Source organism: Gouania willdenowi, chromosome 17 (assembly GCF_900634775.1).
Source record: "Gouania willdenowi chromosome 17, fGouWil2.1, whole genome shotgun sequence".
In the NCBI taxonomy this organism is placed as follows: Eukaryota; Metazoa; Chordata; class Actinopteri; order Blenniiformes; family Gobiesocidae; genus Gouania; species Gouania willdenowi.
The window spans coordinates 23,216,198-23,472,310 of NC_041060.1; the positions used below are offsets into that span (position 1 = coordinate 23,216,198).

The following is a 256,113-nucleotide window of genomic DNA, read 5'->3' on the forward strand; positions in this document are numbered from 1 at the left end:
TGCCTTTAACTTTGATTTAAAAATGTTCACATTGGATGCTGACTTCAGCTCTGCTGGCAGTTTGTTCCACTTCTTTGCAGCATAACAACTAAAAGCAGCATCACCATGTTTACTGTGAACTCTGGGCTCCACTATCTGATCTGTGTCCATTGATCTGAGAGACCTGCTGGGTTCATACCTGACTAACATGTCACTGATGTATTCTGGACCAAACCCATTCACAGATTTATACACCAGCAGCAGAACTTTAAAGTCTATTCTGAGGCTGACTGGGAGCCAGTGTAAAGACTTTAAAACTGGACTAATGTGCTCTGACCTCTTTGTTCTGGTTAAGACCCGAGCTGCAGCGTTCTGAACCAGCTGTAGCTGTTTGATGCTCTTTTGGGGGATTCCTGTCAGAAGACCATTACAATAGTCCAGTCTGCTGGAGATAAAAGCATGGACCAGTTTCTCCTGATCTTTCTGAGCCATTAAACCTTTCACTCTGGAGATGTTCTTTAGGTGGTAGAAGGCTGTTTTTGTGATAGATTTGATCTGACTGCTGAATGTAAGATCTGAGTCAATCAGAACACCAAGGTTTTTGACTTGGTCTTTAGCTTTTAAAGATCGAGACTCAAGATAATTGCTGACAGCAGTCCTCTTTTCCTTGTTACCAAAGACAATCACCTCCGTCTTGTCATGGTTTAGTTGAAGGAAGTTTTCACTCATCCAGCAGTTTATTTTTTCTAAACAGTCACACAACACCTCAATGGGACCATGGTCATCTGGGTTCAGTGATAGATATAGTTGTGTGTCATCTGCATAGCTCTGATAATCAACCTTACAGTTCTGTAAAATTTGTCCTAAAGGAAGCATGTAAAGGTTAAACAAAAGGGGTCCAAGAACAGATCCCTGAGGAACCCCACAGGACATTGGTAATCTGTCAGATTCAAAGTTTCCAATGCTTACAAAATAGCTTCGCTCCTCCAAGTATGACTTAAACCATTGCATTACTTTTCCATTTAGTCCAACCCATGTTTGCAATCTGTGCAACAAAATTGTATGATCTACAGTGTCAAATGCAGCACTTAGATCCAACAGAATGAGAACAGATACTTTTCCTGAATCAGTGTTCAACCTTATGTCATTGATCACTTTGATAAGAGCAGTTTCAGTGCTGTGATGAGAACGAAAACCTGACTGAAATTTATCAAATATTTTGTTGAATGTTAAAAATTGACTCAGTTGGTTGAAGACCACCTTCTCAATGATCTTGGCCATGAATGGAAGGTTGCTGATTGGTCTATAGTTAGCCAGTATAGAGGCATCCAGTGTTCTCTTTTTTAACAGCGGTTTCACAGCAGCTACTTTCAGGGATTTTGGTACGGTGCCTGATTGGAATGAGCAGTTAATTATCTGACACAAATCAGTGACAATTGACTTTACAACAGTTTTAAAGAAGTTTGAGGGTATTGTGTCAAGGCAACACGTTGATGGATTCAGCTGCTGAACAGTTTCCTCTATTGTATTTGGGTTCACTGTAGTAAACTCTAACATTGTAGTTGACTCATCCCTCAGTGGTTGAAGCTGTTCAAGCTTTTTGTGATTTTGCTGGTTTGTTCTGATGTTTGACCTTATTGATTGTATTTTTTCATTGAAATATACAGCAAATTCATTGCATTTTCCAGCTGACAGTAATTCAGGGGCTATCTGATCTGGGGGGGTTGTGAGCTTTTCAATTACAGAAAACAACGTGCGAGAGTTGTTGACATTTTTGGCAATAATTTCAGAAAAGTATTGCTGCCTTGCTTTGAACAAGCCATCATTGAATTTTCGCAGACTTATTTTGTACAGTTCTAGATGAATTTGGAGTTTTGTTGATCTCCATTTACGCTCAGCTCTTCTACAGTCAGATTTCAAATTCTGCATTATCTCAGTCCTCCTCCAAGGTGTTTTCTGTGTATTTGGTTTTCTCTTAGTTTTGATTGGAGCCACCACATCTATGACATTACAGACGTTTCTATTATACTCATCCAGAAGATCATCAACTGTCTCAGCACTCAATGTTGGTGTCATTGCTATGGCTTCCATAAACTGTGCACTTGTGTTCTCATTTATGTACCTTTTCTTTAAACACACATAACTAGGGGGAACAGATGTTACAGTCTCTAGGTCAAAAAAGACACAGAAATGATCAGATAGAGCTAAGTCTCTTACATCAACAGCAGAGATATCAACACCTTTAGAGATAACCAGATCCAAAGTGTGACCTTGAGTGTGTGTCGGACCAGTCACATGTTGTGTAAGACCAAAAGTATCCATTAAAGCATACAGTTCTTTGGCAGTATTGTCCATGTTATTGTCTACATGAATATTTAAGTCACCTGTTATTATTAAAAAGTTGTATTCAGTGCATACAACTGACAGCAGTTCAGCAAACTCATCCATGAATTCTCCAGAATATTTTGGGGGTCTATAAACGACTAAAAACAGAACTCTTGAATCACCCTTCAGTAAGAATGACATATATTCAAAGGAGATAAAATCACCAAATGTTATTTCTTTGCACTGATATATTGATTTAAAAATGGCAGCAACTCCACCACCTTTCCTGCAAGTACGACACTTATTTAAATAAATAAAGTCTTGTGGTGCACTTTCATTGAGAATAGTATTACTGATACCATCATTCAACCATGTTTCATTAAGAAATAAAAAGTCCAAGTGATGTGTCAAAATAAAATCATTAATTATTAGTGACTTGTTAACAAGAGATCTAACATTAAGAAGAGCTAATTTTAAAGACTTTACTGGAGACACTGGTGGACTTTTTGGATGACATGTTATAGGAGTCAAATTTTTATCTCTATAAAGCTTTTTGCTTTTCTTTAATTTCACAATTTTACCTGTGTTACCTGTCACCACAGGAATTAAAGAAGCTGCATTAACTCCATAGGGCCCTGACTTTTTCTGGTTGTTCCTAAAAATAGAGCTATTGCAGTCCGGACCCAGCACACATCAGACCTGTGTCGCTCTAAGTTGAACACAGCTGGCCTGAGGAGAAGAGTGATCCTGAGCCTGGTAACGTCGAGGAGGGATGGGTGGTGCAGATTGACCATGGTGGGGTAAAGGGTGGGGTGTTAGTCTTGTGCCAGCCAGAACCAGCTCATTCATCTGGGCAGTTAAATCCAAGAAGGCAGGGGTAGGAGAGAAGCTGGATGAGGTGGAAGTAGGTGAATTTTGGGGTGAAGCAGGTGGGTCCTGAGATGCGGGGGTTGGGTTGACCTCTTCATTTTGGCGATTTTTATTTCTTGCTGGAAGCTCATTGACTCCATGTTCTTTCCTTGTTGTTTTGTTCTCCGATGGTACATGTTGTCCTCTGTCTTTATCAGAACTGATAGCAGTGTGACTGGTGAAGTAAAAGAAGTTGGATGTGAAGAGTTTTACTCCAGCCTTGTTTAGACACAGTCCATCTGCTCTAAAAAGATGACGACGTTCCCAAAAAATAGGAAAATTTTCTATAAAATTTAGTGAAAGGGCAGCACAAGCCGAAGACAGAAATTTATTCAAAGAGTAAATCCTTGAGAATTTCAGATCTCCTTTGCGGACTGGAGGTATCGGGCCACTGATGAACACTTTAGGCTGTATACAGCTCACAGTTTTTAGCAGATGGGTGAAATCCTGCTTTAACACCTCAGACTCCTCCTTGGCTAAATCATTTAACCCAAAATGAATCACAACATTTTTCAAATGTGGGTAATCTGCAACGATATGCAAGATTTTGTCAGCCAGGTCTGATACTGTGTCATTAGGTAGGCAGATCACTTTCACGTTGCTGCTAAACATCTTCTGAGCATCTTTAACAGAAACGTCTCCCACTATCAGTGTGTGAGGTTGTTGCTTTGGCCTACCATGTCGCTTTTGTTTTCCTGAAGCACTTTCAGTCTTCGCAGTTCCAGAAGGTTGTGTGTTGACCTCATTAGAGCCAGATCCTAGGTCATTCAGCAGTGGGGCGAATCGATTACCCAGTTCTACATGAAACTGGGTTTGTGACTTGGTGATACTCCTGCCTTTAGCAGATGTCCACTTTTGTGCCTGGGCAGACAAGGGAGTTGATGTTGAGGCTGCAGTCTGCGAAGCCAGTGCAGGCCAGTCCGTCTCATTATTGATATCAGGGCGCTTTGCTCGGCCCGTTAGCCTTTGAAGTGGATATGACTTTTTCTTAGGCTTAGCTCCCAGAGTATTCCAGGGAGGACTCGCACCTGTTGGCTTATCAGCGGGAACAGGATCCTCCCTAGGCCTGATAGCTTTGTTAGCACGGGCTGGTAGCGAGTTAGCTTTATCCACTCCGCTGTTTTGAAACAGCGGCACAGTCGTATCATTATCATATCCACAGTGTCCATTAACCTCAATGTTTACTTGTATTCCTCGCACTGTAGTCTCCAGTTCAGTAATCTTTTGGAGGAGACTGCTGTATTCTGTTGTGGAAAGAGCCATTCTTCTGCTAGTTAGCTTGCTACTTGTAGCTAGCTAGCTTGCTACTTAGCTTTCCAGTTGAGTCAGCAAATAAAAAATCAGTAGATGATTACCTCAGAGCCAGAGTCAGATGGTAAATGATAGAGTTTGATGTTGAGGTATCGTATCATTTCTCAGAAGAAAAAGTTCATGTTTAGTAAATAAATTCCTCTGTGAGCTCCGCTCTGCTCTTTTGCTGCTGTCAGCTCAGCTGCCGAAATTATTATTTTATGGCTGTGTTTATATAGCATTAGGTTGTTGTTAAATGCTCATTTACTATTATTTACCTTCTTTCTTTCACCCCTGCTGCACACTGTGCACATGAAGCTGAACACCCTAATGCTATTTCACTACATGTCATAGAGTACTATTCAGTAGTCGTATATTTGTATGTGACAAACAAACCTCATGTAACCCTGACTGTCAGGATAACGTCATCGTTGAGATGTTTTGCATGTTTGTTTACATTATAGCCGTTACTGCTGAGGAGGTTGTGGACCCATCCGCTCACAAAAAAGTTACTGTATATGCCTCTACACTATATGCTGTTTTGTGTAGTAGGATCATGTTTAAATGTTGAATGGTGTTTTATTTATCTATTTAAATGTTGGTGCACAGATTTTGGTGCAGATCTTCGTAATGCCCCCCGATTTAATACCGGCTGATTATTTCAAGCAGTACATGGATGACCAGGTTTTTGAAATAATGTCTCACATACAAACTATCGGTAAGAGCTCATCACTGGAGGCAATTCCAGAGGAGCTAAAAACATTATTTGGCATATTTGGTATGTACATGGCATGTCTTGGATACCCAACGATCCATATGCTCTGGGTGGCAAAGACGAGGGTCCCAGTTATATTGAGCTCAATGAGTCGAGACAGATTTTTCAAGATTAGACAATCAATCAAAATCACAAATGATCTAGAAGTCTTAGATGAGGGGAAAAAAACAGCAGTGCCCCCTGGAGGTGAGAAACAAGGCTGTCTCAAGGCTGTGTAGACGAGCAGTCCATTCCCTTCACAGGCCAGTGCCCTGTTTGACAGTTTGTAGCAGGGAAACCAAATCCCACAGGTTTGACAACATTTGTGCTTGCCAGTCCCAATGGTTCGGTTTTGGATTTCGACGTTTACAAGTGCTGCACTACATTCACTGACTGACTGAACTCCAGCTGGGAATTAGAGGAAATGCAGTGGCCCGGATGGTAGAGTCACTGCCAAGATTCTTTGACAGGTATTTCAGCTCTGTCAAAGTACTGGGTATGTTGAAATCAAATGGCCTTCAAGGAACAGGGACCATCATGAAAAATAGAATCCCTGTGCCATGTAAAGGCGGATTTACACTGTGCCATTTTTTCTGTCTGAATGTGCGCAGCTCACGATTCATATTCTCACACTGTACGGACCATCACTCTGACACGACCTGACTGCTCACATTGTACGTTCCAGTGGCGGATGCTTTAAGACTACAAGGGAACCTCAGCTTCCCCTAAAATCAGTGGTCAAATATGTAGTGTTGTGTGTACATTTCATTGACTAAATATATGACAGAACACATGTATGTTTAGTTCAGAATCAGCTTCTTATAACAGGAAACTGACAGTGACAGCGTGACGTTCTTCATTCATTACCGCAGCGTCACAGTGTTAATAAACAGTGGTGAAGTTCAGCTTCAATTGACTTCAATGGGAGACGATTTAGGGGTTGATCCACTGCAGTCAAACTAGACGCTCATTGGATAAATGCTCGGTTATGACGCACTTAGTCCCGCCCATCGGACGCCGGGCTTCACAGGAGGTCTATGGAGCAGTGGGCTGGATCTGTCTGTTCCGGACGCTGGAATAATGGATGATGATTGGATGATCTGTCTCAGGCTAATTCAATTTTGATTGACAGCGAAATGAGCCAATCAGAGAGTATGACGTTGTAAGCACACAGGCGGGTTTTTCAAATATTTCAGTCCGTTGCTCTGTGTTGACACGGAGACTTTGCTGATCCTCTCATAGCGAATTAACTTCTGATAAACCTAGTGTCTGTTTTTGGTGTTTGTGGAGACTGTTACTGCTTGTGTTGTGAGACTTTTGACCAAACACTCACACTCCAGCGCGCAGCAGCTACGCGCGTGCGTGCGTGTGTGATAATCTACAAATAGTTGTTGACAACAAAATGTGAATTCTACTAGAATTCACATTTAAATAAACAGATACATTTTCTGAAGTAGGCAGAAAATGAGCTTCCCCTGCATGAAAGACCAGCAGCCGCCACTGGTACGTTCATACACTACACATCGGGGTCTTGTTTCCGGAAATGCAATGTAAAAATTAGAAGAAATGATTTTCTTACTCCCATAAGATTGCTGATCGGGAGCTAGTCGTTAGGTGCTAATTGCTTCTCGTGACCCCATGTATACTGCGCACTGCACGATACGCAATTTAGCAGAGACTGGACCCGATCATAATGGCGCGAGAAACACGGAAGTAGAGCTGAAAGCGACTCTCGTCCGAGCGCAGCTCTGATGAATCCAGAAACTGCGCAGAGGAGCAAATAAAGCCAAGCCACTCTCTGAATAAAGTAGAGCAGATGAACGGGAGTCGGAGGCGGCATGTTCAGCAAGGAACTTCAAACTTTATTCTCCATTCACCCACACTTCTCTATTGCCCTCTAGCATCACAATGCACACAGTGAGTCACACCAAAATACATCTGACCGGAAACACCGCCTTCTCAACACAATGTTCTCCACCACTTCACAGTCACTGGGTGAAATATGAACGTAACTGATCACCACAATATCATCCATTGTATGAACACCACTGGCAACAGAGAAGCCCCTCCCCTCGACGCGCGTCCCGAGTATCTTCGACACTGGTGACTGGCTGTATTCAATGAGCACAAGCGTCCAACAACGCGCGTGAGGCACGATTGAGACGCCCGAAACGTGTTTGGTGTGAACGTACCATAAGAATAGACGCACAAGTAAATAATCAGCTTAAAATGGGCTAAAACTCGCAGTGCAAGCCGCCTTAAGTCTAAAATGTCAGATGACATCAATAAGCTAGAACAACAAGCAAGAGGCAACATCCAAAATGTTGGTCAGAAAATCATCTGAGGTTGCTGTGTCTGATTGGTTGGACAATGAAGCTGTTCTGATGGCCTCCACTGTCCATGGTATTGATCCTGCATGAGATGGGCAGCAAAAGAGAAGTGCCATGTTGCTGTGCTGAGACTTATGTTATGGCAGAGTATAATAAAAAACATGGGTTGAGTTGAGTTGTGCAATCACAGGATCAGTTTTTACCAAATGCCAAGTCAAACCCAAAATGGACTGTCCACACTATCCTGCATTTCTTTGACCTGGCAGCCACAAACTGCTGGACCGAGTACAGGTGAGATGAGGCACGTGGGTGGTTATGGTCAGCAGGTTGACAACTGGGGCAGGGATCATGATGATACTCGCAGTGATGATGAAGACTATGCTCCATTAAAGAGATAGGGGAGGACACTTGTCAAACCACAGCTGAAGGACCATGTCAGAAAATATGTGGCCCTCCCTTTGTCAAAGATGGTTGAAGAAAAACATGCATCAAGTTGCAGGAGAGAGGAATGCAAAGGGTGTGTGAAATGGAACATGTTTCTGTGTGTTTCAAAAACAAAAAAAAACTGCTTCATGTCATACCATGCTACCTGATCTGTTGAATCTGTGTGATTCATTCTACAGTCCAGCTTCAGGTTTATCACATACACAAAATGCAATTTAATCTTAATCACACATTTATTGTGAGATGATGTTTTATGAAACTTTAAAAAAAAAGTTCTGTGTTTAGATGTGTTTCCTTCATCTAACTGTTGGGTTAGGGTTAGTGCTTTCAACTGATGCTGCTTTATGAAGCACATATATATATATATATATATATATATATATATATATATATATATATATATATATATATATATATATATATATATATATTGCTAGTCTGAAATATGTTGTGACCATCTTTGGAAAACTTGAAAAAAGTTCATTTTAATTCACTTTATAAGTTGAAGTTTAAGATTTGTCTGATGAAGACAATAAAAATGTTAATTGAGACCCAAATCTCCTACAGTACCTCAGTTTTAACACCAGGTGTCACTGTTTGCTGTGAAATAAAAAAGAAAAGCCAACGTGAATTAAAAATAATTGTGCAACGAAATTGGGGTATAAGTCAATAAATACACAAATAAATTCCCAGCGAGGTCTGATTTCTTCAGAAATGGTCCAAATGTTTTGCTCATACCCAGATAGCTCATGGATGTGGCCACATTTTGCAATGATCAGGCACTTTTGGCATTCTTCTGGCCCGTATAAAATAAATATGAGCCAGATGAGGATTCTATTGTATTCTAATTATTAATAATAATAATAATAATAATAATAATAATAATGTATTGGTTTTTATATAGTGCTTTATCATAGACACTCAAAGTGCTTTACAGAATTAAGGCATTATTCTTTCACTCCACACTTAGTGGTGGTAAGCTACTATTGTAGCCATAGCTGCCCTGGAGCAGACTGACAGAAGCGAGGCTGCCATCGGCCCCTCTGACCACCACAAACACTCACTCACACACTACATTCATACTAGGCAATGTGGGTGAAGTGTCTTTGCCCAATAAGGATACAATGACAGATGCCACTGGGGCGACTGTCCCCCACTGTGGCACCTGGAATTCTCAGTGGTCTCCTGTCAACTACTTACCAGGCCCAGATCTGCTTAGCTGGCCCACATATAGTATGATGCTGCAAATGTGGGCAAGTTATCTTGAATTATGGAAAGTTAGTGTCAACTAATCTGGATGTGAGCCAAAAGGGGCCCATATATAAGGTACCATATTTATTTGGTCAGTCCTTGGCTGACATATGGCATTGTGATAACGTTGTTGTGGCCAGGCTTTGGCAAACAGCGGAGCACCTAAGTGCCATCATTACATGTGGTATGTGGGCCGGATGAACAATGGGCCAGATATGGATCAGAAGAATTTCGCTATCTGGGTATAGTCGTATACTTTGTTCTGTTTATTTCATCTCAACGGTGATGTTTTGCTTTGGCCAGTCCCATATAAATGTGTTCTTAACACTTTTGTCGATTTCTAGCACTGAAGACTCGTGATATTTTGCTAAAAAACCTCAAATGTCCATTGAAAACAATAAAGAAAGCTGATCACGGCGCCATGCATTGAATTGAAATGCTACAAACAGTTCGCATTTGTCCGTATCGTTATATATTCATCCAATTGCGGATGCGATAACCTTCTTGTTTTTTTCGTAGATCAATTTGACACAAAATAATTTTGATGAAAATAAAATCAGCAGAACATTGTCATCGATGTTATTTGAAAGGAACATGTTTCTACAGGAACACTGTATCATGGAATAGAAGCTTCTGAAGGTGTACGTGGGCCTCAGCAGGCTCTGTGATTCATGTTGTCCAGGTAGCATGATGTGTCTCAGTCTGCTCTTCCAAACTCTGAGCAACTTTAAAACGTATGGTGCCGATAAATGTGTAAAATTAAATCCTGACATGGTAGTGAAAGGACGGAATGTTGATAAGACGCTCTGACCATTCCCTCACTTTTCATGTACACCTGGACCCGGCTCTGCCAGCGAACTCTCGAGGTCATCTCTATGTGAGAGTCAGCAACAGAGTCTGAGTAAACAGGCTTATCTCAACGAACACTTTCACTCCTCCTACATCACTACACATCCTGTCTTTGTCACCGTCTCCTCTGGCTCCAACCCTCCTCCCTCCCAGCGGTTGGGCAGTGGGAGGCCCGCCATAAGGGCAGCGCCACACTGTGGCTGACCTGTGAACTACCCATCCTAAAGACCCATCCCCTGTGCTAACGTGCTGTTGTATTGAATTGAATATTGTGTTTGTTGGTTTCTGTCGCAATGTTGCTGACGAGTTTTTTTCATGCCAAACTCTGCCCCTCTCTACAAGGGCCTAGTTTGGTTTTTGCCTTTTTGTATCTCTTCTTCCTCCCCATCGTTGTTATCCCATTTCTCATCTAAATAAGGGGCGCCGCCCTTGAGGCGAACCGCAGTTCTCCCGCTCCTGTGCTTCCATGTTATGATTGTCTTTTCATGTTTTCTTGGACGGGATGAAACTGAAATGTAATTTTGTTGCTCCGTAACATATGCAATGAGAAATAAGCTCAACTCTAACTCTAACTAATTAGTACAACCTACACTAACAGAAGCTGATGGTCCTCAAATAAGGATCAGCAGAGCTGCTCTTTACTGTGATTTTCCTCTACAGTAAGTGTTAATATCCAGCAGAGGGAGGTACAGTTCAGCTACTGAAAAATAACCCTCAGCCTAGAAATGAAGTGTTTGAACCACAAACACTTAAACCATCTGAAGGTGAGAATGAAGAAGCGTAAATTGTCAATAGTCTGTAAAGTAAGAATTAGTTTTTTATATCATCACACTTGTTTGAGTTTTTAGCAGATTAAAAAAAAAAAAAAATGCCTATTGTGTAATTTAATCCATAGTCATTTTAAATTGAGATTCGCTTCACTTATTTAGTCTGTATTGTTTATTGAATAGTGTTTACTTTTTTTTTTTTTTTTTTTTTTTTTGTTCCTCTTACTTTTTGAAAGATTAAAAAGAAAAATTGGTAAAGGTTATTGGATTGCTCACTGAGACCAACATTTACATTTATTCTTTCCAAATGTGTGTGCAAAAGAAACATTAATAGATGATAAATGTGGGGGGAAAAGGAGTGAATGGGGAGAAGCTCAGCCCAACTTATGGCACATTTTCAAAACACATATGCTTAAAACTATATTACTGAATTAAAATAACATCTAGAATTTCAAGTTGCACAACAATATGAGCATTTTTACAGGAACTTTAAAAAGAGATCACCCAGAAATGTACTTAAAATAAACACATAAAGCTTTGAAAGACACGTGATATAAAAAAAAAAAAAAGATGAAAACAGCAAGAATAAAGATTTATGAGCTATCTCAACCAATATCTGTGAATTTTGTTCTCTATATTTTCACAAATAAAATGTAAAATAGATATTTGTGATGATTGATATTTGTAGCTTTTTACACAAACCACTGGATTTAAAAAGGAGGTTTAGTTAAACAAATGAAGCCTTTTGAACACTTTGTTATTCATGTTGTAAACATTTACTTATTTCACATCAGGACAATTGTTTTATGTGGAACTAAAAGTACACTTTTTATAGTCGTAAAAATTTAAACTTTATTTTTATTTATTTTGAAATGTTGACAAATTGCAAGTTTCAAAATGGTAACTTTAGCTTTACCGTAAGGAGGGATGACGTCATGACTTCAACAGTGGGAAAAGAAGGGATGATGGAGAAAAAAAAGGGGGAAAGCGGAAAAAAAATGTGTTTTACTGACCAGATAAATAAAATCAAAAAAACGATTTAAAAAAGTTTAACTAGGGTGAAATAGTAGCGAAACACTAGAGTGAAATGTATTTTAAAAAAATTAAAAAAAACCTGAAAATGATTTATTAGAAATAACAAAAAAAAGAGGAACCAATGGGGAAATAACATTTTTATTTCAGTTCAATAAAACTTTATTTATTCAGCGGCAAATACAACAAATCATCTTGAGACTCATCACAAAATATAAATATTTAATCAATAATATGTTGTTAATCAACACTGTTTAATACTCTGTGTGTGTGTGTGTGTGTGTGTGTGTGTGTGTGTGTGTGTGTGTGTGTGTGTGTGTGTGTGTGTCTGTGTGTGTGTGTGTGTGTGTGTGTGTGTGTGTGTGTGTGTGTGTGTGTGTGTGTGTCTGTGTGTGTGTGTGTGTGTGTGTGTGTGTGTGTGTGTGTGTGTGTGTGTGTGTGTGTGTGTGTGTGCGTGCGTGTGTAATACTACATATGTATATATATATACACACATCAGGTGTGTAAATTAGGTGTGTGTGTGTGTGTGTGTGTGTGTGTGTGTGTGTGTGTGTGTGTGTGTGTGTGTGTGTAATACTGCATATGTCTATATACTGTAGATACACACATCAGGTGTGTAAATTAGGTACTGTATTTAGGCCTATGTATATTCATACATATACATTTCACATGACACACTTGATGTTTATATGTAATTGCATACATACAAACTCATACATGATCATCTATTTATAGGCATACATGGATGTACCTGCAGAAGCATACATAAATGTAGGCATATATGTATGTTGATACATGAATAGACTGATAACTTATTACACCAAATTTGTGCTTACGTCCATGCCTGCATCAACACACATTTATCATTTATCATGTTCATACACTATAATATACGTACAAATGTCAGGATACACACATGCATACATTTAAAAACTATACACAAGAGCATTAGGCTACAGTTAAAAGCTAACATGTATATTAATTAACTTTTTAAAGATTACAAATTCTGCAATTTTTAACCTTCAATACTGTTGTGGCTGGGCAGGGCAGGTAGACAACTAGATCTAGAGAATAATTGTCACATGACAACTTTTTAGCTTCAACCAGGTCCTGATAAGGAGATTATAACATTATTATGATATGCAAACATGCACATTAAAAAAGGAATGTAAAATTATTGTATTTACAATAATTAAAACATGATATAGCCTTGGTACATATGTAAACATTATGACAATATTGTAATTCTCAATAGCTAATGTTAACTTACTTAACTTAATATGTGTGAAATAATTTTTTTAAAAATTATCTAATTAATTACAAGTCTGACCATAATTAGTTGACTCCAAATAATTACAGGGAAATTTGCAATTCATTAGGTGGTTCTTTGTTCTTTGTGTGTGTGTGTGCGTGTGTGTGTTTTAAATGTAGAGTTTATTGTATGAATCATGTATTTAATGAATGTAAAACGTTATCTCACATGTATATTACATACAAATGTATATTTTTAGGCATTCATCAATCCTAATTCTTTATGATTTTATAGAATGTTAGATGTTTCAGGAAGGCAGCAGATGTATTTTTGGGGAGTTTATATAAAACATACAATTGATGTTAGCAGAGATTTCATGACTTCTGTCTCCAAAATAACATACAAATCACAACGGGATATTTGTTAGGGTTCTGGTTTGCTACCAAAGTCTTACCAATGTGTGGTATTGTCAACACATAAGAAACAAGGTTGTGCCATTTATATTTTCTGTCCCATCTAGAATTATAAAAAAAAATACAACTATATCACAAAAAAGTATTAACTGAGTTAACTTTTTAAACTCATAATCCTTGTGGACTTTTAGGTTTGGTTGTTACTGTATGTTTATATATTTATTAATGTTTTCATTATAGAACTACTGTAATAAACTCCCCTTTTCTGTCATCCTGTTTTGTTTAATATATAAAGCTGCACAGAGGTATGAAATAAATAAATGTACTTCATACCTGTAAGGCTGCCCCTCCTACTTGTAGTCTGGATGTGTATCCTTCCTAATCAGTATTTACATTTACAAAGATATGCCTTTTTTTTTTGCACTAAACATGCAATCAGCAACTCTGCAATTTCATTGTACAATTGTACCAGTAAAGATGATCTATGACGTAAACCTCAAACAACAGGACAGGCTTTCATGTTTCCCGCTGGCTCTTTTATTTTGAAAAATGCTCTTTTTTTGTAAAATGACAACCTACTCTTTGCATGATTTCTGCCCCATCTTGGCCTTCAATCTATAAACACAGATAAATTACAGGTAAAGGAACACACAGCGTCTCAGAGACGATGTAAAGATACCGACATCTGTCACAAAGCCACGCTCCTTCCCATGATGCACCTGACCATGGAGGCCCAGTGGATGGACAGAGTTGGGCCCTCGTCGTCACCCTGCATGTGAGTGTGTGCGTGTGTCGTCAGCCTGCAGGCAGGCAGGCAGCGATGAACCCATTATGGATGGGTGCATTAGTGAATGATGCAGAGCGGCGACGGCTCGCCTTGTTTTTGTGTGAGAGTGCATCATTAGGAAATGTTCCACTTGGCAGGGGAGCGCGTATTAACTGCAGCAGCAATGAAATGAGGGTGTGATGGATGGAGAAAGTTATGCGGCACTATTAGGCTGAAATATGAAGCCGTGGTGGCGGCGGCGGTGATGAAGCAGAGGACTGTTTGTGAGGTGATCAGAGACAATCTGCAGATCTACGATGAGCCTCACAGACACAGAAAGTAATCAAGAACAGTGTGAGATGCTGCCCGGCCTGGCCTCCATCCATCCATCCACCCCCCCACCCCCATCCATCCATCCATCCATCCATCCCTCCATCCATCCATCCATCCATCCATGTATCTGAGTGAACCCTTGAGCTCCAGCACCTCCTGGAGAACCTCACACAGGACCCAGCAGGAAGATGCTCTTCTGATAAAGCCAGCAGCCAATTAGCCAGCCTCATTATCTCCTAACTAGTTTCCATGGTGACCAGCTACAAACTCTTGTTTCCCTTTGGCTGCTGTGACAAGTTAATTGCATATTAATTACTTACATATTTTCTTTGAAAGCAGTGACAACACCAAAACTAGGGCTATCAAAGAAACAGTTTTATCAGACCGGAAAAAATCAGCCAATTGCCTGTTGATGCTGGTTGCTATGGTAATACTAATGATAGTTTTAAATTTCAGTTTATTCTTCTGATTAAATTGTAATTTAGTCATTAGAACTTTTTTGGGTTTTGTATAGTATCAGTGAGTAACTTCTAATTATGCTGGATTACTAGAAACTATAGGTAAACTAGGTAGTTTGATGAATTAAGTTTCTCTTTTTCACAATTGACTTTGTCTCCAAGGCAACTGTTACTGAGGTAACCATTACAATAGCGCCTGTCCTAATCCCTGTTGTTAATGATTATGATGGGCACTGTAGCAATGGCTACTGTCTTGTTAGCATCGTAAATTGCTGATATACTATATAATGGTAACTATAGTTGTAACCATTGGTAACCATTGTGCTGTTTTTACAGGATATTTCATCTTTTTTATATTTTAGTCTATATGAAATTTTTCACTTAGTTTTAGTCTTATTTTAATCAACATAATCAAATAAATGTAGGTACAATTTAGTTGAAATTATTTTTGGTTTACTTAAACTGAAGAGTTAGTCTAAACCATAGCTTCTCAAATGGGGGTACGTGTACCCATAGGGGTACGCGATGGCATTATAGGGGGTACTTGAGAGAGAAAGAGAGAGAATAACAAATAAAGTGTCAGTCTTGGTCCCACACCTGTGGGAGATGACTGGAAAGGATAAAAACTATAAATCTATTCAGGAGCCACTACAGGTTTTTCAACCTTGGGAATGGGACCCCATGTGGGGTCGCCTGGAGTTTAAATTGGGTCGCCCGAAATTTCAAAAAAATGAAAACAGATTATTGAAATTTCGTAATTATTGTCTTTAAAAAATAAAAATAAAAATAAATCTTAAACAACTGTTTTATTTCTACACTTTCATTTAGTGAATATAGTTAAAATTCTACTCATATTATCCAAAAGGTATCCATATGTTTTTACTTCTAATTGGTTAATTTAACATCATGTCTTCAAAATCAGCCACTGATCATCTGATTAAATGAAGGTTTTACATTTTAAAATATTTCTGACCATAAGTTTGTGCATTTATGTTGTTTTTTAAAAAAAACTGGATGTAATTAACACAACAAAGACATTTCCTTTACTGCTGTCGGAGACTTTGATGCTATTTCTTTTCCGTGCTGAGGGAGATATGAGAGGAGACAATCATGTCATTTTCATGATGATAATGATGATGCTGACATGAGTAATGGTGTCACATTCATTGTAGGACTCTTATAACTCTAACTCTTAGCTTCTGGCTCTGTGCGCTAATGATGTAAATGGAATATTGGGAAAACACCATTGACTTTCTATTCATAGAATGCAGATTTTCACCTATGATGATGACGATAATGATGATGATGATGGTGGAGGTTTAGAAGATGATGATCATGAAGATTAAGAAGGTGGTGATGATGAAGACGGTGATGATAATGACAATGATAGGGACGCCTGTGGCTTAGTAGTATGGGTCGCCCGATAACCGAAGGGTTGGAGGTTTGAATCCCGCCCTATCCAAGTCATTGTGCTGTTACTATTGCAACAACACATCTTCAGTAGGTAAAACTAACCTGTCTCACGACGGTCTAATCCCAGCTCAGATTCTCTATTAGTGGGTGAACAATCCAACGCTGCTTCCTTGGGCAAGTCACTTTATCCACATTGCTTTGTATGAATGGGTATGAATTGTGCATTAATGTTGGTGGTGGTCAGATGGCCCACCGTAGGCACGAAATGGCAGCCACGCTTCTGTCAGTATGCCCCGGGGCAGCTGTGGCTACATTGTAGCTTACCACCACTGGTATGACCAATGTGAGTGACTGGCGTGGATGAATAATGGTTTCTGTGTACACGCTTTATAAATCTAAGCCATTATTAATATTATTATTATTATAACAACGATGACGATGGTGGTGAAGAAAATGGTGATGATGAAGATGATGACGATGATGATGATGATGATGATGATGATGATGATGATGATGATGAAGATGATTCATTGTTGGACTCCGAGCTCTGACTCTTGGCAGTTGGTCATTTATAGTTATAATGATGACGATCAAAACAGTAATGACGATGGTGATGAAGAAGGTAATGATGAAGGTGATGATGACAATAATGGTGATGAGGTATTGATGATGACAAGGGTGGTGAAGGTGTCACATGTATCATTGGATTCTGACTCTCTGAGTGTGTGTTATATGTGTGTGTGATTACTGTGTGCGTGTCGTCGTGATCTGTGTGTGTCAGTGAGAGCCTCCGCTCTTCAAACAGCACTCATAATCAGCGCTAACTAATTAGCACTGATTGCAGCGATGAAGTGGCGGCTCTCATCACCGAGTCCAGCCGCCGTCTGCCTCCGGACGGGACGATGGGCGACCGCGGATCAGGACTCAGGTCGAGCATGTCGGCAGGGGGGTTTCCTCATGCCTCTGCCTCACAGAGGGAACCAAACACAAATGGCCACCATTTGAGAAATGAATTTATGTTGGTGTCTGTCTGCGTCGCCATTAGTAAGTGTTTAGTTCAGCGTTTTAAATAATTGCGTTGCCAGGAATGATATTTAAAATACATTTGGGAGGCAATGAGGCGGGAAAGTGCCTACACGTCGTGCTGATGACACCCGGGCCGTTTGGAGACATCAGAGAGGAGAGGCGGAGGTAGCCGCGCTGCATATTACAAACTCATTACCAGCATCATTTAAAGGATGCAGCGCCGCTCGTCGCTCTCTAATGTGTGTTTCCAAAGTCCAAACTCTTACTCGCCTTCAGTGTAATGTGCCGTCTATTACCGCAACAAACGACCCGATCCCCACAGCAGAGCAGTCGTTAAGGTACCAACAGGAAGCGGCTCAGTGTGCAGGGCAAACCGCTGCTCCAATGCTGGTTCTGATCAAGAGCATACTACACGTCAACGTCAGAGAGTACTCACCTGTACTCCAACCCAAACGATCCTTATTTCCTTTATATTATCCTTCATATCATATTGACAAGTAATTCTTCCACCTCAACAATAAAACAACACACCTCATTTAGTCACAATCAATCTAATGTTTGGCAGAATATTAGAGCACTGATTTATGCACCAAAAACAGACTAGGACTTCATATATATATAACTATTACAAGTTTATTTATAGTCGAAGGAAGTCAGAGAAAATGGTAGGCCTCTTGTCTATATTTGCAGTATCTTGTTGTCAACTCGTGTCCCTCTTGACCAATGAGAGTCCTATTACTAACTCGACATTCTGTACAGACCAACAAATGGCCGACTCTGTGGATACAAAAACACACAAATTGCAACGAGTAAGTATTTGTATTAGAGTAAGTAATATTTATAAAGAATAAGGTGGAATTAGTAACGCGACAATGAAAAGCTACTTCTTATTATTATTCTCAATTAATATTTGCACTCCTATTGATTATTAAAGCTGCAGTATGTAGAATTGTGAGTCTTGTATAGAAAACAACTGCGCTCCCCCCCTCCCCTCCCTGTTTCAAAACTTATCGTCCCTTACCGGTATTCTGGTGAACGCGCTGTGGAGCTCTTAACAACTTTTTTCTCAATATGGTAAATGGACTTGATTTTATATAGCGCTTTATCCCCACACTGAAGCAGTCTCAAAGCGCTTTACATATCAGCTCATTCACCCAATCACTCTCACATTCACACACCAGTGGGACAGGACTGCCATGCAAGGCGCTAGTCGACCACTGGGAGCAACTTAGGGTTCAGTGTCTTGCCCAAGGACACTTCGACACATAGGTACTGGGATCGAACCCCCAACCTCTCGATCAGAAGACGACCCATGACCACCTGAGCCACGGTCGCTAGAGACTAGTGACAAATGTTCCGGCTATAGCCGGTGTTCAGGGCAGTAACTACAGAGTGATACGTGCATTCATGTCAGAGTCTAAAATACCAGAAAACTCTCCAGTAACACGTGTTCTTTTCACACAGTAGTGATTACAAATGTCTTTTAAACCTGACAACACAAGCAGAGCGCCACGTTAACATGTGCTTGGGTTCCAGATGCGAAAATGTAGGTTCGTACAGTTGCTTGATAAAATTAGATTTTCCACACTAACAAACAAATGTTATTAGTATGAGAAAAATGAGATTAGAACCATGTCAGGCTCTGGTAGATATCCTGATGCCTGTCGAGGTTTGGCGGGCTCGGACAAAAATATATCGCCCGATCCAACTCGATACATAGGTTCTGTATAAGTCCAAACCTACATAAAGGTCTTTAGGAATTCCATTCTGGACTTCCTATGACAATAAAACTGACCTACTTGTCAGTTTTGATCTTTTTTTGTGTGTATGTGCTTTTGAGATGGTATACACTGCATTGTTTGCACATTTTTGTTGTATGGAAGTTGCGTGATCCCTTAAAGCAGGAAGTCAGGCTGGGGTGTTGGTTGGACTCTGTAATTGGACTCCTGACACACTTCAGCCGACACGTAAAAGCTAAAAATAAATGAAGCTGCTTCACAGTCTGTCCAATATCACAATAACTGAGTCACTCAGACGACGCTCTCGCAGGAAGGACTATGTGACTGAAACTGAGGACGTTCTTACACAAAGAAAACCTAGTACATTCTCACTGAAACCAAGGACTTCCTCACAGAAACAGAAAACTCTAAATAAATATTGGATGTTCTCCCAGAACATGAGGACTTTCTCATAAGAACAAAGGGCGTTCAAAAAACAAAAGCACTCGTACAGATAAACATTGGAGTTCTCACAGAAACCGACCAACATGTCGAAAAGCAGCTTCGTCTTCACCTCCACCGCTCTCCGATCCCTGGAGCAGGACAAGGAGTTGCTGGAGAGGGATCAGCACAGAAAGCAGCTGGCCTCACACCATCGCTGCAGCTACACGCCTGTCAGGAATCGAACCATGAACCACAGCACTGCGGCTCATCTTCCCACACTGTGTGAGGACGTGGTCGTCCACAACGCGCTGTACACCGGAGACCTGGAGCTCATGCAGAGCCTCTTCCCTCGAGGATCCACAGCCAACCTTATCCTGGAGCCACGAGGTGGAGACATGCGATGGGTGCCCATGGGTGAAGGTAGGAGAGCAAGTAGCAAGTTTTCATAGAGTGGGTACTACAAACACACATCAGATTAGATGGGATCAGATATGTAGAATAATGAAAGGTTGTTGCATAGCAGGTTTTCAGTTGGCCGTGGGCACTTTCTTAGGCAAAAAACTTAAAAGATAAAGAAACATTTTTTTTTTTTTTTACCTTTTTCTTGTCCAACTCTTTGTTGTACAATAATCAATTAACAACACTATATTTCATACCCAAATACATTTGTTTTCAGCAGAAAAAAGTGGTTTTAGGGTTTATTCATCCATCATCTTCTGCTGCTTATCTATGGTCGGGTCGCGGGGGCAGCATCCTTAGCAGCAAGCCCAGGATTTCCCTCACCCAGGCCACTTTGTCCAGCTCTTCCCGGAGGATCCCAAAGCGTTCCCAGGCCAGCTGAGAGACATAGTCTCTCAAGCGTGTCCTGGATCTTCCTCTCGTTCGCCTATCGGTGGAACATGCCTTGAACCTGGCTGAGTCCAATCCTCAATTTGACTTACTGCCAGCAATCCGGACCAAGCTCTAGATACTCTTTAAATGATGGTTATACACTCTAAACTATGGAGCACTTTTTATCCCTGAACCAATATATATTAAATATAGAAGATTGATAAATAATACAAATTTATGTTGCTTGGCTTTAAAGGAAAGTATAGTACACTCTCACCGTATCACGGTTCATTGTAATGCAGTAGTACATGAGTGTATGTATTCAAGCGTGTGTAATAATAACCTTGAAAGTTGAAATTCACAGATTTTTTTAATGAGGCACACTATTCTCTGAAAAAGGTGCCAATCAGAGTGAGATTGGGTGCAGGCTAGAATAGAACATAAAATATTTATTGTCAATTCCTAAAAAAAAAAAAAAACAATGAAAAACAGTTTAGCAGCTCTTCTCTAATACATAGCAAAGATAGACATTAAAAATAAAACAATAATAAAAGAGTAAAAACATCAACAAGGTATATATACAGTATATATCGACACACACAAGGCTATGTTAAGATGATTACATTTTCCCTTGTTTTTGCAGGCAAAATTCATGCAACCCACTTAAAGTAGGTCAGCGACCCACATTTAGGTCCTGAATTGTGTTGAGAACAAGTGTTGCATGTTGCTTGGTGTGAGTCTGCATGAACTAAGAACCTCAAGGGTTAAAAGCAGTCATTTGACCTCAAAGTGTTGGTATTTATAGACTTCGTCAGGTGACTTGACAGCATGTTGGGAGAAAATAATCTTTTATTGCACAAGCGAGTACCAATACACACTTATGTCAGACATAGATAACCATACAAAGTTGATCTATTTAACTAACTTCTGAAAAATGTAATAATCACTATCAAAGTTCAGGTTCAAAACAACCTTGAGAACTTCTAAGAGTTCACATATCTACCATGTTGCTGGGGAAGCCATGAGATATACACACCTGTACATGAGCAATGCTGTGTGCTGATTATCAGCCTGATGCTTGTAAAAACTCATCATGAATCACTGAAGCCTGAACAAAAATCGCTACAACTCTCTTATGCTTGACAGGTATTGTGTTGTTATAGTATCTTTTTGGTGTCATTGGCCCTCATTTACTAATCTTGCGTGAAAACAGGTGTAAATCTGAGTGCACTTTGTGTCGTACGACAGGACCAACGTGGGACTTATGAAACATTCGTATCCGACCAATCCCAGGTGTTGATAAACTTACCCATTGAGGTAAAACAAACATTTGCAAGGAAATAAAAATTCCCGAGATGAAAATCAACATTCTCACATCAGAGAACAAAGGTGTGCTTTTCGGTAGTTTAAGAAGTGGAATTTAAGGAGCTCATTTTAAACGCTCTGTGGAAGAGAATAACGGAGGCAGTGAACAGCGCTTCCAAACGAACCCGTGCACCCCTGTACCTCTCTCCCCCGATGTGTACGCACAGTGCTGCACAGCAACCAAACCTCACATCAGGGCAGAGACCCTGGAGAGACACACAGAAATATGACAATTATTGACGTCAGTTGTCCGCACGCTGTAAGCAATAACTGAAATATTAAAAGAAATGAACGAATCCTTTAAAACGTTTCAGTGGAGGCTGAGCCAAGGAATTAGCTCATTGTACTTCAAGGAAGTTTTAGCAAACTATCAAACACTGCCATGATCCCACGTTGAAGTGAGATGAATTTTGTAGTGAGTGCGTCCACTCCATGACAACAGAGGGAGATATTTCTTCTTCTTTTTGTGACTATGAGCAAAAAGTACCTTGTCCTGTACCTTGGGTGACAGGGCCTTTGCCATAGCCACCCTCAGCCTCTGGAACTCTCTTCGCCCAAACATCCGTGCCTCTGACTCACCACAATCCTTCAAACAAGTTAAAAACCTACCTCTTTAAACAGGCATTTAACCCCCACTAACATCTCACCTACTCTTTCTCTGTCCTTGAAAAGCATCTTCGAGTTGTTGGTTTTTAAGCGCTATATACAGTACATTTGATTAATTATTATCATTGCATTAGATTACAACAATAATCATTTCATTCACTTCATTTATGAACGTATTCAGTGCCAGCCATTTTCAAAATTTCTACCTCCTCAGTGCAAGTCGTTTTAGAGCATTTTGACTGATTTTTAAAGACCCACAGAATATTTTGTACTATGACAATCTGAAACCAATCTGAAAGATTGAACACTCTACTTCCATCAGAGAAAATAATTTTCTTTCTAGCTTGTTTTGTTCTTCTGTAATTAGCAGTTGTATAGAGGCAAGTTTCACCCATCGCCAGTTTGCGACAAAAAGCTGAGAAAAACGGCTTTTTCTGAAAAAACCTACTAGTGACTGAAGCAATATTTTTTTCTTTATGGACACCTCAACATTGGTTTCCTACTATACAACTATAAAAACAACTCTGAGACCGGGCTTTTGATGGCAACATTATTATTATTTTGCTATCTGGGTCAGAGTTCAATGGTTTGCTTACTGTATTTTTGCATTCCTCCAAGTCTCTCCCCCCGTCAGTCTGCACACACTTAACTTCGTCCTCCTCCCGGACATGTCAAGTCTCAGCGCTTGCCCTGTTTTTTTGATCGTTTTCTCTCACCATCACGACACTCTCAATAGTCCACTTAGTTCGACACATGCCCTGGTCGAGTGTGAGCTGTTGGGAACTTCCGCATCAACTCTTGTAGCGTCATTTTCTGTCTCGTAAACACCTTTCCTCTCCCTCTGAGCTGCACATCACGAGTGATCTCCTATCCAAAGGTGCCCTGCTGCCACCCGTTGGTCACTACATCATGGTACAAGTTAGATATTCATCGGAGCGCTTCGTCACACTGTCTCCTAGCAACCCCAGCCGAAAAACACAATTCACGTTTATAGATGTGAATGGCACTCCACATTACTAAACCAATTCACGTCTATAGACGTGAATGGCACTCAATGAGTTAAGAGTGTCTACATGCTTTTCTAGTACTGTGAGCCAGAACCATGTTTGCAAAACTATCAGATATCAGAACCTTAAAATAGTCCTTCCACATAAACAGCCCTCAGCGGCACTGGGGCAGCAGTCACATTCAGCATGGCTTATAGTGCTCCTAAAATCAAATGGCATAAACCAAAAGACTACCGAAAGGATGTGATTACCACATCAACAGCCTCAGGCTGTGTCCTGCAGTTCTGGAACTCCTTACTGGTCGGAGACGAGCTGACAATTATTAGCATCGTGGACGACAAGGAGTACGAGTACCTGATTGACGCAACCTATGACACGTCCAACATTGAGGAGTGGAGGAACTACCGCTTCAACTACAAGGTCCTCAGTAGGTGCTAGCAGGCCTCACCTCCTATCGTGGAAAGATGAGAAAGAAAGATCAAAGAAATACAATGTTGGCATTTGTTCACTAACCTGCATATTGTCCACACTATTTTAGTTACTAAGATGTTAAAAACTTGTAGCGAGCTGCAGTGCTTCACCTTCACAAACTGTGTTTCATGCTATGAAAGTTGCATGTTCTCTATATCACCAACAGTGTTGGGGTTGTTTGTTAACACTACATGCATTCTTCAAACTGGTTACCACTCAGCATCAGTGGCGGATGCTTTAAGACTACAAGGGAACCTCAGCTTCCCCTAAAATCAGTGGTCAAATATGTAGTGTTGTGTGTACATTTCATTGACTAAATATATGACAGAACACATGTATGTTTAGTTCAGAATCAGCTTCTTATAACAGGAAACTGACAGTGACAGCGTGACGTTCTTCATTCATTACCGCAGCGTCACAGTGTTAATAAACAGTGGTGAAGTTCAGCTTCAATTGACTTCAATGGGAGACGATTTAGGGGTTGATCCACTGCAGTCAAACTAGACGCTCATTGGATAAATGCTCGGTTATGACGCACTTAGTCCCGCCCATCGGACGCCGGGCTTCACAGGAGGTCTATGGAGCAGTGGGCTGGATCTGTCTGTTCCGGACGCTGGAATAATGGATGATGATTGGATGATCTGTCTCAGGCTAATTCAATTTTGATTGACAGCGAAATGAGCCAATCAGAGAGTATGACGTTGTAAGCACACAGGCGGGTTTTTCAAATATTTCAGTCCGTTGCTCTGTGTTGACACGGAGACTTTGCTGATCCTCTCATAGCGAATTAACTTCTGATAAACCTAGTGTCTGTTTTTGGTGTTTGTGGAGACTGTTACTGCTTGTGTTGTGAGACTTTTGACCAAACACTCACACTCCAGCGCGCAGCAGCTACGCGCGTGCGTGCGTGTGTGATAATCTACAAATAGTTGTTGACAACAAAATGTGAATTCTACTAGAATTCACATTTAAATAAACAGATACATTTTCTGAAGTAGGCAGAAAATGAGCTTCCCCTGCATGAAAGACCAGCAGCCGCCACTGCTCAGCATCAATCCAGAAGCTGTGATTGGTTATTGAATGGGTCTATGTATCGATGCATTAATATCTCTCCTCCTCTAACAGGCCTGTGGTCTCTGACGTATGAGCAGGAGCTCACCACGCCGCTTCACATCACCGCAAGCCGAGGCTTCAGTGACTGCCTGAAGCTGCTGCTGCAGCGAGGGGCCAGCGTGGACGAGGCCCCCGGAGGTTTGACCGCCCTGCATGAGGCCTGTGTCAACGCGCACCCCGAGTGCACCAAACTGCTGCTGCTGCACGGGGCCAACGCTAACGCAGTGTCTGAGGACGGCCTCATGCCCCTGCACGTCTGCACCAGCCCCGAATCTCTGGAGTGAGTTTTGGGCGTCCCGCTTAGAGATGGGCAGCATTTATCACAGCGGGGACCACATAACTGTGATTGTTCATTCATGTCACTCTTTACTTTAAGTTTTATACATAAGGCCGACATTACGCTGTTATTATTACATGAGATCGGTCATTAGCATGAAAAAGGTGTCATAAAGGCTGTCATTAAGTGTTACCCTATTCGTTACCCTAACCCCTAACACTAACCGTAACCCTGCCACTACCTAACTCTAACCCCTAACCCTACCTAACCCCACTAGATTCCTCCACCTAACCCAAAAAATGCCAACATTGCTTCAAAGGTGTCAAAATTTAGCAAAAAACACTTAATGACAGCCTTCATACAGTAACACCTTATTCATGATAATGACAGCATAATGGCCACGTTTACATGGGAGCTTTAATTCCTCTCTAAAGCAGAAAGCTAATTCCTTTTTAAACTGACCTTGTAAACACTTAATTCCTAATGCTACTTTCATTCTGACTTAAACTTAAGAAAACCAGTCAGTCATTGTCTGTGCCAAGTTGCTGGATATTGGCAGGAACTGGAACACGCTGTTGTATACGCTGATCCAGAGCATCCCAAAAATGATCAATTAGGGCCCTATAAAATTCATTTTACTTTTTTCCAAATTCCATTTTTTCCACTTTAATTTTTTTAATTCCGTTTTTTAGATATATTTATAATTTATAAAATAAAAAATATTAGTTTTTAACTCATGTGAGGAAACAAAATAAATAATACATTTTTAAAAAAACTCATAATTAAACAAAAATGTATGTCAAAAATAAAGTACATACAATTAAAAGGTAGATATAAGTTGTAGTTACATGGATTATTCTGACTTCTCCTTTTTAATTATTTATGTGTCATATAAAGATGTATGAGAACAGCATTAATGTCACCTGATTTCCTCTCAGGGATCAATGATTTACTGAATCTGAGCAGGTTTATTGGTTAAGTTCTGATCAACTTAGTTTAAATTAACCTAATTTAAATTATCCTATCTTCTGTGTAATGTGGAATTTGACGTTGACTAGATGTTGCACTTTGTTAATTTTGCCCCCCATAGTCAGGACGAAAGTAACACCATGCAAAACACTGAATTTAAAAAACAAAAGAAAACAAAACATCTTTTTTGGGAAAACAACAAAACAAAACAATATTCTGGCTAATAAGCCATGCACTCTCTAAATAAAAAAAAAAAAAAATTACATTTTTCATTGCTTAATTAAAAATAAAAAATAATCAATGAAGTATAAACTTTGATTGTTTTCATTAGTTATTTTTTTATTAATTCATAATTTAAACATGCATTTTACTGTAGCTCTGATGAGATATTAAAATGTAACATTCTAATACTGCTCCAACGGACTTTTATTTTGTAAACCGGAAGTTCCCACTGAAATGGTTGCACTTGAGGTAGCTTGCTTGTACCTAAGAGACACAAACAAAAAGCTGGAATAAAAAGAACTAAAGGACAACACAGACTGAGTTATTCTTAGTGAACCAGACATAACAGTTCAAACACTGAGCAGGGGAAGATGATTAAAGCTGATCAAGTTTTCACAGAACAGCTTCACAGGCACAGCAAAGTTAACGGGCACTAGAGGTTCTGTAGTTAGGAGTCAGTGATGATTTGCGTTGTTTTAGACAGTGTTTGTCTAAAACAAGTGGGTTTAATGCAGCCAGGACAGGAGGAGAGAGGGCGGCGCACCTAATAAGCGGTCCCCGGAAACATTTCCCCATAAAAAACGTTTCATGCCGATTTTGTCGTTTTCATTGGTCGATTCCGTGATTCCGTCCGCGACTCCATTAACGCGGATTTTATTGGGGCCTAATCAATGGGTGACATGTCCAGTGAGTATGCTGGCCATTCAAGAACTGGGATGTTTTCAGCTTCCAGGAATTGTGTGCAGATCCTTGCAACATAGGGCCGTGCATTATCATGCTGCAACATGAGGTGATGGTCGTGGAGGAATCTCATCACGGTATCTCTGTGCATTCAAAATGCCATCAATAAAATGCACCTGTGTTCGTTGTTCATAACATACGTCTGCCCATACCATAACCCCACCGCCATCATGGGCCACTCCATCCACAACGTTGACATCAGCAAACCGCTCACCCACACAGCGCCACACACGCTACAGCCATCTGCCCTGAACAGAGAAAACTGGGATTCATCCGTGAAGAGAACACCTCTCCAACGTGCCAGATACCATCAAATGTGAGCATTTGCCCACCCTAGTCGGTTACAATGGCAAACTGCAGTCAGGTCGAGACTAGGGATGCAACTAAATTATATTTTAATAGTCGACTCGTCATCCATTATTGAAATGATTAATCGACTAAGTGGATGATGAATCGTACAATTATTTGCTTTATGTTGCATTTTTTTTTTTTTTTTTTGGCTTGGGGCAAGTTACAACAACAAAAAAACAAAAAATAAATAAATAAAATGATTCCTAACTTAAAGTGAAAACCGGTTCCTTAACATTTCCACATTAAAAAAAAGCTACAACAGCTGCTGACATGAAGAGCTGATATTTTATACCACATTTTTGTGCATGTGGGTCACTCCATTAGTGTTATTGTATGCATTTCATTTATTTCCTCATTTATAATTAAATAATTTTCTAAAAATGAAAAAAAAAGCACATCCAGTAGTGTTTTCATTGCTGCTGAATCTAGTTTATTTTATATCTGATCATAAGTTACATAAAGTTATGGTTGATAAATATCTCTCTGGTTTCCTATAATTAAACCAGATCAGACTTAATGACTTAATCATTAATTACAGAGAGCAGTACTAACAGGGTATTTAGGTGTAATAATCACAATAGTTACATTACTGTTTAATGGGACCACATAAAATATAATTAAAAAATATTGCCTTTCACAAGTTGAGACGGATGAATAGTAACGTTAGTTTACTTCTAACATTTATTTCACACGACGTGTGACATGTTAGGCAAGGCAAGGCAAGGCAAGGCAAGGCAAATTTATTTATATAGCGCATTTCATACTCAAGGCAACTCAATGTGCTTTACATGATAAAACATTCAATTGTTTAAAATCAATAAGAACATTTAAATCAATAAGAACATTTAAAATCATCAGTAAAATCAATTAAAATCATCAGTAAAATCATCATGACATCAACAACATGACAAAAAATCTCTCTCTCAATCATATGCAGTAGAGAAAAAAAGTGCCTTTAACTTTGATTTAAAAATGTTCACATTGGATGCTGACTTCAGCTCTGCTGGCAGTTTGTTCCACTTCTTTGCAGCATAACAACTAAAAGCAGCATCACCATGTTTACTGTGAACTCTGGGCTCCACTATCTGATCTGTGTCCATAGATCTGAGAGACCTGCTGGGTTCATACCTGACTAACATGTCACTGATGTATTCTGGACCAAACCCATTCACAGATTTATACACCAGCAGCAGAACTTTAAAGTCTATTCTGAGGCTGACTGGGAGCCAGTGTAAAGACTTTAAAACTGGAGTAATGTGCTCTGACCTCTTTGTTCTGGTTAAGACCCGAGCTGCAGCGTTCTGAACCAGCTGTAGCTGTTTGATGCTCTTTTGGGGGATTCCTGTCAGAAGACCATTACAATAGTCCAGTCTGCTGGAGATAAAAGCATGGACCAGTTTCTCCTGATCTTTCTGAGCCATTAAACCTTTCACTCTGGAGATGTTCTTTAGGTGGTAGAAGGCTGTTTTTGTGATAGATTTGATCTGACTGCTGAATGTAAGATCTGAGTCAATCAGAACACCAAGGTTTTTGACTTGGTCTTTAGCTTTTAAAGATCGAGACTCAAGATAATTGCTGACAGCAGTCCTCTTTCCTTGTTACCAAAGACAATCACCTCCGTCTTGTCATGGTTTAGTTGAAGGAAGTTTTCACTCATCCAGCAGTTTACTTTTTCTAAACAGTCACACAACACCTCAATGGGACCATGGTCATCTGGGTTCAGTGATAGATATAGTTGTGTGTCATCTGCATAGCTCTGATAATCAACCTTACAGTTCTGTAAAATTTGTCCTAAAGGAAGCATGTAAAGGTTAAACAGAAGGGGTCCAAGAACAGATCCCTGAGGAACCCCACAGGACATTGGTAATCTGTCAGATTCAAAGTTTCCAATGCTTACAAAATAGCTTCGCTCCTCCAAGTATGACTTAAACCATTGCATTACTTTTCCATTTAGTCCAACCCATGTTTGCAATCTGTGCAACAAATTGTATGATCTACAGTGTCAAATGCAGCACTTAGATCCAACAGAATGAGAACAGATACTTTTCCTGAATCAGTGTTCAACCTTATGTCATTGATCACTTTGATAAGAGCAGTTTCAGTGCTGTGATGAGAACGAAAACCTGACTGAAATTTATCAAATATTTTGTTGAATGTTAAGAATTGACTCAGTTGGTCGAAGACCACCTTCTCAATGATCTTGGCCATGAATGGAAGGTTGCTGATTGGTCTATAGTTAGCCAGTATAGAGGCATCCAGTGTTCTCTTTTTTAACAGCGGTTTCACAGCAGCTACTTTCAGGGATTTTGGTACGGTGCCTGATTGGAATGAGCAGTTAATTATCTGACACAAATCAGTGACAATTGACTTTACAACAGTTTTAAAGAAGTTTGAGGGTATTGCGTCAAGGCAACACGTTGATGGATTCAGCTGCTGAACAGTCTCCTCTATTGTTTTTGGGTTCACTGTAATAAACTCTAACATTGTAGTTGACTCATCCCTCAGTGGTTGAAGCTGTTCAAGCTTTTTGTGATTTTGCTGGTTTGTTCTGATGTTTGATCTTATTGATTGTATTTTTTCATTGAAATATACAGCAAATTCATTGCATTTTCCAGCTGACAGTAATTCAGGGGCTATCTGATCTGGGGGGGTTGTGAGCTTTTCAATTACAGAAAACAACGTGCGAGAGTTATTGACATTTTTGGCAATAATTTCAGAAAAGTATTGCTGCCTTGCTTTGAACAAGCCATCATTGAATTTCCGCAGACTTATTTTGTACAGTTCTAGATGAATTTGGAGTTTTGTTGATCTCCATTTACGCTCAGCTCTTCTACAGTCAGATTTCAAATTCTGCATTATCTCAGTCCTCCTCCAAGGTGTTTTCTGTGTGTTTGGTTTTCTCTTAGTTTTGATTGGAGCCACCACATCTATGACATTACAGACGTTTCTATTATACTCATCCAGAAGATCATCAACTGTCTCAGCACTCAATGTTGGTGTCATTGCTATGGCTTCCATAAACTGTGCACTTGTGTTCTCATTTATGTACCTTTTCTTTAAACACACATAACTAGGGGGAACAGATGTTACAGTCTCTAGGTCAAAAAAGACACAGAAATGATCAGATAGAGCTAAGTCTCTTACATCAACAGCAGAGATATCAACACCTTTAGAGATAACCAGATCCAAAGTGTGACCTTGAGTGTGTGTCGGACCAGTCACATGTTGTGTAAGACCAAAAGTATCCATTAAAGCATACAGTTCTTTGGCAGTATTGTCCATGTTATTGTCTACATGAATATTTAAGTCACCTGTTATTATTAAAAAGTTGTATTCAGTGCATACAACTGACAGCAGTTCAGCAAACTCATCCATGAATTCTCCAGAATATTTTGGGGGTCTATAAACGACTAAAAACAGAACTCTTGAATCACCCTTCAGTAAGAATGACATATATTCAAAGGAGATAAATCACCAAATGTTATTTCTTTGCACTGAAATATTGATTTAAAAATGGCAGCAACTCCACCACCTTTCCTGCAAGTACGACACTTATTGAAATAAATAAAGTCTTGTGGTGCACTTTCATTGAGAATAGTATTACTGATACCATCATTCAACCATGTTTCATTGAGAAATAAAAAGTCCAAGTGATGTGTCAAAATAAAATCATTAATTATTAGTGACTTGTTAACAAGAGATCTAACATTAAGAAGAGCTAATTTTAAAGACTTTACTGGAGACACTGGTGGACTTTTTGGATGGCATGTTATAGGAGTCAAATTTTTATCTCTATAAAGCTTTTTGCTTTTCTTTAGCTTTTATCCTTGCATAAAGGTTTTACATCTTTTCGTAAATCAGTGGCTCATTGTGATTTAATGACAGTAAGCTGTATTATTTTTAGTTGGTTTGCTCCTTTAATGAAGTCGCTAGCGCTTAGCCCAGTCTTATGTCTTCGTGCGTTAGCTTAGCAAGCTTTAGTTGAGCAGGTACATTACTGTCAACGTGTTTCTGGGAAAGTTGTGTGAATCTGATGGAGGAACTTGGACTGGTTCACTTTGTTGGGTGGTTGTTTGGTCTTAACCAAGTAACGACCCATGATGTATCGCTGCACGGAAGCCTCAGGTGGGCTGAGACGAGCAGCGCCCGACTGTGTGTGATCGCATCGACAGCGCGGAGTTCCCAGTAATGTCACTCCAGAGAATAAGAAGTTGTTGACAAAAGACTTGGACTTGGCTAAATTAAGGGCAAATGGCCCGTGGCCCTCATTAATATGACATGGGAATTTATCATTTCTATCGTGAGATGACATTCTTACCGGTGGGATGTTTTTGATAATATATCTCCCGCTAATCATGTCCGGAAAGTGCATACAGCTCTGAGCAAAGATGTGGTGAAGGTGAGATGAGCCACTCCTCATGAAAAACAATGTTCTGCTCCATCCACATCTTGAAAAAGACGGTGATGACGTAACCAACAATTGTCGACAATTACATTCATCGCTCACTAATTCTGTTATTGATTTTTGTCGACTAATGGTTGCACCCTTAGTCGAGATCCCGAAGAGGACAACGAGCATGCAGACGAGCTTCCCTGAGATGGGTTCTGACAGTTTGTGCAGAAATTCTTTGGTTATGCAAACCGATTGTTGCAGCAGGTCTCAGACGATCACGGAGGTGAACATGCTGGATGTGGAGGTCCTGAACTGGTGTGGTTACACGTGGTCCGCGGTTGTGAGGCTGGTTGGATGTACTGCCAAATTCTCTGAAACGCCTTCGGAGACGGCTCATGGTAGAGAAATGAACATTCAATTCATGGGCAACAGCTCTGGTGGACATTCCTGCAGTCAGCGTGCCATTTGTACGCTCCTAAGAACTTGCGACATCGGTGGCATTGTGCTGTGTGATTAAACTGAACATTTTAGAGTGGCCCTTTATTGTGGCCAGCCTAAGGCACACCTGTGCAATAATCATGCCGTCTAATCAGCATCTTGATATGCCACACCTGTGAGGTGGGATGGATTATCTCTGTAAAGGAAAAGTGCTCATTAACACAGATTTAGAGACATTTGTGAACAATATTTGTGAGAAATAGGTCTTTTGTGTATATAGAAAATGTTTTAGATCTTTGAGTTCAGCTCATGAAAAATGGGAGCAAAAACAAAAGCATTTTTGTTCAGTTTATAAAACTTGAAGTGTTACCGAATAATGACCAATCAAGGAATTGATACAGGAAAGAACAATGTTTTTTATAGTCATTTGGTGGGGGGGGGGGGGGTGTTGTTTTGTGTGTTTTTATTGTGCATTTGTATATTTTTGTTGTCATTTTGTGCATTTTTTCTTTGGTTTTATTTTATTTTTAAAGTACATTTGTGAGTGTTTTGACCAAGTGCTGCATCTTGCTTCTTTAAGTGTCCCATTTTACAGACGACACTGTGACATGTGTAGTGTGTGTGTTCGTGTATGTGTGATCAGGTGTGCTCGAGTTCTACTTCAGTATGGTGCAGCAGTGGGGGCTCGAACCCTAGATGATAACGACACTCCCTTGCACGTGGCTGCACGCTGTGGCCTCCCTGAGCATGTGGAGCTGTATCTGCGTCATGGAGCCGCCGTGGACAAATGCAACGTGGAGGGCCTGACCCCTCTGAACGCGGCCTGCGCAGAGCGACAGGAGCCCAATGAGCTCCAAAGGTACTTCCGAGTGTGTCAGATTCTGGTGGGGGCCGGGGCGGACGTGCACACCATGGACCAGGACAAGCGCAAGCCGCTTCACCTGGCCTGTAAGAACGCAAACCCGGACGTGGTGGACCTGCTGCTTGAGAACGGAGCGTGTGCCAACGACATGGACTACGGAGGAGAGGCTCCCATGCACAACATCCTGAAGGTGGTCTGTTACAAAGTGTCCCATCAGCCTGAGAGGATAGTCCGCGCTCTGCTGAACCACGGCTCCATCCGTGTGTGGCCCGGCGCGCTCCCAATGGTAAGACACACTTTAGGACAGCTGGTCTGAACCACTTTTTCTATTACAGTACAAAAACAACACACATCAGATGACACCTCTGTAAATATTGTCTGTTTTCACAATATCCTTTGTCAAAAACCAGCCACAGGATAACATGATTAGGGCAGTCACTTTAACGTGTTAATTGGGATTATTTAATGACAGGAAAAAATTATTCACATTAGTCGCTTGTTTTTTATGCACCCCAAACAGCGCAGGACCTTTCCCATCGCACGCATTTCCAGTATACCCATAATACTGATGCACCGGATAGAACGGTAGAACCCAGTGTCGGCGTCATGGGGGGGGGCATTCGCGGGCCGTGCCCCCCCCCCGCTGACCTACTGTGCCCCCCACACTTCCCACTCTCAGGGGGAGCCCTGGGACTCTCCATTTTCACTTCCTGCCCTCCAGCTGAAATCGCGCCCCCTTCGCGCGTCTGACTCACACACAGTTTCACAGGTAAGCAGAGAAAGAAAGCAAAGCAGCAACATTAAGCAAAGCAGCAGCGGTCTCCAACTCGCTCCAATAAATAAACCCTGTCACACAAACGTGTAGTTAAAAATGATATTTAACTTGAAGACAGCTGGAGCAGACATGGTGAGCGTGTACTTGTCAGATGCTGAAGGCGAGTGCGCTCCAGCCCAGCAGAGAGCAAGGAGGGCGCAGACTGCGACAACTCAGAGCTACACAATCAAACAGCCAGTAGAGGAGTACCGTCAATCATGGGGTCTAAAAACACTTTCAGTTGTAAGCATACCTTTCAGGTGATGTCACAAGCACTAAAGGAGAGGTGTACACACAGCAACAACACAGAGCTGTCAGACACAAAAGGCGAGTGCGCATCAGCACCGCGTAGACCGCTGACGGGTGCCAATGCAGCGAAAAACCCAGAGCTACAGGACTAAACAGCACATATGAAGTGCTGCCTATCGTAAAGTCTACCACATGCATTGATCAGCAACAAGGATGTGGAGCTACTACTACTACTAGAAGTGTTTACTTGGTGTTATTACAGTACTTTATTTTGTGATGAACAATGTTATTTTTGATGTGCTGATTTACAGCACTGTGATAGATGGGTCTGTTTTATTTATTGTATATTAGCTGAAGGAAAGAAAAAACAACAAGTTTGGTATTCAATAATTGTATTGATCATAAAAGTGTTCTTACTGTTTATGATGTGCTAACTTCATGTAAACCTGATGTTTTATTTAATTTCTATTATTTGTAGATTGACTAAAGTACAGATTAATATTTCCCCTGATGGTCTAAACTAAAGGTGGGACTAGTCTTACATACCGAAGAATGGAAATGGTTCAAATCTGTCAAAAACAAACAGTAAATGACTTTATGAAGCCAATTTGTTATACATAATTGTTTCGATCTGCCACAATAATGTAATTTCAATGAAAATACCTCAAGTTGAGATTGTTTCTCCGCAATTTTTAGGTGAGATTAAAAAAGACATGAATTAGATTAATCAATCACAAAGCATAATAAATGAATCGCACAATATTTTTAATCTATTGACAGCACTAAACATTACCAGTTAAATTGTCACACCATTAACTCACATAAACATTCAAGACAGGCACCTTCCTGCTCCTAAACACACATGACAACAACAACGGAACTCATTTGAACTGTTTTAGGAAAGAGTAACTAAACCCCTGCTTTCTCCTGACTAGAGAAATTCAAAAAATACCTTGATTATAGGCGGAGCTCCTGGAGCTCCTATGACATCTGTACTATAAAATCTCCAATGAACAATCTATGCTATGCTAACTAGCTACTCATTAATCAATATACCTCTATTCACTCTTCTCTCAATCCTACCTACTCACCACAGATTGTAGAGCCCACAGGTGTTAGTTATTATAAAAGGGGCGGGGCTAACAGTGCTTGTTTGGGATGCAAGATGGTCCCAAAACGTCACATGATCTTGTTATCAGCCAATAGCGAAAATCAATTGTAATAGCCTGGTTTCAACCCATAGAGGGCAGGGACTCAGTCATTTCACATCTAAATATGCCAAATTGAAATACTTTGACTAAAATGTAAAGAGTTGGACTAGGATCAACCAACAGCACGACTTCATACCCACATACATTTGTATTCAGCAGAAAAGATCAGCATGTGCAACAGATCAAGTAGAAGGACGTCAAAAATAAAGTTGTCTTGTAGCCATAAACTTACACAAACACACACCTGGTGCAGTCAGGTCCTTGTGTGTGTGTGTGTGTGTGTGTGTGTGTGTGTGTGTGTGTGTGTGTGTGTGTGTGTTACATAGTAGTGTAACGCGTAGAAGCTTGTCACACTCTGTGCCTTCCTGTTGAATCATTACGGCTTCATGACACGACATGCGGCGTGTGGCTCCGCGGGTATCTAACTACAACTACAAGTGAACCCACGTGCACCAGACAAAACGCCGGCTTCCTAATTAGGCAAGTGTTAATAGGAGATTAATTAGCACTAATTGCATAATTTCCAGTTAAACCCCCGGAGGGAAGACCAATCTGTTCATCTCACGAGTGTTTAATTACTTTATTTCTGCAGCTCTGTGGAGCCGAGGCTCACTCTCTGCACTCTGATTGTGTGATTTCTGGCTCTGAGGTGTGACGTGATGTTTCAGGTCCTGCAGCACTGCTCAGTGTCTCCTCGCACCATTGAGGTGCTGCTCAACGCCTACAGTCACCTGAAGGTCAACGACAAATGGAAGGAGTCAGTGCCTGCAGAGCTGGTCCAGGTGGGCCTCGTCGGTCATGGTTTATTTATTTTTATTTTATCTGACCTCATTTTATTATATTTTATTTTTATTTTACAAATGACATATTCTGTGTTTTTAGTTTTATTTTTTATCATATTTGTGTAGTTTTTTAACTGTAAAAAAACAAAAGGTGCAATGAGGAACATTTCTGAAATAGCAGGTGAGAAATTTGCATATTTGTTGTCATTTTCTTTTTATTATTTTGCATTTGTTTTGTTGCTGTTTTGTGTTTGTCAGTTTGTATATTATTGTCATTTTGTGCAAAGTTTTTTGAATCGTGTTCTGCTTAATTTTCATTTTCTCTGGTGATAGATAAGGAAACTTGAAGATGTTTCTCTAATTTATTTTTTATGATCAATGAACATGAGTTATTGATGACAGTTAATTGTTGTTGGTTATAATTTAATGTATGCTAACTAATCATTTAAAAATCAAGGAACATGTAAGAAAACCCGAAGACGGATAGAGGTCTAAAAAAAAACCACCTGATGACACATCTTTGATGCTCTGTGCAGCAGATGTTTCATATTCCTTGATTCCAAATGTTAATCTTTGTGTTTCCACGTATGTCAGACGGTAAATTTGTTGTTTTTCTCTGATAATGTAAAAACAAATCCATACCAGTGACCAGTTCCACATGTTTTGGTTAGCTTAGCATGTAGCTGTGCTGGCCGAAAAGGGTCAAATGGTTAAGGGACAGGTCTACGTCATTGGCTCAAATTATGGGTTCTGTTTGGCTGTGTTCGAAATGGCATACTAACGTACTATTCATACTACTCACACTAAGTCTGAAGTCAACATGAGCATGTAGTGCGTTCCAATTGGATAGTATGAAAAGAGTGAGTATGTGAGAAATACCCGGATGTATACTATATCGGGACATTTTTGAAGTATGCACGGTGGGCACACTTGTCATACTCAACCGCCCCATGATGCATTGTGAGCAGAATGTAAAATCATCCTGGGACCAGCTTCAAGCTAAAATCAAACACTGAATTTTTTGTTGTCAACCGGAAGTTCTGCCAGTAGCACAATGACGGGTTCCCGAAAATCTCCGAAATGTCGGCATGAAATGTGTATACACGAGTTTTACGGATCAAATGACCACATGTTGATATTCTGCTTGGTCACTTTCGCGCTTAAAGGGGCAGTATTAAGAAAAAATCTCTCTATGATGGTTTTGCTACATTGATATACATTCCTTTAGCCTCAATCAGAGGGACAAAGTTGAAAAAGTTCTGTTTCCTCCCTCCCTTGTTATTCCACATTTTGTAAAAAGTCAGCTCCAAACAAGTAGAATTTTTCTCACGTTGTGACGTCACACCGCGGAAACTCCTCCTCCTGACAATCCTGGCTCCTCCTACCCTATATGAATGTGAGCTACTCCCTCTCTAACTACCTCATAGGTAAAACAAACGCCACATAAAATAATATAGTCCCTTTATCCACAGATAATATATCTACGTTCAGTATATAGATAATCCAAACAGTGTGAGAGCTCACAATCAGTTCCATTTTTAGTAGCCGTTATATCGCCTCGTATCGCCTTTGAAATGATCTGACGTGTTTGTGACTCAATGCGACGCAGCGGTTGGACAAAGCCAATGATTATCACCTTAAATAGACTATTCCTGTGGTTTTGAGAGGTGAGGAGGAGAAGGAAGTGACGTAGCAGCTTAACACTCCGATGACTGACTTTGCTGCTGATGTGATAAACACAGTGTTTGTCAGACTCACAATCATCAATCAATGTGTTTTACTGTAATATGCAGTTTTTTGGCTGAAAACAACAACAAAATTGTGTGGACAGTAAAATAAAATTGCTATGGTGATCACTTTCTCCAAGAGCGAGGCATGAAGTCTGCGTCTACAAACGCACCCCTAAACAGCCTGTTTTATAGAACAGTCTGAAAGTGACTTTTCACAGGGCTAAAACTCTGGAAAACACGAGTTTGGAAAAATTCAACCTCAAATACTATGTTGTTGTGGTTCTTAAAACAAATGGAGATGAGGGGAAAAAGCATAATACTGGACCTTTAAAATGCTTTCAGGACTTTCAAAGGTGGTGAATCAACAGAAATATTCAGTTTTTGTTGTTAGTTCGAAATGCATGTTGGGAAACTTGGAAGTATACTTCAGTGGGAACGGTCACCATCCTAATAGTACATATACAGTGTGCAATATATACTCATTTAGTGTGTAGTATGTTAGTATGAAAGCATGCGATTTTGAACATAGCCATTGCCTTATTGCGCTGATTTAAAAAACAAAGAAAAATATATGATGGAGTGACTCGCTCTCTTTAGCAGAATTCTACGCTTTGAGGTCCATGTTGGGGCCCTCAGATGACGTTGCATGTAATGTGCCAGAACAACAGAAATGGGCACTGTCAAAAATAAAAGGCATGAAAACATAAATAACAGTAAAGTGTGCGTGTGTGTGTGTGTGTGTGTTTTAACTCTCCTCAGGAACACTCAGACTTCTTCCAGTCCATCTTCAGTCTGGCTCTGACACCACGCTCCCTGCAGCATTTGGCTCGCTGCAGACTCAGAGTCTTCCTGGGGGGTCGAGTCCACAAAGTGGTACCCAAGCTAGACCTGCCCACCTCCATCAGGCACTACCTGCTGCTGGACTACAGCGGGTACGTCCACTGAGAGGTCCAAGCTGCTGCTGCTGCTGCTGCTGCTGCTGAGGACAGGTTCACACAGGACGAACGACACAGTGAGGAAGAGATCAGAAGAGATTAAAGACTTGTAACAACACTTCAATGTACAAAAAGGCTATGCACTACTTAGATCTGACTGCTGGGTAGCCAAGAGCACTTAGTGGTGATTATAAACACCAGCAGAGGGCAGTGCTCATAGATGAGGAGACACCTACTGACTGCAACATCCGGAAAAAGGAACATGAGAAAATAAAAAGTATTTATTTGATTTGATTTGATTTTTTTTATTTGTATTTTTTAATCTCAAACTGTAAAATAAAAATAAATGAACAACAAAAATAGAATCCATCAGGGTCGAGACAGTTCATATGCATGTATATGTTAAACAGAACAAAATGCACACACATACGTCAACACATGTCAACACTACAGTAGATTGAGGCTCAAAGTTCAATTTATCTCACTTGGATTATTGAAAACAAAACAAAAAAAACTGGTAAACACATTCTATTGATAGTATCTGCTAATATGCTATTAGTTTTTTTTTGGGGGGGGGACTAGTGTCAATCAGCTTATTATTTATTATTGTTGTACATACCAATAGTAGAGCATATATTTAGTCATTGAAAGTGTCCATAGCACTGTGAGCTTCTCTATTGTGTCTGCCTGATGTTTCTTTTTGGTTTCCTTCTCGCTTCTTTTTCATTCTTGACTAACAGACTGTGACTGTGTGCCCTTTGGGGATGAATAAAGTTGTTTTGTTAATGTATAATTTTTTTTTTTTTCACTGTGTCATCAAGGTTTTAATTTTAATAAAATGACTTTTTTTTTTTATTCAAATATATATATTTTTTTCAAGTTAAAACAAACAAAACGACTTTGGATTCATGATAGATATATGATTTAGGATAACTGGATGAGATTGTTTACGTAAACAACCATTTTATTTTAACTAGAATAGATTACAAGTAGAATTATTATATAAAAAATGACCTGATGTAAAAATAAAAAAAAGACCCCTATATTTTACCCATATGTCTAAGTATGAAAACATATTGTTCTCTGATTAAGTTACATTGAAGTCACATTTTCTTTTCCGTCTGTCTTCTCACACACACCAGTAGGTGGCGCTGCAGGAGTATCTCTCACTGTGTTTTTATTCCTCTGACTTGTTTTTAATAGATTTTTTTTTTAACTGTTGCTCTTTTTATTCAAACGCTGAAAGCTTTGCTGAGGTTTTGTTGTTTTTGTGTGAAATAAAACCTTCATCCTATCCCGGTTTGTCTGTTATTGTTCTTATCTGGGAATTATTGAGTTTTCATTTTATTAATAGAGGTGTCGTTGATGCAGTTATTAAGTGATTTTCCTTATGATCATAGACATTGTAATTATTGTCAATGAAAGGGTTCTAATGTATGGCAGCTCCACTGATATAAAAACAGCTGCTAATTATGGAGGATTTGGGGTGAGAAGCTTTTTTCATAATACAAAATTTACATTTTATATGTATATTCCAGTTTTTTGCGGGTTTATAATTTATATATATATATATATATATATATATATATATATATATATAAAACCATGTCAAGACATTTTCATAGCAACATGATATTTATTCTATACTTAAACATTGTATATGTTCTGAAATAATAGATTAGGAGGGAAACGCATGTCCGCCAATGGTCTTACATTGATGATGATGATGATGATGATGATGATGATGATGATGATGATGATGATGATGGTGAATCGCTTCGATTAGCAGCATAAGGCCGCGCGGCCTCGTGTCCTCGTGCAATCAAACGGTTGGCTGGAGAGCGCGCGCACCAATTGAGCTAATCATCATCTTCATCACCATCATCATTTTCATCTTCATCATCTCCAGCTCTGTTCAAACGTGACAGTGGGCTGTGTGACACCCGCTGTGGTGCGTTCACGGACACACGGGGGAAGTTGTAAATCTACAGGTCCGCCGGGTGTTGCCATGTCTGCTGTTTATAAGGGACTTTAGGGTTTCTTTTTCCAATTAAATCCGTAAAGTCGCTGGTAAATTTCTTCTCTTTCTTCTACTTATTTTTCCCAATCCTCTCCCCCAGCTCTCCACAGTAAAATAAACATGAACACGAGTGTGTTTTTGTTTAGTTTTTGGCCTTTTTCATAACTCAGTCCATGCGCACTCTCGCTTACAGCACACACCCACCCACACACACACACACACACACATCCACAACTATGTCTGCACTCACAGAAAGAGTGACAATAAGCAGGAACAACTGAAAATGTTATTTTATTTATTTATTTTTTTTACAGAAATTACTGTATGTGACATTTTCTAAAAAGTTAAATTTATGATCATAACGCATGTAAAAAAAAATAAAAAAAAAAAAACAGGACAACAAAGTCAATATAACTTCAAAACAAAACACAAGAGAAACAAATGTCCTTTTTTTTAGTTATTCAAAGTTTTGTTGTTGATTAAGTGACAAAATGAGCAACCTTGAAGAAGAAAATTAAAATGCAGTTTGGATTATTTATTCATTTTATTTACGAGATGAAAAATGCAGCTATATATGTTCTGAAAATGAAAAAGCATTTCTGTTAATCTATTTGAAATTGAATTATTGTACAGATATGCTTTCATATAGTGATAAGGCAGCTTAATGGGTCTCTTTTACACCTTTAACAAATAAATACATAAATAAAAATGGAATGCTTTGTTGATAAACAACTATTTTAACATTCATATACAATAGAATAGAAGATTTGTCATTGTGAAACATATACAACGAAATGAAGGTGCTCTTCAAGAATGAGGAATGACATATGACACACTTAAATAAAATACTGGAAATATATAATACTATAATATTACTCAGCACTGCGCACACTATATACAAAACATGTGTATACATTTAGATCTTTAAAAAACAATCATGCATCAATAATGAAAATTCAATCCACATATTAAAACAGCAAAACAAAACACAAACAAACAAAAAATGACAGGGGTTATTAACATACAACATTAGAACTTTGGACAGTCTTGTAATATTTCTGTTTTGTCATGTTTTCAATGACTTCAATACATTTTCTTTTACACTTGTTGCTTTTAGGACTTGTTTCCATCTAGAGTTGGTTGCCTGTTTTTTGTCGTGAGACCTGGCAACCCCGGACACCTCCCTGATGTCCGTCTCTGATCCTCTCTGGGGAGCGAGCTCTGCACCCCCACCCCACACCACCCCCCTTATTGTGACCGCTTAGAAACATCTGGCTCCCCTCCCGCTCGCTCTGCTGCCCGTCGGCCCCAAACGTTGTCTCTGTCCGGCCCTAATTACTCCTCATCAATCAGCATTAATAATAGCTGATTGGATTGGTGTGGTTACCGCTTATAGAAGGGGAGGGGTCCTCCAAACCGTTTGGGAGTCAGCGGAGGACCTGGCAAAAAAAAAAAGGGGGGGGGGGTGGCGGGGGGGGGGGACGGACTGTTTGGTCTCACTGGGAAACGCCCGCCTCTCCGGACCGAGTCAGAGGCCGATGGAGGAAATGAAGCGTAATTTGAGGAAGATGGATGAGCCCCCAGGGACCCCCCTCCCCCCAACACACACACACACGCACACACACACACACACACACGCACACACACACACACACACACACACACACACACACACACACACACACACACACACCTCCCTGTGTGCGGGGCGGAGCTGCGCAGAGCGGCGTGGATGATGCAGGAGCGCCGCTGCATGTTTGTGTCTCATCGTGTGACAAATAAGAAGGAAAAGGACGCGTCGGGCCACACCGACGCACGCACAGCGCCCCGATCCCGCACGCACCCAGGGATGCCCGCACGACGCAGGACCTACTTTTCCTCCGCTCCGTGAAACTTCTGCTGCCTCCAACTTTTTTTTCTTTTTTTTTTTTTTTTTTTCCTCCGCGTCCTGAAGCCGTCAGTCCGCGCCATGCAGAGGCCGGGCGGCCAGGGGACCGCTTTCTCCATCGACTCCCTCATCGGGACACCGCAGCCCAGACCGGGCCACCTGCTCTACACGGGTTACCCCATGTTCATGCCCTACAGACCGCTCGTCCTCCCCCAGGCGCTCTCCCATGGACCGCTCTCCTCTGGCATCCCTCCGCTAGCCCCGCTGGCCTCCTTTGCGGGTCGCCTGACCAACACCTTCTGTGCCAGCCTTGGTCAGGGCGTTCCCTCCATGGTGGCGCTCACCACCACCATGCCCAGCTTCTCGGACCCTCCGGACAGTTTCTACCCGCCTCAGGAGCTGCCCGGACCCCGGTTGAGCGCAACCGACCCCGCGGGGAGGCGACAGGAGAGCCCGCAGTCTGAGGAGCTGCACGGCCGGGACAAGAGCTCCGAGCTGCTCCACTTCTCCGACACCTTTCAGACCATCTCAGGTGAGTGTGGACTATATCACTACCAATCCTGTGCGTAAAATCCGGGGAAACATCAACGTGTGATCATCACCCCTTTACATTTAACACAAACACGTCTTTAGTGACAGCCTTGGGGCTTTGATTGCTCGTGCGTAAAACCGTGCGTAAATTGCATTAAAGTGTCTCCCCGCAGGATTTAATCCGTTCTTTTACAAAGTCAGAACTCTGGCTAAAGTAGCACCTCTTTGACCACAGCCTGGTGATTTAAACCGTGCGTAAAGCGTCTATGGGATGTCACACTTTGGAATTCAGTCTTCAGATAATGTTTTCATCTTCACAGGATTTAGAAACAGACCCAAAACTCAATCTATATGTATTTCCAACAGCATTTTTCACACTGATGCAGTGCGTATGTTTAAAGTGTGTGTGCTATGGATAAACCCTTCATAGTTTCATTGTGCGTATTTAACCACAGCCTGAAAGCCCTGATGTCCGTTTAAAGTGTTTTCCATGAAGGCCACACTTTGGACACATGATGCTCCTCAATTTGTTCATAATTTAAGCCTGACTCCAAACTAAAACCCAACTCTTCATTTTAGATTTAACACAATATGTCACAAGTTACACCTTAAGTATAAATATGAAACACTTCTTTAATCACAGTCTGATTATTGGATTAAATAAAGGTGCAGGGATCCAACCAGTAACATTTTACTCCAACAAAATATGATTGAGCTATTTAATCACTGATTAAATGTGACAGTGGCCCGTTACGCATTGTTTAAATACCAAGTCTGAACATAGTGCGTGTTTTGTGCGTGTGTGTGACCTTTCCTCTGCTCACCTCCAGGTGAGACCAAGCTCTACAGCTCAGACGACGAGAAGCTGGACCTTAAGTCTGCGGAGGCCGCGTGCAGTGACCGGGACGACAGCTCGGTGGACAGCGACAACGAAAGCTTCTCTGACGGGAACGCGTGCGGACCTCTGGCCCCGAAGAGCAAACTAAAGGCCCCCGGCTCCCAGGAGCCGCTGTCCGGTGGCGGCTCGGGCGGAAAGAGCCGTAGGAGACGAACTGCCTTCACCAGCGAGCAGCTGCTGGAGCTGGAGAAAGAGTTTCACTGTAAGAAGTACCTGTCCCTGACCGAGCGCTCCCAGATCGCGCACGCACTCAACTGAGCGAAGTCCAGGTGAAGATCTGGTTCCAGAACCGCAGGGCCAAGTGGAAACGCATCAAGGCCGGTAACGTCAACAACCGCTCAGGGGAGCCCGTCCGGAACCCTAAGATCGTGGTCCCCATCCCGGTGCACGTCAACAGGTTCGCCGTGCGCAGTCAGCACCAACAGATAGAGCAGGGGAGCCGGCCGTGAACGCAGCACCGTGGGAACTCCTCGCTCTTGAAAACCTGTCACGGACGGTGCAGGAACAGTCCGTGAACGCAGCACCGACCCCGTGTGTGTGTGACACCCCCCCCCCCCCCCCACCTCCCCCCTTTCTGGACTCGATGAGCCACTGATGTGGACAGTGTGGCTGCAGAGCCGTGCGTCTTATTTATTATCATCCTGTGAATATGTAAATAGAGACGGTGAGGAACGGAGGTCCGTGCATGTCCGCTGTTTGGTCCGTGTGCATGTAATGAAGACTGACCGAGAGACCGCCTCATTCTGGACCCGGAGTATTATTATTATTATTATTATTATTATTATTATTATTATTATTATTATTATTATTATTATTATTATGAAAATATGTCTGGGCGGTTTAAGTCAATGCAGGTTCTCAACTGGTTTCGGGGCCCACCATCACCCCTTGATGTGACACCACAACCCAAATTAAGATTTTGGAATTCAGGTTTTTCAGCAAATGTTAAATTTCCCAAATCTGTTAAATTACATGATGCATGAATCTGATTAAATCCATTTAATATAAGACTCAAATATAGGTTTTACACCGAACGCTAATATTTTTGGATAACCATCGCATATATTTGTGAACAATTTCTGTATTTTGAATATTTTGTGTTTATCAACTGTTGTAAAAAGAAAAAAAGACATAGTCTTTTTTTATCACAAGCCCTCAAAGTCCTCTTTTAAATCTTTTATTTTGGGAAAAAAAAAAAAAAAAAAGCTCCAACTCACTGTTTTTGAGGATTTTGCGTATTTTCCAAAGGATTCAACAGCCACATTAAAATAAAACAGCAGGATATATTTACAGCGTTTAAAAAAGTGGATGTTAAAGGGCTTATAAGAAAGAAAGAAAAATATCGAAACATTTTTGGGCTCAAGGAAACTGTTTGCATTAGTACCTCAGATGACATGTATGGCATCATTCCACTTCAAAATAAAAACATATAATTTTTGTTAAAAAAAAAAAAAAAAAAAAAAGTTCACACGGTCGACTGAAAACTATTCTGCGACCCACATGTGGGTCCCGACCCAGCAGTTGAGAACCCTCGGATTAAATGATGTTTTTTGGGTCCAAACTGTAGGAGGAACATTTTGTTTTTTATCTGTCGGCCTGTGGCCAGCTAAAGGCTCTGGTTTAATTTAAAAGCGTGTAAAATAAAAGTTGGACTTTATCTGCAAAAAGAGGCGCCTCTTGGTTTTTATTACAGGAGCATTTGATGTGAAAGCGCACTGAGGAATTAATGAGATGTAATTAGTGGGAGGTCATGTGGAGTCAAAGAGGCTTGTTTGGATGTGGTCCAGGGCCGGAGTGCGCCCGGTGCTCTCCCGGTGTTCGTCCCCGGTTGTCCCCGGTGCTGTGCCGCGCTGTGCGCTCCGCAGGCCGCTGCAGGGAGACCGCGGCGTGTTTCAGATGAAGATAAATGAGAGGTTTCTGTCTGATATGACAGCAGAACACACAGTGGAAACGAGATTAATTACACCTCATTATAACACCTCTCTCAGCCGAAGCCTTTACATTCTTTATCCCAGAAACACAAACTATACATTATTAATATCAGAAATTAGAAAACCATCTAGTAAGATTTTTTTTTATTTTTTTTAAAAATGCCTTTTAAGTCACCAATTTGCTCATTCTATCACTTTATTATTCCCCAAATTAAACATCACTATAGAAACACACACGTGCGACTTTTATGAAGTGTTCATTTTGCTGACTAAAAAAAGTTCGTCACAGTTTTCGTCGACTACATTTATTAAAAAGTGACAATAACGTGATTATGACTTATTGAAAAAAAAAAAAAAAAAACCATTTAAACAAAACTGTATCAAAACATATGGATATTTTCGTCAAATAATTCAAAAGGAAACTATAATTTCGTCACATCGGACAAATTCCAAACAAAACTCATGTGATCATGCTATGATAACATTAAATCATGTCTGTGTGTACTCACAAACATTAATATCATCCAATATCAGGTTGATAAATGGTAATTGAATCTTTAAAAATGCATAAACTATATGCTTTATATTTTAGTCAACTATCTAACAGATTTAGTCAACTGAAATCTGAATGTCATTTAGCTGACGAAACCTAAACTTGACCATAAATAGTCCTGATGACTACATTTTGACTAAAACTAAATCAAAATTTGGCGTCAAAATTAGTCCCATAGCTTTTACAATACATACATTTAGTTTCCAAATTGCATCTCTAAATAAAAGTGCAATAAAATGGGCCTCTGAAGGTGTGGGTGTTTTTATTTAATTACATTTAGGTGTATTAATATTAAATATGAATATATACAAAATGAGGACATTGTATGAAAATTAAGACATTTTTAATCAATCATTCCACAGCGTTAAAAAAATTATTCCAGTCCTAAAAGTAATTATTGGTCACAAAAGTGCATTAAACGGTTTTTTTTAAGTTTAGTTTGATTTGTGTGTGTGTGTGTGTGTGTGTGTGTGTGTGTGTGTGTGTGTGTGTGTGTGTGTGTGTGTGTGTGTGTGTGTGTGTGTGTGTGTGTGTGTGTGTGTGTGATGGACTACTGACCCGTGCAAGGTGTTTTTTTTTTACTCAGCAATAATTAACCAATCCTTTGACTTATTCTCTAAATGTATATGATACTAATATTATCATACTATACATAGATAGATTAGATGATAAATGATAGATAAATGTATATAATACAGTATTTTTGGCCTATAAATAAACCTTGAAATCCTAAAAACAAATATTTATCTGATTGTTTGGTAGTTTATTATTCATCCAAATTCAATATATCAGTTGTGTGTGTTTATGTTTTTAAAAGAAAATGAAAGATACATTAGAAGAGTGTGTGTGTTCATTTATTTTAAAGCTTATTTGCAAACATTAGCACTTTTAAACCAGCAAAACGCTGCTAATAGTAAATAATGAAGGAATGGTTTCTCTAATCCTGATGTGATCTCACGTTGTCGAGGACACTCCTGTTTTTCTTCAGAGTTGTAAAATGATGAAACAACTCAGCGAACGCAGAAACAACCTCCTCTCCACCATCATTAGCTCACCGAGGGCTGGAATTTACACTTTCTTTCCAAACCCTCTCTGTTAAAGAGGATGATCTCAACCTGTAACGCCTCAAACTCAGAACCATGAAGCAACATCAGCACGTGTTCAAAATACATCAGCAGAGTGTCATGCAAGTCCAGTCTGATGCTAACAACAATGTGATCCTTCCATCAGAATCTGACAGAGGACACATACCCACAGCATAACCCTCAGAATATACAATCAATCAATCAATCAATCAATCTTTATTTGTATAGCGCCAAATCATAACCAATGGTATCTCAAGGCACTTTACAGTAGAGCAGTCTTAAGGACGGACTCTTCATTTTATGGATACACACATATGCATATATACGTATATACACATACATATGTATGCCACACCCAACATGAATTCATGAATTCATGAATTCATGAATTCATGAATTCAGCAATCAGCCGTAGCATTAGGGCTGGAGTTGGCCCATTGCCACGTCAGTTTACCAACTTCCGTTTTCTTTCCGTCTCATCGGCGTTCCCTAATGAGATGTCATTACTGGCTATTGAACTTCTCGAAATTGTGGCAAACATGTTTAATAGAGTTAATTGAGTTGAGTTACTATTGAGTGACTATATTGTTAGTAATCTCATATTCCTATGAGAAAGTGTGCAGAAATCACACGCTAAAAACACGCAAGACAGAAGGACTGAATCATAACATGACCTAGCCACTAGAGCGGACATGGGCTCGTCTGTGAACTGTCGCATCTACAGACATTGGCGTCGCTGTTAGCTTACCAATAAACAAGAAGAGATTCATCACCTTTATAGTAAGTATTGACTAGGCCACTGGGAGTGAGGGCCAAGGCCAAGGCAGGCTGACTTGATAATACTGTATCATGTTTTTCTGCAGTCAGTGCCTTCTCCTCGCCCCTTCTCTCTCTGCTCTGTTTCAGGTGTCATGAAGCTGATGATGACAGTTCCTGATCTGTGGTTCACGGCTCAACTAGTCTGAGACACTCTGATGTTCTATCTCTCTATCCTGTTCTGTTGGTCCTTCTGTCCACTAACCCCAACCAGTCGAGGCAGATGTTCTCCACCTCTGAACCTGGTTCTGCTTTAGATTTCTTCCTGTAAAAGACAGTTGTTTCTCCCCACTGTCGCTAAATGCTTGTTCATGTGGATCTTGTTGGGTTTTTTCTTTCTTATTATGCATTTTATATTTTGATAAGCGCATTGAGATGACTTTGTTCAAATTTGTGCTATAAAAATACATTTGAATTAAATTGAATTGAAGAGTGCGTATCGCAAGTTGTGACATGTCTCTCCATTGTTGCTTGATAGAGATTCAGCCACCAATTTTGCAATGAAAAAAAAAAATGGAAATGCATGATATTGTTTCAAAACATAGGTGTGGTTTAACTATGTGTCATATAACCATTTCCATATCAGGAAGTGAAGTCTGACATATTGCAAAATTTTGTATATAACTTGTGCAAGATTTGGCATTATTGTTTTTTTTTTTTTGCGCACCCAATCACGGGAGAAAATGTAATCTAAATGTGTGATATTAGTTGTGTTTCCATTATAGTTTTTCGCAAATTAAATGCGATAATTTTAAAATTCCGACGAAGTATAATTATGCTTTGAACGTGTTTTTATTTATAGGTTGTTTTGGACAAAATCTCATCCCACGAGACTTTGCTGGAGGAAGACGGACTCTCTAAACCTCTTTATTATACTGAACATTTCTTTGTTGTCTGCTGTCTAATGTGGCAGTAATCATTTTTAAGCATAAATGCTAAGAAATGTGCCAATCTCCTCTTCTGTCCAAACGTACCACGCCATGTTTTCACTGAGAGAAGTGGTCGTGTGAAAAAACAACAAAGATCCACACAGGCTGCTATAATTGCTCACCAGTTTATTGGCACCACAGTGACGTTTCGGGCGCTCTGACACATCTACTGTATATATATATATATACGTGACTTAATAAGTATCACTTGAAAAGATGGTCACATGACCCAATGGACAACAGACATATCTATATAGAGAAAGTACAGGAAATGTGTACTGGCTCCTCTAAAAAAAATGTGAGTCAACACAACCACTACTGGAATATACATACAGTATTTACAAATACACGTTTACAAATATTTACAAGTACCCTGGGGTAGGCTATTTGCAATAATGACAGACACACTGCAGTGATGATACAAATAAAAACCGTCACATAAACACTGTAGTATGGAAGCATGATTACAGAAAGGGTCTGAGGTCAAAATCCTCATTGAGGCCAGTGTGTAGATCCAAAATGCTTCTGTTTTTAATAAGAGTTTGTCAATGTTCCCACCTCTATTTGACAGTTTTATTAGTTCGATACCCAGATATCGCAACATGCTCACATTGTGATGTAGTTCTGTAAAGGCAGGCATACACTGTGCGATTTCTGGCCCATTTTGAGCCGATTTTTGACACGTGTGTCTATTTTTTGGGATCGAGACTCTGCTAGATCGTGTGTCGTGCATTGTGTAGTATACAAGGGGTCACGAGAAGAGATTAACACCTCACGACCAGCTCCCGATCAGCAATCGTATGGTCGTAAGCTCATCAAACATGTTTGTAATCCAGTCGCTCCTCTTGAGGGCATCTCACAGTTGAAGCAGTGCCACGGACCGGCTTACCTTAAACTCTCACATGCGCAAACATCGTAGAACCGCTGTAAAATTGACGGACTGTACTGTCCACATCTGTCCAGCCAGTTCCTGGTCCATCACATCGCCGTCTATTCTTTTTTAAAGCTCTTTTTGCTGAGATTTGCGAGTGTCTCTCCACTTCCGGGTTCTTCTTCTTTGTCTGTTTTAATGGCAAAGCTTCAGAGTTCTTCTTCTTTTTCTAATTTATACATTGCTTTTTCGGAAACAAGACCCTGACGTGTCATGTATGAACGTACAGTGTGAGCAGTCAGATCGTGTCAGAGTGTCGGTCCGTACAGTGTGAGAACATGAATTGTGAACTGCGTACATTGAGTCGCACAGTTTGAGCTGGAGTTGAGGTACAACGATTGAAAAAAATTGCACAGTGTATCCCAGCCTTAAAGTGGGTTGCGACAGGGCTCTTAGGATCATGATTACGTATGTTGGACCGATGTTTTGAGTTTCCGTTTTTGAGGGGTCCCGTGGTTTTGCCTATGTAGGCTAGGCCACAAGGACACTGGAGCATGTAGATGATGTTGCTTGTGTTGTAAGTGATAACTCCTTTGATGTGAAAGGATTTTCCAGTTCTTGGGTGGTTGAAGAGTTTGTTCCTATGCGTAAAGTTGCATTGAGTACAGTGTCCGCACCTGCAGTGGCCGTGTAGGGTTTGTTGTAGAAAGTGGGGTTGAGCCAATGGAGGTAAATCAGCTCTGACCAGCAAGTTGTTCAGATTTGGTGGTCTTTTAAAAACAACGCGAGGTGGCGATATGTCTTTTAAATTAGGATCTATGTTTGAATTGTGCGCCAGTGTTTGTGAATAGTTTTTTCAAAGTCTTTGCTGAGAGGCAAATACTGAATGATGTGTTTCGTCCTGGAGTTCATTGGTTTTATTTTGGTATGTTTGAGACATTGCTTTTGTGAGACTGTGTTGATTTTGTTATGTGCAGCTGCAATCCATTCCTTTTTGTATTGTCTCTGTTGAAAGCGTTTTGCCATATCTGCTGCTTGTTTTTCATAGTCTTTGACTGCGCTGCAAATGCAGCGTATTCTATTGAATTGGGAGATTAGTAGACTTCTTTTTAGAGAGGTGGGATAAAAATATTTGCCATGAAGAATGGAGTTTCTGTGCTTTTTCTGTATAGGCCTGAGCCCAATTCATTAGAATCCCTGTTTATTGAAATGTCCAAAAAGTTCATTATACAAGCATCAAATTCCATTGTAAATATTAAATTACTTGCCATTGAGTTGAAAAAGTTGTGAAAATTATTCAGTTGTGCTTCAGTGCCTTTCCATATGAAGAATATTTCGTCTTTGTATGTTTTCCAGTTTGAAATGTAGTGCAGATGCTGATTGCGGTCTCCACTGAAGAAAACATCTCGTTCGAAGTGTCCAACGTCGAGGGACGTGAAGCTGGGAGTCATTTTGGAGCCTATACTCGTGCCCGAGATCTGGAGATATGTACATTAGATTCAAACATGAACAAATTTGAAGTGAGGACAATTTCTAAGAGGTCAACTATGCATTTGGTGCTGGGTGTGCATTCAGTTCTTAAGTTCAAAAAAGCTTCAGTAGCTCGCAGTCCACCCTTCAAATGGGACATTAGTGTAAAGCGACTCTACGTCCATGGTGACGAGGTAGCATTGAACGGTGAGCTCAATGGTGTGTAGCATTTTTTAAGAAATCAATAGAATCTTTAACATAGGAGGGGAGAGCTGTGACCATAAAGGCTGATATTTTTTCTGTAAGAGATCTGAAAGACACATTTCAATATAGAAACTAGGGCTTTGCGATTTTGCCTAAAAAATAAGAAATCGCCGATTTGTTAAAGAAAAATTTGAGTTTCGATTTGATTTTTTTTTTTCAGTGCACTTATAAATGACTGCAGACATCAGTTATATTGTCAAAAATCCAACTTTATTGCTGCGATTGTCCTCAAGAGTGAAAATGCATAGAACAATCCCAAAATAAAAAGTAAATGAAGTTCTGTCGTTCATCAATTTCAAGCTTTAACCCAGGTTTAAGCAAACGTGCAACAGCAATAATCAGATAACTACATATTTTATAACATATAACATTACAATTAAAAATAATAAACTTCCCTTAGCATAGCTTAGCATAGTACAAATAGAAAATTATAAACATGCCTGTGGCATACATATAGCCTACTCAAAAGGTAAAAACACGTAAACAAAGAGGGGGCTGGCTCACATCGCGCTACGGTAACCCACAAGGACGGAACGTGAAAAGAGAGAAAAAAACAGTCGTTGGAAAAAAAAACCAAAAAAAACTCGAATTTGCAAAAAAAAAAAAAAAAAATTGTTTTTATTTACAAATTCGATAAATCAATTAAATCGATTTTTTTCCCCCCAGCCCTAATAGAAACGTTTGGAAAACCTCTTCATGAAAGTGTAAAATGTTTTTAACGATATTTTAGTGTTTTTTTTTCCATTAAGGTTCCAGTCTTTATTGAACTATTTTGATTTTGTGCATTTCCAAGCTTAATGGAAACACAGCTTGTCTCAAAACATGCAACAAGTCTATATTTCGTGTAATTTTGCAACTTCTCCTTGATTTTGTTTAAAATAATGTATATGAAATTCTGTAATTTCCATTTATTTTCTGCTATCATGGAAAATCTGAGGCCCTAACATCAGATGCATTCTAGGGACGTCCCTCAAACTACAGCAAAGTGCTTCTCTGTGTGCTCTTTCAATAAGAACAGTATAAACTCCTGCAGCTCCTCTGTTTGGTAGGAGAACATGCATATTGTACCGACACCTCTGTCACTGGTTCTCTTCTTCTCTTTTCCTGGACCACTTGTATGGAAACTGACCTATAGCTCCAATTATGAGATAAGTAGATGATCAGTTACACTTGTCCATGTCTCCTGCTCTAAGGACAACAGGTTCAGCTGCTGACTGTTTCATCCACAGTATAAACTAAAAGAGATGCCATCAGTGGTATGGCTGCTAGAGAGGAGGGTTTCACACCTGATTGGAATCTTAAGTCCTTAGTATCACTGAAGATTCTTTACCATAAAACAAGAGAAGCAAGTAGGAGTGAGGGATGATGATGATGATGATGATGATGATGATGATGATGATGATGATGGTGATGATGAGAAAAATAACAATGTTGATGATTAGTTACAATGATGATAAAATAATGTGAATAATGATGATGGTAATAGTAGAATAATATTAATTAATAACAATAAAAACAATAGTAATAATACAGATGATTACTGATAATGATGACTTGATTGATATTGATAATACGATATGATGATGATGATGACAATGATAGTAAAAACAATAATGACAAAATAATATGGTAACGATAATAACGAAGATCTGTTGATAGAAATGATAGTGAAGTGATATTATAAAGGATAACGATAACAGCAATGATGATGGTGATGATGATATTGATAATGATAAATATGGTATCAACGACAATGTTTCATGGTAATGATGATGATGATGATGATGGTAATGACGATCATAGTGATATAATGATAGAAATAAACATAATGATGATGACACTGGTGGTGATTATCATGATGATAAAAACAATATTATTAATAATATTGATGATAATTATCATACTAGTGATGGTGATGTGGTTGATGTTGATAAAACAATGGATAACAGTAAGAATGAGAATGATGATAGTAAAAATGATCATGATAAAAATTATATTATGGGCAACTGGTGGCCCTCTGTCTAATTTTTTGCGGCCCCCAAAGCAAATCCCCCAAAATTGTAATTCAAGAAGTTGGAAGGAATATAAAGCCCAACATAATATAAAGCCCAACTAAAATACACAAAATGACTCATAAAACATAAACTGACGACAAAGATAGACACAACAACCACTTAAACAAACATAATGACCGTACTACAAAAACACACAAAACAAGAAGACATTACAGTATAGCTCCAAAGACACACAAACTGTTTACAAAATTACACAAAATGACCACAAAAAACACACCAATCGACAACAAAAATGCAGAAAATGACAGAAAAATACACGAGAAATAACAAAAACACACAAAAGGACTCAAAAACTGGCAAAAATGACAAAGACAAAAGACAAAACCCCTGTTTCCCCGCTGTATTAATGCTTTGATTGGTCATTATGCTAAATGCTAACATGAATATTGATCAGGTGGCCCTCAGATCAGACACAATCACATGTTTGAGGCCCCCGCTGGGATAGAGTTGCCCATCCCTGTTATAAATGATGACCAAACAGCATTAATGATGACAGCAACAGCATTAATGATGACAATGATGATGGTGACAATGATAACCATGGCAACAATGACAATGTTGATGATAATGATAAAGAGCAGAAAACCTTGTCACACACATTTGCACGTGCTCGGATTCTGATTCAGTCCAATGACATAAATCCTGTGAGGTCAGGAGGATTCGTTTCCAGCTGCTGATTGGTCACTTTGTGATCACGTGGCTGTCCAGTAGTTGGTAATTAGAGCCGTTAATCTGGTGTGACTCACTGAATGTGATTCAAGCATAAACTGTAAAAAGAATGGACAGGACAAGCTCCCTGGTGGAGTGAAGCTTTTATTTTTAGAGCTCCCCCTGCTGACTGGCTGCAGTAAAGGTCATAAACCCCACCTCCTCAATGATAACGGATGGGATGAGGGTCAAACTGTAAAGTTAAAATACTTGTCACATACATTTTTTTCAAACCTAAAATGAGTTGAAATACAGTATATCATGTTTTTGTATTAACCTCTATGATCTGAACAAGCCGTTGGTAGAACTTCCAGTGGGAAAGATACTTATGTTCTTGGCGTAGCTGGGCTGCGTAAGTCATCAGGGCAGTACGCTAAATGGGTGGGGTGTGTTACCAGGGCTCCTCCCGATGAACCTTACTGCGCAGCCTCTGGCTCCAAATAACGTACAATTTGCAAGATGGAAGCGCCCCTAAGCGCTGTATTTTGGCTTCAAGAACGTTAAGTGGGAACAGCTACAGGGCACGCCCACTGGATTCAAGAGGTCTTCTCAGGTGAAATCACAGGGTCAGTGAACGCATTGGTCCACATGTGTTGCATTCACAGACCCACGGAGGCAGACGGGAAACCGGGGCAGCCCGTTCCCGGTCTGACTGTCGGGGAGGGTCCTGGGGGGCGGCGGCAGTGATGTATGGGCAGATGCATTAAATCGCACAAGATAAACAAGCGCGGAGTTTCATCAGGGCCATCATAGCTTTAATTTGGCTGCCTAATGAGTCCGATCCAGCGGCGGAGATAAGAGTTGTCAGGGGCCCGGCTCTAATGAATTCCTTGCCACTTGTAATCAAGGTTGGCTGTCTGAGGGGGGATGATTAATGGGACCCCGGAGGATTCCCTCGGCCCTCAGCCTTCATTACAGCTAATGCGTTCTCAGGCAAATTAACAGCCGAGCACAGGCGGAGGGAGAGCCGAGGATGAGGGGGACCTGCGGAGCTGGATGGATGGATGGATGGATGGATGGATGCCAATGTCCACACAGGAACCAAACCGCTGAACCGCAGCACCAGAGCCACACACCTGTCCACCAGTGACGTCATGGAGAGACAAACACAATTAATGATTAAATTAATTTAAATGTTGACATTTGTCCACTGATCTATTTATTTCCCTACCCCACATCATTTTTAACAATTTTGATTATGTATTGGATTAAAATCTGCTGAATTTAACGTTAGTTTGAACAATTTCTAACAAATTGTGCTGCATGCTGGGAAATGAGAGCAAGTTGCATGCTCGAGATCAGTGTTTCCCAAACAGGGGTACAGGAGCACATTGCAGGGGGTACTCTGAAAGATTTAACAATTAATTAATAATGCATTGCCGTCTTTAAAAGATCGCACTTCTTGCAGTGTTGACCTTTGACAGCATGTGGAGACCAAAAAAAAAAAAAACATAAATTTAAAAAAAAAACTGTTAATTTAAAAATAATTGGTAAATGTTTGTCATTCTTTTTGAGCTATAATTTAAACAAATTCACCACACTATTGGTCAATAAAATACTATTTTTTCTTGCAAATGATTTAAACAGGATTATTTTATACTACTACTAATAATCATATAAAAGTTACATGATATTTAAAAAAAAATTAAAAAAAATCCACTTTAAATTACATTCATTGTTTTGAATTTGTAGATTAAGCATTATATGGAACAGATGTTCAAGACACAGTTAGTGGTTTAGGAAATGCAAAAGCATATGAAATTATGGAGAGGGTACTTATGATACGAAGAGGGATTTGACAAAAAATGCAAAGGGGGTACTGCTCTAGATGTCCCCAACACAATGTTTTAAACACTTACAGTTTAACTTCCATAATCTAGATCAGTGATTCCCAACCCGAGGCACACATTCCCATTGGGGTACATGAACAATGGAACTGCACCATTTCCACCTATAAGTTCATGTTCGTCTGCCCATTCCTGAAATAACTTAAACACATTCTGTCGCAGACACTGTTGCAACTGAATCCATGACAATTTTTTTTTTATTTTGAACTATTTATCAAACACCGAAACATGATCCCATTTATGAATCAATGACAAAATCGGACTTCCACTCAGTCACAAACATCTTGAACTTGTCCGTATACGTATCCGTGTGCGATACAGTGCATGTTGTTTTAGCGGAGTGCACATTTATTTTAGGACAAGCTGTTCACTTCTCATTTGTACCATTTGTTTTGCGGAGGCTTGTCAAAAAAGTTGTTTTTCAAATTAAACTGAGGAAAATATTTAACTGGATTAATCCATCATTTTCAATCACATTCAATGAAAAGTAGTCATTGTGCATTTGATTATCTCTAATTACACAAAAGTGAAAAACTTTATTACCAGAGTTGGGTAACACAGCTTACAATATCAAATTAAAAACATCAGAATGAAAGGTTTTCAGATTAAAGGTCTTGTATCTCCTGTAGAGAAAGTGGATGTGGTTTCAAACTGTTGAATATCGCTTCAGTATAGAAGTAACTGTGGCATGTTTAAAACCTTATTCCGGCTCTATCAAATTAAAAGTCGCCCCCTTTCAGTGTAAAACGTGCCCTTGTGTCTCCGGCCTGTCTACAGGAAGCCTTCCTTCCTGTGCGGTCAACAGAGGATTAAAGATAGAGAACAGGTTTGGTGTCAAATCTCAGTGTTTGAGGGAGTCAAAGCTTCACTAATCCTCCCTGAGCCGCTGCTAATCTGCCCTCAGCATATCTTCATCCTCTTCCTCTCCACGGGCTGCCTTTGTCTGGGCTTCATCACCTGGATCCTCCTCTTCCTCCCCGAGCTGATGAGATAAAGCACATCTTCAGGGCTTCGATCTCCTCAGGTCTGTTGACTGATGAGAGATCAGTTACAGTAGTCCTTTCAGATGTCAGAGATTAAATCTGTTCCCATCAGGGTTTAAGGGCCGAGCATGATAGTCTTTAATTAGTCCTGGAGCACAATTTCCCATTGAACTACTGTATTCTAGACATAATTGTTTACAAGCTGGTAATATGAAAAGATAATAATGGCAGAAAACACATTTGTGCTTAACTGTTTAAAGTCCTTACTTTTCTCAGCATTTAACGAAAACTATGAACAATAAAGTGGAAACTTTATGCATGCATGTGACTCTTATCCTAACTTTAATCTGCCTTTGATAAGTCTCAAATGAACACAATCGTTTTTAACTTGTATTAGACAATGAATAATACAAATTCAATCGAGAACATTTGAAATATAATGAAAACAAATATAAAACAAACAAGTTCAATTTAATTCAACTTTAAAGACTGTATCAGGTGCAACAAAAAAGTAAAAAAAAAAAAAAAAAACAGTTATTTAACCCTTACTTTTCTTAGCATTTAATAAAAACCAGTTCGACAGTTTTTACCTGTGTATCTGTGATTTTATCTGACTTTGGACAGGGTGAATATTCATGACTTGATGCAACGTCAAACAGTCATTTGTTTGCTTTTAAAAAAAAAAAAAAAAAAAAAAGACGTACTGAAATACTAAATTAACCTGCAGGAGATCAGTTAATTCTGATCAATCTGCTTTTATGGCATTTGACATTGGTTATGATTGATCAGAGCATCCGAAGCACAAAGACCTTTAGAAGAACCTTCAGTTTTGTTAAAGTGATTCTGAGGAGAAGAGATTTTTACCCATTGTGCCGTGAGAGAGCGTCAAGTGACTGATTTTAATAGTTTGTTCAAAAGACGTAATGCCAACGTAAGCACGGCAGTATTCTGATGCAGAAAGTTGCCAAGCCTTTGGCATCTACAGACGAGGTAATTCAAACACTCCTTGGAGCCAAAAGGTAGCAGCAGGTCGCACGGAGAGGAGTTTGTGTGGAAGGCAGACGGAGAAGAAACAGAAAGCAGTGACTCCTATAACACGGATTTTAACTCAATATTGTTTTTAAAATAAAGTTATACTGATATGAACTGTAGCGTCTTATTTTATATCGCAAAAAGTAAATCCAGATATAAATCACGAAAAATCCCTAAATCCCTCAGCCTAAACTATAGGTCCCCAAGAATCCTGATGACTAATAAAAGATAAACTAATGGTTATTCTGAGTGTCAAAAAAAGAACATCAATGTGTGTTTGTGGTGCATGTGAATCCTCAGTATTCCGAGTTGTGTGTATATATATCAGCCATTGGGTTTGCTGATATTTCCTATCAAAATCAGTCTTCACAGATCTGAAATCGTCTTCATGCTCACCGTGATAATCCCGAATTTCCATTCTTTGATGAGGAGTTAATCCCACATTTGAGGTGGAGTAAAGTCGGACCAGGAGAGAAGGAGGCGACAAAGTGGAATTTTTCTCGCTTGAGAAAGGCTACATGGTTTTATTGGAGGGTTGATGATGAGTTCAACAGTTATTCAAAGCAGACAAGTTTACTCTTTAGCTTCTTTGCTCAGAGGGAATACAGCAAACAAAACGGATATTTACATACTGCATTATAAATATGTCAAATGTACATCATTATACAGGAGTACCTGAAGGAGTTCCTCAGGAGGGAGCAGGGCACCAAACAGCTTTACCATCTTTGTTAACCTCTACAGAGCTGCGAACAGAAGAGGACCCAGACGTGAGCCCTGGGGGACACCAAAGCTAAACGCAACTTCATTTTAATTCCCCTAAATAACTGCAGTGCAGGTTTTCTACTCTTAATTCCTAGTGTACATCCCTGACATCTGATCTGTCAGCTGATTGGTCTGAAGATGCAAGAACATGTAGGTCGTCATGAACGTGTGTTAAACCTATACACACACACACAGACACACACGTGCACTCACACATACATACCTGAACGTAAAACCTCCTCCTGCAGCTGCATTTAATGCTGCTCTGTAAAATACATTTACTTTATGTAACATTCAGGGACTTTGTGTGTGTGTCTGTGTGGTACGTTTAGGGATTGGACAAAGTTAGGTGTGTGAGACGTTCAGGGACTGGACAAAGTCAAATGCGTGATACGTTTAGGGACTGGAAGAAGTCAGGTGTGTGAGAAGTTCAGGGACTGAACAAAAGTCAGGTGTGAGGCATTCAGGAACTGGACAAAAGTCAGGTGTGTGAAATGTTCAGGGACTTTTAGTGTCAGGTCTGTGAGAAGTTCAGGGACTTTTAGAGTCAAGTTTGTGGGATGTTTAGGACCTGTTTGTCTTCGGTGTACGAGATGTTCAGAGACTGTCAATCTAAAGTTTGCAAGACTTTCAACGATCATCACGTGTGAAACGTATAGGGACTTTCTAGTGTTAGAGGCAGAGTAAAGACTCCTCGATCTGTCTCCCGCACACACTGTGAAGTGTATAAAGACATTCAGCATGTTGTATTTCCACCTTTAGCTGTTCTTGTGTACCTGTGTGTACCTTTGTGTACTTGTGTGTGTAGTTTTTAGGGAGATCAAGGATGATTTTTTTTTGGTTGAGGTGTAAACATTTAAAACCTTAAAGCTGATATTTTCATCCAACAGCCTCTGTCCAATCAGAGACTTTGTCCCCGCCCCCTACATGATGCTGATGCTGCGGTTCAGCTCGCACTGAGCGTTGTTGTTGTTGATGTTGGGGTTACGCCGACTCATGTTGGGTGTCTGCACCAAAGATAGGCCGCCTCCTCCTCCATCGCTAGGACAACCGTGTTGGAGCAAGATGTCTGCGCACTCCTGACTTCCTGCTCGACGCGCGTAAGACAGCGGCGTCTGACCTCGGGCATCCCGACTCTTTACGTCCACGCCGTACTGCGAGGACACATGAAAGTCAAAATAAGTTAGTTGTCTTAAAACAAGAGACACTATGGACAGGTGAGATCACAGTCTGTTACTTTTACTGTACCCGTGGTTTTGGAGTAAACCCCGCCCACTCACCCAGATGAGCAGCTGCGTGATGACCACGTTGGCCATGGCGCAGGAAAGGTGCAGCGCGGTGCGTCCGTCCCCGTCTCCGTACGTCTCGTTGACCTCCTCCTTGGTGCCGTGGGCCAGCAGCACTACCACCAGCCTTAGGTCGTCCTCCACCACCGCGCGCAGCAGCTGCTGGCCCAAAGGCACGTCGGAATGGGGCAGCCCCAGCAGGAAGAGCTTCTGCTCGTACTTGGCGCGGATCCAGCGCTCTTTTTCCTCTCTGGGGAGACAAACGGGACCAATGTGAGATGGTACGTCACACCAACACCTGCGGGATCTACACTCGTTTTGGGTGATTGGACAGAGACTGGACTCACAGGGGGGGCATTAGGGTAATTGCTGAAGGCTCACAGGAGCTTGGTGACATTTCTAAATGAGGGACGCTCAGGACGCCCCCCCCCCTACTAAACCGAGGGGACCACAGTGAGTTGGCAGCACTGATGCTCACGGGACGGTCCAAGACCGGCCGCCTTTCTAAAGGTTACACATCCTTAACAGCATGTCTGAGCCGGACAATGTGTGATATTAGTGTGTGTGTGTGTGTGTGTGTTTTTATCAGAGCTGTTGGCTGTCAGTCTCAGCCGCCGCCTTTGCTTCACAAAAGGGCCAGCGTTTCTCCAAGCTCAGGCCTCCCCCGGGGGGCCCGGCGTCAGATCGATGAGGCTCAAAGAACGCCAGGCAAGATCAGAGCGACAGAGGCGATCACCAACCAGTGGCGTATCTATTACTCCTCATCTCCACCCTCCGACTCTTTCACACACTGTCCAAATATGAAAGAGGAGGAAATCAATATCAGTGCGAGTCCGAGCGAGCATGCCCAGTGTGCCGCTGACTCACTGACCCCGCCAGACACCCCGATAAGACCGCAGAAAGAGCCCGTTGTTTAGGGCCCAGACTGACTGACAGGGAGTTAGAGTGACAGGGACCCCCAGGGACCCTCTATCACTGAGATAGTTCCCACTCAGCCCAATCACAGCTCACCATGAAACCACTCAGCTTCATCAGAGGACTGGCCACACCGATACTGAGGACACCTCACTACCATTGTCTGTAATACTGAGGAAACAATGCATGATTCTTTACTAAGGATGGACAATAAATAACCCTACAAAAATTACAAAATTTGGAAGAAATATAAAACAGCTCCTGCACAGAGTGTCAGAAACAGCCCTGAACTTTATATTCATTGGAGTTTTCATCTTCACAGTTAAAAATGTTGGAGATCTTTTAAGGTGGCAAAAACGTCTTTTGTTGCTCTTCTCATCCTTACAGTAAAAAAAAAAAAAAAGAATCGCAAAAACCTAGTGCCCTTTGATCCTGCTTAGCAAGCGCTGCTATGTGCAAAGCTAACCAAAACGTGGGTCTCAAGACTGGGTGACTTACAATATAATGCATAGAATGAAAATATGATGGAATCTTCCATGGCCTAAGATCTATCTTTGATTAAAAGTTTGTCTATATCCATTCAGGACTTTTCACATAAACCTGCAAACAGGCAAACAAACACATTTTTTAAAAAGCTGCTGAAAACATAGGAGGACTCCAGGACAGGATTCAGCAATCTCAAGGGGGAACTACCAGGTTCAAGCATCTGCAACATCCATCTCTCTGGTATGATGCTAGAGATATAAAATTCATAAATTATCTAAATAAATACACAGCTTAAAGGACATAATAATAATAAATTTGAATAAAAGTGTGGGTAGGAAAAATCTACCACCAGGAATCCATTCAATACAAATCTTGTTTCATCTAATCTCCTCTTTATGGTGTCTCAGCCAAGTCTTGGAGTCATAATAATGGGAACTATTGATGCATAATGCATAGAAAATAAATATAATGTAGGAAAATGCTCAAAATCACGCATAAAAGCCGAAATCAAATATAAATGTAATTGTTTTGTTCCTCTGGAGACTTTTAAATGAATACAATTTTGAAAAATGTGGTTGGTAAACTTCATGAAATATTAAATGTACACAAAGATTAGTAGAAAATATTATTTATTTATTTACAGAAAATAAGTGCGTTGTGGTGGAAGATCATAAAGCAGATCCACAGTAGGTGGTTAGGGTCAGAGATGTAATTATTATTGTATTTCCTACTCAAGTAGAAGTACTGTTACTTGATTGAAATTGTACTCAAGTACAAGTACAAGTATATGGAATCAGAACAGTATCATAATGAATGAACTCTTGCAGGGTTTTTCCACAAATGCACATGCTTTGTTTCGCAAATATATATTTTATGCAAACTTGTAATATAAATTCTGAAATGCACACGCCCTACTTCACAAATATTATTTTGAGGCACACTTGTAATATAAATCCACGGATAATGCGAATTGCTGAATGTGCATTTACAAACTGCTTCTGTGCTGTGAGAGAAATCTGTGTGGTGAATTTTGAGACTGCCCTGATGGCGCGGGTCAACAAACGACACCATTGGCTGATAAAACTGACAGATTCATCAGCCAATCAGGTGTGTTTGCTTTCAGCCAATCATATGGCTTCTTACATTTTCTCCACACTTTGAACCCAATTGCAGAGCTACTGATATGTGTTCGAACAAGAAACTACCAGGGCAAATGTGCCATGTGGGTAACAACATGATAGATGGAGACCCCAACCACAACCCAAGAAAGTGTCTGGGTGTTGGTCAGAAATTGCACAACTAAGAACATATGAATTATATTCAATGTGCCTTGAAGAGACCATGAAACACAAATGAAAAAATTATTACAAAAAAATAATAATTTACTTAGTAACGGTTGGGTTTAGAAATGTAATGAATTGCTTTATTCTTTTAAAATGTACTTAAGTACAAGTAAAATTACTGATTTCGAAATTTTACTCAAAAAAGTACAAGTACCCATGAAAGCCACTCAATTACAGTAACGTGAGTACTTAGTTAGGATGATGGTTGTAGCTATGGTTAGGTGTCTGCATTTGATCATGTGATCTCTAATGTGTTTGAAGTGACAGGTGGTGATGAAAAAGTTCTCAGGTGTTTGCATGTGATGAATCTCTCTTCTGTAAACAGTTTGTGGTTGCCGTCTCGTCGTGCTGGGATTCTGTTGGTCACGTTGATCATCATTCTCTGCTGCAGCTGTTTTTTGGTTGTATGATCGATGGTGAGAGGACGCAATGAGTCGTCATCATGGACGCATTGCTGGAGATAAATCATGTGACCGCAGGGAGCACGTTGGATGCGAGTGCTTGCTTGAGTGCCATCATCTGCTCTTCTCCATCCCATCATCACATCTCAGCAGAGACAACACAAAGCATGTGAGCGTGACCCAATGAGTAGAAAAGCTCCACCCACACATGCACCGTCCCACAGCCGGAACGCGAGTCTTGAGCTGAGACTCTGCGGAGAGACGTGGAGCTGCAAATCTCCTCTTAAGGAAGAGCCCATTATGTGAGCAACAATACAGGCCTAATGGCAGCAATCAGAGCGGCTCAGAGGTTTATGGTGTCACACCTCCATCAATCCCCACTCAGTCATTAAGTGGAGACAAGCCTGTTAGCAAATCAATTGGCCTGAGAACGCTGCCACCCACACCCATGCAGTGGATGCCCAGCATCTCTTTCCTCTTAGAGAAGCTTTATCTGGAACTTCTTCACCTGGGGAAGAACCAGGAGGCTCTCATGAGGCCATTTCCACGAGGACCTTGGCTCTGAACTATCTGTGCTTCAATCACTAGGTAGACTTTCCAGGCCAAGGATCGTAACTGATTAGTTTAACTCCACCATGTGTAAAGCCGATGGCTGAGCACAGATTATATTCATGTATATTTTCTCTCACTGATATCGCTTACAAAAAAGATCATAGTGGAAACACAGAGGTCAAGAGGCCAAAGGGAAACTACCGTCCCAGGGACATTTGGTGACAAAGCAGCTTTAGACGAAAACAACCAATGTCACAAGATCATTCCAACATACTGTATCGACCAATAATCTGATGTAAAATGACCACAGGGTTCCTACAGTTTCAGTAAAATTACATTTAAGACTTTTTATTGCCATTTGAAATTAAATTTAAGACCAACTTCACAGTAAACACAAAAAAAAAGCGCCACATTAATTACATAGGCTTAGGGTATATTTTTTCCAGTATCTAGTGCAGACGTGCAACTGGCGGCCCACAAAGTAAACACACAAAAAAATACACAAAATGGCAGTGAAATACACACACACACACAAAAAAAAACTGTCTCAAATAATCAAATTAACTAAAACAAACAAACACAAGATGACTACAAAAACAGCCAGAAATGTAAAAAACAACAAAAATACAAAAAATAAAAACCATTAAGAAAAGCCATTAAGAAAAATCTTTGTTAAATTTACATTTCCCCATGTTGTTGAAAGTTGCTACAAGCATGACGCACATCTGCACAGGGTCCCGCTGCAACCACGCCACTGTTTTGTAGTTGGTCCCGCTGTCGTGATTGCACGATGTTCCAGTAAATTATACATTACCATTTATTTTGAAATGTGAGACTAATTATAATCAGAAAATCATACTTATGTGTTAAGATTTAAGACTTTGGAAACATTGATTTAAGACATTTTAATGACAACTAAGGCCTTATTTTTAGATTCATTAATTTAATGCCTTTTAAGACTTTTTAAGCAGATTGGCAGCGGGGAACTGTTATTAATGCCCAAGGTGAATGTCTCTCTACCAAACCACTCCTATCTACAAGCAAGGTAAGCTCTGTGTTTGATGCTATAGACCTTGTCTTTAGTCTAACAACATTGGCTTCATACACTCTCTCTATAACCATGATCAACTTTTTTTTTTTTTTTATAATGCAGGCTTTTTCTGGCAGTGCCACAGTGCTAGGCTAAGCGAGCACATCTCCACATGCTACATGTAGGCTAGCTTCTTTTGGCCATGGTAGCTCTCAGGCATTATTTACTATTTTCTAAAACCACTAAATTTCCACTAGTGAGCCATCCAAATGTATATAGATAAGGATTTATTGCTGGTAAATGTACTAAAACACAACACAAGATTTCGTAGCCTGAAATTTCAAAGTGAGTGACGTGAGAGTGCTGTTCTAAAACCTGATACAATAAAACTATTTACTAGAGTTAACTCATTATCCTTATTAAGCATCTAGGCACAATTTTGGGATGGTTAATACACCAGTAATGACTTTACATTTGGGAACCCTGACAAACAAAATTGCGGACAACTTAGAACGGAAAATCGCGTTCGCCAAGACTAATTGAACCACGTTTTAAAGCGTGGCTTGCAGTCAAGGAGGGTCCAATATTTTCAATGCATCGAAAATCAGTGCCAAACAGATGAGTAATTATTGTTTATAAATTAATTCAAAATTAATTAAAAACCAGCAGATTTCCCCATTTGGAATCAATGACAATATAATAATAAACGTCGAAACAAAAACTGCATGAAAATCTCAATGAATAAGGAATTGACAATGCATCATTTGTGTTCACTCAACTCATTTAACAGCCATCATAGCTGCACAGCCAGATGTTTGGTGGCGTCAGAAGGGATTTCTCCATAGAGGTCTGATCGTGTGGAAAACCAGAGGTGAACCTGAGCTGACAGCGACCAAAGGGTGGCCCCAAGCTGTGAGAGGCCCAGAGGAGCGAGAGCTCATGGAGCTCCTCCCCAAACAGCTAGCTTTAAAATTCCTCCACTGCTGAAACTTGAAAGAGGGAGGCTGACAGGAAGCAGAGTGGGAATCCCGCCTCCACCTTTGTTTGGAGCGGAGCAACAGTCCAAACAGAGCTGGGCTTCATCCCGGAACCCCGAGCCTTCAAAGAGACACTTCCTCACCGCAGGAGGAGGGACAATAAAAACCAGCAGATTTAGCATGTCAAAGCTCAGGGAGGGGGCGGGCTCACAGCCGGGTGGGGAGGGGGGTTTGAGGACAAACACACACACACAGGCATAGTTGCTGTGATGTGCGTGTTGCTGAGGGGATGGAGGGCGGCTCCGAGCTGCCTGTAAAACACAGCTTGATTCAAACGCTGCAGCAGAAACTAACAGGTACAAGCAGGAGAGAGAGGACTTATTCTCTTCATCATCTTAATGTGAAATATCAAATATGATTTCATATTGTAGCCTTAACATTCAAAATTTCAATAATCAAACTTCTTAGTTCTCTATTATCCCAGTCTGCTGGTTAATGGATATTCCTTAAGTGTCTAAAGGTAGAAAGTACATCAAATCATTCAGCCATCAGGCTCCTCACCGAGGAACCAGCTCCCAGTGTCAGTACTGGTTCCCAGCACTCCCTCTACCTGTTTGAGAAGCTGTATTGTCAGAACTGGGCTTAGTTCTGCTGCTATAGGTTTAAGCTGCAGGTGAACCTCCTTTCGCGATGCACTTCTGTCTTTACTCCACATTGAAATGTAAGCTTACAATCTCCCTCTTTGCAGTCTGCTAGTATTCAAGCTCAATGGTTCCCAGTCTGACCAGCTTGTGATATTCTGTCTGATGTGCTCTCCCGGTCACTCGTTCCTTTCCACCTGTGAAAGCAGAGGTTCTTTACCCCTGAGTCAGGCTTGTTTATCTAGAAATGTTCAGTTTTCGCGACAAAATATTTCAAATCAAACTCTTTGTAATGGATATAATGTACCATTAGATGACTGTGTTGTGTCTTGATGCAGTATGAATAAAATTAATTGAAATCAAACTTTGAAATAGTTGGAACAGTTTGGGACATTTGTCATTTTCAAGTCAGCCAAGAGTTACCCTCATAACGATAGGTGAGGATAATAAACTAAATAACACTTACAGTATATCCATAAATCACACGAAATATGTTGTTGCATCAGACATTTTTAGTGATTCTTACCATTTTTAAATTTTGTCATTTTTTATTTTCTACAGGCTCGAGTTTTCATGCAATTTTAATCTATTACATTCAAACTATACTGTTTAACAGGACATGTGATAAAAAAAAAAAAAAACCATGTTGTTGAACAAACTTATTCTAGTATCTACTGTATAAACTATTTTCTTTTCCATTACTATTCCAATAAAAGTAAATGTGCTCTCACAATCATATATTTATATTTTCAGATTTTATATATTTACATTTTTCTTTATTACATTTATTATTATTACTATGATGATGTTATTTATGTGATTATATTATTTATTTACCTATTGTTTTATTTATTACTTATGTTCATTTTACTCCCTTTTAACCTTAAAAACACTGAATTGTTTGAGTCTATCGTGTTCCCAGTGGGAAATGGTGTTTCCAAGACTTGGTCGGATATTTGATTAGTCTAAATCCTTTAAGCCTGCAGTGTTTATGTTGTTTGCTTACTTTATCTCCTTTGTGTACTCAGCAGCCTCAGACAACTCAGAGGATCCACGAGTCCTAATTCAGCATAAAGATTCAACTCTTAAACCTGGGCCGTTCATTAACCCACCAGCTCCACACTGAACTAGTCTCTTTGAAACTATTATTTAAGTGTCTGTCTGAATCAGGAGACTTGATCGTCTCGAGGAGACTACTCGTGTAAATAAAGATTATGAGCGTTTGTGTATTAAAAACAAAACACTTTCTCTTTTCTCTCCCCGTGTTGAGCTATGGATCGAGTTGGACTTCATTAACTGGCAAATGGCAGAATGATGGTTCAGAAGCCAGCCCACCGAGTCAGGAACACATGAGTGAGCCCACAGAAAGAGGGACAAATGGGGACAATTAGTCAAGCTTTCAAAGACAAAGGCCAACGGGAGGGGACAGGGACACAAAGGGACCAATCAGATCACTGGCAATAAAACAGCAGCAGCCCACAGGAAGAGGCAGGAGGAGCCGCGTTTCCATTACAAACCGTTTGCCAACAAGGGAAACCTCAGAGGTACAACCGTCACTTATCAATACAACAAAGACAAAAGAGATTCAGCCTTTAGCAAGAAAAATAGTAAACAGACGAGCATGATTACACCACAAAAACAGTTTCAGGGGTTGGTTTTCCCGTTCTCATTCCAATCAGCATCTGTGGGATGTGTTGGACTGAAAGGTCTGATCCACCCTGTATATCCCAGTTGCAAACACCACAGCACACCTTCAGAGGCGTACAACAGGCAGCTAGTCGTAATGTAACGGCCGTTCAGCGTGTCTAAGGGCCCATTAACAGACACGCGTATACAATTACGACTCGGGCTTCGACGGACAATTATTTTCACTGCCAATTTATTCGGAGTATGATTTCACAGATCAGTGAATGAGAAAATTAAATGTTCACCTTATTATAGCACAAAGCGAACAAACACATAGATTATTAATCTTTAAACTATCCCAAGGAAAACAACAACAGCAGTGTACTTTCACAATGGACTACAGCAGATCTTCATTATGTTATGTTTTATTTAGCAACATTAATGAGAGAGTAAGGAGTCGATTGAAACGCATTATTTTTTGTGTGACGTTCAAAACACAGGTGGAGTTCCCCAGGGATTTATGCTAGGACATAGGACCAATGCAATACAATTAGTAAATGTGACTTTTAAAGTGATTAATATGTGTATGAACATGTCTAATTAAATCATTTGAATTCTTTGTAGTCTAATACAGTAACTGTCGGTGTGGTGTTCCACAGGGATCTATACTGGGACCCTTTGTGTTGTATTATTTAGGCAGTTGAGTTCGTAAATATGGCTTTAAAGTGAGTAATAAGTGTATACATTTATGTTGTGAAAGGGTTTCAGTTCTTTGTACTTAAATACAATAACTAACTGATGTTCCACAGGGATATACTGTATACTAAAAATATTTATGAGTAAAAGTGTTTATGAAGTGACAATGATCGGGGAGCTAAACTGGAACCAGTGTGGTGCCTATAAATACAGGGATTATTGTAGTAGTATAATTTAAGTCAAGTGTAACAATCTTTTCCTTTAGCATCCTGAGTCAATTTAATGGACGCAGGAGGAGGAGGAGAAGAAAGAAGAGGAGGAGGGGGTGGGGGGGGGTGCCACTTGTTTGGGTCTGATTCACATGGAGTCAGTGACTTTGCCTCCACTGAGGGGAGGAGTGGTGAGGGGAGTTGAGTGGGCGACCGAGCGAGGGGTCGGGCCTCTCAGCGTCAAAGGTTGCTATGGGCCAGAAATGAAGCGCAGTAAACATGCTACATGCGCCTCCTGCGGTCCGCCGGTTCACTCCGCTCTGAGATGCAGGAGACACATATGTTGAGGTTGGTCTCTGCAGAGCAGGCGGAGCCTCGGCAGATTGGGCGGGGGTCGGTGGACCCTGCGGGGCGCTGAGTGGGATATATGGTGACATTAATGAGGTTGTCAGAGCGGTGGTGATGGAGTGCCCGCGTGTGTGAGGCGGACACACTAAAAGCCTTAAACGCTCATGCTGTTAACCCCTGCTGAACCTGGGGGTCACCTGTGATCTGCTCACTGCCAAAACACCAAGCACGACCAATCCAAAACCTGCTCCAAATGCCCCGCCCCTTCCACTTAATGTCACCAAAGAAGAGCAGGTTAAAGGAGAGGCGGATGGAGCTTGCAGTCACACGCTGCTATGTGCTAAGCTAACCAAAACATGTGGGATCGTTCATTGGACTTTTATCATCAGCAATACGTAAAACACAAAGATTCCCAGATTCTTCATTATTACTCACTTGAAAAGATACCATAAACAATGATCTGAAAAGAAAATGAAACAGACGGTGTGGAGAGGACGCTTTCTATAAAAACACACAAAAATGACACAAAATGACAACAAAAACACACAAAATCATAACTAAACAACAGAAATGAGACAAGCAATAACAAAACCAAAAAGTCAGAATACAGCAGCAAAATGCTCCAAAAAGACACCTAACAAGAACTACTTCTTTGTTATTGGCCAATAAATCAGTTTAAAAAGTCGAGCTGATAACATAACCCCGCCTCTTTAACCCTACTCAGCGAGTGGTGCTATGTGCTAAGCTAACAAAGTCAAAGACTTCCAAAGGAGAGGAAACATTTTTCTTATCAGTCACCTGAAAAGACACCTTCAAAATGAGGGTGTTTGGAAGGAATATGAAATTACTGTTGCACAGACTGTCGGAATAATCACTGAACAATGTGGACGAGACGTTCTTTATCTTTCAAGGTAAGCAGCTGTATGTTAATGTGCATTCAGGGATGATTTGGTTCAGAGTTTTACATTTAATTTTGACAGGAACTCATCTATTCCTTAGACGTCTGTGACAAAGGACAGAAACAAATTTATTCTTCATAAGTCTACAGCAAAATAGAGAAGAAGACACTTTGTTTCATTGCCAGGTTTTATTTAATTATTTTTACTAACCTTTTACATAAGAAAACATAAAAATAAAATAAAAATTTTCCCCAATTTAAAAGTTTTTTATATATATTTATTAAGACTCAAAACGTGAGGGAAATTATTTTTTTTAGGTCGACGTCAAAACATTCAGAGAGGGCAGACCTCCGCCAAGTACAGCACAAGTACCTGGCGGGACATACACACAGTGCACTTCCCTACATTACCCATAAGTCACCGAGCTTACCCATAAGCCACCGCGCTTAAAGAATATATAGATAGAACATTTGCATTTCTTGAAGAAAATGAAAGTGAGGATGCAGGTGCTGGCCCGCGTCACACTGCATTAGCTTAGAATTAGCCTAGCGTTAGCAATAACCTAGCAATCGCATTAGCCTAGCGTTAGCATTAGCCTACCGCTAGCATTAGCCTAGTGTTACCATTAGCCTAGCATTAGCATTAGACTAGTATTAGCATTAGCATTAGCCTCAGAAAAACAGATAAACGCAGAAAGAGGGTGAAGCATAACCTTCCGCTCTGCGCTTTGAGGCAATAATAATAATATTAATAATAATAATAATAATAATAATAATAATAATAATAATAATAAGCATAAATGGAATTTTGTTGTTGTTAAAAATGAATTATTGGATTTAATTTAAAAATTTGACACTTAGGAATGTTTTTGTTGTTGATTATTACTTATGAATAAAGAAACACCAAGTTCATGCAACATTAGTAATAATAATAATTTATAAAAACATTAAATAATAGAGAGCAGGTAGTGGGAATGTATATAAAGATAAATAAAATTACAAATAAATGTTGACAAATTGAACAGCGGGCTGTGAGAAGATGGGTTGTTGCTGTGATTCATTCTGATCTCAGCGCGGCCCTGCAGGCGGCGGGGGCGGTGAATTATTTCTGAAACAAAGTGGAGTGCTGCGGTCGGAGCTATTACCCGCCCGGCGCCCACGGCGCTGCGGCTCCTACGAAGGGTGACAGAGAGGCGCTGCACGGTGAGGGATAGCCTTCCACATCCGTCCACGCTCCGGGTCATGTCCACCAAATGGGACCCACTGTCTGTAAGTGTGTGTGTGTGTTTGTGCTTGAGATAATTTGTTGCATGTTTTCGCTCTTATCACAAACTCGAGGACCAATTAGAGTTGGCGTGTCAGACACGGCGGCCTCTGGGTGTGAATGAAAACAACACGCCTGCCACAATGTGCTGAGTCAGCATGGAGATGTCTGACCTCTGACTCATGTCGAGGCCTACACACACCACCAATAATAACTCTTCTCCCATCACCTGCCGTGCTTCTTTTACCTACATTTTCCAGAGCTGGTGGCTTCAGTAATGACCTGGCTATGTTAAAGATTTGAGTCCTTGTACTGAATCAGGACTCATGAATCTCTTGACTCCATTAACCCAGATCCCCCGAGTCCTGCTGAGTACACAAAGGACGTAAAGCTCACTCACCATAAACACTTAACAGATTCAAATTAATCAAATTAGTCATAGAAATCCAAAAACACTATTAACTAGGGATGTAACGATTAATCGTAAGGCAGTTAAAAATCGATTCATAGGTATCAAGGTTCACATCGATGCTGTGAAAATTGAATCGCAGTACTTTTTTTAACCAGCTATCCAGAAGTCATGGTGGCGGGCGAAATCTGCTAATACTTTCTTTCTGGCCGCCTTCTACTCTTAAACATATTCATAAATGATTCATTACCCCTTTAGCTCCAAAAGAATATCTGTAATATTACGTGAATATCTGTAAAAGTCACATTTTTCTATTAGCTCTGTCTGCTAGCATAGCATCTCTTCTTCACTGCACTTAGCTGCATCCCAACCGACCACTGGGTTACCAACGCCCTCTGCTGGTTCAAACAAATATCTGACGCAAATACAGTGCAGACTGTTTTTTTTTTTTAAGTCCAATTGTTAAGTCACAAAATACATTTTCAGTTGCACTTTTAAAAAGAAAAATAACTATTATGCAGTTTTGTATTGTTTACTATGGAACCAGAATTTAAATGAATAGGCTTCTTCATTTGTTTTATTCCTTTATTTATTTCATTCAAGATTTCATTTTAGTTAAATTGCATTGTTTGAATAGTTCATCAAGGGATTTTTTTGACAATGAAAAATAAAAGGAAAATAGTACAGTAATGAATCGTGAGAGAATCGTATCGTGAACCCAGTATCGTGAATCGAATCGTTTCGGGAGTTGATTGAATCGTTACATCCCTACTATTAACCAACATTCAGGACTCAAATGATCCAGGTTAAAGACCAAGGTAGCGGACTTGGGGAAACACGGGTTAATTACACTCAGGACTCAAACTATCTGGTTGACAGACAGGTTGCCACAACCGTTTTAGAGACTTGGTGTAATGAACTTGTTTTCGAGGTACAGTTTGCAGTGCTATATTATACTCTAAACCAGTTATTCCCAAACTATTTCAGTCCCGTACCCCTTCAGACATTTAACCTAAAGCCATGCCATAAAGTCTGGTTCTATATTTTGTTTGCATGTTTGTCAAAGCTGAAAATCCACTATCACACAAGTTGTGGCAAAGGGCATCAAAGGGTTGACAGCACGTTTGGCTAGCGCAAAGAAATGTAGCTCTCATCATATTTGCACTTTTTGATAAGAGTTTCTCTGTCACTATAGGGAGTCTATCTCACATAGTCTTATGTATAGTTTGTGGCAATGCATGGAGGCTCCTGACCGCTACTGACTCAATTTTTATTCATATACCCCCTATGACAATTTGCGTGCCCCACTTTGGGAACCCAGGCTCTAAATATCTCATCATCATTCATTGATCTCCTGACCCACTTACTTTTGTTCAGGGTTGCAGGAATCTGCTGGTGCAGAGACAAACGCCTCCTACTGCTCCTGAGGGAAATTCCAGATTCCAGTTAACCTAACATACATGGTGGGTAAGCACAGGCGGAACATGGTGCTTAAGGAGTTGCTACTTTCCCTAGTTCTTAAATAGGGGCACACGAATGGTGAGTGTGTGTCTGTGTGTCCGACGTGCGTTAGAGTCAATGTGCTGAGAATGGCAACCCAGACCGTGAAGCCTAATCAGACCCCTGCCTCAAAACAAGTCACGCTACAGAACTCACAGATGCCATCCCGTATGAGGAAACTACACAAAAACTATAAACTGTTGTTGGACACATTCCCTCATTTGCTTTGAAGAAAACTGCTTCTGTCCAGACCAGCCCACTAAATTATCAGCGACACCACATAGAAGCCGTTCTTATGTCAGTGATGCTCAACATGTGGCTCTTTTGTTATGTCTTAATTTTAATTATTATTTCCCCAGAAAACCCTAAAAGGGGGAAACTCTTTAACCTATTTTACCCATTTGCTTTGTCCAAATTTTGGCCCTTTTCAAAAAGTTCTGACACTTTTTTCAGACTACCTTTTGCCAATACATATACCTTTTTTCCCTATTGCAAGTTCTTTTTGACACTTAATGAATTTTTGTCCTTTCTTTAATTTGTTTTGGCCACTTTTCATCCAAATAAGCTAACTTTTGGCTAATAAATACCACTAGTTTCATTTCTTCCCCAACATTTTGCCTGTTTTTGTTCCACATTTTTGGCCTTTTTCACTATTACTTGCCACATTTTGTTCTTTTTCACTATGTTTTGGCCTTTTTCATTATTGTTTGCCATATTTTGCTACCCTTTGCCTTTACATGCCACCTGGTTCCTCTTTATTTGGCGATTTTTAGGCCACTCTTGACTGCTTTTGGCCCATTTCAGTCACTTTTCACTCTTTTCTCTCCAAGTTTTTGCCACTTTTGGACCATCATTGGCCACCTGGCTGTTACCAAGTCAGCCTCCACTCGCTCGTCAAAAACAACCCCCCAAAACACAAAACATAGCGGACTGGATTGGCCTACTCTGGGTCGACGGCCCCCCGGGACGATGTCCGATATGCCAGATGGCCAGTCCACCCCTGTCATCATCCATTGAAGTTCATAATGATCAGTTGTTGGTTTACTAATAACAAAGATTTTTTAACAAACACAAGGTGTGATGTCAGCAGAACCAAACATCACACCGTGACGGCGTCAACGCTCTGGATTATCTTTACAGTTTGGTAATTCCTCATTAGTTTGTGTGTCAGTGTTTCCACGCCGATGATGATCAGCGTGCATTTTCTCTCTCCGGGTGTGAAGGCAGCTGACAGTGAACCATCCTGTGGATCAGTGCCTTCAGCTTCAATCCCCACCCTGTGAAGGCGGAGCCGCTGTAGCAGGAGACGTTCAATCACAGGCCGCGCTCGTCTAACACACTTACTGAGTCGTTTAGATGAGGTGTCACTGGCGTTTACAGCCATCCAGACGTCAGAGTGGCTGAATTAAAATCACACGAGAGGAAAGAAACATCTCCGTCCGCAGGTTTGGACGTGTTGGAGATGTGTGAAGATCAGCTGTGCTGCATGATGGAGTCGCTGCTGCTGCAGGACATGATCACATCTTTCAGACAGTGACGGAGATTCTTGCCCGAGGCGGCACCACACAGACGACGCCACCAGACCAAGAGCATGAATAACCTCTTACAGAGGTGGCAGCACTCAATAAACAAGTGAGGGACATCATTAGACAGGAAGTGGATAAAGGAGGTCATGAAGAGAAAATGCACAGGGGTTCAGGCCTTCTTTGTCCTTGGTGGCTCGAATTAAAGATGCATTTCCACCAACTAAAAACATTTGCCATAAATGTCTATGCTCCCACAGCTTCAATCAGGGGTGTAAATGTCCCTGCTTGATTCATCGAGCCTAAGATTGTCTTAGTTTATCATTCTGTAAGACCAGGGCTTCTACCAACAAGGGTATTGAACAGGGGGATGGAGAACAGGGTTCAGACGCTCCTGGAATTTATTGGTGGGGACTAATGCCCAGCCCCCCGCAACCGTCACTTTTAAATATTCAAGGATCTTTTTGGCAATACAAAACAAAACGTTAAAGATCAAAATTTAAACTCAAGACCGGTAAAAAACAAAAACAAACAAGAGAGAACTAAACACGAGTACTAAACGCCAGAACGAAATAATAGTTCTAAACACGTACACGAACCATAAGAACGAAATATGAAAAAACTTAACATGAAAACTAAATACAAGTACTATATACAAGTAAGAAACACAATAACTAAACTGAGAACTCATACAAAACTAAACCAAGAACTAAGTACAAAGATTAAACATGAGAACCAAACTATATAAACACAAGAACTAAAAATAAAAAAATAAATATGAAAATTAAATATGAGGGAAAGAGCTGGAGTTGGTAGTGGAGGTTGAGTATTACTGACTAGAAATAGTCGATCTCTACTCCACACACACAGCATTGGCTCCTTGAGAGGCACTGGATTTACTCCTTCTCTTGCTACAGGTGAGTGGTGGAGGACCTAGGTGGGTTTTTGCTTCCCTCCAGATTAAGGGAGAGGTTTTGCCCCAAGTGGAGGAGTTCCAGTATCTCAGGATCTTGTTCACATGTGATGGTAGGGTAAAGCGGTAGCTATGCGAACACTTAACCAATCCTTTGTGGTGAGGAGAGAGCAAAGTCAGAAGGCAAAGCTCTCTGTTTACTGGTGGATCTACATTCTAACCATCACCTATGGTCATGAGCTTTGGGTAATAACCAAACAAAATCAGGAGTACAATGAGTTTTCTCCACAGAGTGGCTGAGGTCCGCCTTAGAGATAGCCTTAGAGCTCCATCATCTTGGAGAGATAAAACCGTTGCTCCTCTACAATGAGAGGAGTCAGCTGAGGTGGTTTGGACAGCCATCAAGGATGCCTTCTGGACACCTTTTTAGGGAGGTGTGCTAAGCATGTCCCATTAGGAGGAGGCTCCGAGGCTGGCCTAGGACATGCTGGAGGGATTATATCTCGGCTAGCCTGGGAACACTTCAGGGTCCTCCTGGAGGAGGTGGTAGAAGTGGCTGAGGAAAGGACATTCTGGGGTTCTCTGCTGAGGATCTTGACCCCGCAACCCAGCCCCCTGATCAGTGGTGGTCAACGGAACAAAAGATAAATATGCTAAGTCGCTAACTAAATAAGAAAACTTGATGCAATATAGCCACAAAAAAATAAGTCATGTCACAAGTCATGTTTGCAAAGCATCAGAAATTCAAATAGCGGTTGAAACTCAATGCAGACATCAACAGGCCAAATATCGTTCTGGGTAGAAAATTTCCCTGAACTAAAATGTTCCTGGACTTCTCTGTGTGTGTGTGTGTGTGTGTGTGTGTGTGTGTGTGATGTGTCACGGTGAAGTCAAAGTCAAAGAAAAAGCACTTAACCTGACAGAAGGTGGAAATACTGCTGACAAGGTGGAAATACTCTCAGATCTGCATGTTCTGTATTTAAAAAAAAAGACTAAAAGTACAACAATCGCATTGTATCATTTAATGGCCAGCCAATGCACCCTGAAAACTTCTCAGGTGTGCTTGAAACCTGGAATTCAGAAGAAGTAGTACTTTTTCCCTCAAAGTCATGACTCGGACGCACACACTGTAGATGCCACCAGGAAGGCCCTTAGACAGACAGACAGACTGATGAGCGGCCCCCGCCTGATGGATCTGTGACAGGCCAGCTCAGGCCTGGGGAGCCCGACCCCGGGGCGGGGTTTAGATATAATGGTGCGTTTAATTACCTGCACAGTCACACAGCAGGTCATTAGTCAGAGCGCTCACCTGTCAGCACGAGACAAACTGTCCTCCCCCCACATCAGCAGCCCTGAGAGGGCGGCGCACAAAACAAACACACAACTCAGGCTGCTGCTCCACCTCAGCGCACAAACACAGCAAACAAATCTTAAGACCCAAAATCAACACAAAAATACACAAAATAAGCAAATATACATTTAAAAGACATGAAAACTTCCAGAACACACAAAACAAAATCATAAAGAAATTGCGAAAATTGCCACCATGTGATACAAAATGAACACAATAAAATAGAAGTAACATAAAAAAAATGTAAAAAAAAATAATCATTAAAAAGATGTAAACACGGGAATAAATTAACAGAATCGACACGCAACTACCTTGAAAATGAGAAGATATAAAAAGACAAAAATCAGAAAGGCAGGCATCATGGGCAGTAATGCTCCTTGCCTTAGTTGCCAACTGCCGTAAAACTACACAGAAGAAGAAGGAGGCAGGCATCAAACAAAAAGAAAAATCACAGCAAAACACAAAAAAAATAACCTGGCAAGAGTCAGATTGATGTGTAGCCCCTCCCTCTAACTCCAGTTCTCCACATTGATCTGGGTCTGTGTCTGGCGAATCCTTTCGGAACCAGGGAGGGACATGAACAGAATGCTTGAAGCTGATTGGGCGAAGCACCTGTCCACCATGATTTGTTTTAGCCAATCACACGGTAACAAATGATGATGACGTCATCGGCATGCTCCGCAGAGACGTTGCTACAACAACAAGGCACCGCTGGTGAAAACGTTCTTTTGGGATAGTAATGCTGCGATCATTATGTCATTGAGTGACTTTTGCCGTTTTTGCAACACGAGTATGCGAGTTAAAGGCACGTTAACCATCCCCCTGCGTCGACATCTTTCTATTTTGGTTCAGAGTTATGCTAATAGCGGTAGCCCAGCTACTTCCTCTCCCCGCAACTGCGCATGTGCCAGTTTTGCTTTGGCGCTTCTGCCTTTGTCACACCCGGATATCCCGCCCTAAACCACAACACTACCTTTTGATCGGTTCAAATCGTTTTGGTTTGGTTTTCGAAAGGCAAAGGCGAGTACAGTACATGATGGATTCTGGTGTTTGTGAACACCAGGAGAATCCATCTCGTAGGCAAGGTTACAAAAAACAGAAATATACACATAATGAATAATGCACAAGACCACCAAAATGTTGATTAAAAAAATTAAGCAAAGTAAAGACACAAAAACACCAAATCTACAAAGAAATCAACACATTTCTAAAAAAGTTACATATGTATTACAGAAGATTGCCACAAAAACAAAACTTCATCATGGAATGACACGAAACGTTTGAAATGGACACAAAACTACAGCAGAAGGGAAAAAAATGAATCACAGAAAAACAAAAAGCAACCATCAAAGACAAAAATAAACATAAAATCCACACAAAATTACTAAAAATCACAACAAAAGAGTGAAAAAACAAAAATAAAACAAATCCTTCTCGTGGGACACACACACACACACACACACACACACACACACACACACACACACACACACACACACACCCCCCACTACACACACACACACACACACACTAACACACACACACACACACACAACAGTACACACACACACACACACACACACACACACACAGTACAAACACTCACCTGCTGCTATCGCTGCCCGGCTTGGAGTAGCCCTCCACTCCGCCCTCCCACACGCTGTTGGCCATGGCGTTCCCGATGGCCGTCATCACAGTGCTGAGCTCAACTGGCCAATCATCCAGGTCAAGGGAACGAACACGGGACAGGTGAGTCCCCAGGTTCCTGTGAATCCCGGAGCACTCGATACACATCAGGGCGCCCAGGTTGAGACTGGCCCAGTCTGGATCTGTTAGGGGACAGGAAACCAGTAAGAAGATGTGTCGTCTCAATTGTGGTCAGCTTTCATGAGAATTCTCTTTTTACATTGACCAATCGGAGCATCGGTATGTATCCCTATGGTGGACTATGTTAATCTCCTTTATTGTGGCCAATCAAATCTTTTCCAAAAAAGATTCAATCTGATCTTTTAGGGGTCACGGGTGTGAAAAGTGATGATTACTACTCACTGGGAGCATCACAGTCCACACAGAAGCTGTTCCCACGCACATTCCGGATGGACTGGATCGTCATGGCGTCACTTTGGCTCCCCAACCGAGACTGGAAGACAGAAGCGGGTAAACAGCAGTGTCCACAAAGTGAGTGAAAGCTGTGTTTGAGGACTCACTTTGTTTTTGATGCTCTCGCATGACTGCAGGCTGGCAAAGATCTGGCTCTCTATGGCGTGGACCCAGAGCTCTCGCTCTTCATAGGTCGAGGCCTCGAAGTTCCATGTCTGTCCGGTTAGAGACACAATGACAAACTCAAAGGAGTCCTCCAGTTCTGAAACACACACACAAAAGTACACTTAAAACTTGTCTTTTCCCAAGCTGTAAAATCATAGCCTGGCGACAAATCCCACCCATTCCAAGAAAAGTGGGTATTGTAATGACGGCATTTCTGCTCAATTCCCCGGTTCGAAAGAAACCGAGCCAATCAGAGCTGTACAGAAAGAACGTCATATCTTCTGTGCCAAGCAGTGTCAAAACAAACAGCGAAGTTGTTCAGAGGTGTGCTCTGCTCCATTTTAAAAGACCTGGATATGTGGTTGAAACCACAACAAGAAGAGGCTTTAAAACCATAAGCCTGTACTGTACAACACGCCATTTTCCTCTGCCGGCTCCGTTTAGGGAAAAAGATCTACGCTTGTCGCGGTATTGTTGTCACATCCACTCTTCGTTTGATTGGTTATTCTGCACGTGTTTGTCCCGCCCTGCCCAGCCCCCCAGAACTCAAATGCCTTGTGAGTGCTTCCAGACTAATCGCCTGTATTAAACATTGAACAATACAAAGAGATTCTGATGGATTCCAGGCAAGTGAAATCATCACGTACGTTCCTTTTATATTCACATGAGTGGGTGTGTGGCTCTGTACTGAGTCCTGGTAGGTCTGTACTAAATGCTTAGGGTAAAGTAGGTTTGTACAGAGTGTATGTCAGTCTTTTTAAGTCTTTATTGGCTGTATATTGGTCTGTGGTAGTCTGTTTCGTATGTCTGTAGTCTGTGTCGAACAGTATTCTGTTTCTGCAGGTCTATACTGAGTCTATGTCAGTCTTTAATCTATCTGTATAAGTCTACGCTACCATGTAGGTCTGTACTCTTTCTCGGCAGGTTTAAACTGAATCTTTGCCAGTCTGTGTAGTTTGTGCTGAGTGTTGTTTGTGCTTGTAGGTGAGTGTACATAGGTCTGTAGTGTATCTGTGTAGGTCTGCACTAAGTGTACGTAGGTCTGTATTGAGTATGTGTAGGTCTTTAGTGATTGCGTATAGATCTGTGTGTAGTTCTGTATTGAGGGGATGTAGGTCTGTATCTAGTCTGTATAGGTCTGCGCCGACTGTGACTTGTTTACATTATTAATGCTTAGATTAGTTTAATTACTTCTACCTGAGGAAGCCCTGCTTCCTTCTTTACATGCAGCACCTTACCATGTTTCATTGGGCTCATTCTTCCCGTTTAACTAAGATTCATGGAAAAGTCACCCGTTGTTTGTTTGAGGCGACATATGTTCACACACACGCTGCCATGTGCTCCCCGTACTGTACGCAGACTGCTGCCAAATCATCTGTAATCGCCTCATTATGTCCACACAGACAGTCAGCGAGCCCCGCCAACACGACACTGTGGTGTGTGTCATACATGTCAACATCAGACACTGTTCTCTTGTACTGCCACCCTTAAACACCTTGCAAACTAATTATTCTTGCTGATACAATGAAACAGAACTATAAGTGAATATATTCACTGATATACATATAAATACCACACTAGGGCCGGATTTCCTAAAGGTTTACTAAAGACGGAAAAACATGTGCTAACTTATCAGCAGCTCAAACACACATTGTAGTTGATCTACTAACCGCACCAGGGATTCCAACTATTAAAAAAACACCAGCAACCTGATTATCACGTTAGCCTCAAAGAATATGAAATCTGGGTGTCTGCCAGGTCATGCAAATATCAAGAGGTAGAGATAAAAAAAAAAAAAAGGATCAACGTGATTTACCAAAGCTGGAGCTGATGACAGTGGCCGTTTGTGTGTATTTCGACATACAGGTGTTAACTGCCACAGCTTTACTCACAGATGGCTGCAGTTATTATTGGAGGAGGAGACGTAGGCAGAAGCAAAGGCCATGGACAGAACATAGCTTTTATGCTGAGTCAGCAGTTTTAAAACAAATCTATCAAAAAAATAATCGGAACATTTCTTATGGCATACAGTATCTCCCTTGGTTCTTCTTCATTCTGTCCATCTTTTCTTCACTTCACCTGCTGCTGTTCCTATTTTACACACAGCAATGACTTTCTCACTTCTTCGCCTGTCTTTTCTGACACGTGTCCTGCACCCCCAACCAAAGAAATATTTGTATTTCCCATACATAATCCATACTAACATGTATTACCAAAAGTGAACATATTGGTTTTATGAGTAATTACTGTTTGTATCTCTGACGCTGACTGATTTGTAGTCTTGGATAAACTGCTACGAGACCACTCAGTCTTATCTTGATATTGATACAGATAATGTACATGTATTGACAACAAAATGAATCACTTTAAAAGTGGGATCATGTTATTTACCAGTACGCTCGTACTCATTGGAAATGGTAAAAATCTGTAGTAAATGTAAGAGTGAAGTTTAAAAGGTATTCAAACTCATCATCTAATCAGAGCTCTAATCAATGGGTCTCACACACACACACACACACACACACACACACACACACACACACACACACACTGATGACAGCCAGCTGATGGACGGCTCCGATGACGCCGTGGGTGAGCGGCGGCGAGGCCGTCTCTCCGGGCAGAAAGCGATAATCCAATTAGCTCTACGGGGGCTTCAATTATCTGATCCAGTTTGTGGAATCGAGCGCAGGTCACAACGATCGATAAAGACCGCCGGCCTCTTCATTAGGGACTACCAAGACACTGGCGGACTACGAGGACAAGCTCCCAGACAGAAAGACAGAGACAAGGCAGAGAGATGGATACACAGATAGAAAGACAGACAGAAAGAGAGGCAGAAAGAGAGAAAGAGAGAGACAGAAAGATAGAGGGAAAAAAGAGAGATAAATATGCACACAGTAAGACATGCAGAAAGAAAGAGAGAGAAACAGACTGAGAAAAGACAAGAAACCCACTTTTACGCACACACAAATGCATGTGCACGCACGCACAGCTCATTACTCCGTTGACTGCCCAGCCAATAAATTAGAGACATTAAAACATGTTTCATTATGGAGATTAAAAAAAGACATGCGCGACTGCGCAGCTAAACTGAGGCAGGCTCACAGGGACACACAACTACACAACACAGACACACAATGCAAGAACACACAAATGCACAACTACCCAAATTGTACAGACCACACCTGCTGCTATCTATTAGGTTTTTAATTGATTAGTCGGTGAACTATTAGAATTAAATGATTTATTTTCAATGTAAGAGATTGTTTTCAAATTTAAAAAAAGAAACATCTTTCATTGATTCCGTCCAACAGCTAATTTACTCTCCACACGAGACAACATGGCGTTGAATGCTGGAAACCAGTTCTTCCTCAAGGTTGGAGCACCTGTAAGGGCGACCGTGGCTCAGGTGGTAGAGGGTCGTCTTCTGATTGAGAGGTTGGGGGTTCGATCCCAGTACCTGACTATGTGTCGAAGTGTCCTTGGGCAAGACACTGAACTCTAAGTTGCTCCCAGTGGTCGACTAGCGCCTTGCATGGCAGTCCTGTCCCACTGGTGTGTGAATGTGAGAGTGATTGGGTGAATGAGCTGATATGTAAAGCGCTTTGGGACTGCTTCAGTGTGGTTATAAAGCGCTATATAAATCAAGTCCATTTACCATTTACCATTTGTAATCTCTCCCAGCATCTCCATTAGCAGCATAAACTACAATAGGAAGAGTGTGTTCAACTGCTGCTGTCCAGGCTACTGCCACGGAACAAGCCACGCTACACAACTCACTCACACGTGCTGTCCCTTACAGAGACACAGGCTGCATTCGAAATCGCATACTAACATACTACACACTCAGTGAGTACATACTGTCTACTATATACTGTTAGTATGGTTAGGATGATGACCGTTCCCACTGAAGTATACTTCCAAGTTTCCCAAGATGCATTTCAAACCTACGATGACATAATCCTGAAGCACACTGAGTCTAAATACTGTATCTCCATTGATTTGCCAGCTTTGAAAGTTTTGAAAGTATTTTCGGCGAGAAAGTGACCAAGTAGAATATCAACATGTGTTTATTTATCCGATAAAACTTGCGGAAACACATTTCATGTGGGGGATGTTTGCCTTTTAGCTTGAAGCTGGTCCCAGGACAATTTTACCTTCCACTCGCAATGCATCATGGGGCGGTTGAGTATGACTAGTGTGCCCACCAATGCATACTTAAAAAATGTTGCGATATAGTAATAGTATACATACGGGTATTTCTTGCATAGTCAATCTTTTCATACTATCTAATTGGAACGCACTACATATTCATTTTGATGTCAGACTTAGTATGAGTAGTACGTTAGTGTGTGATTTTGAACACAACCACAGACTAAAGTGGGTCACATGTGCATGCTGTTCAGCTTTGTGTTCTACAGACATAACCTCTAATGGAAGTTACGTCTATGCTTGTCCCTTTTTCCTTCTTCTCAAACATTGACGATCCTCAGTGGTCATAATGTTATGGCTGATTATGTGTGAGATGTATCAGGTGTGATTTGACCTCTGAAGGTTTTTGGATTAGCGTGGATCTTGCAGCTCCTCTGAGACCTGGCCTTGGATCTCAGACCTCCAGAGACCGACTGAAATGGAAGCTCTGAGGAGCAGGAAGTGAGCACCAGCGCCGGCGTGTCGACGTGCATTAGGCGGTCACCTAAAGAAGCACTCGGCGCTCCCGTGAATTAACGAGCAGTTGGGAAGAACCGGGCGCGGCGGTGCCATCTGTAAATGTCAGCGCGCCGCGTGCTCATTTTACACATCATTAAAGCCAATATTCCTAACCTGTATCAGAGCAATCAGGACGAAGCCATTACTGCCACAGAGGCCCCGGGGGGCCGGCACACTCTGTATCTGTCTGACACACACACAGGCACACCACACATCTTCAGCTACAAACTGGGACAATCACACTGTAACTGTGGGCAGTGTGAGTGGCCCGATGAGATCCTGTGACTGTGTTTCTTGCATGCCACTGCGTTCCTGGAGAAGAACCATTATGGCAGCGTGGGCTCCGGGGACCGCTTTAGGAAATGAGAGCGAGGCTGGGAGTGACAAAACCAAAGTATTGAGATAAACACCCACCATTAGCACAGGCAGTTAAAGCTCCATCTCCTGATGCTCAGCTGGACTCCACGCTGTGTTAACACCCCCCACACACACACGCTGACCCCCCCACATTGAGCAGGATGGCAGTGGAACCAGGAAAGGAACAAGAAGAGGAACCAGCAAAAGAACCAGCAGAAGAACAAAAGCAGTTTAATCAGAACTAAAGTGTTTGTTTCTTGGAAGATTCCACATTTCTGTCCAGTATGTGGCAGCAAATCACCTCAATATGGTACACAACTACCAGATCAAACTATCGGTAGGAGAAGAAGATGTGATGGATGTAATTACAGCGGGAAACGCAATACACGTACCTGTAGGCTGTGTTCAAAATTGCATACTAAAGTACTAATCATACTAAGTCTGACATCAAAATGAGTATGTAGTGCGATCACATTAGATAGTATGAAAAGATTGAGTGCATGAGAAATACCCAGATGTATACTATATCAGGACATTTTTTAAGTATGCACGATGGGCACACTAGTCATACTCAACGGCTCCATGATGCATTGTGAGCAGAATGTAAAACCGTCCTGGGACCAGCGTCAAGCTAAAGGTGAAAGATGCGCTTTTCAAAACAAAAGCATCTCTTCTTGTCTTTCAATAGTTATGGCTCTTGTTTTGAAGGTAATCGGAAATTTTGTTAGTAGCACAATGGCGGGTCTACGAAAATCTCTGAAATGTCGGCATGAAATGTGTTTCTTTGAGTTTTATGGATGAAATGACAACATGTTGACCTTCAACTTGGTCACTTTCTTGCTTAAAATGCTTTGAGAACTTTCAAAGGTAGCGGATACTCAATCTCAAAGGAGATATTTAGCCTCAGTGTGCTTCCGATTTTTGTCTTTGTAGGTTCGAAATGCATCTTGGCAAACTTGGAAGTATACTTCTGTGGGAATGGTCATCATCCTAATTATAGTGATACTATATAGTATATACAGTACTCATTGAGGGGTGGATTCACTAAGATCTGAAATAAAGGGTGGTAAACCAGGTGCGTCCCTAATTCCTTTTTTGATGCTGTTTCTGCACCTGCTCTTTGGAATTCACTAAAATTGCACCCATTATAGGTGCGAGTATAGATGTGGTTGAGATCGCCCTATTTAAACATTTTGCTAGTTCAATGTGGAGAGGTGAGTGCACAGAAGCACAAAATGACATTTGAAGAAGTTCAATTAGAGGCTGGTGGACTTCTCTGTCTGTTGCACAAACATTTACATTTTAATGTAGAAAACAAAATAAACAAATGTTGTTTTTTAAAAAAAAAAAATAAAACAAAAATAAACAACAACTTTAAAACCTAAATTTTCCCCCCTAATTTAATGTAGGTGCTTCCGCTAGGTCCTATAACTTTGCTCTTAAAACAGGCAGATTTGGAGAGAAACCGTCATATTGATCTGTTGATACCATTGATCTGACTTAATGCAGCAACAGAGTCTGTCAATCAGTCGATCAGCACCATTTGAAGACGATCTACTGAGCATCATCCAGCAGGTCTGAGCTCCTGAGTAGTCCACGCACACTCTCATTTGTAAATATTGTGGAGTCGCTGCGTAAATTACGCATGCTGCTCAGCTGATTCTGGTCTGACGTTCAGCCATCAACGCGACACGAGAGTTTTATGGTTAAAACATGGAGAGAAAGACACAGTAGGTCATTGGATCTGTGCATTCGGAGCGACATCCATGGATCTCCACATCCTCTCTGCACCACAGCCACTGGACTCCACACATGCTGCTGCGGGTGCACATCCAGCTTTTTCTCTCACACACACACACACTTTACTCTGCATTTTCTTATTCAGTGGCTGTTAATATTGACTATTGTTTTATTTAAATTATTTCTTTATACGAGAAAGGTTAACTGGAATCTTTTTTTCCATCTCCGCTGTGTTATGTGTCAACATTTACTGCAGCTGATCTCTGCATGTGTGTTTGCACCTGCTTGTCAGTCGTACTATTTTCCTGTGCTAAAACAGTTCCAGAATTGTTTAATTGCATTACGCCCACTACATTAATGTATTTGCATGTCCTCCTCCCACTTTTTTGTACCCCTTAGAGATTTGCCTACTTTACATATTCATCAGAGGAAAACACGCTAAATGGATTGTGGGCGCATTGTGACACGCAGTCTTGATTCCCTGGGGTTTGTACCTCTTATTAGCTTGCGGAGTGACGTTTGCACACGTTTTAATACCCCTAAACCTTTAGTGAATCTGCCACTGAGTGTGTAGTGTATAGAACATTAGTATGCAATTTCGAACACAGCCCTGCTGTAAATGAGAAATGTATGAGACTTGCTTTAGACATGTTTGGCACCTGCATAAGAACTTCTGCAGATGAAAACTGTATGAGACCAGCATGATAATTGCTGGACATGAGAGAGCTGCATGAGAGCTGCACGAGAGCTGTAACTGGTCCCTTCACAGCAGGCTGACTCACAGCATCTCCAGTCTGTGTCAGTGATTCATGTCTACTTGGAGAAGCTGAAGCGTCACGCTGCTGTTGTCATCGCTCTGAGAGCCGCTGCGTGTGAATGTGAGCGCTCGCACTCCCACGCCTTAAAAACAAAGAGCGTTTGATTCCCGCTCTTTAAGAGAGAATGCATAATGACGCCGGCTGACAGTCCGCATTAATCAGACGGAGCTCCCCCCCGAACGCTCCTTATCAGCCATCGATTTTCCACCGGCTCCACGGCGGCGACACACCGAGGAGCCGATCGGCGAGCGGCTGCTGGGAAACACATTACGGGGCTGTCAGCTGTCTCGCCGTGCGCCTTGCATCATTCTTTAAGCACATGAGGAGTTCATTACACGCCACGGCTCTGACAGTGCAGCACATATTAGAGAGTGAGAGGCTGCTGCACATCATCACTGCAAACACTGCAAATGAAGCACAAGAGCAGAGATGCACACACACACACACACACAACAAACACATGATGGAAGACAAAGAAGAAACATCCAAAAAGATACACACAACAAGAAACACACAAAAGAGAAAACGTGCAATATCCTGTACGACAATGAGCACACCATGACACAAACACAACAAGATACACACACCAATAAACACAATAGAATTGCATCTGTCTGTGTGTGCTGGTGGTGTGTTGACTGTCTATTAGTTGTGTGTTTTATGTAATGTGTACCAGTTGCATGTTAAGTGTGTGTATCTATTATGTGTTTGTTGCCTATCAGTTGTCTGATGAAATTGAAGCTGTTGAGTGTTGATTGTGTAGCAGTTGTGTATTTGTTGTATAGCATTTGTGTATTTGTTGTATAGCTTTTGTGTATTTGTAGTATAGCATTTGTGTATTTGTTGTATAGCATTTGTGTATTTGTTGTATAGCATTTGTGTATTTGTTGTATAGCACTTGTGTATTTGTTGTATAGCTTTTGTGTATTTGTTGTATAGCACTTGTGTAATTGTTGTATAGCATTTGTGTATTTGTTGTATAGCATTTGTGTATTTGTTGTATAGCTTTTGTGTATTTGTAGTATAGCATTTGTGTATTTGTTGTATAGCACTTGTGTATTTGTTGTATAGCTTTTGTGTATTTGTTGTATAGCACTTGTGTAATTGTTGTATAGCATTTGTGTATTTGTTGTATAGCACTTGTGTATTTGTTGTATAGCACTTGTGTATTTGTTGTATAGCTTTTGTGTAATTGTTGTATAGCACTTGTGTAATTGTTGTATAGCATTTGTGTATTTGTTGTATGGCATTTGTGTATTTGTTGTATGGCATTTGTGTATTTGTAGTATAGCATTTGTGTATTTGTTGTATAGCACTTGTGTATTTGTTGTATAGCTTTTGTGTATTTGTTGTATAGCACTTGTGTAATTGTTGCATAGCATTTGTGTATTTGTTGTATAGCAGTTGTGTGTTTGTTGTATAGCACTTGTGTAATTGTTGTATAGCATTTGTGTATTTGTAGTATAGCATTTGTGTATTTGTTGTATAGCTTTTGTGTATTTGTAGTATAGCATTTGTGTATTTGTTGTATAGCAGTTGTGTGTTTGTTGTATAGCAGTTGTGTAATTGTTGTATAGCTTTTGTGTATTTGTAGTATAGCATTTGTGTATTTGTTGTATAGCTTTTGTGTATTTGTAGTATAGCATTTGTGTATTTGTTGTATAGCACTTGTGTATCGTATAGAGCAGTTGTGTTTGTTGTATAGCAGTTGTGTAATTGTTGTATAGCATTTGTATATTTGCTGTATAGCAGTTGTGTATTTTGTGTATAGTAGTTGTGTGTTTGTTGTATAGCTTTTGTGTATTTGTTGTATAGCAGTTGTGTATTTGTTGTATAGCAGTTGTGTAATTGTTGTATAGCATTTGTGTATTTGCTGTATAGCATTTGTGTATTTGCTGTATAGCAGTTGTGTATTTTGTGTATAGTAGTTGTTGATTGTTTACCTCTAGTGTGTTTATTGCTGCACAGGCACGTGCTTGTTGTGCAGCAGCAAATTGTGCTGTTGTCGTGTGTAAAAGCAGTGTTTCACTCTGACTAGCATATCAGCTGTGTGTCTGTTGTGCATCAGTTGTGTATGAGTTGTGTGTACGTTTTATGTTTGTTATGTATTAGTTGTGCATTGCTGTGTGCGTTTGACTCCGGCTCGTAGTGACTGTATGTCTGTTGTGTAAATCTGTGCATTGCTGTGTGTGTGTGTGTGTGTGTGTGTGTGTGTGTGTGTGTGTGTGTGTGTGTGTGTGTGTGTGTGTGTGTGTGTGTGTGTGTGTTTGAATCCAGCTCATGCTGACTGTGTCTCTGTTGTGTGCCTCTTGTGTGTGTGTGTTGTGCATTTTGTCTCCAGCTCGTGCTGACCGGAATGATCCTCACCTTAAGACGCGGCGCTGATTTGATTTATGATGCTTCACAAATAGTAAAATTCAATCGCAGCCGCGCGGCGCCTCTGATTGCTCCGTAAATGAGACAAACTGATAGCAATTTATTCAGGGATGCCTTCACTCCTCCGGCAGCAGAGCCGGGCCGATCCAATATTTAGACGCTACTCGTGTAGCGCCGTGCGCTCAGCAGAACAGACAGGCCCATGCTAATAGGAGCGCTCGCAGAGAGCGATGAGAGACAGCAAACAGTGTGCGTGTTCGATGGGCTGAGAAACATCCCCGATCTGATTACTCTCACACCTCCAGGAGGGGCGTCACACGCGCGCACACACACACACGCACACACACACACACACACACACATGCACACAGCTCAGGGGGAGCTCAGTAATGAGGTCCAAGGTCAAGGATACATACAGGAATTAGTCTTATCCAAAAATTTGGAAACTGTCTTTACAGCTGAGGCTCAGAGAAATATACACACTGATCAGCCACAATATTATGACCACCGAGCTCCATTGATAGCCACTAATATAAGAAAGCCCTGCTACCGAGTCCAGCTCTGGTGTCGTTGCTCGTACTCATGAACTAATTGTAGCCTTGTATTGTATTTTATTTTTTTTTAAGAAATTAGTCATTGTCTTGTTATTGTCACTTAAAAAAAATATAGTTGACGGAAACTGGAGCAAATCTTTAGTCGACAAAATGAACAGTGATGTACAGAGGAAGGAAAATATGGACGATTCTGCCATCAGTCATTACTCATTTAACAAGTAAAAATGTTGTTAAAACGACTGAAGAAATATCTAATGTCACAGAACAAACAGTCTCAATCCACATATTCTGATTACTGTACATGATCATCAATGGGAACTTTTATGCTGTTTAGTGGACTTACCATTATTCACCATTATGAGCCACATTGAATGATTTATAGATTTAAAGAAAAAATGCAAAATTGTAAATACCGTTTTCCTATTCTTCGGTTTATTGTTGTTGACGCATTAGTGAGGATGCAGGAGGCCCCCCACTATTGTTATTCGTTTTTCTTTCGTCTGTGTTAACTCCTCCTACACCGTTTGTCTATTTTGACAAATAAGCAATCAAAAAATTCAGTTTTATGCTTGTACTTTTACAATTTGTAACTTTTAAACTATTTTTTTTTTTCTTTCCCATTCATTTCTATTCAAATTTCAGCTTTTTCAACTTTAATTTAACCCCATTCATCCCCAGCCATTCTTCAACTGATTTGACATGTTTAGCTACTACCTTAAACCCACTTCACTTTTTTTTTTTATCCCATTTCAACATTTTACAAACTTTTCAACCCATTTCAACCTTTTTCAATGCTAATGCGTTAATGCTAATGCTAGTAAATGCTAATGTTAATGCTAAGCTAAAGCAGTGTGACACGTCCCAGCACCTGCATCCTCAATTGCAATTTCTTCAGGAAATGCAAAATTTTGTGGTTTATTGGTTTTACATTGTGTTGGATTGTGTGTGTTTTTATATGTTTTATTTAAATTGACTATTATAATGTATGTTGACTTGTGTGGACCGCAGAAAGAGCAGTTATTTCCTTTTAGCAGTGACTAATGGGGATCCAAATAAATAAAAAATGTGATGTTTTCCTGCAAGTTTCACTCTGTGCAAAGTTATGGAAGCTGTGTAGGACTTGATGTTCACCCATGTGTTATAATATGACCATGCAAATACCTGTAACAAACTTTTAGGTCCCGACCCATGAGTTGAGAACCCATACTTTGAAACAAAGGCAGACACAAATTCATGTCCTTACTTCTAATAGAAAAGAACTAGCAATTTCTAACAAGGGACATAACGTTGACAAATCCATGATCAGATGAAGATTTTCGGGGATGTTACTGAATCAGAGCAAGACAAACAAGCCCTAATCAATGGAGAGAAAAGGGACAATGACAATTGAGGTAGATAAGCGAAGGGAACCAATCAGAGATTAGATGACAGTCAGTGATCGGGACACTGGTCGCAGGTAAGTTTTGGTGTGATGTTTAAACGTGATGAAAAGTAAAACAAACATCAACACCATTAAAACCTTACAGAATGATTTGGTTTAAACTAGGCTTTGAACCGATCTGACGAGCTATATCGGATCGGCCAATATTTAGCATTTTACGCAATTAATGTGATCGGCTGCAATGTCTTTATGCACTGATCCGATCAATGACACCATTATCGTGATGAAACTTTCTGTAGAGTTGTTTGCTTTACGTGCCACGGCTTTATTTCACTAGGTGAAAACCTATGAGGGAACGGCGAAAATGTCTCTCGGGTTGGAGCGGAGCAGCTGAGCGCCGGACTTCTTCCCCAGTCTACCGGCTCTGAAAGCATGTGTAGCGTCTGCTGTTAGTGTCTGTTTGTATGTGTGCGTGCACTCGTTTTGTTTAGCCGAGCGATGTGCTCCCGTTTCCTTTCGCTTTCATACCGAAGACTTCTGTCCGTTTCAGGGTGATGGTGGACACAGAAACACGCGTGAGTGCGTGTGTGTATGCGCCCTACTTCCGCTGCACACCTGTGAATATGGACTATAAGCACTAGCGGGTTTTGCAAGACCACAGTCAGGAAATATGTCTTTGCTCCCCTAATGCTGATGCTGATGCTAATGCTGATGAAGGCTTCACGTAGTTCCAGTGTGGCCTTCCTCCACAGCTAAATTTCCAATTCTCTTGCAGTCGACACAGCTGCTGTCCAGGGACTAAAATAAATGGTTTACTTCACATTTACACCTGTAAGTGCTCAATCTGCATCGCATTTTAAAAAGCGGAGCCATGACGCTCTTGTGTTAACCTTTCCTGTGTCTCGTCTTCAGACTGTGGTCAGAAGACACAGGGGTGTCTATCTCCGGGGGCCGAAGCGATCCTCAGCTCAACTCCCTTGCTTCACAGCAGGCATTGAGTATGACATGGGACTCCGGTTTAATTCAACAGCTGCAACGTTTATTTACTCAAAAACAGCAATACAGCTTACAATCGATCTGCTCCGGTCACACTCTCTCACTCCTCACACTGGTCAAGCAGTTACAGGGCCACGCACCCACACACACACACACACACGCACACACACACACTCTGACAACAAATGTTCAGGTCCTGCATGGAAATTATTCAACTCTTCCATTCCCTCACAGTCACAAGGCTGCGTTTAGGTCCAGAAACATGGTACTGTTTGATTTTCTGTGAATCTGTATCAGGTAGTGCCAAAGGAATTCGGTCGGTACCTAAAAAAAACAACCTGAATTCATACGATCGTAGATGGGTTTTTTTCAACTCAAGCCTAGTTTAAACAGGATCATGTCTGAATATGTCACGTTTAAGACTGAATAAGTTATTTACTGACAGAAATGGCAAGTATGGAGCAAAGGGAGAAAGGGAAAAAAGTGAGTTGTACTTTAAAATACTTGTAAACTTGCAATATCTTGTGATTACGTTGTTTTTTCAGGGATCTGTACTTTACTTTTTTGTATTGTATTCAATTTTGGTGAATAATTTTTCTGACTACATTTTTACACAAATATCTGTTTTTGTTTACTACATTTTGAAAACTATCTCATTGCTTTCATCAACTTAGATAAAAGAGAGAAAAGTAACAAAACACGGAGCAGAAAGCTGCATTGCCAAGTTGGGTCTAAAAAAGGAAGTTAAGGTGCAATTTTTGTGAAATTTTGACAGTTTCTGCGGAGAATTACGAGCGGTATCTGGCAACGCAGAGCAAACCAAGACATGTAAATAAGGACAAAACATGAACAGAGAAGAAGACAGAGGTAGTCACTCATGGACTTCTTAAAGAGTTAGTTTATTGCTCTATTGTTGAGTTTAAATTGTGTGAAATTCTAAATAAAAGTTTAGTCTGGTAAGCTTTGTTAGCATAGGTACTACACACCTGAGCTAACGCCAGTGAGCTCTATTTAAAATATATTATGAATTTAATGAAGACTATCATATGTAGATGTTATTTTTGAAGGGTATCTTTTTAAAAGCACTGCTTGGTTTTGTTTAGGATAAATTTGTACATTCTACATTTAAAATGAAAAACACTTGTGACAACACACATTAATAAAATAATATATATAAATAAAAATCCTTTTAACTTCATACTTTTTTATTCAAACTTTATGAATGTGTACTTTTTAACTTTTTATTGGATAAGATGCTGAGTCAGTACTTTTACTTAAGTAAAGGATTATGTACTTTTGAACCTCGGCTTTCTGTCTGTTTTCAGGCAGCAGGAAAGCTGCAGAGGTCCATGTTAATGGGGTTTGAACCTGGCTCTCGGGAATAGAGGAGTGTATGATTAAGAAAGAGAAGGACACTGAGAGTGGCTCCTCCTCCTCTTCCTGGGAGCCTCGGAGGGGAGGATAAAACCTGCGAGGGTTAGAAACGCAGCGGCCCATTCAGGAGGCGTCGCCGCCATTGTTGCTGCGGTGCAGCGTATCCATCTTGTTGATTGATGGCCGACCCGGCTGACATCACTTTTATGGGCCCTGAAACGCGTCGCAGTGTTTGCACAATGCTGTCCAATTAGGGCCATCCATTCATCACGGCCCGCACATCATTAGTGATCGGCAGGAGGCCGGACCTGTCCTTTACCGGGACACTTTGGACTGACACACACTCGCGGACACCGCAGAACTCCATCTATATCGGCGGTTGCTATAGTGACCGTGGGTTAGCACAGACATCACTTCCTGTTACATTCACACGTAGACGTACCTTCGCTGCCAGCCGACAGTCCGTCAGGTTTAGTGATGCCGGTGCTCTTTTTCCGCCTGTGCTTTTTGCGGTTGGTGTGTGGTGACGGCGGCGGCTCCAGCTTTGGGCTGGTGGCTCCGCCCACTCCAGGCGTCACCTGGTCACTCATACCATTGGCTGAAAGAGCACAGACAGAGAAGACAGGCTTAAGTACTTTACAGAAACCCTTCTTAGGATAAGCATTCAACATATCAGAAATACACCTGGTGGACATAGACTGTTACGGTGTCCCCTTCAAAATAAAACACATTTACTTCATTCATGAGCAGTCTAAGCATGTCTTTGTTGAGCTATGCTGCTGCATTAAAATCTGTGTGAGTCTGTAAACCTGTGCAACTTAGTGCAAGTCTAAGTGAGTCTGTGCAAGTCTGCAAAACCGGGTATGTATGTTAGCCTCTGTAAGTTTGCTCGACTCTGTATACATATATAAAAGTCAATGTGAGTCTTTTGAGTCTGTACAAGTCAGTAAATGTGAGCAGGTCAGTACAAGTCTTTGTTAGTATGTGTGAGTCTGTAAAAGTATGTAGACATCGCCAAACGTTTGTAATGGTCTGCAAAAGTCTTTCCAAGTTGGTGAAAATCGGCAGGTCCATCTATATGAGTCTATGCCAGTGTCTGAGAAACAATACAAGTATGTGAAAGTCTTTTTTAATCTGTACAAATGTGACGGTGCAAGTACATGCGAGTCTCTGTGCAAGTCGACAACTCTGTGCGGACTGCAGTTTGTCTTGGTTAGTCTGTGTTAGGTTCTGAAATTATGTGCAAGTCTCTGCAAGTCTTTTCAGTCTGTGCGAGTCGGTACGTCTCAGCAGGTTCACGGAAGTCTTTGTCTGTGCATTTGGACGCCAGACCAGGTCTTTGTGAGTCCGTACAAGTTTGTGTGCGTGTGCGAAGATCTGTGTTGTGACGCTGAATGTCTGTTATTCTGTGTAAATATGTGCATTTTGCTGAAAGTCAGCAAGTCTTCGCAGGTTGGTACAAATCTCTATTAATTTGCATGAGTCTGTGGAAGTCTGTGAATGTGTAAAACTCTGTGTTGGTCTCTGACATTATGTAATACTGTGTCTGTGTGAGTCCGTGTAAATCTCTTTGTTTATGTTGGTCTAGAAGAAAATGTGAGGAAATCCGTGGGAGTTTCAGTGAATACATTTATTATGCTTCATGATTAGCCGACACTCAGACAGCTTTAGTTACTTTGATACGTAATCTGAGCCTTTCTTCTTTTAGCTATCTCACTAAACCTGAACTGCAGACCTGAGGACTCACACAGACACAACTTTCACAGTGCGTATTGGAAGCAGCTGCTGGTGTGAGAGTGTGACACCAACTGTAGATGAAGGACAGGTAGGGAGGCTACAAAGGGACAAATGGAGAGCCCGGCAGGCCTTAGGCTCAGCTCTCTAGGAGCGTCGGGGAGTGACGAGGCCTCGAGCCGGCTTTGCTTCCTCTAAGTGACTTTATAAATGTGACATTAACCTGTGCCACCGCTGGCACGGCGGGAGGGGGCTGTCAGCTCGCCATCGCTCTCATTTCCTGACATTTGACATCACTTTCTCGTCTTCCGCCTCCGGACGCCATTATAATCTGGGAGCGGGGGCCGGTGGGGTGGGAGCCGGTGGATGAGGCCCCATATTGCTCTCTCTTCCCTCCCTGTGTGGCTGCTGGCAGCCTCCTCCTCATTGTCTCCCATCAAAAGATCATTGTAGTGTAGCAAACGCCATTCGTTCCCGGTGCGGCGCCGGCGGCAGGAGGACACTGGCGCACGGATTATTGCTGTTGTTGTTGGCGGCTACACACGCGGTAATGGTGCGGCGCTGTGCCATAGCCAGTGTACAACATTAGGCCTAATTCGGTCATTACCAGGAGGGAGATGGACTCAGCAGGGGATCGAGGGAAACACTGAGGAGGGGGGCGCAACTACAACCTGAGACACACACACACACACACACACACACACACACACACACACACAAACACACACTTGGTGTAATTGTAATCTCTAAGATGTGAACCGTTTACATGCTGAAAAGCCTGGCGTGTTACTGGCAGATCGGTTCATTTCATTCTTCTGACATGGCAGCGCCGCCTGGTCCAATCAGACGGCGGCTCTCGGCCATGACCGCGTGTGAACGTGACAGCGGTCTGTGTGTCGGAGCACAGGCGTGAAACCTCTGGGGCAGCCACACGTGTAGCAAGCGTCTGTTTCAATTTCCAGCTCTCCTCCAACAGCCCCCCTGAGACGAGTCATTAGCTGCCTCAGACAGCTGGGGGCGCCGGGGTCCCTCCCCCCCCCACCACCACCACCAAACACGCACTCACCCAACTCCTGCTCCACGCCACCGTCTGTCTGTGCGGCGGTTGGCTCCGACCTGCGTGTGACGTGACAGCGAGCATTTGTTTAATGTCGCCCGAGGTTAAAGGGGGGGCGGCCCCCGGGGGCCCCTCTATGTCATAAACACCCCCAATTATCAATTTCTGCTCTTAATGTGCTGGAAAATGATCCGGCCCTGCTCACTCTGCACCTGAAACATGACAGCCCCCCCTCTCCCCCCCTCAGCCTGAGGCCAGCAGCAGCACAGACTGAACACCTCTACATGTTATGGTTAATCAGATTACCTAATACACTCACAACTACAAGGTTTAATAAACCAGATTAACCTTGTCCAAGTCCACATTATACCTAGATTACTTACAGATTACTTCGTAGTGACCTAATATGCTTAAATGGAAAAAAATGAAGGTAGGTTACAGTGCAATGATTACCTTGCACTCACAGTGAGGAGGTTAAAATAATCACAGTACCTTGTAATAGTTACATTAACAGGGTTACTGTAATCTGATTACAGATTACTATGTGATGGTCAGACAATATTGCATTAGTATGATTGCGGTGATCAGATTACCTTCTAACTATTCACATTCATAGGATTAGAAAATTGAGATTACACTATAGTTTATATACCTTGTAATGAACTAATATAGTTACATGTATACATTTAAGGTAGGTGATAAATATAAATGTGAGCTATACTCCATTTAGTATTTTTATTGCACTCACTATGAGATTATGTCATTAGGGTAATCAGGTTATTTTGTGACATGCTAATATACTCAATCTAATGAGGTTATTGCAATCAGATTACTTGGTTATTGCAATCAAAAAAGTAATATATTAACATTTATGAAATAATGGTAATCCGATTACACGTTAACAAAGTAATATATTCACATTGATGAGGCTAGGGTGAAAAGCACACCCTAATAATGTGCTAATGTGCTCACATTATTAAGGTGAAGGTAATTAGAGAACCTTTTAACATTTTAGTATACTCAAATTAGTCAGAATATTGTAATCTGATTATCTTTTAAACAGGTAACAAAAACATTCAGGTTAGGGTAATCAGATTACCTTGTAAAGAGCACAACACCTACATCAATAAGGTTAACATGGGTAAAATTAATTAAGATTACTTTTGTAACCAAACGATATACTATACTACAAAATTAATAGTAATCCTATTACCTTAATAAGGTGAATAAACTAATAGTTTACTTGCAATGAGCTATAATACTTACATTAATGAGATTATGGGTAATTAGATTATATTATAACAAATGAATATACTTACATCTATGAGGTTAGAATAATTGGATTACCTTATAAAAGTAACATAAGTTTATGTTTATATTAATAAGGTCATCATAATCTAATTAGTGATTAACAACCTGATATACTCGCATTAATGAAGTTGCAATTTGATTTATCTTTTGTGAGTAGGTATATTGGCTCATTACCCAGTAATGGCTAAAGTGATCAGATTACCTTTTAACAAGGTAATGTACTAACATGTATGGGATTAAGGTAATCGGATTACTTGCCATCAGACAATCTTTACAAATAAATAAAACAATGAAGGTAAAAAAAGATGGAGTAATAACATTTCACTGTAATCAGACTATACTTTGTAACAAGGTAATCTTTATCAGTAGGTTAAGCCTCCAAACTAGTGTGTGTGTGTGTGTGTGTGTGTTGGCCTCATTATTTCGCCGTAGTGAGGAAAAAGGTGCTCAGCCAGTGGCATGCTGGGTAATGGAGTCCTCTGTGCTTTCACCTGAGCAGCAGAGCTTCTTATCCCACCCTGTGATTACAGCCTGCTTTCTCATTGCCTGGAGCTCCGCTGCTGCTCTGTCCCGCCTACCCAGGATGAAGGTGTGTGTGTGTGTGTGTGGGGGTGGGGGGGATCGTTTCATTGTTATTCAAGAGGCTCCGGGTAAGTAGCGCCGTGATTGGCCGGGCCCCTCGACACGGCGGCCCTGCCTGTCCTCAATCAATCCTACGGCTGCAATTAATGGCAGAAATTAGAAACAATCACCGCCTCCCGCTCATTATCCTCAATTAGAGCGCGCTAATCAAGGCCTGATCGTGCACCGCCGCTCTCTCCAAACCAAATGTCAAACTTCATCGCCGTGGAAATCAAACGCCCCACACGCCATCACCCTCGCATCAGGAGGCCACACATAAAATGACGAGCGGTGGGAAATGGCTACCTGTGCATTAAGTGATCTGAAGGGGCACGTGGAAAGACGTGAAAGAAGCAGAGCAGAGGAGAAACTTCTACTGCTGTAACAGTCATTATGGAACCAATTGAAAAACAAGCTGTGACCTACACTAAGAGCAAAATTAACATTCTCAGATATATACTGTATATATATATATACACACAATAAGATGGAGCTGCTTTGAACTGAAATAAAAAACAAATATATGACAAAGACCAAGACATCTAGCAGATAATGATACTACTTTCACTATCAAAATACTTCAATGGAAAAACTGGACAATTGCATCTTAGGAAAACAAGAAAGACTCTTTATTTTTACAAAAATTGAAAAAACAAAACAAGTGATAATCAAAAGAAAAAAGAAGTACAAATATTTATGATTATGATGATTTGCAATAAGGTATACTGTATAATAAAATAAATTAAGTCCATTTTAGTTTGCACATTTGGGAATCTACACTATAAACAGGTCGCCTTCAAAATAAGAGCATTATAACATAGTAGGGGTGTTGGAAAAAAGCGATTCGGCGATATATAGCGATATTACGTCACGCGATTCTCGGATCGATTCAAAATGCATCCATATTGATTTTTCTTTTAATTAAAAAAAATAAAAAATGAATAATAATAATAATATATGTATTTTAACCAGGAAAGTCTTTTCCACTGCAGGAGACATTGTAACTGCACAAAGAAGTGCTCTGAAACCTGGGCATGTTGACCAGCTTGTGTTTTTTCAATCAAATCTAAAAAGAAACTTTCTGCATTTATTTGTTGTTCTAGGCATATACCTCAGTTAAGTTGCACTAAAGTCATGTTGCACTAAAGTCAAAGTTGGTTTAAAAGCCACAGGCAGATTGTATGTTATTTTTTTAATTTAAGTTGTTGGCACATGGCTTGTTAAAGCCAATGTTTTGAGTGTAAGATATTCCAATAAAATATATTTCATACATAATGTTCTCATGAAGGTGTACACATTTACAGATTAGTTGTTTCTTAAAAAAAACTCAATAATCACCTTATACTTTAATATCGAGATATATCGTACCGTATCGTGATGTATGTATCGGGAAACGAATCATATCGCCAGATGCCAGGCATTACACACCCCTATAACATAGTATTTGTTATAGTAAGCATTATCATATTGTCATATGTATATAAATACTTGTGTATTGCATTCACTTTTTGAGTTAATTATTCTGCTTTAATTCATGACGAAAAACATATGTTTTGTGTTTTATTTCAAGAACTTTAATTGAAAATGTACAATACGACAGTGAAACTTTCCATAAAATAAGTGAGTGCAAGGATGTGCTAAATTTAAGTCGAAGACAGTCTTCTCGTGTTCAAAAGTACAACACAACAGAGTAATCCAATAATCATTAGAGCAAAGCACCCTGGTGTTTTGAGTATTACTGGAGGGCTCCAGCAGGGGTCTCCACTGCCATTAACGAGCAGTGGATTAACACAAACGAACACAGGGCTCTCAAGTCTCACGAATTGAGTGTGAGACACACAATTCAATACATTCAGACTTTGAATAATAACAGTGTTTTTTGGTATAAGTCTGTAATTATTGATGATAATCGTAGTTCAGAAAAGGTGAGCTGCTCTATTCAACAGCAATGTGGACAGACTGCTGTGCCTCAGCAGCTGAATGTAAAAGAGCAATGGATTGTGTCTGAACAGATTTCATTGTTTAGGATTTAAATTCATTTTGCTGTTCTCTCATGTGGACACTGGAATTTCGAAACCTTTAAGTGGGATTCTTTGACTACTTTATTATAATGAACTATCTTTGCTTTGTTTTTGTTTTTTTTAAATAAATAATATTTTTTGGAAACAACAGACAGGCCTTTAACAAACCTTTGAATTCAGCATGGTTCACATCCTTTTGTTTCAGTGTTTGTCTATGTGAAAAATTATTATGGGTGGCACAATACACTTATCTAGAGGATGATGGGCTCGCGTTAACAGTACAATAGGGAAAATGACCAAAAAATTGCAGTTATAAAATTAACCAAGCTTTTATTTGACTTTAAAGGAGCTTATCAACAAATAAGACTAAATAGTGACACTGCTGCCATTAGGGTAACTGCATTCATCGTCATTCGACATCACGTCCACAGGCCTGCGTAGAAAATTCAGACCACGAATTACAGTAGGGAGATGTGTGTGTGGGCTCATTCTTTTTTGGTTTTGAACGCTTCATCGCTCATTTGCATTAAAAGACTTAAAATTCATGTTTTTTTTATTATTAATCCTGTCCTATGCTTCTTTAACTCTCAGCATACTTACATACTCTGGGTATGACCTTTTAGTTTTAATTAGAAGTGAAAAAAAATTCAAACAAACATAATAATCTGGTGTGTAGTAGATAGTGTGGATTTGGATAAATGAATAAATCGCTTGTTATTTTCTCCTCATTAAATGTACGTCATCTATTGAAAATGGGTTCACTACTCATGAGATGAGAAGTTCTGGTCTATAAAGCACTTGTAAAATCCAAGGTCTGCGGTCCAAATACAGTTCATCAGAGCTTCCAATACAGCACATTAGCTAGTGGAAACTGAATAAAGAAGTGGACTGGTACACGGAAGGTCCTACGTTTGAGTTACGCTGTGATCACCATCACTGTGGGTCCCTAAGCAAGACCCTTAAAATCCCTCCAAAACATGCTTCCCAGGCCACTGCTCTCATTCTTCAATAGATCAAAGAATAGAAAAGAATCTCAACGTACGTTTCAAACCTAATGAAGTACTGAAGTACTACTACTGCACACTCATTGGAAATCCAGAGTCAAATACTGGTAAACCTGTGTATAGTCCTGAGGTGGTTTCTCCATAATGTGAACTTGTTATATTAGATTGAGATCACTGGAACTTGGAGGCAACACCACAAACTGCTCTGAACAACTCCTGCTTTCCTTCAGGGAGCGTTTTCCTGCAGATGGAGGAACATCCAGCGTCTAATGTCCAACTTCAGGGAGGCGGCTGGCGGTGCGGCGTCCAGGCAGGATTGATGTTCGCCACCTCTAAATGAGAGGCGGGAACCAGGAGTGCCATGGCACAGTCGGACTCCAGCGGCGCTCATAAAGCGCGCTCTTTAAAGTGCCGGGGCCCCTGGGAGTCTGCGGGGATGGGGGGGGGGGCCCGCCGCAGCGCTAATGAGAACTAGCAGAGTGCAAACATGCATGGAAATGACTGTTATTGTGTTGATGTGCATTTAAGTGCTTTTTTACTGCCATGCACAAAGAGAGGGAAATAACTGGTGATGAATGGTCCCCGGAAAGCATCCATTTCCCTCCTTGCAAGGAAACGGGAGCAAACGGAGAGGAGGGGGAGGGAAGGGTGTTTGATCTCATTTCCTCACAGCAGATCGACAATGTGACCAACGCTAGCCTTCCTCTGCACACATGGACGCTCAGAAGTCACGAGCGTGGCTTCGGTGAGTGTTCGGATGGTCTGGTGAGGTGTGAGAGACAATCTGAGGTTTCGAACCAGCAACCCTTTGTCAAAGGGTGATCTTTACAAACGACCACACAAGAAATGTAGCAACTACACAATGAAAACACAACATCTGAAGGCCATATTTTAGACTTTCAATCTTTCAACACACAAACTGTTCTTTACTTCCTTTGCTCTCTGTGGTTTCTAACATCTCTGTGGTCTCTCCTTTGGTTACAGTGTTTTCTCACCATTGTCCTAATGGCATTTCTCTAAAGTCTGGGGATTCTGAATATTGCCTCAGTGGTGTCTCTGGTTTCTAACTGTTGTGTCTGTCTTTGTTGTCTGTGGTTTCCCTCTTTAGTCCAAGTGGTCTCCCTCTTTTCATCTCACTGGTCCCTCACATTCTGTGGTTTCTCTCTTCATGGCCTGTGTTGGCTCAGGTCTCTGCTCTATTTTCTCTTGGCTCAGTCTCAGCGCTCTCTCTCCATCTCTCTTTGGTTTCTTGCTTTAGTTTCACTGTTTTCTGTGGTTTCTAACTTTTGTCTCGTTAATTTCTGTGGTGTCTAATTGGTTTCTGTGGGTTTCTTAGCGTTGTCTCAGTGATTTCTTATGATCATCCCAGTGGTCTCTCTAGTTTCTGTGCTATCTCCCTAGAGGTTTAATACTGGGACTTACGGGCTGCGGAGCTGCTGCTGCTGTTGATGGCGTCGTTCCACTGGTCGGCGCTGGACACGGAGAAGGAGCGCTGGTGCATGGCGTCCTTCCCAAACACGCTGCCTCCGGTCTGCAGGGACGAGCTGCTGCTGGAGTGAGGAGCACCTGGAGAGGAGAAAACACCGTTACAACCAAATCTCATCTGCTGATTTTACTCCATCCAGGAAATGGGGAGAATGATGTAATGGAGTTAACAGTTTGGTAGTTTGTGAGGCACGCGCACACACACACGCGCACACACAAATGCTCTATCTCTAATTAGCCCTTAATTAACAAGATACACTCGGAACGCTAATTATCCGGCCTCATCCCTCTGACTGCATCATCCATCTCCTCCGCCGTCAGCGGGAGGCTTCGCCCCGACTTCCAATCAGGCGAGCTGCAGACACCCCGCTCTCTTCACTAATTCATGGGCTCGGGGCGCAGCGTGGGGTCCTTTTCCACCGCTCGGGAAAAACACGATGACAGATCAGATACGGTGCGCCTCAGCCCGGGTTCCGGGGAGTGTCCGTTATTTGTTACTATAATTTGACAGCATACTTTTTGATTTTAATTTGGCCTAAATTCATATTTTAATTTGATATAATTACTTTTATGAAACTAAATACATTTTTTGTTGAAAGTTTTTTGTTTTTTGGAATATTTACACTGTACAAAAGCAAATCACGAACATACATTTCACAGAATCACACATTGCAAACTAATATTTGCAATGGACCCATGAAAGTCTCTTCAATAATTGAGATTTTTATTCTTAATTTGTAGAATAGAAGAAAGAAAAATAAATACATAAATAAATAAAAATAGCAATGATACTTAAAATAATAATGAAACAATGTAATAAAAAAATGAAATATAACTTCATCATAATTTGTAAAATAAATTCTAAACCGATCCCCCCTGCTGTGTTTTAATCTACAGTTAAGCATCTGATGCTCTTGGTTTTGGTACTTTGGTGCTTTAATCTGATCTCCAACACAGACAATGACAGACGTCTGTCGAGGTCACAAGTCGACGCTTTTGTTTCTGAAAACAAGTGGTTTGGTTTGCCGTCTCACAGGTAGAGCACATCGTAGCCTTTGATTCAATAATTAGCCGAGCAGCTCGGTCTGTGACGGAGGTGACAATAAGAGAAAATATGGAGTGCGGAGTAAACTGAGCGGCACGGGTGCTTGTTAGGATAATATGTCCTGCTCATTATCTGGAGTAATAAGTGTATCAAATTCACATAATCATGTCTAATTAGTAACAGTAATTATCTTGTTGGGCCCGGGAATATTAATCTTCAGCTCCCAGAGGGAGGTGGGAGGGCTTCGGAGGCAGAGCGTGCGGAGAGGACGTCACGCTGAGGAGCGGCGGCTGAATTAGCATGAAATCAGAAGCGGGTGAGGAGGGGGCGCCAAACTTTGTTTCGGAGGAAGACATGCCCGAGGGTGCTCCTCGTGTTTTAGGCATAAAACATGATCGATTTCCAGCCGATCGGCTTCATTTCAAAAACAGTTGAGAAACTGAATCTGCACAAATATCCAAAATTCAAGTCATTCCCACGTACTCAAACAGACTGCAGAACACCGATGGCGGCGTTATAGCTCTAACACAGAAGTTATTGTAGGGTTGAAAGGCTAGGCCAGTATCCCCAATGCTTTAACTTTTCAACATTAAGTCACAACCACAAAAGTTTATGCTGTTTGTGTTCATTTGATGCAAATGCTTTACTCTGATACTCCTTTATAAAACCAAGTGCCATCAGAAGTCACCACATGAGTAAATAGAGTCCACCTATGTACCATCTAACCTATAAATACGGCTGATCTGAGATGGACTCAGACATTCACTAGAGAACAGGTCAGGGATGAAGCCGTGGAGATAAGGGTTAAGTTATAAAAACTTATTTCCAGTTTTGACCATCTTTCAGAGCAGTGTGGAATACTTCATCCCAACATGGAAAGGCTATGGCACAACTGTAAACAGACCAAGACTTTGCCGTACACCAAAACCTATAAGGAAAGCATTGATCAGAGAAGCAATGGTCATAGTGGAAAAAATGCAGAAATTCACACCTCAGGTGGGACAATTATCTAACAGTCTCACACTCCACAATTCAGCCTTTAAGGAAGAGTGGCAAGAACAAAGCCAGGGGAAGCTAGGTTTGTATGTTGGACATTTATGAACTAAGTGCAAAATGCTGAGTGGTTGGAAAACTAACACTGCACATAATCCTGAACACACCATCCCTCTGTGAAGCATGGTGGTGGAGGCATCATGCTGTGGGGCTGCTTTTTTCATCAGAGACAAGAAGGCTGCTTAGAGTTGATGGAACACTAGTTGGAGCGGAATACTGGGCCGGAGGAAAAGCTGATAGTCTGAAGAAGACTGAAGCCAGGGCTGAAAGACAACGTCCCAAAAAAAACATCTGATCCAGAATGAGCAGAGATGTCAGCGTGTGCATGTGCTGAGACCTGCAACCAAAGGTGATTCTACAAATGATTGACTCACGTGGAAGGGAAATTAACGCAGTGTTCCTGGGTGTGAACATGCAATCGGAGTCTATCTTGAATTAAAGAAGAAGACACGGATCTCGATTCCAATGGCGGCCGCTGTACGATGACAACAAATTGCTCTAAAGTTTGTTTGTAGTCTGAGGACAAATGCCACGTAGAGAGTCTGGAAATGTTGTCTGGACAACGTGGAGCATCTAAGAGATTCAGTATCACAAATAGCCTTCATGAAAAGTCTCTTCTCCAGTAAGAGCCAAAAGTAACCCATTAACCTGTTTTTCATGATAGCAAATACATTTCAAAGTTTGTTTTTAGCATTGACGTAACAATGCAGACCGTGCTATAGTGGCGCCCTGGCACGTTTGTTAAAGCCAAAGCTATAAGACTTCAGCTGATATATAAGACTGAGCTACATTAGCCGTGCTGTGTCAGGTCACATTAGGAGCCGAGGCGTTAAAGAGAGACAACAGAGTTGTTAGATAAGTGCCCGCTAACTGAGCTTGATGTTTAAAATTCAACAATCAGGTCTAATTGTCAGATTGGATGCTAATGATGAATGAATTATACATGGAAGGATCCATCAGAGCCCACAGACCACTCCTGCATAAAGGGGAGGATAATGTAATTACAGTGGAGGAACAATCAGCTGGTGGCTTCTCCACAGCAGCCTATGCACGAGTTCAAAGGTCACACGTGCCGCTTTCAGCTCCGAGCCTCGAAATAACACTTTAAAGTGACAATTAAAGCCGTGTATTCCGTATGTCTACTTATTACTACTCCTCTGCATCGTTTAGGCTTTTTCTGACAGTCTGTGCAGTTTTGTATGACTTCCAAACACATTCATGATGATAATGCAGGTGACAGAGAAAGAAACTTGAAGATGTTTGTCTCATGGATGCACTGTGTGTGTGTTTTATGATAACAAACTCTTGGACTAATAAGGACTCTTTTAGGTTCTTTCTTATACTTAGAATTCTACAAAGTCTTGAGTGTCCCTATTCATCACAATGTCAGTGTGTTACACCATGGTCCTCATAAGTCACATAAAGCCAACAATGTCCTGACAAGTAAGATTTAAATCAGCTTTGAACAGATACAGTAAATGTATCCTAGGCATAGGTGAAAGTAACAGATTACAAGTACTCAAGTTACTGTTTTTGAGTTGCTTTTATGGGTACTTGCATTTTATTGAGTATATTTCTAAATCAGTCATTTTACTTGTACTTTAATTTGGTAAGTTTTAAAAGAAGTAAAGTAACTTGTTACATTTCTACACCCAACCATGACTGAGTAAATGATTATTATTTGTTTTAAAATGATCAACATACAAAAAATGAAATGACCAGACAACAATCAAATGCATCACATCATAGCCAACCAATCAGATTAAAAGTAATGCACAGCGCCAAAACAGCATTGAATGCTGATTATTTCCTAAATGTAGCTATACTTAGAGCCTGGGAAGTTTTTTTATTTATTTTGAATTGAATTCATTGGTGTTATTTTACTTTAAAAAAAAAAAATTGTGCATTTTGACAAACCTTTTATTTTATACAGATGCATTTGTGGAAAATAAATTAAGTTCCAATTGTGTAAGATTTGGTCTCTTCCTTTTATACATGAGACTGTAAGCAAGGGAACCATGGCAAGATTTATTACCAAAAATAAATGTGGGGGTGAAAGTAACTAGTATCTTTTACTTTGAGTACTATTTATTTGAGCTACTTTTTACTTGTACTTGATTATTTTATGTATGACTTACTTGTACTTGTACTTCTCCTCAAGGACAATTTAAATCAAGTAACAGTACTTCTGCAGTAAAGTAACTCTGCAAATTTCGCCTTGTGGGACGAATAAAGGACATTTTATCTTATCTTCTACTTGAGTAGGATATATCAGAACTCTATCAGTACGCTTTACACCACAATCCTAGGGAACGTGCGTGTGTAAAACTTTAAAATCAGCCCTTTCTGATGATCAGATCAGGAATCTGAATGTGCTTGGTGGCTCCGCCTGCTAAAGATGAATGTTGCTGACAGTTTTTCACCTTGACGTTTTATACTGTATCTGTATAATGTGTTTCTGTGAGGTCACGCTGGATCGACGGGACGGTCAGAGCTGAGGGAGGGTGGAGGATAAAAACAAGAGCCTGCTTCACATTCGGCAGCGTCCGCCCTCTGATCCATCAAACAATGTCAGCGCTGCATCACACGGCCTAACATTAACAGGTAGAATCATGGGTGCTTTGAACCATCGGATCTCGTAGTTAGCGACCTTTGAGATTTCACTGTCAGAAAGATGAACACACTCCTCAGTGTGTGTGTGTGTGTGTGTGTAGCCTAAATGAAGGCGATGGATTATTGTGGAGCGTCGCTAAGCAGGCCCTGCCGTCGCCGCGGCGATGAGGCGTGACACGGCCCGACCCCTCCGCCGAGCGTCTGCCATTATCTACAAGCACTGAGATAATGAAGCATTCATGCTAATGTGGGCCGGACCGCACATCATCAGCTGTGTGTAATCCGCCGCCATCATCACGCCCAGACGTCCTCCTCCACTCCGTCACCAGCGCACACACACACACACACGCCTGATTTTAATGTCATTTGTGAGGACGTTGTCAGGTTTATGTGGACCACAGTGTAACACACTGATATTTCATGTTCAGGTGAAAGGTGTTAACAGTTTTGTTTACATATTTACATGACTATGACAGAATGACTACCTGGAGTGACTTCATAGAAAGTGTCAAAAGTGTGTAAGGTTCCACATTCAGGCCAAATCAAGAACGAGCCTAAAAAGAGTAACACACTTTTTTCATGAATTTGCTTATAATGGAGACATGTAAGACTGCTGGTCAGTAGATGATATAGGGGCGGATTCACTAAGATCTGAGATAAAGGGTGTTAAAGCAGGTATTTCCCTAAATCCTTTGGTGGCGCTGTTTCGTCACCTGCTGCGAGGAATTCACTAACATTGCGGCATTTAAAGGTGCACGTATAGAAGTGGTTGAGACCACCCTATTTAAATGAACATTTTGCTCGTTTAACATGGAGAGGTGAGTGCTGCACAAAATGACATTTGAGGAAGTTAAGTTGGAGGCAGGTGGACTTCTCTGTCTACTGCACAAACATTTAATAATGTAGAAAACAAAATTAACAAATAAAAATACAGTTGAATAAACTTTAAAACTAAAATTATGATTTGTATCACATAATTTAATGTGTCTGCTCTGTCCATGGAAAACATCATCCAGCAGGTCTGAGCTTCTGAGCAGCGCTGTGTCAGGCAAACATGTAGAGGAAGAGCTAACTGGAGCAACATCAATGGAGCTCCGTGCACATCCTCCCTGCACCACAGAGAGGATGTGCACGTAGCACACTGGACTCCAGCTGTTTGTCTCCCTCACACACACTTTACTCTGTATTTTCTTTCAGTGGCTGTTAATATTAACTATTGTTTTATGTAAATAATTTTCTTATACTATAAAAATTAACTGAAGTATTTTTTCCATCTCCGCTGTAGTTTGTGTCAACATTTACTGCAGCCATGATCTCTGTGTGTGTTTGCACCTGCCTGTGGGTCGTTTTGGTGCAGAAACAGTCACTGCAAACAGTAGTTGCACCCCTTATTTGATCCGCCTACATTACATATTCATCAGGGGGAAATGCACTAAATTTATTGTGGGTGGATTGTGAAGCTCTGAACACTCGCAGTCCCGATTCTATGGGGTTTGTACCCCTTATTAGCACGTGGAGTGACGTTTGCACACTTTTTCATACTCGGAAACCTTTACTGAATCCGCCCCACAGAACGCTGTGAGATGATTGGTTAATGGGGTTTATTAGTACCACAGTAACACACTGGCATTTTATATTTAAGTGTATTGTGAAACCAAAGGACTCACAAAGTTTTAAGGTAACTTTTATAGCACATGAATACTGACATAAGGACTTCACAGAAAGCATGTTAGGTACAACATTCCGCCTCTAGGGGCAAAAATCTAAGTTGAGCAAAAACAGCTAATATACTTTTTCCATTAATTTGTGATTAAAGTGGACATTAACAACTTTTGGCCTGGAAAGGTGTAAAACTCGGAATGCTGAGATTACGTGTCTTATGAGGACCACAGTGTTACACACTGATGTGTCATTGGTGGACTCACCAGTTGAGATTGTTTTATCTGGCAAATAAGGTAAATTAAAGCTGTAGTTTGTAGAATCTGTGAGCCATTTGTTTGTGCTTCTATTTATTCCATCACTCTCCCTATTAGACTCTCACTTCTCCCAGTTGTTCTTCATTTGTTTGACTCTCACTCTGTAAGCCGTTGTATCTTACGTCACACTACGGACTTTTCCTGTCATTGCCCTTCACTACCAACATGACGTGAGCATGCATCAAATTTTGTTGAGCAGCCGTTAGTAACATCCAAAAGTCATGGAATACTTGGTTTGTAAAAAAGATTTCCGACAGGCTGAACAATACCGTCATGGTGCTCGTGTACTAAAGCTTGAACACAGAGCAAAGCGAGACAGCGTAAAGGCCTATTGTCCTTTGAGAACAATTTGAATTACAATATGCTGAGAGGTTATCATGGATTTCTGACCAAATGACGCAAAAAAATAATAAATCATAGAACCCCACCCAAAAGGGCTTATATCCTCAAGATTTGTGTGTCTTCGACAGTCTGTGATTTACTCGCTAACTTCAGCCACCAAAAGACCAATCGAGCACCGAGCTCTTCTTCTCTGATTCATTGTCTACAACCAAACTGTCGCCCCCTGTGGTCATAGATTATTTTCTATCAACTGTTTTTATCCTCTTTCGTTAAAGGTGCAGTCCGCAACTCTCAGATCCCTCTCACCCCCTCCCTCCCCGCTGCTCTCTTGCCCTGCCTTCAAACTTTCCAAAGTCCCTCCCTCAGAGGAGCTAACAAGCTAACGTTAGTCCGACAGCAACATCACAGGAATATACCATGCTCTGTTAAAAGCATATTACTGCAGCGCTTCTCTCTCTCAATGTGCACACACCTCAGCAACAACAACACAGTGTCACTTACAGCAGCCCAAACGGAGGCTGCTGCACGCACATGAACAACACATGCACCACAGAGTTCTAGTGTACCAATTACAAATCAAACATAATGTAAATCAAGCAGCAGTAATTACCTTTCAAGCAGAAAAGTCACCAATTCCATCTTCTACTCCTCCAGACCACACACTACAAAAAATACGACGCTCTAGCTCCGGGAAAGGGGCGGGGCCAGTGAGCAACAGCTGTCAAACAGCCCATCAAACACAATCCTGACTCTGATTGGTTCTTTTTGCTCGGTCGCAGTGCATTCTGGCAATCTGCCAAAGGCTGCAAGAGCAGCAGGGGGAACTGCAGCAGCCTGTTTTTTTTTTTTTTTTTCCCACAAACTACTAGTTTGATGTAAAGCTGTCCTTACATGGTGACAAATTTATCAAATATAACAAAAAGTCACTTTTATAAGAGTTGCAGACTGCACCTTTAAACCAAAGCGGTTTACATCAACATCTTTAACTTTTCCCGATCATTTAGAGCAACCAAAAACAAATAGGCATTTTGACCAAAAAATGAATCATCTAAAAAGCAGCCTGAATGCTTCACTCCAATAGCAAACAATGGGACGTTTACAGGCAATTGAGGGTGTGTGACAACATCAATCACGTGATTTCAAGATGGAGGAATACAGGTTTTAAAACGGTAAAGTAGTCCCATTTCTAAAAGTTAATAAACAAATACGGTGCAAAAAAATTAATTTTTGTTAGATCTTCTAATGAGGATATTGTAAAGATTTTAGGCCACATTTGTAAAAACGGTGGAGGATCTCTTTAAGACTATGTCATTAATGATTGTACATGAATAAAGCAGTGGCTCTACTTGCACATATTTACCTGGTACAGGACACACCTGCACAGGTGCTTTAACCCCCCTCCTCGGGCCTCTGACCCCTCCTAATGACAAGTGGCCGACTCATTATGACTGCGAGCATCCGTTGTCGTGGTGATGCAGCAGCAACGTGAATGGTATTAATAAACGCTCGGCAGAGAAAATAAACCTGTTGACGCCTCCGACTTTGGACGCACATCTTCCTTTGATGGTCTCACCCTCTCATCTTCATCTCATCTCGCCTCCTCCTCCTCCTCCTGCTCCTCTCCCGGTGATTATAAAGGTCTTTAGATCTCAGGAACGAATGAATTACCAAAGGCAAAGACAAGGCGTGTGATTTGGACGCCTGAATGAAAAATTACCCCTTTGTTCCCTCCATCAATTGCATGTCTAATGAAATCAAAATCCCGGTGGTATAATCAGAAGAGGGTCCTCCACCCGGAGAGAGACCTGATGTGATTTGTAACCTTTCTTATCCTGAGAGCAGATTAAGAAGAAGATCCTGGTATTGTTTCTGATGCTACAGAGAGAGAAAAGCGAAGGCGTTAAACCTGACCCAGGACGGATTGTTAGGACCCACGTCCATCCCATACACCCACTGACCCAACTTTAGCACGAAATCTGCTAATTACACTTAATTCATCTCAAACCTACGCCTGGAATGCAGTGGGCGTCTCTGCCCCCATGTGGAAAGCCGCTCATCCTCAGAAACAGGAAGTAGGTCAGAGACGCAGTGACCTCACCTCACTCAGCAGAACCGACGCCACTTTACTCCCGTCTCCATGTTCGGAGATGCTTAAACACGCGATTTAAGTCCCAGTTCAGTCATAGAGAGAATTAATAGATCTGTGGAAGACGCTCATTAAGTCATCATCAAGCAGGAAGCTCGTTTTACAGTAGGTGGATAATTAACCTGCTGGGGCCCATTCCGCGGATTGATGGCATACAGAGGGCAGCGCCACTCCGATCCCTCGCTCCCGTCTCGGAAATCACAGACATAGAGGAAAGACGTGGACCATGTACTGGTAGACTTACTGGTCCCTATTAGGATAACTGACCCCATGTCTGATTGGCTTATTTAACAAGTCCTGCCCTCTTTACACTAATTGGCCCCAAAAATGAAAGCCAAAGTGTTCTAATTATTTTAGTCTTTACAAGCATATAGTATAGTTTATGACTTGATTAAGAAACTGTCCCCACATTTACAACCAGTCCATAGCAGTGTGTGTGTGTTGTTGTTGTGTACAGGTTGTGTTATTAACAGCGTGCATAAACATCAGTAATAATCTGGGATTCAAACCTGTGCCTGCGATGCCGAGCTGCAGGGCGCTGCGATCTTTGGGCGTGCCGTTGGTCTTCGGGCTGGCGGTGGGGGCGGTGGGAGCCACAGTGGCCACAGCACGGGGGGGCCGCTTCCCAGGAACCTTGACGGTGGTCCTGAGCAGATCGATCTCTTTGCCGTGCACGTTCTGCATGTAGTCCTGCACAGAGGAGAGAGCAGCGGTGAGGCTGTGGGTTCGAATCCCATCACGTGATCGGCTGTAAAGGTGGAGGATGAAAATCAGGGCTCAGCAGAAAGCGGCCCCCCCACCTTTATTACCGTGTCATAAAGCAGTCATTTCTCTCCCCAGCCTCGGCGCTAATTACCCAGCGAGCGCTCTCATTTCGTTTTATTGCAGGAATTAACGGCCTGATCGAAGCGTGCGAGGCTATTACCATGTGTGATTAAGCCACATTCAATTAGTTTCTACAAACAATTTAATTGATGCAGCAGATCGAATTAACAGAAGGTGATTGTGAGGAATCAACCCCCCCTCTGCTCCGCCGCTCACACTCATCCTGATAATGTGAGCATTTGTGTACGTCTTCACCTCCTCTGAAGACGCACAGCGACTCGCTGACCTGTGAGGATGGAGGAATGGCCTCGCCACTCAATTACAAACATGAGCGTCCACCGCGTCGCTAATCACAGTTTGTAAATGACTGCAGGGAAAGGTGAAGAGCAGGGTTCAATACCCGACTCTGTGAGGAAAGTCACTCATTACAGTAGCCAGAAACAATCCTAACGCTAACATTCAGCTCATGGAAGGTTACTTTGCAGTAATGCTAACAGTCAGCTCTGGGAACAGGAAAAACACCATTATATGGTCAATTCGCAATTGTAACGTGAACAGTTCGCAGCAACAATAATCGTAATGCTAACTGCTAACAGCTAAAATCTTTGGTAACATCTTAAAAAAGGCTAACAGCTAATGCTACTGTTACAGGCCAAAGGAGGAAATAAACAACAGCTTTAAACAGAAGAGTAACAGTATTGCTAATGCTAACAGTCAGCTCTCCAAACAAGAAGAATGAAAATGTGAGGGACAAGAGAAAATGCTAACATTTAGCAGAATAAACAGGACTGTTCCTGGTATTTTACATTAATGCCAACAGTCATGTCAAAAAAAATCATTTTGAAATAAGAATTAATGCTAACCACTGACAGGATGGAGCATAATAATGGTTAAAGGAACAATAATCCTAATGCTATCAGTAAGCTCTGTAAACATGACAACATATTAAGGTCAAAGGCCAACGCTGATGCAAACACTTCACGTCATAAATAGTTTTTATATAAAGAAAAATAATCTTGCCAACATCTGGCTCAGCGAAAAGCTTGAGGTTATGTAGGAGTAATGCTAATGCTAACAGTCAAGTCAAAAACAATAACATAAAGTGCATTACAGGAGACTAATGCTCATAACCTTTGTTCAAAGAACATGTAAAACTTTAACTGCGTTCCAAAGCAAATGCTAAATGTGAGGTCAGAGAATGAAAAACGTATTGCTAACTCTAATTGTGAGAAAAGAAGAAGCTACCATTAAAGGACAGCAAAGCCATTGCTAACATTCAGAGAACACACATCAACAATGCATCAGACTGAAGACAGATGCAAACGCTAAAGTTAGGTGAAAGTAACAATGCCATTTTGAACTGCAGAGTAGCTCATGATTAAAGCTAACAAGGTTGTGCTTTATAGAAGGCTAACGCTAAATGTCACGGACGCTGGAAAGGAAAAATAAGATGGAAATATGACGACAAGCAAAACAGAAACTAACGTCCGTAACGCAAACAATCATGGGTTAGCATTAGGCGCAGGTGTCACAGGCGTGATCGGAGGGCGTTAGAGGAAGTGGGCGGGGACTCACGTGGAGGCTAGGGTGATAGGTCAGCACGCCGTTGTCGCACAGCGTCACATACTTCTTCTTCCACTCCTTGTTGAGGGACTTGCCGCTTCGCTTCAGGAGAATTCCCTGAAAGAGGAAAAAAAACACCATGTTTGTCCCACGTTTGGTGGCAAACGCGGCAAGATTTTGGATTTCAATTCAAATCCTATTTATGTATTTATTTATTTTATTTATTTGTTGCTGGAATTTGGAACTAATGTTACTTATAAGTTTCTTTGTTACCTAATTGACTTGTTGATCTATGTTTTTATTTCTTAATTATTCTAGTAAATTAATCCTATAAGTAATTGTGAGATTATAAGCAGAACATTATTTAGTGATTTTATTAATTCGTTTTTCTTTTCTAGAAACAGAAAACAGAACAGAAACAGAAACAGATTATTAAGTAAAATTCCAAATAGTTCATACTAGATTTTTGGGACTGGACGCTTTGATCCTGCTCAGCCAGCGCCGCCACGTGCTAAGCTAACCCAAACATGTAGAACTGGTCCCTGATATGGAGTTTAATTACAGTCTGAAAGGAAAACAACACATGTACCATCTGAAAAATGTTTCTCTGTGCCTTATCTTGACAAAATACACATTTGGAAGGAATACGAAACAGCCGCTGCACAGACTGTCGGAAAAAGATGTGGAGCAGATCGTTCTCTCCTGCCGTGATTTTTCACACTGAGACAATCCCGTTAGAGGCCCCTCCCTGAGACGCTGACCCCTGAAGGACCTCTTCATCCCGGATTAGAGAGTGTGATCCGGCTCCTCAAACCCCGCCCCCCCCACACACACATACACACACAAAGCCCCTCAGCGGGGGCTGCCGGCCGCCTCCTCGGGTTAAACTGTGAGGAGGAGACCTTTAATGAGGGGATTAGACCACAACCACGTTGATGTTTGGACTGAGGAAGAGGAGGAGAACTCTAATCCTGATTAACACATCAGGGGCGACCTCGACCGACCCCGTTCAGGGTCTCAGCCGGAGGTAGCCCACAATCAGGACTGGAGATAAGGATCAGGACCACAATTGGGTCTAAAAAAACTAATAGAGTATTAAAAACCAGGACTAAAAACAGAATCTGGAGTACATTCAGGATTAAAATATGTTTGGGACTAAAACAAAGGCAGAAAACAGCACAAAATTTACAGCTTAAGTATCCTGAAACAACACAAAAACTAGAACTAAAATCAGGACTAAAACTAGGACCTGGACCATAATCGGGACCTAATATAACAGGTGTGTCAGCTCATTTTAGTTCAGGGGCCAAATACAGATCAGTTTGATCTCAAGCGGGCCTCTGATTTAATGCAGGAATATGAGTGATTTCAACATTATTGTGCCCTAGTCTGCCTTTCTACATATACAGTACATAAAAAAGAAACAGACCATGTCCAAGCAATAAGTAACAGATATCAGTCCCAACAGGGTCTTCACTTTATATTTCCTAAATTTTGTGACCATTTAATTAAGTGAAATATTATGTCATAATTTGAGGAAAATTTAGTTTTTTCCAAGAGTTTACATTACAAATGACTGCAATCATGTGACATAAGCACAAGGAGTGTTGTGTTTAATTCACACAATGACTCATGTTTTCTGTCATTTTTACTTTCTCCTGCGGGCCAAATTGGATGCTCCAAAGGGCCTGATATGGCCTTCGGGCCATGAGTTTAACACATGTGTAATATAAGAAAAAAAAAACAAGACCGGATCATGATCTAGAATTAGGATCATGATTAGGACCAAGGACTGGCGTACAGGGACACCGGGGATTACCCCAGTGGGCCGGTGGGTCGGGTCATGAGAAAGAGAACATTCCTGTCAAGTATCCCGTTTTGGCCGAGAAACTCCTGTAAAAACCCCTCTTTCCCGTCATCTTACCATATTAGTATTTTCCCGTAAATATCCTTTATTTTAATGTAATAATAATTAAAAGTCAAATAAATAAAAACATTCTCTGCCTTTGTAAACTGAACGCTGTCACGAGCCTCCCGGGATTAGTCCCGACAGCAGGAATAAACCCGGAAACAACTCAAAACAGAGATGGATGGATGTAAGAAGATGTTCTGGTGAAAAAAAACAAAGAACTGGTGTAAATACGTTGTGAAATGTGACAGAGTTTACCTTCCTAAAGAGCAGCAGGATGGGACACAGTTACACGTTCTGTTAAATTAATAACTGAGATTTTAACGTCTCCACGGGAGAAGGAGCGACGCAAGTCACCATGAAAAATCAGCCAATCACAAGCGCCACAAATATACACTGCTTTAAAAAGGATGTTAAAGGATATAAAGTCTGCAACAAATGTGTCTAATAAGTCATTAGTGAATAGATACCATAAAACTACATGATTGAGCATGAGAAATTATAAGTAAATATGGAATAAAAATAAAATGTTAAGCGTGAAACGTAAAATTAACAGTAAATATTCAACGTGTTGACACATATATGAACTGTAAGTATATTAAATAAACACATGTGCTTCATATACACATTCATGTTTTCATTTAGGCTGTATTATAATATAGGAATTAGGGCTGGGTGATATATCGAGATTCAAGATTTATCAAGTTTTCTATTTTGGCGATATAGAAAACTACAATATCACATATATCGATATATATCGTATTGTGTATAAAAATACTTGTGTTAGGAGTCGCTGCTTTTCCTTCTCAGAACAGAATGTAAAGCTCAGTTAAATTGAATAATGAGTGTGTCCTAACCCAGACCTTCCCCATAACAAGCTACACTCACACGTGCTGTCCCTTACGGGTGAAAAAGTGTCACATATTGTGCAGCTGTTTGTTAATAAATGAGCCTGTGTGGCATTTTGCATCAGCAAATTTAACCAAGAATTATCTTTCTGGTCAGACTTTATTTGAAATAAAATTATTGACATTCATATCGCATATTACCATTTTGAGAAAATATATTGAGATATGAGTTTTGGTCCATATTGTCCAGCCCTAGTAGGAATGTTCATAGCATTTCAATGTCAACAAAGGTCGACCTACCAGATTCTAATCACCTCATTGTATTTAGTAAGTGGTTATTTTAGATTTCCTGTACACTGGTCTTAAAATATAAGGGACACTGGAGCTTGGTTAGGGTGGTGGGACGGCTAAATTTTATTGTATCAATGACCTGTTTGCATTAAAATCACTACTTGCTGTAAAATCACTATACTGCTGTAATTATTTTACAGTACGGTACTCAAGGGTTCAAGATAATGATTAATATATATATATATATATATATATATATATATATATATATATATATATATATATTTTTTTTTTTTTTATTTTTTTTTTTACTTGTCTGCACATGCTGTCAAAGGTCAACACCACAGGAAGTGCAATCATTATGAGACAGCAATGCATATTTTGTTATTGCAATAAAATACATTGATATATTTTATTGCTTAATTGTGACCATCACCAGCCCTCCCTAAGGAAGGGTAAGAAATCTTTTATTATAGGGAGGATATAAAAAGGGAGAGCAGTGTTACACCTAAGTGGAGGGGGAGGGGGAAGGGGAGGGGGAAGGGAGCAGGGAGGAGAGACTCAAGGCAGGAAATAGAAAAGGTGGGGAAGAATAGACTGTTTTGCAGTGAGGGTGAGATGTGAGGTTGTAGAATATATTGTGCTTATTATGTTGTGTAATCCAGCCAGTATGGTGACAAGTGTGAAGCTTAGCTATAATGGTTGTGGCTGTGAACAGGGGGAATGAGTGAATGGTAGTACCTAAAGCAGGTATTTGGGATTAACGTGTCTAAGGTTAAGCCCAGTATGAGTTTTATCCCACATCCCAAGGCGTGCCAGTGCATCGTATACCAGTATATATGCAAAAAAAGAAAAAAAAAAAAACCGCTACTGCAAGCCCAGGAATAATGATTAATATATGATTATGGTCCAAAGCAACATGAAATGCAGTTTTTTTTTCCATCAAGGGACATGAAACTTGTGTTACTGGCTGGCTGGCCCCCCACACCTCGCATGAAGTGAGCTGGTCTGTCAATGACTTCCGGGCCACTGGACTGGACCGACCAGGAAACAGTACATGGGTGATTGTGATAGGACCTGCAGCTTTGTTTAAATGGATTATTGTTTGTTTCAGTGCTTTGTGTTATTGATAATCCTGCAGGGCAGAAGGACTCACACACACATGCACACACACAAAACAACTGAATATGATCAAACAAAAAGTCATCTCTTCATCTGTGTGTGTGTGTGTGTGTGTGTGTGTGTGTGTGTGTGTGTGTGTGTGTGTGTGTGTGTGTGTGTGTGTGTGTGTGTGTGTGTGCGTGTGTGTAATCTGTTAGATCAATCGGAGAACGGCAGATTGAAGACGTTCCCTCCCGTTCTCTCAGAGAGCGATTGATTTCCAGGATGCTCGTGAGGACGATGAACGATCATTACCCATGAGCCTCGGCTGTAATAAACATTGTGATGGTGGTTATGAAGCCTCCCGCTGCGTCCCCTCAGCTGAGAGGTACGCAGAGCGGTCGATGAGCCGCCGGTCGATACGAGGAATGTAAACACCTCTGAGTGCTGCTCAGAGCACGGCGGGTAAATGACGCGGTCAGCGGACGCATGTTTTACAAGCAGGTGCGAGTCAGAGCTGCACACGGATGGATAAGCCAATAAGGACTCAAGTGTGATCCATGAGGAATGAAGCCCTCACTCCAGAATGTTCAAAACAGAACACACTACAGGCCATGATTCAGTCAACGTAACTGCCAATGTGTCCACTAGGGGTCGCACTGTTTTAGTAGGAGTTAATGACGTAAAACAATACGCCACATCTGAACAGCAGGTGGCGGCAAAACGCTGCTCACGCACAGGTTCCGCAACACAACACAGACTGAAAATCCGATCTGAACCATTAACTAGAGCACAGGTACGACTAAAACCAGGATATATAAACTAATACCATCAACCAAACCACCACAAAGGCAACGTTCACACTGCAGATCCTTCATATTACATATTAAATGCGTCTTCAATCAGTTTGGAGTATGAACATAATGCAACACTGAAGTGACCCACATGCACAGAAGAGATCCTAAGGTGACTTTAACCTACAGGCATGTACGGTGTTTACAGAAGTAAATATGGAGGCATCCAGTGTGTGTCACGCTGAAAAAGTTTCTTTTAAACAGAAGTCAGCAATTCATAACTTTAAGGACAGTGAAAAAGAAGAAAGCCAGGTTTATGGCTCAAGCCGTTTGCAGTGTGATGGCTGCTACATCTTTACAACAGATTGTTTGGATGGTGATGACTTAGGGGTCAGATAGAAAGCACTTCGGCCGTCCAGATTGCAGTTGCATTGCAAATAATCAGGATTTAGGACCAAAGTGACCTGGGTCGGATTAAAAAAAATCGGAATTGTATTGTCCAGACAGTCTTTAACAGATTAGATACAGGTCGCGTATGGGCAAAAATATCGAATTTGAGCCGCATTTGCCTGCAGTGTAATTGTAGTCAAAAACTACAACAATGACCAAAACCAGGAAAGAAAATGGGACCAAAATCCAGGATCTGGACCATAATAAAAACTATAACAACGACAAAAGTCTATAATTAAAAAAAGGACAGAAAAGAGATGTGGACAATAAACAAGACCACAACTAAGGATAAAACCAGGATCTTAACCACAATCGAGGCCACAAATAGAACTAAAACCAGGTCTGAAACTAATGCCTGGACCACAGATGAACCAACAACAATACTGCAACAAGGACCAAACCAGGACAGAAAACAGGACAATAAGCAGGATCTAGACAAGAAACAAGTTCCAAAGGACTAAAACCAGGATTAGGACACTAATTAAGACCACAACTAGGAGTAAAACCAAAGTTATTCGAGGACTAAAACCAATATTTGGACCACAAACAAATCCAAAACCAGGAATACGATGAGAAGTAAAACAAGGACCTATGCAATTTTAAGGACTACAAATAGGTCCAAAACTAAGATCAAGAAATGGGATCTGGACCTTAAACAAAAACACAACCAGTACTAAATCCAGGAGTAAATTAAGGACTAAAACCTGGATCTGGACCATAAACAAAACCACAACTAGGACCCAAACCACTGCTAAAACTGGTATTAAAACCAGATCCTGTGCCACGACAAAGATTAAAAAACAGGATCAGGCTTTCCTTAATCCATAGTGAAGTTAGACTAAACTACTTCTACTTAGATCATATAACTGGTATTGTTATGACTTAACGTCCCCACACAGAGATGGCATCTGATTGGCTCATTAAACATAATGACCTGCCCCCTACTGTAGAATTGGCCAATGATTAGACAGACTTAGTTTGCATTAATTTTAGTGGTTAAGAGCGTTTTCATGTAATTTTCACTCTGTGATCAAACTGTCAGTGTGTGTGTGTGTGTGTGTGTGTGTAGTCCTGACCTCCTGCTCTCTGTCAACACACAAACACGAGTGTATCTGCGGTCGACGGTGAGCCGCACAATCTGTCTAAACGATGTGCTTTTGTCAGAAAAGCCGCGTGCTGTCACACCGGCTGACTGATGGCTTCTTTGTGTGTGTGTGTGTGTGTGTGTGTGTCTGTGTGTGAGAGAGAGAGAAATGGAGGATGAATGTGGTCTCTGCTGAAGAGCTGTATTGTTATCCTATCTCGCTCTCACTGGGGGGGGTTTGAGTGTGTGTGTGCGCGTGTGTGTGTGTGTTTGTGTGCATGTGCGTGTGTGTGTGTGTGTGAGAGAGAGGTGTAATTTGGCCTGATGGGGTGAAGGGGGTGATGGGGTAATTAAGCTCACATTGATACTTTGATGTGGCTGATTGTGCGTTTGACTGTTCTGCAGATGAGGCGAACTCCCCCCGCAAACTGAGCCCACTAAGCTTCTGTCCCCCACCTCCCATCACAGGGGGTATTGTGTGTGTGTGTGTGTGTGTGTGTGTGTGTGTGTGTGTGTGTGTGTGTGTGTGTGTGTGTGTGTGTGTGTGTGTGTGTGTGTGTGTTTGAAAGAACTGAGAAGAAGCCTCTAAATTGACCATAAGTGTGAATGTCCTTATTAAAGCGTGATGAGGTTTTATTCCCTAACCAACATCTGCTGAGAAGTGTGTGTGTGTGTGTGTGTGTGTGTGTGCGTGTGTGTGTGTGTGTGTGTGTGCGCGTGTGTCCGTGTGCGTGTGTAAGCAAAAAGAGAGAGCGCACAAACTAAGAAGACTTGAATTGGACCGTATTGTCCTCATTAAAGCAGGACAACGTTTTACGTCTCAAACACAACCTGTAAACACAAAACATGTCTGTGTGTGTTACAAAACCTGAGAAAAACAGAGAGAAAATTACAAAAAGGAGAATTTTAACTGACTGTAAGACTGTTGTCTTCATTAAAACAGAACAAGGTTTAATTTCTCAACATACAAAGACGTGAAATCCTGAAAAGTGTGTGTGTGTGTGTGTGTGTGTGTGTGTGTGTGTGTGTGTGTGTGTGTGTGTGTGTGTGTGTGTGTGTGTGTGTGTGTGTGTGTGTGTGTGTGTGTGTGTGTGTGTGTGTGTGTGTGTGTGTCGGAGTACTGACAAGAAGTCATTTGTCTGACCGCAAGAGGGAATTTCCTCAATAAATAAGAACAAGAAGGTTTATGTTCTTAAATAAATACGAGCTAGAAACCTGAATAGTGAGTGTGCATGTGTGCAAGAAAAAGAAAAGAATAAAGAATTATTCATTATTATTTTGAGTTCTTGCGGTTGTTGCGCACATTGTAACTTTTAATTGTGTTATAGCGTTTTAATCAACGCGTTTCATTTCATTTCATTTTTTAAACACTTGCACTTCCTGTATTAATGATAATTAATCAATAAAACAAATCATTTTAATCTGGCAATCCACACGCAGCCTTTCACACACACACACACACACACACACACTGTGTATTTTGTGTTTTCCTACAATCTGGATTTAATCTGTCAGAGTTCATCCTTCATTTTTTCGACCCGTGGCAGAAAGTGAAGGCTTTCCCGGAGCGAGGGCGGGATGTGAGCAGCAGCAGGTAGAGAGGATAATACAGGGATGCTGATCCCATCTCAACAGCTCTCCAATCAGCAGCCGTGATTACAGATGCTCGTGTCAATTACAGCTCCTCAGGAGGCGGCCGGAGCTGCTCGACCACACCGACGTCTCACACACAGCATGGAGCGGCGAGTGAGTGGGAATCTGATAAGAGTGATCTGAAAAACTTATGGTTATAGGGGAAATCGGATTACAAAAATTGGGAAACTCAGGTTTTAAATTAAATCTTAGTGTTAAAATGCTAAAAAAAAAAAAAAAAAAAAATACTTTGAATGGAGAATTTGATCAAAAATGTTAAAAAAAAAAAAAAAAAAAAAATACTTTGAATGGAGAATTTGATCAAAAATGTCTTTTTTCCAGAATAATCAGATCATAAAAATCAGGAAAAATCTAGCATTTATGGAGAAAATATGATAGAGTTGTAAGGAAGAATCTGGCCTTTTTAATGACAATTGGATCAGAGAACTCATATAGCTTTACTTTTTGGGGGATCCAAATAATGAAAAATAATAACAATAATAAAAAAAAAAAAAGAAAAAAGGGAAAATCTGATTTTTTTTTATCAATGTGGTAATTAGGTCAAATCAGATGAGAATAACCTAAAAAGGTTGCTTTTTAATAAAGATGGGATTTGGGGGGGAAAACTCAAATTGTGTGACATTTTTATTAAAAATCAGACAAAGAAAATGAAAAAAACTTTTAAGTTTTAATTGAGAATCACATCAGAAAAACCAGAGTTTTTATGTAGCGAGTCATTGACTGATAGGAGTAATCTGAAAAACATGGCTTTTGAAGAAAAATCAAAGCAGAAATATTAAAACAAAACAGTTTTCAGCCTTTTTTAACAACAAATCTCAAGTCTTACTTGAGATTTCACCCAATTCATTCACCCAATTCATATTTACACCAACTTACACCTTTCCTTCTATTGAGTCTTGGATGACTTCAGGCTGATTTAACATCATGCACCACCCTTTTGTCTTTATGTTTTCCATGCATTTCATTCATTTCTCATCCTGTCTCTGAGTGTAATTCTAGAGTGAACCCGAGGCAGCACGTGTAAGGTCTGGATGACCTGTACTGTTGCTGTGTGTTCTCAGTGAATCTCACTACTCTGTGTTGTGGCGCCACCTTGTGGTCAAACTAATACATTGACTAAGGAAACCACACCAGACATCACTGTAGTACTCACTCATCACTGTCTAAATGTAAATCTCAGTAATAAAAATTACAGCATTAATGATGAATGAACTTGATATTTGTAGAGCTTACGGCTCAAAATTGCTATACAAAACAGTATACAAAAATGTGATTATCTGATTAACAACAATATTAACAGTAGTAGAAATAAGAAATTAAACTGCATCATTTATCTTACTGTATGTACGTTTTTATATGCATCTGAAGCGTCTGAGTAAGAGAAACATGCTCTAAAAAAATAATCTGCATTATAATTATTATTATTATTATTATTATTATTATTATTATTAAGTAGAATTGAATGATACACCAGCGCACTCTGTACATTTAGAATGGATGAGTTAGCAGGGATTTAGGATATATAACAATGTGTTACTACTAGGTTAAAGAGGTTATATAATAAAAGTAAAGTATAAAGTGAGGTAGAAGAAGTCACGAGAAAATGTCCGTTAGAGCCAAAACACAACAAACCCTTATATAACCAAATAATATCTAATATTAATAACAAATAGGACTCAAACTCACCACACACTCACACACGCTTCTCTCCGTGCCGCGACAATGCAATGTCTGATTCAGTCAAATCCGTCGTAAATAAATATCTGTTGCTGTTATTGTTAATACACCTATTATTTGTCCTTATTCTACCCATCTTTGTCCATCCTGGGGCATTCCCTTTTCTTCCTTTGTTTGCTCCTGCAACAACACCCTGAATTCTCCACAGTCGGACCATTAAAAGTGCATCTCATCTTCTCTCTATTACTGTGAACTAAATGATTATTTACACAACACAAACGTTCAGTCACAAACATTTAGAAGGGAACTGAAGGATTTACATAAAAATCAATGTTTTTTTCTCTCATTTCTAATAAAAATATATCTAAAATAACATTAAGCATGTGCATTTTAAACCTGCATTGTTCCTGAAGTGATATTTCATCTTATTTTATCAGTTTATTTCTTTATAAAGTGTTATTTGAAAATTTTGAACTTATTTGTGTTATGTTAATCCACCCATTGGGTTTTAGTCGCCATTATTGTTATTAGTGTGTATGTTTTAATGTCTTTTGCTGACAGGCAGAGGCCTCCTACTTACCCAGGGGGATTATGGGAAATGTAGTGCAGAGACGAGGTACGGTGCTTACCTGTTTGATGGGAATGGCCCGCCCACTGCCTATGCTGTCTGTTTTACTCTCAACGCTCTTTGCCTGCTCACTGGCTTTCCGTGACTGCAAGGAGACAAGAGGACCAGTCAGACACTCAGCAGTGTGTGTGTGTTTGTGTGTGAGTGTGTGTGTGTGTGTGTGACTGAGTGTCTGTGTATATGTGGGAGTGTGCATGTGTAGGAGTGTGTGTGTAGGGAGTCGGCGTTTGCAAAATAAAAGTTGTAATAAAAGCTCCAACTGAACAAACAAGCAGACCAGCAGAGACAAAGAGCGCTAACACCCAACGTGCAAAGATCCAAACCAGACGACAGAGAGCACAGCAGACACAGCGCGCACACACACACCGAGGACGAGCACACCAAGAGTCATGACTCAGCCCTGAAACCCTTAGCGAGTGATCCATCCTGCAGTCGTAGCCCCCGGGCACCGGCCAGGGCACACTTGGTGCCTACCGGGGCGTCCTGAGTTCTTGGTGAGGCACCCTGAGTGCTGGGTGAGGCACCCCGTGTGCTGGGTGAGGCACCCCGAGTGCTGGGCCAGGCACCCCGAGTGCTGGGTGAGGCACCCCGAGTGCTGAGTAAGGCACCCTGAATGTTGGGTGAGGCACTTTGAGTGCTGGGTAAGGCACCCAGAGTGCTGATTAATGCACCCCGAGTGCTGAGTAAGGCACCCCGAGTGCTGAGTAAGGCAACCTGAGTGCTGGGTAAGACAACCCGAGAGCTGGGTGAGGCACCCAGGCTGCCAGCCAGCGGTCAGAGAGGAGAGACGGAGGATAAAATAGGTTAATTCAAGTTATTTCACAGCGCCGCCTGATGGACGCGACCTGTAAGGACATGAGAAGGCAGCGGCACAGGGGTCAGCAGCCGGACCTGCGGAGAGAAACACCCACCCACCATCCCCAACACTGAGACAGATAAATGAGGACGAGGTGAGGATGGTCCCACTCAGAACATGAAGGATGTCCAGGCACCCATGAAAAGGCCAGAGTCGGAGTCCAGAAAAGCCACTCGGAGCTCGCAGAGTTTTCCAACAGTTTATTAGTGTCAGTTAGCGGATTAGCTTTGGATACAGACACCATACAGAGTCACAAAGTCACTTCAAAATTCACACATGGCAGTTCCCACAGAGTATAGGATGGATCGACATTGTTCGTACACTCCGTACACAGCGCGTGTAAAGTGTGTGTGTGCGTGTGTATGTGTGTGTGTGTGTGGTACATAAGGTACAATACAAGATATACAGCAGTCGGAACCAAGAGTTCATCCTCGGAGAAGACCGAACCTGAACCGGAGCCTACATTCACACAGGTTGGTTTCCACGGCAACAACCCTCCTGTCCTGTCTACATTGCTGTTTATGAAGGCCTTCATAAATCTGACCGACCATCATCTACACCCCCAAACCCAAAAAGTCCAGTTCCTCTCAAGACTTCAAAACGCCCTGAAAAATAAGAAGGAATCCAGTCAGAACACAGCAAGGGAGCAAAGGAAGCAGGACAAGGGTTGAAGGATGGTTAATGGGGGGGCAGCGTCAGTCTGTCAGTCTTTTATCAGGTTGTGAGGGTGTGTCCTCAGGTTAATTAACACAATAGTAAGTCTTGATCTGTAGTGCTTAATGGGTTGGGGTGGGGGGAGGGGTTTGTGAGCCCTTTTAGTTCAGTGGTAATATTGGCGTTAAGAAATAAATTCAAAATCAATTCTGAAGAGAAAAACGGTCAAAGTCTGTTTTCTGCTGAGTGTGCGACGCTGCAAACGCAAAACGGGCTACAGGCCAGTGCAAAGAGATGAAAATGAAATGGTTTTACCCTGCGACACCTAGTGGATGATGCAGGTATGAGCATATAGATTTATATTAAAGGTGAGGTCTTTTATCCTTTAGGACAGTGGATCTCCACTGGTCGTACTTCGGGACTGACAACTTGGACCCATACCGAAGAAAGGTTAGATATAAATAAATAAATGTATCTTGTCTTCATTGTTTCTCACATTAGTAGTTCTCAGTAGTTTGTTTTGAAGAACCAAATAATTCATTTAAAACCATCCAGTAACTTAAAATAGATAAATAAAGACCAAATGAACCAACTGAAAACATGCCCGCGACCCTTTTCTGATTCCCGTTCCACCAGTTGAGAAACTCTGCTTTTGTTCTCCAGGGGCTCGAGCATGCTTTAGAGTTTGAATTGGTATGACAAATAAAATGCAAATAAACTGATTTCTGTATTTTGTAATTGTAACACATGAAGAAGAAACTTAGTTTGAAGGTTGTTTTTTTTTTTTTTTTTTTTTTTTAGGTTCTCTGGGAATAAAAGAGAAGTGGCAACTTGCCTGTATGTTTGAATGGGCAAACCGGAAATTATAAAAAGTGTTTTTTTTGGTGCGGGCAAGCCGGACCTCTAGATTCCCTGCATGTCTGTCCCAGCCCATTTTGAAGCATCAGGACACCTCCCAGTGTCCCCCATACCCTCCCATCCCTTTCTGCTTCAGAAAGCGATGGGTTCTTTGTAAGAACCTTGTAAATCCCACCCCACCTCACCAAACCCCCCCTCCCCTCCCCGAACCCTTCCCCATCATGGCTTGGTGCTCCTCAGAAGGTCATGAGCTGAAACTCCCGCTCGGCTTGCCACTCAGGCACCCACACCGGGTAGGTGGCGTGCTTCGGCATCTCCATGACGCGGACGGGGAGGGGCTCGTGTCTCTGCTGGACATGGTTAGTCACTACCTATCAGGGAAGGGAGGGAGACATCAGGGGGAGGGCCACAAACAGCCAGCACCGAGAGGAGGCCATCAACAGCAGCAGGAAGGAGCGACCAGGAGAAAGAGGAGGATCTCACTCAGCCGCACCGACGTCGGACACGACTCGAGCAAGGGTTCATCGTTTCTCTACAGCCACACAGTGAACAGCCACAGCATCACCATAGTCTCTGTTTTTGGGCCCTTTCTACACTGTTTAACATCAACCATCATCATGGATCTCCAGTCCAAACATGACTTTTTTGGTGTTTAAATCAGAAGAAAAACTAATGTCAATATGTAACAATATTATATTACCACGCTGATATTGAATAGCTTTCACAAAAAACACAATCATTCATTCATCATCTGAACATGCTTGTTCCTGTTCAGGGTCACGGGGGTCTACAGCGTAATAAAGCTTTGTGATTTAAATGATGCTTTAACTCATGAATTTTTATTTTTTTATTTATTAATTTGAGCATCACGGCCATGGTTATTTGGTTGGAATATAGCTGCAGCTGTTATTCATCCAAGCAAATTATTTATTTAGATTAAGTTAATTAAAAAATGATTACCTGATTAACCAAAAACACAATTTATTTGTAAAATGTCCGTGTTAAAATTCAGTAAAAGACAAAATAAAATAAAATAAAATAAATAGTAAAATTAATAAATATAACATATTAAAACATTTTATGAAATACACTTAAAGAAATAAGATAATAAAGAGAAAAAAACTCACCTCAGATTTTTGTGGAAAAAGTTTTAATACTATAAATGCAGGAGAATATATAAATAATATGTAAAAAAATAAGTGTGAGCAAGGATTACCGCAGAAAAATGAATGTGTGTGCGTGCGTGCGTGCCTGTGTGTGTGTGTGGCTACAAAAAGAAACCTCAATGACACCAAAGAGTTGTAGCTGTATAATGTATAATGTTGTGGCTGCTCAGTAATAATAGGTGTAGATGAACAAACTGATATACAAACTGAATAAATCTAAACTTCAGCCTTTCCTGCCGTGCATCACAAGTGTAATCATTTCTGTCTTAACGTCTCCATCCTGCCTGCAGATCTGGATTCATGCCAAAATGAAAAGTAAAGAGGACCCGGAGGAGATCCCTGAGGAACGCCAAACCTGATATAAATACTGAGACAAACATCAACCTGTAACTGCAGGATGAATCAATAACCAGCTATGGAAGCGACTCGTGCATCTTTAAAGGTTGGACAATTTATGAAATTTGGTCTGGTGTCTGTTTCTCTCATGGAACAAACTAAATCAGGTAAAAAGTAAAAGAGACCACATTGTGGCAAAAATAAGCATTAAAGAGAACCTTATCTCACTATAAATGCATAATTTCACACTGGACAAAATAACAACCCTGACGTATGTTGATGATCACTTTGTTTCCATTCCACCTGCAGGATCATTGAAACAAGAACTAAAGGAAGGAGAGATAATCCGCCGTACAGCTCATAATAGAAAGTAAAGTATATTTCTCTTTGTTTTTTTCGTACCTGCTACCGACCGGCATCTCCCTATCTGGGCTGTGCACGGGGATCTCCGTTTAAGAACTAAAGGTTAAGCGAAAGTGAGCAAAACATGAATACATAAAGTGCTTTACATTGAGACAACGGCAGCATTGCTCCAAAATATTCGACCCCGTCAGAATCTGTGACCACAGGAGGCGACATTTCACCATGTCATTGTGTTAAGTAGTATTTGTAGTTGTACCTAAAGAATTTATCAAATAAAAAATAGTTCTGCTCCCAGATAAAACTACAAAAAGTTACAAAAAGCAAACAAAAATAAAAAACAAAAAAAAAACATTGAAATTTACAATAACAATACAAAAAAAAGCAACAAAACCACAGATAACTATTTTTCACAACAAGGAAAACACATTTTAAAAATCAGCAGTTAAATTATTTTACTTTATGATGATTTTTTGTTGGAACGTCTCCAATTATTGAGTGGCTTAAATCCTTTTACAGATAATTGCCTAAAAATAAAGCCGTTAATGTCAAACTTCTCCTGTTATTGGCTAAAGTTGATCAAACGCACTGTAAGAGTGACGTGTATTGTCGCCCCCCTGTGGACACACATTTAGGTGCAATACCGGTGGCATCAATTCCGACCGACTGATCGCATGTAAAGAGTGAAGAATGAACTGGGATAAGTTTATGCCGATTCTCACATGTCACGACGGTGAAACGTTTAAAGCGATATCGGCAGCAGACACACGATCCTGGTTTGTACAGATCTCCATCGGCTCCTGGAGACTCGGTACGGCTGTGTGAGATCAGAACGGCAGCAGAGAAGAAGAGGAAGAGGAAGAAGAGGAGGAGGAAGATGGCGAAGGAGGAGGACAGAATCCAACAAGTAGAGGACAAACTGAGGACAGCTGAAGGAAATGAGAGGTTAGTGCACACATCAGTTAGAGCAGAAGGCAAATAAGACAGGGCGGGGGGTAAAGAGCAGGCAGACAGGGGGCGGGGCTTGGACTGGCAGCTAATCAGGGTGGGCCAATAGAAACAAAAACAGGAGGTTGTGGGCGTGGCTATAGAGAGGACTTTGGCGTTTGTTTGGGTTCAATAAGAATGTTAAATATTGCAGAGAGGGAGGAGTCTGAATCCACACATCCAATCGTAAAGCAAAGGACGCGAGGAGGCGTGACCCACTAATTTCTAACGCTCCCTGCCTCCCCCTGCTGGCTGCGGTGCGTCAGTGCGCCTCAGTACTGCGAGTGAGTGCTGCTCGGCATCAGCTGCCGCACACTTACTGTGAAGATGTTGGAGCGGCGCTTGGACTGCTTGCGGATGGGCGTGGGCGTGTTGGAGGCGGCGATGGTTTCGATGCGCATCTCCCGCTGACCGATGCTGGGCGTGGAGGGGACGGAGGAGGAGTAGTCACTGAAAGCCCCCACACCATTGGCCGCCTGCGGAGCGAGAGTAGGTGGAGGAGGAGACGTTAAATGGCAGAGCTCGGAGAGAAAAAAGGAGCTGGATCTCACCTGGTTGAGGTGGACGGAGGGGAGGGAGGCGGCCGGCACCGAGGAGTGACTGGGAGAGTTGGGCAGGGACTTACAGGGACCAATGGAGAGCTGCTGCTTTTTCCTCAGAGCCACAACCTTCTGAGCCACTGGGAGGACAGGAGGGAGGCACAGACCATCAGTCAGATCAAGCAGGGAGAGAAAGATCCTCGGACTTCAAATATCAACGATCGCAGACCAAACATTTGGGTAGACTGGTTCTCTCACCATCCTGGAACACTCTCTCCACGTTCAGGCCGTAGGTGGAGCAGGTCTCGTAGTAGGTGCAGCGTTTCAGGTCGTTGGACAGCTTCCTGGCCCGAGAGTCATCGATCACTCGAGGGTTGGCGGCGCTGATGGCATCTGAATGAGGAAGAGAGGTTCAGTCTGAAGGAGGAGGGAAGGATCTGGAGAAGACACTTTGGGCCTGTACTATGAAGCTGGATTTCCTCTTATCGTGCTATCTTCTGGGATTGAATCGGTGTGTCCTGTACTACGACGCTGGTTAACTTCTTACTGGGCTAAATCACCATAGTAACTTAGGCTGAACACCTAACCTAGTCGGGACCAAGTTAGCGAGTACTAAAGTCCCGCCTCCTGACCAATCAGTTCTATTGGAAATTGACCTGCCCATTGTTAGAAGTATCTGGATGGTGCAGATCTGACAGTTGTGTTTTGGAAAGAAAGAATATGAATGGATGAATTCAATCCTTTCATTCATATATACGCGAGACTATAGTAACACAGACAGTATCAGCAGGAACATACTACAGTAAAACATTGTGCTCTCATCCCAGTGTGTGTGTAATCAATAGAGGAGGACAACCTGAATAGAAGCACGTCTGTGTGAAGTGAAACCGATCAGAGCGCTGTTCGTTTATCATCCGATGGATTAATATTCTATAATCTCAAGCTTTTACGCATTACCAGTGTCGGCAGCTTCCTGCCTGTGTTCATTCATTTCTGCAGCAACAGTGTTGATTTTGGTCTGAATTAGGAATTTTAATTCTTCATATTTATAAAGAATTATTCCTCAATTGTGACGGAAGTTTCTTTGTGAGGGTGATTGGTCTGACGCTGCAGAGGAGCGCGCACATAGTGGGGCTCTCTGACAGAGAACGTTTGGTTAGGTGAAGCCTGCTAACGGAGATAAATCAAGGATATACTTATCCAGCTTTGTAGTACAGATTTTTTTTTTTTTTTTAAAAGTAAAGTATGGTGCGTGTTTGTGTGGGTTTTCTTTGATAAATTCATTGTTTTGTGTCTAACTCTAATGTTGTTTTGGTTAATTTGTGTATCTATCCTTTTGTTTCTGTCTTTTAGGACAAATATTGTCATCTTGTGCAATTTTGTGTAAATCTGTTACTTTCTTGTTGTTTAGGGTGGTTTTGGAGTCATTTTGTGTATTTATTTATTTTTTGTTATAGTGTGTTTGAAAGTTCTTCCAAATCCCATCATGTTTACTGTATTTTTTCAGCTGAGGAATGAGGAAAGTGTGTGTGTGTGTGTGTGTGTGTGTGTGTGTGTGTGTGTGTGTGTGTGTGTGTGTGTGTGTGAGATCTGACCTTGCGTCCCCACCAGCACCATGGGAACTTCGGCCGTGTTTCTGTAGCTGGACAGACGCAGGAAGTAGTTGTAGACGGTCTGAAAACTGATCTCGTCTTCCAGGCTGAAAACGAAGACCACCGCGTCCACCCAAGCAGCAAACTGACAGGGAACACACACAGAAACACACATTTCTACATACTGTATATATAAGTATATATCCAGAACAAGCACGTGTCCACACACCAGGAGTCTTGACGCAGTGATGAGTTATAATATGGGTTAGGGTTAACCCATATTGCTGCGATTCTGCCTCTCAGGCAGCAGGGGGCAGTACTTCCCTTTCTTAAACAACTCTGTGACCACAACATTACAAACCCCAACTTCACTAACACAGGAGTGACCTAGCTCATGCTCTTTGAAAACCATTTAAAATAATGGTAGAAAATCCTACAGACATTGAACGCAACATTAAGTGCTGTGCCGGTGTAACAAACTGAGTTTACCTCAGTACTGAGATTATAACACTAGCCCGAACACAAATTCACCAAACCTTCCTGATGAGTGACACAAGGAAGAGAGGAACATGAGTAACAAGCGTCGGCCCGTGCCTGCCTTTGATTCCCTACTCAACTGTGGGAGTCCCTGAACTCTCCCGGGGGGTTTCATCGAGAAAACACATTCCCCGACCTAACCCTAACCCTAACATCAACATTTTTCGGTAGTGCGCATGTGCCCGCATGCACATATACTGTATGCACATATACAATCTCAGTACGAGGTTCACCTCGATTATTACACTACGCTGTGCTGAGACAACTTGAGTAATAGAATAGGAATAGTTTATTCTCCAAAAAAAAACATGATTATAATAAAACTCAATACGAAAAGGAATAATTTATTTTCCAATTAAACATGATTTTAATATACATTGCAATAAATAACAGTTAACCTAATGTAACTTTACAATAATAAGCTGTTGTATTCATATGAATTAGCAATCTGATCATGACAATCATATTATTTTTTTTATCATTGGTCGATTTTTTTATCGATGGTCGACTGATGTGATGTTTTAAGCATTTTTAAAAATCGGTACAACAATCTCTGCATGACATTGCGCATTGGCAATTCCAGCACGGGTACATCTCAGTACGTAGCAGTCACGTACTAAGATTGTAAGACAATCTAAGGTAGACACCGTACTCACCTTTTGTTTCTCCTGTTACTAACCTATTTCCCCAATAAGCAAAACATATTTCAAGTGATTTTGCTCAAATTTTAGCGCAACAATACTGATATTCCGCTGAATATTGCTGTTTAAAATATCGATAAAGACAACAACAACAAAAAAATACACTAAAATAAAAACAAATTAAATAATTAAAATGTTAATTTACATAAGTTAAAAACAATAATTTATCTTGTCTTTTTGGAAGAGACATAAAAAAGTATATCTGTCTTTTACATTAAGCTTATTGCTATACATATACACAAACCATTACAGCAAATATTATTAGCTGGTTAAACAAAGACTAACAAGTTCTTTAGGTGCTCATGGGAAATGTAATGCAGTAAAAAACAATATCTGTTTTGTTTCGATCATGTCAAAGTTGCCAGAAGATAAGGTAGTTACACTTAGTTACTGGCTTCCAGGACTGAGACTGGGTGTAGTGGGTTTACCTGCAGCTCAGGAGGTCCTCCTTCATCCCTGATCAGCAGCAGGTAGCTCTGTCCGTCCACCACGATCTCCTTCTTGAAGCGTCCACCTGAAGCAGACACAGAGACAAATCTAAATGCTTTAGATCAGTGGTTCCCAAACAGGGTTACAGGAACGCATTGCAGGGGGTACTGGGAACGATTTAAGTCATTAAAAAATAATTGGGAATAGTTCTGACTTCCTTTTTAGGCTATTTTTTGGACAAATTCACCACAAACTAACAGTACAATTGGTCAATAAAATACTATATTTTCTTGTAATTTATTGAAACAGGATTATTTTATACTGTAGAGGCCATTTTCCTGACAATAGGAGACAATAATAAGTTACATTTTACAAAGGAGACTTATTTACTATTGAAGTAATCACAAAAAAGTTGCATGGAATTTTTTTTCAATAAATTCCACTTGAAACTCAACTCATTGTTTTAAATTTATAGATGAAGCCTTAGGGAACCCATCACACACTCTCACCTTCAGGAGACTCTTCCTGCACGTACGTGCCCGTCAGGTACCGGTGCACCAACGCCGACTTTCCGCTGGATAGGTTACCCACAATGCCCTGCAGGGTGTGAGGACAAACACCACAGCATCAGTGAGCACCAATGTGTACCTTCAATAAAGTCACATGTACATGGTTTAAACACATGTTTTGTGTGTGTTTTTTGGAATGTTTCCAGTGAAGTCTGAGCTCCGTTTGCTCTGTGCTGCTGCCCTAAAACCTCACACTGTGCTCTGTGTGTGTGTGTGTGTGTGTGTGTGTGTGTGTGTGTGTGTGTGTGTGTGTGTGTGTGTGTGTGTGTGTGTGTGTGTGTGTGTGTGTGTGTGTGTGTGTGTGTGTGTGTGTGTGGCCTTGGGGCTGGAGATGCCAGCGTGTCTGCAGCTCTCCCAGTCAGGCATGGTTCCCATTAGGAGCGACTTTCTAAAAGCTTCCACACACTTCAGCAGAACACAGGATGGAGGGGAGGGTAGCTTAGACCAGCTGACACAAATGGAAAATGCACTGAGACTAAAAACATGCTAGGTGTAATAGTTCAACTGGTGATCGTTATACCTAGTGACGCTTTGGTGGTTATGATAGAAATTCATTGTCATTGTACATTTCTGTTAAAGGTCCTATATCACGCAAATCAACTTTTTAGAGCTTTTAACCGTGTTACAATGTTAATTCCTTATCAAAAACAGCACCAAAGTATTATTGGGATTCCTTCCTGTATCTCTGAGAAATCCTCATTAATTCTGCTCTCTGAGCAGCTTCTCTGCCCTCTTCTGAGAAACGAGCATTTCAAATTCTAGTGACATCACTAGAATTCTGAACTGTCCCCTACAGGAAGTGCCTGCTATTGGTGCCGTGCCTCCAGAGCCGAACATACACGCCCATTCTCTCGGCCGAAGAACATCTGCTTGGATGGTCATTATCCTTTCTTATCCAGTCTGCACAGGGAAAATAAACAGACTTTGTTTTTGTACCAAAAGATAATGTCTGGTAACCGAAAATGCGTGTTTGACAGCGAAATTCTTCGGAATTTGTTCAAACGTCCTAAAGAAAAGTCTTCTCGCCAGAAGAGGTTGGAATTTATCTCAGGGAGTACGCGACACACCATCCAGCATCCGTTAGTCTGTGATCATCACTTTACAGAAGACTGCTTGGTGAACCTTGGCCAGTTCCAAAGTGGATTGTCCAGTAAATTACGTCTTCAAACCGAAGCGATTCCCACATTAAAACCCACTGATGGAGAGGCCACAGCCATAAGTAAAATAAACCTCTAGTGAAATGTTAGCCACACTCACTTATTTGTCTTTATATTTGAAATACATTCTCTGGAAGTGTTTTCAAAGCTTGGTGGGCGTGCCTGTTGCCCATGCTGCCGGGGCTCTCGGCCAAAATCATGAAATGGGAGGCACTCACACAGGGAGAGGCGGCGCTCCGAGAAACCGTGGGTCTCAACTTCCGGGTTAAAAGAAAATAATAAATTAGTATTTTATTTTGCTAAATATAAAATATTACCCATATGTGGCTGTAGTTGATTTTGGAAGGTCTTAATATAGCGTGATATAGGACCTTTAAAGTTGAATGATTCACTGCATTTGCAATATTATAGCAATATCATAAAACACAATTTTCTAATCGCAAAGGCTGCAATTTTTTGTTCTTGTCCTGTCTTGTATTGTCCTGTTAAGTTCAGAGAGTGTTTAAGAAGTGCAGTCAACATGTTTCATGAAATACTTAGATATGTTGAAGAGGTAAAGCCACAGATTTGTTTGCTTTATTGTTGTATTCTGTGCTTTAAAATGTATATTTATTTAAAGTTGAAATAAATCTGAAATTGTTTATTATGAAACAGATTGATTTATTGTTTGTGTTCATTGAAAAATACATGACAAGAGGCCCTTGAAAAAAAAAAATGTTTTATAGGCAAAGCCATCAGAAAACAGTCACAAGATTACATCATCAGGAGTTGGACTGTAACACCAAGTGGTATGAGTGCGCAAAAAATTAGTCACAAAATAACATGATCGCCAGTCTAATGGTAGCAATAACTGGAACAAACTTAGGTCTGACTCTCTCTCTCTGTGTGTGTGTGTGTGTGTGTGTGTGTGTGTGTGTGTGTGTGTGTGTGTGTGTGTGTGTGTGTGTGTGTGTGTGTGTGTGTGTGTGTGTGTGTGTGTGTGTGTGTGAGGGGGGTGGGGGGGTGGGGGGGGGGGGGGGGGGGTAGGGCACCCGCAGAGAGCAGCTGCTGCGACTCAGGGGAATCTGTGTGCTGCAACTTCAGTGACATATGAACTGATGTTGATTAATCTGATTAGTCAGCCAGACGATTAATCAGCCGGGCTGTAGATGGTTTGTGGTGTGAGGTTTTAGTCCTGATGGCTCTTCCCTCAGTGCGTATCCGGGGTGAGAGGGATCAGCTGCGATCTTATACCTGCACCCATTAAGCACCCATCAAACATACGTGAGACGAGCTTTGAGGAGAAACTGGCAGATGAGCTATGAAAGTACCAACACCTAGGGCTGGGCAATATATTGAGTTCCAAGATATATCGAGTTTTCTATTTTGGCGAATGGTGATATATAGAAAATTGCAATATCGCCTATATCAATTATTTTCTACAGCTTAATTTGTATCAAAATACTTGTTTTAGGAGGTGTTGCTTTTGCTAATTCTCAGAACAGCATGAAAAGCACAGTTACATGGATTTCTGAATGCGTCCTAACCCAGGCCTTCCCCTAAACAAGCCACACTACAGAACTCACTCACACGTGCTGTCCTTGCGCAGCTGTTTGTTTAAAAATGTGCCTGTGTTGCATTTTGCATTAGCAAATTTAACCCAGATTTGTCTATTTGGTCAGACTTTATTTGAACTAAAATCATCAAGATTTACATCGTATATCGCCATTTTGAGAAAAATATTGAGATATGAGTTTTGGTCCATATCGTCCAGCCCTACCGACATCTTTAAAACACATCCCAGAAAGAGTACAAGGACTACAGAGAAGCGCCAAGGATTGTGGGATATTTTAAGGAAATTTCACAGGAAATAACTATGCGATGTTGCGCTCGAGTATAATTGGGGCCCTTAGCGTTCTGGAGGCTCACAGGTCCTGGAGAGAGGGTGGATTGCAGCGGATCACCTTCTCTGCAGAGTGGATGACACACTACAGGCTGCCTTTGTCGAACAGTGGCTGCAGCGTATCGTACAGTGATGGATGTAGAGAGAACGCTCTCAGTGATGGTAGTGTAGAAGTTCACCATCAGTGTCTTAGGAAGGTTGAACTTGTTCAGTTTCCTCAGGAAGAACATCCTCTGTTGGCCCTTTGTGATGGGAATGAGGAGGACAACCCTCTGCACTGTCTCTAGAATATTGAGCTCCAGGTTGTTCTGGCTGCACCAGGTCACCCGATAATCAGTCTCTCATCTGAGACGAGTCCAATGGGGGGGTTTTATCTGCAAACTTGAGGAGTTTGACGGACTGGTTTATGGAACGTGTCGCTATTGGCGACCAGGCAGAATAGAAAGGGAGAAAGAACAGTCCTGTGGCAGTCTGTGCTGATGGTCTGGGAGTTGGAAAAGTGATCGCAGAACAAGAAGTCAGTAGCTGGGTTTCCATTACAGATTTTTTGCAAAATAAATCCGATATTTCTAAATGTTGATAAAGTATAATTGCGCTTTGTTTCCATTGAACGTTGTTTTGGGTAGGAGCCCCGTAAGTCCCGAGAAATCTCATCCCGCGAGACTTTGTTGCAGGAAGGCGAACACTCAGAACCTCCTTATAACACTCTGTATTCCGTTGTTTCATGTCTAATGTGGCAGTAATATGTATATGTAAGTATAATGCTCAGAAATGTCCTGGTCTTTTCTTCTGTTTACACGTACCGCGTCATGTTTTCTCAGAGAGAAGTGCGGAAAAAGTGTTTCCATAGTGCTTTTGTGACACATTTCAATGTGGAAACGTCTGAAATTCCTCCTCATGAAAGCGTCAAAACATTTTAGCAATATTTGAGTGTTTTTTTTCAAAATTCAGGCGTTTCCATCACCAGTTTTTTTATTGCACTATTTAGATTTTGCACATTTCCAAGGGTAATGGAAACACAGCTAGTGATGCACTTGCAAGTGGAGTCAGGCACATTCAACTAGCACAGCTTCTCCTGTAGTCACAAGATAACCCAGTCACAAGAAGAACCGTAACACCAGCTGGTACGCGCGCGACAAACGTCCGAAACCAGTCAAGGAATAACATGATCACCAGTCGAACATTAACACCAACTGGTAAAAGCGCGCAATTCAATCTAAGTTCAAAATCTTCCTCCTAAAGATACAGGAGCAGGATGAGGGGACACATTGGAAATGTCTCAGGACGGTTCAGTGGTTTTGATGACCTTATGAGTCCACACACACACACACACACACACACACACACACACACACACACAGGACACTGATTGGCCAAGGGACAGGTACGCAAACTACCACATATCTTTGACCAGTCACACTCAGTTCTGTGTGTGTGTGTGTGTGTGTGTGTGTGTGTGTGTGTGTGTGTGTGTGTGTGTGTGTGTGTGTGTGTGTGTGTGTGTGTGTTTTGCTCACCACTTTGAGCTCCGGCACCGACCGGCTCAGCGTCCACTCCTGACTGTTCACGAAGGAGTCTGTGAAGACAAAAGATCAGAGGTCAGTACGTCCTCACACCTACAGACAAACTGACACACCTTAGGTACACACCACACTAACAGACACACTATTCAATAAACAGAAAAATACACAACAGACACACAGACAAAGAACAGAAACACCAGCAGACACGATGACAGACATCCAACAGACACTCAGGTAGTGCTGCACAATTATGGCCAAAATGATAATCATGATTATTTGGAAATCCACACTGTACAAAACATTACAAAAAGAAAAGCAATATTGAAAGTTATATAGTCATTAGTGATACCAGGTAAAACTATTAATGTGAACACTGTTGTTTTGATTTAAGCCATTCATCCTGTTAGGGAAAACATCTGTATTTTTATTAAACTACTTTTTAACAAGCAATATGTGAACAGTTTAAAATGCAAAAGAAAAGCTTTAAACAATTGTGATCCATACCAAAGTCCATATACAATATATATATATATATATACATACAGTGATCTGTAGCGTCTGCCGGAGGGGAGGAGTTTAAACAGATTGCGTGCAGGGTGTGAGGGGTCTGCAGTGATGCTACCAGGAAACGGGCAGGTAGCATCACTGCAGACCCCTCACACCCTGCACACAATCTGTTTAAACTCCTCCCCTCCGGCAGACGCTACAGATCACTGTACGCCAAAACTTCCCGCCATAAAAACAGTTTCTTCCCTCAGGCTGTCATTCTGATCAACTCTAAACAGTCATAGAGTGTCAGACCTGTTTCTGTTACTGTGAAATAACCTGGAACTAAACATATCAACCCTGGAACAACCTGTCACTGTGAATGTTCATGGACATAATATTTTCATTTAAATGTTCACCTATTTGCACTACTCATCAATGCACTACTGCACTATTATCTTATTATTATTATTATTGTATTTTTATTTTATTTCATTATTATTATTATTATTATTATTATTATTATTATTATTATTACTATTATTATTATCTTGTTATTTTTATTTAGTTTGCACATATTAGTCTAACTACTCTTATATTTATGTTTATACTTCTTTTTTCATTTATTTTTCTTTATTTTATTTATTTTTCTTTATTCTAGTTGATTGTTATTATTTAATGTTATACTACCTGAGAGAGCACAGGTCACCAAAAGAAATTCCTCGTGTGTATTCATTCACCCCTGGCCAATAAAGTTGATTCTGATTCTGATTCTGATTCTGATATATATATATACAGTATATATGGACTTTTTTCAAGATCGGCCATCTTAAATCTATTTAGCACTTTAGAGCAGCTATTAAATGAAAAAAGAACAAAAAGCATCCATACGGATGTACGATTATACAACAAAACAAAAAGTAATGATATTTATAGCATTTGCATGGGAGAAGTAGAAGCCAATAGGCTTACAAATAAAAAGCCAACATAATAGGATAAGGATATAATATAATAGTGCCTGATCAAATATCCTTATCCTATTATATCCTTAATAGGATAAGGATATTTGATCAGGTACCCGTGTGGGCAGCTGCAGCCACCACTTGACTGACGGAAGGACCCCGCATTTATATCATATAAGTGTTTCAATTGTCTTTCATAACCAAAGTGCTTTAAAAAAAATATACAGGCCCAAAAATATCGGCCGAAATTTTTTCCCCACATCCCATATCGGTCGACCTCTACAAAAATGTACCCAATAATTTAAAATGTACTATGGGCTAACTAAATACACTGTTACAGAGTGCAACTCCTTGAAAACAAATACAGCGTATAAAGAAAAGTTAAGAACACTAGGCTTACTGACTACTGGGGATGAGAAAGTGCCTGATTAGATATACGCAGCAGCAGAGCCCGCATTTTAAATGGAAAAATCGTCGACAATCAGGTTAATTTAATCCAAAATTGTGATCACGATTAAAAATTGATTGAATTGTGCAGCCTTACACTCAGGTACACAAAAATATAAATATAAAGAATCACAAAAAACCAGACTGACAGACGTACAACAGTCCCATTAACATACAATAAACGCTTAAAATAACTGATAAACTAGCAGGTGCACAAAAGACACAATGACAGATCAACAAGAGTATACCCAAATCTCTAACATTTGATACTTAAAGTTTACAACATCATTATCATCATCACAATTCCAGCTCAGTCGGACATCGCGTCCTTCAAGTATAACTGCCAGTAGTACCACCTGCTGCTGTAGCTACACTAAAACCAGTTTGTGAGTCTGACTTGTGCTGTTGTCGTATCACTAAAACCAGTTTGTGAGTCTGACTTTGTGCTGTTGTCGTATCACTAAAACCAGTTTGTGAGTCTGACTTTGTGCAGCACGGCTTCTTCCCGTCCCCCCCTCAGACTGAGTGAGTGTGTTAGAACACGCCTGCTTCTCGGCGTTGCACTCTGTGTCGGATCTGACACGTCAGGACAAGCATCACACACACAATGCACACACACACATACACACACACACCTGCGACACACATTTAAGACAATGCAGAGGTGACTGAGGTGACTGAAAGGAAACAAACCTACAGAGCTGTCGAATAACGTCTCAGTGTTTTGTGTTGGTGTCCCTCAGGGCTCATTTCTTGGTCCCTCTATGTTTTTAATAACTAAAAAAAACCGTCTTAATGTGCGGTATCTCAAACTTGTTGAAATATTTTAACAACTGTATACTCAGCTAATTATTTGTTTTTTTAATACTAGACTGAAACAAACTTACAGAAATATTTTGTCCTGATGTCCTCAGGGCTCATTTCTAGGTCCTTTTAGGTTTACAGCTTTTTAACACAAAAGGCATTTCACAAGCAGGGTTTTAAAAGGGAAGTAAAACACTCCAACAAGTGCCCTTGATTAAGCCCAAAACAAACACAAAAGATAAATGCTTTATTAGCAAATAATTTTTTAAAAATTGATTCATCAAAGCGTTTCAGTTTCCCCTTAACAGTGTTTGAAATATTTGATCGGAATTTACTTCAGTCACAGTATTATGATAACAAATAGTCATATGAACATGGTCGAACGATGTTTGCAGGAGCGATCAGTAAATCAATGCGCATGCTTTCCTACTGTCACAACTTGGGCTCTTTTATTCCATGTAACAGCCACAGCAACATGAATTAACCTTATTTAAAACTTCAATTACTTCTTTTGGTTTTAGATTGGGTCTCGAAACGCGATTTAAACATAGTTTGCCCTCTCGCTCTCTAGCCAAACGCACTGTTCATCGTTACACCTGTGCTCGGGTGACGTCTATATATAGAGCAACGGCCCGTGACATCAGCATTTCATCAGAGTCACGATAAACAGTTTTTCAACTTATAACATCAGGCGCATGATTACAAGACACTCATAAATAGCACACGATGAAAGCAAAAATTGTCGGATCAGTGTAATGGCTTCAACAATGTTTTATTATATTTAAATTACGGCTGCCAACTTTGGTCGTTTAAGTCGACTAATTGGTCGATGCCATCGTGGTCGACCAGCAACGGTATCAGTTTCAAAATCGTTTTTTAAAAAATGTAACGCACTTATATAGGTGATAAGGATTTTTCTGCACAAGTACATGGATTATCTTTATATTTGAAATGTGGATTATGTAAATAGATCCACTGCTGTCTCTGGCGCCGTGGCGCTCACTGCGCTCCTGTGTTTGACGTGCGTTTTTTTCCCCGTGCGCTGATCTGATGTTGACATTAATTGTTATCATTAATAAAAGCAGGCTTACCACTAAAACAAACATAAATATGTCATTTGTATGAGGAAAAAATAGGTTTTAATTGACGGATTTAAATACCTAATGTCTGTCGGACCCGTAGGTTTCACTTTTGCTTCGTTTGGTTCTGGTCAAAGCTTGAATAAGGTTCATATCAGAAATGGTCTGTGTTTAAAAGCAAATGGGCGCCACAAAACGCCAAAACAATATATTTGTCTGTGTTTTTCTTTCTCCTCGTCCTCCTCTGCACCTGCTCATTCTTTCTCTGGTTTTTTTTTTTTTTTTGGTCGACTAATCGCTAAGTGTGCCATAGTCTTGGTCGACCAACCATTTCCTTTGTTGACTACATCCCTACATCATATTAGGTTTTGTCGTCATTTTGGGAGTTTTTCTCACTGCTGCTTTGTGTATTTCTGATGTGTATTTTTGTGTTGTCATTTTCTGTGCGTTTGTGTCATTTAGTGAATTTTCATCATTGTTTTGCGTGTTGTTGGCATTCTTTGTTTAATTTTCGTTTACCATCATTTGTGTATTTTTAGGGGTTATTTTTGTTGTCATTTTGTGTGTTTTTGCCATTAGAAAAGTTAGACACAGTCTGCATTAATGGGGATAAATTATTCCTGAAGGTTGGAGCACCTCTAATCTCCTCTAGCATCGCCATCAGCAGCATAAGCTACAATAGGAAGAGTGTGTGCTGCAACCCAGACCCTGAAGTCTGTCCAGGTTCCTGCTACGCTACGCAACTCACTCACACGTGCTGTCCCTGAGGGAGGGATAGCATGTATCTCTGTGACTTTAACCCAGAGGAGCATTTCACATTGATTGATGTGATTAGATCAAGTCATCAGGTTCAAATCAGAAGAGTGAGATAGATTTCTAGGTTCAAACTGTTTCAATGTGGTCGTCCTGAGACACAGACCGTGGGACACTGGGCTCAGATTTGGAAGCAGCTCTAATCAAATCCATGTGTGGTTTCTGTAAGGTAACGTCATGCTGTAAATATGATTCCCTCAAATGAAAAAGTCCGGCATGTGGACGGTAAAGTGGAGGACAAGCGTGGAGTCTTTGTTAAGCTGCAAGGACATCGAGGTCTTTGTGCAGCTCAGCCTGTTTGTCCCACGTTTCACTTCAGCGCTCACGTCGGTTTGCATCAACACATGGGATGAGACAGGGAGGGTGTGTGTGTGGTGTGTGGTGTGTTTACCACAGATCATTTAGAGCAGGAATTTTCAACTTCTCGTGGGCACAAAAACCACTCTGTACTTTTATTTTGAAGGAGACGGGTGGCAGGAATTTAGTATTTAAAGCGGTTTCCTACAACAAAAGAGACGCCTTGAAATAACTTTTTATTCAATAATTTTTGTTTCCTTACGTTCAGTATTAATTTTGTAGACTAAATATTTTTGCCATAGTTTTTGTCGATAATATTTTTTAAGTGACAATAACAAGACTGATTAATTAAAAAAAAAATACATATGAACTAAAACTAAATTAAATATGTTGAGATTTTCATGGGAAACTTGGGACAAATTATAATCAGAAAAGTTTATTTATGTCAAGGTATCCAATCAAAAGTACTTTTGTTACATGAAAGGCAGAACCAGCCTTAATATCAGGTTGATAAATTTAAAAAATGCATAAACTTTTATTTTTTATATTTTATTCGACTATACCTGGAACAGATTTAGTCGACTAAAACAACAACTGAAATATTCTTGATGACTCCATTTTTGCTGTCAAAATTTACACTGCGTGCGTCCACTGTAAATTGTCATCATTTGAGTCCACGTCGTCTTCTTTGATTTGAGAACAATGTTGGGAAGATATTTTATCAACTTAAGACTTTCAAATTTCAGAATTTATAGTGATCAATATGAGCATTAAAGCAGGAAATAGCAAAGGGTTTTGTGTGTTTTGTTGTACTTTTGTGTATTTTTTCTTGTAAATTTGTGTTTTTGTTGTAGTTTTTGAATGTCTTTCAGTCATTTTGTGTATTTGTTGTTGTTTCATTTTATGTACTTGTTTGGGGAGGCCACACAAATTTAGAGAGGGCTGCATATTTCCTCTGTTTGATGTAGTGTAACCACCTTAACTTGGTGTAAGGGTTTCCTTTGCCTCTTTGTTTTTTGAGGGGTGGGGGTGGAGTGTTTGTGTCTTTCTGTGTGTTTTTGTTGACTTTAAATTGTACCTTTTTTTTTGTATTCCTTGTATTTTTCTTTATTGGTGGTGAGACGGAAGTGTTTGGTTTTTAGTTTGTTGAAAATCTGTGTGTAATAAGCATATCATTCGAAAAGCGAGGAAAATTAAAAGGAAATTTTAAAATATATTTGCAAGTGTCAAAATATTAAATGAATAGAACTTATATCACTCAGCTAAACTGAGCAGTCATCACTCCTACACCTGCTGCTGCTCGGAAGGCTGCATTCATCTCCTCAGATGAACTGGAATGTCAACACACGCACACACACACACGCACACACACACGCACACACACACACACGCACACAGGATAGGACAAACTACGGAAAGCAAACAGCGAGAGGAAGCGATCGCTCTCCTGGTGATGTGCTAAAGGACGCTGCAGAGCTGCTCATGCTTGGCTGATCACTTCGGTGCCACAGAGGCCTTTTGTTCACCCATAGGTGGGGGTGTCACTCCCCCTCGAGCCCCCACCCCCACCCCACCCCCCCTCGCCGCAGCTCTGCAGCTCCTCAGAGCAAACACATCAGGCAGGTAGAGACAGGTCGAGAGTCCCACCTCCGGGCATCCGTCACACCCACATTCCTGCAGCCTGACTGACGACATGCAGCCAACAAACAGCACCTGACGCTCAGAGCTGAGGTGTGGGTTTCCGTGGCAACGAGCCATGCAAGTGCAAAGACAGATGAACAGACATACAGGGGGGGGACGGTGGAAGGGGGGGTTAGTGGGCTAGATCTGGGGTCAAATCCAGAGTTTATTGCCTGCAGGAAACTCAAGACTGTAACACAGCTCAACCTCTGCACAGGCTGAGTGTGTGTGTGTGTGTGTGGCTCGTATCACCTTTACGTAATAGGGTTAAATAATCACATGTGTCAAACTCAAGGCCCGCGGGCCAAATTAGAACCACGTTGGCATCCAAATTGGCTCCAAAGTGACTATATATGAAAGCTGTAAAAGCATTTATCCTACAGTGGTATTACCTCATAGTCATTAACTAAGGCTTGCTTTGTAAAGTACGGCCTAGCCGTGTGTTGAAAAGCACCTCAAGAGATTCACAATCAATTGTTCTGAATCGAGGACACGGCAAGGAGTACATGGAAACATTTGACTGAACACTTAATCATGTAAGCCTGGAAGTGTCAACACACACAGGCTATAATAATTCTTGTACACGGGCGTTACACGAGAGTTCATTCAAGCTGCTGACGCATAAAAACAACCATAAACCGAAACAAAGAGGCACTAAAGCCATCAGTGATTTCAACTTATTACATAGTTAAGGTCAGAGATCGGCAACTCTTATCATCTCACTTGGAGCCACAAGCAAACGTGTGATTGTATGATCCGAGGTCCATTATCAACAGTCATGTCAGCATTTAGGAAAATTTGCAAACTGAGCATTAATACAGGAAAAAGGGGGTTTTGTCTCTTTTTATATTCAATTGGTGTATTTTGTTGAGCAGGGGTTCTCAACTGGTCTCACCATGGGACCCATATTTTGCCGCGGTCATTAAATCGCGGTTTTTTTTTTTTTAAATGTAATTCAAATCAAATCAAATCTTTTTTAAAACATAAATCGACAGTATACATTTTCCTGTGCAACGTGCATTTCACAGCATGCCTGTCAAAAGAAAAGTCTCTTTCAAAATAGAAGACAAGTCCAACATGAGAGACAAAGTTTTTATTTATTTTTGACCAGCTGTCCGTGACCCACTCAGTACAGGTCCGCGACCCATTTTTGGGTCCCAAACCACCAGTTGAGAATCGCAGACTTAGCGTGTGAGTTATTATTGCTATTTTGTGTTGCATTTTGTTTGTATGAACATTTTTTTGATTTGATTTAAAGTATTTTTGGGTGATATTGTGTAGTTTTGTTGCATTTTGCACGTTTTTGTTTTGGGTATCATTTTGTGTCTCACAGTGGTTTTTTTTTTGTGAATTTTTTGTCACTTTTTGCGTTTTTGGAGTCATTCTTATACCTTTGTTGTCGTTTTGTGTACTTTTGGGGCCTGTAATACGAAGCTGGATAAATATATCCGGGATCTCTCTCAGTTAGCGAGCTTCACTTAACTAAACATTTGCCATGACAGAGCAGCTGTACTACAAAGCAGGTTATCAACACATTCACTTAGCCAGGATTTATTAAGTTTCCCAAATAATGTCACAATTGAGGAATATTTATTTAAAAATATCAAGAATTAAAATCCATAATTCAGAACAAAAAACAAAACTGTTGCTGCAGAGAATGACCCGCCCATTCTTGGGCAGGTCATTTTCCAAGACAATTGATTGGTCAAGGGGCAATGCTTTTATACTCACTCAGATGTAACCTGGTCCCGACCAGATTAGCCATTCAGCCTAAGTTACCATGGTGATTTACCCCAGTAAGATGTTAACCAGCAACGTAGTACAGCACACATTGAATAAATTCTGAAAGTTAGCGCGTCAAGAAAAACTTTGTAGTACAGGTCCTTTGTGTATTCTTTTAGGTCATTTTGTGTGTTTTTACAGTGTTTGTGTAATCGTTTTTTTGGCAACACAAAATTAGGCTGAGAGCCACCAGTTGACCATGTCTGGTTTAAATAAACAAGTTTAAATCCTTTGATTCAGACGTTGTTTATCTGTAGTTAGAGCTGTTTCTGTCTATATACAGAACGCACACTTACAAAAGGACATCATTAGCCACTTTGTGCGCCAAAGTGAGTCCTCAGAATAAAAACTGTTTTAATCACTGATATGCTTTGAAAGAAATGAAGGATAAAGAATATCAATTAAGTGTTATTTAAATGCTGTGGCTCGTGTTGTTGATATTTAAACACTGGATGTCTGTTGGACAGGAGGTGAAGTCAGTGAGTCTCAGTCAGACGCAGATCAAAGCTCCCACAGCTCTGTTTAAAAGCTTGAACCACAACATTAGATCCATCAGATGGCACCATCATTGGTTTTGTTTGAAATGGACAATCCCACTCCAGGATTCAGGTAAGACCTGAGTCAGCATTTCACGTTATCAGTGACACATCAAAGAGTACATGAACCCCTCTCTCCTTCTCTATGAACAGGCTGTGGAAGATATCAGCCTCCTGTCTGAAAACCAGGACCGTGAGGTGGTGCTCTTACCTTGCCCTCTGTGGGATGCTAATCCCGCTCGGATCTCCATTAGCGTAGGGTGGAACTGATTCTTTGGACCAGGATCAGACCTGGGGGCCTGCTGGGGGTCTTTCCTCCTGAAGCGGCTGGTGATGAGCTGCCAGATACTGGGCTCCCCCCCGGCAGCTTTGGCAGTGAGTTTAGGGGGGCACAGGGGGACCTCCATGACATTGACCTTCCCCCCACTGTAGTACTGAATGTACTGGACCCCCCCGGGCTCAGCTTTCTCACAGCGAGCCGGTAACGTCCGCCCGGTTAGGTACGAGAACGGCCGTGGATTTTCTGTTGGATACTCCGCAGCAGTGACCTTTGACACCCCCTCAGGGTCCACCTTGTCCCGGGGTCGAGTCCTTCGAATCCGCAGACTGAGGCTCCTACGTAAGGAGCTGAAGGTGCTCTTCGAGGTTTCTGACTTCTCTGACTTTGGAGACGTCCTGTCCCCGCTCCGGTCCCAAAGCGTTTTACCCAGCAGCCTCAGTCTGAACCCCCCTCTCAGGAAGCCCCCCTGGTTCCTCTGCCCGTCCACCTCGTCCTCAGCACCCACCTTTCTGAGCTCCAGCACGGTCATGCTGACAGGTCGGGGCCTCTGCTGCTTGGACCTTAGGGTCACCTTGTCCAGAACCGGGACCTGCTGTGGTCCAAGTCCGTCTACGGCCCTGAATTCTGACCTCCTGCTCCTGTACTGAGAACTACTCTCTGAGAACCTCCTGATGGGCTGTGCCAGATCAGTATCCAGACCAGTATCCAGACCAGTATCCAGACCAGTATTCAGACCAGTATCCAGACCAGTATCCAGACCGGTATCCAGACCGGTACCCAAACCAGGATCTGACATCATGCAGACGCTGATGGGCCTGCATGGGGAGGACGAACCATGCATCCGGGCGTAACACCCGTACACACTCAGGGCTCTGCGTCGGTGGTCAGCCTCGTCTTGGTATGGTCTCTGTAAGACGGCCCGAGGCAGTGAGCGGTGTCCAAGATCTAGTTCAGGGTACCCTAGACCAAACCTTGTGTTGGGGCAGTGGCGGAACACAGAAGTGTGAAAGTATGGGTCCTGACGCTCACTGTGTACTACATGCTGTGTCTCTCCACGTCTTAAAGAGGTCCAGACTCTTCCTTCTCGATCATAGTCTCCCTGATTTCTCCCTGATCCAATCTTTACACTCCTCCAGGCAGGTTCAGGTGGGGACCTCCTGAAGTGATCCTGTGAAAGTCTGCTAACGGGTTCATGTGGGGACCTACTTGGGAGTTCTTGAGAAAACCTGCTGACAGGTTCCTGGGAAGATCTGCTGACGGGTCTGTGTGGGGACCTCCTGATGGGTTCCTGTAGGAACCTGCTGTCAGGCTCTGGTGCACTTCTGCTGATGGGTTCCTGTAGAGGCCTCCTTCCTGGTGTGGGGCTCCGTTCCATTGACACCACAGTCATTGCAGCTTCTGGGGGCCCCGGTGGGCAGTGCAGGGTTCGAACAGCGGCGGCGCTCTTCGGGGTCCCCTCCACTCCACCGCCGCTGCTGCTCAGGAACAACATCGGAGCGATGCTGGTGTGAAAACCTCACACAGTCTGGATTCGTCAGCGAGCCATAATCCTTCACCACTGACACAAGATCAGACTTTAAACAAGTCTGAGCAGATTCTCTCCCTGTGCTGCATCCTGTGGAGGGTCACAACTCCACCCGCCAACACCACAGACTCTTTTAGAGTCAATACAAAGCAGATCCCAAGCAGGAAGCAGCCGAACAGCCACAGAGCAGAGATCTGAGCTCCACACGGACTAAAAGTGTCTGTTTAAACTCTGCTGCCTGCAGCACTTAGGGAGAACCACAAAACCAGGAGCGGATCCAATCCTGCAGTACTAGGTCACAGCAGGGCGAGGAGCTGAGTGCACAGCGCCACACTCAGGCCAACACACACTATTACACTTTATCATGTTCTCAAACTTTTCTGGCCCAAGTAACCCTTTCTCTCATTTCTGAATCCATGTACCAGAGGTGTAAAGAGTACTGATGTATGCTACACAAGTAGAAGTACTGTTGCTTGATTGAAATTGTACTCAAGGACAAGTAGAAGTAAGTCATACTCAAAATACTCAAGTACAAGTGAAAAGTAGCTCAACTAAATAGTACTCAAAATAAAAGTTTCTCGTTACTTTCACCCCCCACTTTCATACAGTAAACATCTCATCTACTGTATAAGGAAGAGATGAAATCTTGCACCATTAGAACTTAACTCATTTTCCACAATGTACAATTCTTTAAAAAATTAAATAAAACGACACCAATAATTATTATGTAATGTATAAAAAAATACAAAATAAATAAAACATAATCATTGAATAACTAATAAATGCTCTAAGAAAATAACCGTCATTCAATGCTGTTTTGGCGCCATGCATTACGTTTAATCTGAATGGTCGGCTATGATGTGATGCATTTGATTGTTGTCTGGTCATTTCATTTTTTTGTAGTTTCACAATGCCCGTTGATCATTTTAAACAAAAAATTATAATTTGCACATTAACGGTTGGATGTAGAAATGTAACAAATTACTTTACTTCTTTTAAAACGTACATAAGTACAAGTAAAATGAGTGATTTAGAAATATACTCAAAACAGTACAAGTACCCATAAAAGCAATTCAATTACAGTAACGTGAGTAATTGTAATCAGTTACTTTCACCTCTGCCAAGTACCCTCTGTGTTCGACTACAACATTTTGCTTAGAATACTGTGAAAAAACAACTATGGAATGAACAAGTGACAACACACATTTTAAAGAATCTCATTTTAGATTACATTTATTCCTCCCGAATACATGTATTCCTATGGTTTTCATAATTTCCAGTCATATCCTGCCTGATGTGGGACCCAGACTAACCCTTGTATTTTCAGTTTATGTTCTAATCAAGATTATTTTCATCATCATTATCATGATTATCCTTTTTAACTAAAAAATTAATATCAGAAGACAAAATATATTTAATGCTTTCATTTGTTAATGTTCCACTTTCTCTCTCTTTTGAGTACCCTCTGTAGTGCCACTGCGTACCCCCATGTGAAAAACACTTGTTTAGAGCAGACATGTCCAACTTTTATCACGACGGGGGGGCCACAAAATGTATCTGATCCGAGAGCCACATTATCAACATTCATGTCAGCTTTAGAACACCAACACTATATTCAAACACATTCCACCATCTACACATACAGTGGGGCAAAAAAGTATTTAGTCGGCCACCAATTGTGCAAGTTCTCCCACTTAAAAAGATGAGAGAGGCCTGTAATTTTCATCATAGGTACCTCAACTATGAGAGACAAAATGAAGAAAAAAAAAAAATCCAGAAAATCATATTGTAGGATTTTTAATGAATGAATTTGTAAATCCCTCGGTAAAATAAGTATTTGGTCACCTACAAACAAGCAAAACCTCCGCAAAGGTATTGAAGATGAAACGTGGTTTGGTCTTTCAGCACGACAATAATCCCAAACACACCGCCCGGGCAACGAAGGAGTGGCTTCGTAAGAAGCATTTCAAGGTCCTGGAGTGGCCTAGCCAGTCTCCAGATCTCAACCCTATAGAAAATCTTTGGAGGGAGTTGAAAGTCCGTGTTGCCCAGCGACAGCCCCAAAACATCACTGCTCTAGAGGAGATCTGCATAGAGGAATGGGCCAAAATACCAGCAACAGTGTGTGACTTAGAAAAAACTTTTGAGCTCTGTCGTTGCCAACAAAGAATACATTACAGTATTGAGATTTACGTTTGTTATTTTCCATTATAATTTGAAAATAAATTCATTAAAAATCCTACAATGTGATTTTCTGGGTTTTTTTGTTTAGTTGAGGTATACCTATGATGAAAATTACAGGCCTCTCTCATCTTTTTAAGTGGGAGAACTTGCACAATTGGTGGCTAACTAAATACTTTTTTGCACCACTGTAGCTCTAATGGGCTGCAATGGGTGAAGTCAGTCAGACAAAGTTGTGCCGGGTTGTAGCCAACCAACCACTTCTGAACCTCATTGTATAACCATTACACTGCTTACACGCCATTTACACTGATGTCCACCTCCTATTCATTCTCATTCCACTGTATTCCTGTATCATGTTTTTCTGCAGTCAGTGCCTTCTCCACGCCCTTCTCTCTCTGCTCTGTGTTGTGAATCTGATGATGACAGTTCCTGATCTGTGGTTCATGGCTCAACTAGTCTGGGACACTCTGATGGTCTATCTCTCTATCCTGTTACGTTCGTCCTCCTGTCCACTAACTTTTCTTATTATTAATTTTATATTTTGATAGGGCGTTGAGATGACTTTGTTGTAATTTGCACTATATAAATAAAGTTGAATTGAATTGAATTTAGAATACTGACCAATCTGAGCATTAATACAGGAAAGAACAAAGTGAGTTGCGTACTTCTGCAGTCCTTTATTGTTGTTTTTTTCTTGTGATTTTGTGTATTTTACTGTATTTGCATTTTTGTTGTCATTCTGTGTTTTTGTTGCCTTTATTTACTAAATTTTATTACTTACTAAACACACAGCAGATTGAAAACTCTACTATAGATGTCATTGCCTTCTTTCTGTGTGTTTGTGTGCTTTTTGTTTGTTATCTGTATATTGTGTTTTTAATTGTGGCCTCGTGCATGAAATGTGTTGTATAAATGAAGTTTGATTTGATTTATTGCCTATTTTTGTATTGTTTTATGTGTTCACAATCATTTTGTTGTTATGTTGTATATTTCACTGTTATTTTGTGTGTTGTTGGAGTCTTATTCTGTATTTTATGTAATTTTTTTTATCACTTTGTGTAATTTTGGAATACTTTTGTTTGTTTTTGTAGTTATTTGCGCAGTAAATTTCTCACATCTGTGGGCTAGCACTGGCCTGCCAGAGGATGCGATCTGGTCCCTTGACCCCATGTTTGACACCCCTGATCTAAACAGAGAGATGCCTGAGGAGGAGATAAACTATTTAAGGGAGGAAGTGGCTATTCACTCTAATCTGCTGTTTATTCTATCTTTCTGTAGCACTTTTAGCTCATTTGGGAGCTACGAAGGCTTCAAACCATATTTGAACTCAATGTCCTGGTTTTCCTACAAATATGTGAACACAACATTTTAAATTACTGTTACTATCAATTTTTGCCCTTTCTGAAAGCTAAAATGTTGTATGTTACAGCCAAGATTTTTTTTCAAACCTTACGAAGCACAGATGCTTACTTAGTTTAGTGTATATTTATTATTAAAACAGTAGTACTGAAATTGTGGGTCAGGGCCCAAACTTGGGTCGCACTGTCCGTGGGTCATGGGCAGAAAGCAGTGTTATATAAATACTTTCTAATGATATATTTCTTAAATCGTGTTTATACATTTTTAAATTGTACTTTGATTGAATGATGTGGAATTTGATTTTTAAAGTTTTTCTTTAGTATATTGCTTTTTTTTTGTTTTTTTTTCATAGATTCAGTAAAATGAATGCGGAATGGTGTTACTATTCGTGTTCTGTGTCCCTGGTTTTATATTCTGTAATTCTATAATTTTCATTTATTTGTTTCCTCTTTATGGTTAGTATGTACAGTATGTAGCTCATTATTTGAAGGTGAGGCTATAAGAATCACTGTATTATTATAAAGTCTTTTTAAGTGCATTTCCAGTACTTTTTGAGTATGACAATGGTTATTTCACTAAATTTGCACACATACAGGAATTATCTGTGTTTTTATATTCCCTATTTGTGCATCCAGTCCATATGTCTCCTTTGGTTTCAGACACAATAAATAAAACTGAAAGTCACGTGATAAAACCAGTGGAACCAGCATTCACAAGCAGTACAAACTCGATCCTTGTCCTGGATCGCTTGAACAACAGGATTGTTGCTACACAAAACCAGTGAGGTTGGTACTGGTCAGAAGTTTTACATATCAGCTCCAGTTACCACTCTGTCAACACTGGGGGGCGCTGATGCTCCTATAAACTGTGAAAACACATGATATTTTATATAATATGTTGAAGATTGATTTAGATTATTCTAATATTTTTCACATCAATTTACAACAACAAATCAATTAAACTGACAAAAAGTTTTACATTTTTTATTTTTATTAAACAAATTAAATATGAAATGGTCTCATAAGAAACAAAAAATTATGAAAAATATTTTTAAAAAAAACTCTAATTATAGAAATAATAACAGAAACGATTAATAATAAAACAATTCATATTTAACCTTAAATATGATTTTTTAAATAATATAATTTTATAATTTCATTTCATACCATAATTATATGTAAAGAAAATTGCACAATATTGCATATATTTTTAGAACAATTACAAGCTACAGTTTTTATAGTAGTTTGGTTTCAGTAAAAAGAGTGTGTATTGAGTTTTAATTTAATACATATTTGTTTAGCACTGTGGTGTGACTATATGTGATAATATAATGCAGACTTTCTTATTGTGTGAACTGTCAGAGAGACACAGCGCCCCCTCCACTGTGTGAGTAACTGCAGATGTATAACATTATATTTGTGCCACATTTCTTTAGCAGCTGACTAAGGCTGCGTGCGAATAGTCCCTCCTATTTCCTTTCCTATCCACTGTTCCTTCACCCCCGGAAGTGTTTAAGTGGTGGCTGTGATAAAGAGCATCCAAGTTCTCTTTAAGCCCAAGAAAAGAAGCTCAATGCTTCCATTTTTACCTCCTTTAGCCTAGGAAACACTGATGCATCTTTTACAGAAGGAGACGAGATAATGCTGACCCACAATTCCGTGCAGTGACAACATTTAAAGGGAACCGCACACCCGAGCGCTCACGGAAACTCACGATGACCGACAAGGGACGGAGTCGAAGATCATGTAAGTTACCAATGCAATAATATATTTTGAACACCTTTAAATCATCTAAAACCCATATCTTATAATATGTAAACTATGTTATCAGACCATACGTTCAGTCATATTATGTTTCAAATCATATTAGTGAGTGTGAGTAACCATTATCAACGTTCTTTTAGTTTCACTTTTGTTCCTCGTAGCCTCTTTTCCTTTGATTTACATTCAAACCTTGTGATTTTTTAGATTATGTCCATAGCTGTAAAAAGAATAGAGGACACGCGCTCACGGGAAAGTGAAGCTTTTTTTTTTTTAGAGCTCCCCCTGCTGACTGGCTGCAGAATAGGTCATAAACCCCGCCTACTGAATGATAACAGATGGGTTGTTGGTCAAACTGTAAAGTTAGAATACTCGTCACAATTTTGTTCCAAACCTAAACTCAGCTGTGATTATTTTATTAGTTATTATCACCCTACATTGTGTTCAAGTGCTCATTTCTCTGTGAAGTTTATTTTATTATTTGAGTAGCTCTCTTGTTAATAGCATAAGCAGTTACGTTGTGAAGGAAAGTCGAGACGCCATTAAACTTTTCCGTTCAGTTTTTTCGTCTTTTTTGAGCTACTAGGACTAGTATTAACCTTTATGATCTGATCATCTGAACAAGATTTTGGTTGAATTTCCAGTGGGAAACTTAAGTACGTGGCGTAGCTGGGCAGTACGCTAAATGGGAGGGGCGTGTTACCAGGGCTCCTCCCACCGGATCCTACTGTGCAGACTCTAAATTACGTCAAATTAGCAAGATGGAAGCGCCCCTAAGCGCCGTATTTTGGCTTCAAGAACGTTGAGTGGGAACAGCTACAGTACACGCCCACTGATTATACCAGGGGAAAGTGTTATAAATGTGGTTTTAATCTATTTTTGGAAATTTGTAGTTTTTTCACCACACAGACGTCTCTAACCTTCACGGCCGTCAGATTTTTACATGACCTACTGGAAGTGCGTCTGTTTTTCAAAACAAACGTAATGGCCATTTCCTTACTCCTCCCCTAACACCTTTCTTTAATCCAGAGAGTTATGGAAAAGTGGATAGGAGAGGGGATGGGAGGGACTATTGGGACGCAGCCAACGTGTAAAAGGTCGAGGGAGGAAGAGGATTGTGGCACAATTGTGGCAGCATACAGCAGTGAGGCGTTGATGGAGGCTGCAGTGGCAATGCTGATGCTGATGCTGAGCGTAGGCGGGGAGCTCGTTAAAATTCAACTGCACAGCCCGAGCGTCACAGCTTCACTGCAGAGAAAATGAGACGTTGGAGGACGTCCGTGGGAGGCTGAGAACAAACTGCAGACTGAGACTCGGGCTGTCAGAGCAGCTCAGTGTGTGTGTGTGTGTGTGTGTGTGTGTGTTATGTAACTGAAGAAGCACGAGATTCTTCATGCAGTTTCATGACATCGCCGTGTGGATAAACTGGAGGATGTGACTTCTCCAGTTGGTTGCATGGTGAAGTTTGCTGTTGCACAGTGTAATGCAGAGCACGGTGAGACTGCAGGGATGTTCAGTCAGCGGGTAGAACATCAAGTGCGATACTGACGAGTAGCAAGAAACGCCAAAAGTTTGGAGATATCGTTAGATGCTGTAACTCTGTGTAGATATAGTGTTATTGTGTACGTGAATAGAGCTTTAGATATAAGGCACACATGGGCAACATATGGCCCTTGGCAGAATTGTTAAGAGGACCCCAAATGAAATCCATGAAAATAAACCTAAAAAATACACAAAACTGCAATAAAGATATACAAAATGACTCCAAAAGCACATAAAATGACAGAAAATACACAAAATGACTCCAAAACAACAACAAAAACACAAAAAATACACCAGGAAATACACATAACAACAAGAATACACAAAGCACACAAGGCAGCAACAACAAAAAAACACACAAAATGACCAAAAAATACACAAAATGACTAGAAATACACAGGAGTTCCTGCAATAATTTGTAAGGGTGTCATGATCCAATACTGATATCGGATATTGGCCCAATATTAGCAAAAAAAACAAAAAAACTAGTATCGGATTATATGGGTCGGCATCTAAAATCTCAGATAATATATATATACAGTATATATTGTTTTTATTGGATTTATTGAGGTTATTTTTCAGTGTCTTCTAATATATTTTTGCATTTATTTTATTCAATCGTAGAATATTATTAAATTTAATGTTAAAATGTATGCAACTCCAAACCCATTAGTTAATAATGAATGGGTCAGTTTTTCTCATGCCTACGTTTACTGATCACATTCTGTGAAAAGAACATGTGCAATATCTGCTGCTCATATTTAAATTTTTTTGCAAATGAGTTCTACTGCAAACCTCAGGTCCGACATGGAGATTAAAATAACTGGTATCTATTGGTTGAGTTCTGACGTCTCTGGCTCACTTTGATCTTAAATATATCAGGAACCTTGCCTACGGACAACCCTACAGTTGTGTAAAGTCTACTGGGACCAGTGGTTTATTGGTTGAATCAAACAGGACTCAAAAGTTGAAGGATACCGGCCTGTAAGGACTACAAAGTAGGATGAGACTGGACAAAAAAAAGACTACAAATAAGGAGGAGACCAAACAATACAGATATGGAGGGGACATGACTACATAAATAGACACTGGACTACAAAGGAGGACTACATGAATAAAAGCCTGATCGGACTGAAGTGTATGTTTTGCTGTCGTCGTTTGTTTGGAACTAAAGTAAATTCACTGACATGCTTTTATTGTGAAGGTGTGGATGACTAGCTGGGGGTTTGTATGGCTGCTGCTTGTCCTGATGGAGAAACTGCAGGTGATCTCCTCACCTCCGCCCACACAGCAGCTCCACGGAGATGACCTGAGCTCCCAGCTACAGCTGCTCCTTCCTCCCACTCCGTTACATAAGCAACCAATCAGTGCAGAGCTCCAGGAGGAGAGACACTCAGGAAGACCCCTCACTGACGTACACGCACACGCACACACACACACACAGCCATTTATACTCAGGCGTCTCCATGGGAGCCCTTCTCTCTGAGGTCACATGACTCTTTTGTTAACACATGGTGTGCAGCCCGCGGTCACACATCTGTGTGACCGGACGTCTCACCAGCGACCTGATTGGCTGTTAGATGTAATTCCAGTCCCTCTTCCAATATCAGATTCCGGCTTCAGTGAGGAATCAGAGTGCATTATGGGAAATTAGTGTATGACTGTTTACAGAGAAGACTGTTTGCTGCCGTGATGTGTAAACTCATGTCAGCGGAGACGAAGCAGCTGCTGGATTTCAGTTCATCGCCAGCATTCCTAATGAGTACGAGTGTCCCTGGCATACTACGACTGAATATCATCCCAGGAATTAAACAACTTGCAGGGAAAATGCTCCAACGCACCCTGGTGGGAGGATCTCTCTGACACAGTGAGCACTGCACTAAGGACGTGCTCACATCCTCTATTTTAACCTCTGCTGAGGAAAACATGTTATCTTATGTATGAAGATGTAGATATGTATAAAACGTTAACCATGTTCTCCAGAGGTGAAGACCATGCAGTGCGCCCCCATCTGCTCCTGCACACCACAGCCAGCAGCTCAGTGTTCCCACGGACTGGGATACAGAGATTACATAAGCAGCTCATCAGCAGGCGGCCCACGCAGCCAAACATCCCACTGTTCATCAGCCTCTACGCCTCCACAACATAGTGGAGGTGATTTCCTGTTTGCAGCAGAGCAGCCTCCGAGATCCACGTTAGAGGCCTCCATCTGCAGCCCCCTCACTCTACTGCCTCCCCCAAACTCCCACACACTGGGACATCTGCATTTACCTGCCTTTCATTGCTGGATTACAGATGCCGAAGTCAGCTGCACGCTGCCCCCTAGTGGTGTTAGTGAGTATTAATAAGGACACAATAATTATTAGTCCTTAAACATATTGGCCTATAATGGCCTATTTCTTTGTGTTATTGCCTGATAAGACAAGGTGAATCAACCAGTGGACAAGGGAACATAGCCCCACCCATTTGACCCTGCTCAGCCAGCGTTGCTACATGCTAAGCTAACCAAAACATGTATAGAGTTCCTTCCCAGTCTCAGAGGGAGACAGCACATTTACTGTCTGCAATACGTGGAACACAAACATTAATCTTTAAAGAATAACTAAAAATGTAAAATGTCAGAGTGACTGCCCTCTAAAGGTGTGTTCACACTGAACACGACTGAAGCAACTGAAGTGACTAGATTACATTCAAAATCAATGTAAATGACGTGACCTAAAGCGACCTCCTTTCAAGCGACCCGACTTGCGCGATTCCGGCGACTATGTCCTGCGCTACTTAGTCGCTCAAAGTTAAAAAATGTGAACTTTTCAAACGACTTCAAGCGACAACGCTGCACGCCGCAATGCCGGCCCCGAGGCGCACCGACCGAGCCTACCAGAGCGCCCCAGGTCACCTTTTTATTTTGACGCCGCCAGCGCAATGCGCCTTAGTTATTGCTAAAGTCAGCCCCTCCCCACACCAAGGGCCCAGCCACACCGCCACACCGGCATGCGCAGACCAGAAAATGGCCTTTAACTGCCAGTGAAAACTTTGACGAGTACATGAAGGTAATCGGTGTGGGCTTCGCAACCCGTCAAATGGGCATGGTGGCCAAACCCAACCTGATAATCAGCGTAGGTGATGATCAGGTGATTACCACGAAGTCAGAGAGTACTTTCAAGAACAAAGATTCATTTCACGCTGGACAGGGACCACCTTCAATTTGTCAAATGGCAAACTGGTGCAAGAGCAGGTGTGGGAGGGAAAGAAAACCACTCGAGAACAAGACATTGAAGATGGAAACTGAATGGCTAAATGCTTCAAGGATGATGTTGTTGCAGTGAGGACTTATGAGAGGACTTCTTAACTTGGAAAGAAAAGAAACTGAAACTGAGCTAATGCCAAACGAATCAATAAAGTCCATCTGCGAGCTTACAAAAAAAAAAAAAAAATTAAAGCGGTTAACTTCTTGAATAAGCCTAAATTCTGGGTGAACTCATCTTTTAGTGACCCCGTAAGTTGATCATTTAAACCGTAAAAGCGGTGCTGTCTATGATATGTGCTGTAAGCGTATGGCCGGAGAAGAGTGATCAGCCCTCTCAGTGCAGCAGCCCTCGCTCTCCCCCATTACCGGCTCCGCCGACACACACTGTTCCCTGGTCATCACGTCACTGGAGAGATGAAGTGATGGAGCGACCAAAAAGCACCACTATGTTCAGGCGTGAGTGAAGTGACTGCAGTCGCTTCAGTCTCGTTCGATGTGAAATCACCTTTAGGATTGAACGCCGGCTATTCCAATTAAATTTTGCTATTGGTTGGACCGTCGTGCGTCACAACTGTCACTGTTGGCCCCACCTCTCCTATAAAAGCTGGGAGGAGGGACTAGTGGGGTTGGGTGTGCGTAAGTGAGCTTCACGTTGGGATTCTGTGTGTATTGTAGTAGTTGCGCACAGCTCAGCACTGGACGTGTCTTATCTGCTTCAGGAGTGACGCCCATAATCAAGGCATTTTTTTGGAATTTCCCCGCTAGTGGCAGGTCAGCAGAAAGCAGGCGTTTAGTTACTCTTCAAGTTTCCTTATCCGTCACCTGGAGAAGATGTTTGGAAGGAATATGAAACGGTTGGACAAAACAAATGATCTTATATTGACTATTACTGTGGTTAGGAGAGGAGAGGAGGAGAAAGTGACACAGCTGCTCCGGTGAGTCAGTGTTTGAAGCAGCAGCAGCAGCTGGCTTACTCTAATGAAATCTGTGTCTACAGACACGCCTACAGATAGCCATGTACTGTATATGCATAAGTAGGCCCCAAAACAGCCCGTTTTTAGAAATGCTCAGAAAGTCACTTTTCAGAAGGCTAAAACTCTGGAAAATAGGTGAGTTTGAGAAAATAAACCTCAAATACTATGTTGTTGGGGTTCTTAGAACAAATGGAGATGGATGAAAAATAGCATAATTAGTCCCCTTTAATGGATTATGTGGTTTTAGTTTCTTGATCTGCTTGGTTAATGAACAATCCGTGTTAAATAGTTGTCTTTATAACGAATTAAAACTCACAGAATCCTCTGAGTCCTCTGAGAGGCTGTTGCTAAGTACACAAGCTACGTAGAGTCAACAAACTCATAAACACGGTGAATTTAATGGATTCTAATAAATCTAATCACTGATCGAATCCCAGAAACACCATTGAGCACAGGAAACAATCAGGACTTAAACGATCTGGGTTAGGGATGCTGGGTAGCACACTCCCTGGTAACAGAATGATCCGGTTGATGGATCCAGGTTGGCCTGCTGGCTTATTGCACAACCAGTGACTGAAGTGACTCAAATGATTAAAAAAACCAGGAGGGGGTAGCTCACAACATCTAGAGAAGGAAATCAGTCAAGCTAATCTTGAGCCCATGCGGGATGTAACTGGAATAGCTGTTTCACCAAAGTGAAAACACGTCCATTACCAGGCTATAGAGCAGGCCCTTGTCTTTAACTAATGCACTTAATTTCAATTTTTTTGGTTTAAAGTCAGAATCCGGGAGAAAGTTGTGTTGTTTTTTTATCAGTTATCAGCCAATGAAAGTAGAAAACTATTCATTTTCTTTTTAGAATAAAGCCCCATCTGTGCATTATTCTATGTTACTTTTATCAGAATATTCAGAAATAAGACAAATTAAATGATTAACTGAGGTTGACATGTATGTCAGTTGATTGACCTCTAACATCAGGAGAGAGTCGGAGCTTAGTGGCCGTCAGCAGCTTAAACAGCAGGAGCAGCTCTCAGCTCAGAGGTCAGCCTGCTGCTCTCTGATTGGACGCTTCCCTGTTGCTTAAACACTCTTCTCATTTCTCAGCAGATGGACCAGACTACAGCCTCCGTGCGGTTGGTTGCCACTTGTCAATCGCCTGCCTCCGCTCTCACCGGCCCACAAAGCCCCTGTCGACTCCCCGCCCACTGCACAGGCAACACAGTCGCCATGGCAACCCCACAGGCCTGGCAACTGTTTAAGTGCGTAGGCAAAAGTGGGATTGCATTTTTTTTACCTGCACGCAGCTTATCCCACTCCTCCATTCACACACACGCACACACACACACACACACACGCACACAAAGAGCTTTTAGCCCACTTTGTATTTGTGTAATCCTCTTATTTTTTCAAACACATCAACAAATGCTTAGTGGCCAAAAAACATCTGCTGGGACCAACGCACACAAACACAACATAACCCACACCACCACAATATAAAAGGGTCATATGAGTGCCACCATATGCCCTCGTATCAGACCGCTCAGGCTGTCGCAGATAGCTACTTTAACAGCAAGCAGCTTTAAGAGGAAGCTACGAGGATGAGGATGCTACAGCCTCCCTCTGAAGCGGCATGAGCACCCGCTTTACGAAGAAGCACAACAAGGCGTGAGCAGAGGCTTCATACGTGTGGTTTTGCGGTAGTGACAAGGGTCGGTGTTCATGCAGCTTCTCGGCCGCAGCATGCTGTAGAAGCTAGCATGTAGCTGAGCCGTGCTCACATTACTCTGTGACCCCGCCTCGCACCCCACTTTTTTCTCTGAAACAAACTGGTTGAAACAGGATGTTGCGATGACGCGAGCAAAACTGTGACCAGCGTGTCTGCAGTGTGGACATATTGTAACATCTGAGCACTGAAGCTTCTTCTAAGCAGAGGTAGAGACGGAGCAAAACAATGAAAAGTTGACTTTATGTTAATTTGTCATGCATCGACGCAGAGCCCTACACAGTGATTTTAATTCAGCTGCAGCACAGTTCACTGCAGTGAAAATACGGAAAAAAGCTCAAAGCCAGAAACACAAGAGTTACTAAAGCCCTGCTTTCTGCTGACCAGCCACTATTACTATACACTAATTATTTCACATAGATTCCCCAAATCAAATACAAATTGGTCACAAAATCAATGAAATGTAAAAGAGAAAATCCTACAGGAACTGATTTTTTTCACTTATTGCCTGAATGTTGTCGGCGCCTCAGATACTTAATGTATTATACGTCAAGTATAATACATTAAGTACATTAAGACACCAAGTCCAAACTTGGGGACGTAAATGTTTTCACGCCTAAAATCTCCAGCCCACTTAAGATCAAACTACTTTATATTTGGCCAGTGAACTAAAATTACTTTGACACCCCTGCTTTAGAACATGCGTGTGTCAACACTCACACAATAGACACCATTTTTAAGTGATCCCATTCCAGAAGATATCTGTACTCCCTTTTCAGCTTTGACAGACTTCCATCTGCTACACTTGTGTTTCCCAAATGGGGGTACGTGTACCTCTAAGGGTTTTTCAACCTTGTGGTCGGGACCCCGGTTTTTAAATAGTTTTCTAAGCAACATGTTGGAGTCGGACAAAGGAGGTACTTGGATTAGGAAATAGGAAAAAGGGGTAAAACTTGTTTGAGAACCACTGTGGTACACCACTTGTGTGTGTGCTTGGTTACAGGAACAATCAGGTATGCCAGAACTTCACTTGTGACTACAACTAAAATAAACCACATTGAAATATAACAACTCTTACTAACAAAATGGAAATGGCCATCACCCCCATCTTATGTTCATTGGCTACGGGATGTCGTGTATTTTGTTAAATTAGAAAAAGATTTGTTTTACTGTGAAAGACTCCCTTGACAAATGTTCTAAAACATGGAACCGTTTATTTGTGCTTCTCAGAAAGATTAATTTCCCTTTTGTACCTGATTAAACTGTTTGCTGATATTAACACAACCAACACCCAACAATTCCTTCATTCCTGGCACCTGCTTTTTGTTTTGCCCCCTTTTTTTTCTTTATAGATTATTGATAGATTATTTTGTGATGAATGCAATGTTGTTGTTGTTGTTGTTGTAAATATATATGTGTAACTTAGTATAATTTCTTTGAATATTGGGTTTTCATTTTTGTATTCATGGGTAACACATTAAAAACTCTTTATGTTACATACTGTACATGTCACGTACAGATACTCTTTAACATACAAAGATAAATAAAGCCTGATCCACATGGCAAAGACACAAAACATTCCAAGTCATCTGATGCCTCACAAATAATAAGTTAGGAAGATGCAAACATACACACACAGATTGTAGAAACTGTCTAAAAACAATGCTGGGCCTAAAAAACCCAACTAGTAAAACAACTGCAGAGGCTGAATGACACCCACAGTTTGAGCTGGTGGCTTTGCGTGTTCTCGTGCCACGGGCGTTGCGTGGAACGTGGGCTCACAAAGATAACAAAATGGAGGCAGCGTTATCAGGCCTGTGTCGGAGTCTCTCTGTGGAGCTGCTTTCAGCCTCCCAGCAGTCGCCCACGCTCGCCCAAACTCCCAGAGAGGAGAGAGAGAGAGAGAGAGGCTGCAGAACGTCACGAGAGGACCAACCGCGTGGTTTCTCTGACAAGCACCATCGGCGCTCACGCAGTGTGCAAGTGTTTCCAAAGTGCTGCTCTCTGGTATCTTCTGTATGTTTTAAGGCTGCGAAGGTAAATCAGGAGTGTTTGAAGTGGCTGAGAAGAAGCAGATTGCTCCCTCGAGAAGCAACATTTCACTAAATCACTGCTTTTAAAGGATTGTTTATGTAGCAAAAGTGCTGTCTTTGCTCTAACAGTAGGAGGCCATAATGCAGGGATGATAGTAAACAACTGAAAATATCCTCCTTTTCTCTTTGTATGCATTTTTTAGGGATTTGTTTGGAGTTTATGATTGTTTCTCAGCAAAAACCCACTTAATCTGCCTTCCACAGATGCATTTCTGACACAAACCTCTGAAGCCCATCAAGAGAAATGTCAGAGTTTAATTTCAGCAGCAGCAGCGGCTCAGACTAATTGCTGAAAGAAGTAGGGCAGGATGTCCCATGGGGGATCCTTTAGAGGAAAAACCACCTCAACCTGCAGGATCCATCACCAGGACTGACCTGTTTCTGAGACGCCTCGGGCCAGAAATAAAGACCTAAACCAGGTCAGCACAAACAGAGGAAACACCAGCGGACCTCATTACGAACACACAGGGTCACCCTTTAACAACGCAGCACCCCACCCCCGCCCCACACACACGCACAGATGCACAGACGCACACCCCGACGCCAGCTCTCTGGCCCCTGGGTGTTAACAAGACTGAAATCCTGTCAAATGTTTTGCTAGCTGTGAAAGAAATAAAATAAATGCTCAAACACAAATAACAAAATAATGACAATTTTAAAAAAATAAAAAACACAAAAGTGTCTTTTTCTGTTTATTGTCGTCATGTGTGTTTTTTGTGGAGCTTTGCGTCTTGTACTAAAAAATTATAAAAAATAATTTAAAAATTAATAAAAATGGTTTAAAAAAATGAAAATGGAATTGTAGAACATTACAATTGTAAAACCAAATAGAAAAGCTATAAAATTCTAATCAAAGAATGTTAAAATCATATTAAATACAAATGAGTAATGACACATTTTACAAAAGAGACGATGGCAGCGGTTTTCAAATCAAAAGTTGAAATGGTCATAGTTTGAATTTTAAAACAGAAAAATATTTTTTTTATTTACCGGTATATTAATCATTAATGACTTTATTCTTTTTTTTATTAAACCACCAAAGAGTGTCCAGGGTGTACCCCCGCCCAGTGCAGCAGGTGGGTCAGATAATAAATGGATTCAAAATTCAAAAAGAAAATACCCGTATTATAAAATGAAAATAAATATAGAAAATTCAAATACATGAAAACCCAAATCAAGTCAAATTTCCTACTATTCCTTTTCTCAGCATTTGACAAAAAACAATGAAGTTACTCAATATTGAGCAAACGTTCCTGTGGCTGGAAGTTTGAAATAGAAGCATTTACAGCCGTTGTGACTATATAGCTGTCAAAGTTCATACGTTGTCATTGCGTTAATACAGTATCTTATTAACGATGACAATAATTTTAACATGTGTTAATGGTAATTTTCCTGTTTCTTCCTTTTTTCAAGACATCCGAGGTCCATTGGAGATCAGATTATAACGTATTATAGGAAATAGAAGCTTAACATGTGGGATGTGTAGTTTTTGTTGCTGTTACCCCATGCTCTCTCCTGTGTGCTGCAAAGTGTGTGTGTGTGCACGCTATGACCAGTGTTGAAGTGCAGTATCCAGTGTGTGCCAGAGAAAAAGAATAAACAGCCATTGTTCTGCAACTACCTCCAGACACGAGCCACGACTGAGACTCAGTATGGAAATATTCAATGTTATCACCAGTCATAGAAAGTGTGGATATGATAATAATTGAGGACGACTAGTTTTAGGATTGTTTACATGCACGTCTCACCTGTGGTTTCAGTGATTAGAAGCATTGGAGGTGAGCTTTTTACTGCCGAGTCACTGATTTACAAATTACAAATACAAAAATATACGAATTACAAATATAGTAAGCACAATTACAATATCACCTACAGTATATTGATATATTATTATTTCATAGCTTATTTGTTATTTAAATACTCATTTCTTTTTTTCTCAGAACAGCATGTAAAGCTCAGGTGGATGATGTCTGAGTGCGTCCTAACAAAGACCTTCCCCTAAACAAGCCACGCTACAGAACTCACTCACACGTGCTGTCCCTTAGAGGAGAAAAAGCTAAAAGTGGCACATATTGTGCATCTGTTTGTTAATAAATGTGACTGCAGCAGCAATTCAACCCAGAAATGTATTTCTGGTAAAACTTTATTGAGCTAAAAAAAATATTGACATTTATATTGTATATATCGCCATTTTGACAAAAAATATTCAGATACAAGGTTTGATCCATATCACCCAACCCTACTTTGTCGTTTGGCTCACGACAAGTTTAGGACTGACCTAGCAGTGACTATAGTTCAAATGACATGGTTTGATTCAAGTTCAGATTTCCAAGGAGAAAACAGTAATAGATATCGGCTTCATTGTAAAGGAAAAGCATTTTGGACAAATATTGAACTTTTGTAGTTGTTTTGCACAGTATATTTGCTGGAACAGAGTTGCAGAGCAAATGTTTGACTGCACTACTTGTAATGTTTGTAATGTATTTCCTGTACTATCATGTTTGGAGCTCAGACAGCCACAGTTTGAGAGCTTTAACATGATCATAACAGACGGTGTTTATGTGTCTATTCTCACCGACACCGGCTGAGACGCTTTCACTGACTCATCCTAGACAGAAACCAGCAGCGTGTCCTCTGAATGGACAGACAACAGTGTGTCCATGCTGCTTAACGCGTGTGTGTGTGTGTGTGTGTAGGGATGTCCCAATACAACTTTTTCATTTCCGATATTACACCGATATTGCAGCCTTGCATATCGGCCGATACCGATATTGATCCGATATCAGCATGAATCATACATGCTCTTTTTTTTTCTCTTTAATAAAAAAACAATAAAGACTTATTTTGTAGTATGGAATGTTAGAAGACTTGATAAGTGATGTTATTCAAACAGAGAACAATAGTCAGCAACAGTCGGTATGAGAAAAACTGACCCATTTATTATTAACCAGTTGGTTACATACATCTTAACCTTCAACATAATAGCTACAGTAGGGATTCTCAACTTGTGGGTCGGGACCCAAAAGTGGGTCACGGACCTGTCCTGGGTGGGTTGCAGACAGCTGGTCAAAAATAAATAAATACTCAATGTCTCTCATGCTGCACTAGTCTTTTCTTTTGATAGGCATGCTGTGAAATGCATGTTGCACAGGAAAATATATAGATTTATGTTGTTGTCGTTGTTTTGTTTTTTTTAAAGAGATGTGTGTGTGTGTGTTTTCAACAGCTAATTTTGAAAACCTAACTTTGGTTGGTTGAATTCTAAAAAACAAAAAAAAGAGTGGGTCGCGATTTAATGACCGTGGCAAAACGTGGGTCCCAGGGTGAGACCAGTTGAGAACCCCTGATCTACAGTATTCTACAATTGAATAAAATGATTTAAAAAAAAAAATGAATTTGAAAAAAAAGAATAATAATAAAAAATCGGAAAATCCGGAAATTTGAATCCGAAATCTGATATTCGTTTCCAGGCTAATATCGGACCGATATCCAATATCAATATCGGATGTGTGTGTGTGTGTGTGTGTGTGTGTGTGTGTGTGTGTGTGTGTGTGTGTGTGTGTGTGTGTGTGTGTGTGTGTGTGTGTGTGTGAGAGACACTTACCTACAAAGGTGCATCATGGGAGTAGGTCAAGGACAGTCCAAAGGAAGAAAGGACATGAGGGAGAGAGAGAGAGAGAGAGGAGGATGAGGTCAGTGAAGCGCTCTGGCGAGTAACGGTCAAAGCACACACACAGACACACACACACGCACATCATTGCTATACATTTTTCTTAGCCCTGGTTTAACTGTGGGGATGTTGAAAGAAATCGACTTGGCAATATAACGCAATATTGCATCGCGTGATTCTCGGATCGATTCAAAATGCATCCATATCAATTTTTTATTTTATTTTTTTACCTTTATTTTACCAGGAAAGTCTTTTCCACTGCAGGAGACATTGTAACTGCACAAAGAAGTGCTCTGAAACCTGAGCATGTTGACCAGCTTGTGTTTTTTCAATAAAATCAAATAAGAAATTTTCGGCATTTATTTGTTGTTCTAGGCATATACCTCAGTTAAGTTGCACTAAAGTCATGTTGCACTAAAGTCAAAGTTGGTTTAAAAGTCACAGACAGATTGTCTGTTATTTTTTTATTTTAAGTTGTTGGCACATGACATGTTAAAGCCAATGTTTTGGGTGTAAAATATGCCAATAAAATATATTTCATACATAAAGTTCTCATGAAGGTGTACACATATATAATCACCTTATACTTTAATATTGGGATATATGATATCGCATCGTATCGTGACCTACAGAATGTATCTGGATATAAATCGTATCACCAGTACCCAGGCAATACACACCCCTATTTAACTGTGCATTTTTTTTTTTTTTTTTTTTTGTCCCCGCAGCAGAAAGGATGTGACAGCTCATGGCGACAGCTTGTGTGTCAGCAGACGTTTCCATGTCCCCGTGTGTCCTCACACGTCTGCAGGGAATCGACCACCACGCGTCACTGAAGGAGAGCCCAGTGAGCCCGCTTCTGAGACACCATGATAATCATCACTCCCAGAAGATATCATTAAACAACTGCACATCAAACGTCATCAAAAGGTTGGCATTTGGAAAGAATATGAAATGGATGCTGCACAGACTGTTGGGAAAAGCCCTGAATGATGTGAAGGAGACATTCGCCATCTTTCCAGCTGCATAATGATGTGCCTTCATGAAGGATTTGGTTCATGTTTGAACACATGGACAGATGTACTATTTATACGTTTGTAAAAAAAAAAAAAAAGGAAGAAAGGAACTGGTCTACGATTTATACGTCTATAGCAAAGGACAGGAATAGAATTGGTAACACTTTACTTGAAGTTTTAAACATAAGGCTGACTTTACACTGTCATTATCTGTCATTAGCATGAATAAGGTGTCATGAAGGCTGTCATTAAGCTGTCATTAAGTGCTGTTCACTAAATTAGGACACATTTGGAGCGATGTTGGCATTTTTTGGCTTAGGTGGAAGGATCTAGTGGGGTTAGGTAGGGTTAAAGTTAGGGTTAGGGGTTAGGGTAATGAAGGGTTTAGGATAACAAACAACACCTAATGACAGCCTTTAGGTTAGATAGGGTTAGGTTTAGCGTAACGAACGACACTTAACAGCCTTCATGACACCTTGTTCATGCTAATGACAGGTGTCATATTAAATTAGTTATTAAATAGTGTTTGCTCTATTCCGGTCAGCCATGTTGGATTATGTCGTCACCCAGCGCGTCATTGCCGCAAATCGCACATATGCAGAGCAACCAGAATTAAGTGTTAACTGAAAAAGGAATTATTCAATTCGGAATTAAAAATGAAATAAACCAGCCACCTAATTTGGAATTAAGTTTAATTCTGAATTAAATTAGCATTAGGAATTAAGTGTTTACAAGATCAGGTTAAAGAGGAATTAACTTTTTATTCCGCTTTAAAGAGGAATTAAAGCTCCCACTGACAGCGTAATGTCAGCCTTTATGTTTAAAACTTCAAGTAAATTGTTACCGTATAATTTGTTTTGTTTGTTATCATAAAACTAGAACAGTGGTGAAGATTGTTAACCTGGGTTCTCTCGTACTCCAGAGGTTCTTTGACTCTGTCACGGCGTTCGTCAAGACACAAACAGTAAGAATGTGTTACACAGCATCTCTACCCTCTTCTTATTCACTTTCTTTTAAAGAAAGACTTCCACCTGTTTTCCATGATGGTTTCGCACCTGTAGCGTTACACTCGTGTTATTACAGAGGGCGACTGTGATTGGTGTGATGCAGTCAGAGGATTGTGCATTTGTAGTTTTTAAACTTGAAATGGCTTGATTAAAGACTAAATGGTTGGTATTTATCTTTACTCGCACAATGAGTAATTACATTCTGGTAAATTTTGTGGTATGAACATGTTTTTTAAGGGTAGATGTGAGTGATGTGTGTGATGTTTGCACAGTAGAGCTCTGCCCAGTACAAGATGTGTCCAAATTAGGGGTAACCAGTGACGATATTGATATCAAATATCGGCCCGATATCAACCAGAACATAAGGATTTTCTGTAAAACATAATGAAAATGAAGCAACTGCATAAACTAGGAGAAATAAAGTATTGCATTTTGAAACCTGAAGTGAAAACATGAACATTTAGTATTTAATAAGAGCTTTTTAAACTGGTAGCCCTAGTAGGACTATTCACGAGCTTTGAAGTAGCTCACAGTTCTAGAAAGGTTGGAGACCCCCGTGTTATACTGATATTCTTTTTTTTCCAATCATATATCTTTATCCTATAAGTCGCCCCTGGCTATAAGGTTTGTGTGGAGGTGTGGATAGTGAATGCTTATATCTGCATCTACCCAGAATACACAACATACTGCATAAATTACTTTACTGCAGTGTTTTTCAGCTGCAGCTCATTTCATGCCTAGAATTGAAGATCGCCTCCCTCAGTGTCATATTACATCACTGGAGCTAACACTGGGACTGTTTGACTGTGTTGTGTTAAACGTGTGAAAACAAACTGAAGTGATTTCTGTGTCTTTCTGCTGGAGAATGTTTAGATCTCAGACACGCTCCTTCAGCCTCCTACCAGCGTTACATAACACCACAGCACCGCCCACCATGCTCATCACCCCCAGCAGCCCGGCTCCCGAACATGTGACGCAGCACCTTGTGTGGATGTTTCAGTCCTGACACGGAGAAACCACGGCGGACCACAGCACGTCACACACTCGGTGCAGAGCCAGGGAACGCTCGCACTGCAGCACAAAGGCTGCGTTTCATCAAAGGGGAGCCAACGGTGCCCGGCACACGTTGTAGCATCCTGGTAACAGCTCGCCTCCAGGTTGCTATGGAAACAGGGATCTGAGCACAGCCGGAACAGCTTAATGAGTGCAACGCGGCACGTTTTACTCTTCCCTGCCATCTGACGCCGGAAACTGGACTCCTGCTTCCAGATACTACGTAGTATCGGCGGTCAAACACACATGAACACATCATGTTACTTTATCGTACAGTATATCTGTTTAACTCCAGGGGCCACCCTCGGCTGTTAATCTGAAATATGATGCTGTGTGATATAATTGTCATCATTATTCCAGGAGTCAATCACAGAAGAAGCCATAAACTTAGATTAGTGGTGGGACTCGGTTCAACAAACTCAAACAGGCTTTGTAATCAATGAATCTCAATTAATCGCATGACAATATTTCACACGAGAAGCAACTTTTTTCAATTGAAATGGATTTTGGTATTTGACTGAATCAATGAAAACAATAAATGATCTTAAACAACAAAATTGTGTCCATTATTTTTCATCACTGAGTGCTAACATAATGTGCAATATGAATACAGAATATTATGAGCGCTTTGTTCACAAGGCACAAACAAATTCAAGTAAGCTATATCAAAAATAGTACCGAACATTCCAGAAAAGTGTATGCTGAACATTGCAAAACAGTTGGCATGAAATAAACAGACCAACTGATGAAGTTTGTTTGAAATTGTCTTTCTACATAGCAGTTCATAAGTCGGGTCAGATGATGCTATCTGTAGCAGAGCTTCTAGCCCCGCCCACATCCTCTACCATCGAGAGTGGCCGACATGTCCACTACAGTCATTCATCCACCATTGAGTTTATTCATTTGTCAGTCATGGACTTATTCATTTTGGCTCTGAACCCTATCATCTTAAGTGTAGATTGGTTACACTGCCAGCTCCGAGCATGTTGCAGCTAGCACTATCTGAATGTCTGTGCTAGCTGTCCATGCTAGCTGCTACATGTTTAGCATTAGGGTGGTAGTGGAATGCAAACTCTTTCTTGCACAATTTGTACACAACTGGGCTTTTGTTTTCCACCCGGTGTTATTAGAAACTCAAATTAAAGCAGAACTAAGTAACTTTTTCACCTTAATAAATCCTTCTCGTAGTCCCTGTGAGGGTAATACAAGTGTTTATGGGGTGATTGGGGGGGTCTTTCATCTCTCATGCTGTCTCTGGCCGGAAAACAACACTTGCAATTTTCCTGCCTCCGACCCAGTGGCACGACGTACTGTTTTACTGCTGCCCAAGACAAACTAATGCTAGATTATGACCAGCCCTGTGGCTACACACGGTTGTCTACAAATTCACCTTTCTCAAACTTACATCATGGCGGAGCCACAAAAATAAAGGCAGAGAAGACTTTTGTCTGAGGAAAGGAGCAACTCCATGCAATGATAGCTCAGCAGCAACACACAGTTATCACACTCACACACACACACACACTGTTGTCACGGCAATAGGCACGCACACACACAAATATCCATCCATCCATTTTCAGAGGCGCTTTGTCAGCACACAAACAAACACACACATTTCCTCACTCCCTTCCGTATTACTCCAACATCATTCATTTATTTTACTTGTCTCTCTTCCTCATACTGTTCACATGGTCACATGGGACTATTTGTGTGAAAGCACCCTTAGTGTTGTGACAGCAAAGCTGTGCATGTAGCTGTGGGGTAAAGCAGGCGGCGAGGGTGCTGAGTTTTTACGACAGTGACATAACCAAAAGGGACCTTCAGGGGGAGCGCTAAGCAAAAGTTACTTAGTTCTGCTTTAATGCCCACGAATGCCAATGTGCGTCAGTATTTTGGATATACTGGGAACTTGTGAAATCAGAAGGTTCCGCGCTGTTTGGAGAGCAAAAAAAAAAAAAGTGTGATTAATTGCGTTATTTTTTTGTAATTAATTTGTTGTAATTAACGCGTTAAAAACATGTTAGCTCAGTTTTAAAAATCACGAGGCCCAATGTAGCTACATTAAATAAATCAATCAATGCCTTAAACCAGGTTTTATCCAGAAATTTCAAACAAATGAATCAATAAAGTACAATTTCACCATTAACTATGTCATTTTAAAGATTGTGCTTGGAAAAAAAAACTGGTATAGGAACAGATGTCACTCTGCTTAAAAATGTATATCCTTCAAAAATAAAGTGTAAGGTATAATATAATTTCACTGCAGATACAGAGTATTCTGTATTTTAGAAGGTGATGTCATTGGATTATACATACAAGAGGGAGAACAAAAAGGGACAAACAAGGACACTAAAGAGCTTCCCCTTCAACTGTTAAGGGAAGTAGACGGTGAGGTAGGCCACACAGTTACATCAGGACAACACTCAAACCTAAATCCTATTTCAGTCTCTCACAGAGGAACAAATGAAACCAAGACTCAGACATACTTTCAGGTCCTGACCATCCGTTTGAGAACTCCTGCTTCAACCATATTTACACTCTGTTCCATAAACCCAAGTAAAACTTTTATTCATCTTGTCATTTCTTCTTATTTCTGTATATTTCTTGCTGCTGTATTGTCCAAATATCACTATTGTGGGACTTCAGAAGTAAGAACTTATCCTTTTGGTGATCCTGAATTTTGGTTTTACTTTTGTTTAGAAGCATATCATTTTAGATGGCGTATTACAGCATTTTAACCTTGTGTAAATTGTATCTTTGTGAGATAAACAAAGTTATATGCAACTGTTATTTCTCATGTCAGACTACTATTTGTGTTCATGCATGTTTATATCATTGTTCTTATTTCATACTGTATATTAGCTCATCTATCAGTTATGGGCCAATATATTCAATGTCGACTTTTAGCCTCCAGTAATCGTGCTTAGTTTAGAACATTTTCAGAAAAAATTATTATTATTAACATTCAGAATAAAATAAAGCTTTTGGAAGGTATGATCACCTTATACTTATGAGAAAAGGCCATTCTGTATTCAGTTTTGGTTAAGCGAAAGGCTGACATGTTAGTGCATGTTTTCCAACACACTCACCAGCTCTTATTCTTGCTTCTGGTTCTTTGGAGGAGGAATCATCTAAAGTTCAGTGAGGAGGATAACGTGGGAAGTCTTTAACTTCCTGTCCCTGTCATTCCCACGGAACCAGTGCTCCCACTGGTCTCCATGGAAACCAGCTGCAACCAGTGTGAGTTGCGACCGAACAGGTCCAAAGTGTTAGGAACGACAAAACAACAACAACAAAAAAAAGACACAAATAGTGTCAGGACGACAACACTGCTACATTACGATTGGACAAGCAACAACAGGACAACTACAGTACAATAATTGCATAAAAACTACAAAGTAAATAATAGCAGCAAGACTTTCATGAAATTCAATGTCATTTCAACAAATTTTCAAGACATGTTCGAGCCCAAACCCGAGGCAAACTTTTTTTTCCAATTTTGAGGGGCTGGCATGTCCACCAGATAAGATGTATAGCAAATATACAGAGAGAGTAGGTGAAGCTGTATTACTATACCACATTTCAGTTTCCATTTAAGTTCCTGAGATATTGGAAGCTGAAAATGGAAGAAAAATTAGGATGCGTGGAAATCAACACATACGCCCCTCACCAAATTGTCCATATCTCAAAAAGTATTCAGACGATCAAACTGAAAATGTACAGTGTGCCAATTGAATAATCACGGAACGATTGGTATACATTTTAGAATTTTTTGAGACTGAAGTTCATGGTCCATTTGTTGAAATGACATGGAATGACCCAGACAAAAACACCGGAAGTGCAACAGAAATATTAGAAAACCAACAGCATCACTTAACCACAAGACAAGCAACAACAGGACAACTACGACTCTGGTCCTTAAAGGTCCCATATCATGCTATTTTTCACCCATCTCCATTAGTAAGAACCACAAAAACATAGTATTTGAGGTTTATTTTCCCAAACTCGCCTGTTTTCCAGAGTTTTAGCCTCTGAAAAGTCACTTTCTGATCAACTCTACACAAACAGGCTGATTTGTGGCCTACTTATGCATATTCATGAGTGGGCGTGTCTATAGACGGGACACTGACTTCCTCCTCCCCGCACGGTGACGTAGGGCCAGAGGACGGCCCGCCCTCCTCCCACCCACTCCGTAGCCGAGCTCATGCTGCTTTATAAACACGAGACAGAGTGTGGGGGCGGGGCGTTCGCTGGTACATACATAGACTGTAGAAAATACATAAGGACGCTGAAATGTTCACCATCGTGGGCGTGTCTGTATACATGTCAATCACGGCAGAGAGATTCCTGGAGGCGTGGCTTCTCCAGCTCAGTGTCGTGTCAAATTCGTCATCAAAGTGGGAACGCTTCATCAAATTGTAGCGAGGTGTTTGGGCTCACCCTGCAGTAAGAAAGGAGCAAATCACCCTCTAACTAACGATTGAGGGAATCAATGAAAAAAACACTTTGGGCCTGTGTATGAAGCCCTAATAACACTTTAATGATGTTTATAACACAGAAAAGTCAATTTAGCTTAACATGGGCCCTTTAAGTTAAAAACAGCCACAAGTAGATAGAAATAGCAGCAGGACATAACAGGTAAACAACTTCCACACCAAAAGTAGCATGACAACACCCAAACAAAAGTGGTACACAGACAATCAAGGCACTACTTCAACACCTTTACAAAAAAACCCAAGTAAGTTATAACAGCCGCATGTAGGGCTGGGCGATATGGACAAAAATTCAAATCTTGAACTCCCTCCTCTGCCTTCAGAACTCTTACAAATATTAAGTCCAGAAAAAAAAACTCATAACCAAAATGTATAAAATTATTACAAAGTCGGCCAAAATAATGGCTATTCCACATCACAAATGGGAACAAGATCTGTCACATGCTCCTGATGCCTATTTCTGGACTCAGATATGCAATAACCTCTACAATATGTCTAAAAATGCAAATCTACAACTAGTACAATACACAGAACTCACTTCACAGGACAGGAACTCTCTAAATTCACCTCAAACTCTGATACATGTACAAACTGCATTCAAAACACCACAGGCAGCTACATTCAAGCCATATGGTTCTGTTCACCTGTCTCACTTTATTGGAGTCAGGTGACGGAATCCCTTTCTGGACTGCCGTATCCCACTATCCCCCTCACTCTGACTTCTAGGAGATATCTCAACCATCACTCTTGATTCATCACATACTAAACTACTGCTTGTAGCCCTCACCACCATAATATCAGCATATACCAATGGAAGAATCAGCTGTCAGACTATATTCTTACAGAATCTCAGTCAACATTCCCTGAATTTATGACAATAGAACCTCTCAATTTCAAACCTAAATCATTCAATTTCTACAAAATAGATCATCTCTCTCTCTCTGCGCTTATATTATACTTATGGGGAAAGGAAAAGGAAAAAAACATGTTTTCCCTTCTATATATTTCATTCTCCTCGGTTTCCTCCATAAACATACCCAGTCACACTTTGCGCTTCTTATACACACACACACACACATACACACACACCCCCACACATGCTCACACTATGTAAATAGCACTTGAGGTAGCACTTGTTTGTTGTTTACATTAGTATTTTCGTCATATAGAATATATTGTTATTACACGTCCATGGACTTGCATTGTTTGCATTAGCTTCAATTTTTTTAAAAAATGTTTAAGTATTCATAGGATCAAACTAAAAATGTACAGTGTGCCAACTGAATAATCACGAAACAATTGGTATACATTTTAGAATTTTTTGAGACCAAAGTTCATGGCCTATTTGCTGAAATGACATGTCAGTTAACTACAAGACAAGCAATAACAGGACAACTACAACTCTGGTCCTTATTCAGAGTTTCTGAGAAACGTCCCGATGTCCCGCCCTCAACCGCTCCACTTCCTCTCCTGCCTCTGCCAATCTACCAGAAGCCACGCCTCTACTTTTCTGCACCGGGTTGCAATGATGGACATTTCTGAGGTAAGAGCCAAAATCACATTAGAATCATAGTTCCGCATTCACTTTGATTGACAGAGTCTGCTACAGGAAGTCGAAGCCTATTAGCTGGGCGATCACGGCGCTCGTTTCCATTTGTATAAGGGTCTATAGGACGAAGGAGGGACTTATATACATTAATGTATATGAATGACCACCGCAGTAGACCAAAGTAAAATACTAGTTCGGTATTTTTTCGCATTTTAAAAGAATCATACATAAACATAGATTTCTCAGAAACTCCAGATATCAGCTTTAAGTTAAAAACAGCCACAAGTATATAGAAATAGCAGCAGGACATAACAGGTAAACTACATCCACACCAAAAGTAGCATGACAACATCCAAACAAAAGTGGTACACAGACAATAAAGGCACTACTTCAACACCTTTACAAAAAAGCCCAAATAAGTTATAACAGCTGCATGTAGGCCTGGGCGATATGGACAAGAATTCATATCTCAATATTTTTTTCTCAAAATGACACTTTACTGTACACAATATAAATCTCAATATTTTTACCTCAAAAGTCTTACTAGAAAGACAATTCTCAGTTAAATTTACACAAAATGCCACACAGGCTCATTTATTAACAAGCAGCTGCAAAATACGTGGCACTTTTGGCTTTTTCTCCTATGAGAGACAGCACGCGTGAGTGAGTTCTGTCGTGTGGCTAGCTTGTTTAGGGGTCAGCCTAGGTTAGGATACTCTATCTAACTGTTCTTTCCATGTTGTTCTGAGAAGTAGCGAAAGCAGCGACTCCTAAAACGAGTATTTTAATAAAAAAATAAGCAATAAAATAAAGACATATCATTAACATTATAGACCGACAATGTTCTTTTCTCTATCGCCAAAACAGAAATCTCAATATATCTTGACTCTCGATATATTGCCCAGGCCTAGCCACATGGAAACAACACCACTGAATAGGTACACAAAAACAGTAGCACAACACTGTTAACTACAACAAAACTAATTGCAGGACAAAAACTACAACTCCACCAAGCAACAACAAGACAACTACAATGCATTTGGATAAATAAATCACAACTACAGTAACAGGAAAACAACAATCAGACACAATCAACTACAACGTCCTTACACGTATACACAAACAACAGCAGAGTGGAAAACAACACAGTATATAAAAGATCCACACAACAACATCACATTACATTACATTTAAACAAACAGTAGCACTACAATGCTAGTAAACTACGACATCACAACCAACAACAGCATACCCAAGTCAACCTGGCATGAATACACAAAGAACAGCCACGCAAAAACCACTCCCAACGCTCCAACACTACAATTACAACAACACCCCACAATCACAAGGATAACGGCAACAAGTGCAAAACGGCAAACCCCTTAGACATATGCACAAACACACTACCACAGGAACAACAGCAACACAACTACACGGCTTAAGTAAAGCTACATAGCAAGTACACAAGAAAAAACAACAAAACTAAAACACCCTTACAGATATAGAAAACACTAGCAAGACAACAACACTGTTAAACTGTGAATACACAAAGAGGTGCATGAAAACAACACTAGCAACTACAGCCAAACTACACCTTCACACAAATATAAAAAAACATGAAAACAGCTTGAAACTACAAACGGCAGCAAAGAAACACCTTTAAAATACAACCACACAATCGGTAGCATGAGAACAACAATAACAATAACAGCGTGAAACGAGCTCCGAAACTAAGTGTGCAATAATAGTAGCATGACACTAAACACTAAACTACAGCTACACAATATACAACAGGTTAAGTAACAAAACCCTCATGTAAGTAAACAACAGCTGGACAACTACACCACTAAACTACAACTAAACAGTAGACAACAAGTACATGTGCATTACTACGAAGCTAGGTAATTATATCCTGGATTTATCTCCGTTACCGGGCTTCACCTAACTAAACATTCTCCGTCAGACAGATGCTGTCCTACAAATCTAGATTACGACACGCTAAGTTTAGCGAGTTGATTTCAGCTAGACTATGTGCGTGCTCTTATGCCAAAGGTGGAGATTACAGCATCACTCATGGAGAAACTGTGCAGAGCAATTTAAGTCACAACTGAGGAATAATTTTTTTAAAATATGAAGAATTAAAATCCATAATTAGGACCAAAAACCACACTGTTGCTGCAATGAAAGCAGCAAGGGATGAATACCGGAATTTATGAGTGTTAATGCTTAAATGAGTGAGATTATAAATGTGGAATAAACAGACACTCTGATCAGTTTCATTTTCACTTTTACCTTGTCTGTGGCTCTGATGCTGCGTTCATAAAGATCAGCCTACATCATAAGGTTTATCAGCTGACTAATATAGGTCAGATAAAAATCTATATATATCCTATAGAACGTCATCGGTAAATGAAAGGATTACATCGATGTCTAAATATTCTCTCTCCTGTCAGCGTCACATCAGATCCACAGTGACGTGTTCACAATGATCCACCTTTGATTTGACAGGTCGTTTTCTAAGAGAACTGATTGGTCAGGAGGCGGGGCTTTAGTCCTCACTGATATCCTTGCCAGAACAAAATCTGGTCCCAACCAGGTTAGTCGTTCAGCCTAAGTTACCATGGTGATGTAGTCTAGTAAGACGTTTGCCAGCATTGTAGTATCGCACTCACCAATTAAATCCTGGAGGTTAGCGCGATAAGAGTAAATCTAGCTTTGTAGTATGGGCCCTAAAGGAATAACGGCAACACCACTATGTAAATACTCAAACAGTCGCATGAAAACTACAACCATAAACTAGGTAAGCAGTGCACAATACGCAAAAATATGAGCGCAAGCAAACAGCTAAACTACAGCTACACTAATTGTTGCTTAACGTTCATACATGACAGGAACACCAGAACCACCCCATAAAAACAGCAGCAAGACAATAACACTGTTAAGCTACGAATACAAAAAGTGTAGCTGTAGCATGACAACAACAACTGCTAAACTACAACTATGCTAACAGGAGATTGACAACAACGCCTCTAAACTACCAACAACAGCATGAAAGAAACAAAATCTTCAACTACAAGTACACAATAACCATTGCTTTACAACAACACCAGTAAACCACCAACAAGACAACAACTACAAGTTACACACTAACAGAAATATACAAACAGCCGCATGAAAACAACACTGTAGCAAATTACAACTACAGAAGCAAGACTCGCACACAAATGCACCACTCCGGCATGACATAGGATACAACTACATAAACAATGACAGCACATCAACAGTAGAGAAAAATCTACACAACAACTAACAACAGCACAACAACTACATGAGGGAAAGCTGTACGACAACAGTGCTAAAATACAACACAAACCTACAACCACACATGGCTAAATAACAAGACTATTAACATTACCCCTCTACTACTAGACACTACTACACACAACTACAACACAGCAATGACACTCGTACACTACAAATACACAAACAATAGCAGGTTAACAACGTGTAACAACACCACTACAGATTGGTTTCTATGTTAGTTAGGGACTGGCTACACACTGGCTCACCACATGGTTTCTGACTGGTTGTTTTGCTGTCTCACTAACTGGTGGATTATCTGACAAAGTGGTTTCTGACAGGTTGTTGTACTGGTTTCTGAATTATTACTTGTTTATACTGGTACTACTGACACACACACATACACGCACTGCGTGCAGGAAACACACTGCAGGAGCAGAATAACTTCATGTCTGAAGTCCCACAAGCAGAGACATGACTGCTTCCTTGTTAGACCTGTGTGTGATGTTATCTGTGGAGCAGATCCAGGACTGCAGAGACCTTTCTTTGTGTCAAGAAGCTCTGACACCTTAAGGTCAACCCTCTCCCTCAGAGGCATCGGCCTGCCTGCACCGAGCCCCGAGCTGCTCTTTATGGCAGTTGGACGGACACAATGACATATGTGTGGCTCCATCTGTCGCCCCCTCCAAGCTTCTTCCTCTGTCAGCGACCATCTGCTTGCAGCCGGCCCACCGGAAACCACAACCGGACTGACACAGGCCCTGAAAAACGCTTTTGTCCTAAGATGATCCAAGGACACTTCTTATGTCCAGATTTGTAAAAAGCTGATATTTTGACCTCAACCTGCAAATGACCAATGTGTGTCCATGCATAAGACTTCACAGCTGAGGGGTATTTATAGCATGGAAGCTATATATAGTGCAACTACTGTATGTGTGTAATCACGTCTATATAAAGTAGTCATGATATTATGATTGTCCACTATTGGCTTTTTTCTTCTTCTTACGGTTCTTTACAATCTCTTGGTCTCTAGACTTCAGTGAGCTGCTGTGATGACCTCTCATACCCCAATGTTGTTGTATTATGAGCTACGCTATGCTATACTACAGTATGTTATGCAATGTTACTGTGTTATTATGTGTTATGTTATGCAATCGTCCTATTGTTATGTTTTTTTTACATTAGGTTGTGCGATGATATGTTATATTGTTTTATGTTATTAATTTCATACTATTATCACATATATTATCATATTATGTTATCTTGTGTCCTGTTGGTTAAGGTTACGTTACGTTACGTTATGTTACGTTATGTTATGTTGTCATACAGTATTTATTGGGCCTGTACTACAAAAATGGATTTCCACTTATTGTGCTAACTATAGCACTGGTTAACTCCATACCAGGGTATATCACCATGGTAACTTACGCTGAACGGCTAACCTGGTCTGGACCAAGTTAAGTACTAGGATAAGATCTAGATTCTGAGCAAGTATAAAAGCACCGCCTCCTGACCAATCAGATCTCTTGGAAAATGACATGCCCAAGAATGGGCGGGTCATTCTCTGTACACGTTGTACCGTGGATCTGATCTGACAGGAGAGAAAACATAGATGCAATCCTTTCATTTACCTGATGACATCCTATAGGAAGTTTAGATTTGTATCTGATGGACTAAGCAACGTTTGTCAGCTGATTAAGCCTGATGCGTTGGGTGCTCTGTGACTGATAAATTCATTCATTTATTCATATTAGCTGCTGAGAGTCTCAGTCTTGTAAGACGCATATATTTTCCACCTTACGATGTGGGCTGAGCTGTATGAACGCAGCATCAGAGCCACAGACTGCACCCAAAATGAGGCAGATACGTCAATAGAAACACGTCTGTGCTTTAGTAAAGTAAAACTGATCAGGGTATCTGTTTATTCTCCGATTAATTAATATTGTATAATCCTACAAATCTAAGCATTAACAGTCATCAATTATCTGTCAGTATTCTTTCCTTCGTGCTTTTGCTGGAGCAACAGTGTTGTTTTTGGTCTGAATTATGGATTTGAATTCTTCATATTTTTTGAATAATTGTTCCTCTTCACGGTTTCTCTGTCTGTGATTGGTCAGACGCTGCTGTTATCTCCACTTGTTTATGTGTGCGTGCACACAGTCAGGTTGGAAAACCTTGGGTTAAGTGAACATGTTGATAACCTGCTTCGTAGTACAGGTGATCTGTTACGGAGAACGTTTGGTTAAGTGAAGCCTGGATATGCGTATCCAGCTTCATAGTACAGGCCCCACATATTTTTTTTCTATGAACGATCATATCAAAACAAAAGTTAAGTGCATTCAACTTTTTAAAATAGCACTTTACTATAAAATAATCTTTTTAAATCTCCTTGGACTTAATCAATGTTTAAAGTTGGATTTAGTGATTCTTGCATTCTAAAATGCATTTTAAGCTTCTTTAACAGTCCTTTTTTTCTGATTAAAGGTGAATAAAAAAGCGTTATTTCATCACATATTACGATACCTACGTCACTGTCAACACTAAGGAGATTTCTACAGTGCAACAGGAATGTAGTGTGTAATACTACTCATTCGACTCAAATAAGGAGTTTTGAAGCCCCGCCCCCTGCACACTGCCGTCTGTCAGCTGAAGAGGCGGGCTTTGTTTGACATACAATGGAGGACATTGAGCAGGAGGATGACATCACGTTCAGAGTGTGAAACTGGGACCATGTGGGGAGCGTGCGAGGCTCTGATGGTCTTGTGATGCTTCACAGTTAAGACCCTCGACCTACAACTGTCTATCGTAAACAGACCAATCTGCTCAGAAGCTCGCTTCTAAAACTCAGCATGAAGATGGGAAAAATAAGATTCAGATTCATTTGTGACTGTTTTTACAGAAATATGCACATGGAGTAAACGCAGCTGCATGAATTAACAATACGACACAAAGAATAAGAATCACAGCAGATGAATTTGCATTAATAGGCAGAGGTGTAAAGAGTACTGATATATCATACTCAAATAGAAGTACTGTTACTTGATTAAAATTGTACTCAAGTACAAGTAAGTCATACATAAAATACTTAAGTACAAGGATAAAGTAGCTCAATTAAATAGTATTCAATGTAAATGTTATTAGTTACTTTCAACCCCCATGTTTATTTTTGGTATTTTATTTTGGTATCTTGCTATGGTTCCCTTCCATACAGTAAACGTCTCATGTATAAATTTAAAAAGGAAGAGACCAAATGTTACACAATTGGAATTTAATTTATTTTCCACAAAGAAATCTGTATAAAATAATATATATATATATATATATATATATATATATATATATATATATATATATATATAATGAAATAACACCAATTAAATTCAATAAAAAAAAATAAAAACAGGCTCATTCTATAAGTATAGCTAAATTTAACTCTAAAACTGATCAAATAACCAGCATTCAATGCTGTTTGGCGCTGTGAAATACATTTAAACTGGTTGGTCGGCTATGATGTGATGCGGTTGATTGTTGTCTGGTCATTTCTTATTTTCTAGTTTCACGACTGTTGATCATTTTTAAAACAAAAAATAAGCATTTACTCAGTAATGGTTGGGTGTAGAAATGTAACAAACTACTGTCCTTATTTTAAAATGTACTTAACTACATGTAAAATGATTGATTTAGAAATATGCTCAAACAAAGTACAAGTACCCATAAAAGCAACTCAACTACAGTAATGTGAGTACTTTGCACTTATTGGCAGCGCCCCCTTAGGGAGTGACATGTAATGAATGCGACTGTTCTCCTCCTGTGTCATTCCATCGAAAGCTTCATCCCCCTAAACCCTTTCAATCTAATTGCTCCATATTGATTTAGAAAGCTTATGTTTCTCCATCACCAGCTCCCATTGGCTGTTGGGACGATGCCTTCAGACTCAGACAGAAGCACGTCCTCTAGTATCCACAGTGGGAGATCACAGATTCATCAGTGGATGGTTGACGTGGTCCCTCCCCCTCTCATGTGTGTTCATACCGTGGCACATTTGCACGCCTCGACGTGCAGCATCGCCTCATAAACATCCACAGGAAGAACAAAACAAAGCATACACAGACCTCCACAGAAAATCATTCTGCCAGACCTCGAATTTCTATTCAGCCAACGCACACACGAGCTGCCCGTCTCCTAGCAACAGAGTCTGCAGCCACGGACGACAGAGGAGGAGATCTGCAGGTTAAGCAGAGTCAGCCTCCTGCTCCGCCGCGCTGAGTCAGTGAGAGCCAGCATTAAGGCCGAGTAGCCACCAGAAAAGCTCCAGACCCGGTCCTGGATGGAACACTAATCCACTTTCACATCTCCCTGCTGCAACCCTGCATATGCTGAAGGAGTGTCTGCACACAGCTCTGCAGAACGCAGCAAAACACTGACAAAACTGCAGGATTTGGACACGCGCATTCACTACAAAGGCAGATTTACCTGTAGACGGCACATTTCATATACACAACTCAATTTTACAGCGCAACATCAACACATACATTATACATGATGAATGCACTGCACAGAAAGACTGTCATTTGGCCTGAGGCTGCAATCTGATCCCATGGATCAGTGTGAAACAGTGATTCAGCTCTGTGCCACTGACCAAATGTATGTTTACTTACCCTCCTTTGTTTGTTTAAGGCCAACTGCAAGGCTCAAGCCAAAAAGCTCAGTAATACGACTCGTAGGCTACAGTATATACACATTTAATCATGTTCAAGTTGGGGTTTCTGATTGCATTCCTTTGCAACACAGAATAACAATAACAATAATGTAATACTATTGTATTTTAACTATCTAATTATTGTAATTATGTGCAATTTTGGGATCATTTTGTGTATTTTTGTTAAAATCTTGTAAGTTGTTGATGTCATTTTGTGTATTTATGGTGACATTTTATATGTTTTTGTAGTCATTTTGCATATTTGTTTTGGGGGGCCGGTAGGCTAACAGTTTTAAAAAGGGGATTCAATGGCTGCTGCTGCATCAATTAATACAGTTTAATAAATAACAAAAATAAATAAATCCTGACTCATAAGTGGAGAACCCTCAAGCTAAATCAACAGCATCTATAGCAGTCATTTGTTTCATGTTTTCCAGACATCTTCAGAGTCCAAACTAAATGTATTGCTGAAAAGTTTGATTGTTCAGGATTTAGCCTAAAGAGGAACGAGGAATGTTTTACTTTTATCTTGAAATGGATTTATAAATGCTTTGAAGTAGCCCTGCAGTGTGCTCTTGTACCTCTACAGTCCTTTGAAAGCCCCGCCTCCTTTTACAGCTATAAAAGCACTGTGTTTACATATACCATTGTTAACTAATAATAGTATACAACCCCAAACAAATGATTGGATGAAGTTTCCACCAGTTAGCTGAAGGAGGAAGGAAAGCCAGGCCTCTATTGATCACTAATGGGAGGCTTTGACTGGATCCTGTATTTTGGGGGAAGTTTTTACATCTGATGTTATTCCTCATTTTTTGCCTTTCATGCACAAACTGGATGTTCAGTGTTCATTCTGAAACCAAAATGCTAACTTCATTTTAGTATTTTGTTTTAATCATCGCAATTGTAAAGTGTAAAAAGATCACTGCTAGTGTGGTTCAGTGTGAACTGGTGCCACACGACCAAATAAAAAAAAAAAACCTTGTTTTTAATCATAAGACAAGACGAGATAAGAATAGAAAAGACATGACAAAACAAGACAAGCCAAGATAGTTAGAGAAAACACAACACAATATAGTACAATCAGAGACAACAACACAAGATAAGAAAGGATAAGACGAGATTGTTGTTATTCTTGTTTGGTTTTAGTGTCCCTAAAATGTTTCTAGTCAGCCTTGGACACTGTTCAGTCCCTATCAGCTCATCTTATGTTATTATCAAACACTAACTAATCTAAGCGTAATGAGTTTCATTAGCAGAACATTTACTCAACATTTTCATATCTCTATATCAAAAACACAAACATGGATAAAGGCTGGATTTGGGTAAATCCATGAGATGTGATGCCAATTCGTGATGTGTAATATTGTAATCTGCTTTTCAATAAAAATTAAAGGAGGTATGTATAGGTTTACACGTCCTAAACATGTGTTATTTGTTTTTGTTTTAATTGTTTATTTCCTATTTTATTGGTTTACACAGGCTTGGAGCGTGATTTACACAATTTATTGACACATGTTTGATCAAATGAATGTGGAAAAATCAAATCATCACTTGAGTCTGACTGCAGTGTGTGTTGCAGCCACGCCTCCATTGTCACTATGTGTGTCTGTTTTCAGGGCCGTAGAAAAGGTGACCAGCTGCCCCCCTACTGCCCCCCTCCACTCTGGGATGAATGGACACTCACCTTCGATAGAGATCACATGCTCCCGGATCTGGTTCTGCAGGGACAGGTCGTCGATGCGTTCGATCAGGTCGTAGATGGCGTAGATGTTCGGATGGACGGACTCGAACCGGTGGATCTCGGCCCGGATCGCGGCCGAGTTGGACAAAACAAACTGGGATCCCGCGGGGCCGCCCGACTGAGAACCCTGGCCCGAGACGGTCCCCGAACCGGACGACCCGGATCCGAACTGGGACGGGATGGACTGGGGCACCGGGACGGGCGCTGGGACCGTGCCGGGCGTGGGCATGGCGGGCTGGGACTGCGGGGAGATGCCGGACCCGGAGACGCTGGACTGGTAGTTCATGTCTGCGGATCGGCGGGGTTCGGGACTCGGGACGGATTTACGGGAACAAAAGGGGTCCACGCGCACCGACAGACGGACGAACACGCGCTCAGAGCCCACGCAGCGGACTGTGGCTCATCCTGGGGCCGCGGCCCTACTCTGGGACTCCGCTGTACCGCCGCCGGGCAGCTGTATGCGCGGCTTCCTGCGTTGCTATGCGGGGAGAAGGACAATGAAACCCGGGTCCGCCGCCTGCTCCGCACCGCTGCTGCGCTCTGACGGAAAACTGCGCGACCACTGCGCCTCCCCCGCACGCTCTGACGTCACCCAACCACGCAATGTAAAAGGAGGAGGGGGCGACATTAGAAATAAACGTTACCTACCTGATGGTTACGTAACAAAACAACAGGGCTCTGCAGCCTGATCCGTCTGTGATTTATCACTGTTCCGCCTACAAAACACACCAACAACAATAAATCACTGCTCACAGCTTTGCAGCCACCTCATCACCACCTGTCTAACTGTGTAGACCGCCCTGACCTGTTAAAGCACTGATTTTGCTCTTCTGAAGGTGTGCTGTGGCATCTGGCGCATATCCTTTCAGTTAGAGCCAGCCCTAAGCAATTTGGTGCCCTAGGCAAGATTTTAGGTGGCGCTCCTTTTCTTTACAGTAAATTCCACTGCCAACTTATATATCCTCACTCAATAACCAGAACATCTTTGTCTCTGAACATTTCTTTTATTTTTAGAAAACAAGACCCTAATCAAAATAAATAAAAAATAATAATAACACCTAAAATAATAAATACAAAAAACTTGATCATATTTCGATATATTGATAGAATGAAAATAGTTATGTATAGCCTACAAAATGAATGACACTGCACAAATGAAGATATAATGAAACACAACAAATTAAAATAATTGCATGAAATAACTATTATATAATGTATCTTAAACAGAGACAACGATTCTAGGATCATGTCAATAAACTTGCACATTCCGGCTCTGCTTTATGTCCTCGAAGTTGTGTACTGTAAATCAGGGATTCCTTTTTCCTTGGGGCTCCCCTACATGTGTTACATCCATGCCAAGCCGCACCCTATGACTTTGTAACTAATGGTGTCTGCCGGAGCACACGTATAAATTAGTGGTTGTTCATATCGTTTGTGGTTGCGTCAGTCTGTCTTTGTTTCAGCCAAAAAAGTTGCATCACTATAATGAAATGTATATTGTATTGTAGTTGTATTGTCACTTTTATTCTGGTTATGCAGAGTTACCGTAGAATGATTTGGAGAACCCACTATCAGTAACCGGAAGAATTACAATTCCTTACTTCCATTACAGACAAAATTATGCATCCAAGTCCAACATTACACATGTTCTTGAGGTGTTACAGTCCTGAGCCCTGCACAAAGCTGGATGAACATATATGGTATATCTTTCTATTAGCTGGACCTAACCCGACATTTACGTTCCAGATCAGCTGTACTACGAAGCTGGTTATCAGTACGTTACTTGAAACGCAGGGGAATAATGACCAGTCTGAGCATTATTACAAGAGAGTGCAATGGGTTTGTGTGTTTTTTGTGCATTTTTTTGTCATATTTTTTGTTACATTTGTGTATTTGTGTGGTCATCTTGTGTGTTTTTCTTGTTCTTGTGTATTTCCGTTTTCCTTTCATGTTTTTTTTCTGTTATTATCTCCGCCAAGAGCGAAGCGCAGAAGAGAAGCGTAGAGCTGTTTGTCTGTCCGTCATTCTCTCTGTCTGTAAGATGAACGGATTTGGATGAAATTTGCAGGAAAATTGATAAATTGGATAAGGAACAGGTGATGTTCTGGCTACCAAAATTATATAGATAGATATACTGTATATATATATATATATATATATATATATATATATATCCCATTCATTTCACCATCCACACTGTGGAACTTCTGTTAAACATGGTTTTTAGAACACTGAAGATGTCATCATTGTTCCATTTAGAACAGTGATGTCATCAGTGTTCCAATTAGAATGTTCTAACTGGTAATGTCATTAACAGTGATGATGTAAGAATGCTATGCTATGCTATGCTATGCTATGCTATGCTATGCTATGCTATGCTATGCTATGCTATGCTATGCTATTGGAGTGCGACGCTGTCCTTCCATCTGTCAGTTAACAAAATAACTTGAAAAGTTATGAACAGATTTTGATAAAAGTTTCAGGAACATTGATAAATGGGACAAGGAACAGGTGATTACATTTTGGTGATGTTCTGGCTACCAAAAAAAAAAATAAAAAAAAAAAAATATATATATATATATATTCCACATAATTTCCCATCCACACAGTGGAACTTGTGATGATGTCATTGGTTCTGTCAGAGTCAATAGCTCAACAGGTAGTCATAGTAACACAGCTCAATGTTGACAGGCAGTCATGGTAATCCTGAGTTTACCATGTTACCGTGATTGGAGCGTGTTGGCTGAGCTTGAGCTGCTTAGCGGAGGTCTGCGCTCTCCGAGTGCTTTTCTAGTTTTGAGTCTGTTTTTGAGGTCACTTATTTTGGTGACCGCACAGACTCAGAATTAGGACATGTTGCCCAAGTCTGGTTCTTGATGGAAACACTCATATGATTACATTTTTTCAACAGTCTGTGTCAGTAGATCTCAAATGGTCCAAGTTCAGGACCTACTAAGACTCCCTAAACAAATCTGGGAAAGTTTTTTTTTTTTGTTTTGTTTTTTCAATTTTTGTCATGAAACAGTGGTTCAATTTAAATCTGTGATAATAGTTTTTAGCACCTTCAAAAAAAGTTTTAGATTTGGTCACATTATTATTTCATTTTAACAAATACAAATACATTCATGAAATTAGTGTTTTTATATCTTGGTGGTAATCTTCCATATCTACTTGTTAATAGTGCTATAATGATAAATACAGTGCAGATATTGATCTAACAAGAGCTTGAATAATCCAGACAGCATGTTTAATGTCAATGTTTTTTTAATTCTAAAGGGAGAGTCACCATACAACAAGTCAACTTACTTGTCTCTTCTGTCCTGGTTTCTGACTCCAAACATCTATTTCAGTGCAGTGTTTGGAAAAATCCTCATAGCTGTTATAGTGATATTTTATCTGGAATTATCATTTACAGAATACTCTGCCTGCATGGTATTCAACCTAGGGTTTGTTAGGGTTTTTCCCAGTATCTGACAATCAGGGGAGAGAAGTGACATTAAACTATGAGGCCTTTTGATTTAGTCAGTGTATGAAGAAGGTTTTTCTTGTCGTTTCTGTTCAGACTTCTAGCAGATTTTCTTCTTCATGGCTTCTCAACCCACTGCCAATGGGAGTGTCCAGTCCAGCTGAGGAAAAGCAGAGTCTATCTTGGCAGCTCTTGGTCCCGAGCACATTACTTTGTATGGAAAGTTAGGCTAGGATTTGCACATATCTTCTCAATTTGCTCTCTGTCCACTCTCATTTCCATGTTCTGTGCAGCTCGGCATCTGACAAATGCAGCTGTGCTTTATACTGCTGTGTTGTCATTAATCAAACAACTCTAAGATTTGGCTCTTTGAAGTGGACGGCGGGAGCTAAGAGCCAATTTGTTAAAACATTATTATAATAAAAGCAGCACGTGAATGGTCAATATAGTAGAGGGGAGGGGCTATGGTGAACATTGAATTTTCAAACATCTTCATCATTTCATTGTACAATAAGGTCTGTCCGTTCCCTGGTACCTTGGTCCGCATTGCCGGCAGTAAGTCGAACTGGTTTCCAGTGAGGGTTGGACTCCTCCAGGGCTGGCTTTTGTCGCCGATTCTGTTCACAACTTTTATGGAAAGAATTTCTAGACGCAGCCAGGGCATGGAAGGGGGTCCTTTGGGTGCCTCAGGATTGCATCACAGCTTTTTGAAGATGATTTGGTCCTGTTGGCTCCATCAAGCCGCGACCTTCAACTCTCACTGGATCGGTTTGTGGCCGAGTGTGAAGCAGCCGGGATGAAAATCAGCACCTCTAAATCCGAGTCCACGATTCTTGGCCGGAAAAAGGTGGAGTGCTTTCTCCGGGTTGGGGATGAGATCCTGCTCCAAGTGGAGGAGTTCAAGTACCTCAGGGTCTTGTTCATGAGTGAGGAAAGGATGGAGTGAGAGATTGACAGTCGGATTGGTGCAGTGTCTGCGGTGATGAGGAGTCTGCACCAGTCCGTTGAGGTGAAAAGGGAGCTTAGCCGAAAGGCGAAGCTCTCAATTTACCGGGCAGTTTATGTTCCTACCCTCACATATGGTCATGAGCTTTGGGTCATGGCCGAAAGAACAAGATGGCGGGTACAAGCGGCAGAAATTAATTTCCTCCGTAGAGTGGCTGGGCTCTCCCTTAGAGATAGGGTGAGAAGCTCAGTCATCCGGGAGGGGCTCAGAGTAGAGCCGCTGCTCCTCTGCATTGAGAAAAGCCAGATGAGGTGGTTTGGGTACCTAATTAGGATGCCCCCTGGATGCCTCCCTTGTGAGGCGTTCAGGGCACCTCCCTCCGGAAGGACACCTCGAGGAAGACCCAGGACACGCTGGAGAAACTATGTCTCTCAGCTGGCCTGGGAACGCCTCGGAATCCCCCCGGAGGAGCTGGAAGAAGTGGCCGGGGTAAGGAAAGTCTGAGCCTTCCTGCTAAGGATGCTGCCCCCGCGACCCGGCAACGGATAAGCGGGAGAAAATTGATCGATGGATGACACATTTAAACATGGTCCTTAGTTTGGATCACTGCATGTTTTAAAGAATGGTTGGTGAGTTCTAAAGTCATAACCTTTAAAAACCACTGCTTTAAAAAAGCCTCCACTTGATTCCACACTTGAGTAAATCACTGACTCCGAAGCCCTAAATAGGTTGTTAGAATCACATTACGTGTTTATAATTACTGAACATAAAATCACTAATTGTCTGAAGGGTCTCAAAGACAGTAATTACAGGGTACTCAGTCAAAGTCATATTCCTTCAGATGTATTTGTGTACTCTTACACTTTTTTTTTTTGTCACCGTGTTTCCTCTTGACTCCCTTTGTTCAGATTTTTTTGTTACCTGTATTTACTGCCTTTGATGTTCCCCTACTGCTCTTCTGGTTTGTTGGACAGATGATCCAACATCATATAAACTGAAGTTTAAACCTATTCGTACAGAAACATCTCTGATATGTCCTTTCTTCGTACAGACTATATGGTTGGGCCCATGCTTACTTCCTGGTGTTTAAGGGCCTTTGGATCTTGCTGGCTGGGTTGCTCATCCTCTGTCATCAATTGCTTTATGGAGATTGCACACAAGTTCACTACAAACCAGCACAGAAGGCACACAGGCTAAAAGTTGAATGACAATTGTTTTCGTACATGATGGCCTAAAGCAGTGGTTCTTAACCTTATTAGAGATATTGAACCTTGCAAGCTTCAGCAGTGCATTCACAGAACCCTTCATAATAGGATAATAAAACCTGTGCAAACACACATTGCAGGGCATCTTCTAATCCAATGGCTCCCAACCAGGGCTACGTGTACCCTTAGGGGTACTTGAACACATCTCAAGGGGTACACAGAATCAATTGTCATTTGAATTTCTAAAATTATAGGACAAATTCTTACATGCACACAGACATTTTCGTCGTCCATCAATTGTATTGTTTGTTTGTTTTCAGGCCTTGTCGTCCTAGTTAAACCTTTTTAGTAGTCCTAGTTTAGTATTTCAGTTTCTTGTTCTTGTTTCATGTTTTGTAAACTCTTGTGCCTTTGTATTCCTAGTGTGTGTTTGGAAACATGGTTGCTGTTTTATTGTCGTGCCGTGTCTCTGCTCCTGCTCCCATCCTGACATTTCTTCCTCTTTCCAGTTTCCTGAGGCCTGCTCTTTTATTTTGTATGTTGGGCTCTTTAGGTTTTTGGTTAATAAGTCATGGACTCTCATTTTGAACGTTATGCCTACCCGCTGCCTCCATCTTTCTCAGCATCTGGGTCCTCCACCTCCACCAGACCCACTTGTGACAAAAATACGTTAAAAAGGGATTTTTGAAATCCAAAACATCAGAAATATATGAGAAAAAGGCTTAAATCTGTAATTAATGTTAGACCAGATGCAGGAAAGTGTTCAGACAAGCCTGCAGTGCTGACACAAACAAACGATGCATAACATGAATTAAGGGGTACTTGCGTTAAGACAGAAAGGATAAGGAGTACAACTTGCTGCTGCCTCCGAGCCTTTATTCTGAAGGCCACCTTTCTCCCTGGGTAATCTGTGCCATCTTTACTCCTGCTACTTGCTCAGCCGTGTCTCATTTGGTAATCAATTCTCCCTGTACTTAAGCACTCCCTCTGCCACCACTCAGTTACCAGATTGCTGTTACCTTGACAAGCTATCCAGCGTTCTTTTTTGTGTCTGGACTACTCACCTATGAACCTTGCTATGCTGGTCTCTACTTTATGGATGATGTTGTGCTGTTGCCTCCACTAACCGGCTACATGCGTATCAGAACCGTGGCTTGGATTAAATGTTTAAATCATATTCCTGCATGAGTCTGCTATTGGGTTCAATGCTCTGACTTCCACCTCACACCCAATCTCTTTCGGTTGTTTGCCTCTGATGAATATGCCATGTGGGCGGAACAGCTGTGGAGTGCAAAATATTGGGAGCAGAAAATGCAAATACATTAATGTATATGTGCGATTGAATTTACACACAAACACTGCAAGTTTTTACAGTTTGTGTTCAAGAATGATCATTCCAAGCACCTTTGGAAGAAACTAAAACCAGACCTTCTCGTCCACGTCATCAGCACTGTGGGCACGTGAGCAATGTCCTTAACCCCAGGGTCACTGCTACACCGTGGCTGCTCACAGCTCCTCAGAGATAATTTCAGTGTTGTGGGACAATAAAGTGATAGTTTTCAGAATGTATTCTGGGTATTGTTTATCTTAAGTTACATGTGCAGAAATCTCAGGTTGTGTGGACTTAGATTTATTTTAAATGACATTTCTTTTCATTCTTTTGTCTTCCCTGTTTTACCTTTTCTGTTTCTCCTTTTTTCTTTACTGTTTTATTGAGATTTTTCACATTGGATTGAACAAAAATGAGGACCTATGTCATCCACACGGATGGGGAGATAATATTTCCCAGCATCACACTCCTATTGTGCATAGCTCGATGTGTTTCAGGTAAGACAATGATAAATCTCTCTAACATTGATAGGTATTGACCTAAGAAGGCACAGGAACTGCAGTGACTCACTGTGACTGTGTGTGTTGGGGTCACATGAGATGCTTCATCCAGTTTTTCAGTCTAGCGTGAAACATCAATGATGTCTGCACTAACAGCCCTGTTGTATGATGAGTTCTATTTCCTCCTGTGGTTGGTTGTCCCTTGTACAGCAGTGTACAAAACCAGTGACGCACAAAAGCAGCCACAGCACACTCTGAGTTTCGAAATGTCTCCTGAGTGAAATACATTTGCAGGCCTGTCACAGCTTGAGCAGCAGTAAGTGATCAGAGGGATGCTGAGGGTTGTTCTCTCAGCATCAGGCAACAGTGCCCCCTGTATGTAAGTATGAAGTACATCAGAGATGGCCAACTATTATCTCAGTGGGGCCCATAAAATGTGGTAATATCTGATCCCAGGCCAACATTATGATTAATGTCAGCATTTAGAATAATGACCAATCTGACCATTACAGCAAAGAATGAAGGGTCATGTTGTGTATTTGTGTTGTCATTTTATATGTTCTGTTCTCATTTTGTGTATTTTTTATTAATTTTGAATGTTTTTGTGTTTGTGTGTTGTGTTTGTGGGACTGCTCAAAAATAGGCAGAGGGCCTCACGTGGTCCCCACACCGCCAGTTGCCCTGATCTGCACTACATAAACAGCTGCCCAAGGTAAAGACTCTGCCATTGTCTGCAGTCACTTCCGTTAATACAGCTGTGTGTTGAGGACTGGCCAAACACAACTGCACGCACACAAAATGATCAATGATGTATATATACAGCACATGCACCTGTAGTGTTGAGCATTGCTGGGTGCTCTTTAGCAGCCTGGTGGTGATTGTTAACGCTCCTATTGACCTACTGAAGCCTGGCTTTTACAAATAAAGTAATAATATGCCGCAAAGACAAATAACTATGCAAGTGCAAGTTATGGAATCATATTCTACATTAAAGGAGAGATTTTTATTCACACAGTAATCTTTTTGTAGGGAAATACAATTATTTTTAAGGGGAATGTGCAGTGAGGATTGCTTAAGTGCATTGATCCTTTACATTCAGCACACATCCAAACAGCAGCAGCACTCACTTTGGCTTCTAACATACTGGGGTATTTCATCAAACCCAGCTCAGGTTTATTTCCAGGTTAACCTGAGAGCCTGGCTCAGTTAAACCAGATCTAACTGAAATGGCCATTTCATCAAGGAGAAAACACTTTAGATCATACGCGATTCAGTTGTTCATTTGTTGGGGTCAGGGTAATGTGTTAAAGCAGGGGTGTCAAACTCATTTTAGTACAGGGGGGACGGAACAGGGAAGAGGGAGTCAGGGTAGGAAAATTAAAGGGGTGGGGAAGAGTCAACTGTTCTAAGGTGAAAATGAAATGTGATGTTATAGTTGTGTATATTGTGCTCGTTGTGTTGTGTAATAAGTTCAGCCAGTCTGGTGACAAGTGTGGAAATTGAAGTGGGTGACACAGCACCCAGCTAAAGCACAATGGTGGCGGCTGAGGACAGAGGGAAGGAGTGAGTGGTGATACCTAAAACTGGTATTTAGTATTTAAAACTGGTGCAGCCAGGCCGGCAGAAACAAAGGTAGCCAAGGAGCACCCGACCGCACCCACACACACATATGAGAAAGCCCCAAGGAGCCGAGGACCCAGCACACCCCGCCACCGACTCTAACCCCCAAGGCACCCCATAGTCAGCCAATAGAGTGCCACCAAATAACAGAGACACTGGTTTAACAAGGTACCAATCATCAGTCCATGTTGCATGCACAGTACATTGTGTATGTATGACGTATACAATAAACAGGTGGTTCATCCCAACCGTACATCAGCAGCACAAGCCTGAACGTGTTGTTTTCTGTCTTTCCATTCACACTCTTCACTCATTTTTCATTCTAATAATTTATGCAAGGATTCCACTTACCACACATTTATGTTGATGAATATTTACTTGGTATTTATTACATATTTAACTTTTTCTTTTTATCTATTTGCTGCTGTAATAAGTGAATTTATATATAATAATAAATCAATCAATCCATTAAAACTATGCAGACAGGCAAAGTGATGTTATGGCTATGATGTTTGTCCATGTTGGTAAATGAAGTAAAGTAACAAGTATTGAAGTTACTTTTCAAATGCAGTAACTAGTAATCACACTACAATTTTCAGAAGTACCTACCCCAACACTGCTAATATTGGGAAGTTGGATCACCTGGAGAGAATGCACACAGATGGTTTGCTGGGCTCAGGTGGTAGAGGGGACTTCTTCTGATTGACACGATCAAAGACACCTTGAAGATACTTTGCTAGTAATTAAAGCACAATACAAACCATTTCCCCTCTTACCAATTATTTTTAATATGTCTCCATTAGATGGGATTGTAGACCCCTTAAGGGTTTTCTCTACTTTCTTCGTGGTTCTTTTATTGAACAGCTCTGAGGATGGATGACAAGATTTGTTTTTCTTCTATGTGGTTTATTCTAGTTATAGTCACAAGTAAAGTTCCTGTAAACAGCTCCCACGCAGGTGAGTATCAGAAGCAGGAGTGTGTATCTCTATCTAAATCTATTAAAATGTAAAAAAGCAAGAACAGTTCTCTCCTGGGCTAGGCCCTCCCCGTACAATGCAGTCTGGTACAAACATGATTTTGCCATATATCACCAGGCAGACCAACTCTGCTCCGTAACCTTGAGGTCATGTGCACACTGTGTAGGTGTTCAAACCACAGCAACAAAATGTCAGAGCCTACAAGAGACAGACATTGAAAAATACAGAAATAAAAGAATTATCTTTCACCCTTGACATGACGTTGACTAAACTAACAGAGACAATATTGCACACTTTAAAAAAAAGGGCCAAAACTATCAAGATAATTGACATTACACTAAAGTGCATTGAATGCTGGCAAAGTGAGAGAGGCATTTAGAAAGAATTAGAAACAACTGTATTTGCCAGGTGACTGCATGACATTATTTACATCATGGGAGTGCGACCTTTGGCCACCATGAATGCTACTGTTGCTATAGACCCTTGCGACTGACGTTTTACCCAGCGCCATTTTGGAAGATGGCGGCCCTATACGGATGCACCTGCATGGGTGTGTTTACTTGTTATTTTTTGACTTATTGAAAGCAGCCCATGTGCTAAACGATTGTCGTCTCCGTTTGGCCTCAATATGTTGGAGGCCACGGATTATGTGTACACTCTACCAGAAGCTGAGAGAAGTTGGTACAAGGAAAAACTGGGTCTGATCGGCGGGAATGCAGCGGGAACCCCATATGTATATAGTTTTTCCTGCAGTCAGTGCCTTCTCCTCGCCCTCTGCTCTCTTTTCTGTTTCAGGTGTCTTGATGCTGAAGCTGGCGGTTCCTGATTGATGGTTCACAGCGCAACTAGTCTGGAACACTCGGATGGGCTGATCAATGGTTCGCGGCTCAACTAGTCTGGAACACCCGGATGGACTGATCAATGGTTCGCGGTTCAACTAGTCTGGAACACTCGGATGGACTGATCAATGGTACATGGCTCAACTAGTCTGGAACACTTGGATGGGCTGATCAATGGTTCGCGGCTCAACTAGTCTGGGACACCCGGATGGACTGATAAATGGTTCGAGGCTCAACTAGTCTGGGACACCCGGATGGACTGATAAATGGTTCGCAACTCAACTAGTCTGGGACACCCGGATGGACTGATCAATGGTTCGCAACTCAACTAGTCTGGGACACCCGGATGGACTATCCTTCTATCCTATTCTGTTTGCCCCTCTGTTCACTTACTTCACTTAGTCAGAGAGGATGGCTGCCACCTCTGAACCTGGTTCCGCTGGAGATTTCTTCCCATAAAAAGAGGGAGTTTTTTCTTCCCACTGTCGCTAAATGCTCACTCATGTGGATCTTGTTGGGTTCTTTCTTTTTTACTATGGACTTTATTTTTTGTTCAGCACGTTGAGATGACTTTGTTGTATTTTGCGCTATATAAATAAAGTTGAATTGAGTTGAATTGAATGACTCCTACAACGTTCCTGTTGACAAATGAAATGAAGATGTCTCTTATTTCCCAGGAGTGACTTATCCAGACATTGTGAACTACCTCGTCTTTACGTCTAGCTCATACACAATGGACCACATGAAAAGTTACAAGGGACTGGAAGCTTACAACCAGTTTGTTTGTGACTGGATTTGTGAAGCAGCTGCTTTTATTCATAATGGACTCCATGTGGTTAAATCCGGGGTAAGTCGGCTACATTTTCATAATTCATCTGTAATATGAGTGTGCAATGCTGGTTTTTCAGAATCTGAGTTATTTCATTGATGACCTAAATTTGTGTGAAAAAAAGATCTGCACATTTGAATCAACGCAAATAAAACAATTAAATTTCCCAAGCTTTCGGTAAAAGGATCTTCATCAGGGTAACAAACAACATGGCTACAATGAACAGGTTGTTAGAACACCCAAACACAGCGCAAAAGTTTACCATCGCTGTGGGCACTCTGCGTTGCTATATACAGTCCATGGTTGCAAAACGTTTCCTGCGGTGGCTTGTTCTTCCATCATGGCTGACGGCCGTACATCACGTGACCTGTGAGGTCATGTGGCATGGGCCTATACTGGCTGCTGCAATGGCAAAACGTGGTGAAAATATGGTTCGCCCACAGCAAGACCAAAAGCCTGAGCTGTAGTCCATCCCTGTTTGCAGCTCTACTTTTTCTCCTTAAATCTCAGTCATTTTCTGCTGAAGTTATCATTAACGGGTCGGGTTCCTCCATGTCATTCTCACGAGGAAAATGATTGGTTTGTCCCACCATTTCCTTCTGGGGATCAATCAATTTCTCTCTGAGACTTCAAACCTCAAAATCTTTTTTTTATTACATTTCCACCATCTGAGCAACAAGGGAATCATTTTGTTGATTTAAAACCTCTTTATCTTCTTGTATCTGCTGAGTCATTATTACTTTCTTGTGGAGCTAAACCTACTTCTGTAATTTGCTTTATGGAGGCGTCTTCTGATTTCTTTTTCTCTTCTAGTTCAAACACTCCTGCTGTAAATGTTCCTACTGTTGTTTATACTCAATTCAACTTTATTTATATAGCACAAATTACAACACTCACTTTCCCTTTTGCCCGAAGTTTTGCCATTTCCTCAAGTCAGCAGTGTAGGATGAATCTCACTGCAATGCGTCGGCTTTCCACTAGAGGTCGCAGTAAACTATGCGGTCGAATCCAATGCTGTAGGTGTTATGGTAAGCTGAAAATGGAATAAAAAATAAGGACGCATGAAAATCGACACACACAACCTCATTAAATTGTCCATATCTCAAAAAGTAACAATCCGATCAAACTAAAAATGTATAGTGTGCCTATTGAATTGTTAAGGAACAATTGGTAAAAATCTTAGAATTACTTGAGGCCAAACTGCGTGGAATATCTTGAAAATTTGTTGAAATGACATGGAAGGGCCCAGTATTAGTATGATCAAGCCTATAAGATAAAAATATATTATCTTACATATGCAGATAATAATAATAATAATAATAATAATAATACAATTATTATAAATTGTATAAATACATAATTGTTAACATTAAACTGATAATTTTAATTGTTTTTCAATAGTGTTGTTATATATAATATACATACATCTATCAATAAAGCAAGGAACCTCTGTCTGTCTGTGTCTTAAATATCTCTGCGAATCAGGCTCAGATTGACTGATTTTCAACATGGCTGCTGCTTGGTTCAATGTCAGATTTGTTTGGACTGCAATGATACTGTTCATAATTTTTTTTAAATAAAATTGTCTTAAATGCAGCTTTGCAGAACAGCTCAATGTTGACAGGTAGTTAAATCCAAATCAGGATAAGTTAGAACAGCTCAATATTGTCAGCTAGTCATGGTAACTCGGGATGTGTAATTCCGAAATAAATTTGCATTAGTAATTGAGTGTTTACAAGGTCAGTTTAAAGAGGATTTAACTTTTATTCTGCCTGCTGGACCCCCTGCAGTTTGCCTATCGGGCAAACAAGTCTGTCGAGGATGCAGTCAACATGGGACTGAACTACATCCTGCATCACCTCGACTCCCCAGGGACCTACGCTAGGATCCTGTTTGTGGATTTCAGCTCTGCGTTCACCACCATCATCCCGGACATCCTTCACCAGAAACTCACCCAGCTCACAGTGCCGGCCTCCACCTGTCAGTGGATCACCAACTTCCTGTCTGACAGGAAGCAGCAAGTAAGGCTGGGAGGCATCACATCCAGCACCCGGTCACTCAGCACTGGCGCCCCTCAGGGGTGTGTTCTCTCCCCACTTCTATTCTCCCTCTACACCAATGACTGCACCTCATGGGACCCCTCTGTGAAACTCCTGAAGTTTGCAGACGACACCACCATCATCGGTCTCATCAGGGATGGGGACGAGTCTGCCTTCAGATGGGAGGTGGAACAGCTGGCTCTCTGGTGCAGTCAGAACCATCTGGAACTGAACCCGCTCAAGACTGTGGAGATGACAGTGGACTTCAGGAGAAATCCCCCCCACTCTCCCCCCTTACCATTCTGAATAGCAAAGTGGCTACCGTGGACTCCTTCAGGTTCCTGGGATCCACAATCTCACAGGACCTGAAGTGGACCTCCCACATAGACACAACCAGGAAAAAGGCACAGCAGAGGACGTACTTCCTGCTTCAGCTGAGGAAGTTCAACCTGCCTCAGGAGCTGCTGACCATGTTCTACACCTCCATCATTCAGTCTGTTCTGTGCACCTCCATCACTGTCTGGCTTGGATCTACAACCAAACTAGACAGACACAGACTACAAAGGATAGTCAGGACTGCAGAAAAGATCATTGGTGTCGATCTGCCCTCCATCCAAGACTTATACCTGTCCAGGGTCAGGAAACGGGCAGGTAGCATCACTGCAGACCCCTCACACCCTGCACACAATTTGTGTAAACTCCTGCCCTCCGGCAGACGCTACAGATCACTGTACACAAAAACTACCCGCCATAAAAACAGTTTCTTCCCCAGGCTGTCACTCTGATCAACTCTAAACAGTCATAGAGTGTCAGACCTGTTTCTGTTACTGTGAAATAACCCTGGAACTAAACATAACAACCCTGGATCAACCTGTCACTGTGAATGTTCATGGACATAATATTTTCATTTAAATGTTCACCTGCACTACTCATCAATGCACTACTGCACTATTATCTTATTATTATTATTGTATTTTTTATTTTATTTCGTTATTATTGTTATTATTATTATTATCATTACTATTATTATCTTGTTATTTTATTTAGTTTGCACATATTAGTCTAACTACTCTTATACTTATATATTTATGTTTATACTTATTTTTTTTATTTTTTTTTTTATTTATTCTAGTTGATTGTTATTATTTAATGTTACACTATCTGAGAGAGCATAGGTCACAAAGACAAAATCCTCGTGTGTATTCATACACTCTTGGTCAATAAAGTTGATTCTGATTCTGAATTAAAGAGGAATTAAAGCTCCCATCTAAACCATCCATGAAAAGTAGCCTTTTCATGGATTTTCACGTTTCTATAGCAACACAGACTTCCTTCGGGCACTGCACTAGTAATACATCAATAAAATAACACAAGTCGTATAGAAACCTTGAAAAGATGACATCACCCAAACTGACCCGAAGAGGGTTCGGCTTCGGGTGTTTCCGGAGCTGCAGCTCGGTTACGCCCCGCCCCTCAGCTGGTGACAACAACACAGCCCGGACTGTTAGCAGTTAGCGGAGTTAGCTCTCCGATAAACAGCTCCAGTGTGACATCCGCTTCTCTCCAGTTAACTACATCCCACGGCCGGTCAGTAGGACCGTGAGCCGTCCTAGAGACTAGTTATGATTGTTAACGCATGTAGTCTATTTTGTTCCTGATCAAGTTAGCTTAGTTAACGCGGCTCCATGTATGACAATATCAAACAGCTTAGCTAGCTAGCTCGGGTGCTAGCCTGTGAGCTAGCCAACTGGCGGGAGTAAGAAAGGTAAGTGCGTGTTCATAGACATGTCTGTGCGCGTGGGCCGTTCTCCAGTCACGGACACGCCTGGGCAGTCGGTGCTGATTGTGTTACAGTGTATCATAGATCCCAGATCGACACCAGAGACGCGGTTGTGTCTCGCAGCTGGTTAGCCTAATTAGCGGTGGGTGACCTGCTAGCTCGGAGTCACACTCAGGTCAACACCTCAACTGGCTGTCTGGGTCGGACAGACGTTCCGAGGCCTCGGCCTTTGTCGGCCTCACGGTGCTGAACGCGCACAGGAGCTGCAGAGCTGCTGTCCGGTCACACCGACCGCAGACAGTCAGGCAGGGACACGGAACTCCCACTCAGGTGGAAGCCTGATGTTATTATCATCAAACCAATGGGGGTTTATTGGTTGTTAACCCCCTTGACCTCAACATGTGACTCATGGTAACCAGTTAACAGATCAACAGCACGGTGACTCAGCGGCTAACATGGACGAAAACAGTCTAAATGTTTACCCGTGAGAGCTGAGTTTACTCCGCTTTTGTCGCGCAGCAAATATAATTCTGGCACCTGTACTGAGTTAAACTTGAAAATTACTGTTTAATGTTCTGGTTAAACTTTTACAAGGTGCATTTTAAGCCAAGATCAGTGCCTTTGTTTATCAAGTGTTAATGAAAATTACTACTTTCCAATCAAAGAGAATAAACCAAAGTACAAAGCATTCAATCAGAGATATGTGACACTGAATTATGTTGTAGTTTAAGTAGAAATGTGATTTTTTTTATTTTTATTTTTTATGTATTTTGTACACAATAATCCTGCGGGCTGGTTTGAATGCTGAGGGCTCAGATTTCTATAGGGGATTTAGAACTATATTCCCTTTTCTAACCAGTGCAGTATCCAAACCTGTGTTTTGTATCCACTCTGACCCACCATGTGACTGGTAACCAGTTTAGAGACCAGCAATGGGGTCACTTAGCAACCAGGGTAGCCCAAACATCTGTGAGACTACACAAATGTTTCTGTTAAATCTGCATTTGTGCTCCATATCTCACAGAGCAAATCTAGTTATCTGTTTTCTGATGGCATCCCTTGATTAGAAGTTATCACAAAGAGGCAGAAAAGTTCCACAGTGTCAGATCCTCCAATAAAACAAAAAGAAAACTGAAATGTGATTTAGCTCATCACATCTGTGACGGAATTATCTATTATTTAATCAATGACGCCTTTGATTTCAGCTATAGTAAACACAAGAATTACAAAAATCAGGAATATATAAATGAATATTCATACATTTGTTTGTAACTTTTAATACCAATAAGGTTTAACCCACTAATCTAAAAGAATTAAGATAAGTATCAATTTTGTGTGATGGTTTTGAAGTTAAAAGGGCCAAGTGATGGTTACATTGCAGTGTGTGCCTCAACATCCTGGGATCACAATAAGGTTTTATGTGAGCAGTATTTCAAGTTAAAGAGTAACAGACTCTTAAATTCATGATAGTTGCACTCAAATACATTTTCTGATTTCCGTTCTACTCTACATCTTAGTAGGTTCTTTGTATAGTAGAGCCTAATAAACTGTAATAAAAAGGTTCATCTATAGGTCCCTGAACAAAAAAATGTGTTTGACACGCCCTCTTTAGAGACCTATAATGACAGAGGGACCACATGTTAACATCTCTGTGATTGGCTCATGATCACCACATGATGTGACCGTTGAGTAAAGTAGACGTTGTGGACTCTTATCTAAGCTTAGTTTGAGATGCAGCACCAAATCAAATCTACAGTGTCACATGAGACTGATGAGAGCCCATATGTCAAACTTAAGGCCTGTGATCTTTATTTACTGAATTATTTATCAACTTTTCTCTGTAAGGCGGCAGCTGATCTATATATATATATATCAAAATACAAACTTTTGCCAAATTATGTATTTTACCTCCTAAAGTGGAAATGGCTATATGACACACACTAAATCATCACCTACATGTTTTGGGACAGTTTTACTCATTTCCACATTGTTTTTCAGTGTAAAACGAGTGACTAAATTGATAGCAAACATGAGGACATGTCAAATCCTGCATGATTTTACTTTCCATTTTTTCTGAAGCATTAAAATATATAGATGACAACTAGGGATGTCACGATACAACTTTTTCATTTCCGATATGATACTGATATTGCAGCCTTGCATATCGGCCGATACCGATATTGATTTGATATCAGCAAGAATCATACATACTTTTAGTACTTTTTTATATATGTATAAAAAATTACTTATTTTGTAGTGTGGAATGTTAGAAAAGGCTTGATCAAGTGATGTTATTCAAACAGAGAACAATATTCAGCAACAGTAGGTATGAGAAAAACTGACCCATTTATTATTAACCAATTGGTCAAATATATTTTAACCTTCAACATAATATCTACAGTATTCTACAATTGAATAAAATAAATTAAAAATGAATTGGGTGACGAAAAAAAAAATCATAAATTTGAATCTGATGATATCTGATATTTGTTTTCAGGCTGATATCAGATTGATATCGGATTGGGACACCCCTAATGACAACAATAGTTAACTCAATTAACTGTATAAAGCAAGTGTTGGGAAAGTTTAATAGCTATTACTGCCATTTAATTTGACAATGCTGATGAAACTCATTGGAGAAAATTTGAACCAGAAACTGTATGTGTGAACCTGACCTACGTCATCTTCAGCTGTAACTGTGTTAGAGCCTCTGGTTTTTCATCATCCGTGGGTTGTTTCTCAGTGCTGCAGTGTCTCTTCTCCCGTCTCAAACCGCTGATGCAACTGTTGGTGTAAACTGTGCAGCAGCTGCTGAATCTTTTGATGATTTATCTATACGTGCATTAAAAGACCATTTTTGCAGCTCCTCTTGACAGTTTTGCCGTGCACGTGCTGCTGACTGCCTTAGATTTGTTGCTCTCCTTCAAATACTTCATCAACCCAAATTTAGCTTTTTACAAACCTGCAGACATTGCTCTTTCACCACCAAAATGTGTGATATTCTTCCAAAACATGTAGATGAGGGTATGTCATATGTCCTAGGTCCATGTCATATAGAAAAGAAACAATGGAAAATCAGAGGCTCTAAAGATGCCATACCTTCAACTTGAATGCTCAGTTTTTCTTCTGCTCAGCACTTTTTGATATCAAAGTTAATGTAGCCATTGAACCAGTTGACTTAAGACAGAGCTCTGTGTTCACAGGCTGCCCTGAGCCTCTAAACGTACGAGGGCAGCAGAAGTGAAGGACTGTGGGAGACTCATCATGAAGCTGTACGTGTTCCAGGTCAACAACGGCAGCACGCTGACATTCGACACCGACCTCGCCGTCCAGACGTGAGACACTTTAGATGCGCTCATCACTAACCCCGTTCACTTCTAGCGCTCTGGTAAACTTAGTGTGTGTGTGTGTCTCAGTGTGCTGGAGCTCAAACATGCCATCCAGGCCAAGTACAAAATCTCCCTCCAGCACCAGGTCCTGGTGGTTAATGGAGGGGAGTGTATGGCTGCTGAGAGAAGGGTGTGCAGCTACAGCGCCGGCACCGTGAGTTACTGCTAACCTTCAGTCTGTCCTGCTCTGTCGTGTCTATGCCTGAGACCTGTGATGACGCCTTCACTCTTCTGCAGGAAACCAACCCCATCTTCCTGTTCAACAAAGAGATGATCCTGTGTGACCGTGACCCCACCATCTCCAAAACCACTTTCTCCATCGAGAGTGAGATCCAGGTGAAGGTGGAGGAGTCTCTGCTCATGCCGGCCGTGTTTCACACCGTGGCCTCAAGGACGCAGCTCGCTCTGGTACACAAACACTCCTCCTCACACACTCACATTTCAGTCTAAGTAACAATCGTATCAGACAATAAACATGGTCCGAACTACGGAATTGACCACACCGGCTTGCACAAATGCCTCACATACCCCTTTATCAACCAAAAGAACCAGTTGCTCGTTCGGTGCTAGTGCCAGTGCTTAGTTGGTTCTACTCCTGTTCTTCCTAAGAACCGGTTTGCCTTTCCATCGACAAATTGCAGAGTTGGAGCCATGTCCTTGCGTTATTGTTAAACGTCTAATATGTGCATAAAAATTCCAAAAAGGGTTGAGTAGGGCCCTATAAAATCAGTTTTGTGTTTTTCCAAATTTCGTTTCATTTTTACCCAAATTCGTTTTTCCCACCTTAATTTTTTAAGTTCCGTTTTTTTAGAAATATTTCTCATTTTTAAAGAAAATATTAGTTTTTAACTCTTGTGAGGAATCTAAATAAATACTAATAAATAAAAAAACTGTATGTCAAAAATTAAGATACAATTCAAAATTGTACCGACATGGATTATTCTGACTGCTCCTTTTTAATTATTTATATGTCATATAAAGATGTATGAGAACAGTGTTAATGTCACCAAATTTCCTCTCAGGGATCAATGATTTACTGAATTTGAGCAGGTTTATTGTTTAAGTTTTGATCAACTTAGTTTAAATTAACCTAATTTAAATTATCCTATTTTCTGTAGCTCTGATGAGATGTTAGAATCTAACATTCTAATAACGTTGCTCCAACGGACTTTTATTTTGTAAATCGGAAGTTCCCACTGAAACGGTTGTACTTGAGGTAGCATGCTGACTGTGAATGTGTATCTACGATGCACGGATAAAGGGCTGGAATAAAAAGAACTAAAGGACAACACGGACTGAGTTATTCTTAGGTAGCCAGACACAACAGTTCAAACACTGAGATGGTGAAGATGATTAAAGCTGATCACGTTCTCATGAAGCGCCGCTGCACTACACGAAAAACGGGCGGAGCTTCTCAGGCACAGCAAAGTTAAACGGGCACTGGAGGCTCTGTCTTTAGGAGTCAGTGATGTTTTGCGTTGTTTTTGACGTCGTTTGTGGGGATTTAAGATGAGTTTAATGCAACCAGGACGGGGGGGGGAGGGGCGTTGCACCTAATAAGCGGTCCCCGGAAACATTTCCCCATGACGTGACGGCGTTTTATCCTGATTTTGTCCATTTCCGCGTTTAACCGTTTTCGTTGGTCGATTCCGTCCGCGATTTTGTTAAACACAGATTTTATAGGGCCCTAGTTGAGTTATCAGTTACAAAAAGCAAAGGCTTGTAATTTCTTTGCCTGCCCCCCAAGAAATGACACCATGCTCCCCATCAATCAACCAGTGCTGTGGAGTATTCCTCCATGAGTTGGAGATCGTGGAGCATGGCAATGGGATGGTCTTGGTCCTGCTGGGTCTGTTACATGAACCGTGCCTCTGACCACTCCATGCAAACGAGCAAAAGTTTTCCGGCACACACAAAAAACTGCCTCACAGACACACAAAACTGCCACAAAAGCACAAAAATTTGCAAGTTAGATGGAAAAAAAAAAACCACACAGACACAGAGCTATACCTCAAACCATTAAATGAAACAGGACCATCATTATAGTTGAGTCATTGTTAAACCAGTTGGGAAACCAGTCCCCCGTGACAAAGCCATGCTGGAACCAGAGCATGAGTCAGCTGCAGAAAGCAGTCTAAGCACACATTAAACCCACTCCTTCTCTGTGCTCTGAACCCAGTTATTCACAGGTTCCCACTGAAGTACAGTATTTCAAGTTAATGTCAGAGAAGACATGCAGGAGTCTCTCTCTCTCTCTCTTTTTCTCTCTCTCTCTCTCTCTCTCTCTCTCTCTCTCTCTCTCTCTCTCTCTCTCTCTCTCTCTCTCTCTCTCTCTCTGTATGTGTGTTCAACATGTTAAGTTACATCCCAGTCCTTCCCCTCTGGCTCTGCAGGAGATGTTCGAGGTGGCCAACAAGCTCTGCACCTTCTGTGAGCGGCTGGTCCATGACGAGCACCTTCAGCATCAGGGCTGGGCAGCCATCATGGCCAACCTGGATGACTGCACTCTGTCCTACCAGAGGCTATTGCTCAGTTTCACCTCGGCGTACACCAACTACCAGGACAACCTGGAAGAGATCAAACTCAAACTCACCAAGTAAGAGCCCCGATCTCTGACAATGATGTTATGTTTGTGTGTTTTTATTTTCCTTTTGTGTACTACTTTGTGAGTGTGTGAATTTTTTTTGTCATTTTGTTTGGTTTTGTTGCTGTTTTGGGAGGGATTTGTGTTTTCTGTTTTTGTGTGTGTATTTTTTATAATTTGTTGTATTTTTCTTGTCTGGTGTGTATTTAATAGGAGAGTCAAAGGGTAAAGGGGTGGGGCTATGTTATCAAGTCTAAAATTATCGGACTGATACTCCATGTTCATCTCCAGCTGCACATACACTATGGGTCATTTTGCTTGATAGTGGCCTGAATCTGTGTGTCTCTGTGATTGCAGGTTAGGAACAGCGGTGTCTGTCATGGCGAGGATCCCCCTGCTGGAGTGTTTGACCCAACACAGCTACAGGGAGAGCATGGAGAAGTCCAGCTCGTCTCCAGAGAAAGACTCAGACGAGTCTGTTCTCTGTGCAGCCAGTCGACCTTCCAACACCCTTGGCCCTGCCCCTGACCCCGAGGCTAGTGAGATGACGGATAGTGGCGGGCTGAGAGCGGCGCTGCTGGATGACGACGACACCCCCGAGCTCGCCGGCGCTCCCTCCTTCAACGTGACGCTGCTGGACTGGATCAACGTGCAGGACCGACCCAACGACGCAGAGTCAGTGGTCAGGAAGTGCTTTGACTCTATCAACAGGGTGAGTGGCAAACACGCTTTAAAACTCTCTAAAGCTTTAAATGATTCTAAATTAGGATTTAATTAAAATTTGTTATTAATGATAATGTAAAAACAATTCTAAAATTATTTTCTTATATTATGATTATTATTGATAATTACTATTAATACTATTGGTAATTTCTATTATGATATATATAATATACATGAATAGATATTTGTATACAGAATATTTTTTTTAATTTCTTAATAACCTCTTTTATAACACTAGGTAGTCATAGTATCTCAGGATAAGTTGAAAGCTTTGTAGAATCTTATTCTTATTATTATTATTATTATACAATATGATGCATTATTATTGAAGTATTATTAAGGCTATTGTTACAGGTCCCAGACTAGTAAAGACCATGTATACAGTTAATCATTTTTTTGTTTATTTCCGTCTCTAACCCCAGACTACACTGTATGAACAGTTATAAAGGAGAGACAGAGACGGGATGTCAGTCACTTTGTTGTCACGAACACAATCATCTTTATTATATACATTTTTTCCATATGATTTATTTATTTGCATTACTATGCTGTATTACCAATGTCATCACATGACATAAATGTAGAAAAACATTTCTCACATATTAAAAAAAAAAAAACACAATTTCACTTCAACTTTAGATCTACAACAATCTCACCATATATGTCTTGTCGTGTTACATTTAAGCATTTACTCTAACAATTTGACATGTCCTTGCTTTAGAAAAGCGTTTCTTAATAAAACCCTGCTGGTTTATTTCAATAAACATTGGAGAAAAGAATCTAACTCCACCAAATACATGTAACCAACTGTGTGCGTGTGCACGTGTGTAACCATGAACTCAGCAGGCAGTTACACTAAGCTCAAATAACATAAAATGCTTCTTTCAGGACCTTTGAACAGTAATACACAGGATAAATAGACATTTAACACTAAAACTAACTAAACTACATGCATAAACTCCAGTACATGAGCCAACAAAACCTGAAGCTAATAATTTTGCAACCGTTACCGCATTAGAATTCAGGACGTAGCAATAGCTTAACATACTGAACACTTATTCAACAAGCATCACAGTTGAATCCTTAACAAACAAGTCTGCATGCCTGTAACTTATTGGTTTATAAAAACACTGTCCCTTGGGCTGCCTTTATGTTTCACATACCTGTTAAACAGTTATAAAGAAAAGAGGCAGAGACTGGTTGTCAGTCACTTCATTTTCACAAACACAATGGGGAAAGGTGGCGGCGCAGCTGAGCCCGTCTAATACTGTCCCTACTGTTCTGGAGGCACACAACAGGTTTGTGTTTACAGATTGGACAATGTTACACAGGAAAAATATATTAAAAATTATGTACAATACCCTACATGTGTCACACACGGACTCAATAACCTTAAAAACTGTCGAAAGCAAATTCTGACATTTTCTTCTAAACACATTAAATAGGTCATAAATGTATTCCTTAAAACATGTATAAACCCATTCAACCATTTATAATTTAATTGTGGAGCTAGGCTTCACAAACTGTTTCCAATTTCTGTGTTTAGGATTTAATGGACGGGTCAAAAATCATAGCCGCGTTACTTAATGGAGCCCTCATTAGCAAAAACCCAATTCTGCTGCTGAAGCACACCAAACTTCAGCGGGCCCAATTTGGCCCCTAGCCAAAAACAAACCACATATTCGGACTTGGAGGAAAAGAACGCGTCCACTGGTGCCACATTTTCCATGAAATGAGCACTTTTTTGCACCGCAATTCTGTGTTTCACCTCTAGCGGGCACACTTCTGACTTTACGCGGGAGAGATGCAAATTCGGACTCGGGCGGAGCAGACCTTTCCGCTGACGCCTTGTTTGGCCCGATCTGAGCACTTTTGGAAGCACTATCAAAGCTGGAGCCGCTTTCACACCGCTCTCCCATAGACACAGTAAGGAGGCGGTGTCGCCGCCCTTCCCGCGCGTGAGCGTGGTTTCAGTGCCTTTAACTGACACGCCCCCAGCGTTTGAGAGCAGAGAGAAGTGCTTGTTTTTCCATGATTTTGAGACCTAATTTTATATACTTAGCAATTTTGTTCACCTTTCAAATTTGGCTCAGTGGTCAATGACTCATGTTTCTGTGCTGTGACAAAATCACAACACAAATGTATTTCTGCTTTACACAGACTTTGTCATATTTTTCTATGTTAATAATTTATTATTTTTAATACAACATTTAATTGTATGTATATATTTTACTAAATCAAAACTTGGGCCTGAAAAAAAAGCTGAATTTGTATATCAAGTGTAAAAATATATGCACACGTATTTGTCCTAAAGTCGTGGTTGTTGCGTTGCAGCTGGACCCGAGGATCATTCAGCCCTTCCTATCCGACTGCCGCGACACCATTGCCAAGCTGGATAACCAAAACATGAAGGCCATCAAAGGGCTGGAGGACCGGCTGTATGCGCTCGACCAGATGATTGCCAGCTGCAAGAAGCTGGTCAACGAGCAGAAGGAGCTGGCTCAGGTATGAAAAAGCAGTGAGACTCAGTTTGAATCCTCCTGCTACTTAAAGTCAGAGCGCACATTCACACTAACTAAACCCCTGATGTGGTCGCCTGGCTGGTGACCTGCAGGGCTTCCAGGCCAATCAGATGCGAGCTGCCAACCTGAAGGACACGTCGGTGCTGCCCGACTTGTGTCTGAGCCACACCAACCAGCTGATGATCATGCTGAACAACCACAGGAAGCTGCTGGACATCAAGAAGAAGTGCACCACCGCCAAACAGGAGCTCGCCAACAACCTGCAAGTCCGACTCAAGTAAGCGCACCGACTCTGCTTGCACGTTTATATTCGTGTGACTCGGCAATGCTGCTTTGTGCTCGTCTGCAGTAATGACAGTAGTAGTAGAAGCACTTTTTTAAACAAGCAAGCATTTCTAAAAGCAGCTGGACAAACACAAAGCAAATACGATACAGCAGAGAGATGGACACATGAACCCAAAACATTAATTATACAACATAAAAACAAGCAACGAAGGTAAAAGGCACCAAGTTTTCACCAATCAGATCTAATTACTGGCTATTTAACTTCCAGAAATCATGCCTAACATGCTTACTACAGTTGATTGACTTAACTATTGTTTTAAGTTTTATATTCTATGTTGCAGAAGTGTGCCAAAACTTGCTTGACATTCAGTTTTTTGGGGAAAAAAGTGGAAATGCGTGAAGTGAACATCTAGGTCAGGGTTCAGTCTGTTTCATGTCTCTATTAGCTAGGGGTGGGACGATACTTTGAGTTCACTATATGATACGATACAAGGTATTGGGTTCACAAGATCAATATGATATTTTGAGAAGCAAAAGGGACATAAAATTCATATTTTTTTTATTAATTAAGTTACTGAATTTAAATGTTTGACTTTAAACACATTTGAATCTGAATATAAAAAAATAAATGTACAATAAAATAAACAAAACTTTTCCTATTTAAAATACAAAAACTGAAAGTACCACTGCCAGACTGACAATTCATGCCAGTGTGTAACCATACATCTAATATATGGTCGGCATCATCACAACATTTTTATGAAAAAACCTCCTCACAGTTTACACCAGGGACTGTTTATGGCCCACACACTTCCTTTGGTGATCTGTAGGGCAGCAACATGTCTCTGCTGCTTCTAGTTTACTGGACATAGACGATCAATAGCAATGGATGTGAGAGAGTCAGCATGTCGGAAGCTGAAGTGTGTGTGTACACGAACGAGCGAGTGATGCAGGTCTTTTTCTGTGTGTGTGTGTGTGCAGGTGGTGCTGCTACGTGATGCTGCACGCAGACCAGGACGGGGAGAAGCTGCAGGCTCTGCTGCGTCTGGTCACCGAGCTGTTGGACAGAGTGAGGGTGGTGGAGGCGCTCAGTTCTGTCCCTCAGATCTACTGTCTGGCTGTGGTGGAGGTGGTCCGTAGGAAGATGTTCATGAGGCTGTATAGAGAGGTGCGTGTGTGTGTGTGTCCATGTGCGCGCGCTGAGGATCAGCTCTGCTGAGTTGTAATCAGACCCTCTAACTTGCCCACTCTACCTCCATTGCGATCTCATTCTCTATATTCCTCCCTCTCTTCATCTCGTTCTCTCTATTCACTCTCTTTTTTTTCTTTCTTGCTTCCTCAATTGCTTTCATTCTTGCTCTTTGTCTCCCTTTCTATCTCTCTCTCTCTCTCTCTTATTTCATTTTTTATCACTAAGTCTGTCTCTGTCTCTCTCTCATGCTCTCTGGATCTATTCCTTCGCTCTCATGCCTTTTTTTGTTCTCCATCTCTCTTTCTTTCAATCTCCATCTATTTCTTGATCTCTCTCACCCTCTATCTCAAGCTCACCCCCAAACTTATTTTATCTCTCATTTTGTGTATCTAACTCTAATTCTATTCATCTTATTCCCCTCCTTTTAAATCGTGTGTACTTCCTGTCATAGATTATTAACTAGATTAACTAAAGTAATGCTGGTTGTGGTGAATGGAGCTCTGAGTGTCTGTGCTGATCTCTGCAGTGGGCTCACGCACTTGTGAAGGACGGGAAGCGGCTGTACGAGGCTGAGAAGTTCAAACGTGAATCCTTTGGGAAGCTCTTCAGTGAGTCTCTGACTCTTCTCTTCCTGACCTTCTCTGTGACCTTTCTAAATCTTGCTTCCCTCCTGTTTCTTCTACAGAGAAGTCTTTCCTGCAGAATCGTCTGTTTCGAGGTCTTGATTCGTGGCCGCCGAGGTCTTTTTGCGTGAGTATGACCTGAGCGCCACACCGTTGGCGTGTTTGTAATTGGACTTTTTCTCAGCCTCTCTCTCGTCCACAGACGCAGAAACCCAGGAGGTTTGATGATGAACTTGCAGACATTTCCGTGGAAGATCTGCAGTACTTGAAGTCTTGCTGTCCGGCAGAGATGCAGCCGTTCCTCATGTGAGTTTCATACTGACTGAGAGCTGCATCTCAGGAGAGGCGCATGTTCATACACTAAAAATGATTTTTGTGCGCAGGGTGCCAACCATCAGTGACTTTGAGCCTTTGAATCATCACGTAGAAACGCTCCACAGGCTGGTGCGTGGTGCTCAGAGCGTGGACGAGATGTCTCAAACTATCACGGACCTGTTGAGCGAGCAAAGGGTAAACACGGCTACTGACTGTACTGCAGGAGGTTATTACCGTATTCCCTGGGGGTCCACCAGGATTTCAGCTACACTTTTACTGCCTGAGAATAATTTTTCAAAGTTTGTTTTGCAAATTTGTCATTTTATTGTGCATATTATACCCAATATATCGTATTGTATAAATAAGTAAAGTTTTGTCAATCAAGATTTTAAGCTGGAGCTCAGTTCTCATTGTACAAAAAAGTGATGAAGTTAAAAATAAAAGGGAAAGAAAGTAAGCTTCTCGAACTGTTTAAGATTTGTTTATCAAGTGTAAAATTAGTACAGACTGTTAAGAGACATGCCTAATTTTCACTTTTATTAGATTTTTCTCTTACGTTGAAACACGGCCCCTTTTTCAATTTTGTAATTAGGGGAACATTTTGCCTTGAGTTTTATGTAATTTTCAGTTATATTGTATGAAAGATAGATGGGCTTTATTTCAAACTAATAGTCCATATTATAAACAGACAACATATACAAACCACAAAAAAATACATAAAAAGTGATGATAAATGTTGTCAAAAAACAATTGTACAAAATTCAATTTAACTGTCAGTTCTCTATAATGTGTAGAAGTTGATGTAACTACAAGGCTACTTGAATATGCATTACACAAAATGATAAGACCTTATAATTTTCTGGACCTTTACTTCGAGATATTTTGGCTTACTGGACTTTTTTTTAATGTGATTTGAATACCCCTGACGTAGAGTTAAAGTTCCAGGAGAACCTGGAGATTTCAGATCTCAGACTGGGTTTAAAGAGCCCATGCTTCAGTTCATTCAGCGTCCCATTCTAGTTTAGTTCTCATTCTGTGGGACTGACTGGGTGTTAGGACATGCTCTAATGCTGCTCTCCTGCTGTCTGATGTTTTCAGGCGTCCTACAGTCAGAGCGCTCAGAAATCTGCGGCTGTGACTCCTCAGTCCGAAGGTGCTGCTGGGACACCAAAGCCCTCCAAGACGCCGCCAAGCCTCAGCCTGCTGGGCCCCAGTCAGCCCGTCCCTGTGCCCACCTCCTTAGAGGACCTTTCCCCTGACAGCATCGACGCCCAGACCTTTGACTTCGAGACCATCGGGCACCCCAACATGGACCCCGTCCTGCAGCAGGGCTCCTTGGACTTGGACTCCCTCGCAGAGAGTCCCGAGTCTGATTTCATGTCGGCGGTTAATGAGTTTGTGATCGAAGAGAACCTTACATCCCCGAACCCCATCAGTGACCCCACCAGCCCTGAGATGATGGTAGAGTCCCTCTATTCCTCCGTCATCAACGCCATTGACAGTAAGCGCCTGCAGGACACGTCCATCCTGGAGAGGGAGAGCCGCAGGATGACAGCGCTGCGGCAGGCGGTGGAGACTCACCGCAGCGCCGCAGAGGCCTCCCAGTGCAGCCTGAAGAGCGTGAGGGACGACCTGCTGCACCTCAGAGGCCTTGTCCTCCGGGAGCAGCAGGACTTCGGCTCGGTGCTGAGCGGCGTCAGCTCTGAAGTGAGGAGCACGGTGAGCATCATGTGTCAGAGCCTGAAGCAGCAGCACGACGGTGAGCTGCTGAGTGTGAGGCGTGAGCTCGAGCAGCGCGTCCAAACGCTGACGGAGGAGAACCAAGTGAACCAAAACATTGTGAGAGACGTGCAGCGCGCCATGTTGGAGCTGGAGGGCCTGATGGAGCACAAGGAGAAGGAGCTGATGCAGCTGGAGCAGGAGAAGGAGCGGTGGCTAGAGACGGACAGGAGTCACAGCAACAGAGTCCAAGACCTGGAGCAGAGCAGCAGCCAGCAGGAGCAGGAGATCCAGAAGCTGTCGGCGTCCAGAGAGCAGCTGTGTCGACAGCTGCAGAGCCTTCGCTCTGAGATGGAAGTCAACGAGCAGAAGATCAGACAGGAGCTGCTCGCTGAGGCTCAGCTCCGCCTGCAGGAGCTGGAGGTCAGACTGAGGGAGGAGCACGAGCAGGAGCTGCAGGCTCTCATCAAGGAGAAACAGCATTCCCTAGAAAAACTCACCTCTGAACACAAATCACAGCTAAGTGAGGCAGCTGACTGCCACGCTGTCGCTCTAAACGAGAGCGCGGCCCACGCTCAAGCCTTGGAGGCCCGAGTCAGCGAGCTTGCAGAGCTTCGCTGCAAGCTGGAGGTGGAGCTGGCTCTGAGAGAGTCTGAGTCGGAGGAATTGAGGCTTCAGCAGGCGGAGACGCTCAGCTCTCAGGTGGAGGCTCAGACACAGAATCTGAGTCGAGAGCTGCAGGAGGTCAGGGAGCAGCTGCAGGCGAAGAGCGAGGTGTACGAGGTGGAGCTGGCTGAGCTGAGGACTTTGATGAGGACAGAGAAGGACCAGTGCGTCTCAGAGCTGGTGGAGCGGCACGAGGAGGAGACGCTGCTGCTCCGCAGACAACTGGCCTCGCTGCAGGATGAGGCACAGCAGGTGGAGAGGAGCCACGAGCTGCAGCTCACGCTCAGCGAGGACGCGGCTCAGCGGGAGGTGGAGTTGAGGGCGGAGCTTAGTCAGACCATCAGCCGCTTGCAGGCAGAAAACGAGCTGCTCTCTAAAACTCAGCAGGAGCGAGAGGAGGTGAAGCAGCAGCTGGAGGAGAAGATCACACAGCTGGAGAAGGAGCTGCAGGAAGTCAAGTCACACAGGTTAGTTTACACTCACACACACTTTTGTTTTCTGCTTCCTTATTAATGACTAGGACCAGAAGGTGGGAATATATTTATAATAAGTGTTTTATTTCGATATTGATTCTTGGTACATCTCTTAAAATTTTGTAATTAGGAATGTAGGACCACGCATGCGCACCCCTGATCTAGAACACGATCTTACTTTCTGCCAAAAACAACAACTGAAATGCATCACATGCGCATCTACAGCATGAAAAATTACAATCAACCAAACTTTGTTAGAAGCAAGATGGTCGATAGATGCAACACAGATCAGACATACAATGATAGAGCAGTCAGTCTTTGTATCCTGAAAGGGTTCCTGTGTGTTCACAGTGAGGACAGCCTGTCGCTGCACGCTCCGCAGTCTTTGGACTCGGCCCTGCAGCAGGAGAGAGCCTCACTGCAGGAGCAGATCGAGCTGCTAGAGAAGAAGAAGAATGAAGAAATGCAGAACCTCAAGACGTCCCTCATCGCAGAGCAGCAGGCCAGTGATTCACATGGAATCAATTTATTAAGATACCAAAAAAATATGTAGAGCCTTTGATTTTATTTAAAATTACCCCAATTCCGTTTCAGAATTTATCCATTTTCGTTTCATTTTCATTTTATCTGCTGTCCCTGTTTAGATGGTATGGGACTACCATGTGCCAAAGAAGTGGAGAAATTACTACAAAACACTCAAACTTCAGGATAAACTTGTGAAATAAAATTGTGCTTTAATGTTGGAAATTGAAGTATCTAGTAGGTACACGTACCCCTGGTTAGGAATCAATGCACTATATTTTAGTTACATGGTACTTTATTTATTGTGTTTTCATTTAATACTTATTGTTGTGTAAAGTGTCCTTTGGTGTCAAGAAAGGCACTTATATTCAAAAAATGTATTATCAATAATATTATTTTTCTAGCTAATACATCTCAAGTATTTTCCCACAGTAGTTTAGCTGAAATTAGTCAATATTATTTTAAACTAAAGGTCACTTCAACTTTAAATTTTGAGATTTAAAGTTGGATAAGTCCATGAGGGCGTAATATCATCTGTTTCTCTGTGCTCTGATGTGGTGTTCTGACGCATCTGCTCTGCGTTGCCCGATATAGTTGATAATTCCCCACAGAATGTGTTCAAAATCCTGCAAACTCCATACACTGCCTCCTTTAGACACAATAAACCCAACCTGGCAACGCAGTTTCTAAAGGGGCTGGCTTTCCTCTGCTCTCTGTGTTAATTAGTAGAAAGTAAGGATGTTTACTTAAATTTAAGGAGTAAAAGTAAAGATCGGTTCGGATATTGATTGCTCTGTAACAACATTGTACGGTGTGCAGAGACTAACGTGGTCTGTGTGGTTTTGTTTTTGCCCTGCAGACAAATTTCAACACTGTGCTGACCCGAGAGAAGCTGAAGAAAGAACAGCTCATCAGTGAGCTCACAGAGAAGCTGAACCAGGTCATGCAACAGCAGGAGAAGGACAAAGGTACGCGCGCACACACACACACACACACACAGACGCACTGCAGTCCTGCTTTGTTTGATTGTTCACCTGATTACCGGAAGAGAGATCTGACATCTTACATTGTTTCTTAAGAATTGTGTTCTTTCACAATTCAAACACTAGGGGGCAGTCATTAGTTACTTTTCCTTCAAACCAAATAATGTCTTTCAGTATGTCCTGTAACGTTAACCAAAGGAAAAGTGAACTTTGTAACATTATATCTGTGAAAAAGCACTTTTGGTTGTATAAAAACGTTTGCATAACACACTGAATTGTAGTGGTGTGTTGGTCAGATCCAGATCTAAAAGCCGGCACTTTGATGTGAAAGCTGATTGGAGCTGATTTGTTTTGTTTTATAAAAGCAGCACGTGATTGGTCAGTATAGTGGAGGGGAGGGGCTACACACAGCTTTGAAACTTTAGCTGTCTCAATCTTGTTACTTTGGTGCTTAAAGGCAGAGTTTTCAACCATGGGGTCGCCTGAAATGTGTAGTAATTGATTAAAAAAAATAAATATAAAATTTTTTTTTCTCAAAATATTATATACTAGAAAATGTATTGTGATTTAAGTGTTTCACATCAGTCGATATAGATAATTATTGACTATTGTTTTCTTTATCCTATTAAAACAGAACCAGGAATAGAAAAGGCTGAAAGCAAGTCATTTCTTTAAGAAAAGAAAAAGGTTAATACAACTATGGGGGAAAAAAACCCCTGATATAGAACTGTCAATTAAACAAACGATACGTGTCATTGTGCAAATATAGACTGTAAAATAACATATTCTCATCTAATGGAGTTAACTGAAATTATTGAATGTATTGCACATATTTTCTATTGATATTGATCACATCTGTATTGTGATATATATTGTTATTGTTTTATTGCGCAGCACTATCATATACTTTTTCAAATTAAAACACAATATTAAACAACTGTGTTCTATATGTTTCCTTTATCAAATAAAAATTATATCAATAATAAAATGCTGTTAAAAATGTCTGAGCTGGCACAACTTGTCGCTAATCGTCGCTACTTTGTATTTATAATACAGTATAATTCATGATATCAAAATGGGGTCACGATCCAAAAAAAGGTTAAAAGTAAAGGGTCTGACGAATGTTTCCATTGTGTGAGCATGTTTCATTGTGCAGCTCTGATAGAGACGCTGTCTGAGGATCGAGCCAGCGTCATGCAGGAGAAGAAACATCTGGAGGAGGAGCTGAACCGTCTACGTAGCTCCACCCTTGTCTCCTCCGCCTTCTTCAGCCCTCCGCTCCCCGCTGAGACGTCTGAGGTGGTCTCTGCCTGCTCTGCAGAGCTGCCTGAGGCCGAGCGTCTGGCCTCTGTGGCTGTGATGGGAGAGGACGAGAACGTGGACTCAGCGGTGGAGGCCAGCATGGTGACCGTCCAGTAAGAGCTCCCCCTTTCAAATCCACAAGTACACCATGTTACACATCAGACAATAACAACGTGTCTGTGTTGCAGTGATGTCATGATGTCAGAGGAGAAGCAGCGAATCATCTTACTTGAGAGGGTAAGTTGAGTATGTGTGTGCGTGCACAGCTTAGACCTGTGTGTTTAACCTTATGTGTGTTACAGACTCTGCACATGAAGGAAGAAGAAAACAAGCGTCTCAGTCAAAGACTAGTGAGTCCTCTTATTTATCTAGCTTTAGTACATCCACCAGGGGGCAGTGACGCCTCAGAGCAGGAAGTGTGTGTGTGTGTGTGTGCATTAAAGAAGCTGTGTTGTGATTTGCAGAGATCACAGCGAGGGTTAACTTATCAGTGATTCTGCAGTCGTGCTAACGCCATGTTTTGTGTTTGTGAGTCAGTTGTTGTCTTCTATGTGTAACGTGTTGTGTGATCTTTCTCTGCAGATGTCCCAGAGCATGTCCTCGGTGTCGTCCCGGCACTCAGACAAAATCGCCATCAGAGAGTGAGTGTAGCACACACACACATACACGCACGCGCAGACAGGCCCTCCCGTGGTTGACTCCTGGTTCAGTTTTCAGGTCGGGGATTTGGTTCTTATCATCCTTGACGAGAGGCACGACAACTACGTGCTGTTCACCGTCGGTCCCACGCTCTACTTCCTCCACTCTGAGTCTCTCACCTCCCTGGACCTCAAACCAGGTCAGTCCCACTTCACTCACTCATCCTCTTTACACCCTCGAGGTCACATGCATAAAACTCCTGGCTCAGGGGCCAAATCCGGCCCTTTAGAGCAGTGTTTCCCAAATGGAGGTACTCAAATGGATGGCACGACAGGGGGTACTTAAGAGAGAGAGAAAGATCAGCAGTAAACACATTTAAAATCAGCAGTGAACACATTAGAACTCTACTCTCAGTCATACGCAGTAGAGAAAAAGAAATATTTAAAAATATATTTACATTGAAAGCTGACTTCAGCTCTGCTGCAGTTTGTTCCACTTCTTTGTATTAAAACACAAAAATAATGTTGAAACAGTAAAACTTAAAAACAAAAAAAAAATACAATGAACAAAATATTTTGAAAATGCAAAGCACCAAACACAGCTGCTTACTTCATCAAAGACTCACATTTAGTCATCAGTGCCAGCCAGTAGCACACAGAGCGTTACAGTATTTGTAGCTGACTTGTTCTTTAGAAGAACTGTATTAGCTTCCACACACGTAGGTTGTCTGAAGATGCTGATAATAAATGTACCTGGTCAGGTCGGTGTGAGTGGCTTTGGAGGAGGGTCTTCTTCTACTTATTAGAGGTTGTAACTGAACAGATTGGTGCACTAGCGCCCCCTCACATTGAGGTCAAAAGCTGAATTGTTAGGTTTAATTTCTGTTAAACGTCCACATGCGCGATCGACACAAAATGCCTCCGCGATCGATGTATTGTGCACCCCTGGTTTACTTATTTCCCTGTCAAGTCTGCGTCATTTAAGACTTAAGTTTTGTTTCTGTTTTCATCATCTTTCCCTGTTTAGATGACTTTACTCACTATTCCACTTCCCGAAAACGTACCAAACATGCTTAATAGGGTTAATAGAATCAACTTCTGTTAATAATTGTAAATTTTATATCCTTCAGAGAATTTACTGGATGGTTTCACAGAAATCACATGACATAGCCACCCTGCTCGACCTTCAGCCACCTGTGTAATGGGAAAAGCCCATGGATAAGAGTGAATTGGTCCCAAATCATTATTGTGAAACCTTTAATTAATACCTACTGGTGAATCACCCTCACATTTTACATGCAATTCTGCTCAGCTGTGTGATTTAATGCTCCCACCGTGATGTGTCACCAGGTAAAATGATCACCAGTTCAGCTAATAAACCACTCGCTCACCTGTCTTTGTACCAGTGCCTTTTCAGATGTGAATGCATTTATAATAATCTAAACAGCTTGTTCAACACATTAAAAAGACACTTCAGATGAAGCTCTGCATGCGGTTTCAGTCACAGTATAACAAGATCACTTCTTAATCCATAACACGTAACGCAAGATTTTGAATGGGATTATCTGCAGAAGTGCACTTATATGTATACAGTTTGGAGACTTAGGGAAATGACGGCGTCAGTGTTAAGAGATGTTCAATGCATGTACGTGAACTGTAAAATGTGCTGCAATCAATCTCCAATTGGTTTGTTCCAAAAAAAAAAAAAATGACCTGTTTGTCACAGTAATCAATCCAGGGCCTGCATTTGCACTTATGGAGAACATGCAAACTGCTCCGAGAACATGGGAAATGAAGCTGTGACTGTGTCGTCCTTAAACTGAGCCCAGTTCTTTTTTGAAAGACAGAAATGGAGCTCATCAATAAAAGCTGTGGCTTTTTTTTATTAGACATTTTTATAGTTTCATGTTAAAAGCTTCTCCCAGTACATTAAAAAAACATCTATTTTATCCCAAATATCCATTTGGGTGTGGGCCAACGTAATGTAGTTAGTGTGGGCGGTCTTTATAAAGCTGCTCCTCACGTGTGTCACAGCAGCTCCTATATTAGACATATCTATGTTTATTAGACAGATTTATGTTTATTAGATGGATCTATGTTTATTATAGGCAGACCTATGTTTACTAGACAAATTTATGTTTATTGTAGACCGATCTATGTTTATCATAGACAGATCTATGTTTATTATAGACAGATCTATGTTTACTGGACCGATCTATGTTTATTAGACGGATCTATGTTTATTAGACACCAACCATCGGTCCGTGGACCATTACTGGTCCATACACCACTTGGGACCGGTCCACCAGAAAATAATAAAGTTAAAAAAATTATATTTATTTGTTTACTATGTTTTGATTTTTCCTTTAAAAAAAATTGCTACTTCGATTTTAGTGCTCATTAATCATACGTTTAATTGCTGTGGGCGTGGCCCTGCTGTGTTTCAGTTCTGCTTGGCTGATCTCACAGGTTCAGGGTGACACATGGTTCACATCAGTTGTTCTTGTACACATTGGTTGTGGATGTATTGTCATGCCTGGGGGTTCGGAAAGCTCACATTGGGGTTTAACTTTAGACATTAATGCATGCACACATACACCTCGTATGCACTAAGGGCTCTATTCTCTTGTGATTTGTTCTTTGACACATTAATATTAATTTACACAATTGTAATGCTTTAATTTCAGTGAGGTTATTACACAGTCAGAGCCATAAATGTACTAATTTGCATAAGCATTTATTTTGGTGTTAAGGTCTGCTTTGGTTTTCTCATTTTCGGTTTTGGCCAAGAATTTTCATTTTGCTGCATCCCTAATTAATCAGATTATTATTGATCATATTCTAGTTTTATGTTATGTTGCTTTGTTTTGGCTCACCACACCCTTTCCATATAATAAGGCTCTTTCACTTTACGTGTGAATATTAAAGCGAGCATTATCACACTTGAACTTAGGACACCTGTCGGCTGTTTGCTGATGAGAAATGAGAACTACACCTTTAGAGCCAAGTCCTCTCCTTTTTAACAAACCTGGCATCAGTTCTGGCCTTGTTTTGGCAGGATTTTGAGCAAAAATTAGCAAAAAAGCAGTAATAATGAAGATAAAGCTTCCTATGTAATAATTCTAATCTATAAATAATGAAGGATTGCATATTATTGTTTTAAAATCAGTCATATATTTTGCTTCGCCAGCCCTCTAAAAAATTGTGTTATGACTGATTTACGAATTAAAACTAACAATAGTTAAACTTCAGAAGAGAGCAATATGTTATATACATAACACTGGATATTTGGATCATACCATCCCATTGTTCCTCAAGTCAAAGTTACTCACATTTGCAGATTTAGTCGTTAACTATTCAAGACTATTTAAGGCCGAGAATAAATTATTACCAGAATACTTTCAAAAGCTCTTCATTGAGATGGAAGGAGCTTACAAACTTAGAAGTAAAATACATTTTAGGTTTGAGAATGCGAACGATTAGGAAAAGCTTTTTTGTTTCAGTGTGTGGAATAAGAATTTATCAAGCAATTTAAAAGAATGTTATATGACAACTTTGAAAGTGTGGAATGTGTTTTTTGTGTGTATTTTAATCAAAATCATATAAAGATGAAACAAAAATAATGTATTAGCAGCAGAACATTTTATTATTTGTTACTGTAATATAGGAAAAATGGGTGAAACTAATAAGTTTGTACTTCCACCCACTCCCTATCGAACACAAAAACGTGTAGGGATGTAACGATTCACTCAACTCCCGATATGATTCGATTCACGATACTGGGTTCACGATACGATTCTCTCACGATTTATTTTACAAAATGGGACCATAGACAAATGATGATTGAAAAATATTCCTTTATTTTTTTATAATAGAAAATACTGTATTATTTTCCTTTTATTTTTCATTGTCAAAAGAATTCCTTGATAAACTATTCAAACAATGCAATTTAACTAAAAATAAATCTTGAATTAAATAAATAAAGGAATGATACAAATGAGGAAGAAGCTTATTAATTTAAATTCTGGTTCTATAATAAACAATGCAAAACTGCATAATAGCTCTTATTCTTTTTAAAAGTGCAACTGAAAATGTATTTTGTGCCTAAACAATTGGACTTAAAAGAAGAAAAAAAAACCCGTCATTGCACTGATTTACGGCAGATATTTGTTTGGACCAGCAGAGGGCGCTGGTAACCCAGTGGTCGGTTGGCATGCAGCTAATCTAGCAGTGAAGAAGAGATGCTATGCTAGCAGACAGAGCTAATAGAAAAACGTGACTTTTACAGATATTCACGTAATATTACAGATATTCTTTCGGTGCTAAAGGGTTAATGAATCATTTATGAATATTTTTAAGAGTAGAAGGCGGAAAGAAAGAAAGTATTAGCAGACTCCGCCCGCCGCCAACACTTCCGGATAGCGCCCTCTGCTGGTTTAAAAAAAAGTACTGCGATTCAATTTTCAGAAAATCGATATCAACCGTGATACTTATGAATCGATTTTTAACTGCCTTACGATTAATCGTTACATCCCTAAAAACGTGTATGCAGTAAATAGTGTTTTCTTGTTCTTCTACTGTTTTTTATAATATTGTTTTTTGCATCATTGCATTTGTTTGCAATAAAATAAGATGAAAAGGAAAACGTAAACTCATGATGATTATGGATTTTCTCATGTTTTCGTTGCAGCTTCAGGGTCTTCCCGGCGGCCGTGGGTACTGGGGAAGGTGATGGAGAAGGAATACTGTCAGGCCAAGAAGGTACGACAAACCTTCCTTTTTATGATTTTACGTCCTCCTCTTTCTGGTAACTCCTGTCCTTTATGTTTCTTACAGGCACAGAACAGGTTCAAGGTTCCTCTGGGAACCAAGTTCTACCGAGTGAAGGCCGTCCCCTGGAACCGGAAAGTGTAGGAGCTGCATGCGGCGATCACACGTGTATTTATAATGTTTTAACTCGGAAACACAAACTTCACATCATAACCTGAGACTGGAACAGCAGAAGGGCTCCAGGAATGGACCGGACTCACCGGACTGAACGAGACTACTTTGATAACAAGACTGGAATTCCTTTGCGGAGTGGACCGGAGTGGACCACTTTGTAGACATCACTGGACTGGACTTCTTTGCATAACGGACTAGACTGGACTAGACTCGGTTCTTCTTGAGTTTCTCTTCCTGCGTTTTTCTTTCAAACTCAGATTTGGTTTGAGGACCAAATGCTTTTATTGTGGCGGGGCATGCCTGCCGGGGGCATATATGAACAGAACAAAGATGTTAAATATTTGTCGTCCTGTCCTGGAAAAGACTGCTTCCTAAAGAAAACAAGTTTGCCCCCCCCCCGCCCGCAGAGGAACGCTGCCAGCATGCCATCACCTCCTATCTTCGCCTTTCTTCCTCAGATTTCCATCGTAGTGGGAATTTTAGTCCGAGCCCCCTCTTCCTCCTTAGAATGAGGCTGTGAGGAGGAAGTGAGAGTTGAGCGCACACACACGCACGCAGGTCTTTATACGTCCTGTTGCATCATGGGAGGACGCTGTATGATGTAAAAACAAACAACTGGATTGTAAAAGAGTTTTCAGAGAATAAAGAACTGAACGCAGTACTGGTTTATCTTTCATCAGGTGTAAACAAAAACCACTTCAGACTGAGCTACAAATGCTCCAAATACACACAGAGCAGACAAACAAGGATAGAAAGAAATACATACTATGTATCTATGCACTATTTATATCACATAGATACTGATCTACTTATAAACGGATTGATATAGATACAGATGAATATATCTACACATAGATATAGATGTATGATTAGAATCAATTGATAATCAATAGCGAAGCACTTTGTATGTAAATCAAATGGTGGTTTGGTACTTTGCCACTCTAATGAGTTTATTAGTTATAATTTACACAATATTTTTACATCACAGTTTCTTATTTATGACCAGCACATTCGTTCTGCTGTAGAAAAACTACATTAGATAAGACTATTGACCATGTTGACTATACGAGACAGTATAACGGCTACTGAAAGTGGAACTGATTGTGAGCGGTCACACTGCGCTTAGGATTATCTATATACTAAATGTAAATATATTATCTGTCGATAATGAGACTAGTGGTTAAGGGAGGCTTGTGATTGTAGGCTCATTGGTTCTAATCTCACCTGGTCCATTATTGTGGAATGTTGATCAGTCTCTTATATTAACCATAACTGCTCCCTGGGTGCTACACTGTGGGTGCCTCCTGATCCTCAGGGAGGGGTTAAATCCTGAGAACACATGTATAGCTTCACATATATGACAATGATGTATATTCTATATTAAACCCCAGTGTTTGTCTTACCTATGAGGTAGTTTGAGAGTGAGGAGTTCACATTCTTATAGAAATCAGGATTGTCAGGAGGCGGAGTTTCCGCGTTGTGACGTCGCAATGCGAAAAAAAAATCCAACTCGCCCGTTTAGAGCTGACTTTTTCCAAAATGTGAAATAACAAGGGAGGAGGAAACGGAACTTTTTCAACTTTGACCCTCTGAATGAGGCTAAAGGGATGTATATCACTGTAGCGAAACCATTATAAAGTGATTTTTATAATACCGCCCCTTTAAATGAATGTCAGTCAGCTGCTCACGTCTACTCCAAATGGAACCAATAATGAACACAGAAGGAAAACAAACAGAAGAGAGACAGTCACGCAGAACAAGACAAAATAATCATGAATAATAGGTGTAGGATGATACACTGAGTTCATGATACGATACACAATAATCTGCTTAGGATAATGCGATATGACATCTCTGAAAGGAAAAAACTAAGAAAAATTGCAGTTGGATGAAAAACATGCCTTTTTTGACTAACTCTCTTTTCTGAACACCCCCCATCTTTTGACTTGTTTAATATCGTGATATCTTCTTGCATGTTAAATCATTTAACTCTGTTTTAGTCTATTATCAATGCTTTCTCTGGACATTTTACACAATGCAAATACTAAAAATTTTCTGTGAGCCGAGTTAAATGCTCTGGCCTGCCTAATTTGGCCTGTGGTCCTTAAAGGTACAGTCCGCAACTCTTTTGAAAGTGACTTTTTGTCATATTTGCTAAAGCTGTCACTATGTAAGGACAGCTTTATGTGAAACTAGTAGTTTTTTTGAAAAAAAAAACAGGCTCATTGAGTCCCCCCTGCTGCTACTGCAGCCTTTGGCAGATTGCCAGAATGCACAGCGACCGAGCAACAAGAACCAATCAGAGCCAGGATAGTGTTTGATGGACTGTCAGCTGTTGCTCACAGACCCCGCCCCTTTCCGTTGTGCCGTCTTTTTTACAGTGTATCGTCTGTAGGAGTAGAAGATGGAATTGGCAACTTTTCTGCTTGAAAGGTAATTACTGCTGCTTGATTGACATTATGTTTCATTTGTATTTGTTACACTAGAACTCTGTGGTACATGTAATGTTTGTGTGCGCGCTGCCATTACTGCAGCCAGTGTGGGCTGCTGTGAGTGACACTGTTGTTGCTGCTGCTGCTGATAGATTAACAGCGAGAAGCGCTGCTGTAATATGCTTTTAACAGAGCATGTTATTACTGTGATGTTGCTGTCGGACTAATGTTAGCTTGTTAGTTCCTCTGAGGGAGGGACTTTGGAAAGTTTGGAGGCAGGGCAAGAGAGCAGCGGGGAGGGAGGGATCTGAAAGTTGCAGATTGCACCTTTAAAGGAGCGCTATATAGGATTTTGAGCAGATTTGCGCCACCTAGAGGTGCAATTTGCAATCAACCTGTAGTACAAATATGGCCCTATAACAGTGCGCTGATAATGCATTCAATACAACTCGGAAATTGGCCTTTCCAAGTGTAAAATTCCGATTTCTGTCCTCAAAGTTTTCCGGATGCTTGAAATATCTTACAAACATGGTTGACCGAGATAGTATTTACAATAAAAACATTAATATTTGTGATTTGTGGCCTTCCAATTCACTTTTTAAAGTAGGAGGTTGGAAAATCCAGAGTTCCGAGTCATAATTATTGAACGCAGTATTACTGCTCCTGTGGTATTGCTTCGTTTCCACACATTCGCACACCCCGCCCACGCCATGCTCCTTATGCAAAAATGATTTTATCCTGACGGCATCTTGTGCGGGGCCTCTTTAAGTTTGACACTATATTTAAAAACTACAAAAGTAATCATTCGGTTGGATGTAGACTGTCCTTTATTGTGAAGAAGTTTGTGTTAAATTAGTGAAGGTCTGGGTCCTTCATGAGGATTGAAACCTCTAACGAAGCTAAAAAGTGGCAAAAGCCTTGTCTTCTTTCCTTTGTTTGATTTGAGAGCACTTTCCAGGATCATCAGAGGGAAACGAGCTGTGAGGACATTCCCGATGGAGAGGTTTCCTCGGGAAGCTTTGGGGGGCTTTCTGGGGACTCTGGTGTTGGCAGGCGGCTCAGGAAGCAGACTTCAGAGGCTCGGAGGAGGAATCGCACCAACATCTCAGCAGGGAGCCTCGCAGCTCCATGTGGGTCGAAGGGTGTTTAAACAATGTTTAGCTCTATTTTCTCCCGTCAGCATAAGCCTGGTGTCACATTTTGGCGGCTCCGTCATAAATTGGTGGTGTGATTCCGACATTTCCGGGACGGGCCTGAATGAGACGTCGGCAGCCATGTGCACTGGACTGGAGCTCAGTGTAAATGTTTACAGCCTCCCGCTGAGCTCAGAGCTGCCATGTGCGAGGCCCACACACACATGCACACACACACACACAGAGTGAGGCCTGAGGTGTCTTTCTGTGTGTGTAATGATGGTGCAAAAACATCTTCGAAATCAAACACAAAGCTGCTGTGGTAAACACACACACACACACACACTGTGAGGCCTAAGGTTTGTTTGTGTGCGTGTGTGTGACACTAATGATTGTGCAAAAGATCTGCAGTTGAGAACACACACACACTTTTTCAGAAAAACCTTATGGGGACCTCGGTGTATTCATCCAGAATTATGCCAGGAACTGGTCTCCCATTAAAAGCTGCACCGGTAAAACCAGTACGTACCATATACTGGTGACATAACACAACAGCAAAGTAGCAAAATGTTACATTAAATACACACATACACACACAATTCAATTCAGTTAAACTTGATTTATGTCGTGCCAATTACAACAAAAGTCCTCTCAAAGCGCTTTCAAAATATAAAATTTGTAATAAAAAGGAAAAAAACCCATCATGGACACGTGTGGCCCTACTTCCTATTGATCAGTCACTAAGCCTCTACTTAACACACACACACACACACCTGTCAGAAGCAGACTTTTGTGGACCTCACTGCTTTTATCCAGAATAATTTCAGGCTTCACTCTTCTGAGGTCTTCCATTAAAAAAAAAAAAAAGCAGCACCAGTGAAACAACTATTTGCCGCAGACTAGGATGTAACACACACACACACACACACACACACACAAAAGAAGTAACACAATGTCACATAATTTACACACTCCAAGGGACCTTATACTGCTTTCACCGACAATTCCCAGAGATTTTCCCCTTTGGGGTTTCTAAATAAAAACGGCTGCACCAGTGAAACCAGTACATACCACAGACTGGACGATAAAACAAAAACACAACTATTGAAAAACACAATGTCACACAATCGTTTATACACACTTGTTAGAAAAGGATCTCATGGGACCTCAGTGATTTCATCCAGAAGATTTGCTCCTCCGAGGTCTCCCAATAAAACCAGCAGCACCAGTGAAACCACTGAGAGCCACAAACTGGGACAACACATTCTCACATCATTAACACACACACACACACACACACACACACACACACACACACACACACACACACACACACACACACACACGTCTTCAAACCCGTTAAACGTTCAGTCTGAGGTCTCAGATTGTCGGCTCGCCTACGTCTGTACAAACTCATTAAACTGCCTGTTAGTCGTTTTTTAATTACTTTAATATTTTTTTTTTTAATTAAATGAAAATATAATTGCATGATGATATATGTTAAAGATTTGTATTTAAATAAATGTATGATTTCAGGATTCAGTCAAATTCTATGTAATAATACTCATAATTAAATGACTAGATATTTTATTTTTTTTAGAAAATAAAATAAATCTACATTTTCTACATGTTTGAATAATAAAACTAAAGTTTGGCAGAAATCAAAAGGAGCAAATCAGCTGCTTTTTAAAATCCACACGTTATGCTCAGATTTTATACATTTTTATTACAGTATAAGGTTAGTTTCATGCAAACCAGTCCCCAAAACAGTCATTATAATAATGTGTGTGGGCTATTTTAATTATTATTATTATTATTATTATTATTATTATTATTATTATTATTATTATTATTATTATTAACTTATTTTTTTAACAATTTATGAAATAATTGTTTAATTGAAATCCACAGAGCTTTGTGTTGTAACATTATGTATGCTATATATAAATACACACCCACAGATAGACATTAATGTGTAAAAACATAATATACAACATTTTGCAATAGCTACAGATATAAATACATATTTTATTATTTCACATACTGTATATGCGTTGATGCATTTAAGGACTGTATTTGTATGGACAAGATATTTTAGAGATAATATAATACACAGAGAGGTGTATAAATGGTGTTTGTAAATATGCATTTGTAATAAAAGCAGGAAAATTATTCATATATCAAAAAAAGCTAGCAAGGATATATATTTAAATTGATTTACTGAGGCAATACGCATTTATATTTATGTGGTCATCATTATAATAAGTTAAATATTTATATGTATGTGTGTTTGAAAATGCACAGATTTAGATAAATGCACATGTTTTTTTTTTTTTATAGTATAACTGCATAATTTTACCTGTATATTTTATATTATTCTTATTTGTCACATAGACCACACAGGAAAAAGGCTTGCACTCAGTTTGGTTAGAATTGGTTCAGTGCTGACGATGAGTGCCGATGGTTCTAAAACATAAACAATGATATGAACAAATTACAATCTTATTTTAAAAAAAGTACAATGAAGTGTAAATATAAACCTAAATGTAGAATTGTAATGATAATGGACGTTATAAGTTAACTGTTGATCATTTGAAATGATATTTAATAATGTGAAATTAAACAGATCAAAACTTTCATTACAAATGACAAGAATCAACCATTAACTTAGCTTCATAAAAAATGTTATCCTCACTAATAAATACATGACAATTACTTACTTACAATGAAGCATTTCAAAAGACACATTTATTAAAAATAATGATCACATACATACATACGTATACTATATATATATATATATATATATATATATATATATATATATATATATATATGCATTGTTTATGCCGCTGTTTTTGTTCTAAATTGTATTGTAATTTATTTTATTTGTACCTTTTTTGTCAAATGTATGTCCGTCCCACAGTTGTACAGTATATCTGCACTATTATTATCCTAATGTTGGTATTTATTATTGTTCTTACTGATGACTTTTACTGTTGTATGGTGTTGCTACAATGTGTGAATAAACAATAAAGGTTTATTTTATTATATATATATATATATATATATATATATATATATATATATATATATGTATATATATATAAATGTTAATTTTATAGTAAGAAATACATATACATGTATGAATGTATAAATACAGTATACCATAATCACACACACACACACACACACACACACTTGGGTGGTCTGTTTATCCCTTGAGGCTCCTGTGCTATAATCTCTGTTCCCTATTGTGTGTGTATAAATATTATCTGCGCGTGTGTGTGCGTGTGTGCGTGCGTGCGTGTGCGCGTGCGTGCGTGTGCGTTACATAGAGGCTTAGTGACTGGTCGATAGGAAGTAGGGCCACACGTGTCCATGATGGCTGAATGGAGAACCTTTGATGGACACACACTCTGTGGTAAAATCTCTGTGGGTAAATGTTAGACAAGAGTTGATAAAAAAAAGACGTAAAAGTCTTATTGTTGTTGGCGGTAAAGTGTGTGACGCTAAGTAAAGGTGTTGTGATGGTCCAGATGGAGAGCATGTGTTAGGTTAGAGATGTGCTCAGGACGCTGGAGGTGAGATGGTTTATCAGAGCCGTGCGTTTGAAAACGCGGTGGTCGTGTGAAGAGACGAATGAAAGGCAGCTTTGAAATTCAAAGGCTCGTTATTATCGGCCTTTTCTCTGCACGTCGGCGCCGCCGAGGTTTAGACGAGCCAACGTGTCCCGCGCTCAGATCGCTGCTTTTGTCACCAGTTCTGCTCCGTTTGAAGATAATGCACAAGTTGTCTCTGTGCAAAGGGGAGAAGATGGAGCTGCAAATAAACAAGCATTATCTGAGGAGCCGACGAAGGCGTGAACTTCAAATGACGGCTGAATGCAGAGCGAGAGAGAGAGAGAGAGAGCGAGCGAGAGCAAAGCCTCCACGTATGAGTGATATTTGAGAGAATCTAAAGAAGAGCCGAGAGGCATCACGGCTCAAACTGCACAAACCAAGGAGGAAATCGACTTAATGCCGTCACATTTCCACCCCATTCATGGCGCAGGCAAAAAAAAGGGTTATGCGAGAGATTAGCTTCCACATGTGCTGTCAGCGACCACGACGAGAAGTTCACAGGAACGCGGCGATGATCAAACAGACATGCTTTAACAGACATGCTTCGTAATCTCATCCCGCATTGTCCGCCACAACAGGTTCGACGGGGAAGATTAGACGTGTGATGAAACGTCGCCGAAATCTGAGAGGATGTCAGGACGCCACGTTTTCCTTCCCACATAATCACTATTAGTAACACGTGTGCACATCAATATGATAATTCAACGTTTAAACACACTTTATCAGAGATGGTCTCTCGACTGATGGCATCGCTTTGCAGATCATTAGCAGCTCGGAGGCTCTCTGGGAGGAACGTGCGTAGGTTTCCTTCCCTCGTCCTCCAATGTGCGCAAAGTTTGCTTTTGGATGAGATGGCATCGGCAGAGCGGAAAGTGGAGGATGTAGCTTAACTCGGCTTGTAAAGGGCAAATGATTTTCACATTAAGTTCAATGGCTGCGTTAATCCCTCCAAATATAGACACAACTACTTCATTTTCAGGAGAAAATAATTATTCCAACACGCCATCATCGTGCAAATCCCTTTAATTCAGTGCGTGACACACTTTTTTTTGATTTGCAGCGCAGAACAAAACGCAGCCAGAGCCAGAAAACAGAGAAATCTGTTGTCTTATTTTGGTAATCTGGCGACACAGCCTCCACTCAATAATCAGTACAAATAGTTGTGGAGTGTCTGGAAATAGACGGCAGCTTTAAACTGTAACTAACAGCCGTGCTTTCTGCAGCTGCAGCGCTGTGTTGAGAAAATGACACCAGCTTTGATGGGCTGTATAGCTTTTGAGATGAGCCTCTTTATGCCGCTTGCAGTCCCATTATGGCTTTGTTGGAAAGCTTGTTTACCTGCTGATAACATACACTGGTGGATTCAGGAGCAGCCATCCAAAATCTGCTGCCAAAGTCACTCAAGTCTCATTGTGCTGCTGAGGGAAGAATGAAATGTTTATGCGGAGGGGAATGCAAATGCTAAATGTGAAATCAAACTATGAGACCAATAAGGGATCAGAATAACTTTGCCAGGTTTTATTTTTAGCATGGTTGCAGGGACGGCTTTTGTGCAGCACTCTTCACGCAAACTGCAGCGTTGAGGTTAGACTCAAACCTCGCGCTCAGGCCGAGGTCAAAGGAAGAGTTTGCATATCAAAGAGTCGTCGCTAGCCCTGGTGTTAGCCGCGCGGGCCCAGTGCAGGCAGGTCTCCAGGGGGCCAGCAGGGCCCCACAGACGGCCGGCTCCGGGGGCCAGGTGACCCCGTCTCCGGGGTGAGCAGGAAACACTGGGGAGGGATGGGCCGGGAGCGGCGGAGCCACCGAGTGCGAGCGTGCGAGGCTGGCGATGGCAGCTGTCGGCGGTTTGGACCGAGAAGCAGACAGATTGTGCGTTCTGCTGGTGCAGCCAGTTCGCCACCTGGCAGCTTTTCCTTGTTAGAACTTCTTGCTGCTTCTGTTCCCATCAGAGAAATGTTTCTCCCTCTTATCCTCCCTTTGCTTTAAAGATGTCGGACGCCGCTCCGTCACAGAGCGCTGTTCACACCTGAGATACAACACGAGGGAATCAAACATGTACACCATGACCAAATCACAACCGACAAAAAACAATTAATCTATTTGGAAAATTAACAAAATCCCAATTTTCATTTTCTTCTATTGAATACATGCAAACACCTGAGAACTGTTATAACACCAGTCCTGATATTTTCTACTCAATTAATACAGTTACTAGATTGAAATTGTACTCAAATACAAGGAAAAGTAACTCACACGTAAAATAATCAAGTACAAGTAAAAAGTAGCTCAATTAAATAGTAGTCAAAGTCAAAGTTACTAGTTAGTTTCACCCTCCTCTGCATACAGTAAACATAAACTTACAAAAGAAGAGACAAAATCTTGCACAATTGGAACATAATTTAATTTCCCACAAAGGCATCTGTATAAAATAAAAGGATGTTTATTAAATAAAATAACACAAATGAATTCAATTCAAAATTAAAAAAAAAATTCTCAGGCTCTAAGTATAGATTTATGATCTCTAAAACAGTGCCATGCCAAATGTGTCGTGTGGGTAACAACATAATAGGTAGAAACCACAACCTGAACCCAAGGAAGTGGCTGGGCTTTGATCAGATATGGTGCGTCTAAGAATAATAATAATAATAATAATAATAATAATAATAATAATAATAATAATAATAATAATAATAATAATAATAATAATAATAATAATAATAATAATAATTTACTCAGTAAAAGTTGTGTGTAGAAATGTAATGAATTACTTCTTTTTAAAACATACTTAAGTACAAGTAAAATGACTGATTAAGAAATATACTTGCCATAAAATCAACTCAGTTACAGTAATCTTAATACTTTCCGTTACTAATTACAAAAGTCAGATATGTCAACGACATCAAAGCAGTGATCAGAATAATCCAACGCCAACACCCGTAACCATGACACCCTTAACCACAACAATCACACGACCTCTAACTTTCAACCTAAGAGAAATCCAAACAAAAAGTGACAATAAATACATGAAAAGTAGAAATAAGGGTTCGGGTTTGTAAATAAAAAAAAAAAGAACAGTGAAAAATAATTTAAATCCGTCAAAAATGTGCATCAGCAACCAATTTACAGTATTTTGTCAGTTTTATTGTATTTAAAAACCAACTCACTAAAGGCCCTTATTACATGATTTGATGAATGACTTTGTTGTGTTTGTGGCTCTTTAAATTAAATTAAAGTAGATTTGAATTGTATTACTTCTGTATCCGGTTGATTTACAACTAATGTCTAATGTAAAATATTCACACCTTTATCTTATAACAATAATAGAGCCAGTTAAACACACCTCCGAGCCAGTAGATGGCAGAAACAGACTTTTCTATGGTGTGTACAAACACCAACTTACTCTTCATAAGTAGGTTTTTAAGATATCTGTACTTTGATGTTTATTTTTTTACTTTCACATATTACATTTGTACACACATATCTGTTCTTTATACTTATTTAAAAAATGTAACCAACCTTGTACGCTCGAGCAAATCAACAAATCCACCCACAACTTAAAGGTGCTGAAAAAAAATCGACTTCTCCTCCTTCAAGATAAAAGCACACGATTATTTTCTTGCCCGTGACACAATAAAACCAGGCGTGTGAAACCTTTTTGGGTTTTGACTCACTACTTGAGGAGCCTTTGATGACAAATCATGACTCAAATGGAGGCGAATTTGACATTTCTACAAACCTTGCAAACATATATGCTTTTATTTTGATGAAATATGTGTGTATTGTTGATACACAAAAACAGCAAATGTTTGTGTTCTTTAATTCTTTTGAATTTACAAACAACAATAAATAAAAAAAATATGCATTTTTAAAATTTTTTTATCTATGAATAAACACTGAAGATAAAGACAACCAACAAGAATATGCATCAAACTATTACCACCTTATTAAGAATCACACAATCCTTAAAAAAAAGCACACAATCATCTTCTAACTATTTATCCAGCAGATGCCCTTGACCCAATAAACAGATTTACGACCCACTTTTGGTCCAAACCCCCTGACTGAAAAGCACACAGCCATTTTCTAGCCCTCGCTCTGTGAAACACATTAGGGTCTTGACCTCTGCTGTAAACCATGAAACACAACCTGGACCTTTTATCTTTGTTGCTCTGATCAGACTTTGGAATATTTTTCAGCGTTGCACCTCCTTCCTGAGGCCGTGTGAGCATCGTGTGTCGAACCTGCTGTCATCTCACGTGGCGGCGCCGCCGTCCTCGCGCTGAAGCCCTGAACAGGTTTTTATCTGGCAAGTGAAATTTGCTTTAATTCCAAATAAACTTCTGAATGGGTTCACAGCCAGAGACTCGGCTCTGTGTTGTTCAGCTGCTTGTAAAATAAAAGCGAACCGGGAGCAGCTTTAAAGTAGGTTTTAAAAATGCGATTTGGCAGCGAGTGGCTGTTCCAACAGGATTAAAAAAGTCTTTCATTTGATATAAATATATGCACAGAGAGTGGCGTGGTGATCCGGTGCCAGAGGTGGCGCTTTACTCAGGATATTCTGGCTGCGGCCTGTAAAGGGACATAAATTACCATGAATTAACACATGCATGCAATAAGAAAATAATTAATTCAAGTTATCAGTCACCTCGTCCTTTCCAGGAATCTGATTGACAAGAGAAAGTAACATGCAAACTGAATCTGAGAGCTGACAGCCTGGAGCAGTCATTCCCTCAGCATCACACCCGGGATCTGTCACTTCACAATTTTCTCCCATAATGCATATGTGCCGCTCTCACCACGCCACGACAGCAACTGCCATCTCACAAGTTGACGGCGGCAACGATACAATTCACGTCCAGCACTCGGCTCGGCGCTGCAGCGAGGCAGACGGGTCAGGGATACGGTACAAGCTGTTCCTCTACGGCTCCTCCAGAAGCACGGCGCGGATGAGATGCCGCGGGAACGGGTTCGATTCCCCTCTCGGACCCAGTCGCAACGTACTAGCCCAGCTGTGGCTCAGAGGTCAAAGGTCGTCTGAGGCCTCAGCATCAGGATAGATTCAGTATAGAAATAGTAGATCATTCTGAGATAAAAACTCAATACATTAAATGTGATTTGTTTATTTTTCTCGTTATTTCAACAACTTTGATCATTTTCAAACACACCACACAGACATGAGGCAACGATCTGAGAAGCTCATCTCAGACTGACCAATACTTTAACTGTGCTGTGAAATCAGAGCAAGTTGCATGTTCTCTGCATTTTGCCAACACTTTTATTACAAGCCCTGACGTTCAGTTATTTAGCGCAGACATTGGCAACATGTGGCTCTCGGTCCATACGCGGAGTTTGCAGGGGTCGGGGGAGCATTACCCCCCCCAGTGGTCAAAAGTTTTTATTACAATTTTCCCAAATGTATTAAAAAAAATACAATTCCTAATATATTGTACATCATATACAAATATTTCCAGTGCCATAAAATACAGCGACTGTACAAAATATACATGAATTCATTTGTTGTTCTTTTAAAAATACAAGTTCGTTTTTGGCGCTCGAGTCATGTGACCATCGTCTTCTTCTGTTGCGCAATTCTTCTACACAATGTAAATCAGTGGTGAACAATACGTCTTTCGTGGAGGAATTTTGTGTCGATCGTGCATGTGGGCCGGAAGACCTCATAAATAAATGAGAACCAAACAGTCAGTTTGAGGTGGCGCTAACGTACTAATCTGTTCATTTACAACTTCTAATAATCAGTAGAAGAAGACCCTCCTCCAGCCCAAAGCCGCTCACACCCTAGACTGTAAAAAGTGAATAGCACAAACAGTTACGTCGTGAAGGAAAGCCGAGACGCGTTTTTTCGTCTTTTTTAAGCTACTAGTACTAGTAATAACCTCTATGATCTGAACAAGACGTTGGTAAGATACTTATGTTCTTGGCGTAGCTGGGCTGCGTAAGTCATCAGGGCTGTACGCTAAATGGGAGGGGCGTGTTACCAGGGCTCCTCTCGCCGGACCCTACTGCACAGACTCTGGCTCCAAATGATGTAAAATTGGCAAGATGGAAGCGCCCCTAAGCGCTCTATTTTGGCTTCAAGAACGTTGAGTGGGAACAGCTACAGTACACGCCCACTGGTCCACACCCGCTCACACCGGCCCGTCTAAAGCAGGGGTTCCCAAACTTTTCACCCCAAAATAACAATGAGAGACTGTGACCCCCACTGAAAACATGCACACAGGACTCGTGCATTTATTACCTCGAACACGGCCTTAACAGCAGCACAACAAAGAAGAAGAGCATGACATCCATGAAATTATTTACAGGTACATGTTATCTGAATATTTAGTCATGATAGGTTTAATAGCCACAAACCGGGCACAGGCTGGTTTCTCTTTGCTCTCGAGACGAGGGTAATGCGAGACAGGTGCTGTGACGGCCAGGGTGAGACCGTCGGCGACCAGCTCGTGGCTTGGCGGGGGGAGGCCGAGTGCCCGAGGCAGGGGCTGACGCCATCTGCAGGAGGGAAGAGGGTGAGACCCTGACTACGGAAGGGTCCTGGTTTCACAGGTTGGCTCATGGGTCTCACGGGTCTGCCCTAATTCCCCTCGGCGAGGGGAATCAGGTCCACTGACCTTTCTGTTTTGTCTTTGGTCGGTATTACTGTCTATCAACGCTTTGGCAGTGGTGACCTTGTGGTTAAGGATGCAGACTTGTAATCGGAGGGTCACTGGTTCTAATCTCACCTGGGCCATCACTCTGGGATGTTGAGCAAATCCCTTAACCCTAACTGCTTCCCGGGCGCTAAACTGTGGCTCCTCAGGGATAGATTAAATGCAGAGAACAAAGTTTGTGTATGTAGCTGTTTACCTGTATAGTTGGAGTGAAAGAATAATGTCTTGATTCTGTAAAGCGCTTTGAGTGTCTATGATAAAGCGCTATATAAATTTCAATGCATTATTATAATTATTATTCTTTATTTTTAAAACTGTCCCAAGCTGAATATGAGCTAATACTGCCTCAGACACTGCCTGTCTGTGCTGCAGTAAAATCACGTGCAAATGTCAGTGCCATAAATCTGTCGTTATCGCCTCCTGAGAATCACCTCACAACCCCCACTCAGTGGTTGGCGACCCCCCAGGAGGTTGGGACCCCTGAATTGGGAACCACTGTTCTAAAGAACACTGACAGTGCTACTGACTGGCACCACTAAATGTGCTTTTTATTGTGGGTCTTTGATGAAGTGAGCAGCTGTGCTTTGCATTTTTTATATATTTTTCTTCATTGTTTTTTAACATATTGTCAGGGCAAAATTGTTAGTTATGTTTATTAACATATTTACTCATAGACCTTATTCTTTTTAAGGCTTTAAGTTCAGACTTTTCATTTCTGCTGTCTCATGTTTTCTGCTCTCTTCTCGAGGTCAGCTTCCCAAAACACATCTTATCCCTCAGACACGGAGGCATCACACACTCACATGCCTACACACACTCACATAGTCACACATACACACCCAATACACATCCATTCATACACACAAACACCATACACGCACACACCTCCAACACTCACGACAATCAGGAGATACCAGAGAACTGGTTGTTTTGACCTAAAGAAGAAACTGTCTCTTTTCACCCTCTTCTTTCACCTCCACCCTGTCCTCTTTATCTCCTGGGGGGAGGAGGGAGGGGGACTGAGGGGGAATATACGTGATGAGTTAGAACTGTGTGCCACTCTGTCATCGGACGTCCGCCCGGGGCGGTCACTAATTTTGTCCATCTTTGTACTCCTTTTTATTTAGTTTTATAATAAACCTTTTTTATAAAATCATCAATGCCTCGCCTGGACTCCATCATTCAACCAGAGCAATAAATCATGTCTCCAAAAGAGGTCAACCGCAAATTTGCCTTGACAATATCTTAATCAAACTCAGTTTTTAAGTGTTACTGTTTCGATATTATTTTTGTATTTTAATACAAAAAAGTGAAACAAACTGCAGCAGAGTTGAAGTCAGCTCTTTAAAACATTTTTAAATTCACGTTAAAGACTCTATTTCTCTACTGTGTATGACTGAGAGGGAGATTTTTCATATTTTTACTGATGATTTAATGTTCTCATTTTTTTTTAACTGTTGAATCTTTTCTGATGCACTTTTTGATCATGGAAAGCACATTGAATTGCCTTGTGTATGAAATGCGATGCCTTGCCTTATTATTACACAAGTATTGAATAACAATTGTAATAGTAATAATAATATAATAATAAAATTTGTAATAGTGTCATTATTACAATCTAGTTATTTACAATTATATCCCACCAAAGTAGCTTGCAAGCCGAAAAAGTGTGTGCGCCCCTGATGTAAATAGTGACGCGACACTGCGCCCAGCAGTTCATGTATGGTACTGCAGCAAAAATCAAGCAGGAAGCGGCAGCACAGCCTGATTTAATCACAAATTTACAGCATTTAACGACGCGTCGACTCACATTTTTGTAGTCAACATTATTAATTACGTTACTAGTATTTTTTTGCATTATTGCATATGTTACACACATTCTAGTTGATGCAAATTTCATTCTATTTTTACTTTTGCCCCCCTCCCCAGCAAGAATTTTAAACTCCGCCTTTGTCTCGGTGTTATGTAGTGCGCCCCCAATACAAACAATACATCACCACAAAATTACATGAAATTATAGAAAAATACAAAAAATCACAACTGAAATATGCAAAGCAAACAATGATCACATTTGTTGCCTTCACCGTAATACAAGTTGCCAATGTCTGATGTAGATGATCAATCAATCAAACTTTATTGATACATTACTCTTTAATACATTATAATGTAGCACAAAGTGCTCTACGTAGAAAATACATTTCTTAAAAAAAATCAGGCAATAAAAAACCTGATTTCTGTTTATCCAATGAAGCCCCGCCCTCTCCGTCTATGCGCGCTTGCATGGACACACCTATCTTTGAACAACAATAGTCTGAAATTAAAAATAAATTGGCAAAAAATCAATGAAGAATGAAACCGTCTAAAAAATAAAACAATATTGAATAGATTAAACACAATGTGTTATGCACAGAGTCTGGGTGTGGAGGTACCAGTGAGGAAGTACTCTGAGTCCACTGGGGTCAGACATCGCCTCCTTCAATTACACTGGGCAAAAATTACATACAGTAATACAAAATATAAATGCAATTATAATAATTAAAAAAATAAATACATAAATAAATTAATAGAACTGTAGAAAGAAAGAAAAAAAAGAAAAAAAATTAAAAAAAAAAACAAGGCATAAAACTGGCAGAAATATGAAAAAAGTGCCACCTCATTGAAAGCCAGGGTAAAAAAAAAGGTTTGTCTTAAACTTGGATTAAAATTAGGGCTGCATACTTTCCAACAATATATAATATTTGATCTCACTGCTTCATCATAAACAGGCAGGTAGTACTGGTTCCTCATGTAGGGGGCCCTCATGAGCTCAATCAGTTAGTCTGAATTGCCAGGTTGAACACAAATGGTAAAAACTTAAACAATTCACATTTTGTCCTTGGAGTCTTATCCTTAGTCATTTTATTTTGAAATGGAGGGAATCTGTTCCAGTTACTGGCTAATCCAGTGTCACTGTGGCTGTGTGGGATAGAACGAAGTATTGGTTACCCTGAATTATAAGCACCAAACATGGTGGATTGGCCTGTTTGTGTTTGATTTTTGTTTCTTCTTCTCAACAGCTACAAAGCATACAGCTTTTTTTTTTTTATTTATAGTTGTTTACTTCATTACGCATGTAGTTGATTTACGGTTTTGACCTGCATTTTTGGAGAGAATGAGATCTGGGCAGGTTTTGCTTTGTGTTTCGGCTGTAAATTTCTCCGTTAGATCTGGCAACCCTCCTCAGAGTAAAAGCTGAAAGCTACCATCCTAGCGTAGCCTGTGGTTAGCCAATGCAGAGACATTTATTTTATGTAACGCATGTTTTATTGTAACAGATGTTTTCCTACAGAAGTATCATCTCATCTACTTAAGAAAGAGTAAAGGTAAGATTATAATTTCAATGTTTTTTTGGGGGGCAGGGAATGAAACAAACTTTGTTACACATCACTGAATTGTACCATGATGAAGTCTATGCTGTGGCTCTAAGTTCAAAGGTCACACAAATACCGACAGACAAAAAACAAACAATCTAAACTACAAACATCGTCAAAGGGCTCAATACTTACGTACATCTGTTGGAACTACAAAAGACCACGAGAGGTAAATACCTCCGTTAAAACTGCTTTTAAAAAATACATTAAATCTGAGTAAAGCGAGGAGTTAAAAAGATGGAAACTATATAAAAACACTTAAATGTGAAGAAAGCAAACTAAAGTCCATAGAGTTTTTGTTCTGTTTAAGATGTACTTAGGTTATGTAGTTCCTTATTTTTCTGGTACTCTTGTTACCAGATAGCACGCATACGTCTCGCCGATGTCGGCCTCAGATCATGAGTCGGCATTCTACTCCTAATGCATCATTTTGTGTGTGTTTTTTCCCCCTAAATCGGTGATACCACTTGTAAAACTGTAGAATTGTAAAATGTCACTTCCATGAAGCTGTTTTTGTGCTGAAAATACATTTATGATCATGAACTGTGTCTCTCTTTATTTTGTCCACACATAATAACCTATTTAGTTATAGTATATTGTTGTTGTGATATTGCCATATTCCGATCAGATTTAAGTAAATACTCGACTATGGATTTGGAGATATTTATACTAATTGAATGATCCGAGCTAAATAAAGGTTAATATAAGCTGTAGAAAGGCCTCGCTGAGCATCTTTAATACATCGTCCAAACATCGGCCAAACACCGATGTCTCTGCGACGTCTGCCCAATAAGCAAACGCTCTACATAAAACGTCTCGCCAATGCAACTTCAGTCATCGTGGTCACGTTGGCGAGATGTATGTGTGCTATCTGGGTTATTTCATTTATGTCTGTCTATTACTATTGTTTATTTCACTCAGCATTAGTGGTTTTCATCTAAGGTGTAAAATCCTATCAATCTATCTGAAATAAGAATCTAAACTGAGCATGTGTTGCAATTCGGCCTTCGAGAGTAAATAAATGCAAAGTGTTGGTGGAAAGTCATTGAAGATTCAATTTAACCCCCGAGAATTAGATTTAAAGAAAAAAAAGGCAGAAGGTGGGGCTATATAGCCCAGAATCAGGATAGTTAGAGGGGAAAGCACAGACACATCAAATATAATTTTGAATAAATGAGTTAAACTAGACACGTCTCAACTAGTTTCAGATTCCTCAGATTAAAAGAAAAGTCACGACAGTCTTTTTACTCTTTTGTTCAGTCTTTAAAGTTGTAATCAGTCCAAGTACTTTTTGTTAATTCATCTGTTGCTTTAACAGTTTTAGTCATTTAGATGTATTTTCTTTATTTCTATCACTAAAAAAAACCAAATAACTTTTATTTTCTATACAGACAGTTAACATTTACTGCAGTACTACTGTCAGCAACCAATCACAGGTTGTTTATGTAATAATGGAATGCATTGGGTTTTATTTAACGCCTTTTCATATGTGACGCATCACGTCTATCAGGGAAAAACACACAACAAACTTTTTATTTCCGGCTACAACATAGAAGACCATATAAGAATTGTTTTCACTTTTATTTTGATAATGGTTTTGAAGCAGCAGCTCAACAATAACATACGGTTTCACTTTCATCAGCTGAGCAGGAGAAGAGATAGAGTAGCAGAGAAGGAAAGCAGACGACCATACAGTAAACATCTCATGTATAAACCTTAAAAGGAAGAGCTGAAATCTTGCACAATTGGAACTTAATTTATTTTCCACAAAGAGATGTGTATAAAATGAAAGGTTTGTCAAAATGTACAAATATTTTTAAAATAAAATATACCAATGAATTAAATTCAAAATGAAAATAAAATTATGAGGCTCCAAGTATAGCTACATTTATGAACTCTAAAGCTGAGAAAATAACCTCCCTTCAATGCTGTTTAGCTGTTCTGATTGGTCGGCTATGACGTGATGCATTTGATTGTTGTCTGGTCATTTCATTTTTTCTTTACATTTTCACAATTTCCACTGATCATTTTAAAACAAAAAAATAATAATTTACTCAATAACAGTTGGGTGTAGAAATGTAATGAATTACTTGACTTCTTTTAAACCATACTTACATAAGTACAAGTAACCGTACTGATTTAGAAATATACTAAAAAAAAAGTACAAGTACCCATAAAAGCAAATTAATTACAGTAATGTGAGTACTTTTAATTCACTACTCTGGTTTTTGGAGTTGTATTGTTATTACCTTTTATGTTACGTCCCTGCACTACTAGACTGGGGCGTAACATGCGCACATCCCACCCACATGCTAGGCAAAGTTGGTGAAGTACCTTGCCTAAAGACACAAAGACAGATACCACTACAGCAACTCCCCCCCCCCCCCACTGTGGCACCAGTGGTCTCCCATCCAACTACTAACCAGGCCTGGCCTCAATTAGGTGTTGAGATCTGACAAAATTGGCCAATGACAGGCCGGTATGGCCAGTAGTGTGAGTGTGAAGTCACCTGAAACTTTCTCATCTTTTCATTTGACCATTTGGTAAAAACTTGGTTGTCTATAATTAGACAGTAACTGCTGTCATTAAAGATTCTAATATTTGATTGATCATGAGGTCAGAGCAGCTCTAATTTGTATATATCTAGATGTATATATTATTCCGGTGCTCTGATTGGAGCAGCTTTACTCCACACGGTGACACTCATGGTTGTGTGTGCGGTGTCAGTCAGTCCTGGCGGCTCTGCGGCGTTCAAACATGGCCTGGTTTGTTTGCCACCCCACCACCCTCCACCACCACCACCACCCCCCCCTCGGGGTGAAAAGAGTGTAGCTGTGTGTTTTGAATGGACAGCGTTTTCCTTTGTGCGTCGCTCCCAACAAAGGCCAAAGTTAGTCAGCAAGTTGTTCTGAACTCTGCTTCTTCTTCGGGCCTCTCTCGTAGGACGTTACCCACGATATGGCGTGTCTAACGTGTCCTTGGTGCTGACACAAGGTGGTGAAGAACAGCAGCAGCAGAAGAAGAAGAAGAAAAAAGAACAGTGATGGTGAGAGCCGCAGGAAGCTCTACTGAAAAATGTATGTGCTTTTTATCTGATCTATTTCCTAACCAGCAGCTCTTTGCCTGTGAATCCCTGGCACTTTGGATATTACCTGAAGGCAAATGGTATATAGATTTATACAAGTTATTTACAACAACAGCCAAGCCATTCCTGTGGAAACTAGGCTGCAGATCAAAGGATTGTTTTGATCTCTACTTAGCATATTTGTTGAACCTAGCCAGTGATTCTGAAAAGTGCACCAGCTTTCCGCTGATATGCAGAGCACCCTTTATCCGCCTCTTTCTTCTGTTAGCTCGGGATTTAAGTACTTTCTGTATTTAGGAGACAACTGGATTTGCCAGCTTTTGAAATTTAGTTGCCCACTGCTAGCAGTCTTGGCACTCAGGAATAGATAACTAGGTATGTTCCTCTGCTAATCCTGATCGGCCTTGTAATAGTATTTGTGGACTGTACAGTGCTCAATTAGGGCATAATGTGCTATTTTTATTTCCTTTAAGTTGGATTAAATGTGAGGCCTGTTTGTTTTTTCCAGTTTTGCTCCCGCTGTTTACTGCTGGGCTACTTCTCCTGCTCATTGTTGTTAGCTCTTTGAATGGGGCGTCCTTGCTGTCCACACAGGACTGCAGGAGTGTCAGGAGACAAACAATGTCCAAGAGCTGTGTGGAGAAGATGCCAGGCAATCAGGACAGTCTCTGGAATGCTTAAGAGAATGCACACAATGCCCTAATTCTGTCTGACTTTGGGTTTGGGAACGATGAGCCGGGGTTTGTCGAGAGCCAAAAAAGGGGGCAGATGGCTCACAAGAGGGATAAACCTGGGAAGTCATGCTGTAAATGTGTTTTACAGAAAACAATGAAAGGAGCGGACAAAGCGATTGTGGCAAAGTCCTTTGGAAAATAGGAAAGCAGCTCTCTGAGGTCCAGGACCGTAGAAAAGCCGGATGAGCCGTCCGATGAGAGTACGGAGGCGAGCCTTTCCAGGAGCACCTGTAAAGCACCCTGCCTGGGTGAAAAAAAAACCCATCCCTGCGCTTATTTTGATGTGATTTTAATTATTACTGCGGTGACTTGTTCTGTGCGTCTCTCTCTCTGCATGACTCTGCGACCTTCCATATCCGCCCAACAAATGCGCCACATTGTTGGGCAGCAGAATTCCTTTTGAGGGGGAAAAGTGTGTCTCCGATGATACGAAGCTGCCAGGAAAAGACAAAGCAGAAAATAGCAAACACAAAAACAGTCACAGGTGCATGGGAAAAAAAGAGGCACGCTGGTGAATGGTCAGCGCGGCCCCCCGGGGGGTCTTTCAGTGTTAGCCAGTGCGGTGGGTGGACTTCTGACAAGGACGTTGGTGAGCAGCCAGGTGGAGTGTGTAACTGAGAAAGCTCCTGTTTATCCCTTTCACATGCTAATGCCGCTCCTGGGTGACTTTAATGCGGGGAAAGTTTTTCTTGGAGCGAACCATTCGCTGCTTTTCCACTACCTGCTCTGATATCACAGCGGTGGAGCCGTTCAAAGGCTCGCACACACACATGCACACACACTCACACGTATGCACGCCTACACCGGTTGAATATTTCAGCAAACAGGTCTAGAAATCTGACTGTTGGAGGAGATAAGCTCATTTTTTGGTAAATTTCTCTTTTGCCAAAGACAACTCTTTGTTTGACTTACTATCATTTTTAACACACTAATCTACAAGTTGTATCTATTAACTCTGCCCTTTCTCAGCATCGAACAAAAAACAATGAAGTAACATAGTGGTACCTCTGTATCTGGGAATCTGTCTGTCTTTTATCAAGTCAAACTGTAATTTGTTGGAATGAAATAAAGAAAAACATGCAAGCAGAACCAAAAATGTCGACGGGGGCTCTTAATGCCACAAAGTGCGGTGGAGACCTGTTTCATGCTAAGGCTAATGTTCACTGATAACAGTTTACAAAGTAGATCTGTGTTCATACACGGCAGAATTTGGTAATTCAGGAGACAAAAAGAGTTACAGTTATCAGCTAGTCTAGACTCAGGACTAACCATTAATCTATTAATGTACAAAAGGTCAAGATAAGATAAGATAATATAGGACAAGATTAGATTAAGACACAACAATACAGAACAAGACGAGACACAATATGGCACAATACGAAACAAGAAGAAACGACACAAGATACGTTACTATTAGACAAGATGCAATTAGAAAAAAAAAACAATTACAAGATATGATATGATAAGGTAGGACATAAGACAAGACGCAACAACATATGACAAGAGATGGCAAGGTACAACAAGACACGACACAGTAAGCCAAGACACAACAAAATAAAGCACCAAATAAAAATGGATAACAATTAAATGTTACTATAATAGCAGTTTAAATAAAATAAGTACTGAATAATATCTACATTGGCCACGGGTACATAATGTTTTTTTAATTCAGAATTAATTATTCCGAATTAAATTATTCTGCATGACGTTTTTGTTCTGCCTTTGTACGAGTGTTTTTCGGCATGTTAATTTGTATAATACATTGGAACATTGGAAAATAGGGAGGACATCATCACTGTGGAGGTAGGACTGATGTTCAAATGTTTTAACTGATGACATCATCACTGTAGAGCTCACTGTAGAGCTAGGACTGATGACATAATCACTGAGTCCATTGACTCAAGAGGTGGGGCACGGGGATGGGGCTTCCAAACAAATCCAACATTGCACACCCTTGAACCCAGCAGCCATGTTGAAACTCTCCGGTCAGTCTGATCCTGATCTCTAGAGATATTTGAGGAACACACAGACACACAGACAGAGATTCATTGCTTTTATAGATAAATAGTTAGATAGTCTTGGCTCTAATCCATCTTGGATTAGGTCGTCACCAGAGCGTCATCGCAACCGGATGAGCATGCACAAAACGACAAAACTATTTTGGATTTAAATTTAATTCGGAATTACCATTTTAATTATGAATCAAGTGTTGACAAGGTCAGTTTAAAGAGGATTTTACTTTTATTCCTAATTGAAGCTCTCATGCTAACGTGGCCATTGTATGAAAAACTAATGGAAAGAAGAGGAAATACAGTAGACCTATGTGTGAAATGGGAAAAATATCTCTGTGGATGAATGGGTAAACATATGGTCCAACACAACAATCCTCACTTCACGATATCTGTTTGTTGCACAGCCATGTTGAAGATAATGTTGGGCTATTAATGTTATTGATATTGATTCAAATAAATATTGACTCCGCATGAGGATTGTACAGTTTACGCTTGTAAAGAAGATACTTGGCTATTCTACACACCTGACATGTAATGTGAAGTACCCTGGTTTGATGACTGGATACGATGTTATACAACAAGACAAGAAATGCAGAGACAAGACCTACTACGATAACACAAGACACCACAAGATAAGACACAACGCGACAAGACACATCACCATACGACAAGACGAGATATGACACCATATCAGAAGATAAGACAAAACAGGATGCGACACAACAAGACAAGTCACAAGAACATAAGACAAGAAAGGACATGATGCAACACTGTAAGACCAGACACTGCACAACACAATAACATGAAAACTAATTGGCTCTTTCAGGAGCATAATAGAGAACAAAAAACAGAAAGTTTGAAGACACCTACAACCTGGCTGTGCCGTAGAGCGTCCCCTAAATGAGGCAAGAGAACTGTCTGCCTCACTTTGTGTCTTTTATTAATAATAATAATACATTTTCTTTGTATAGTGCATTTACAGTGCTCAAAGATGCTTTACAGTGCGTAAACAATAAGTAAAAATACAGAGGCATAGAAATAAGTAAAAACACAATGCAATAAACAATAGATAGACTACAAGATTTAATGGCTATACAATAAAAGCAGTCTGGAAAAAGTGGGTTTTATGGTGTTTTTTGAAGGTGAGAAGGTCTGTGCAGTCTCTGAGATTTTGAGGGAGTGAATTCTAGAAGGTGGGGGCGGCAATAGAAAAAGCTCTGTTAGTTTTATGATCAGCCATTAAACATGTTACACATACATTTTAGACTTCAGCAAGCGACTTTATAAGTGGACGACTTATGATAATCGACTGTTGTTGAAGGGGTGTTGTAGACGATGGGTAACATCTTTCGTTTACACCAGAAAAGACACAGGATTGACTCTTAAAGCTGCTCGCTTGTAGGCGGCAAATCATCCCACAGAGCACCGACACAGTTTACACCTGCTCAATCTGCCTAGGTCGTACGATCTACACCCAATGCTTCTCAAGACGTAGTTGTGTATTGGACACCCCTAATATAGATGATAGGTTGACAGTACTAAATCCCAACCCCTAATTTGTAAACTGGAGAAATCCCACTCTAATGTATAAATATAAAGTAATGATGCATTTACAGCAAAAATGATAATATAATTTGGGGTTATGATTAAAGTGATAGTTTTGTGTCTAATGGAATTTCATTCATTTAGATTTTGTTCATTAGGCTTTTATCTGTTGGGATTTCTTCAGAAGGGATTTGTCTGTTGGGAATTTATTCTCCAGGACTTCCTCCATTGGAATTTTGTCTGTTAACATTTTGTTCGTTGGCATTTTGTTCTATGAGATTTCATTTCATTGTTTGACATTTTATTTGTAGGGATTTTATCATGGATTTAGACTTTGGAAAGACAGGGTAATATCACTGTTTATCGACATTATATTGGTGACATACAGAGAACCTGTAACTCGCTTTATTCCTACAACATTTGTGATGTGTGAACCAAATACACCTGTGGACAAATGTCAACGTGAAATGGATTTGATCATTTTTAGTATTTTCCTGTCAGTCATGGGCAGTGAGGCCTGACCACACGCCCCTGGTCCTGGGCTGCTGCATGACCCTCTCTGTGATGAATGACAATCACATGAGATTGACGCTGATGGCTCATTGTGGTCGTGTGATTCGCTGAGAAGACGCGCTCTTCCCACAGCCGGCCTGTAAAAGGCTCTCTTACATCTGCCATCTGCACTCGTAGGAACTCTTCACACGTGGCCATTAAAAGCAGCGTCTCTGAGGACATCCCTCCAGCTTCGGCTGGGCCCTGAATCACTGTGTGCTCGCTGTAATTAGCAGGGAGGAGAGTTGCCAGGCCGGCCTGCGTGCGCGCTGCCAGGTGCACACACACGTCCATAATCCTCCATTTTCACCTCCTGCAGCCATCAGTCCTCTGTGCAGACGCACGGGGAAGAAAGTGCAACACTTTGCGCTGCTCCATTTCTGCTAAGCCTGCTTAGGTTTGTGTGACGAGTCGAGCCGCCGTGTGAAATTTTATCCCGATACTGGCACGGCGTCGCTGTGAGGGAGTCTTGTAAAATAGGTTTACTTAGCGCCTTCGCTGGCATTTTCCGAAGATAGCAAAAGCACACACAGTGTCCGTGATGGGATTAGCACCTCGACGGCGTGATGTAACTCTTTTGTCTCTGCTGCGTGGCAGAGGTTCCTCTTCTTCACTCCAGTGGTCATCCACTGCAGAAAAGACACCCTTCAAATCCAGTCACAGCTATAGGATTATAACGGGTGACAGCCTTGACGAATCACTCTTTGTCACCCACGTGTGCAATACGTGAGTGAATCCCTGAGCAGATCTGCACAGATAACACCTTAAAGTGCACAAAAACAGCCGTAATGAACAGGGATGTGTGATTTGTGGGATGAACTTTGGATGTAAATGGCATGTGAAAAGTGTGAAAGAGTCCTAAAGAATGGGATACATATAGCTGTACATCCACAGCCACAAGGTGTGTCCACACAAAATGTTAATTACACCATTTATGGCAGGAATCAGCTGAAATATCTGCGTGGATGGGGCTTATTTACATTTTAATTACTACTATTACTTATTCTTATTCTTTGGATGTGACCACGGCCGCCTGATTCCTCCTCTGCACTAGAAAGAAGCAGAATGACTGTTTTCCACTGGAGGTTTAGATGCTTGTTTATCACTTTTAAATACCATCATCTTTGCTGAAATCCCCTCTCAAAAGAACCTTTCACTTGCTGGAATAAATTCAAATTAAAATTTAAATCCCTCTTTGCATTTCTTCAGCCTTTTTTTAAAATAGCTGCCTCCTTTTAGAAAGCTGTTTATGTAGTGATCTGTTCATAATCCAGTTTGTTTCTCAACAGCAGAAAAAAAAAACAAAAAAAAACACTGAAATCGTATTATCACTATCTCGGGAGAGATGAGGCGAGAAATCGGGAAGTATAAATGTCTGGATCGGTGCAAGTTTGCAAAGTTGTAAAGCTGGAGAAGCAACAAAAAGGCCTTCAATCAAAATCAAAAGTCGTGCAACAGTGAGATTTGACTTGCAAATGAACACAAAGTACAATGTGCTGCAACATTTCAGCCGCATTTCAGCACAGGTTGATCGCACTCTGACGTGTGTGTGTGTGTGTTTGTGTATGTATTAACCCCTGACATTGGGCCGTGCACACACCCACAATGCACAATCAGAAGTAAAAACACATACGAGCACATTTTAACGCCGTCAAATAACGAGCCGTTTCATTTCCCTCTCGCTAGATTGGATTTATTGTTTGGCGACAGATTTCTAATTATTTCCCCACAAAGTTCACCGACGTACGCACAAAAGCAAATCAGTGACCCGCCCTCGTTAATCACTTCAAACTTACTCCATAATCAATGTGTTTGTTTAGCGCAGACAGCATTTGCATTTCACAAACTATATCTGCTGCAATCAAACAATAGACGTCGTCCACAGCCGAGGATCCCCTCAAAACTCCCTATGATTCTACACCAGTGTGTTTCTCTAGAGGCGCTGCAAGCTTCACACACTGCTCTGACACAGCACGCACTTCTAACCAAGCTGTCCATAGATCTGTGTCTAACAGTTTCACTATTATCATTATTATTATCTATCTATAAAAGCAAGGAACCTCCGTCTGTCTGTGTGTGTGTTCCTCAAATATCTCAGTGCATCAGCCTCAGACTGACCTGAGACTTTCAACATGGCTGCTACTTAGTTCAAGGGTGTGCAAGGTCGGATTTGTTTGGACTGCAATGACATCGTTCATGAATTATTTCATAGAATTGTTTTAAATGCAGCTTTGCAGACCAGCTCAATGTTGACAGGTAGTCATGATAACTCAGGATTGAAAGCTGCAGGCGTGACTGCACAAAGGGCTTTTAAAAAGTGGGTCTAACATTTTTAAGAAAACACCCACGTAAATATTGAGCAGTAGGTGTCTTCAGTGAGCAACAATTGTAACTAAGGTGAGTAATAATAATAACAAAAAATTGTGTGTGTGTAATTCAGAATTAAATTTACATTAGGAATTGAGTGTTTACAAGGTCAGTTTTAAGATGATTTAACTATTATTTTGAATTAAAGCTCCCGTGTAAACCATCCATGAAAATGCTACTTAATGTCCCACTTTTCTATAGGAACACATAATTCCTATGGACACTGCACTTGTTTTCATAATTTACTAATGACTCCTACATACATTAGTAAAAGAAGAAAACACACACCCTCAGGGAGAACATGCAGCGCTACCAGTGATCATGTTACAGATAGGGATGTAACGACATCTAAATCTCACGGATTGGTATAATCACGGTCGTTACCCTCACAGTATGATAGTTATTGTGACATTGTTGCTCACGGTTTAACAGAAAGGCACACAGTTTACAGCAATGCTAACTATAAAAAGAATGATGACCATTGAAAAATTGTCTGTTCACTAGTTTGACTGTATTAATTGTCATACTTTCATATTCATGACATCATAAACCGAATACTGCCCACTAACAGATGGAGATTCTTTAGCTAAAGTGCAGTCATTCTAATCAAGTCAGGAACACTCTTAAAGGCAACACTGGTATAGAAACCGTCTAGTAATAATACATAAAATGAATAACAAAGTAGTGCAAACTGCTTTATTCTGTGTTTAGATAAATTTTAGGTTTTTCTAGAGAAAGTAATCTCTGAGCATTTAAAGTATCCACTTACCTTTTAAAGCCCTTAAGTTTAATCCCTTATGCTTGGCTGTAAAAACTTCCTGTAGAGTTTTTTGACCAGACTGGATTGTTTGTTTGACACAATCCTTAAACTTTTTCGGGATGCCGAGTTGTTAACTGGCTTCTCATGCTGCTCGTATTTCCGGAAGAGTAGGACACGGTCTACTTGAAGTGACTGCACTGTTGCACACTATTGGCTCAGCCGCCTGTAATCTACGAAGACGCCCCAAAGCATCATGGTACTTGTAGTTTACTCTGAAACGGTCCGCTACAGCCAACCGAAAACTTGTTTTTTTAGTACAACGGCTCATCATTTTATACCGTGACATTACCACAACAATATCGAGGTACTGGTGATACCGCAGTATTGTGATATCTTCAATACCGTGACATTTCTACAGATTATAAATACATAAGATAGGTAAGTATTGATAGAGAGGCAGGGAGACATATAGGGAAGTAGATGGGTAGGAAGGGGGTATCTGGTAAATAGGTAGGGAGATAAATTGGTTGGTTGGTAGATAAGTAGGTACATATGTACTGTATGTAGGTAAGGGGGGTAAGTAAGTTTGGTAGTAGGGTTATAGGTAGGTTGTGGAATACATGGATAGGAAGATTAATGAGTAGGTAGCGAGACAAGTAGTTTGTCTGCTTAAGTGATAGATATATAGGTTGGTTGGCTCGTTGACTCAAAGCTCTTATATCATGTGAGCGGGTGTCGATGCCTCTTCAAAGACTGCTTAATGCACACATTGTGAGGTTGCCCCCACACGCACATCGCCCTGAATGAGATGCTGGGAAGTAATCTAATCATTTCTTGAGTGGCACAGATAAGCATCCCCATGAAAAAGCCAGTGTTTCTTCTAAAGAATATCTGCTGACATTAACATAAAGATATTTCTGCGTGCTGGAGCCACGTCAACATGTGTGCTATCTGCATATGTAAATCAATCCTCTGCTTCTCTGACACTTTGTGTGCTGAACAAGTGGCTGCACAAAGAGCTGCTTTTATGTGTTTTATCCAGTTTAACGTGTCCACCGCACTATGGGGCACACTTTGTTACGCTATGTGCGGCCTGTCATCACACATCTGTCATGTACTGTAGCTTTTCTGGAGGGGCGGGGCTTGGTTTGACAGTGCGGGGCTGTAGTGG

The 256,113-nt window shown here is 40.8% G+C and overlaps 4 protein-coding genes across 7 annotated transcripts; 3 read left to right on the plus strand and 1 right to left on the minus strand.

The window, feature by feature from the left end:
- The first annotated feature begins 19,579 nt into the window (after positions 1 to 19,579).
- asb10 (ankyrin repeat and SOCS box containing 10) lies at positions 19,580 to 40,006 on the plus strand. Of its 3 annotated transcripts, none has more exons than XM_028472430.1 (5): positions 19,580 to 20,173; positions 25,159 to 25,426; positions 33,181 to 33,685; positions 36,342 to 36,455; positions 38,945 to 40,006. In XM_028472430.1, the coding sequence occupies exons 1-5, from the start codon at positions 19,858 to 19,860 to the stop codon at positions 39,128 to 39,130; spliced, it is 1,389 nt and encodes a 462-aa protein (XP_028328231.1). In that variant the 5' UTR covers positions 19,580 to 19,857; the 3' UTR covers positions 39,131 to 40,006. The 3 variants fall into 3 exon arrangements, with proteins under 3 accessions (XP_028328231.1, XP_028328233.1, XP_028328232.1); XM_028472431.1 differs by lacking the exon at positions 19,580 to 20,173 and adding an exon at positions 23,707 to 23,989; XM_028472432.1 differs by lacking the exon at positions 36,342 to 36,455.
- Positions 40,007 to 43,099: 3,093 nt separating this feature from the next.
- On the plus strand, positions 43,100 to 45,011 carry gbx1 (gastrulation brain homeobox 1). The gene is given in 3 exon segments (XM_028472433.1): positions 43,100 to 43,560; positions 44,390 to 44,707; positions 44,710 to 45,011. Coding segments are annotated over 3 exon segments (966 nt in total). The 5' UTR covers positions 43,100 to 43,109; the 3' UTR covers positions 44,907 to 45,011.
- Positions 45,012 to 59,513: 14,502 nt separating this feature from the next.
- agap3 (ArfGAP with GTPase domain, ankyrin repeat and PH domain 3) lies at positions 59,514 to 188,808 on the minus strand. Of its 2 annotated transcripts, none has more exons than XM_028472429.1 (18): positions 188,150 to 188,808; positions 140,097 to 140,155; positions 135,481 to 135,568; positions 134,971 to 135,056; positions 133,308 to 133,449; positions 131,971 to 132,105; positions 131,725 to 131,852; positions 131,494 to 131,649; positions 125,958 to 126,041; positions 115,534 to 115,638; positions 113,643 to 113,823; positions 103,896 to 104,039; positions 95,168 to 95,323; positions 80,359 to 80,513; positions 80,201 to 80,291; positions 79,758 to 79,980; positions 61,064 to 61,319; positions 59,514 to 60,937 (listed from the first exon to the last, which is right to left on the minus strand). In XM_028472429.1, exons 1-18 carry the CDS (start codon positions 188,490 to 188,492, stop codon positions 60,707 to 60,709), a joined length of 2,763 nt encoding a protein of 920 aa, XP_028328230.1. In that variant the 5' UTR covers positions 188,493 to 188,808; the 3' UTR covers positions 59,514 to 60,706. The 2 variants fall into 2 exon arrangements, with proteins under 2 accessions (XP_028328230.1, XP_028328229.1); XM_028472428.1 differs by lacking the exon at positions 188,150 to 188,808 and adding an exon at positions 149,200 to 151,018.
- Positions 188,809 to 203,436: 14,628 nt separating this feature from the next.
- On the plus strand, positions 203,437 to 227,276 carry rb1cc1 (RB1-inducible coiled-coil 1). Its single transcript, XM_028472426.1, has 23 exons — positions 203,437 to 203,723; positions 206,942 to 207,073; positions 207,155 to 207,281; positions 207,365 to 207,535; positions 209,521 to 209,723; positions 210,069 to 210,423; positions 212,769 to 212,939; positions 213,049 to 213,233; positions 214,223 to 214,409; positions 214,960 to 215,041; positions 215,119 to 215,183; positions 215,259 to 215,362; positions 215,440 to 215,566; positions 216,470 to 218,223; positions 218,581 to 218,731; positions 219,611 to 219,719; positions 220,891 to 221,149; positions 221,225 to 221,273; positions 221,339 to 221,386; positions 221,619 to 221,677; positions 221,747 to 221,874; positions 226,365 to 226,435; positions 226,511 to 227,276. The coding sequence occupies exons 2-23, from the start codon at positions 207,003 to 207,005 to the stop codon at positions 226,586 to 226,588; spliced, it is 4,554 nt and encodes a 1,517-aa protein (XP_028328227.1). The 5' UTR covers positions 203,437 to 203,723; positions 206,942 to 207,002; the 3' UTR covers positions 226,589 to 227,276.
- The last annotated feature ends 28,837 nt before the right edge of the window (positions 227,277 to 256,113 follow it).

What these genes read in the sequence shown, in the direction of transcription:
- rb1cc1 (XM_028472426.1), top strand. Translation starts at nt 207,003, where the DNA reads ATGAAGCTGTACGTGTTCCAGGTCAACAACGGCAGCACGCTGACATTC. An exon ending in ACAGCAGGAGAAGGACAAAG is followed by an intron (nt 219,720 to 220,890) that starts GTACGCGCGCAC and finishes TTCATTGTGCAG; the next exon opens with CTCTGATAGAGACGCTGTCT. An exon ending in AGCGTCTCAGTCAAAGACTA is followed by an intron (nt 221,387 to 221,618) that starts GTGAGTCCTCTT and finishes CTTTCTCTGCAG; the next exon opens with ATGTCCCAGAGCATGTCCTC.
- asb10 (XM_028472430.1), top strand. Translation starts at nt 19,858, where the DNA reads ATGTCGAAAAGCAGCTTCGTCTTCACCTCCACCGCTCTCCGATCCCTG. An exon ending in ACCAGCCCCGAATCTCTGGA is followed by an intron (nt 25,427 to 33,180) that starts GTGAGTTTTGGG and finishes ATGTGTGATCAG; the next exon opens with GTGTGCTCGAGTTCTACTTC. An exon ending in GGCCCGGCGCGCTCCCAATG is followed by an intron (nt 33,686 to 36,341) that starts GTAAGACACACT and finishes GTGATGTTTCAG; the next exon opens with GTCCTGCAGCACTGCTCAGT.
- agap3 (XM_028472428.1), bottom strand. Translation starts at nt 150,760, where the DNA reads ATGTTGTTCCTGAGCAGCAGCGGCGGTGGAGTGGAGGGGACCCCGAAG. An exon ending in GGGCCATTCCCATCAAACAG is followed by an intron (nt 115,639 to 125,957) that starts GTAAGCACCGTA and finishes TTCCTCTTTCAG; the next exon opens with GGAATTCTCCTGAAGCGAAG. An exon ending in TCACGCAGCTGCTCATCTGG is followed by an intron (nt 60,938 to 61,063) that starts GTGAGTGGGCGG and finishes GTGTCCTCGCAG; the next exon opens with TACGGCGTGGACGTAAAGAG.